We start from the raw sequence: 243,793 nt of genomic DNA, 5'->3' as shown, positions 1-243,793 counted from the left end.
CCCTGGTTTCTCAAGATAATCCACAGACATGAACTCTATTTTAGATTGTGGGGTGAACCCTTTAACATTAATTTGGAGTTGTGTTTTCCATTACCTGATGAATCTAAATGTGATATTAACTCTCCTTTTAGTTTTGTTTTGGTATAGTTGTTTCCATTCACATGCACAGTCATTTATGTTGGTATAAAATATTGATTGGTGCAGCTGTAATATTTCTGCCAGTGTAGTATTGATTCAGATATTCAAGTCCGTATTCCATCATCATGGACACAAGGTGTGGACACAGCCACCTTTTAACTTTTTTACCCTAGTGGAAAACTGGACCAAGCTGAAGTACTAAAAAAAAGCTGAAATTGCCTTTTTTCATAGAGCTGATCATTCAAATGTAAAAACAAACAAAAGAAACCCCCCTTATAACAAGTAATTATTCATTTTTGTGTGAAGAATTTGAGAAATATTGCCAGTGTATAAGAAAATAAGTCATTTTTAATAGTCCAGCACGACTTGACTTGATGTAATAATTTCTGGAATCACCATGACAACACACAGTTTTAATCACTGGCTGTATTCTTTTCCGTCTTACATGCCATTCCACATTATTTAACCATATTAATTTCCTTTTTCCATATAGTATTCTCTTAATAGCCTGTTGTATTTTAGAGTTTTTGAGTGACAGTCAATCATAGACTGTAAGAAAAGACACTACCAACAAAAACATAATATTTTTCATGCACTGGTCAATTCAGAGATTTTAGTGAAAAAAGAAAACATCCCAAATCTACATTTATACAGTTTGTCTATTTGCTCCAGTAAAAAGTAAAATCTGGTAAAATCACTGTTTTGACTCCTTGTTTTCCCTTTGACTCTTTCCATTTATGGTTGTAGTATTCCTGCAAGTCCTGGTAAAGGTAAAATCACTGTTTTTGTCAAAGGAGTCTGGTGGCTTTGAATGGCTTCAGTTCCCCTCAGTAAGCTAAACCAGTGAAAATATCCCAAATATAATACTGCTCATAATTAATTTTTAAGGTCTGAGTTTTTTTGTTAGGTGGCTAAATTAATGTACATTGAGCTTAGGGGTCGGCAACCTTTACTAACAGAAGAGCAATTGTCGGCCAAAATAAGAGAAAACAGTCGGAATGGATCCACAAACCTTATGTTGAGCCTTAGAATAGACATAAAACAGTCTACTAACTCTAGATTAACATTAACGATAGGCCATAATGAGCATTTATTTATATGATTTTGTCAGAATGCAGATGAGAGGCTGGAAAACCGAAGAAATATCTCAGAAGATTTGGAACTGAAAGCTATAGCCTAGCAAGGAACTTGAAGTTGGCTAAATTTAGAGGTTAGGGTGCCGTCCCGAGTTATGATGCACAGAATAGTGGAATAAAATGTTTTTAAAACATTTAACTGCCATTATAATATACACATTTTTGCAATTGAAAAATACAAATTGCTTTGGGCCTAAACCAATGATAAATTAAATTCAAAATGTAAATAAATAAACATTTCATTTTGCCACAGGGAACCACTGACGACAGCCTGAAGAGCCAATTGTGGCTCCGGAGCTGCAGGTTGCCTACCTCTGGTTTAGCTGCTGCTTTGCTTCCGTGTAGGTACTCCTACCTGCTTTTCTAAACTGGGGGTGTGCCAGCCGCAATTTACTGTAGGTAATACAGAATCACAATCAGAAGCCTTTATTGTCATTGCACAGAGTAACAAGTACTAGCACAATGAGATTTGCCATCAACCCGTCCAAAACGTATAAAACACACATACAATATGACCGAGGTGAACAGGACAGGAAGACAGAGATGAAGAAAAGAAATACAGCACAACGTGAGGAGAGGAAAGGAGGAAAAAACAATGAAAAAAACCTCGGCAACATAATCGCATACATAATACATAGTATGAAGTGTCGAAGGCGTGGGTTGGTGTGGTGGGTGGGTGGTGGGTATGTATGCATATCTGTATATGTGGGAGTTCGAGTGAGACCCGCCTTTGCCCACACCTGACTATGGATAAGGTCCTCATACAACCCTATTTAAAAAAAATCAGAACTATCTGTTTAAAGTTTGTTAATATCATTCTATGCAATATTTAGTATACATACCCTTATAAAAATTCATTAATTAGGAATGCATAGGAAATAATTATTTTTACATGGAATATGAACCAAATCATTCCTTACTAATTAACACATATTTCATAACTGTCATAATACAGGCTACATATTGCATATACTGAAATTGCTTTGGCTCCTATAATGTGTTGCACTTTTTGCCTTTTGCTCTGCATGCTGTGTGGTTACAGCTGGCTGTTTAGCCTGTTGTATAACCGCATTTGCATTAAGCTTTGATTTAAAAAAATAATAATAAAAAAAAGTTAAATAAATAGAAGAGTGTGTGTCAGTGTGGCTCTCACACTGTTAGTTATGTGTCTGCAACTGCGACCCGCTGCGATTTCCTGCTTCGGGTTTCCCTTTAAAAGGGGGCAAGGCTCAATGCTGGGAATTCACGTCATTTCGCCGTTTTACACACATCCAGATCAATGAGAGAGAGAGAGAGCGAGAGAGAGAGAGAGAAGGAAAGAGAGCGAGAGAGAGAGAGGGGGGAGAGGGAGAGATAGACTCGCTCTTCCAGGAAGGGATTATTAACCAGCACGCTGCCGACATATGAAGGGAAAACACACGCAGACAAAAGAAGTTTTCACCCCGACAGTCGCGCTATGGAGCCGACTAGCAGATAGAGATAAAGCAGCTATATGAAAAAACAACTTCTCCCACAACAACAAGCCGAGCAGTCGGACTGACGCTTCTTCTTCTGCCGCTGCTGCTGCTGTGTGGGTTTCTATAGGAAAGAGACGGAGATAAAGAAGAGGACACAACGGAAAAGTGGAAGGAGACGGAGAGAAGTTGACGGGAGATAATGTCTGAATCCTCCTCCGCTGCGATCAAGGTAACACGGTCCTCTTTGTTTCCCTTTGACACTTTCCATTAAGGGGCTGAAGCCTCGTAGTATCCCGGTAACGCTGCGGGTTACAGTGGAGCTATCACCTCGAGCTGGTGAGCACGAGCTGCAGCGCCATTCACTAGAGGCGGTTTGTTTTGCCAGTCATCTGTTGCTGCTCCACGCTCTTTACTTCGCCTCCACTCCGCCGCTGAGGGGTTCAAGTCGTGACGCGATAAACTGTTTCATTTACCGCTTTAAAAGAAAGTGACCAAAGCCAAAGCGACCATGTTTGTTACCTACACATTATAGCACGTTTATAATCGCGAGCGCTGACTGAAACATGAGGGAGAAAGCGGTTAAGAGGATTCTCGTGCAGTCACAACAAAACAGTAGGATAAAGAGGAGCGGGTCAACTCTCTGCTGGATAGACAGGCCTGTTTTACACACCAGGTAATGGGATAGGAGTGCTGCCATTGACAAACTCACTAGTGGTTTAAAACAGTAGTTCTCAACCTTTTTTTCAGTGATGTACCCCCTGTGAAATGTTTTTTCAGCCAAGTACCCCCTAACCAGGGCAAAGCATTTTTGGTTGAAAAAAAAAAGACTTAAAAACAGAGCGCTGTGCCATCAGTGTCTGATTTATTAAACTTTGGAACTGATAAACAAAATTCAAACATTTAAAAACATATATTTCCAACATTTTAAATGTTAATAATCCATGACTAAATTTATTGTAAATATTTCTCATCACTAATATAGTGATTCAAACTAATGTAGTAAGAACAGTGACCATATAACCATATAAACCATGGGTCTCAAACTCGCGGGCCAATTGCGGCCCTCGTGACGATATTTTGTGGCCCCCACCTTGATATGAAAGTTTAATGTGAGTTTTATATGAATAGCACTTCACTGTGTTGTGTGTGGAAGGTCCCTTTAATTACTTTTTTTGGTAATTTTTGTCTTTTTTTAAATAATTTTGTGTCTTTTAAAAAAAAGTAATTTTATGTCATTTTGTGTCTTTTTTTAAAATAATTTTGTTTTTTTTAGTCATTTTGATACTGCCTCCGGCGGCCCCCAGGAAATTTGAGTTTGAGACCCCTGATTTAAACTATAACTGCTATGAATTAATGAATTTTATGAACTTGTACTTAAATTTTCCTAAAATATTTATTAAATAATTGTTTTTAAAGGATTTTTGCATGGATGCTACTTTTTAAATGTATATTTTAAAATCTCATGTACCGCCTGGAGTGCCTTCACGTACCCCCAGGGGTACACGTACTCCCATTTGAGAACCACTGATTTAAGAGACTATGTAAAAAAACAACTAAACTAGTGCTTAAATTAAAGTTTTTTCCTGTTTTGGAGTTGAACGGACAGAAAATTAATGGGTATTTTTATGATAACCAATTTATTGTCATTTATTGTGCAAAAATGGCAAACATTTCTAAATCCAGCTTCTGCAATAACATTTAAAAAAAAATTTGGGGGTTAATATCGTGGTAGATTTCTAAATGTTGAGGTTTGGCTATAGAAAATTGTGATTGGCAATTTTCACATTTTTGAATGTGTTATAGATGGATCAACTAATTGATAAATTTAAAAAATATTAATCTATCAGGGATATAATCCTTCTCAGGGTTTGTAAACACTTGAATTGTAATGTGGTTTAAGGTTTGAGAAGTGTTTGGATTTGGAATAAAGTGCTTGAAACTGCTTGAAATTAAAGTTATAAAGGATGCCAAGTCTACTTGCAAAAAGGTCAGAATTTTAAAATATGAAACTTGGTTGTTTTTTCCTTTCACATACATCACTTTTGTTGTTCATGGCACGATAACATCTAATTTAATTTGATCAAGTACTGCGTATGCTGTATGTACTGCACATAAATGCATAAATTAGCACAGCTGTAAGCTGCTGAAAAGCTTGAAAATGCACCTTGAAATGCTGAAAAGTTTTTTGGGAATTTGGAAAAGGTGAAGTAATCCTGCCTTGTTTTTTTAAAAAACAAAACAAAACATTAAAAAAGGCATATTCTGGGTTTTGTGGCTGCTCGTCAGACTGCATAAACAATTTGAAACCACTTTGTGCTTGTGATGTGTCATAATGTTTGACATGCTGTAATCTAAATGATCATTAAGTAATAAGTAATGAAGATTATCTATAGCTGCAGCCCGAGGAAGGGGAAGATTGTGATCAGCACTGACTTGCTCTCAAAAGGAGTCCCAAAAGGAAGTAGAGCTGAAAAATAGCTGATTAATTAGTAACAATTTTAATAAACGATTCATTCTTTCTGTCTTGCAATGAAGCAAGAAAAGCAAACACTCCCTGGTTATTCTAAATGTGAGAATTTGCTGCTTTTGTGTGTTTTGAATTTGGATTTTTGACAAATGGTCAGATAACACAAGACAGCTGAATATGTTACCTTGGGCTCTTAGAAAGTTGAGCCTTTTATAGAAATATTATCAAGGTCGGCCTCACTACATGCTGTTCACTGACAGTGTAATGTGGTGTTTTGTTAATGAGGGCTGTCTTCTCATTGCTGAGTCTGATGTCAGTGCACGACTGCAGTTGCATGCTGGAGAATGCTCAGCACTCCACTCTGAGAAGTTTTCCACCACAGCCGCCTGTAGACGGGACTCCCCTTCACCTTTACACTGCAGCCCAGTTCTGTCACAAATCACTTAGCCTTTTCTGCAGTGTCCTCACCTTTGTCCTAGCTGCCACACTATTCTCCACCAACCTGACCTTTTTCTACACAACTGAATTTTCGGAGACAGTGGATGGGAGAGAAGCCTTCACCTCCAAAAAGGAGGAAATAGAAGACTGAAAAATGATTGCTTGGCTTCCACAGGAAATTCCTGGTGCATACAGTTGGTTGTGCAGGTCTCAGAGTGGCTGGGTGGTGGCAGCATGCTGAAACTGAGGAGGGAGAAACTGCAAAAAAACCCAACTCGGCTTCATTTCCTCAAGAGACTAAAGTGGCTTCATGCTTGGCTCTCGTTTGCAGGAAAGGAAACCAGTCGACAGAGAAAGACCACAAACTGGAAAACCTCATACCTTACCCTCGACTCAATACATGTACAACAGCAGAGCTAGAGTGTCTTAAATCTCAGAGGATCCAGGAGAGGGCTGCAGCTAAAAGCTGCTCCCACATAGGAAAAATATGCTGATTATTTTTCTGAATAATTGATTAGTTGTTTAGTGTTATGGAGAGGTCGTAAAAATATAGTGAAAATGACTGTCACAATGTCTCAGAGCCCAAAGTGATGTATTCAAATGGCTGATTTCCAAAACCTAAAGAGATCTCATTCAGTGCCTTGACATGCACAGTTTAATCGAGCTATGCTTAAAAATCGATTTTGGCGTCTAATCGGACTTCTGTCCTTGTCCCAGTTTACATGCAACTGAGAAGATTGAATAACTGACGGGAACGTGTCCTCCTCCTCAACACTGGGTGGCGATATGCCTCGTTTCAGCGGGTTAATATGGCCCCCTTATTGGTTGTACTCAGTTCGACATTTTGTGCCGTCGCTACTGACCGGTGACTGGCTAATGTGACCGGCTAATGTGCGACCGGCTAATGTGCGACCGGCTAATGCGGCCGTCTAAGGTGCGGCCGTCTAAGGTGCGGCCGTCTAAGGTGCGACCGTCTAAGGTGTGACCAGGTAATGCGACCGTGTAATGCGACTGGCTAATGCAACCGGCTAATGTGCAATCAGTTAATGTGACCGGTAAATGTGTGAGCGGCTAATGCGAGCGGCTTTCTTGGATGTTTTGTTTCCGGGGTCATACGCCATCAATCGGACTAACACGTTTACAAGCACTTCAGTTGTCCAGTTATATTCAGATTAAGGCAATAATCCATGTTTTTTTTCGAGTGTCGATGAAAAGCAGAACGATGCAAAAAAGCGTTTACATTTACATTAATGTAATGTAATGTTTACATTTAGGAAGCTGAAATCAGGGAGGGTTTTTAAATACATTTTAAACAACTGATCAGTTATTAAAAAATCTGATCTGATTTCACACAATGGACACAGATGGTCGTACATGTGTATGCCTGGATATGTAACAGGTGTTTCTGTGGTAAAGAAAATGGAAAAATCTTGAATTAAAATGAGTTGTGGCTGCTACCACATCTGGCTGGTAGTGACTAATTAAGCAAAGAGCACTGCATTTGTTCTCTTTTTGAATAGGAAATACTGATGCACATTATCTTCGTACATACCACCTGGAAATGAAACATCTGAAAGAAACCAAAACTAAAAGTGTATGCTCTGAAATTCAAATGACCCTTTTTTTTTTTTTTAAAGGAACAGCTTACCATATGAATTATAGCTGCTGCACAGTAGAGTCAAGGCCATCATGAGGAGGAGAAAGATGGAAAAAAAGGGAGACAAGTGAGAGATTCACAAAGGTCCATCAGCAGAACTGCCAGGACCAAACTAATCATTAAATCTTCAAGTCATCTGTCTCTAATCCTCACAGCAGAGTGTGAGAGTAAGTATGAGATGTGCATTCTGCATCAACCAGGTCTTGGACTCAACACAAATGTTGCCACCAAAAGTGAACAGCAAAAGGAAGAATGTGAGGAAAATGAGGAAGAGGAATGATCAACAAACGAGGGTCTGTAAGCAGAACTGCCTGGACCATAATGCTTTACAACCATAGGCTGTATATGAATAATGGACGTAGTCACCATGAAGTGACTGAATCAAACGCTGAACAAGACATATTTACTGAACAAAATGTTCAAATTAACTGTCATTAAGTGAAAATACAGTGAAAGGGTCAAAGTTATGGGACCAAACCGCTAAACATATTTTTTTATATCTATATAACATTATATATAACTTTATTGACACGTTGCCGTGGATACTCATTGTTCTGCTTCTCTCCTGACGACAGCTCGCCTTATTAACCACCTGTCAATCAAAGGTAGCCACGCCCCAAAACATATGATTCTTTGTCTTCTATTTTCTTCTAAATGGGGCCATTATTTCAACTATTAACATTAAATTGTCTTGAAGATTTTTTACGTGAGAACTTTTCTCATTTTGCACTGAAGTGAACGAACAGAATTTTTTTGCAGCCAAACGTAGCGCCCCCTGCTGGAATGTAGCTTAAGGCACTTCCTGGTTTGCCTCCCTGCTCAGACCCGGAGGTTGCCGCCTGTTTACAACTCTTAAAATTAAAATTATCTTTGAAATAATGCGTCTCTAACCTACACAGCACTATGCATTTGTGGGTGTCAAACTCACAACTATGGACATTGAGGTCAAGTCATGATTGAGCCACCTACCAAGTGAGAAACCACAGATGGCTTCACAAGTGCACACCATGACAATAGCCATAGCTGCATATAAAGGCAGATTTCAACTACTGTCAAAAATTCAGTTTTCAAGACAAAATTGTGTGAATCTGTCTACTTCATCAACACAACATAGACATGTCTATAAAAAGACAGATCAGTCCATAAGTGGGAAACTGATGTAAAAATGCTCTATTTTCCATTGACTTCCATTGTTTATAGGATAGAACTCTAAAATACTGTTAAAAATTCAGTCTTTAAGATGCATTTATCCAAGATACATGATATTTACCACAGTAAATACCAAATCACAAAAAATGTCAGATAAGAACAGAAATGTATTAAGAAGAATTTGCAGTTGCAGTGTCAGTGGGCTTAATTTCAAGATAGGTTTAACTAGTTTTACAGTTTAAAAACCCCAAAAAACCCCAAAGATCTTTAGTTGAATATAAGATGAAGTGGCAAATTGTCACATTTGAGAAGATGGACTGAGCAAATGTTTGACGTTTTTGCCTGAAAAATGACAAATCAAATTGTTCTATATTAGTCAATTATTGAATCAACTAAAATTCGAATGAAAATAATGACAAAAGTCTGTTTTTCATATTGTAAATTTAATATTTAGGGTTTTTTTGGGACTGTTGATCAGACAGAACAATCAATTTGAAGAAATCACGTCCAACTCTGGCAAATTGTGCTGCAATTTTCTGATATTTGATTTATTCAAACAATAATTGAGTAATCTGTCAACAGAATTAATTAGTTGCAGCAATGTTTTTGCTGCAAAGATAGCGCTGAAATGAACAGTAGATTTATTAATTTGTTGATTGCCAGAAAAAAAAAAATTGGATGATAGATCAAATGTTTCATTAATTGAGCAAAAAATGGATAAAAATTGCTCTGGAAATTGTGATGGAAAAGTTTTATTAAGTGTTCATTTGGAGGCAATTTGGGTTGAAATGTTAAAAGCTTCAAAAGTCCGGACATGTCTGGGTTTGGTACTTTGAAAGTGCTTGAATTTTCATCTTAATAGGCTGTTTGAGCCCTGTGTACTATTCTCAGACATTTCAAAGAGCAAATGATTGATGCTGAAAATCCAGCTGTGTCATTTCTAAGCCACCAATGCATCTTGCTGAGATTGCCATCTTTACCAACAGACCATTGGTTGGTTTTGGTCTCTGCCGCACTGCAAAGCAACACATGTGCTAAAGCAGTGGTTCTTAAATGGGGGTACGCGTACCCCTGGATGTACGTGAAGGCACTCCAGGGGGTACGTGAGTTTTTAAAATATACATTTAGAAAGTAGCATCCATGCAAAAATAATTATTTAATAAGTATTTTAGGAAAATATTAGTATAAGTTCATAAATTGAATTTTATATTCAGTAGGCTATTCAACTTAATTCTCCTAAAAACCCAGAGTCTCCCCCATACCAGGATGGTTCGACCCAACCTGTCATATGCCACCTGGCATTACCTGTCAATCACTTGGAAACTCAAAGATGGAGTCGTGGTTGAAGCTATAGTTGAAGTTATAGTTTTAACCCATAAGAACCCAGACCTATTTATCCTTGAAGGAAAAATATGGGGGATATACCACAGACCAAGTGGACCACATAGAACACATGTGACATAAATGTTACATTGGGCGTTAATGGAATTTATGTTTATGATATTCCTTATTTTAAAATAAACACCTTTTCTACTTACAGAAACACAAATTTGCCTTTTTCTGACGTATACGTCACAGCAATATTTTGTTTTATATTAATTTGTTCAGGAAATATGGTCAAAACAGGTTAAATGCAATATAGGACATTAACTGATTAGAATTGTTAAATGGGTTTAAATTTAGCCTTGTAACAAAAAATTAGCTTTTTGAAATTAGCTTCCAGTCACACGCACATTTTAGAGAAGTCACTTCTTCTCACAGTCAAACAGTCTTGCAAAGGGATTTAATGAGTTAAGGTGAAGCATAAAGCTGAATATAGGAGATCCTAGTACATTTAAAGTGTTTGTTACATGCGTGTCACCATGGGTTCTTATGGGTTAAATGGTTATATGGTCACTGTTTTTACTACATTAGTTTGAATCACTACATTTAAGTGATGAGAAATATTTGCAATAAATTTAGTCATGCTTTATTAACATTTAAAATGTTTGAAATATTTTTATTTTTGTTTAAATGTTTTTATATGTTTTTATCAGTTCCGAAGTTTAATAAATCAGACAATGATGGCACAGTGCTCTGTTTTTAAGTAAAAGACACAAAATTATTAAAAAAGACACAAAATTACAAAAAATACACAAAATTACAAAAAAAATTACACAGAATTACCAAAAAAGACAATTTTTTTTAAAAGACACAAAATTATTTTTTTTAAAAGACACAAAATTATTTAAAAAGGACATAAAGTTGTATATTAAATATAAATAAATAATAAATATTTATGATTTAAAATATTTGAAATGGTTGTTTTTTTCAAATGTTCGAATTTTGTACGTGTTTATCAGTTCCAAAGTTTAATAAATCAGACACTGATGGCACAGCGCTCTGTTTTTAAGTCTTTTTTTTTTTTTTTTCAACCAAAAATGCTTTGCCCTGGTTAGGGGGTACTTGGTTGAAAAAATATTTCACAGGGGGTACATCACTGAAAAAAAGGTTGAGAACTACTGTGCTCTAAAGCATGTGTGGCATTCGGGATATTTGCATCACCAGAATGTGTGCATGCAACATGACAGTTTATTAGAAGCACATACTCCTCTGTGCACAGAGATGAGACCGAGGCTCGCCGATGTTGTGGGTGCACGGCGAGGTGAGGCGAGTTGGCGTGGGGCTGTTTGGGTTCAGGGCCGGTGCGTCGTGGAGCTTTGTGAGCCATGCTTTGTGTCTCTGTGTCTATTCATAGCAGGAGAGGAGCTCTTTCAGTCCTTCCGCGAACCCGCTGCCAAACTCCACTTCCTCCCCCGTCCATGCTCCCGCCGCGAGGCCAGCCAGCCGAATGGAGGACGAGCCTGCCAGGCTGCCTGCGCACCTGCGTGAGTCACACACACACACACACACACACACACACACACACACACACACACACACACACACACACACACAGATGAGCAGTGACTCCTACATACATTGATCAGTCGGTCATTTGAACAGGACATTGATTTTTGTTAGTGTTTTTAGCATCTTGCACTGTAAATGTTTCTGTTTGCTTGAATCTGGGAAATCAGATTTTTATTTGCCTCATCCCAGAAATCACCTGTCAATCACACAGTGTGGGCGGGATTGTGATACATCGCTTGGATTTTCTATAGATCGAGTTGAATCGTGGTGATATAAAAGAGTGCAGAACGGCCAAAAGAAAGCTATAAACAGTGTTGTCAGGCAACATGAATAAATAACAACTGTGTGGAATATCACTTGCATAGTTAAAGCATATCACATCCTATAATAACAACACACACACATTATTATCACTGCATGAGTGCCTAGTCGTGCTGGACCTCTCAGCTGGGAGGCGTTGAAGCAGATCCGGGGTCAGACACCTGAACCGTACATGCTTCCACTGAACCAGAACTGACAGACCTACTGCACTGGAACACCCAACAGTTACACAGCAGTCAGGAACAGATAATGTGGAGTGGAGAACACACAGGGGCTGGGAATTAAACTGATGGGGAAGACAGAGGGTTGAAGAAGTGGAGGGCTTAAGTAAGAGGACCAAGACCCCTGCACATTTTAGTAGGATTAAGAAAGTCATCCCAGCCATTTAGAAAAATCCCCTCAAACAACAGCTTGTTATCGTATTCAGACTGAACTGATGGTTAAATTAATTGATTTCTGCATGTTTTCTCCTTTGAGGATCATTTTTTCTTTAAACCCGTTCACTACACAATATGTTTACTTTACATTTCTTCTGGCCACTGAATTAGAGACGTCCTTGAGCCTCCTTAAAATCCATCAGCAAGGTGAATTAGTCTCTGCAGCACTAATACCTGAGTTATGGGGAAACTAAAGGCAGTGAAATGTTCCCCAGTATGGGATAAAATTAGGTCTAAATTGCTTTCCACATCTGAGATTTTGTTACTGATTCAAAAAGGCTGGGTGCTCTTGAAAAGCAAGTGAGCCAATCAGAGCTTGGAAGGCTGGGTTAAGTCATGCTCCTGAGCCAAAGCCTGAAAACTAGTGATATTGACACAACTGTGCAGGTTGAAGAAATAACAATGCTTAAAGCAAGACGACTTAACTTTTGAAAGAAGAAATAACATACCCAATACCCCGAATAAAAAAAGTTAATACATTATACTGCCAGAGACGGTATGAAAACGTGCATGCAGGCTGAAATTCAAACGTGATGTTGTGTCAGTATTAAAGGGAAACTTTACTGTTATCTCTCTCTGTGCTGTGGCGCTCAACGCTTGTGTCAACCGCTGGTCTTTTAATGGTGGGGGAGCTGTGTGTGTGGAGGGACAGTGGTTCCTACAGTACCTGTGAGACAATAGAAAAACAGTCACATTCTCAGAATTTAGGCAAGAGGGCTGCTTCCACTACTGGGCAATATCCGGAATGAGGCGGGTCTCACTCGCCAAAACGCCCCTAATTTGAATACGAGCCATCCGGAGCGGACTTTTGTCGGGACATTTTTAGTCCCTGTAGAAAAGCAGGGCCTTTTTTGTCCCCTGCCGGTGAAGCAGTGTTGCCAGCTTAACAACTTTGTTGCTATAATTAAGAACTTTTCGGCTCTTCTTAACGAGCTGCGGGCTGTGCACAGGTAGCGATGCCAGTTAATTCACGATCACAATGTTTATGATCAGCGGAGATGCTGTGCATAATTAGCTATGCTGCTTTGTTTACGATCAGCTGCTGATGTTGTGCACAGTTAGTGACAGCGGCCACAGTTGCGTCACCTCGGGAGTCTCGTAAATCCCTCTTTTTTAAATCCCTCTTTTTGTAATGGAGACACGCAGAGTGAGCAGACTTTTGAGAGGGCATGGCCTGAGACTTTCCCGTTGGCCACTTTTCCCCCTAGTGGAAACATGGCTTTTGGCCAAGGGTGTTAAGTGGTCCAATGGTCCCTTCCCTACTTCCCACCTCCCTACTTCTGGCATCCTTGCTCGGACCACACACATCTTTGAACTTGACCTTCAATTGATTCTCATTGATCGTGATTAAAAACTAGGCTTAAACGAGGCTTAAAAACTGTAAGCTAAAACTAGTATGAACGAAAGCCAGAGTTTCTAGAATCAGACTTGTTTTTGATGAGACCATTAACAAGCTCATTCGATGTCCTCTGGCTTTTGTTTAGAATCACTGATGGTCTATCAATTGACAACTTTGAATCAGAACAAACCAATTATGTAGCAGCAACAGAACAAGGACGACTTTTCCACTTAGCTTCCGATGAGGAAAACTAATTGCAGGTGTTAGATGAACATGAGCTGGTTTATATTTGACGCCAACTCAACTTTCTGGTGTTAATTGAACTAAGAGAGAAATCAGTCTGCAGGTGAAGCAGTAAAGGTAGAATTGAATGAAGCAACACTGATACTTTGGTTCGTTTGCATTGGCCCACTGTTGTTAACCAATCAAAGAGCAGGCGGGGCTGGAGCTGTGCCAAGAGATAGGCTCCACGTTCAAAGAGTAACCCTGAGCTGCTTTGTCCATGCGTCCGTCAATATTTAACCAGTTTATTTTATTTTTTTCAAACAAGTGTGAAGTTCAGGGCTTTTGTGGAGGTGCTTGGCTGGGCGGCTGCACAGGCTGAGGCTGGATGAGACACACAGGAAACTCCCTCAGCCCACTTCCTCTTTTGCATTGTTGCAGAAAAAGGAAGAACGCTCAACAGGTCCGTGTTGAGTTTCCTGTCGAGTAAACTGACGGGTCAGTTCACATCCGCAGACATGTGGAAGTCGTACTTTGTTTGAATCACATTTCAAACACAGTTCCTCACACAGACATGACTCTGGCACATCTGCAGGTCAGGAAAATGTTTTATCTTCAGTGTTTAGTTTACGGCTGCTGCTGCTGGTCGGGATCCAGTCTGAGACAGACGGCAACATGTCTTTGTCACCGAGCACGCAGTCTAAAACACCTTTGCTCGTCTTTTCTCCTCCCGCCTATCTAAACACACATGTGCTGGAAAACAAGCTGTCCATTAACCCCCCCCACCCAACCCCGACACGCTCAGAGGGAGTTCTGTCCTGAGGGGGGAGAGGGGAGGAAGAGAGCAGGAGGTGGAGGAGGGAGGGAGGAGGAGGAGGAGGAGGAGAGGGGGAAAAAAAGACAGAAAGAAAAAGAATGAGGGAGGAAATTGCAGTGTGGGCAGAAATCCGCCTTCTCCATTTCCTGGGGAGGAAGTGGATTAGATCGGGGAGAGTTGCAGCCTGCTCCTCACACTAAAGAATGCTACCAGGCTCAATTTTAACCCTTTCAGCCTGACATCACACTACAAACATTAACCTTGGGAAAATATATTGAGAAAATACAGCCTTTTTTATCACTCCCTAAAATATATTTGTATTCATTTGCTTCCACTTTTCCGAGTATTATTTGTTACCTCTTTTACATTTAAGCAGGTTTTTTTTTATAATGTTCTCTCCATTGTGCTTCACGTCTGTTCTGTTCAGTGTATATGTAATGAAATAATTATAATGTTCTTTCCATTTATCAGAAAAGACATTTCAGTCAAATGTCACCAAATGCAGTGCAGTGTTGAAGAGAATGCTGTTTTGTTCTACAAACAGTTTTTGGTCCCAAGATGCTTAATATCAAAGGTAAAATAAATACATACATACTGTAAATATACTACAATATAAAACAAGTACAAAATATAAAAATATCGATTTAATGATCCAATTGTATCATGCAAAGTGAAACCTATCAATACATGTCATCTATAAGATATGCTTTTTTAAAAAAAATTCCCACTTTATTTATTTATACTTAATTTTAATGTCTTGAAGTGCTCAGTAATAAATTGTCAGATCATATTTTAGTAGCTTTTTGTGAGCTATTAAAATATGTGTATGTATGTGTGGTTGTGTTACATGGACATTGTTGTGGACATATGATATTGCCCCATTAATTGCAGGCCCCTGAAATGAATTGAGTCGAAATGCATCGTGGAACACTTACTGATATCAGAAAATACCATATAATTGTCCAAAATATTAATATCATATCTTATCTAAACGTGATTTACAGCCCGAGGATATGTTCTTAAATCGATTTAAATAAAAGTAATTATGATAAGTTAATGCAGATCAAGTAAGGTCTATTGTTTGACACCTTTTATCATTTATCAGAATCATTTTTCCTGTTTCCATGTTTGCTTGTAATTTTTTACACCTGAAAGCAGTTAAAATTTAGACTTTGGTGTTTTGTTGTATGTGTTCAGTATATGCTTAAACTCTAAAGCTCAAAGGAATAATTTGGCAGTTTGAAAATATGCTTATTAATGACCACTATCACATCTATTTCTTTAACAAAGAGCCAGTTAGCTTAGCTTAGCACAAAGACTGGAAATGGGGAAACAGCATCCCAAACTTCACTGATCAACATGATATATCTTGTTTGTTTTTGTGCCTTTCTGGAAGTCGCTGCACCTACCAAAAATTAGTCAAGCTCTTAACCCCCTATACAAATGAATCAAACAAGATATAATGTATTCATTTGTGTTAATGTTTACATCTGGACAGAGCCAAGCTTACGGTTTACCTCATGTTTCCAGTTTTTATGCTAATCTAAGCTTACTGGCTGCTAGCTACATGCAGTATCATATTTAGCATACAAACATGTGAGGTATCAATCTTCTCGTCTAACTATTGGCAAAAAATAGTATTTGTTTACAAAACGGTACTGTTTATCGTATTTTTCATGGCTCATTTTGTATGACTGGAGAGTTTTATTAATGCATGTGCCATCTATATGTTTGGACTCTGTCTTTTTCTTGAAATGCCATCTTAAGTTAGAGAGACTATGAAACACTACATTAAGGGATCATGCAGCAGTACGTGTCTGCGAGTAGACAAATTAACAGTTGTAAACAGCGAGCGGAAGAGTGCTGTCAGCCGCCCGTGATGTTTTTTTTGTTTGTCTGTGTCAAAAGCGAGACAAATACTTAAAGGCTTGGGGGGGGGGGGATTTTGCCACCGCTCGCAATGAAGCGGTGCTGACGTTAACCGGCGAACTGGATTTGTCGGGTTCTAATTCAGTCGCAATCCAGGCAACATCGCTCGACATGGCTCCCACGTACTCGGAGCATGACGCAACTCAGAGCTAGTCAGTGGGAACACACTGAATTATTTAAAGGTCTAAAACACAAGGCCTTCCAGTATTATTTTACAATAAACATGCTCCAAATACAAAGAAGAGTGGCTGCAAGAGTAGAAATATCTTTCTGGATGATTTTAAAAGTCCATGTCCATGGAAACAAGACTGGCTGGTTTCTTTGGTGTGTGTGTGTGTGTGTCTGTGTGTGTGTGTGCTCACAGCTGGGTTTGCACTATGCATGCTTGTGCGAGTGGGTGGATGAGTGTGAGTGAATCTTGTGTCTTTGTGCAAAGCTTGCCAGAGGTAGTGTAGGTGTATACTGTTTGTGTGTGTGTGGTGTGTGTTTGTGTTACCGTACATGAGTGCAACCCCCCCCCCCCACCACCAGCTTCCTTTGGTCTCTCTCTGTCTTTGTGGTATATTACCCATTTTACTGTGTGGGGGAATTGGTGTTATAAAGAATGTGTGTGTGTTTTTTATGTTGTGTGTGTTTGGTCTTTCTGAGGGGAAATTTCCTGCCCCTGGAAGCAGCTCTTGTCCTCAGGAATTTCCTGAGTGGGCAGACGGCGCTTCCTGAATAAATGTTGTTGTTGTTGTTGTGTGTGTGCATGTGTGTGTGTTTGAACTCGCTCTCCTTTCTCTTGTGAAAGGGAAACTGTTCTCACATGCCAACGAGTGAGCTGAGCGCAGCCCCCTTCTCTTCCTGTTCGCGACACACTCCACATGGTGTGGGGGGGGGGGGTTTGCTTTACTCTAAACGTCACAATGAACACACACTGGCATTACTGACTGACCCCATGTTGATTTCAGGCTTTAATGAGAAAAGAAGCACAAATGCTCTTCCAATTTATTGTTTGGAATAAGACAAAGTGCAGTAAAAAGTCTCCGTACAGAAACATAATCTTCATCATCAGGCAAGCAGCAGACAGCACTGTTTAGAGAAGCATTCCAGAGATTTAATATTACATGTGGAAAAATTAGGGAACATGTAAGAAACAAATTTAAAACAAATTCTCCGAATGTAAACAGCAGGGTTGAGATATCCTGACTTCTCAACTCTAATATTGTCCAAAATCCAAAACCACTGGATCCTACATTCCCATAATGCAACACCATTGTGCAGCATAGTCAAGCAGCCATCTAGTCCTGCAGCTATTACAGCGCTGCTCCAGACCCACTTGTCTTGCTGGGGGTACGAAGCATCCGCTTATATAAATTTAAGCTATTATTACTATTATTATTATTATAGCTGATAAGTTATTGGCTGATAATACAAAGTCAGATTGCTTTCAATGGCTACCAAGCGAACCATCTCTACGCTATAATACCGACAGTTTGCAGCTTTATAGTTAGTTCCACCTAAAAACACATTGAGTTTCCATTAATATGTTTGCTTTCACAGATAATGTCAGTTTTTAAAAAAAATACTTTATAAGACTTTTTTTAATCAACATTTGAATAGTCAGAACTGTTAGTCAGTTGGATTAGTTTCAGTCGGTGCTCACTATCTGAGCCTTTCTCACCCTCAGGTGAGCATAAACTACAGTTATGAAACATTTTAATCAGTTATCTTATCAGTATCTGTTGCGAGAAGCAGGTAATTATCTCTAGTCTTTATCAGCTCAAAAGATCTCTGGCATTCATTTATTATTTTGCAGCTGTGAATAGTTAGTATATTCCCATTAAGCACTGTATTAAGGGACAATAAACCTATTCAAGTATTTTTTAGTGTGCATAGTGACTTTTTGAGGCTTTTTTTTCTTTGCAACCCATGAAGAGTTAATTTTCAAAAAAGAACAATGTAAAATAATAAATGAATAAATTAACAGTTGACTGCACAATTAAAATAATTAATTTTAAAAAGTCCTTGATGAAATTACATAAGTATTTTTTTCTTTCTTTTTTTCTTACGTTTGGCAAAGACAGAGTAGTTCTTTTCGCATGTTGTATCGAACTCTCTGTGATTATGGAGGAGATTCTTACATGTAAATGAAATTGTAGCATGTAAAATCAGTGGAGTTTGGTTTAAATTGAAGGTTATTCTGGGAAGTTACTGAGAAAGACTGAGAAACTGTTCTGATTTCAGGACATGGTTTCCACTTCCACATTCACTGAGGCTCTTTTAGCCCTGCAATGTGAAGAAATGTGGAAATGGATGACATAAATCAGTGACCAGTTGGTAAAAGGTCAGGAAATCTAAATTATTTACATTGCATGGAATTGTGTAGGCTGTGGTCATGATTTGAATGAAACAATCTAAATCTGAACTCCCTACAGGTTGTAGTCAAATGCTACCTGGGCTCAGAGCCCACAAGTTAGACCTTGTTTTAGACAAAAAGGTTGAGAAGCAGTGCCATGGAGGCTTTGCAGCAGAAGCGATCACCGACGTGTTACACTGCACAAAATGCTGACTTCACTTTCTCCACACGGAAAGAAATAAAAGAGTATAGTATAAGGGTGTGTGTGGGTTTCAGACAAGCAGGGGCCTTTTGATTGAGCGAACAAATGTCTTTGAAGCTTCTGCATTTTCCCCCCCCAAAAAAAAGAGAGAAAAAATTGGCTCCTGAACAAAAGAAGAGTGGCAGTTGACGCTGGATTCAGGAACTAACCTACAAGAGCCGGCTTGCTCCTGCGCTCAACAACAAGCTATCAAAAACAGGTCGCGCTACTTCCTGGCCATAAAAGTTCCATGTGATTGATGAGCTGTTTTATGTTTGTTTTGACTGGATGGAGTCCAGATTTGCTGGACGGGGATAGGCACGTGCATGCCGGTGGAGGAAGCGGAGGATGAATATGAGAGAAGGGGAGGGGGAGTTCTCTTGACTGAAAAGTAAAAGTGTGTGTATGTGTGTGTGCGGAGGTGGATTTTCCCCTGCCGCACCCACCTGACAGGGAATCAATGTACAGAGAGACACACAAAGCCAGAGGAGATGAATAGTACGTGAGGATTAACTGTGGAAATGTGTAGCTCTCATACCCACATGTCCCTGAGTCAGGGTGTCAGAAGGTCATGGTCAGCCCGCCTCCTACTTCTTCCTTCTTCCTCCTTCCTCCTCCTCCTCCTCCTCTGTCTGGAGAAAGAAAAACCTTTTCTTTATTGAGATAGCAAGACCAATATCCGCCTACTTCTGCTTTGAGAGAACAGGCAAACATTTACCGAAGAACTGAGTGACTAAGGAGCTTTGAGTATGCAGAGCAAAGTCCCAGATGCAGCGCTGCATTTTTGTTTATTTAGTTATAGTTCATTCAGGTCAGGCTGAGCTCAAGTCCTCTGTCTTGGAATCTAATGTGCATCAGTTGTGATTGTGTGTATATTTCGACTGTTGAAAGTCTGGAGTTTTATCAGAAAACAATTTCTGAGACTTTCAGATTCCAGTATGACTCAAATACAGCATGTGTGCACTTTTGTTCCAGTTTCACTAGTACATAGCAAGGAAACACAACATTTGTGACGCACGAGAAAATCTGGAAATTAATATACATGACCTTTGGGATTAGTTTTATGTTGCAAAATAACAGCAGGAACTTAGAGTTAAATTTCAATTGATTTGTTGTCCAATTGAAAATGTACCTCAAATGTAGGGACTTTACTTTTGTCTTGTCCCAGAGAAATTAGATCCTGTAGATTCATTCAGGAAGGTCCATTGACAAAGTGAACAGTTAAAGAGGTAGATTAATGTCTAAATGGAGGCGGATAAAACAAACTGTCTTGTCTTTAGCTTTACGGCCAAAATACTGTTAATTAGCTTAAAGTCATCAAAATACCAAAATTGTGAACTTCAATACAATACTCAATATCTCTGATACCAGGGTAAAATTAAATAAAAAAACTTTGACACACAAAATAAGATCATTTTGTTCAGTACTGCAACAAGTTACCAAGCAAAAACATAATATTAACCATGTAATATTAGCTTCTCCTAAGTTGCATCCCCATTTTCTACTGGTGATTAATGCTGTAAAATTAGCTTTACTATGTTGTAAACTATCAAAAACACTTATATTAATGTAATATAAGTTGAGTCCCAGTTCTTAACCCTTTGGAGTCACAGATCTCGCCAGTGTTTTTCAAATCACATGACTTCTTCATGACGTCACAACGTACAAACGGAGCAGCATCGAGGCGTGCCGCCAGCTGCCCTCTGAAGTTCTGGCTTAAATCTCCATGTCAGTTTCTGTTTGATGATAATAATCCAAGTAAAACCGGAGAGAAAGTTTAGTATAAAAATGTTGAACTAGATGGGTCTGTTTCCACTACCGGGCAATACTCGGAATGAGGCGGGTCCCACTCACCAAAACGCCCCTAATTTGAACACGGGCTTTTGTCTGGACTTTTTTAGTCCCTGTCGAAGAGCAGGGCCTTTTTTCTCCCCTGAAAAAAGCCTGGTTACTGATTGGATAGATCACTAAGCGGGATGCGACGTAATACTCTGTACCACAACAACACACGCCATTTGTAAAAGCCGGCAAAGCAGTGTTCCCAACTTAGCAACTTTGTTGCTAAATTTAACAACTTTTCAGACCTCCTTAGCGACTATTTTTCAAGAAAGCGACTGGAGACAAATCCAGAGACTCCTTCTCCTTACTGTTAGCGGCAGTTAGCTACAGTTAGCTCTGAAGCAGTTCAGTGTGTATGTGATACTGCTGCGGGAGGTGTTCACTTAGCGATCTCTGTTTGTTTACAAAAACCACCGGACACTCTGTGCACAGTTAGCGATGCCATTAATTCACGATCACTATGTTTATGATCAGTGGAGATGCTGTGCATAATTAGCCATGCTGCTTTGTTTATGATCAGCTGCTGACGTTGTGAACAGTAAGCGATGGTGAAAACCATACGTAACCTCCGGAGTCTCGTAAATCCCTCTGGGGGCTAACTTGTAATGGCTTTTCCGGTGGCCACTTTTCCCCCTAGTGGAAACGCGGCTGATGTTATCCTCATTTTACCGATTATATGGTATGTATGTGTTGACATTTGCAAAATGTTAATTCTTTATTTAGCATGACTGGTTTTAAAAGTAAAAAAAAACATTATTTTCAAAATCAATAAATCATTAAAATATATATATATATTCTCAAGTCACATAGGTGAGGTTGCTGAAAGAAAGATACCAACATGGCATGGTAAACATTTTCTAAGTGGCAGAATGAAAAGTAGTCAAAAACGAGCCCAAGACAAAACCGTCCAAGACTCCAAAGGGTTAAAGACATAATAATGCTGTTAGGTTAACTATGCCTGCTAAAATATACCAGCTGGTTACTACTTTTCAGTGTGAAAGTAGCCTACTAAATACATGAGCTGTTAAAACCCACGTGTGTGCCCGCAGGTTGGGGTATGAGTATTCTTTTTAGAGAGATCAGTGACATGATCAGAAACAGCCAGAAAGAAATGACTGTTCATCTGTGCTGAGCTTTGACGCAGCTGTTAGCATAATGTTTGCCCCAAAATACAAACCAGGGCTACATTAAAAAGCCGTCTTTTGTCAGTCAAACTGTCAAGAGGCAATTGCTGCAGTTGGGCGAGAGAAACAACAGCATCAGCATGAGTGTTGGCGAGACGTGCGGAGCAAAACTGTGAGTCTGGATGGGACCTCTAAGCTCCACAGCAGGACGGACCTCATTAACTCGTCTGGCTGCGAGGGGAAGTTGAGGGCTTCTGTACCGCAACAACGAAACAAGATACCAGTGATCTCATCCTCTTCTTCCCTTCATTCATCCCAAGCGCTTATGAGTTGCCTTGGCAACTTGTGCGCTCTGTGTGTGTATGTGTGTTCGTGCATGAGCGGGGGCCTGAGAAACCACAGAGTGAAAATTATGTGTCATCAGAGAGGATTAGGAGCCCACGGTTTAGTCAAGGGCTTGGGATCCTGCTGCTGTCGTGCTTGAGGGTTTTATTCAATGTAAACACACCAAACTCAAAAACACACACACACATATTCACTCTCATGAGCACTGTGAATCTGAGATGCATTCAACAAGGCAGAGACTGATGACAAGGAAGACTGAAATTGATTTTCTTTCTGTAACCTGCAACAAATCTGTAACAGATTCTCTGACGGAGAACAACAAGAAAGGACAAAGTTATCAGCCCAAGGAAGTGTGTCAATGTGTTGAAGGAACAGAGTGTCAGGGTCCAAGGTGCTCTTTCTGTTCTCCCCTCACTTTCTGTCCACACCATCCATTTTCCTTTCTCCCTCTAAGTAAGCAAAGGATGTTTGTGTCTCACTGGCTGCACTGCAACAGAAAGCTTTTCTTCATTTTTAGAATCGGTGCCTCATGAAAGCGAGATGCAAAATGAAAGATCCTGAAACTCTCAACTTGAATGTGATTCAGGTTTTACAGCTGAAATCTGATAGGATCAGCGATGACACGACTGCAAATAAATCTTGTGATTCATCTACAACTGTCATGGTTTTGGTAGCTTACTGAACAATGCTAGCAAGGAGGATGAAGACATGGCAATGACGACAGAAAAAATGACAAGAAAACTCATTCTGATTCCAATATTGATCCTGCTTCTAATTAGTCTAGTAATTTTTTTTATACAATGTTGTAGTTAATACATACATAAGCATCTTAATCGCACTTCCTCCCGTGTATTAAATCTTTTCTCTGTATCATGTCTATTTTTTAAAATTTAGACACGCTTCTGAATCCTAGGTCCTATGCTTGGGTGGTATTACATTTTTACGGTATATTAGCCTATTTGAAAATCTTGATGTTATGATTTTCTATACCTTTAAAATAAAGACGCTGCCCTTTCTGTCTATTTAAACTGGTAGTCATGCACAGCAGCCACCACCAGATGGCAGTGTCCAGGCAGCTTAGCTGAGAAACATTGTGACTTACAGGAAATGACACACAAAACACTGTCATATACTAGCCTGGGTATGCTCATGCTGCCTTGCACGCTCGATTCCATTTCGAACTGCAAGGCTATGGCGTCATATTTCAGTCAAAAGTCGCGCGAGCGATAAAACATCTGCACGCGCATTTATTTCGTGTCGTGCGCAGATTTCAACTGGCGCGTGCACTTGTTTGATCTTCGTGCACATATTCAGCAAGCAAATTCTCCCCCGTGCTCGCTCGTGGTGGATCTCTGCTCGTGGGGAGCGAGGACTTTTGACACATTGGGGGCGGGGCCAAGGCTGATCCTGGGCCTCTTATGATTGGTCATTTTCCAGCCCTCCACGTGGGTGCCTTTTCAGTTTACTGCTGACAGCTGGTAGCGGCGGCATCATCTAAACAACAACAACGGTTGTTTCATGACGTTCACGACCACAACTCTACGCTTAATCACTGGTAATAAAAAGGTTGAAAAATGCTGTTTCTTGTTTCTAAATGATCATACAGTATCTCCGCAGTCCGTCAACACACACCGGATCCGTCTGTGTCCCGAGGACGCACGAGATCTCGCGAATTCACGCGTAATGAAGTGATCTAACCGGAAGAGAATCAACATCTCCTCATTAATGACTGGAGACAAATCCAGCAACTCGGTCTTAATGAGCGCTAACGAGGTCGGCCGACCTCGTTAGCGGCAGTTAGCTACAGTTAGCTCTCTAGCAGTACAGTGTGTATGTGCTAACAGGCTAACAGTTAGCTCTGTAGCAGTACAGTGTGTATGTGCTGCTGCTGCAGGAGGTGTTCACTTAGCGATCTCTGTTTGTTTCATAGACTGTATATAAATAAACTTCAGGTCTGTCCCCGCCCATCATGACGTCTTCAAGTTGTGAAATACGTTAACCTGAGGTACTTTATTTTGAAAATATACCGGATGTTTTATTTTGTCCGAACGATCTGCTCTGTGCTGAATTTATCACGTGGAGGGCTGGAAAATGACCAATCATAAGAGGCCCGGAGTCAGCCTTGGCCCCGCCCAAATGTGTCAAAAGTCCTTGCGCCGCGCGAGCAGAGCTCCAATGCGAGCGACCCAATGTGTGAAAACTCCTCGCTCCACCGCGAGCAAGCACAGGGGAGAATCTGCTTCACTTGGTTGCTGAATATGTGCGCGAAGATCAAAAAATTGCGCGCGGCAGTTGAAATCTGCGCTCGTGACACGAAATAAATGCGTGTGCAGATGTGTTATTGCTCGCACGACTTTTGACTCAATTATGACGTCATACAAGGCGACATGGTGTCTGATTCTTAGCCCTGCTTTTGGTATCCAATCACAGAATGGGGAGGGACAGCAAGACGATATCACGTATTATTGGACAGATGGAAGCTTGTAGTTTGCTTACGGATCCAACATGGCGACAGCAGGAACGAAGCTCTCTTTGGATCTTGCTGTAGACTGTTGCTGTGTTCCAATACCCATACTTCCATGAGTACACTTAAACGTAGTGCACTATCCGCACTTACTAAGTACGCAGATTTCAGCAGGTTAGTGTTGTTCCAAATCTAATACTCCGTGGTGCACTTACCGGAAATGACGCTCGCAACAGCCGCCATGGCTCGTCAACCGCGAAAAACTTCTGCCTTTGAACGGCGAAAAAACTATCCTTTGTGTTGTTTAATCTTTACTTCTACAATCCGGCAATATGGCTCTATTAACGCAGCAAATGTGGAGAATGCGCCGTCGTCGTCAGCCGCCATTACAAACATTTTTTTCGAGCTGATCGGCTCTGCCTGGCTCCGCCTCTTCCGCTACATAGACAAGATGGCGGCTGTAGAGTGCGTATAGTGTACATCGTTCCACACTTGACCGTTGTGAGGGCAACATCCGGGTCCTTTAGGTACACTTCTTTTCGCAGCGATCGGAATCGAAACACCCTGCGTACTCAAACTAAGTATAGTAAGTACGGGAAGTATGGGTATTGGAACACAGCATGTGTTCTAGATAGTTTAGAGCCAAAGTTTATTTTAAAAGAAGAAGAACATTTGGCTTTACACTCCTTTATCACCACCAAATAGGATGTTTTAGCCTTGCTTCCAAATGGTTTTGGCAAAAGCCAAATCTGCCAACTAGCCCCGTTAGAGGCTCAGCTAATGGGGTTTAGCGATTCGCTAAGAGCTACATACAGACGCTTATGATAGACATTCGTCCCAATAAACGGCTCTGGACAATCATAAACCACGCCTCCTCTACAGAAAAAATTAATAGGTGGTCTCCAGACTGTATCTCATTTGTGATATAGTCTGGTGTTAGCCAGGCTAGTCATATACCGTTTGTCCCGGTGAAATGTTGGATGGTACAATGGTATGGAGAAAACGGATACCACCCCTACTATGTCCTATCAACCATACTGCAAACACCACACTCGTATGGTGACTTGTGAGTGACATAAGCAAAGTACAAAGAACTTTGAATTTCACACAAATCCGTAGACTCTGATCCCTTCCCACAGGAAAGCACCAACTTCGGCATATTCATATTAGGCAAGTCGACAGATGTCCCTTTTCACCAGATTATCTCTGGTTCTTGAACTGGTTTTGCTCAAGATTCTTGGAACCTTGGTGCTATCTAGTGAACCAGCCCTGTTTGACCAGTTAAGCCAAGAATGTGTCATCTATGGAGGGTGTTGCATAACGGAAGTAAACAGTCGTAGTAAGAGTGCTTTTGTCCGATTCTTACAGATCTTGTCATGGACCAACTATTTAAGACGACTGTAACATGCAAGACTTCATTCTCTCTATCAAACTTGTAGAAGATGACACACCCACCTCAGTTCGTACTTCGGGTCAAGAAAGACCGGCTATTTTTAGTTCCAGCTGGGAGCTAACTTTCAGGTTCTGAACCAATTAATTTTAGTCTGAACTGTTCAAAATTAAGTGCAAAACCTGTTTTATGTGGGGGGGAAAGGTGTATCAGAGCCCACAGGCAGATTCTTCAGGTGGTGTCGGACTTTTGAAATGCTGTATGATCAGCTGCAGCAGTGGTGGCAGCAAGTGACAGCAGAAGAGTGATGGACTGGTGTAACTTACAGGCTTGGCTTCGTAGGTTATATCCTAAAATAGGTATGGACAGTCACAAAGACCAGATATGAGCAGGAATTCAGGCTGAGCCTGATGTCCCGCTCTGTGAACTTCGATGGAGAACTGCTTCAGTATCTGTTTCCCTTCCTGTTTGACTTTCCTTCCTCTTTTTGCGCCTTTGTTTAGTTCTCCTGCGATCTACCTCATCTGCCTTCATTTTTTCCCTGTCCTCACACACTACGCGCCGCTGCTCTCATCACTCTTTCCTTTCTGTTTCCACTCTTCCTTTTCTCGTCTCTGTCTTGTTGTCTGTTAATAAACCTCCCGGCGTCGCTCTCTAACCTTACCGCAGGAAGTTTCCTGTGCTGAAACGGAGCCCACGCTGGATTGCTTCCTGCCAAAGTGCGTTGTGGGACACGTTTGTTTGGGCCCCCTTCTTGCTCCTCCTCCTCCCTTCTGCTCCCCTTGTTGCTTCCTCCTTTGGGCTCTGTGCAGATGGCTGAGGCCGGCAGACCGGATCTCGGAGGGGTTTTGGCAGAGCAGCACCTCTCTCCGGCTCTGGAGAGAGCATACCGCAGCCATGACCCTGCGACCCCGGCCTGCACTGCTGCCCGCTCCGGCCTCGCTGCTCTCACAAGTTAGCCACGAGAGATGAACGTACAGCTGGTGCAGATGGCAGCTTGATTCAATATTGATGGAAAGTCAATGATGTCTGGAGTATTCCAGTTCATCCCACATCTATTCCTGCTATATAGTCCAGTTAAATTTGGAGAAGCTACAAAAAACGTTTCAAAAAACAAACAAATTTGAGCATAAATGTCTGGTTTTCTGGGAATCTTTGACATTCTTTTCACTCTGATGTTTAACACTTAATATTTTTATTAGGGCCGGGACTCGATAAAAAAAAAAAATCTAATTAATTAGAGGCTTTGTAATTAATGAAAAGCATATAAATATTTGACCTGAGAACAGTGAGAAGTAATTTTTTTTCACATGGATTTTTAGTATACCATTGAATAATACATAAGCTTACATAAGCTTAAGCAACAAATATTGTTTATTTTTGTTCAAGTCCAACAGACCAGTGCAATTTTTGCCATTACGTGTAAGCTAGCTGCTATATGTTTTGCATTGAGGTGATACTTGAGGCTCGATGTGCTGCGGTGATATGTGAATTCCTTGTTGCATAGCTTGCACACAACCATGCTCTTATCGACGCTTCCATCCGTTGTTTTTTTGTAACAAAATGTCCCATCATCCACGGGGCCAACCAAAGCGCTCTCAACAGCTACTTCGTTCATGTTCACTGTGGTTTGTTGTCGTCTGAACTCATGAACACTAGTTGGTGCTCCAGCATAATCGGTCCGCCTGAAACTCATCCAGTGAGAAACGTTCCACGGTGCAAAAATAAGTGTGATTAAAATGCGTCCATTTTTTTAACGAGTTAATTTTTGTGTAATTAATTAATCTTAACGCGTTAAAGTCCCTGCCTTAATTTTTATCCCTATTTCCAAACGTATGAGTAATATTAAACACACTAGAGGATATAGGTAATGTAGGCCAATGCCAATCCATCAAAGTAAGTAAAAACCTAGTAAAAATATGAAGAAATCTAGTTCCTTATCTGCCGACCACCTGCTCCTGTGGTTGTGGAACACCTGTATCCCACTCCCTGACACTTTCTCAGGACGTCTGTTGACATGTTGAGGGTCAGAGCTTGACAGACCGTAAGCTGTGCTTCAGATAACCGAGGCCTTCCCCAGCTATCGCCAGTGCTGGTCATGCCCCTATCTGAATATAGAGGACTAGAAGGGAAGGGAAGAAATGGGAATCTGACAATCTAGACAGGGTTTCATTTTATATTGATTGCTCTCTGTGAAAACTTCCTCTGTTTGACGGGTGGGGGGGGGGCAAGGTGGGGGTGGGGTGCGGGGCGGCCTGAAAGCGAGCACAAGGTTCCTATTACTTGTGTGACAGTGACATTGGCGGCCAAAGATAACAGCTGTCCAACTCCCAGAGGAAGTGTTTGAGGCCGGGCGATAAGTGAGATGTAAGAAATGAGTAGTTTGGGTGTCACGGATGTGCTGATGGGAGCTATACACTGATGCAAGTCTGTTTTTGTGTATATGCGTGTGAAAGGGAGAAGAAGATAGAAAAAGAGGAGGTGAGCCTGAGTCATGCTGGAAAGCATTGGGTTATACTGAGAGTGCAAAATGATTGGATGACGTGTGTTGCACGCATATATCAATATAGTTCAAATTTGTTTTTCTTTCTGTCTATATAAAAGCTGCCCTTACAAGGGTTTGTCATATTTAGTTCATATGTAATGTTAGTTGTTCTTTTCTCATGTAAATATATTTATTTCAGAAAATGACTGGCCTTTTTTATTTCATAGGCTATTTTTATTTAAGATTTTTTTTTTTAAATGTGCACTTTATGAAGCTTTGATTTTAAAGGTTCTCCTGTTTTTATACAGTATTTAGGTTTACTTTTGGTCCATATCGCCCAGCCCTATATTAAAGCAAATTCAGCTGTCTTCCCAGTGTAAGTTGCTATAGTAGTAGCTTGAACTTAATTTTGCTTTATGGAACTGATAAACTGAAAATGACTCAGACTAAACTTGCTTTAAGCAACAGGCCCAGGGTTTCTTTATGCATAAGAGTCTGCAGGCACCAAAACAGACTGACTGTATTTCAGGGCAAACAAAAACCCAAAATGCTGAATTTGTTCTCACTTTTTTTGGCTCTATAAATAAAATAATTCCTGCATTCACAGCAGGTCTGAGAAATGTTTTGACAACTAAGATCCACTCAGATAAAATGTAGTTTTTTTTTTTTTTTAATTTTCACACTGTTTTCCTGATGCCTCAGTGTGTTTGTTGGTCACCAGTGCAGATGTTTTACACTCCTGTTCCCACGACGGTGAAAGCAACATTTCACAGTGCGAGGGAGGAAAAAAAGAAGGATACTGTCCTTGCTGTTTCCTCTGCTCTCCTTCCCTCCATGTGTCCTTGTCCGTTTATACACAGACCAATAAACTGTCCGTCCTCTGATGTGCCTGTCTGGAGTTCAGAAAGACGCAGCACAGATCATAACAGATCAAATAAAATAACCGTCTTTCTCATATCCCCCTCCCTATTTTATCCTTGTGATTCATTCGCTGTTCTTCCCTTTAACCTATCATCTTCTAATCTTTTATTCTAACCTCCTCTCCCTTTCTGACTCTGTCTCCTCCTTCATCTTTTTTTTTCTTTATCTCTGCTGCCGTTCCCGTAATCACTCCCTCCTTTTGGCTTTTATCTCCACTTCCTCAATATCCTTTTTACTGCCTCTGCCTCCTTCCTTCCTCCCCCCCCCCCCCCCCCTCCTCCTTCCCTCCCTCCCCTTCACCCTCCCCTCCTTCCTGCCTTTCCTTTTCTTCCTTCCTCGCCCCCAACCCCCCCGTCCTTCTGCCTCTCCTCCACTGAGCTCATCCTTCTTTTCTTCCTTCCCTTCCCCATCATCTCCACTGTGTTGCTTCTTTACCAAACCATGATCTCACCTCCCTTGACTCCATCTTCTCTTTCACCTCCAGGTTTGCAGCCAGTGTTTTGGAGCAGGGAGGACGTGGCCCAGTGGCTGCGGTGGGCCGAGAAGGAGTTCGCTCTGCGGCCCATCAGCAGCGGCTCCTTCCAAATGAACGGCAAAGCCCTGCTACTGCTCACCAAGGAGGACTTCCGCTACAGATCCCCCCACTCCGGTAACCCGTCTTCTTTCAACCTCTTCATGAATTTCTTGGAGATGTTAGAGGTTTATTCCAGACTGGGAAAACTGGAGACATGAGTGAAAAGCTTTACAAATGAGTCACTTTCATTGATTGCATTAGATAGTTCTTTTAGTCCAACTGGAGCAGGAGCCAGAATGGAAAACAGAACATACAAGCAGTTTTAGATCATGGAAACAGAAAAAAAAAAAAACAACTGATGCTTTTATTCATAAATTCTGCTTTTCAAAGGGAAAAGTTGACACTTGCTGTCAGAAAATGGTACATAGGAACTTATAAAATTGGAAATATAGTTTGACCCTCCATGATAGGGCTGGGCGATATGGACCAAAAGTCATATTCAGTTCCATAAAGCAAAATTAAGTTCAAGCTACTACTATAACAACTTACACTGGGAAGACAGCTGAATTTGCTTTAATATAAGGCTGGGCGATATGGACCAAATGTCATATCCCGATATATTTAGGCTGAATATTGACATACGATATTTTTATCACAACGTGAGAGCAAATGTTCAGTCAAAGTCAAAGCCAAACATGACATGTCACAAGTAGTTTTATTGAAACTGTTTATTTAAGTGAACATAAAAACTGTATAACAACAGGAGAACCTTTTTTAAAAAACAAAGCTCCATAAAGTGCACATTTTAAATGAAAAAATATAAAAGCCGCAGCCTGACTGGAGCAAGGATCACAGTGCAAATTTGAACTATATTGATTATGCGATATGGTCTAATTCCAATATATCGATATATCGCCCAGCCCTACTCCATGATGACAGTTTGTCTCACAAACACTGTGACCCTTGATCAGCTGTTGCTCTTCATGATTGAGACCAATATTACAGTTTATTTGTACATGAAAACCCGTGCCAATGTAGCTTTAAAATCAATGTGTTTACAGCAAAACTACACCCTTTAAAAATCAATAAAGTGCTGAGGAGGGGAGGTGGTGGTGTCAGGCGACACTGCCTGAGGGAGGCAGCTGTTACAGCGAGGCTGCCGGGGGAGGAAGTAAGGGACCGTTGATCAGGAAGTACAAACCAACCTCAACTGTCGCTGCGGCAACGCTAGTGGCCGGGCTCGAGAAAATAAAAAGTTTTTGGATTTCTAGTTTCGTAATAAACAGGATTGGATGTGTGTTTGTCCTGGAAATGTAAGAGTGAAGTCAGGCAGGGCTGAAGTCAGTGTGTGGGTCGGGATCAGAGTCATCAGTGGGATGGATGAGTGATGAGCGTTGTGAAATATAGTAAGATAAGGATAAACTGTGCACAGCCCGGGAACCATGACCATGTCAGATCATTCTAAGGCCACAGTGTGTGGGAATTAATCAATCAATGCTTAAATAAATACTGAAAAATGGAAGAAATAATAAACAAATGGAAGCTGAACCAAAAACAAATATAATTAAATAAATACATACATAAATGTTGCCAATATAATCAGATATTAATCATTTATATTTTTTGTGTATTTATCATTTATTATTTTTCTACTTCTTCAGGCATTTTCTCTATGGCTTATGTTAATAACGTAAATGTATCTGTGAATTATGATCTGTCACTCGTTTGATTCAGTTCTTATTACTTTTAACTTTAAAGTAGTGCATAAACTTTATGCTTTATGCTGAGAAATAAATTAAATTATTTTCAAGTTGTAATAATATAGAAATTAATTTAAGATATTTATTTATTTTACAATTAATCAATATAATAATTGTATTAATAAGCAAATCAATTACTAACGTGTATTTATTAATTTGATTATTCACAATCTTTAATGTTAGTATTTAATTCAGCTTTTATTCGCATTAATTCTATTTTATTTTGCAATCATGTATTTTGCAATTAATGATTAACATCTATTTATTAACTTGACTGTTATGTCTTTTTAAATTTAATTCAGCTTTTTAATTTAATTTTATGTATTTTGCAATAATTTAATTAGCAATTAATTACTAACATTTATTTATTAATTTGATTATGCACATATATTAATGCTAGTATTTAATTCAGCTTTTATTTGCATTTATTTTATTTAGCAATAATGTATTTGCAATTCATTACTAACATTTATTTATTAATTTGATTATGTACTAATTTTTAATGTTAGTATTTAATTTAGCTTTTATTCGCATTAATTCTATTTTATTTTGCAATAATGTATTTTGCAATTAATGACTAACATCTATGTATTCATTTAATTAGGTTATGTTTTTTGTTATGTATTTAATTCAGATTTTTTATTGTATTTATATTGCAATAATTAATCAGCAATTAATTACTAACATTTATTTATTAATTTGATTATGCACAAATTTTTAATGTTAGTATTTAATTCAGCTTGTATTTGCAATATTTCATTTAGCAATAATGTATTTGCAATTAATTACCAACATTTATTTATTAATTTGTTTATGCTATGTTTTTAGTTTTGTATTTAATTCAGCTTTTTTATTTTATTTATTTTGCAATAATCTAATTAACATTTATTTATTTGATTATGCACACATTTTTAACGTAAGTATTTAATTCAGCTTTTATTCACATTTATTTTATTTTAATAATTAGCAATTAACTTTTATGTTTTTTATATAATTCAGCTTTTTTATTTTATTTTATTAGCAGTAAATCAATTATTTGCAATTAATTACCAACATTTATTTATTAATTGCATTTTTATTTTTAAAAACATTTTGTACATAATTCAGCTTTTATTTTTTATTTAAAACAAATAACTCATTTATTTCAACATTTATTTATGTATTTCATCAAACTTTAGTATTTCATTAATGAACTAAGTTACTTATAAAGCCTTGTAAAATGGATCAGAAGGTTATTAAAGCTTGCTCTGTTCACCTCCATATATATGTATTTCCTCCTTTTACATATTCTAGCATGTTGTGTGAATGATTAGTAGCTGTATAGAGAGATGTGGCCCAGCTGGCAGCTGTTGTCAAGCTTTCATTTCCATTTAAAACATTTTGACATCCTGTTTAGAAATCGAGTTCTTGGGGAAAAAAGCTGGAAAAGGTGATTCATCATGGCAGGTTTTATTAGTTGTCTTACATCGCGTCACTGAGATCATTTTGTTGTAAAACGGTTTTAATGCATCAGCAACTGTAAAATTCAATTTTTCCCTCCAAACATAAAACCCAGCGTGTGCAGAGATAACACTGACAGCGATTGATTGATTATATTTTAATATGGGCTCTTGTTTTGGCCCTGTTGTCAGTGAAAACGTCATTTTAGGGAACAGAGCAAGAGTTTTGGCTTGTGATGCGTCTGTTTCCTCCTTTTGGGGATAGTCAGGGTGCAGTTCCCATCAGTCTCTGCTGCGTGCCATATTTGCCTTTGTCGAAGCTCTAAGAATAATACTTTTTTTCCCTGGAATGTCTCAACCTCACGTCCCAGAATAACACGCATACACGCACAGCTACATGTTTAGACTTGAATCTTTAAGGGTTGTTACATACTGCATATGGCCTATGACTAACCAGGATGACCTTTCTCCTGTTCTTTACATTTCCTAGCAGTTCTGATTCATAATGACAAACAGATTCTTGTGTTTGCATCATATAGACACAATGTGAAGTTTAGAACCTGCATTTAAAATCAACAATCACACTCTAAAGCATCATCAGGAAGCGGGAATTTTCCCCACACTGCAACTTGATGCCACAGGACAAGAAAGTGAGAACTGAAAGGGGTGTGTGTGTTTGTTTGTGTGCGAGTTTTCAACATCGCTTCCTTTATGAGAATCATTTCCTTGTTATGGTAAGTCTTTAAAAAAAGTGTTTCAGGTAATGCTTGCATGATGGCAGTCTTTGTTAAACAATCCAAACAAATTCCAACAATACCTTGGTTAAGTCATGGTCACCTAACATATATATTTAAAAAAATTATTTTCTCTTCTTCTCTTATTTTCTTCTTTAACATATATCACTCCTGTAGTGATTACAGTTGGCTCTTAAAATCTGTACTTACTTGATTCCTGTGGTCTAAGTCTACTACATTCAGGTTGAATGCACTTATTGTAAGTTGCTTTGGACAAAAGAGTCAGCTAAATGACATGTAAAGTAATGTAATGTAATTTAAATCAAAACTGCACTGAAAAAAAGGTGTGTCTAAAAACAAGATAAAAACACTAAATCTGAGGGAAATGATCTTGCTGCATGGACAGATAATTTCACTTAAGATTTTTAAATCTAGAAATAAGCATGTTGAACACTTCAAATTAAAAATTAACTCTTAAAACAAGATAAATGATCTAACACTTCTAAATCTAAAGTTGTTTTTTTATCTTGGTAAGAAACAAATAATTGTCAGGTCACTCTGCTCGGGCCAGTTCATCGCTGCTTGCAGCTTTAATTGATCTTGTTTTAAGAATTAATTTCTTATTTCAAGCGGTCAACATGCTTATTTCTAGATTTAACAATCTTAATTTAAGAAATCTTGTCAAGTGAAATTATCTGTCCATGCAGCAAGATCATTTCCCTCAGATTTAGTGTTTTTATCTTGTTTTGAGACACACCTTTTTTGCAGTGTGGGCTTATTTGTTAACCATGTAAATGTTTTGTTACGGTTAAAGAGGAGCTGTCGATGTTGGTGTTGAGGCAAAACAAACAGCTGTTAATCATTGAGTGGACTTCCTGCTCAGGCTTTGAGCCGGTGTCACCACTACTGTAGAAGCACTTAAAGGAGAATACCAGGGTCATATAGAGCCACGGACCATTTACTGTGTCAACATCTCCTTCATGTTGGCTACTCAGTAGCCTGCAGCGCCTGATGTAGAAACTAGGGCTGGGCAATATATCCATATAAAAAATATATCCATATATTTTCAAATGCGATATGGAATTTGACCATATGGCATATATCAGTGTAGTTAAATTTTTTTCTTTCTTTTACTAGGATTTGACATATTTAGTTCTGTTGTACATTTTGTAATGTTCGTTATTTTTTTTTCATATAAATATATTTATTTCTGAAAAGATTGGCCTATTTTATTTCATAGGCTATTTTTATTTAAGATGTATATTTTATTTAAATGTGCACTTTATGTGCCCTTTTGTTCTACAGTATTTATGTTCACTTAAATAAACGTTTTCAATAAAACTACTTTTGACATGTCATATTTGGCTTTGACTGAACATTTGCTCTCACTTTGCGATAAAATACCAGGATATATATTGTATATCAATATTCAGCCTAAATATATAGGGATATGACTTTTGGTCCATATCACCCAACCCTACTGTGTACTACTATGTACTTTATAATTATAATAATAATAATGATAATAAAGAATAACTTTATTTATATAGTACCTTTTAAAAACAGCAGTTTACAAAGTGCTTCGACAGAGAGCCGTTAATCACGAGAATGATGCCATAAGGCTAAAAACAGTTCTTACATTAAAAGAAAAACAATAAGAGACAGGGCAGGAACAATCACAAGACATTCTCAGATACACAGAAAATAAAAGGTAAATGAGTAAAAAAAAAAAGCAAAAAGTGAAAAGGTAAAAAGGAGTGCTGAGATAGACAGCATTACATAAAAGACAGTCTGTAAAAGTGGGTTTTAAGAAGTGATTTAAAAGAAGTTATGGAGCTTTGATTTAAAAAAAAAAATGTACTCCTGGTGTTATACAATATTTATGTTCACTTAAATGAAAAGTCAATAAGTTCATTAAAGCTACTTGTGATATTTGACTTTGACTGAACATTTGCTCTCACTTTATCGGGATATATATCGTATATCGATGTTCAGCCTAAATATATCGGGATTTCACTTTTGGCCTATATTGCCCAGCCCTAGTAGAAACACATATTCTGTACAGCGTGTACTTACAGGGTCACAAAAAAAACAAAAACAAAAAAACCTCCCTCAAAAAAGGAGCCGGATTCAAACTCTATCCATTTTATATAAATAAAATAACAAAAATATAAAGATGTTGGAATATCAAGGAAATGTTTCTCACAACTCCAGTTGCCATGACATCTGTCCTGAAATGGTCACTGCCCCCTCAGAGGCTCTTCCATTATTGCTCAAGCTCCCTGCTGCCTGGAAAGCAAAGAGAAGAAGGAGAAGAAGAAGGGGAACTGGATTCTGTGCATGACGCCAACGATATTTCACATTTTATGCAGGCATAACATGCTACCTACGCTGACCTCTGACCTTTTTGCATCTCTGCAGGCGACGTCCTGTACGAGCTGCTGCAGCACATCCTGAAGCAGAGGAAGCCCCACGTGTTTTACCCGTCTGCCTACTTCCCCGGGAACTCCTTCCACTCGCTGCCTGAAAGCGCTGTGCAGCACCTGAAGCTTGAAGGTCAGTCCAACAGGCCAGCACCACACAAAATCAGCCATTTTCATTGAGATAAACATATGACATCTTTTTAGTTTGACTTAAAATAAGTATGATTCAATTCCTCAACAAGCATAAGTTACAGGTGCATCTTAATAAATTAGAATATGATGGAAAAGTCCATTTCCAGTTGTTGAAGTCAAATAGCTCCAACCAAGATGGACATGCTTTTGGACATGAGTTGTTTTTTTTTTATAATTAAAAGTTTTTATTATATTTTTATTATTACAACAGACAAACTAACACTGAACAAAACAGACAGAATGGAGGTCATAAAAAAGTAAATAAATAAATAGAATAAGAAATAACCTAAATAAATAAAATAAAATGCAAAATCTGAAAATAAATGAACTAAAAATAAGACAGGCAGATGAGTAGGCAAGGCAGGCAAATTAGCACATCTGTTTACCAAAACAATCCCATTTTACTTTTTCTCAAATATATTATTATAAAATATGTCTTTTTTTATTTAAATGTGCACTTTATAATAATAATAAAGAATAACTTTATTTATATAGCACCTTTTAAAAACAGCAGTTTACAAAGTGCTTCAACAGAGAGCCGTTTATCACAACAAGAATGATGCCATAAGGCTAAAAACAGTTCTTACATTAAAAGAAAAACAATAAGAGACAGAGCAGGAACAATCACAAGACATTCTCAGATACACAGAAAATAAAAGGTAAATGAGTATAAAAAAAAAAAGCAAAAAGTGAAAAGGTAAAAAGGAGTGGTGAGATAGACAGCATCACATAAAAGCAAGTCTGTAAAAGTGGACGAACATCGAACAAAACAGACAGAATGTAGGTCATAATTTTTTTTTAATAAAATCAAATAAATATAAATAATAATAATATTAATAATAATAATAAATAAATAAAATAAAAAGCAAAATCTGAAAATAAATTAACTAAAAATTATTCAGGCAGGTGAGTAGCAAAGGCATGCAAATTAACGCATCTGTCTATACTTTTTCAGAGTTAACACATTTTATGTATTACATATAACATTTACATATTAAACATACTTTTTAAAAAATTGTCTTTTGTAATGTTCATATTTTTTGAGACACTGAATTTTATGACTTCATTAAATGTAAGCCATAATCATTATAATTAGAATAAATTAAATAAATCATATCATAAATAATCATAAATAATGTGTTATTTCCACTTTTTGAATTGAATTACTGACATAAATAAACTTTCTATGATATTATAATTCATTGAGATGCACCTGAGATGCACCTGTATTTCCAGCAGCCAGGGAGAAGAAGAATTATAAGATAAAATTGATACACGGTTGCTCATAAAGTTGGAATAAAATATTATTTTCCTCTTTCCATGAAATGATTGTATCAATGTGATTTATTCTTGACAGATAAAGTGAATATCTTCTCAAAACTGTATTAATCAATCTCTTCCAAACATATCACATTAAATGGTTTTATTCTGGTTTTATGTGGTTTTATTCTGGTTTTAACTGGTTTTATTCTGGTTTTATTCTGGTTTTAAATGGTTTTATTCTGGTTTTAACTGGTTTTATTCTGGTTTTAACTGGTTTTATACTGGTTTTAAATTATTTTTCTTCTGGTTTTAACTGGTTTTATACTGGTTTTAACTGGTTTTATTCTGGTTTTACCTGGTTTTATTCTGGTTTTAACTGGTTTTATTCTGATTTTAAATGGTTTTATTCTGGTTTTAACTGGTTTTAAATGGTTTTATACTGGTTTTAAATATTTTTTTTTCATTTTTTTATTTGATTTTTATGGGAGACCGTGTAATTGCTGTTTGTGTTTTTCTTCAGGGGCATGTTCCACAAAGCCAGTTGACTATAAACCACACTTACTTCTGCTAGTCTGACTCATTTTTAGTTGATTCAAATGTATTAAAGTAATTCAGCTGTCTTCCCAGTTGCTTTAGTCGTAGCTTGAACTTGAACTAGAGTCTGCAGGCACCAAAACACTCCAGACTGATTGTATTTCAGGGCAAACCTATAATATAAGACACAAAATGCTGAATTTCTTTTCACCTTTTTGGCTCCACCAATAAGATAATTCCTGCTTTCACAGCACATTCAACCACAATTAACACAGGATTGTGTCACAAAACAAAATAATTCCAAATTTATGGGCGACCGTGTATGTTTGAATACCTCATAGATACAATGATCGATTCATTTTTTGATTTAATTTTTTTTCTCTCAGCACTGAAGGCTACACCGCTGTTAGACTATCAACCAACCCTGGGGCTAGTTGACACACATGCACATGACTTTAATTACAAACCTAATTTTAGAAAGCATTTGTGTACCTAATAATTAGAGCTGGCACCTTAACCTTTCATTTGCTGCTAGTTAGAGTATTCTAATTATGATGGAAAAATGCAACAGCAACCCGTTTCCCCTTCATAACTCACAGAGAAGGAAAAACTTTCCACAGCCCTGATCGTTGATCCTGCTTTTGATTTAAATGATCAAAATTGAAAGCTCAGTGCCATCCAATTTTCAATTTGGAATCAAAATTGTGACACCCCCAATTCATACTGTTGTCATGTACAATCAATAATATTTAAACCAATTATCGAACTACAAAATATGATAAGAGCAGGTTAAAAAGTATTTTTTAACTTTACAGCTATTTAGTTAAGTCATATAATGTTGGCTAACTTCATTAGTAGCTACTGTTATATCACATTTTTGGAATGAAAAATATAGATTGCTGTTTAAAATAATGTAGCTGAGTGTTCAAAGGTCTTTAAAAGTCATTAACCCTTTGATGCACAACATATAAACATCTTTATGTTTATATGTTGTGCCAGGTTATTTCATGCTGCTGTGTGTTTGAATATATATATATATATTTTATTACAACAGATTATTATATCCATTTTTCTTTTCATACTTTATGAAGAAAAACAGTTTTTGTATTATTACATCAAGTTTACACACGAGTCAAAAATGACCTTGTGCATTAAAAGCGTAGTGATACAAAAAGTGAGACACTATATTAACAATTTGAGTATATGTGAAACTATGTCTTATTTTTAAGGTTCAACTTTAAAAGAGTTGATAGAAACACCAGGTTACATTGGAAAATCACATATTTTAACATTTGAGGCTTATTAGAGCCACCAAATAATAATTTCCAATGGAAAAACAACAATTTAGCAAAATTGGATAGTTAATATTTGTGTCTTCTTTTTCAGATTTTAAATTGGTGATTGGTGAATTGGTGACAACATATAAACCCCAAAATCAAAAATGAGCTTGTGCATTAGAAGCGTAGTGATAAAAAAAGGGGTTTCATTCAAAAAGTAAGAAATGAAAACAAAAAATTAGGAGGATAGGAGGTTATACGAGGAAAACCTGGAATACTGAATGATGAAATAGTGGAAAAAGTCATAGAATATAAAAACTTAGTCAGGTCACTTTAAACCCATGTTGTGCTTCAAAGGGTTAAAAGTGACATTTCTTAGTCTTATTTGATCATACAGCAGGTCTAGGTACTATATAATATATAATATAATACTGTGAAAGTATCAAAGCTCAATCCACAGAGAAACACGCACGCGCGCACACACACACACACACACACACACACACACACACACAGCCTGTATTCAGACACTGTGCCTTTAAATAAGACATCAGGACTTGTGTATATACTGTAAGTGTATATATACTGTCAGTAAGTCACTAAGCTTTCAAACTAGTTGTCAACAACCATCCTTACCAACATTGGCAATCCACAGAGATCTATTTTTAGCTCTTCATATGGAGGCTAATATGATCCAACAATAGCAGAAACTTTGTTACATCATGTAATTGGAGATAGCAATTCACTGATGTCATGTGTTTAGGTTTGTGTTTACACATACCAAATGGTAAATTGATATGTGTATTGATGGGAATGACTATGAGGTGTTGTGTTAAGCTGACTGGAATACTGGAAGTGATCAGGATGAACTGTTTCTACATGAGGAAGTGTTCTGCATATCAGTCATTTGTGAACCACTTGTGGAACGTTTCAGTGAAAGATACAGCTGCAAAAAACAAAAAATGAATAAAAAAAAGTTCTGGGATTCTAGCCTATTAAATGTCAATATTTTTTATCTGTGATCACATACGCGACGGATTAAACACGGGAGACTCAACTGTGGCCGCCATCGCTAACTGTGCACAACGTCAGCAGCTGATCATAAACAAAGCAGCATGGCTAATTATGCATATCGTCTCCGCTGATCATAAACAAAGTGATCGTGAATTAACCGGCATTGCTAACTGTGCACAGAGTGTCCGGTGCTTGTTGTAAACAGAGATCGCTAAGTGAACATCTCCTGTAGCAGCAGCACATATACACTGTACTGCTACAGAGCTAAATGTTAGCCTTTTAGCAATTTGCAGACTGGATGATAAGGGGTTAACATCCCCTCTGGCTCTGCAGCTGGGAGAGACTGCTGCAGGAGGACTGTGCCGCTTCGACTCCTTCTTACACTCTTCTTAACGAGACTCTGGCCCCGCAGCTCGTTAAAAAGAGTAAGAAGGAGTCTCCAAAACTCTTCAATAACACTAGAAAAAGTCGCTGGATTTGTCGCCAGTCACTAAGGGGGTCTGAAAAGTTGCTAAATATAACAACAAAGTTGCTAAGTTTGCCACACTGCGTCACCGGCTTTGATAAATTGCATGTGTTGTTGTTGTGTAGAGTACTACGTCACATCCTGCTTAGCGTTCTATCCAATCAGTAACCAGGCTCTTCTACAGGGACGAAAAAAAGTCCGCTCCGGACGGCTCGTATTCAAATTAGGGGCGTTTCGGTGAGTGAAACCCGCCTCATTCCGGGTATTGGGCGGTAGTGGAAACACCCCTATAATGACCAAACAATGAATCGATTAATAGAGAAAAAATAATGTCCAGATTAGTCAACAATGGAAATAATCATAAGTTGCAGACAGTAAAATACAAGTAAAATAATTAATGAATGATGACTATGAAATGCTGTAAAAGCATTTAAGTGACACTGTTGATTTAAATGAAAATGTGCCAATGATAATACAGGTGCAGTCTGTCTTCAGAAGCACAAACATCCATACACCCATATGAGTTTTAATCAAGGAAGTGAAATACCTGAGTGTTTACCAGCTGATCTGAGGAAATGTTACACAGTAACAATCACATGGGCTGGAGGAGTGACTTCACATGTTGGCAGTTAAACCTGCTCCACAAGGAAATGCTGCTTTATTTTAACAAGCTGCAGAACACAACAAACTGCTCCAGTGTTGATGTTTTTATGACTACTGTCGTTCTTGTGCAGTGTCTCTTTGTACATGTGTTTTGCTATTGCTTGTGACTAAATGAATCAAAGATAAATACCACTGCTCCCAAGAAAAAACTTGTACTGAATCTCTTGAAACTCTTCATAATGTTATCAGCATTCTCAGGCTATCTGCAGCGTAACAGTGACACCTAGTGGTCCTTTCTGAGTAAAGACAGAATTCCAAGAAACCAGGAACGAGCAGTAACGAGCACCTTTTATCTTCCTGGCAGTGGCGGACAGTTGGAAAATATCCAAATGACTGTGAAAACTATGAAAAGCAACTTTATTTTATGCTCTTTCTCTCAAATAATTTTGTATGATTATTATTTTTTAGGCTTCTCTGCTACTTTGAATACATGCAAGCAGATACAGGCTTGATGCAACCCAAGATATACAGTCGTGGAAAAATGATTAGACCATTGTTTTCTTCAATTTCTTGTTCATTTTAATGTCTGGTACAACTAAATGTAAGTTTGTTTGGACAAATATATATAAAAAAAGCTCATAAGAGTTTAATTTAAGAGCTGATATCTATACATTTTCCATCGTTTTCTTGATAATGATTTTGGTTATTATCAAGAAAACCATGAAAAATGGCTAGTTATCAGACAACAAGCGTGGTCTAATATTTTTTTCCATGACTGTATGTGCAACAAGTAGACAAAATAATGCAAAGTCTGTACTAAACTGTCCTTAAATCTGCAATACGTTTATTAACCTCTTAATATAGAACTGAAGATGTCATTATAAGAGGTGTTGACTCAGGACTGTGGTATTTTATAAGGCCAAAGTTAGTCAAAGTCTTGTACAGCTCCTCTTCTCTCACTTTGCTATTGATAGCCAGTAAGTGTTTACTATTGTCACACCTGAAAATGGTACACACTAGGGCTGGGCGATATGGACCAAAAGTCAAATCCCAATATATTTAGGCTGAATATCGATATACAATATATATACTGATATTTTTATCACAAAGTGAGAGCAAATGTTCAGTCAAAGTCAAAGCTGAATATGACATGTCACAAGTAGTTTTATCGAAACCGTTTATTTAAGTGAACGTAAATACTGTATAACAACAGGAATAGCTTTTTTTCAAATCAAAGCAACATAAAGTGCACATTTAAATAAAAAAATATTCGAACATTACAAAAAACGAAATATGACAAACCCTAGTAAGGGCAGCATTTATATATAAAGAAAGAAAAAAAATTGAACTATATAGATATATGCGATATGGTCTAATTCCATATCACATTTAAAAATATATCGATATATCGCCCAGCCCTAGAACACACCCAAATGCTTGAGTCAGAAAAAAAACAAAAAAACATCTATTTAACTTTCCTAGAGCTGAAGGTGACATCTTCAAAACCCTTTTTTTTCTGACAAACAGTCCAAAGATTTAATGTAAAGCGACACATTGTCGTATTTGAAAAGCTGTAGCATCAATGTAACGTTTCTACTTGAAGAATAATGAGCAGACTAATAATTAAAAAGCTCTATTGTAATATAAAACTGTGTACTTAAGCTGAACACATATTGTATCTTTGTCACCAGAAACGGTACGGCGGGCACCACGTGGTACAGAGCCACTCCCCCAGCATCCCCCAACCATCGAGCTGCGACACCGCTCCCGCTCCCCCCACCACCAGACCACCAGACGATCCCCTACGGAGCCCAACCACCCCCGGGCGGCCAATGAGGACCACCTCCAGACCTTCTCCCAGCTGCCCGACAGCAACCACCACCTGCCTGAGGACATGTACCCTCTGTCGGTGTCCCCGGCTGCAACCAACGGCCGCTGCGCAACGCCCCGAGAAGCCCCCTGCCCGGGCAGCCCCAGGGGCCAGGAGGCGGGCCCTCCTCGCGTCATCCAGCTCATGCCCAGCGCCATCATGAACCCCCTGCTCCTGAGCCCAAGCAGAAGCGCCGGGGGTGCCGCCATGGACTTCAGGCACAGCCGCGGTGGAAGCCAATCGCAGGCGACGCTTGAGAACGGGCGTGAGGGGAAAGTCCACGGCCACCATCACCAGATTCCACTGTCCCAGCAGCAGCAGCAGCAGCAGCATCTACTGCAGCAGCAGCAGGAGGAGGCGCTCTACAGGAACCACGTCATCATGCCTGTGTCTCCGCCAGAGGAGCAACAAATACCCATTGGACGGATAGCAGGTCAGATTTAGCTCTCAGCAGATTAAAGCTACAAGAGGTGGCATCACATCTGTTTTTTAAATCACACTGGCCCTCATTTAACAAACAAGCGTACGACAGAAAGTGAGCGTAAAGTTGGCGTACGATCATTTCTACTCAGGCCTCGGCATTTATCAATGTGGACGTGAGCGGAGGGTACGATCAGATCTCAGTCTGCTCTCAGCTCGTGTATGCAGGTCTGAGTCAGCGTGGTGTTTTTTAATGATGACAAAGCAAAACGTGTTTAGACTACATCATTTATCACTAATACATAATTTAGAATAAATACACCCTGCGACTGTGAAATTCTTTAACCAGAATACTAGCCGAGGATTTTAAATGTTGTTGTCTTCTGCTGTTTATTATTATTATTATTATTATTATTATTATCATTATTATCCTGCTGGACACCAAAGCGTCAGTGTCTCCTTTACCACCAGTGGTGCCCGAATAGAAACATTTCCAATCAGCGCTGCCACACGTTCCTCTGACTGGGACAGAATTATTACTAAATGTAAAGAAGTGAATAATATCTCTCCATCATAATAATAACAATATTTGGATATTATATATTCTATTAGGCTTTATATATCACGATGTATAAATGAAATATTCCAACTTCGCTTTATAACCATAAATACTTTTATTTCATAAACCTTTATTAATTTATTTCTGTAATATGTCAATTTTGCTCCTGTTGTTATTTGTGACGGTGAACTTTGCTTACAAAGCTGACTTAAAAAAAAAGAAAAGGAAAAAGAAATCATCTTTTGGTCGTATTGCGTCCATCGGTGTGGTAAACTCTCGGTGCGAGCCATCTGATTCAGGTATATTATATATATATATATATATATATATATATATATATCTGCAGATATAACAGATCTGCACTGGTTTCTACACTCGTTTGATAAATGAGGGCCAATATGAACAGCTATTAGGGTGCTTTAAACTCTTTTTTTCAACTAGTGGGCTTGGGAAATAAAGAAAATGGTTCATGAAGCTTCATCTGGACGTTACTATAAATTATTTATTGTGTCACTTTGGCACTCGGTGAGCATCACAAGAATTATTTTTCTCCAAAAATCTGATGTAAACTCACTGTGTGTTTCCCTGTGGTGTCGGTGCAGACTGCAGGCTGCTCTGGGACTACGTCTACCAGCTCCTGTCAGACAGCAGGTACGAGAACTACATCCGCTGGGAGGATACAGAGAGCAAAGTCTTCCGCATCATGGATCCCAACGGCCTGGCCAGGCTCTGGGGAAATCACAAGGTAAACACACACTCAGGTGTTCATTTGTTGTGGTCTGTGATCCGTCTGCAACAGGTTCAGTGAGCGGGGCCATCGCATCATGGTCATTTCTAACAGTTTAAAGCTGCACTAATCAATATTTTTCATATTAACAATGGATTGAACTGCTGTGTAAAATGATGTTGCTCATGGTGATCACCCAAACTTTTTAGCCTCTTTTAGCTCACTTTTTTTGGTTTTATGGAACACCAACTCTGTCTGGCTGGTGTCTCAAAAGGCAACTCAAAAGGCAACTGTATGCCCAAATGTGATTAAATTGTTTATAAGTGCAGCTTTAAAGCATCTAAATATGTAGAAAAAAATCTTATCGTGCCAATCAGTTAACACCACTTTATTATTAATGTTATTAATTACATTTTTGTTCTTTTACCTCTTACAGAACAGGACCAACATGACGTACGAGAAGATGTCGCGAGCACTGAGACACTACTACAAACTGAACATTATCAGGAAAGAGCCCGGACAAAGACTTTTATTCAGGTAGATTGACTTAAAGATAACTTTTAAAACAAAACTGGTCAGACTATTGTGGAAGCCCTGAGAGGCAAGTTAGAAAAAAATCTGGTGATCCATTTTGTTACAGTCAGATCTAAATTGATTCTTGTGTTTATCAATTGAGAAAAGGTAAAAAAAAAATGCAACAGTGAAACGGATAGGAAAAAACATTTTGCTTTGTTTGTTGTTGTAATACTCATTTTGGCCATGTGAGGGCACTGCTTCCCCAAGTTCAAAATAGGCTAAAAGCTTTTTTCTTCCAGGTTAGTTTTAATTTCTCTGTGCACTTTTAACACAAGGTATACAGTCATGGATTTTTCCATGATGGTTTTCTTCAATTTCTTGTTCACTTAATGCTCGGTACAACTAAAGGTACATTTGTTTAGACAAATATAATGATAGCAATAAAAATAGCTCATAAAAGTTTAATTTAAGAGCTGATATCTAGACATTTTCCATGGTTTTCTTGATAATGATTTTGGTTAACCAGTTATTATTCTGGGTCCTTTTTAAAAAAAAAAAAAAAAAAGGTGGTTGAGGGCAGTGGATGTTTAGGGGGAGATAGCAGGTCAACAATAAATGCTGCATAGAAGTGGTGACAGCAGCTAAAAGCTGTGAATCGGAACATTAATTTGAGATGCAGCTCAGCACTGTGTGTCAAGTTGTTCTGGTCAAAAATATCTAATAAAAAATGACTTAATGAATGAATTACTTATTTATTGAAACCTATAAGAGTGTTTAAAGGATCCTAACATTAGTATCGGCTTTCTACTATTCCATAAGTTGTAGCAGCAATTTTTGGGTTGTTACCATTTGTTACACACATTTAGTACACAAGGTTTCATATAATATTAGTATATTCAGTATACTCCCAAAATTGAGCCCGCTACGCCCTCAGGAAGAAAAAAAAATGGCTCATAAGAGTCTAATTTTCCATGGTTTTGTGATAATGATTTTGGTTATCATCAAGAAAACCATGGAAAATGGCTTGATATCAGCTCTTAAATTAAACTCTTATCAGCTATATATATTTCATTTTATTGTGTGAGCAACTTATGTAACATTACTGTTAATTTCCTGAACTAAAATGTAAATACTTTTACTCCTATTCAGAATGTGGGGTAGTGTGGCGCTTCAGCCCCTTGTGGCCATAATGAGTATTACAACAACAAAAAATTTAAGGAACCTATCCAAGCAAAAGCTGTTCTTAAGTCTTCATCACAAAAGAGAACCATTTAGATCAGACTTAGAAACAGATCACCAACATGTTTCTGGAGGCTTTTTATGATCAATTTACTATTTTTAATTGATTTTAAAACAGAAGTTTCAATAAATTACCAAACTTGTTTTCTCATCTGTATCTGTACTCTCTCCAGGTTCATGAAAACTCCCGATGAGATCATGAACGGACAGACGGACCGGCTGGAGCACCTGGAGTCTGACACAGACGAACAAATCTACATCAAAGAGGAATGCTGAGGAACTCTGGGCAAACAAGTCCATGAACTACTTACTACTACTACAGCCGCTGATGCCTTTCAGAAGCAGCCTGAACAATCGTTGTTGATTCTGGAGTGCGTGGACATTTGGCTTGTACCAGTCCCACACAGACAGACATGAAATATCTCTTTAGATTGCCTTAGGATGATATTTTCCTAAAGTAAACAGAAAAAAACAGCATCAGTTGTTGTGATTTTCCTGATGGACAGAGCTGAAAAGACTTTAAGGGTTCCCTTTTATTTCTGAATGAACTGCAAAAGCCAATCACTTTGAGCTTATGTCACTTTGATGATTTTATTGTCTCCTCACATGCATTATACTATGGAATTGTGCTGTTTGTAAAAAGAAAATTGGGTGTGTGCGTGTGTGACAGGAATGTTTTCACCATGGAATAAACATTTTGGATCAAAGTGTACTCTCTTGTGTGGACTATACTTACAATTTAAAGGGGACCTATTGTGCTGTTTTTCTCTTTTTCTGTCGTTTTTATAATGACATTCATATTAAATATGGCCAAAGATTCAAATAATTTGTTAAAAGTAATCTTGTGAGCCTGTGAGCAAAAACCTCAGGTTTCTGACCATTCTGAACTCTCAAATTTCTATATTTGAATGTTACTGCAGTGGTGAAACTTGTAATCTTGGTTGCTGATGGTGTTAATTTCTCCCAGTGAGATGCTGCATTCACATGCTCTTGGGAAATCCCACTAACCAATTGTATTTGTTGCTTGGATCATTTATACATTTTGAAAGCCACTAAAATATTACTTTACCTTACTTTTTATCAGGAAGAATGTTGGTAAATAACTATTTAGAGCAACTAAAAGGTATAACCTAATACCATATTAAAAATGAGCAAAAAATGAATATGCAATAAATACATTTATAAACCCAAAATCTACTTTAGTCCACCATGTTTCTGCATAATATGATGTCAATCAAGTTGTTAAGACTTGAAGGGGCGGTTATGAAGTTTTTCAATCGAGAAATACGTTTTTGGATTATTCTGACACCACTTGAATGTAGCAAGAGCTGAAGAAGACCTGGAAAGCTGATCAATCAGAGCAGACTAGCTTTTCTAGAAGCGGACTTAAAGAGACAGGTGCAAAAACTGAGCGTTTCAGACTGAGGGTGAATACAGGTACATTAAGACGGACAGTATGAGAAAAATAATGAGTTTTTTGAACATTGTTCTTGTAAACATATTCTAGTAGAAAAGTATATCACAAGTATTAACCTGAATATGAGCATAATATGTCCCCTTTAAGATACCTAAACATATATAGCTTTTCTAGTGTCTCCTGTGTCTTTGCAGATTTCAGTGATGTTTTAGTGAACTGCACAAATGGCCACATGATGGCACTACTGGACCATTTTTGATGGGACAGGAGCAGCAGTGGCTGCTGTCCACAGTTCAACAGTTCATCAGACATGCTTTTCATCTAAAGGGTCGTTCACAGGATTAAAAGTGGCTGCAGTTTGTAATGTTGTTGGAACTTTTGGGGGATTGAAGAAATGTTTATGTTTCTGTCTCCTGTGGGTTTCTTGCTTTCAGTGGAAGTGCTGATCTCTCAGTCGGAAATGATCACTGTTGAGCTCAATTAATCAAATGCATTTTTATTACTAATCATTGCCATTTTAGTGTAGTAATTCACTAAATACACCCTAGCAGCTAGACTTAATTATTTTTTGCATTACACTTCCTCATTAAATATTAAATAGTGACTCTAGTGTTAAGATTGAATCTTAATAATTCATTTTTTTTTTTACAAATTATTGTTATTGTACAAATTTCCAACTGAGCCTTTTAATACAACGGTCATAGTTTGAGAACATCATTACATCAGTGTGCACTTTTCCATATTGGATTACATTATGATTGACTTCACATTAGGGCTGGGTGATATATCGATATAAAAGATATATCGATATATTTTTAAATGTGATATGGAATTAGACCATATCGCATAAATCGATATTGTTCAATTTTTTTCTTTCTTCATATATAAATGCTGCCCTTACTAGGGTTTGTCATATTTAGTTCTTTTGTAATGTTCGTTATTCTTTTCTCATATAAACATATTTATTTCATAAAAAGATTGGCCTATTTTATTTCAAAGGCTATTTTTATTTGAGATATTTTTTATTTAAATGTGCACTTTATGGAGCTTTGATTAAAAAAAAAAAAAAAAGGTACTCCTGTTGTTATACAGTATTTATGTTCACTTAAATAAACAGTTTCAATAAAACTGCTTGTGACATATCATATTTGGCTTTGACTTTGACTGAACATTTGCTCTCACTTTGCGATAAAAATATCCAGATATATATCGTATATCGATATTCAGCCTAAATATATCGGGATATGACTTTTGGTACATATCGCCCAGCCCTACTTCACATTGAGCTTCATTCATTCAGAGGTGATAGCAGAATAAATACTTCTTTCTGGATGAGTCACAGTGACATTCAAATGAAAAAGTCACATTTCAATAGAGACAAATCCTCTAATCCAGTAGTAGTCCAGACTACTGTAACGAGTTACCGGCGGAGGTGCGCTGTGCGCTCCGGAGTCTCCATAAAAGTTGTTGCGCACAGAGCTGAGCTGTCAGACTGGGGAGAGACGCGGCGGAGCAAAGACTGCGGACTCAAAGTGATTGATGGGGATCGATCCCACTTTGAGAAATTTATAGATTTATTCTGAGCGCGCGGTGTGATCCTCGGCGCACCTACAGGACGCAATTAAAGCTCGTTATCCGCCTGAGTCGCACCGGGCTGCGGGTTGTTTCTGGACTATAACGGAATAGGAGACAGGGAGGTGTGGATGCGGGAGGATCTCGGCTGTGCGGCGGATCACATGCTGCCGCCTCACAAGACTTCAAATCGTGTCTGATTCTGACAAAGCTGTTTGATTTCATCCGGGAAAGAAAGAGCCACCACTCCCGTTTTTCATTTCTCTCAGTACGCAAATGTGTCCAGAGCACAGACTCTACAGTGGATTGTAGCAGCAGCGGCCCCACCGATGGTTTGAGCGGGCGTTAAGGTGCGGGAAGGGAGTGGGACAATTACAGGTAAGAGCCTTTCACGACCCTGACGGTCATTCTGTGCCCTCTTCCCGGGGAGGTGAGGAGTTTTCCCCACCAGAGAGTGAGTGAGTCCATCATTCACTGCCAGGATTCTGTTTGAGAATCAGCAGCACATCAATGTCCAATCAGGTTTCTAACAATTACCGCAAAACTAGAATTAGGCCCGGGAACCTGTCAGTCACTCCCTATTCTCCAGGGTGAGCCACACATTTATATTTTCATTTTTTTCAGTCAGCCAGTATACTAAAATATGTTTCTTAACCCTTTGATGCACAACATATAAACACCTTCTAATGCACAACATGGGTCAAAAATGACCCGCATTCATTCCCATGTTATTTCATGCTGACTGTGTGTTTGAATCTTTTTTTTATTATTACAACAGATCATTATATCCATTTTCCTTTCATACTTTATGAAGAAAACTAGTTTTTGTATTATTACATCAAGTTTACACACACATGGGTCAAAAATGACCTTGTGCATTAGAAGAAAAATCACATATTTTAACATTTGAGACTTATTAGAGCCACCAAATAATAATTTTCATTGGAAAAACATAAATTTAAGAAAATAGGATAGTTAATATTTGTGTCTTCTTTGTCAGGTTTTGAATTGGTGACAACATATAAACACCTTCTAATGCACAACATGGGTCAAAAATGAGCTTGTGCATTAGAAGTGTAGTGATAAAAAAAAAGATTTTTATTCAAAAAGTAAGAAATGAAAACAAAAAATTTGAATGTATGATGATCAAAAACAAATTATTTGAGGAAAACCTGCAATACTCAATGATGAAATTAATTTATTGCAAAGACATAGAATATAAAAACTTAGTCGGGTTACTTTAGACCCATGTTGTGCATCAAAGGGTTAAAACAGGATAAATCACTTTTTTCATTTACAGACATGACATGCATTGCAACTGTTCTCTTGCAGTCTTAAAAAAATGAATCAATTATTTTTTTTAGTGCAGTGATGCCTAATTTGTTTCCACTATGCTTATTTTAAGAAAAGGTTTTCAGGGAGAATAATTTTTATTTTGTCAGACTTAATTATCATTACAGCTTTTGTAAAATTGCTACATTTTCCTGTGAGTGGTCTTTGAGATGTAACCTCATAAAACCAGAATCCTGTGTAAAAAACAAGTATTCTACTAGGTTCCTTCGGGTGCTGAAAATCCTTGAAAACACTTGAATTCTTAATTTGGTGTTTTCAAGGTTTGAAAAGTCCTTGGATATTGAAGTGTGTGTGGATTTGAGGTTATACACGTCTTAGAAATATAAAACTTTGTTGTGTTTTTATCATTGTTCAGCCTTCTGTAGAACACTGTCACAGAAGATAATTTAGGCTGTTTGTTTTACAATAACATCTAATTTAATGTGACAAAGTTGTGAAATAATCAGTATACTGTATATAATGTATATACAGTACATAAAAATGTAATTTAGCACAGTGGTAAGGTGCTGGAAAAGACTTCTATTTGACCTTAGAAAAGATGGATTTGTACTGATTTTATTTCTGTTCAGTGTCCCAGTTGTTAGTCCATGTCATGGAGTTTTACAATCAATTTAGCTGACCTAACTGTATACTGTTTTATAGAGCCAATAGAAGTTAAATTAACCTCGGAGTCTGCATAAAAAGTATTTTACATTATTAAGTTTTTCTTAAAGTCTTCATTAAAGCCAACAGTAGAAACTAGTTATGGTGTGGTGTTATTGCTAGGTGTCAGTGTATTTACCGGACTCTGTCAGGAAGTTGACTCATTTTAATAGAGATGTATTGATTTGACCTCGTGCACTGAGACTAATGCCGGCTCACCTGGAGCAAATTGAGTGAGTGCTGAGATGATGAAATACAGCGACACAGCAGCAGGAGGTGGAGGCGGGGTCCCACACTTCTCCACCTCCACCTGCAGACACACACCTCAACATGCTTTTAATTTGGTAAATACAACAGGAACATACTGTCAGTTTAGAAGACTGGGATAATATTATTATTAATAATAATAATAATAATAATAATACCTTTATTTATATAGCACCTTTAAAAACAGTGTTCACAAAGTGATTTGACAGAACAAGCATGGATAAAAATTAAGAAACCCATAATGAAGAAGAAATGAAAAAAAATTATTTATATATATACCACACAAGTTAAAAAGACCAACATCACGTGAATGCAAGTCTGTAAAAATGTGTTTTGAGAAGTGACATAAAATAAGTCACTGATTAAAACACATTTTACACTTTTAAAGCACGTCAGGGGCTGGCTCCAAGTTACATTTCAGAGGTATTGAAACTTTATGTGTCAGGCCTGACTCAAATTAGGACTCAGATGCAGAGCAGGTGAACTGATAGTCTCTGTATTTTCAAAGAAGGCAGCAAGAGTAATCCACACAAGGTGAAAACAGGCTATGAAACTCCTGAAGCTGAGCTAGAAAATAAAAACAAAGAAAAAACACTCCAAGGGAGGAAAAACACTATGAACAATCTACGCTACTAAATAAAACTAAAAGGTCCTAATTCGAGTTACGGGGCTTGATATCTAATCTAGGAAGGGGATTGTGGGTTATGCCGGAAAGAAGTTAGTTGCAATAATCTAATCTGGAGAATATGAGTGTATGTATGACTTTTTCCAAATCGGAGCGGGAAATTATTTTTTTGATTCTGGATTAGGGTTTGACGATATGGACCAAAAGTCATATCCCGATATATTTAGGCTGAATATCGATATACGATATACAGTATATCCTGATATTTTTATCGCAAAGTGAGAGCAAATGTTCAGTCAAAGTCAAATATGACATGTCACAAGTAATTTTATTGAAACCGTTTATTTAAGTGAACATAAATACTGTACAACAACAAGAGTACCTTTAAAAAAAATCTAAGCGCCATAAAGTGCACATTTAAATAAAAAAACAAACTTAAATGAAAATAGCCTATTAAAAAAAAATTGGCCAATCTTTTTCTCAAATAAATATATTTATATGAGAAAAGAATAACAAACGTTACAAAAGAACTAAATATGGGCAGCATTCATATCAAAAGAAAGAAAACATTTTTGAACTATATCGATACATGCAATATGGTCTAATTCCATATCACATTTAAAATTGACAGTGTTTTACTGTTTTTTCTACAAACATTTTTTACAGTGTATGACTTGTACCAAACTTGGAAATCCAAGAAGATCTCTACATTTTGTTTTATTTTCCTAAACGTTTTTTCTTTCTGTGGTGCAGTCCAGTAAATATTAATCAACCTGCTGTTGGGTTGTTTCGATAAGATATCTCAGAGTTTTTTTTTATTTTCTGAAATCATGTATTTTTATTGACCGCTCAAAGCTAAATCACTCACAATAGTGTTGCTTTATTCATTTTGCTTTTGTACGTTTTTACAAATATACTCTTCTTTTGTCTCCTGTGTTGGAAAGTAACTAAGTAGCCTTAAGTACTTAAGTATTCCCATGTTATACTTCTGTTACACTACATTTATAAAGAAAATATTGTGCTTTGTATTGCAACACATTAAAGAAAACACCAATCCAAATTTTTCGCTCCAGAAAAAATCCCATATCTGATCTGATATGTTACCAGTTGTTTAATGAATGGGCTGTTAGAGACCTGTCAATCAAAGGTAGCCACGTCCCAAATCAAATAATTCTTTATCTTCTATTTTCTTCTAAATGGGGCCATTATTTGAACTATTAACATCAAATTGTCTTGAAGATTTTTTACTAGTGATTGAGACCATAGTGTTGTCCTAAAAAAATGCCCCCTGCTGGAATTTTCTGTAGAATGCAGCTTAAGGCACTTGCCTCCCTGCTCAGACCCGGAGGTTGCCGCCTGGGTGGAAGTGAGGGATCATTGTGTTGTGTGTAACACATCATCAGGCTTCAATGACACTTTCTGAGAGGTGTCTGAAAGATAGTGGCAGAACAAATACACCGTAAAAAATTAGAATAACCATCACAGATTTGTGTAGTAGAAGCAAGTAGTTGAAATTCACAATTTCCTATACTACGTACCTACAGTCATGGAAAAAATTTCAGACCATTTTTTTCTTCAATTTCTTGTTCATTTGAATGCCTGGTACAACTAAAGGTACATTTGTTTGACAAATATAATGATAACAACAATATAACATAAGATTTTAATTTAAGAGTTGATATCTAGACATTTTCCATGGTGTTCTTGATAATGATTTTGGTTAACCAGTTATTATTCTGGGTCTTTTTAAAAAAAAAAAATTGGTGGTTGTGGGCCCTGGATGTTTAGGGGGAGATAGCAGGTCAACAATAAATGCTGCATAGTGGTGACAGCATCTGAACGTTGTAAATCTGAAGATTAATCTGACATGAAGCTCAGCACTGTGTGTCAAGTTGTTCTGGTCAAAAATATCTATAAAAAATACTTTGAATTAATTATTTATTTATTGAAACCTATAGGGGTGTTTAAAGGGTCATTACATTAGTATCGGCTTTCTAATGTCAAGTAAAGTTGGAGCAGCAATTTTTGGGTTGATACCATTTGTTATACACATTTAGTACACATCTAGTTTCATATAATATTAGAATATTCAGTATACTCCTAAAATTGAGCCCGCTACGCCCTCAGGAAGAAATTTTTTTTAACTATTATGAAGATAATATTTTTCTGCAGAATGAATAGGACTTAAAGTACATTTTGAAGACTTGAGTAGGAAAACGTGCACTGGAGTATTTATATATAGATGAAATGGGACTGTCACTAATGTCACCTCCCCGCTAAGAGCAGGGGGATGCCGAACACCTCACATTATGTCAGCTGGCTCCTTGTTGGCAGCCAGCAGCTCCTCCCTCAGACCTGGCAGCCCATGCAGCAGCTCCTCCACCACCAATGATCAGGTTGAGATCCCCGGGCCGCCTGGCTCAGGTCAGGCCACTCCCCTCCAGCTGGGCGACCTGGTGCCGACTGTCTGGCAAACGTGCACTAGAGTATTTCAATATAAATGAAATTGGACTGTCACTTCTGCACTGTAAAAAATGTCTGTATATTTTACGGTGAAAAACTGCTAAACCATGACAGTAAAAGACCGTAAAATGATAAATGAGTTAATTCAGTTTCAGTAACAATGAAACACTGTAAATGTATAAAGTTTTTTTTTTTTTGAAAAATGTATTACTCCACTGTAAAATACACTGTAATATGTATTTAATGTAATATATATACAAGCCAACACTGTAATTTTTGCATTTGTTTTTTGTAAAAAATACTTTTTCTCACTGTTGAATGTACTAAACACCATATCTCTAACAAGAATATACTGTAATATTTCATTTAAAATAAAAAATTATGCAGCTTTTATAAAGTATTTTCTTGTCAATTATATGGCAGAACAGTATTTCTTTTGAGGGAAAAACGTTTTATTTTTTATGGTAAAATATTGAATAAAATGGCAATCTTAAACGTGAAATCAACAGTGCTAATATAATTTTACTGTAATATTACAAAAAGTTGCACCGTATTTATTACGGTAAAGTCCTGGCAACCACAGCTGCTGTTTTTTTTTACCGTAAAAACAACTCTTTTTTTTTTTACAGTGTATATATAAAATAGCTGAATGTAAAATATTATGAAGATAACATTTTTCTGCAGAATGAGTAGGACTTTAAGTACATTTTAAAGACTTGAGTAGGAAAACGTGCACTGGAGTATTTCTATATAAATTAAATGGGACTGTCAATTCTGCACTGTAAAAAATGTCTGTAGATTTTACGGTGAAAAACTGCTACATATATTAGCCAAAACAGTATTTTTTACAGTATTTTTTTTTTTTTAAATACATAACTCCACTGTAAACTACACTGTAATATGTATTTAATGTAATATATATACAAGCCATCACTGTAATTTTTGCATTTATGTTTTGTAAAAAAATAGCTGAATGTAGAATATTATGAAGATAATATTTTTCTGCAGAATGAGTAGGACTTTAAGTACATTTTGAAGACTTGAGTAGGAAAACGTGCACTGGAGTATTTATATATAGATGAAATGGGACTGTCACTAATGTCACCTCCCCGCTAAGAGCAGGGTGATGCCGAACACCTCACATTATGTCACCTGGCTCCTTGTTAGCAGCCAGCAGCTCCTCCCTCAGACCTGGCAGCCCATGCAGCAGCTCCTCCACCACCAATGATCAGGTTGAGATCCCTGGGCCGCCTGGCTCAGGTCAGGCCGCTCCCCTCCAGCTGGGCGACCTGGTGCCGACTGTCTGGCCAGCGCCGGCGGATCAGCCAATGTCACCTTTTCCCGGCGGGTCACGTGACCTCGTCCTCCATTGATTCAAAGCGATGACACCGAGGCTTCACGGTCCGCTGCTCCTCACCAACCGGGCCGACTCAGCTCTGCCTGGGAACAGCTGTGACATGCAACACACCGGCAGTGGGGGGTCTCTGGATCAATCTGTACCTGTGGCTGCTTATTTATGAAACTACTTTTTTCAATTTCTCTTAATACATTTTGGACCTATATTTACAGACACCAGGTTGTAAGACATTATTACTAAAAACACACAAAATATTATGTTAAAAATTAAGCTTTAATGACATCAGAATAGCATCATGTCAGAGCAATATGCATCTACAGTCAAGGAAAAGATTATTAGACCACCCTTGTTTTCTTCAATTTGTTCATTTTAATGCCTGGTACAACTAAAGGTACATTTGTTTGGACAAATATAATGATAACAACAAAAATAGCTCATAAGAGTTTAAATTAAGAGCTGATATCTAGACATTTTCCATGGATTTCTTGGTAATGATATTGGTTATTATCAAGAAAACCATGGAAAATGTATAGATATCAGCTCTTAAATTAAACTCTTATCATCTATTTTTGTTGTTATTAAATTTGGTGATAATAAGGTGGTCTAATAAAATTTTCCATGACTGTATAATGTGACTATTTAACAAAAACAAAAATACAAAAAGTCCAAAATACAAAGCAAATGTGTGCACAAATTATTTAGACATGTCATAGCAGTAAAATCATAGGTTTAAATGATGAAATGAATAATGGCTCATTTTCCATTTAACTGCTTCAGTTTCAGGGTTTTCAGGCCTCATTATAGAAAAATATCCTAACTGCTCGTCCTATCTTAAGTTAAAAATAGTTTCAAAGATTCTATCTTCCTATGAAAGAGGTGATTCCTCAACTACTGGCTGTGTCTTTACAGAAGAGGATTAGGAACAGGTAGGAGAACAAATAATGAGGAGGAATTTCTTTTTTTCATTATGCAGTTAGAGAAAAAAGTTGAAAAAATGTTGATAATGAAGTCAACTTTTTGCGAAGCATTGTTTTAGAGAAGAAAAGAAGTCTATCCAAACAGTTAGGTAGACTGCAAGCTACAACCTGATTATTGGCTCAGAACAATTTTTTTATATATTTATTAATTCATTAATATTAGTCAATTAAAAAGAATCATCAGTTTGAATAGCCTTTCAGTCATTATATTTCAATGTTTTTATCGTTCCCCATCCGCATTGGCATACAGACAGAACACCAATGCTGTTGCCATTTTTGGCAGTTACACTGAATTTAAGAGGGTCTTTAGGGCTGTTTCCACTACCAACTAATACCCGGAATGAGGCGGGTCTCACTCGCCGAAACGCCCCTAATTTGAATATGAGCCGTCCAGAGCGGACTTTTGACGGGACTTTTTTTGTCCCTGTAGAAGAGCAGGGTCTTTTTTCTCTCCTGAAAAAAGCCTGGTTGCTGATTGGATAGAACGCTAAGCAGGATGTGACGTAGTACTCTACATGACAACAGCACACACCATTTGTAAAAGCCGGCGAAGCAGTGTTCCCAACTTAGAGACTTTGTTGCTATATTTTGCGACTTTTCAGACCCCCCTTAGCAACTATTTTTTTTAAGAAAGCGACTGGAGACAAATCCAGCGACTTTTTCTGGTGTTATTGGAGACTCGTTCTTACTCTTCTTACGGAGCTGCGGGGGTTGGCGGCTCCATAAGAAGAGTAGGAATGAGTCGAAGCGGCACAGTCCTCCTGCAGCAGTCTCTCCCAGCTGCAGAGTCGGAGGGGATGTTAACCCCTTAGTGTCCAATCTGCAAATTGCTAATATGATAACAGTTAGCTCTGTAGCAGTACAGTGTGTATGTGCTGCTGCTGCAGGAGGTGTTCACTTAGCGATCTCTGTTTGTCTACAACAAGCACTGGACACTCTGTGCACAGTTAGCGATGCCGGTTAATTCACGATCACTATGTTTATGATCAGCGGAGACGCTGTGCATAATTAGCCATGCTGCTTTGTTTATGATCAGCTGCTGACGATGGCGGCTACAGTTGAGTCTCTCGTGTTTAATCCATCGCGTATGTGACGTCACGGTCGAAACTGTCGCTAAGCGGTTACACGGCCGTCGAAAACCATACGTCACCTCTAGAGTCTCTGGGGGCCTTTTTGTAATGGAGACATGCAGAGTGAGCGAACATTTGAGACTTTTCCAGTGGCCAGTTGTCCTACTGTGATTTGAACATGGGAAATCCCTAATTTAACACAACTCTGTAATAGCAGAATTCCTATCATAAGATATGGTAGGATTTTGTTGTTCTAAATGCAGTTAGGAAACATCTTTCTGTAATCACAAAAGTCCTAAATGTCATCCTATACTGAGATAAGATAGGATTTCAGACCTTTTTTTAATGAGGCCCCACATATTTTGCATGCTGGCTCAGTGAGGCACTGTTATAGCTCACTAGAACACTTGATCAAAACAGAGCTATCGTTAACGTTATCAGTAAAATCTATGCTTTTCCTACAAGTCAAAATGTCTGCTGTGCAATCGGCCTGTTAGTGAGCTTTAGAGGTGCTGGGAGGGGGATTTTGTTACCTCTGGATGGAGCCGCTGATACATTGGTTAGCAATGCAAAAGGTTCTGGTTTCTTCTTCTCTCTGTTCTGCATCAGTTTCTTTCTACAGTTCAGAGACATGCACGTTAGGTTCTATCAGTCAGAAATTGATGTTAGGTGTGAATGTGAGTGTTCCAGCCCTTTGATTGATTAGTGACTTGTCTAGGTTATTCCCCCGCCTCTAATGAGGGCTGTGCAAAAAAAAATAAAAAAAATAAAGCAATATACAGTCATGGAAAAAAATATTAGAACACTTTTTTCTTGAATTTCTTGCTCATTTTTATGTCAGGTACAACTTAAGGTACATTTGTTTGGACAAATATAATAAAACAAAAGCAAAACAAAACATAACAAAAATAGCGGATAAGAGTTTAATTTAAAAGCTGATATCTAGACATTTTCCATGGTTTTCTTTATAATGATTTTGGTTATTATCTAGAAAACCATGGAAAATTTCTAGAGTCCACAAACCAATGGGTGACATCACACTAGGGCTGGGCGATATGGACCAAAAGTCATATCCAAATATATTTAGGCTGAATATCGATATACGAGATATATCCCTATATTTTTAGCGCAAAGTGAGAGCAAATGTTCGGTCAAAGTTTGAGCCAAATATGACATGTCACAAGTAGTTTTATTGAAACTGTTTATTTAAGTGAACATAAATACTGTATAACAAGAGGAGTACCTTTAAAAAAAAAAAAAAAAAAAAATCAAAACTCCATAAAGTGCACATTTAAATAAAAAAATCTTAATTAAAAATAGCCTATGAAATAACATAGGCCAATCTTTTTTCTGAAATGAATACATTTATATGAGAAAATAATAACAACTAAATATGACAAATCCTAGTAAGGGCAGCATTTATATATAAAGAGATAATTTTTTTTAACTATACCGATATATACGATATGGTCTAATTCCACATCACATTTAAAAATATATCAATATATTTTTTATATCGATATATCGCCCAGCCCTACATCATACTGACGATGCCCACTATTATTATCCAATCTAAGGACTGCATGTTAGATAGAACCTGTAGGTCACAATGAGCCGCCCGGAGATTTACTCATCATCCCTCCACATGAAAGTCTGGAGAGGAGGTCAGTTTTTCCTCTGTAGAGCCTTGATAAGCGACTTTGTGCCTCTCTTCTCCTGAAACTATTGGGATTTGTGTAAAATATCAGCGTCTGATTGGCACCCACTGTGCGGGTGTTTGATGAAAGTAGGAGGCGAGGGCTTTTTTTCCTCCCTCTTTCACATTCTATTTGAACTGTGGCTCTGCTCTCCCTCTCTGTTTCATTTGGAGTAAAACAAATTCAGCAGCCATTGAATAAACAGGATCTCTGCAGAAAATATGAAATTAGAGTAAAAGGTTCCTATACATTCTTCACTTTGACCTCTGTCTCCTTCTCCTGACTCACTTGCCTGCTGATTCACTGTTTTTCAGATTGGCTGCTGTGGACCAAAATGTGTGATAAATGTGACTTTAACCAACAGTTTTGATTTGAATGTTTTCTTGCTTTAATACACAACCCCACTGCTGTAAACTGTGGATACCCACACTGAGCTGGAGGCTCTCTCCAGTGCTAAAAATAATCATTGCAATGGGATTTTTTTAATACTAATTTAATACCAATTTAAGAAATTACGTTTTGTTTATGCAGTTAATAATTTGCACAGTAGACTAGAAAATGGGCCCAATAGTAGAAAAGGATGTTCAAGATCCATCTTAAGCAGCCTGCATTAGTAAAATAAAAGCAGCATTTCAAAATCAAAGGAGATTTTGTCTGTTTTGAAAATAGTTACACAGGCCTTCAGAAAACTGTCTATAACTGACATTGAGCAAGGAATATAAAGGAGGAGGAATAATCTGTAGATGCCTTTGTGATGTTGACAATTCCTACTCTTTTAAAACTTGTTTCATAACCATGTATTTTAGGGTATTTTTGCTTTTATTTTGACAAAAGACAGTGTAGAGAGTAAGGTGGGCATTAAGAAGGTATATACACGATTGCCATTCAAGTTGGAATAACATAATTTTAACCTTTTTCCATGAAATTATTGTGACAATGGGGTTTATTCTTGACAGATAAAGTCTATATCTTCTCAAAACTTCATTAATCAATCGCTTCCAAACATATCACAATGAAAACGAAACCACAATTAGCAGAGGATTGTGTCTGAAACTTTATGGTGCCATCGTGTACCATGCAAAGGTAGAAATGTCCCCACAGTCAGAGATTCGAAAATATGGTTTATACCGCGTTAGCTACTCTTGCATGATCTACGGTTGCCCTTAGAGCTCAGTGCAACTGCAACTTAAGAAAACACATGCAAATACACAAAATACAAGCAAATTGAGAAAACATCTTCATCAATTTGACAACACAAGCGCAGCATTTAGAAAACGCACTGCAAAGACCACAACACAACAGAAGTGTTTACCGAGGACACTTAAAAGTGATGCGTCTGGACATGCATGTGATATTATCAAGTTATTTCAAGATAATGATAATTTCACGTTGTAACGTTAAAACTAGGGTTGTGAACGATAAACTGATGCGACCGGATGTGGGGTTTAACAAGTGAGAGATAAGGCTGCGTCATAGCATGCTAACATTAGCCGCGATCGATAGCGTGCTAACGTTAGCAGGCTAGCAAGACCAAGACCAACTCGGTGCCGTTGAGAGAGACCAACTAAAACATGTATCATTCATTTATTTGATTTGTTTAACTGCAATGTGATTGATACGGTCTAGCGAGCTAACAATATCTGGCTACCGCTATGTATAACGTTATAACATGAAAATATCATTATCATGAAATAACTTGATAATATCACATGCATGTCCAGACATGTGCATCACTTTTAAGTGTCCTCTGGAAACACTTCTATTGTGTTGTGGTCTATTTTCTGCGCTTTTTTCTTATTGTGTTGTGTTGTGGTCTTTGCAGTGCGTTTTCCAAATGCTGCGCTTGTGTTAAATTGATGATATTTTCTTAAGTTGCAGCGCTGTGAGCTCTCAGGGCCACGATAACGATCTCTGGATTAGGACAGAAAGAGTGAATTTGTAAGTCCAGAGCAGGAGGTGACCTGTTTCACTTGAAATTATTGCTTGCAAGAACCATAAAGGGCAGTCCGTGGGCTAGAGGTTTGCCGGTTTGAATCCCGGTACTGACAGGTCTAGGGCTGAAGTGCCCTTGAGCAAGGCACCTAACTCCATAGCTCCCCGGGCGCAGTAATGTGCTGCCCACTGCTCCTTGCATGGTGTGTTCAAAGGCTGGGTTAAATGCAGAGGTTGAATTTCCCTATTGTGGGATTAATAAAAGTAATCTTCTCTTCTCTAAAGTGTCCATTTATAAGAATTGTGATTTGATAGAGTTACATACAGGCTAGAGGTTGGGATCTTTGCTCAGAGGAATGAATTTTAGTTAATACCCCTGATGCAGAGTCTGGGTCCGGCCTCTTCGTTCTGTGCCTCGACGGTCTCCATTCCTTGTCATCTAGTTCCGTCCCAGAATCCTCCTCTGCTGGGAGAGCCCTGCTCTTTGTAGTTAGTGATCACGCTGTCCTCCCCCTCATCCAGCAGTCCTTCTGCAGTTAGCTGTGATCCTATTTCATGCAGAGAGAAGGAAAGAAGGAGACAGCAGAAGACAGAGACAAACTGAACTGACAGTGAGAGAAAACGGAGATCCGCTGGTCTGTGTCCAGGTTTTTTTCTTCCCCTCCCGCGTGGACGTTTTATCTCTTCAGCAGCGTCTTACTGTTGCTCTGCGTGTGGCCCAGTGGCTCATAAACATGTGCCCGTCACGCAGGATAACTCCAACCTCCAAACAAATACACCAACGCACATGTTGGCCAGAAGAAACATCTTTCTTCCCCTCTTCCCTCGCCCCCAGACATCCCCATCCCCTTCCCTCCATTTCATTTCGATGGCTGATGGTTTGTACAGAGCTGTGGGCCTACAGTACTTTCATGATGTGAGCCAAACCCATCTGGGACTCAATATCCTGTTTACCAGCTCTCAGCACTCTGAAAACCACAATACTGAGCTGAGGCAGAAGTTCAGAACTCATTACAGTTTGTTCAGGTCACGGCCAAGGTTGAAGTCTTCTCCTTCTCCGTTACTCTGCCACAGCGTGTTCACACAGCACTCTCTTTTACTGCTGCTGCTTCCAGTCCACACATGTTGCCATGTCATGCTTTGGGAACAAATCTCCCAGCAACCACATCTGAGGCCGTTATGGTGGTCGAAAAGATAATTGAACGAGCTTAAGAAAAAATGCACTAAATCATATCGGACACATAATTAGAGACATGAATCTGTGTGATGTGGTAGATTTCCTTCAAAATACAGTTTACTGTGATAACAGTTAACTCACATTTAAAACACCATTTTGCACATTTCACTGAAAGTCTCACTGGAAGTCTCATATGTTGTTCTATTTTCTTCTAAAGAAGAAGAAGAAGATAAGAAGATTACTTTAATTAATCCCACAATGTGGAAAATCAACCTCTGCATTTAACCCATCCTTTTTTACACACAAGTGAACTGTGATTTTTTTGCAGCCAAACTTAACGCCCCCTGCTGGAATTTTTGGTAGAATGCAGCTTAAGGCACCTCCTGGTTGCCGCCCTGCTCAGACATGTGGGTTGCCGCCTGCCTGTATCTGTCTACTTGTTCCATTGTGGCACAAAGACTTTGATACACTTATCCATTAACAAGAAGACAATAGCCATGTTCCCGTTAAAGTCAAATCAAATTTTGAACCCAAAGTTTGAAATTAGGGATGTTTCCATCAACTAGTTTAGAGTGAATAAACAAAGCTGCATGAAGGTACTTTGGTCAGAAGATAGCAGTATTATATTGCTGTAGGCTAATCTGTCAGTAAACCGTAGAAGAAGAAGAGATTGGGCAAGAGAGGAAAAATAATAAAAAGGAGGTTGCTTATCAGACAACTTTTGCCATTCATGAGAGAAAATGTGTTTCAGGAATTAGATTTAATTGGGCAACTTATAATTGTTGTTTCATGTCAGAGCAGAAACAGCTGATCACTCACATGAGTTAAATGTTCACTATGTCAGAACTTATTCACAAAATGCATTACCATCTCCTGTTTAGCACATTAACTATTTTTTGAAAAAGACTAAAACCACCTGAAGCAAGCCAAAAACTTTTATGCACATTTTTGGAAGTTTTATCCAATTTTTTTTTTTCCAGTAAGCTTTGCTCATGCAAATCTTCAACTTCATTGATGGAAACACGGCTAGTGGCTGGGTCACAATGATTCATTATACAGTATATTCATCACATGATGAACAACAAGTAGTAAATCAAGAGAACTATAAATAATTATTACTTAGCAGCATTAGAATTACTATGAGCACAAATTCTACACCAAAAGTGCAGGTTGAACATGTAACTGCAGGACAATAAATATAAAGTACAGCTGCATCTCAATCCATTAGAATATGGTGGAAAAGTCCATTTCCAGTAGTTCAAGTCAAACAGCCCCAACCAAGTATTGAGTCATATAGATGGACATACTTTTCAGAGGCCAACATTTCCAGATTAAACATACTTTTTAAAATTGGTCTTTTGGAATATTCATATTTTTGAGACACTGAATTTTAGGTCTTCATTAAATGTAAGCCATAATCATTATAATTAGAAGAAATTAAATAAATTAAGACATGAAATGTTTCATTCTATGTTTAATGGATCTATATGTGTTACTTCCACTTTTTTAATTGAATAACTGACATACATTTTCTATGATATTCTAATTTATTGAGATGCACCTGTAAGACATTTGAGATGAGGTTGCTTCATGAATCTAAACAAATTGTTTCTAGCCATCAAGCTGCTGCACCAATACATTTGTCAATCAGCAATTTTTTAGCATTATACTACATTATTTAACAGTAACTGTGACTATATTCACATGCAGTAAACATCAACATCAGTAAAAACGATCAAACTAAAATGTATTATAAAAAATAAAATAAATTACATCATAAACAATCTTACTTTATTCATTCATTCAAAGAAGAGATGAAATATTATAGATTTTTCAATGCATCATCATATTAGGACTGTACCAACAGCACACAATGAGCATGCTTAGTAACTTACTTCAGTCAAAGTTAACAATAAAAAAAAAACAAGGTGATATTAATAAGGCGGAGGGGAAAAGAAAAAGTAGTGTTAGTTTTAAATACTTATGCAAATCAGAAGATTCAATGTTTGGATGTTTCCATTTATGCCATCAGACCAGTTAGATCTGACACTTTCTGCAAAGCTGTTTCATTAATCACTTAACCTGTGTTTATCATCAGGTAATTATCATTTATACAATTATTATTATTATGCACCTGTAAATGTTGCACATAGGAGCAAAATGGAGGGAAGAGAAACTGAACAGCTCCCTAAAGAAGCAGTGATTCATTTAATAAATAATATAAAAAAGCTTCCTATGTATTTCCTGTGCGAAGTCAGTGTGGTGAGATTGTATTGCATCTGTCTGCCTGTTAGAAATACGAGGTGGAACAGGCTTTGATGTACAGACATGAAGTTCTTCACAGAGAATTTGTTTGGTTCATTAGACACAGAGATATAATATGAATATATTACATTCAATCTTTGCACAGCTACTTAAATCCACATCCATATGAACAACCTTTCTGCCTATCTGCGCATCTTCCTCTATGCTGACGATGGTTAAATATTCATTGTGTATTGGTTATGTGGAAAACATACAGAGCACCCGGTGTGTTTCTGGCAGAGTTTCAGCCCCTCCACACACTCACACTGAGCTGCACGCCTCGTTTGGCTCACTGTGTGCCCCCGGGCTATTTAACCCGGGGGCTGTAACCTAAAGACCTGATACTGGCAGCCTGTGGCTTTCAATCCGACCGCTCTCCCCCACTTATCTGGCAAATAAGCTGTTTTAATTGCTTACACACAGAGCCCTATCAGGCCATGTAGTGAGCATGGAGATAAGGGTTACACAGACTCAGGCATTAGTAACAGGATGAGAGGACCGCAGAAAAACAGAGCTGCGGAGTCCCGAGAGGACGGGGAGTCAGGAAATAGCTGTGGCCATCCTATTAATTTCAAACTCACAGAGCGTTCCTGCAGCTTACTGTAGGGCTCAGGAGGCAGCTGTTTCCCCCCAAAATCAAAGCAAATTTGAATTATCTCCCTAATATGAAGTGAATTGACATTATCAATAGGCAACAACAAGTCAGTAATATGAAAATTATGCAGGTTATTGAGCAAAACAACCTTGAGACTGTCAGTTATTTTCACGTGGATAAAAAGAAAAGAAAATGTAGAGCATTTGCCGTTAAATTTGAATTTTAATTAGTCCCGCTGCTGTGGATTCGTCATGCTGACAATAATACACATACTGACAACTTACATGTGTTTACAGTAAACACAATATAGCAAGGACACAGCATCACAATGCTTGATATTCATATTAATCCACAAGGCAAGGTGTACGGGTTTCTTTAAATATTAAAGCTTTATTCAGGCATTTTAGTGTTTTTAGTCAACGTTCAATCATTTCACAGGCACCTGCGACCTTCCTTTCCAAACACATTTGGATTGTTGAAGGTTCACTGTGTATTGTTTTGACCCATGTGGCCCACATGAAGAGCTAGTCAACACAGCGGCTGGGTAAATGTCAGCTACACTAGGCTTCTAATGAGACCAGAGACTAAGGAGAGGGCTGACACCATCATAGGCTCTGTGCTGAGAGGCTCATTTACATTCTACCAGGCGACAGCTGGAGATATGAGGGGAGAGAGGGAAACACAGAGAGCTGCAAAAACCAAGAGGCAGCAGGAGAAACATGTTAGTAAACATTTCCCAGATGCAGAAATTATTTCATTGGTTGGTTTAACCCTCAGAGGGTGGAGCCTAACTTTTTTTTTCCTGGTTTAAGTCTATTACACACCAGGGACGCAACAAAAACATTATATTCATTGATGATTTATTTTTAATATAATATATAAGTATAATGTTGATGCAAAAGTCATAAAATTGACTAAAAGTCATAGACTGTAAATAAATGTATAATATAATATAATAAATAATGGATGTAGTCACCATGACGTCACCCATTGGTTTAGCATTAGCGCTACACTCGTATATCTATATCTATCTATATAACGTTATATATAACTTTTCGACACGTTGCCGTGGATACGCATTGTTCTGCTTCTCTGACGGCTATTTACGGCTCTCCTTGTTAGTGACCTGTCAATCAAAGGTAGCCACGCCCCAAATCATATGATTTTTTAATCTTCTATTTTCTTCTAAATAGGGCCATTATTAGAACTATAAACAAGATGAAGATTTTTTACTAATGATTGAGACCATAGTGTTGTCCTAAAAAAATATTCTGATGTAATAAATCAAGTGAGAAGTTTTCTCATTTTGCACTGAAATGAATGGACAGATTTGTTTTTGCAGCCAAACTCAGCGCCCCCTGCTGGAATTTTCAGTAGAATGCAGCTTAAGGCACTTCCTGGTTTGCCTCCCTGCTCAGACCCGGAGGTTGCCGCCTGCTCAAAGTACAGGCTGAGGTGAAAACCTAACATTTGTGGAGCAGAGTTTATTGCAGCAAAAAGATCAAAGCTGATATAACTGACAGTTACACCTCCTTATAGAGAGTTTCAATCTGTGTGTGAGTGTCTATGTGCATGTGCGTGCATGGAAAAAAAATACCACTTTTTCTCTTCAATTTCTTGTTCATTTAAATACAATACAACTAAAGGTACATTTGCTTGGACAAATATGAGAACAACCAGGCATTAAAATGAACAATAAGGTGAAGAAAACAAGTGTGTGTGTGTGTGTGTGTGTGTGTATTCTCTTGGCGTCACCTACATATGTTGTTCTAGGCAGCTGCACTCTGACTCCCAAATACCAGAATTACAGTTATAAGAAATGATCTATTATCCATTTTAATCCTATTACGATTTGACCACTTTCACCCTTTCATATTCCGAACTGCAGAATATATATCATAATATGAATCTAATAATTACAGAAACATACTATAGCAACAAGGTTAAATGTTGAGCATCACTGGTCACGACTGAACAGTCTAAATGTGTATGTTTATTATATGTGATACATGGGGCTTCATGGTCACCTTATAAAACCTTCAAGGATGAATGGATCTAGGGAAATGAGTTCATATGCATTCATTGCTGATAATACTAGGAATATTAATAAGTGATGTAACGCTACTGCTTCTCTTATATGGTTAGGTTTTATAGTATACCTTTCACAATAAATGCATGTGACTTCTGACATGTCTGACACTATGCATAGTGTTAGTTAATGCAGCTGGAAATGAAGGGGTTAACATCCCCTCCGGCTCTGCAGCTGGGAGAGACTGCTGCAGGAGGACTGTGCCGCTTCGACTCATTCTTACTCTTCTTAACCAGCCACCGGCCCCCGCGGCTAGTAAAGAAGAGTAAGAAGGAGTCTCCAAAAGTCTCCAATAACACCAGAAAAAGTCGCTGGATTTGCCTCCAGTCTCTTTCTTGAAAAAAAGTCGCTAAGTGGGGCCGGAAAAGTCGATAAACATTGCAACAAAGTTGCTAAATTGGCAACACTGCTTCGCTGGCTTTTACAAATGGCGCGTATTGTTGTGGCGTCGAGTACTACGTCACATCCTGCTTAGCGTTCTATCCAATTAGCAACCAGGTTTTTTTCAGGGGAGAAAAACGGCCCCGCCCCCTGGTGGTTGGTGGACTAGTGGTGTAGAAAGTGCTTGATTAGATATGCAGGAGAGCCGCATTTTAAAATGGAAATATCACCGACGATCAGGTTAATTTATTCGTGGCAGCCAAAATCATGATCACGATTAAAATTTGATGAATTGTGCAGCCCTAGCAGAGAGCGACAAGCATCAATACAATACTTTATAAATTACTGTTTATCAGTATTAAAATACTTATGTGCTATAATGTAGGGAAGGCCAATGGATTACTATATGAATGTGTTATTGATGAGCTCCTTCCTAAAACATTTCTAAAATTGTTTTAAAAAAGGTTTTGTGAAATATATATTTATTTTTATTTTCTTTGGAAAGTCAGATGAGCAGATTAATAGTTCTCTCGTGTCTGTATGCAAGATATGAAGCCAGGAGCTCCACCCAGAACGTGATCTAACATCTGAAGAAAACTGAATGTTATTTTCTGAGAAGCTCTCTCCACTCTGATGAAATAAAAATGGGTACAACAGAAAAGAGACGGATCCATTTTTGTATCAGTGCTATTGATGCTCAAAACAAGACTGAGTATTGATAGTATTGATGCTTCGGGTATTGATCCACCAAGCCCTAGACTGAAGTTAAAGAAAAGAGAAAATATGTGAGCAGAGAGCTAACATTCTGAAGACTGGAGCTCTGCTGCTAAATAAAGCAGATGTTTCAAGTGCAGGCCAGCCATATTAGCCCACAGCTATCAAGGTAATCTTGTTCGCTAGCTCGGTGACCTTTAACAACATGAATGCCATGATCACCAATGAATAATAGAACATGTAACTGTATTTATATATACATATCTATATATGTTAACCTTGTTTTCCAGCTACAATTTTATGATCCAAGCATGTTTTGTTAGAGTAAAAATAAAACTACTCAATTCAAAATCTGCCCCACTACCGGTCTGTAGTGTTTAATCAAATGTCACGCAGAATATCTTGTGTACCTAAGTGTGATCCTGCAGTCTTACATCAGCTGCCATTCTTGCAGTCTGACACAAAAAACTGAATTTGTGATGGAGGATAAGGAGCAGTGGAGGCGGTGATGAATATACTCTACATCACGTCCTTGCCTCTGTAGCTCCCTATCCACTCTGGCTCAACGTCAGGCTACTATACACTTGTGGGAGAGAGAAAAAACAGAAGAAATGCAGTCACATTGGCTTGTGAGTACAGTAACATGCCAGAAATGAGTAACAGCAAGCCTCCAGACTGCAGAGCCCACTGAGCTCCAGTCTCAAGGCTCTGGGATTTGTTGATTTGTTGATGTACATGCCAGATGTTGCAGGTGCCACTTGAGATGGTTGCCAATCTGTTATAGTTGCTGGAAAAATTCATGTTCAAATTATTCAATTAGCAATATGTTTTGGCCTGTGGATTGTATTGCAGAATTAGCAAGAGGGTTTTTATTATTTTTTGTCAAACCTTCGGATTGAAAAGTGAAGCCAGCTGGGGGCGACTCCACTTGTTGCAAGTAGGAGTCTGATTACATAGAAGTCAATGAAAAATGACCCTACTTCTCACTTGATTTACTACCTCAGTAAATATCTTCCGATTGGGATTTTGGTCTCAATGGTCAGTTCAGGCCTTTATCAATACAACATGATGTATATTTTGTAAATTTTGGTCCCATTAAGAGGAAAAAAGACAATGAAACAGGCTATGCTTTAGGGCGTAGTTACTTTGTGATTGACAAGCCATTGTTGTCCAGTATGGGTGTTGTCAGTCAGTACGTTTACATGACACTTGAAAAAAAAATGAATTATTGCCTTAATCTGACGATAACTGGACAACTGAAGTGCATGTTAGTCCGACTGACGTCGCAGTTCTCCAACTCTGATTAGGACACCCAGATAATGCGATTGGAATAGGATTTTTGCCGGCATGTATGACAAGACAACGGTCGCACATTAGCCGGTCGCATTAGCCGGTAGCACATTAGCCGGTTGCACATAAACCGGTCGCATTAGCTGGTCGCACATTAACCGGTCGCATTAGCCGGTAGCACATTAGCCGGTTGCACATTAACCGGTCGCATTAGCTGGTTGCACATTAACCGGTTGCATTAGCCGGTTGCACATTAACCAGTTGTACATTAACCGGTCGCATTAGCCGGTCGCACATTAGCCAGTCGCACATTAACTGGTCGCACTAGCCATTCGCATTAGCCGGTCAATAGCGACGGCACAGTGTCGGACTGAGGTCACCAGAAAGGTGGCCATATTAACCTGCTGAAGCAACGTTGAAATTAGCCGGTTGCACATTAACCAGTTGCACATTAACCGGTCGCATTAGCCGGTCGCACATTAACCGGTCGCATTAGCCGGTCGCACATTAGCCGGTCGCACATTAGCCATTTGCATTAGCCGGTCAGTAGCGACGGCACAGTGTCGGACTGAGGTCACCAGAAAGGTGGCCATATTAACCTGCTGAAACAATGCATATCGCCACCCAGTGTTGAGGAGGAGGACACGTTCCCGACAGTTATTCGATTTTCTCAGTTGCATGTAAACTGGGACAAGGACAGAAGTCCGATTAGACGGCAATATCGATTTATAAGCATAGCTCGATTAAACTGTGCATGTGTTTTCCTCTTAAAACTTTGGGCCTTTCAAAGTCTGTTTCAGTTCATGAAAGTTAATTATACCATTTTGTTTGCCTCAAAATAGATAAATAATTAAAATTGTACAGCTTACAGGTTGTTTTTTTAAACATGATCTTTTATAGTGGTTTGTATGAAACTCATTTTATATATTGTGATGTTTTGTTTGTTCTTGGTTTGTTGTTCTTAATCTGGACCCTGAGTCTGAATAAAAGTTTAATTGAATTGAGTTGTGCTGAAGTAAACTAAGGTATCAGCTTCTCATTTTAGTAGCAAGCTAGCTAACACTAGCTGATAACTTAGCTCCAAACTCTCATCAAATCTGGTCCCTTCTGACCTCCGAAGATCCAAGATGGGGAAGGCTAAGGTGTTAAATCTAAGACTTTGGGTGACATCATGGTGGCTACGTCCACTTCTTTTATACAGTCAATGTTTTTGTTGCACCAGGGACAGACTGAACTTTATGGAAATCAATGTTCAAACCACGAATCAAAGCCATAGCTAAACCTATCTCCACACTTTGTATTAGTGGTGACCCAGCTGCCTGCTAAGCAGCTTGACTTATTCTTTGGAGGCAGACCATTAAATTAGCATAGTCAAATGACAGAAATCACCCAAAAAATCAACCAGCAATGTATTCAGGTAACCACCAATAGCAAATGAATTCAACGATTCATCAGACCCTTGTATTTACTTATCTCTGGAGTTAGTAGAGACCAAAACGTAGTGCCGATTATTGGAATTTTTTCCATAGTTTATACAAAGGTTCCATCATCTAATAATGTTGAAGTTGCAAAAGGTGGCACCTTTCATGTACACAAATGCACGCATTGTAAAAGTGCAGACTTTCATAACAGCTTCAAATGAAATTTCTCATATATCAGTGTCCAACACCAGAAGGCTGGCTTTATAACAGTATTGTCTGATGTCTAAGTTTTGAAAGTAGTTGGTTTATTTATCTGGTACAGCAGATGTCATCTGTGGACAGGCTGTTGTGAAATCCAAAAATAAGTGATATACTGTTGATGGAGGGTGTCACATTTGTCAGTGACAGATGAAAAGCGGTGCCACACAATGCCATGTGACTAGTCAGTGCTGGGTCTGACTGTGAGAGAAGATGACCCAGTAAGCTTCTCAGCTACCCTCATCTTCTGAGCTGCCTGTGAACATTGATGGAGGAATGGTTTGCTCCTGATGAACTGAATATTTCCTTTTCAGTCACTCTGAAGGACACAGAGCAAATCAAGTTCTCAAATAGTCAACTTTAATGAGTTTAAAGCAGCATACGAACCAATTACATTGTCAAGGCGCTGACAGCTAATTACAAAACCCAGAGAGAGGAAACACTTGCAATGAGATGTCTCTCTTCCTTAGACATCACACCTGACTGCTGAGAGTCATTATATTCAGGTAGTACTGTATGTGAAAATACACCCTTCTTACTGGTCTCACTTGTAACAGACGAGACTGTCCCATCCTGACCAGGTAAATCACTATAGATTCACCAAATTAGGCCAAACTAAATTCTCCTCTGAGGAATAAATCTTAATTTAAAGGGCTTGTTTGTCACCTCTGCCCTGCTAACCTCTTATGTTAAGCAATATCAGCAATGACAACATACACCTGCTCTTAACTTTAAACAACAATGACAGTCAAATAGTGAGGGCAGACCTCTGCCAAGACCAAGTCCTATCCTGCAATATAAACCACAGTGAAAATTGATTGGTGAAACCGCCCTGTGATCCTCATCCACTCCTAAATTGAATGGGTTCTTCCTTGACTCATGCTTCACCCTTCCCCCAAGTTTCATAAAAATAGGGCCAGCAGTTTTTCTGTAATGCTGTGGACAAACAGACAAATAATCAAGCTAAAAACATAACCTCCTTGGCTTAGGTAATTAGCATAGTTAAATGCTCATTATTCAGAGATTTACACACCATTAAATAAAATGGATTGCACATACTAACTAGTTCTTTTGTGAGATGAATTGCTAAATATTCACACCTCATAACTGCTAAATGTAACTGTTGCCTTGCTAATTCAATTAGCAATCTTGCTTGCTAATTAGGGCCTCGGGGCAATCGCACCGAGCACTGGTCCCATACAGCAATAGCTGTAGGGATACAGCTATAGCTGTAGGGACCAGTGCTCGGGGCGTAAGTCGCGAAAAATTGCCCCAAATTTTGCACTGAAATTAATTGGACGGCCGAAAAAAATGAGCGAAAAAGAACAAACATTGGAGATTTTTACACGTCTACTCCTCCGGCATAATTTCACCTAGGGACTCCATTTAAACTTTAAACAGTAGACACAAGTCTTGTGTATCTGTGTATTAATCCATGTTTCGATAGGTCATATAGTTTTTTATCAATCCCTGTTCAATGACCATGATCATTTTTGGAGAAATTCTGAGATTATAATGGGTGTGTATTGCACGGAATGTTCATGTCACAGTGTGTGACATCATCGCCAGAGTGTAGAGGGAGAGAAGAAATTGTCAAAAAATAAATTTGAAAACTGCGCTCCAGGCCGCAAATTTCACTCTACAGAGATAATTTATACATAGAAACGTAGGACAAATTTGTCTTCTCACTCACAATCCTCTGGTAAAGCTGTCAGAGTTATAGTTTGGGCGTCGGATGCACGGATGCACACCAACAGCCTCATTGGCTCCCATATTAAAAACGCAGGAAGATTTCAGAAAAAGGGACATTTAACAGTTTTTGTAGACCGCTCTAACAAGGCTATATTTTCATTTTTCTTAAAAAAACAAACATATGTAGACGTTCAGGAAGAACTCAGGACGCTCAAAGTGAAGTTGGATCAATAACAGGTATTATGGTTTTGCCAAAAATGCTTTCTGTTCGAGGCCAGAAATTTCAGTCTGTCCACCTCTGCTGTCACTATGCCGGAACAGGTGCCAGTTAATTCTGTTGATTGCTTTGATCTGATTGCCTTTGATCTTTGATGTGATTACAGTTACAGATACACACACACACACACACACACACATGCGCGTAAGCGCGCACACTCCTCACACATTTATCAGGGGTATTTTATGCCAGCACACTATACTTAAACGCCTAAAACACGTCGCCTGTGCCAGCATAAAGACTGATTAATAGGCGTGCTTACAGACACGCGTATTGCGAGTACACCAGATAACATGGGTGACGGGTGAAAAGTGCCACGAGCGAACGTAGTGGACGCCTGTGTGTGTGTGTAACGCGTGTACGCCTATAACAGTTCAGCTGTTACACAGAGTCTCATCTTCATATGGTATTGTTTATAAGAAAGCACAACTTATAGATGAACTCCAAGCCCCCACAGAGCTGTCAGGATATTTCTATTATTTTCAGGCCAGTTTTTATTTTCTTGTTAACGAAATCTCTCTCTCTCTCTCTCTCTCTCTCTCTCTCTCTCTCTCTCTAGGTTTGAATGATATAGAATTGATATTTAATGATAGCAAGGGTGAAAGGGATAAATAAAATAATTTCAGCTACTTAAAAATAGTAATAGTAAAGTGCAACGCTCACAGCCAGTTCCCAGCTTCGCGCGCGGACATACAGTTCATTACGCACCAGCTGTAATTAGGTAGGTTTACCTGCCTGCAGAAGCCGTAATCGCTGTCACCCCTGAATATTAAGTAGCCATGCGGACCTATCTAATGAATATTCAGTAGCCATGTGGACAGCAGTCCGTTCACAATATGATTCCATCGGACCTTATATCTACACTGTTTAACCCAATTCGGCACTTATGCACAGTCCCATTATGTTTTACAGACATTCGTAGTTAACTAATGAGGTAAAACATTTTGTTTAAGCTGCATTTTGCTGACTTTCACTCCTAAAACAGGCTAATTAAGCCTCCGGTTTTGGCCGGAAAAACGTTATCTGGTACGTACGAGATAGTCTTTCTCTTCATCTATAAGTTGTGCTTTCTTATAAACAATACCATATGAAGATGAGACTCTGTGTAACAGCTGAACTGTTATAGGCGTACACGCGTTACACACACACACAGGCGTCCGCTACGTTCGCTAGTGGCACTTTTCACCCGTCACCCATGTTATCTGGTGTACTCGCAATACGCGTGTCTGTACGCCTATGTAGAATTGTACTTAACAGTCACGCGGGTCTTCATGTCACGTATTTGAGGCGTAGTTCACCCGTCACGCAGCCGTCACGTAGGCGTATGTGCAACAACGCGTGTACAGCGCCTGCGTGACGCCTGCGTGACGCCTGTCTGTCCATTAAAAGTGAATGGAATTTACACGCGCACGTTAGACGTTTGATGTCATCGCATAGGCGCTGTACACGCGTTTTAGTATAGTGTGCTGGCATAAAATGCCCCTCATACACATGCATACACATGCTTCAAACACACACATGCACACACACACACACACACACACAGGTAACTTTATGCGATTTTCGCTACACACACACACATACACACACACACACACACACACACACACATTTTGAGGTTAAAGGGCATAGTTTGAAATCTCTGAAGAATATCATCATAGTGTACACAAATCTGTACACTATGGCCCTTTCAGAATTTCCCCAGGGGAAATTTTCTAGTTCATTTTGACATATTGACAGACTAGTGAAAGGGACAGGACTAATATGGAAAAATGTTGACCAGTTATGTGAACATTTTCAATTAAATGTCTCAAATAACACAATATAGCTCAAATTACAGAATGTTATACAAATAACATTAGCCTAAACAACCAAATTATGTCAGTTAGCTTAGCATAACTTGATATTTCACACATATTCTAAACTTCATAAATACTTATATATATATATATACCATAACAAGTATTTTTTATGCCTCTCTAGCAACAGATTTACATATAAACTAAGAAGGTCCTAGCTAGCTCAGATATTTCAAATGTTTTTAATAGTGCAGCTTTATTTAATACTCATTTGAAACTAGCAAGCAGTCACAAGGATCTTTGGGAAGGACATTACACACACACACACACACACACACACACACACACACACACGACACATTTGACACATGACAGTTCAAATTACTGATAATGTCATTAGGGTTAATGAGTTTCTGTATTTGGGATGTATTTGTCTACTGCACTTTAGAAGTTTTAAGATTTTGTTTAGGATTCTACCTTTATGAGCTTGACCTATGCTACACTGTAAAAAAAAACCCTGTTGTTTTTAGCAACTTTACCGTAATAAATACGGTGCAACTTTTTCTAATATTACAGTAAAATTATATTAGCATCGTTGATTTCACGTTTAAGTTTGCCATATTATTCCATAGTTTACCATTTAAAAAAAGTTCTTCCATCAAAAGAAATGCTGTTCTGCCTTATTATTGACAAGAAAATACTTCATAAATGCCGCATAAATTAATTTTACCATTAAATATTAAAGTATATTTTTGTTAGAGATATGGTGTAGTACATTTAACAGTGAGAAAAGTGTTTTTACAAAGAAATAAATGCAAAAATTATAGGGATGTCTTGTATATATAGTACAGTATATTTTTGTTACAAACATGGTACCAGTGTATTTTACAGTGGAGTAATGTATTTTTTCAAAAAACAAAACTGTAAAAAAAATACTGTTTTGGCTGATATATACATTTACAGTGTTTCATTGTTACTGAAACTGAATTAACCCATTTATCATTTCACGGTATTTTACTATCATGGTTTAGCAGTTTTTCCCTGTAAAATCGACAGACATTTTTTTAGGGATTAAAAATCAGGGAATCTAGAATTGATGTATGTTATTCTTCTTTAAATCTGCCTTGTGTAAGTACCCCAACTTTACAGAATATTAAAGAACTACTAAAGGAGTATGCTAATTCAAGACAACTCTTGAATATTCTTGGTATTACACTAAAAAGTGATAATATTACCCTTTATAGGCCTATTGGGTTTTATTATGAAAAGACGTGATATGAGGACAGAAGACTAAATGCTTTAATAAAAAGTAAATGTTCGCTTAACATCCACTTCATGAAGGCACTCAGGGTTTCAGCACACCCCAGCAATTTGCTGTGCTTCCTGAGGAGATTTAATTCAAAGGTGTAAGATCTGATACTTCCTGAGGAGCATCTGCTTAACAGAGAGACTGACGGGTGTGTGTGAAACTGTGCATATGAAGGTCTCACAGCCCTGTAGATAAGAACACTCTGCTACCCAGAGCTGAAGAAAAGTCATTGCAAATATATTGATTTTGGTTTGAATTTGAGGAGATATGATGCGATTTGGCATGCCAGTGAGACTCATCATCAAACAATGCTGAGATTTTGCTCTCTTGAAGGTGTCAAAAGAAGTCATTTCAGACAAGTAATCATCTGGTTTATTAAATATGAAGCAATGCCCATCACCTATAGTTTCTCTTCAAAAACGGAGAAACCTTTTTTTTTTATAGGGAACTGTGTGTAAATAGATTAGTTACTACTAGGGCTGGGCGATATGGACCAAAAGTCATATCCCGATATATTTAGGCTGAATATCGATATACGATATGTATCCGGATTTTTATTGCAAAGTTAGAGCAAATGTTCAGTCAAAGCCAAATATGACATGTGACTAGTGGTTTTATTGAAACCGTTTATTTAAGTGAACATAAATATTGTATAACAACAGGAGTACCTTTTAAAAAAAAATCAAAGCTCCATAAAGTGCACATTTAAATAAAAATAGCCTATGAAATAAAAAATATTTTTCTGAAATAAATATATTTATATGAGAAAAGAATAACGAACATTACAAAAGAACTAAATATGACAAACCCTAGTAAGGGCAGCATTTATATATAAAGAAAGAAACAAAAATTTGAACTATATCGATATATGCAATATGGTCTAATTCCATATCACATTAAAAAATATATGGATATATTTTTTTATATGGATATATTTTTTATATTGATATATTTTTTATATCGCCCAGCCCTAGTAACTACCTCCCTGGTTACCACAAGTATAGTAATCAATTTAGCATTACTAGCCATATAGCATAATTATAGGTATTATTAGGATGGTCAGCAGGCATTTGTGACCAATCAGATTTTATTCCTCAACCTCAGAGTTTGACCTCTCACTTATGTGATGTTGTTAGTTTGTCCCCTCCAATTTTCTGTCTACTGAGCAAACAATCACAGAAAAAGAAACAGTGGACTTGTAAATGTGACGGGCTGCTCTCTGATCAGCAGCTTGGTGTCTATTCCATATCTTAATGATGCCTCCTGGTCACAGTGTTGTGTACAGAAATCAAATCAGTTATCAGAAATTCATGACTCAATAGCATGAAATGATTCTTAGAGTTGTTTTAAGGGCATTAAATAATTACCACTTTTATTGACTGCTATAGGCAGCAGTAGGAGCTGCAATAAGTTTATCTCTTCCAAATAAAGTCTGTGGAACACTAAACCTCTGCTACAATCTTTTCTCTTTTCCTTTGGGCTACAGTGACTTGACAGAAAAGTACATCTTTAAAACCAGTTAGATCAGTAATTAGAGGTATATACATAGATATCTACAATATAAAGTTGTATCTGTATCTATTTCAATACCACAGCCCAAAGAAAAAAGGCCAAGAAAAGTTAATTTCCTTATCTTCTTTAAAATGAAAAGCACACATAGTGTTGGTAGTGGTACAGTTAATTAAAAAAAAAAAATACATATGCGAGTTAACTGCTGTTTCTTATTGTTTAATATTTAGCTTATGTAAAGCACTTTGTAATTGACTGCACAATAAAAAGCAGTGTCCTTCAGTACAGAACTGGAGTGAACTTTACTTTGAACTCTAAACACTGATGTTATGTGTCTATAGCTTCAAACTCAATGTACTTTTACCTCAAAACTGTACAGCTGAAGAATATATTAGCTGTAAACGGGATGTGTTGTCACACACTATTTAATGCCTCGTCATCCTCTGAACCAAAAACTCTATCCTGCTGTCAGCTATATTAGTTCCTCTGTTAGCTGTTAGTTTCTCTGTTCGCTGTTAGTTTCTCTGTTAGCTGTTAGTTTCTCTGTTAGCTGTTAGTAGAGGTAGACCGATATATCGGCTGATATTTGCGTTTTTTATTTGTATCGTCATTGGCCGATACGTGCATGTGTTTACCGATCAATTAGCCCATTTCACTGAGCCAACAGCAGGCAAGGCTCGGTGCAACATCTGCCATTCTCCGGTGAGCTGCTGCTGATACCGGAAAAAAGAAAAACACATCAAATATGTGGATCATCTGAGGCACCACCACCTTGAGGCCTCGAACAACATACAAATTGTTTGCTATCCAACTGTTAATATGTTTTGTTTGTTTTGTTAATAAATGTTTCTTTTTTTGTTTAAATTGAGACTTGTGTAACATTTGTTATCACTGTGTCATTTTTATCATGTAAATGGAGGGAGAAAAGGCAATATCAGCTTCAAGAATTGGCCCAAAAAAATCGGCAGCACATATCAGGGATCGGTTAAGACTGATGTCAAAATAATCGGTATCGGCATTGGCCTTAAAAAACCCGTATCGGTCGACCACTTGCTGTTAGCGCTATTAGTTCCTCTGTTAGCTATTATTTTATCTGTTAGCTGTTAGCTCTATTAGTTCCTCCTTTGGCTGTAACCTGTTTTAGTTTATTCATTAGCTGTTAACTATTAGTTTCTCTGTTAGCTATTAGTTATCAGTTCCTCTGTTAGCTCTATTGGATTTCAGCTGTGATGTGGCTTCCAGAACTATGCTGACCAGAAGCACTGCTCCATATTTCCGTGCGTAGGAACAAAAGCAGGCTAGAACCAGAACACAGCTGCTAAATACCAACAGCTAACTAGCTCTCTTCCTGTCCATTTCAACACAGATTTGTTGTTCATCTCAACATCACTGTAGCTTCGGCATTTTCAATAAAATCTAATGTATAATTAACAGAAATTGTACCAATTAAAAACCAAAAGCTCAAATGAAGTTTTAAGTAGCAATATTTTGACACCTCAATAGATGTTTAGCACTTGAAGCTATAAGGCCATCATACAAATATGTTTGCCATGTTCAGGCCTTCTGTAGCCAAGAGTAGAAAAAGCAGTTTTATTATTATTTGAATGCTGCCTGCAGAGGGCTCCTGAACAAAACATGCAGCGTCGTCTGCAAAAGTTTAACGTGTCAGCAATGTGAAGCAATTTAGCACTGCTGCAGAGAAGGTGCTGCTAGGGAAGGCTCTAGCAAAATATTGCAAGGCCATCTGGCAAAAAATCAATTATGTGCAAACATCCATATCAGGTAAAACCCTTTGTTGTGTGTAGCACTTTGCTTATTTTCTTTTTTACTTTAAATTAATCAAGATAGAGGAGCAAAACATTGCTCATTCTTGTGCAAACATGAATTACAGGTGCATCTCAATACATTAGAATATGATGGAAAAGTCCATTTCCAGTAGTTCAAGTCAAACAGCCCCAACCAAGTATTGAGTCATATAGATGACATACTTTACAGAGGCCAACATTTCCATATCAAACATACTTTTTAAAAGAGGCGTTCCGGGCACGTCCAACTGGTAGGAGGCCCTGGGGAAGACCCAGAACACGGTGGAGGGATTATATCTCTCTCCTGGTCTGGGAATTCCTCGGGGTCCCCCAGGAGGAGCTGGACATTGTGGCTGGGGAGAGGGACGCCTGGAATGCCCTGCTTATCCTGCTGCCCCCACGACCCGGCCCCGGATAAGCGGACGAGAATGGATGGATGGATGAATGGAAATTAAATAAATTAAGACATGAAATGTTTCATTCTGTCCGTAATGGATCGATATAATGTGTTATTTCCACTTTTTTTTTAAATCAAACTACTGACATAAATACACAAAGATAGTCTATTTAATTGAGATGCACCTGTATAATATTAACTTATGTAGTTTTTTGATGTCCGGCAGGCCTTTCAACTGGACTCTCCAGTTATACTTTCTTTCTGGCAAAAAGAATACCACAAACACAGACCCTTACAGTGATTTGCTGAGAGCTATATTCAGTCTGAATAGCCAGTCAGTTATCAGAAGGCTAATTGCAACATCCTGCTTTCTGAGTGTGAATGTTTTCTCTCCATCCTCTTTCTCTATCGTTATTGTCTCCATCTACTCCTAATGATCTAATAAAGGCCTAAAACATTACCTAACGAGCAAGAAAAAAGTATGCCAATAAGTATTAAGTTGGCATTTTAAACAGAAACTGCAAAGGTGTGGAAAGTGAACATGTTGTTGGCTCACTGAAGCTGATTAACAACCTGGTTTTCTATTACAAGGGTTTTGCTGTCAAAGCTTTCATCCTCAGCTTATAAACATTTGTTTCATGACAGGATTGCCTGAACCTTATCATGTGTGCGCACATGCATGCAGTTGTACCTGTGTGTCGAACCTCAAGCTTTCCAGGCGGACGACATGCTGAGCGCAATCATTTACCCGTCCCAACAGCACATCAGCAGCTCCCAGAGTGACAGGCCCTTTAATAGCAACGTTTCAAGAGATTTCAGCTGCCGGTTTACCCAAATATGTCGAGTCATGTGGCTGTGGAGGTTTTTAAAGGGGAACTTCTGAGTGATAGTAATGAGCTCTAGGAGACAGCAGCGCTGCGGTTGTAGCCGGCACGGCGCCCAATTATCTGCCGGCACCTGTCGAAGTTAGTCGTGGCAGTACGGAGAGGCGCTTTCAGGCAGCATGCTTGCAGTCCCACACCTCGGGTTTATACTGTATGTCCTCTACTCTTTAATAATGAGAGGGAGGGGGGTTGCTATGGCACGAAAACACTGAATTGTATATTTCAAAGAGGCTCTATGAAAGGAAATCACTTCTGAATTGTCTATTTTTGCAGCAGTTGTCATCAGATTGGTCCTGACTAGTTCTTGTTTATGCAGTTAACATAGATACAGGACATGCATCCGATGTGCTGCATATAGAGATATATCTTCAGCTAATTTTCAACTCCTGTTCCTAGTTGGGCTTTTACAACTACATACAAAATCACAATACTAAAAAAATCCAATATTCAATTACCCCATCTACAATATAGAATAAAATTACAAACAATTACAATATACATTTACCCTGAGAAAAAATAGATAAATAAAATACAAAATAAACCCTGTATAAATATAGCTTAGAGTTTAAGATCTGATTCTGCTCACTAAAGAATGACTGGAATCAGATTGTATTTTTTAAACTGGAATGATTTCACTCAGAACCTTTAGCTCATTAGTCAGCTGATGGGAACTCACATGCACCTAATGAAACCAGGTTTCTCATCAGCTCTTTACAAGTCTCTTGACAAAGACTTCACACAGGGAAATTATCAATGTGGCAGTGGAGCGGCAGAATGAAAGGAGGTGTGAATTAGCAGAGGCCCCATGATGCAATTTATCCTGATACTTGAGCCACAATAAGATATTATTGCTATTTTAAACATAATGCTACATGGTGAGTATTGCGGTACAATATATTGCTATTTCACTATTCGTCTATTTTGTTGGTTATTGAATACTTTTCATTCTGCCACTTAAAAAATCTTTACCATGCTGTCGTGTTGGTATCAGTTTTTTCAGCACAACCTCACCTTTATGAGCTCATTTATTATCAAGTATTTCACTTTGACTTACTGGATCAACATTTTGAGCCCAAAAGAAACAAAAAAACAACAACAATATAAAATTAGATTTTAAAAGTATGTACAGTTGAAACCAGAATTTTGCATACACTATATAAAAAGACAAATATGCTTTTTTTTCTCACTGTCTGACATGAAATCAGACAATCACTTTTCCTGTTTTAGATTTTTTATTACTTTCTTCAAAGTCAGAAGTTTACATACACTAACATTATTATGCCTTGAAAGAATTTGGGAAAGCCCAGATGATGCTGTCATGTCTTTGGAAGCTTCTGATAGGTTTATTGACAACATTAGAGTTAATTCTTTATCTTTTGGAGTAATGGCTTCTTCCTGGCAGAGTGGCCTTTCAGCCCACGGTACAGTACTCGTTTCACTGTGGATAATGACACACTCTTACCAGCTTCAGCCAGCATCTTCACAAGGTCTTTTGCTTTTGTTCTTGCGTTGATATGCACATTTTGGACCAAAGCACGTTCATCTCTGGGACACAGAGCCCGTCTCCTTCCTGAGCGGTATGATGGCTGGACATTCCCATGGTGTTTATACTTAGTATAATTATTTGAACAGATGAATGTGGCACCTTCAGGCATCTGGAAATTGCACCCAAGGATGAACCAGACTTGTGCAAGTCCTCAATTCTCTTCCTGATATCTTGGTTGATTTCTTTTGACTTTCCCATGATGTTACACAAAGGAGCAGTGTGTTAAAGGTGTGCCATAAAATACATCCACATGTGTGTCTCGAATTAACTCTAATGTTGTCAATAAACCTATCAGAAGCTTGCAAAGACATGACAGCAGCATCTGGGCTTTCCCAAATTGTTTCAAGGCATAATAATGTTAGTGTATGTAAACTTCTGACTTTGAAGAAAGTAATAAAAAAATGTCTTAAAAAATCCTTCTCTCATTATTCTGGCATTTAGCAAATAGAAATAATTTTGGTAATCCTAACGGACCTAAAACAGGAAAAGTGATTGTCTGATTTTATGTCAGACAGTGAGAAAAAAAGCACTTGTCTTTTTATATAGTGTATGTAAACTTCTGGTTTCAACTGTATATATTTTTAAAATCATGTTCATCCTCAATGAAGAATTTTAAATCAAGTCAAATATGTTAAGATCACTTCATACGGAGACAAAAAACTGCAAATTTGTTTCAGTCATAGGAATAAATTGCATAGATCACATGTGAGTTAAAGTTTCCAAATGTTGAAAATGGTTGCAAATATAATATTTAAAAAAAGGTAAAAAAATCTCTTCTTTTTACTGTCACCATCAATCAAAAACTAGGAGGTAGTTTAAGCCAATCCTTTAGAGGGAAGCTGACGGCTCAACGTTCCTAGGTTTTATATTGTGACGTCATGAAGAAGTAGAATGAAGACGAAGCAATGTGCTGGTGCTTTCATGAACTCCAGAGTATTAACTGTTCAACTGCATTTTGTGTCAAACATGTATGGACGACAACAACTGCAGCATTTTATCAAACTTTCCTCAACTTTAAGCTTCACTGCTCTGAATAGCTTCGATACAGCTGTGTCTGTGAAATAGCATCGCTACGGAGTCACATACCTGGTTCCAGTGTCTTTAGCATAAAATCCTCGTTTTCCACAATGTTACATGGACTCAAGTCTTTGCAAATGAAGAAAGTAATGGATTGTGTTATTTTCTTTGCGCGTTCTGAATTGGGAGGCTGCCATGTATGTAACGAGTAGACTTGTGTGAACCCAGAGAGCCTATTTTCATTGAGATAGCATGACTTTGCACTGTATTTTGACAACTTCCCCAACACGACATGACACACATGGTGCATATAGATTCCTTAGATCGTCTAGTTTCATAAGATACCAGTATCTCCAGTATATTCATAAAAGTGAGCCTGCTACAGCCAACGAAAAAAAACGAAAATGGTGAAAATACTGACTACTGTTGGAACGCTAAATATCAATACTTGACGGCACTGAATCGATAAACTATCACTACGCAAAACATCGTGATACTATGCTGTATCAATTTCCCCCCCACCTCTAATGAAAGGAGTAATATGCATGTAGAGATATTCAACATACCTTCATTTGTCATCAAAGACCAGGCGGCAACCTCCGGGTCTGAGCATGGAGGCAAACCAGGAAGTGCCTTAAGCTGCATTCTACTGAATTTTCCAGCAGGTGACGCTGAGTTTGGCTGCAAAAAATGCAAAATGAGAAAACTTCTCACTTGATTTATAACCTCAGTAAAAAATCTTCTTCAATAAAAGTTTATGTTAATATTTCAAATAATGACCCCATTTAGAAGAAAATAGAAGATAAAGAATCGTATGATTTGGGGCGTGGCTACTTTTGATTGACAGGACACTAACAAGGAGAGCCGTCATCAGGAGAGAAGCAGAATCCACGGCAACGTGTCAATAAAGTTATATATAACGTTATATAGATATAAAAAAGGACGTTTAGTGGTTTGGTCTCATAACGTTGACCCTTTCACTGTATTTTCACTTAATGACAGTTTATTTGAACGTTTTGTTCATGTTCGCTGTTCATTTTTCTGAGGTCAGTAACATACATTTTGTTTATGTTTTTTGCTAGCCAACATTAACATCCCAGTTAATGCTCCAGTTAATGCTAACATGAATTAGCAGCAGCAGCAGTATTGGAAACAAGATGGCGATGCAAGATGGTGACGAGTGTAACGCTGAACTCAATGTTTCCAACGGGCCACAAACCAACGGGTGATGTCACGGTGACTACGTTCATTATTTATATACAGTCTTTGTCAAAGACCGACAAAAACTGAACTTATACAAAGTAACTTCTTTAAGTTACAATAAGCTGAAATTTTGACTTTTTGAGTGTTTAGGCATTCGTGCAATTATGAAAAGCTGTGTCCTGTCACTATAGAGTGTGTACTCTCAGTCAGGCTTCCAAACACATCCAATCAGGAAAGAGATCAAATGATTAATGCTTACAACAGAAGTTCTGTGGTAGAGGACAATCTAATTACTGATTCACTGCACGATTCATGGATTTAAAGTGATCCGGTTGCTAAAGTGTTTATAAACGAATTGTCTGATTTCTCTCTGAGTAATCTGGTTTCCTCAGATATTGAGTCACTTCAGAGTTTCGCGCAACAAAATTTTGACAATGTTGTTTGGGACTTTAGATTTCTAACGAAGTCAAACATCACTTTGTATAAGAACAAGTGTAAAAAGTATAAACCAACCTTTAGACCTGAGTTCTAGGCTTGCTACGGTAGTTTGTGTTACTGGTTTATCACAGTTTTCAGGCATACTCCCGTTACTGACCCCATACACCCACCATCCTTTTGCTTTTGTTACAAACAGAGATAAACCCATTTAGTTCTTTTTGACGTATTAGCTCCCACAATCACTGAATAAAAGAACTCTATTTTGTATTCCAAAAGAACTCAATACAATAAAGTGTCTGCCACAATCAGCAGGAGTCAGATTTCACTTAATACACAACAAGAATAATGAGAGTTGTAACTGTCTCTGAGACAGTTTATTTGTACTTGTTTTTGTTTCATACAACTTCATAATCATTCAAGTTCATAAAGTCATTGAAATGTGATATGCAATAAATAAGATGTTTAAAAGGCTTATAAATATGTCTTATAGATCAAATGTTTGGTTAAAATGTATTTCGTTTTGAGGGACTTTTATTGTGAAGTATAAGGGTTGTGAGGCCAGGTCAGTTTATTGTGGTTCAGTTTAGGGCTGGGCGATATGGACGAAAAATCATATCCTGGTATGTTTAGGCTGAATATCGATATATGATATATATCCTGGTATTTTTGTCGCAAAGTGAGAGCAAATGTTAATTCAAAGTCAAATACGACATGTCACAAGTTGTTTTATTGAAACAGTTTAATTAAGTGAACATAAATACGGTATAACAACAGGAGAACCTTTTTTAAAAAAAAAAATCAAAGCTCTATCAAGTGCACATTTAAATAAAAAAAATATATCTTAAATAAAAATGGCCTTTGAAATAAAATCTTTTTCTGAAATAAATATATTTATATGGGAAAAGAATAACGAACATTACAAAATAACTAAATATGACAAACCCTAGTAAGGGCAGCATTTATATATAAAGATTTTTTTTTAAACTATATCGATATATCCAATATGGTCTAATTCCATATCACATTTAAAAATATGATATATTTTTTATATCGATATATCGCCCAGCCCTAGTTCAGTTGCATTATGAATCAGAGCAGTAGAGAAGGCTGTAGAGAAGAGCATGCAACTCCAGAGTAAGTAAGTGGGTGCACACGGTAACTTTCCTTTTTATATGTTTCACATTTATGTAAAACACTCTTAATGTGCCCTATTATGGATATTTTGTTATGTATTTGAAGTTCATTTATTCCAGCCATTTATTTTGTGTCTATGTGCTTCAGACATTACAATGATACTTAGAAAGAAAATAAACCTTCAAGACATCTTTGTAACCGAAATAAAGCATTCATTCATTCATTCATTCACATCTGAATGAATCGTGGCCGTTCATTTCGTTGGACCGGTGTAGTTACAAGAGTTAACTGAGAAGACGATGATGGAGGATTTAGTGTCAAAATGAAAAAAAAATGATGGACCACTTTCTAAGCCTTTGTTTAGTTCAAAGTAAGGGGAAGATCTTAAGCTCTGATAAAAGTAGCCGCTCTAGAGATATTGTGTGTGAGATATTGTCACGGACAAATATTGAGTCTTGTGTAATGTCCGGTGTAATTGATAACACTGGTGTTGTCAAGAGTTATTAACCTGTGGGAGAATGTCACCACTGTGGTATCCCAACCCGTTCTCATTCCCAAAGCGTAATATACCGACGATTTGTCACACCCCTAGACGTATCATACTGAGGTAAAGGGTACCCTTCCACGTCTGTGTGAAACGCTCTGGGTTCTCAATTGACTCCAATATAAACCCGCTCGCGGTGCTGAGAAACGCTTAGAGCAGAGGCTTACAGCCGTCTATTCACTCCAATAATATCCCGACCACGGCCCTCCATGACGCTGCCAGCGACAATCTGAATGGAGAACCGAGGACCCTGTGCACGGAAGTATTTTTCTCCCTATTTTAAGGATTTCTTTTAATGACATCGTCAACATTTCTCAACACAAACACATCAAAGTCTCACTGATAATTCAACAATAAAATAGCTTCATGTTGTGGCTCTCAGTATCATTTTTTTCTCCTTCGATTCTGAGAAATAAACTTTTATTCGTTTATTTTACGGCACTCCACTCGCGGACATTTCTCTCATTTTTAGTGAAAAAAAATAAATATTTTGACTTTGTTTCTGCATAAAAATGGATTTTGATTACATTTCTAGCGAGAAATATATGTTTTATTTTCTTAATATTCACTCAGTGAATGTACATAATCACTTTGTGGCGAAGATCTCGCCAGAAAAAGACGATCCGCTGTGTTTTATTTTGAAATCTGTTTTATTTTGTAATCTACCGCGATCATACCGGATGTGGTGCGATCCTCGCGGATGTGCTGTGCGATCTCATTGAATCGCGCTTCAATGTAAATTTTTTGGCAATAAATCTTATACCGTTGGAAAGCCTGAAGCCTCCCCTTTTAAATGGAACAGACAGACAGACAGACAGACAGATGTTGCACAGCAGGGGGTGCTGCAGACAGTCCACAGGAGATATTTTTTAAGTAAACCTTAAAGCATGGGTCTCAAACTCGCGGCCCGCGGGCCAATTGCGGCCCTCGTGACGATATTTTGTGGCCCTCACCTTGATATGAAAGTTTTATATGAATGGCACTTTACCGCGTTGTGTGTGGAAGGTCCCTTTATTGCGCAAGCTGGAACTTGTTTATATGACGATGTTAACAAAAAGAAAGGCAGCTGCTACCGAACTGTTTATTATCTGCCGTATTGTTGTTACCAGAAGAACTGGAAATGTTATTTAAAGTAATTTTGTGTCTTTTTTGGTAATTTTGTGTCTTTTTTCCATAATTTTGTGTGTTTTTCTAATAATTTTGTCTTTTTTAGTAATTTTGCGTAATTTTGTGTCTTTTTTTGGTAATTTTGTCTTTTAAAAAAAAAGTAATTTAGTGGTTTTTCAGTCATTTTGTGTCTTTTAAAAAAAATCATTTTGTGTCTTTTTTAAGTACTTTAGTTTTTCTCTGTCATTTAGGTCGTTTTTAGTAATTTTGTGTCTTTTTTTGGTCATTTTGTGTCTTTTTTAAGTAATTTAGTTTTTTTCTGTCATTTTGTGTCTTTTTTTTTGTAATTTTGTGTCTTTTTTTTGGTCATTTTGATACTGCCTCCAGTGGCCCCCAGATAATTTGAGTTTGAGACCCCTGCCACAAATCACATTTACTTGATTGCTGTATTTAATTTCTATTTTTTCATTTTTTACTTGTTTTTTTCAGGTGTGTATTTAAATAAGAAAAAAAGTCAATAGCTGTCCATTTTTAATGTCTATTCTTAGGTTTTTATAGGTATTTTCTGTCTGCTTTGTGTTGCAGAGTGGTTCTTTAAGAGAGTAACAAGGGATTTTACAATAATAAATGCAATTGGCGACAGCAATTTATTGAAATTTTAAGTGATATACATGTGTTGAAATACAAATCACAAGTCAAAACCGCGCTAAATTTGGCTGAATTATAAAAGGTATAACTGGTAAAATAAAGAGCCATTTGGGAGTCGAAAGAGAGACCGGCTCACTGAAAAGACACCAAATTCCCATCACTACTATAACCATATTTGAAATGCACTGACAAACGGCCCACTTTGTTGTCTAGATATGACATATACAACTCTGGAATAAATCATTTTTAGAACATGGCTAAAGAAATGGCTTCATGTCAAATTTGTAACTTTGTAATTTCACATTTGAATTCAGTTTTGCTGATGTATCACACACACACACACACACACACACCCCTCTGTTCCTTCCTTATTTTGTTGATAGATGATATAATAACTCAGTGAAATGTAATAAATTATCTTTACACGGCTTAAAAATGCAATCAAGTTTGGAGAGGCCATCACTTCTCAGCTAACATAACATCACACTATCACATTATCTGCCATCATCTGCAAAACATTATGTTAAATGATGTCATGAAAGTCTTCCTTTCTTAAAACAATTGTCACATTTCATGCAGTATTAATGTTGCACTCTGTGTGAAAATGTGTTACAAAACTGACTTCATTAGCACTATCAATCTATAATCTTTTTTTTACTGCAGCTGCAGCTTTTTTCTACTGCAGTCTCACTTTTGTCTCCTTTGAATTAATAAAATGAATCATGTCAATCCGATGTGATAACTTAATTTAATCGATAATTAGTCTTGAAATAACAATTCTGCTAATTGGGTGACACAATTGTGCAACACTGTCTTCATCAAGTTTTTTTTTTTTTTAATTCAGTGTGAATAGCCTCAATGGAATTAAGAAAAATGAATTGAATTAATATAAAGTTAGCCAGGAAAACTTCTCAGACAAGCACAAACTTTCTCCTAGCTATTATTTGTGTCCACAGATGAACAGATTTGTGGACATTTGCAGACTCCTGCTGTCCCTCACCACGCCCTCCGCACCGCTTATTTCCACCACGACACGCATTCATATAGCATTCATTTCCCCTAATCTCGGACATGAATTGTGCCCTGAATTCTCCGCGAACGGCTCTGGATTCTTTAAATGTGGAATTTCATATTTTAGCATTCATTGTCATACATTACATTTCCTCTGACAAAGGGAGGACCGGGGGCCACCATGTTCTTAATCACTTAAATCCACATGCAATCTGGCTCAGCCATCTTAGCCAGGGCCGCGGATCCATTAGTCCCTTCTCATTTCAGGGGGAGAGCTGCCAACCCATTAGTTCTGCTATGCTCCGCCAGATTTCCATATCCTTCCATTTCAGCATTTTCTGCAAGAAAATGGGAAAAGTTGCGGATTAATTTGAACTAATCCTCCATTTTTCTATTGCCTTTAATTACTTGTTCCGGCCTCTGACACTCTGAATGGTCATCAGCAATAAGTTGACTTAGCAAGGCTCCCATCTCATTGTTAAAGGAAACAGTCTCGTGTCTGTATTTAAGGGTATATCTTAAGGCTTTAGCCTGGCATTAACACACACACACACACACACACACAGACTTTGATCTCCATGGAGATATCTTCCACTGGAGGTTTTTGTCTCACTATTAAGCCACGTTAACACCACCCGAGTCGCCTCTTGTCCCTTTTGATGGATTTCCGCTCTTGCACAAAACCTATTTTCTCATTCCATGGACCTTTAGTTCAATTTAACTCTCATCGCTCATTATAAACACAGCGAATTCACTCCGTGATTACACTGAACAGTCGACTGATCTCGGCTGGTTGGAAGTTTCCCCCCGCACCGCTCTGATTTTCCCTACCTTTGGCTCAATCCTTCTTGCTTGTTCTCTATCTGCAGTGAGAAGATTGAACACGACTGAGGAAATATGGCCTCTGAGAGCTGCTCTAACCCCCCCGCCTCCCCACTCTGCAGTCACACAGCATACAAGTCAATGTGACCGCTGAGGCAGAGCGGGCTTTTCATACCGCTAACGTTCAAAGCAGGCCCAAACGACCCGATGAAAGCAATCTAATACCACAAATTAGCCTGTCACTTAGCCTGGATTATAAGCCTCACGAGGGCCTCGGCTAAAATTACTTGAGCCTCGTTGTTCTGTGATGTAAAACAGCGGAGAGAGGAGTGTAACCAGATAAAAAAAACAAGTAAAAAAAAACAGGTGCAATTTAATTTTAAAGCCTGTGTGCTCTGCTCAATCGCCTAGTGTAATTAAATTGATTTCCCCCCCCTTCTCCCCTTCCTCTGGCCATTCCATCCCAGCAGCCCTCGCCAGCCGGCGCAGACAGGACCAGGGCCTCTGGCGCTCGCCGCCGTGCTTCCACTCTGACACGAGAGAGAGGTCGACACCAAAAGGCAGGAGATAACGGGACGTGGGGAGCTGTTGATTTATGAGCTTGTCATCGGCAGCGCGTTCATGACCGCCTTTGGTGTTGTAATACAAAGACGGGCGGAATGTAAATGCAACCTGTGCAGGAGTGTAAGGATCAGTTATGATAAGCTGGCAGGGCTGCCCTCTCTCTACCTACAATTTCCTTTTCTTCCAGTTCAGTTCTATATTTCACACGTACACACACATTTATCTACCACTGTTATTAGCGTTTTATTGGCTGGACTCACATCACTTCACCTCAGTCTTGGTTCCAACTAACCATTAATCAGTGCTTCATTGTCTTCTGGTTGACAATTTCCAGTCTGTTCTACCTTACACTGGTTGTGTGCTCTGTTAAACCGGTAATCACAATCAACAGTGATGTCACAGCCGGTGTGTCACAGTGTACCCACACATCCTAGAGCAGGTGTCGGCAACCCGCGGCTCCAGAGCCACATTCGGCTCTTCATGCCGTCTGCAGTGGCTCCCTGAGGCTGTGACAAAAAAAGTATACACAATGAAACATTTAATTTTATACCCAATGCAAGTTGTATTTTTCAATTTGAGTTTCTCTAGCTAGGCTAGCTTTTGATTCGTGATGTCCTAACCAATTAATGAGCTAGCTAACCGGGCTTCCATAGAGACGGACGATTCTGATTGGATAACATGTTTCAGGACAGTAACCCTTTCATTGTTGATCTGAACTTGAAAGTAAACTTAACTTTAGAACATGGATGAGAGAAAATGTATTAAATGTATTGTATTAAATTAAATGAGATAGTTTTTATTTAAAAAAAATACATATATTATTTACTACTCATATTTTTTGGTTTAGAATTTTTAAGGCCTTCTCTGAAGGCGTAGAAGGCCCTGATGGTTCCCCTCTGATAAATGCTCATTATGACCTATTTGGCAGTGTTTGTTGGCTGATTTTTAGCTAGAAGGCTGGTTTATCTTCATAGTAAGGCTCATAATAAAGTTTGTGGCTCCATTACAATATTGTTTCTCCTTTTTTGGCTAACAATGGCTCTTTTGTTAGTAAAGGTTGCCGACCCCTGTCCTAGAGTATGCATCTACATAACTGCAGCCAAGTCATTAAATTTCACCAAAAAAAGACCACAAACAGAAGAACTGCACAGCCAAAATGCATGCATGACGCTTCATTTGAAAGGTAACTTCTTTTAGTTTATAAAAATGTGCCTGTTTTGCATATGGCTAAAACATAAACTAAACTAACGTAACTGTATCCCAAATCGGACACCGTTCGGCTGAGATTTTATCAAAATTTCACATTAACCACTAATATAGATGATCATGTTATGTTTCCAATTAATTAAATGGTGTGAAACTAAAGTCTAACTTCTTATCTTTCAAACTGTACATTGTTTGAACTGTGTACATTAGCCTTGGGTTTACCAGAGTTGGCAAAAAGATGCTAACACCCTTGAATTAGCCATACGCTAACTGTAGCCCAAATCGGAAATACAGTACAGTAAAAATACAGATGTACTTTTAAGATCGTCGCCTGAGTGTCGCCCAAGTGTTATTACTGCTTTCTCTCATCAGAGTTACTTTCATATTGTAATTAGATGTGTAAATCTACATGTACATAAATGACATTTCCCACATAGATTGTTAAATATGTACAGATCAATTATACCTACACTGGTGGTGGCGATCTTATTCGAAATGACCTTGAAAACAGCGGAAAGAACGGCATTGCAGATGTGTCTAATTTGGGAAACAGTCTCTATACATCAAGAGGTGGAACACGTTGTTCAAAATACAATCTTAGAATCAACTGACTTTTACTACTATTTAACTGTTTATTAGCTTTTTAATCTGCATTTATATGCTGATTAAGCAGATATGTGTTTATAGGGTCGATAAGCAGTCGATTGGTAGAAAGCACAGCACTGTCACCTCACAGCAAGAGGGTTGCAGGTTCGAATCCCACTCAGGGCCTTTTTATGTGGAGTTTGCATTTTCACCCCGTGCCAGCGTGGGTTCTCAGGCTTCCTCCCACCAGTCCACAGAGTCAGTCCATTACACTTCTATTGAAGTCTTGTCTTGGACTGACTCTTTGGACTAAGTTTGACTCTTAACTGCAAACACTGCAATTAGACATGCAGCTTGGGTTTAATTGGTGACTCAAAGTTGCCCATAGGTGTGAATGAGAGCGAGAATGGTTGTGTGTGTCCCATGATAGTCTGACGACCTGTCCAGGGTGTACCACGCCTCTCACCCTATGTCAGCTAGGATTGGCTCCAGCCCCCCACAACTGGAGTTCAGATAAGCGGTTAAGGAGAATGAATTAATGAAATATCATCAATATCAATGAATATTGGGGAACATCGGACCCTTTTTTTTGTTTCCCTGTAGCAATACATACTGGGGAGCATAGGACCCTTTTAAGGAAAAATGGGGAACGTAGGACTTTTTTTCAACAAAAAAAAAAAGGGTCCTATGTTCCCCGTTCCCCTGTAGCAATACATATCGGGTAGCATATGTTCCCCGCAATCTATCAATCTTTACGGTAGACTCTCAGCATGGCCAGCAGGCCTACTGTTGCATGGCCCACCTTAGCTCAAGCAGCCCAAAACTTAAATTTGCACAGCAGCTACTTTCTAATACTTTGCAGTTCATTTTTTTAGCTTTTTAAATAGGGTTGGGTTTTAAGGGGAGAAAGGGTGGCAAAACAGAAAACCCGTTTTGCCACATGCTCTGGCTCAGGCTATTTCTTAAAAGTTGTAAAACTCCCTGATATGATAAAAACACTCCTTTATATAATTAAAAATATGTTTAAAATAAACCAATAAAATAACAATAAAAACAATAAAAGGATGATATAAAAGATAAATAAAATGAGCAATTTATTGTTTTTTTGGTGTAAGAAGTGGAAAAGCTTAGGGTTAGGGTTAGGCCTATTTGCCATGGAATTTGGCTGTAATGGTGGAAGAAGTAACAGACTGGACAAAGGAAAAAGCAGGGAAAAAGGGTCCTATGTTCCCCGGTCTCATACAAAGAGGGGAACATAGGACCCAGAGAACATAGACACACTCCCCTTGGATCTGGGACTGGTCAGAAAAACAAGATACTTGTGATAGACATTTTGCACCATGCCATAGACCACTAATAAAAAAAACAGCCAGCACATTAATGGATAATGAAAATAATAATGAGTCATAACCCTAACTATAAGATCCAAGATGGAATCCGCTGGGATTAGCAATAAGCATTTATTATTCATTTTTAGTTGCACTTGTAGTCCATTTCCCTCAGCTTGCCTCATCCATTTTATTTAGTGATTTCCCACATTTCCCAGAATGCTTTCCAGAGACGTGGTGTAAAGTTGTTGCAATCAGCTGCAGGTATTACACAGAAGGAGAGAAAGACAGTGATGGTGAGAGATTTCCCAACTGACCCAGACTCAAAACCCAACCTGTCTCTCCGCTGCTGCACTGCTTGCTGGTCTTTTTCTTCTTCTGTGGGTGTATAAATTGGCCTCTATGGCTCTTCTACAATGGATCCCTCCCTATATGAGTGTGAAACACGAGTGCAAAATGGTGCCTGTAGAAAGACGCCCTTGGTCTTTACAGTTGATGCTGTAAATCACAGATTTTTTTGTTGCTGCTACAACCCCTGTAGTTGCTGCTGGTATGTATGTATGTATGTATGTTGCCAGGGACAGCAGTGGGACAGTTGATGACTCTACGTTCCAGAAGGTGAAGATGGAACTTTGCCCGACAGATAGGCCTGTCACAATAGTCATATATCGACTAATCGTTCGATAAACAAAAATGGACACCATAGTTTTTCCGGACTCGATTAATTCTTCATTTACACGCGTGTTTGTTTACACAAGTCATCAACATTCAGTCACTCTGCTTTGTTCCCTCTCCTGTCCACACCATAGACTGTAGATAAATAATGGACGTAGTCACCGTGACGTCACCCATTGGTTTGTGGCCTATTGGAAGCATCGAGTTCAACGTTACACTCGTCGCCATCTTGCGTCGCCATCTTGTTTCCGATACGGGGAGCAGACCATATCTGGACTGTGGAGGAGCGAGAGGGATCTGATCACTGACTACAGCCTCAACCTGACTGAGAGAAGCTGCTGCTAATTCATGTTAGCATTAACTGTTAATTTTGGCTAGCAAAAAAACAAAAACGAAATGTATGTTACTTACCTCAGAAAACTGAGCAGCGACTCCTTGGAGTGTCTGTTAGTCCAACCAAATGCTGAACAAGACATATTTACTGAACAAAACGTTCAAATAAACTGTCATTAAGTGAAAATACAGTGAAAAGGTCAAAGTTATGAGACCAAACCGCTAAACGTCCTTTTTTATATCCAGATACATTATATATAACTTTATTGACATGTTGCCTTGTTAGTGACCTGTCAATCAAAGGTAGCCACGCCACAAATCGTATGATTCTTTATCTTCTATTTTCTTCTAAATGGCCATTATTAGAACTATTAACATCAAATTGTCTTGAAGAAGATTGAGACCATAGTGTTGTCCTAAAAAATTTTTTTAAGGTAATGAATCAAATGAGAAGTTTTCAAATTTTGCTGCTGGAATTTTTGGTAGAATGCAGCTTAAGGCACTTCCTGGTTTGCCTCCTTGCTCAGACCCGGAGGTTCCTGCCTGACACACACATACACACACAGACAAACAGTGTGGAGAAAGAAAGAGAAAGAAAGAATTAGCGTACTTGAGGCTCAGTTTTCCCGACTTAAAAGTTAATTGCTCTAAAAAAGGATGTACTTGAATTATTATGCTCTAATATCATTATATCAGCAGCATAAAAAAATTAAACCTCAACAATACTATCGTTTACTGTGATAGTTTCGGGGAAAATATATCGTCCTAAAAGATTGTTATTGTGACAGGCCTACCTACACACACACACTAGGGCTGGGCAATATGGACCAAAAGTCATATTAATTTAGGCTGAATATCGATATATACGATATAATTTAATCTCAAAGTGAGAGCAAATTTTCAGTCAAAGTCAAATATGACATGTCACAAGTATTTTATTGAAACCGTTTATTTAAGTGAACATAAATACTGTATAACAACAGGAGTACCTTGTTTTATAAATCAAAGCTCCATAAAGTGCACATTTAAATAGAAAATATCTTAAATAAAACTAGCCTATGAAGTAGGGCTGGGCGATATGGACCAAAAGTCATATCCCGATATATTTAGGCTGAATATCGATATATGATATATATCCTGATTTTTTTTATCGCAAAGTGAGAGCAAATGTTCAGTCAAAGCCAAATTTTCAAAACAAAACTCCATTAAGTGTACATTTAAGTAAAAAAATATCTTAAACACAAATAGCTTATGAATTAAAATAAACCAATATTTTTCTGAAATAGAAATATTTATATGAGAAAAGAATAACGAACATTACAAAAATAACTAAATATGACAAACCCTAGTTAGGGCAGCATTTATATTTAAAAAAAGAAATGAAAATTTGAACTATATCGATATATGCTATGTGGTCTAATTCCATATCACATTTAAAAATATATTGATATATCACCCAGACAAAAAATAAGCCAATCTTTTTTCTGAAATAAGTAAATTTATATGAGAAAAGAATAACGAACTTTACAAAAGAACTAAATATGACAAACCCTAGTAAGGGCAGTATTTATATATAAAGAAAGAAACAAAATTGAACTATATCGATATATTCAATAAGGTCTAATTCCATGTCACATTTAAAAATATATCGATATATCTTTTATATCGATATATCGCCCAGCCCTACTATGAAATTCAATAGGCCAATCTTTTCTGAAATAATTATATTTATATGAGAAAAGAATAACAAACATTACAAAATAACTAAATATGACAAAGCCTAGTAGGGGCAGCATTCATATATAAAGAAAGAAAAAAACAGAACTATGTCAATATATGTGATATGGTCTAATTCCATATCACATTTGAAAATATATTGATATATTTTTTATATAGATATATATTGCCCAGCCCTAGCACATAACATTTATCCATATATCCATGGCCCTTTGACATAAAACCTTGGTGGGAGGCATGAAAAGTGACATTCACAGATGATAATTGGCCGACATATACACCAGAACCTGGGAGCTAATTAAAGAGTATCATAATCGGCTGTCAACGTCTCTCCTGTCATCGGCGCCGCGCTGAAAAGTTTCATTAGTCACCTAAAAATAGATTTCCCCAGTGCTCCGACACCTCACTCCTCACTTCTTCTACTCATCAAAGCGTGCAGGAGCCGACTCTATTCATGTTTCCCCCACGCTTATTGGCTGCAGCTAATCCGAGGTGGGAAGTTTTGGGTTTCCGATCATACAGACAGAATGCACCGGGGCTGATCGCGCTGAGCCTGTCACCGAAAAAAACATTGATAGACGCGAAGGAGAAAAGAAAGAAAGAAAAAAAGGGAAATTGCTCTTAAACATGGCTGGAAAACTCAAGTTCACTGCTTTTTATAACACCATGTCTTCTCCTGTGTTCCTCACGTCTGAATTTAGACACAAATTCTCTCCTTGTTCGTATCTGCTCACTTTATTTTCCTATTTGGCTTTACAAAGAACGGGTGGGTGCAGCCTTGACAGCTATTTCACACAAAGCGCTTGAATATCACAATGTTTTGATTGACACGCTCCTCTTCTGTGGCTCTTTTGCTAAGTGTTTATATCTTCAAATCTCTTCCAGCTCCATGTTGAACCTGAATATAAAACCGACTCTGTAAAAACACGGCGAGGATTTAAAACTAATTATATCACTTCAGACTACAAAACTGTCTTTTGCTCATAATGTAGCCTATTATTATTTCACAAAGCGGGAAAAACTTGCCAAAAGCTCCTTTATGTGCTATAACTTGTCAGGGACGAAAGGTAAGGAAGGAGAGAAAGTATCCAGAGAGCATTAACGCTTTGACACAGGACTCAGGCACTGGCTGTTTGTTTAATAATGATGATAAATGGCGGGCTAGCTCACAGGGTAATGTATTCCTATTCTCCTATGCCACTTCTTAAATAGCTTTCCTGCTTTATTTTAAAGAGAAGTCGACCCCTGAGTGAGTTTAGAATGAATAGCAGTCGTGTTACAGTAGCACTGATCAGTCCTTCCACACTGCAGTCAGGATTTGATTGTAATGTGATTGTGTTTTTGGTGGTTTATGCATAAAGAAATGACAAAAAGCACTTTTAAAAGCTGCCCCTAAACTCAATTAATCTCATTAGGTTTCAATTTGTTAAAAAAAAAAGTACATTTCCTCTGAGGAAAGGTACAAAACTGGAGTCAAACTGACATTAATGCTCTCAAAATCTGCTTTATTCTTCTAACTATGATCAATGGGGTCCAACGTGAATACATAATAAGAACCTGGTCTCGCAGGAATCTGTGAAATAGCCACGGATTCGCTTAACTCAAAATCCGTGGAATAGCCACGGAATAACAAAAATTTCTGTGAAACTGACACGGATTTCGCTACAATGCAAGTTAATGACAGTCATATCCCGTGGCTATTCCATGGATATTTTTTCCAATTGGTTTGTTCCAAGTCACATGACTTGCAAGGTCCCGGCGGTCAGAACAAAAAACATGGCAGACAGTTCTCTCATTTTTAGTGAAAAAAAATCTATATTTTGACTTAGTTTCTGCAAAAAATGGATTTTGATCACATTTCTAGCGAGAAATATATGTTTTATTTTCTAAATATTCACTTAGTGAATGTACATAATCACTTTGTATGTTGGAATAGCCACGGGATATGACTGTCATCAACTTGCATTGTAGCGAAATCAGTTTTTTTATTTCAGTTTCACGGAAATATGAGTGATTCCGTGGCTATTCCACGGATTTTGAGTTAAGCAAATCCGTGGCTATTTCACGGATTCCTGTGAGACCATGTTGCATAATAATATGCCTTTTCACATATTCACACATTTTTCAGTTTTTAACAGAAGCAGTGAATGGCCGTGCTTGCAATTATATACAATCATGGGAAAAAATATTAGACCACTCTTTTTTTATTTAATTTCTTGTTCATTTTAATGCATGGTTCAACTAAAGGTACATTTGTTTGGACAAATATAATGATAAAAACAAAAATAGATCAAAATAGTTTATTTTAAGAGCTGATTTCTAGACATTTTCCATGGTTTTCTTGATAATGATTTTGGTTATTATCAAGAAAACCATGGAAAATGTCTAGATATCACCTCTTAAATCACAATTCTACAATATCATTTAGTAGACACTTTTATCTAAAGCGACGTACACATTAAACTCTTATCAGCTACTTTTGTTGTTATCATTATATTTGTCCAAACAAATCTACCTGAATGAATGAACAAGAAATTGAAGAGGATGGTCTTTAATTTCAATGGTCTAACATTTTTTTCCATGACTGTATTTAAGGCCATTGTCAGGACTCAGAATAGACATCTATTTTGGTCATTTTCTGTGTTTTTTTAGTCATTTTTACATCTATTTTTTGTCTTTTTTTTTAGTAATTTTAACATCTATTTTTTGTAATTTTTTGTCTTTTTTTTTAGTAATTTTAACATCTATTTTTTGTCATTTTTTGTCTTTTTTTTGGTTATTTTAACATCTATTTTTTGTCATTTTGTGTCTTTTTTTTTTGTCATTTTGTGTCTTTTTTTTTTGTCATTTTTACATCTATTTTTGGTCATTTTCTGTCATCTACAGTCATGGAAACAATCTTCATAATAACCAAAATTATTATGATGAATCCATGAAAAGTGTCTAGATATCAGCTCTTAAATTAAACTCTTATGAACTATTTTTGTTGTTATCACAATATATTTGTCCAAACAAATGTACCTTGTGTTGTACCAGGCTTTAAAATGAACAAGAAATTAGATAAAACAAGGGTGGTCTAATCATTTTTACCATGACTGTATGTAGTAGTCAGAGATGTCCTGAGCTGAAATATATCAGTCATTGTCAGAAATTATGGATCAATTTATTTCTACAGCACCAGCACCTACACAGCACAAGTTTCAAGGTATTCTTTAGAATATTTCTGAATAGTGTGAGAGAAGAAGTAATACAGAAGAATTTCTTGATATTGTGACTTCAGATAAAATGTATCAGACATTATAAGGAATATATTTTTTCAGCAACCCCCCAAAAATAAAAGAATAAAGACATTTCCTTCACAATTTTGTGGTATTTGCTTTTAAATTTCTAACATACAAACATACACAGGTGACATGATTTAAACATCTTGTGAATATAATCTATTTAATATTATTTACATATATTCATGCATTTTGTATATAAACAGATTTGTTCACACTTTATTTTGAAATCTGGTTGTAGTCATTCCTTCTGCTAAACTTTGGTATTCACTTCACTGTATTCACTGCTGATTTGCCCCAAATATTAGCAGAAATAAGAGGAAATGACACTTTGTCTTTTAACTTAACTTCAATTATCCTGTTATCTCAACATAAGAAAGCTTGTTTTTTGAGATAACAACATAATTAGCTCTTGATCTTCAGATAATGGTATTAAAAATATAACTGAAAGCACAGCTATTCAGCTTCAACCACTCATTTTCTACTGATAACGACATAATTAACTCATGACCTCGAGATAACTATTGTAAAAAAAATTATTGCAAGCGTGTCCGTTTTCAGCCTCCGTAGCTTTTTGGCTGTGCACTTCTAAGTGATGTCATGTATGTCTGTGCACCAATCAGAATCAGAGTCCTGATGAGGCAGATTAGCCCAATTATTCAGCGTTTAGTGAGAATATACTGTATATTAGATTTATTCTAACACACATATTTAATGTGACTAGTGCAGTGCCTGTAGGAAGTATGTATTCATAGAGTGGGATATTAAGTAGATTTTTCAATTATGGCCAAATAAGGTTGTGTGTGAAAGTGGGATGTACGATGAAGATCTGGATGGAGTTTTAATATACGAACCCAGTTAGCTGATTTACTCTATTATATGTAGGTATCTCATATCATATCTCATAAAATTCTCAAAAAAGTCATGATAAACTAACCGCGTCCAGTGAAAAAGGATCCAAATGTGTCAGACGCTTCATTTCCACCCTGAACTTTAAGGTGAAATACAACACTCACTAAAAAAGAAAGTGCCTCTAACAGAAAAATCTGTTTTCATTAGCTCAAGTACCAAAGTAAAAGTCAAAAACGAGAATTGCTCTGAGCTAAGCATTCATAAAATGTCTCATTTTGTGTCTTTTTTAGTCCTTTAGTCCAACACAAAATGTGATTTTGAATCTTTTTTTTTACTTTCAAAACACTATCATGCTCAATAAAGAATTTTAAATGTTGCAAATGTGAACAAAGGTTGCAAATACAACATATCAGACGGTTGCATCCAGTTCTATCATTTTATACTAAATATATTTGAGCTTGTCTCCAGTTTTACTTGGTATATCATCATCAAACTGAAACTGGCCAGTGAAAAAGGATCCAAATGTGTTTCAGACGCTTCATTTCCCTGAACTTTAAGGTGAAATACAACACTCACTAAAAAAGAAAGTGCCTCTAACAGAAAAATCTGTTTTCATTAGCTCAAGTAGCGAAGTAAAAGTCAAAAACGAGAATTGCTCCAAGCTAAGCATTCATAAAATGTCCCATTTTTTTTAAGCCAAACAGTTTTATGAAGGACATGCAGGAAATTAAGTCAAACTGTCAAAACTGCATCAAGGTCCAAACTAGGTTAAATCACCAAGTGGCGTTTTTTGTCAGCTCTTTTAAAAAATCTATCAGTGTCACATTGTGGTGTCAGTGTGTCCTCACAGAGTCCGTCCTCAGACTAGAAGGACACGGACTGATCCCTGTGACAGCCCAGCGTCCTTGTGCCCGAGTCCCCTTGTCACCGCTGTGGACGAGTGTGTCAGCTCAGTGACTGCGGAACAACATGGAGGATAATAAATAAATGATGTATGAAAAATTATATTTATCCCTGACAGACAGTCAGGTGTGTGGGAGTCAGCAGGAAGCGCTCGCTCTCATTTCATTTGTGGGTCACTATTTCACGCTGTTGCAGTTTCTAATGCGCCGCGATGTTTGATTGGACTCAGTTCAGCTGGCTGCAGGTTTTATTGTCTCTGCCGTCTCACTAACAACTCAAACAATATGATTATTAATACATGTGTGGCAGTTATTGGAGTCGCTCCTCGGGATGAAAAGGGGGGATAACAGGACATGGCAACCTGAGTTTGAGCCCTTTTTTGTCGCTGTCCCTCGGCTCGGCTGTCAGTTATGTGATAAGCCGGAGCTGAATCACAGGCTTTTTGGTTTTACATGTATCAGAATATTAAATGCCATTTTTCTTTTGTCCCAGTTTGATAACAGAAGAGAAATTGCATTCAGTATCAGAGAGCAGATAGGACCGCTGTGGCTTTAACTCTATGGAGCCTTGGGCTTTTATGTCCATTTTTTAATGCTGTTCATCCTGCCTGTATACACCACTTAAATGCAATGTTGGTAATTTTTTTTAGCACAACCTCACCTATATCAAGATTCTGAACCAAAAAGAAACAAAGAATAACCAATCCTGTCATCAACTCTGGTTTTATTCTAGTGGGACTCGATTTTATTTGTGTCTTGTGTGTTTAGCGTAACAATTTTGGTCGTTTTGTGTCTTTTGTTGACAATTTTGTGTCTTTTTTGGTCATTTTGAGTCTTTTTTGGTCATTTTGTGTCTTTTGTTGACTATTTTGTGTCTTCTGTGTTGTTTTTTTTAGTCACTCTGTCTTCTCATTTTGTCTTTTTTTTGGTCATTTTGTGTCTTTTTTTGGTCATTTTGTGTCTTTTGTTGGTCATTTTGAGTCTTTTTGGTCTTTTTGTGTCCTTTTTTGGTAATTTTGTGTCCTTTTTAATCATTTTGTGTCTTTTTTTTTGTCATTCTGTCTTCTCATTTTGTGTATTTTTTGGTCATTTTGTGTCTTCTTCTGTGTTTTTATTTTAGTCATTCTGTCTTCTCATTTTGTGTCCTTTTTAGTCATTTTGTGTCTTCTTCTGTGTTTTTATTTTAGTCATTCTGTCTTGTCATTTTGTGTCTTTTTTTCAGTCATTTTGTGTCTTTTTTTGGTCATTTTGTGTCCTTTTTGTGTCTTTTTTGGTCAATTTGTGTCTTTTTTTAGTCATTTTGTGTCGTTTTGGTCATTTTGTGTCTTTTTTAGTCCAATAGTCCAACATAAAATGTGATTTTGAATCTTTTTTTTACTTTCAAAACACTATCATGCTCAATAAAGAATTTTAAATGTTTCAAATGTGAACAAAGGTATCAAATATGACATATATGAGGGTTATATCCAGTTCTATCATTTTATACTAAATATATTTGAGCTTGTCTCCAGTTTTACTTGGTATATCATCATCAAACTGAAACTGGCCTCATGGAGTTTACAGCCAGAATTTTAGAGGTAAATTTACAGTAGGGCTCCACGCTGCTTTGTTTTCTAGTCTGGATGTCATCAACAAGTCTGGATTTGGAGACTCCAGAGGGTTAAATGTGCTCTATTGACTTGCTTTATATGAGGTTTTATCTATTATTTAAATATAATATATTTATCAACACTATACTATAGCCCGCTCGCATTAAGCATTTATAAACTGTATAAAAGCTTTAAAACATAGTAGAATGTAACCACATTCTACTATGTTTTAAAGCTTTTATACAGTAAAAGCAAGTAGTAAGAAGTAAGCAGATAAAGATCAATAATGTTTTATGAATACATATTTAATATTTTAACTATGTTTTATGTGGTCACTCATTATGTTGCACTTCTGGAGGAGTTTCTATTCAACAAACTACATTATATTGCATAACTCTTTATTTATTTATTTATTTATCAGTCTTTAGAGAGCTGCTGATATCTGAACATACTGACCCCAATTTAAAATAATATTGTTTGTATAACTTCCATAACATACTGTAGTATTATTATTAATAATAAAAATAATAACAACTCCAGCCCCTTGTGTCAGCATTATTTTGTACTATTTATACTAGGCCATTACTTACAACCTGCTTACTGTAGATTAATTCAAAAAAATCAACAACATACCTCAGGTCTCTAAACACCCTATAAACCTTTTTGAAAAAAGATTAAAAACAAACCAAAAACAAACTTTACGGTGTTAAAAAGAGTATAAAAAGGTGTGATAATGTCCCCTGTCTCTGCAGACCAAACAAATGCTTTTAATTGTCTATATTCTTTATTATTTAATTATGTTTCTACTTTCAGTATTTGTTAACATTTTCATTTTTAAATATATAATTCAAAAATATTAATTTCATACATCCAGTACACAACAATCATAACATAAAATGTTCACAAAATGCTCATAATTCTGCCTTTTTAACCGAGCACATACACAGAGACTTTTTTCTTTTTGTGAGACACTGAATTTTAGGTCTTCATTGAATGTAAGTCATAATAATTATAATTAGAATAAATTAAATAAATTAAGACATGAAATGTTTCATTCTGTGTGTAATGGATCTATATAATGTGTTATTTCCACTTTTTGAATTGAATTACTGACATAAATAAACTTTTCTACGATATTCTATTTCATTGAGATGCACATGTGCGTAAATACACATATTTACACAAATGTCAGACAATTATTATTCAAAGGAAATACTGAAAAAAATGTATCACAATACTGACCAAGTCCCCCTGTGAGTGCATTTATCACATTATGGGCTTATTAATACTGATGTTTAGTTGTATAAACAGCATTTTAACCCTCTAGACCAGGGGTGGGCAATTCATTTTCCCAAGGGGCCACATGACCAATACCACGAAGGTTGCAGGGGCCGGACCAAAACTCGGAACTAAATTCTGCTCAATATTAATGTAATCGCTTTATAAAATATAGTAAATTATCTGGTTTTGAGCTGCTACTGATAGGAACACATGTTATGATAAGACTGTTAATGTGGAGTAAATCAAGTATAGCAGAAAAAAGTAGTATATACTCCAATCACTGTATCACTTTTCCATTTATTTTAAACACAACTGTAAATGACCTTTCGCAAGGTTCCTTTTGAAAAGGTGTCGTCCAGTGTAAAACGGGTGCTTTAATTTTGAAAGGTAGTGACAGGAAATAACCGGTAGAACGGTTAAATGAAAAAATGAACGGTAAATAATAAAGAGTGCGTCGTAATTCATATAAAGTTGATATAAAGTATGAAAAAGGCTTCTATAGTGGCTGGCTGACAGGACACAAGAGTTTTTTAGGGCCTCGGGGCAATCGCACCGATTGCTCGGCCCAAAATTTTGCATTGAAATGAATGGGACGGCCGACAAAAAATGAGCGAAAAAGAACAATAATTGGAGATATTTAAACGTCTACTTCTCAGGCATAATTTCACCTAGAGACTCCATTTAAACTTTAAACAATAGACACAAGTCTTGTGTATCTGTGTATTAATCCATGTTTCGATAGGTCATATAGTTTTTTATCAATCCCTGTTCAATGACCATGATCATTTTTGGAGAAATTCTGAGATTAAAATGGGTGTGTATTGCACGGAATGTTCGTGTCACAGTGTGTGACATCATCGCCAGAGTGTAGAGGGAGAGAAACAATTATCAAAAATAAATTTGAAAACTGCGCTCCAGGCCGCAAATTCCACTCTACAGAAATAATTTATACATAGAAACGTAGGAAAATTAGTCTTCTCCCTCACAATCCTCTGGTAAAGCTGTCAGAGTTATAGTTTCGGCGCAGGATGCACAGATGATCCACCAACATGCACCAACAGCCTCATTGGGTCCCATATTAAAAACGCAGGGAGATTTCTGAGCTGAGATTTAACAGTTTTTTTAGATCGCTCTAACAAAGCAATTTTTTCATTTTTCTTAAAAAAAACAACATATGTAGACGTTCAGGAAGAACTCAGGACGCTCAAAGTGAAGTCGGATCAATGATAGGCATTATGGTTTTGCCAAAAATGCTTTCTGTTCGAGGCCAGAAATTTCAGTCTGTCCACCTCTGCTGTCACTATGCCGGAACAGGTGCCAGTTAATTCTGTTGATTGCTTTGATCTGATTGCCTTCGATCTTTGATGTGATTACAGTTACAGATACACACACACACACACACACACGTAAGCGTGCACACTCCTCACACATGCTTCAAACACAAAGTGCACACACAGACACACACACACAGGTAACTTTATGTGATTTTAATTACACACACACAGACACACACACACACACACACACACGCACACACACACACACACACACACACACACACACACACACACATTTTGAGGTTAAAGGGCATAGTTTGAAATCTCTGAAGAATATCATCATGGTGTACACACACCGGCAGTAGCCCCCGTGGCCCTTTCAGAATTTCCCCAGCGGAAATTTTCTAGTTTATTCTGTCATACATATTAGTGGCTATATTTGTTGTCTTAACTATAGTAAAAGTGCTTGTTAGCTCTAGTGCTAATGATAATGTTTGCTATTTTTTTCAAAATAAAAGCATTGCGGTTGTGTTGATTTCTAATTTCTTGGTAACCTCATGCGGGCCGGACAAGGACAGCGAACGGGCCGGATGTGGCCCGCGGGCCGCCCAATGCCCAGGTCTGCTCTAGAGTCACAGATCACACCGGCCTTATCAAATTACATTACTTTTTCAATATATTTTTCACAATATAAAGAGCAAGCCCTGCTGTCAACTTCCTGTTAAAATACTGGCTTGAAAATCCAGGAGGCCAGTTTTTGTTTGATGGTGATATGCCTGGTAAAACCGAAAATAAGGTAAAAAATATTTAGTATACAAATATAGAACTGGATGTAATTCTCATTTTATGTCTTACATGGGTGATTCTCGTGAACATGGTACAGCTCATAGCAAAAATCCAAGAGCATTGAATACCTTTTTTATTTTATTTTTACCTTTTATAACATATACAATCTAAAGTCACTGTATAATATGAATTTATAATCTATTTTTAAAAAATTTGTAAGGTATTTTCTGACATTTTTCAGAGACACTGAGCAAAATTCATTACCATGACACATTTTTAAATGAAAAAAAAACAACAAAAGGCTGTTTTTTTCCCCCTTGGCTAGCACTTAATGCTCAAGTGTAGCTGGTATCACCAAAATGTATTTTATTAAAATATACACATATTTTAATGCAAACGATTCTATCATTACCGTAACATTTAACCATTTTTTCTCATCAATTTTCATTCAGATTTTGTTCTTTATACATTGTTAAAAACAATTATGTTTGATTATATTCTGTTAAATTATACATTTTTAAACAAATGTGTAGTTATTTTTATAAAGTTTATTAAATATTTATTGTATATAAGTGTGGGAAAACCATGACATTTTTATCTGGACGCATTACGGTAATGAATTTGTGAAGCAAAAATATGTTTAAAAATATAGAAAATATTATTTTAACACAAAACAATGAATTGTGCCTCATTGTGGTTATATTGTTCATTTATTTAAAAGTGAAATATATCTAGTTTAATAAAGTATGTCCTTAAAATCATCACAGACAGAACTTCATGAGAATCACCCCCATGTTATATTTACCACCTTTGTTCACATTTGCAACATTTAAATTCTTCATTGAGCATGGTTGTGCTTGGAAGGTTTAAAATACCCCATCAGATTTTTTTTTAATCAGTTTTTTGCGGTTTAAAATGTTGATTAGCCAACTCTGGTTTTATTCTAGTGGGACTCGATTTTATTTGTGTTTAGTGTAACAATTTTGGTCATTTTGTGTGGTCTTTTTATGTCTTTTTTGGTCATTTTGTGTCTTTTGTTGACTATTTTGTGTCATCTGTGTTGTTGTTTTTTTTAGTCACTCTGTCTTCTCATTTTGTGTCATTTTTAGTCATTTTGTGTCTTTTTTAGTCATTTTGTGTCTTTTTCTGGTCATTTTGTGTCTTTTTTTTGGTCATTTTGTGTGTTTTGTTGGTCATTTTGAAAAAATAAAAAAATAACTATCAGGTCATATGGACGAAGTTGTGCTGAAAAAAAAAGGATACCAACATGGCATTATGAACATTATTAACCCTCTGGGGTCTGAGCCTATTTTGGCCGTTTTTTGAATACTTTTGATTTTGCCCTTTATGTACCACATAAAAGTGTTTACTATACCCGTATTTGGTATCCATTTTCTTCACCTATATGATCTGACAATTATTTTCTTATTTTAACCCTCTGAGGTCTATGATCAGAAAAGAAATAAGTCACATGGAGCGCTACTATCAACTTCACTCCAAAGTACAGACTTGAAACTTTCTCCCAGTTTTTGTTTGACATTCCTAGGTCATGTAAAACCAAATATATGATTTGATAGTACAGAAATATTTGAGCTCTTTGTGTAATTTCGCACATACTGTAGTTTGTTTTGAAGAGTTGCAGCTAGCAAGGAAAAAAAGCCTATGAATAAACATGTTTTTATGGGACTTTTTTGTATATAGTTTTGTTATATTTCAATTTTTACCTTTTTATATGTTCATATTTGTAGCCGATGTAAGTTCCAAAACAGTTCATTGAGCATATTTGTGGTTTTTATTGCAGTAAATAGTATGTCAAAGTAAAAAAAGTAATTTCCAGGTCATATAGATGAGGTGGTGCTGATGGTAATTATTTTTTTACTTTGACTTACTGGATCAACATTTTAAATCGCAAAAAAACGCGTTGCAAATGTGAGCAAATGTGGTAAATGCAACATATAAGACATCAAATGAGGATAACATCTAGTTCTATATTTGTATACTAAATATACATTAAGTTGTATATACAGGCAGAATGAAAAACATTCAAAAGTGGACAAAATAGCCCAAAACTCCAAAGGGTTAACCTTTTTCTATAATATTGGGGGAGATGTTTCTATAACAATTAATCATATTAAGTAAAATAAACCATGATCATTGAATGATGCAGTGAAATAAATATACTTTAGCAAAAAGTCAATTTCTCAATGAAATCTCTCCAGTTGTTCTGCTCTCTAACGTGACACACATGCTTATTTTGACTAAAATGTTTAGACTGTACTCATTGATAATTCATGAAGCCTGAGCTAAGAGAGCAATTACAGCGAGGCAAACAATAGGCTGTTGTGTTATGAGATCTTAAGTGAAAGCAGAGCACACTCTGGTTTAGAGAGGCACACTGTGATGTGTATGAAGGCTGCTCCACCCAGGCAGTATGTGAAGGTGGGGTTGGACTGAAATAGCACTGAGACGCTGATGCATGGACACTTTGATCAAAGGAAAACTAAGGTTGAGACCATTTGGCTGTTGCGGTTTTGATGAGCGCTGCCTCTCAGATAGCATCTGGACGTGTCGTTACGGAAGGTCGCTGTGGTGGTTAACTCTCTGAAAGGGCACTCAGCACCAGTGTCGGGTAACAGCGCTGATATTTGCTCTGCCTCGGCTTCTTCTGCGGTGGAAGTTGAAATCAAGGCCTTTCCTCGCTCGGGCTGCGAAACGTCACTTTTCGTCTCGTATGTGACTCAGAGTTCACACCAGCAGCTTTTTTTTTGCTTTTTTAACCCTCTGGAGTCCATGAAAGCGCCGGAGCACGACTTCTTCATGACGTCAAAAGAAGACACAAAAATGACCAAAAAAGAGACAAAATGATTAGAAAAAAGAGACAAAATGACCAAAAAAAGACACAAAATGACAAAAAAAAAGACACAAAATGACCAAAGACACAAAAAAGACATGAAAAGATGTTTTCAAAAATGGACAAAATAGTCCAAGACTCCATAGAGTTAATCAGAACCAGCTGGTATCAGATGATTTTAGTTTGAAACTGTAGTTACAAGTGGTATATTCTATTGTTAGTTTTAATGTACGTCTTCTACTTTACTACCTTACAAAGTCTAACTGCAGTAAACTACACAAAGGTAAAACTGAGAAAAACTCCTTTGTTTTTTAATGTGTTTTAACTGGTCATTCAACTTGGTTGTAGGTAGGTAGTGATGTGACACCAGACACTTATTTCTACATGTATTGATGATGTCATTTTCATGGACAAAAATCATGTCGATTTATTTGATCTTTGACCCCAAAAATGTCGCTAGTGCAGTCTGGTTTTGCTGTAAGAGGTTCTAATAATAATGCAAAAAAAAAAAATGTTGTTGATTTATTTTATTTATATATATATATATATATATATATATATATATATATATTATATTTTGTTTTCAGTGAACAAAACATTTTCAAATTGATTTTGTGATCAATGAATTTAAAAGTTTTTAACAACTCTATTCAAAGATTTGTGTATTATAGACTTATTATAAAGAAATGTCATATTATAGTCTTAATATAATTTTATCTCACATTTTTACTTGATCACTAGATAATAAGTTCCTTATCACATAAACTTATAATTTCTATTATTTTTATGTTTAAATTAGTACATTTATCCAAAGCAGACTATGGTAAGTACAATTACTGCTTGGTTTTGAGTTGGATTTTGTGGTTTTTATCATTATTTCTCTGAAATGAAGCAAAATTGAAATCTAAAACTTTGTCACAAGATAAAACAGACATCAAGGAGTTCATTTTTAGTTATAACTCAATTTTGACCAAAATGTAGTTACTGCAGTTAGACCTTGTAGGGCAGTTTAGTAAAAGGCCCCATTCTGACCTCCTGAGTGTGTAACGGTCAGGTTCAAGTCAGAAATAACTTGCTATAGGGTTCTGGGATTTGTCAGATATTAGAGGCATTTGGGAGCAGAATATAAACAGTATGAGTTGTATCCATTTAATGTTAAAAGTAGACCTAGCAGCGTGTGCATGTACGAAAAACGTAAACTATACGTTGAACTGTGGGCTGTCACAATTCTGGTTTGCAGAATGTTTAAATACGCCCTGACAGAGAGAGAGAAACTCAGAGAACTCAGGGCTTTATTGGAAACGGGACCCTCTTTTTTCGTGTGTTCTCCCGCTGTACCTAGGAAGTGTATCTGATGTCTGATAATAAAGAAAACGAAAAGGAACATCAACGTACTCTTTGATTCATTTTCTCACTCAAGCGAATCTTCAAAATGTCTATAGTAATTTGTTGATGGAAATATGACTATTGACATGACACTGAGGGTCACATGGCGATAGGGGTGGGCGATATGGGCAAAAAAAACAAACCTAGCTTATATCTAAAAATGTTTTACTAATTACTACTATATACTACTAATATTTCTACTGTAAATTAGGGTAATTGTGTCATTTTTACATCATGGTATTTCTCCATTAATTTTACATGGAAATGTTAGAATTTTACACTAAAACTGTGTGTTTCATACAGTTTGACAGTAAAAGTTAAAATTGTTATGCTATTCTTTACGGTTATTAAAAGTGTCTACTACGGTGATATATAATCTTACATTTTACGACCTATTTCTGATGTAATTTGACAGTCTTTTACTGTAATTTCGACAAACATTTTTTACAGTTGCCCACCTCTACATGCCGATGGTTATGTTTAGGCAACAAGATCTCTTGTTAAGTTAAGGGAAAAACAGCAGGTTTCGGCATATAGAATGATGTTACTTAATGTGACATTATGTGACGTAATTAAGTATTAAAACAGACGGTTAGACAGCTAGAATAATTATAACACAAACAGCATCCTTTATGCTTTGTTGCCTCACTTGCTTGCTCTCCATTTAATTTGGAATATTGCAGAAGCATGACATGACACGCAAAAGCAAAAAAAACTTGTGATAACAAGCAGAAAGACTTAACAAATTAGTCTCTTCTGCCATTGTTATTATTTTTCTGTAGACTTTGAGTTTGTTTTTTATTTGCATCTCCTCACAAAGGGCAATCAGAGAATGGACAAGTCAGGGTGCCATGCACTATCTTGCAATGTTAATTAAAGAAAAAAATAATTAGTGTATCCACCGTGTGATTTGGATCTGCTCTAAAATGTAATGGGTTCTTCACCGAGTTTAATGGAAAAAGGGCCAGTGGTTTTTTGTTAACCTGCTGATAAATAGGCAAAACAAACCAAACGCAGAAACATGACCTTCTTAGTGGCGTTATAAAGTAATCAAGTAATCTATTCTAAAATACATGAACTGTATTCAGAATACCGCCAGTTAACAACAAGGTTATAATAGTTTTGGATTTTTTCATTAGTTTTAGTTTTAATTTGGTTGTCAATTTTTGTTTTCAAATTCAGTTAGTTTTTAGAGTGAGTTTTAGTTTAAGTTTAGTTTTTATTTTTTGAAAATGCTTAGTTTTAGTTTAGTTTTTATTCGTTTTAGTGTTAGTTTTAGTTTTTTTGTAATGGGCTGCGTGTTGGGTGTGAGATTCAAAGAGGTCATAATAAATGTTGGCTTTATTTCCTTTGGTTTATCCATCTCAGCCTCAATAAGGTTATTAACTCTTACAATTTTGAATTTGGGTTCTAGTGTAGACATCCCAGTCTCAGTAAACATATTTATCATGTGTTCCTGCATGTTCACTAACAGAATCCTCTTTCTAATAGAAACACTGGATTATGTATGAAAAAAGTTGACAAAGACAAAAACAAAATACATTTTTACAATAATGTAAGTTAGTTTTGTAACCACCACACAATACAGTTCCAGTTAGTTATTGTTTTTTCAAAAACTCTAGTTTTTATTTTTATTTCAGTTAACTAAAATGTTTTCTCAATCCTAGTTTCCGTTATTTCATTAGTTTTCCTTAACTAAAATAACCTTGATTAACAGTCACATATTTTGTATGTTTAAAGTGGTGAATCTGGGAGAAAAAAGTTGCTTTTTTCCCACTTTTTTCTCGGAAATCTGCAACTTTTTTCGCGCAGATTTGCCACGTTTAATCTGCGACTTTTTTACTTGTAGATTTGCCACTTTAATCTAGTAAATTTGCAACTTTTTTCTCGAAATATTACCTGAAGTTACCAAATAAAGTTCTTTGCCTGATAAAGGGTTAAAAACTTAATCCTGTTACTTGCCACATTACTCCCTGAGCATGGAGGACAACTAGACAGCAATTAAACGTGACCAAAATAATGTGAAGCCTCATTAGTGATTGGAGGACATTTGGAAACAATTGTGCAAAAGGCTCAACTAAAATCTCACATGTGGATATTTTACAGAGATGTCAGATCCTCGCTTTGTGATTTCACCCTAGAATTGATACGAACAGTCATCCAAAAATAATCAGATACGAGCAGCAACTCAAAAGTGAGCATGAAGGCCCGAGGAGTGAGCCGAGCCACTTAAGAGTCTCTTCTGACAGAATTGGGATTGGGAATCACAGCGGAGTAGCTGGGTCTCGCTTCGGGCTGGTGTATAATGACTTGATTAGCAAGTCGTCAGAACAATGTGCTATAGCAGCACTCCTTTTATAGTCCTAAGTTCATACATCAACACGGCCCTGACAGCTGTCTCGTCTTGTTTATGAAGTGAACTGAGCAGGATTTGTGGCGAATGCTTCACAGAGCGCGTGACAAAGAGTGGGCAAACTCCCTTGTTTGGCGTGACAGGGTTGAGAGCTCCCCTCCTCGACTGTCAGAAGGGAACATCTGTGTTTTGGCGAATGAGCGATGTTTGTTCTGCGACGGAGCAATCGGCTCCCTGCAGCCATCTGAGGTGACAGCCTCTGTCACGGTCCAAGTAAAGAGTGAGATAGAGATGGAGGGAAGGGGAAGGAGGAGGGGTAATCCCTGTATCGAATCCAGCTGCAGAAACAGAGAGGGAAAGTCCAGCTTTTTACGCTTTACTAACACTCCCTCCACCCGCCCGCAATCTCTCTGATTCTGTGGATTACACACTCGCCTTGTGCATTTCAAGGGAGCATCTTCTTAGAATTGAGGGAAACTGAAATTGAATCTTACACTTTTAAAATGATTACTGGCACCAAAGTAAAAACGCATTATGGTTTACTACTAAAGCTGCTTTACAGGCAAGATATTAATGGAAAAATACGTCAGTGTTAGAAGCCCTCAAGAGACAGTTTGGATTTATTGGAGTGGGGTTGTATGAGTGTAGCCGGTCTGTTACAATCTCTGCCCTGTGTTTGTGTATGATGAGGAATGAGATGGTAAATGGTAAATGGACCTGCACTTATATAGCGCTTTTCTAGTCGCTTGGCGACCACTCAAATCGCTTTACACTACAGACTGTGCTCATTCAACCGCACATTCATACTGGTGGCAGAGGTTACCCTAAACGGTGCCACCTGCCACCATTGGGAATTCATTCACACACTGATGAATGCAGCATCGGGAGCAATTTGGAGTCCAGTATCTTGCTCAAGGATACTTGGACATGTAGGCTGCCATGGTCAAGGATCGAACAACTAACCCCCCGATCAGAAGACGACCCGCTCTACCAACTGAGCCACAGTCGCCCAGATGCTGACAACTATATAAGTGCAGGTCCATTTACCATTTATTTGAGTCGTCACCTATTTAAGACACCATCATATTTATGTATGATTAATCTTAAATAATCGTAAAAAAAGGTATCACAGATTAGATTTTTTCTAATTTTATGTTAATTTTATGTATGTACGCCAACTAGTCTAGCAAGCTGCCCTTATGAGCAGTTTGTATGATTTCCTATGAGAAGTAATGCAATGGAATTTGTAGGTTTCCAATGAAATTTGAAAAATGTGTAAAGCCACATAGGTCGCCCATCAGGCAGGCAGAAAGGAGATATGGATGGGCCAAATGATGCAGTGTCTTTCAACCAGAGAACGGTTTTCAAGTCCCATTGTTAGAAGTTATGTCAGAAGGTAGTGTTTTTTAAACTCTTTCCCCCTTACCTTTAAGTGATTTTGGTGCCCAGTCTTAAGGAAATGGTTCTGATGCCTAAGCCCAAAAGATTTACCGCATGTATTTAAAACAATGACGTGACCAACAAGTTCTCCAACATAAATGGCAGAAGAGGTCGTGTGTCACTATCACAAATAATGGCACGTAGGGCGGCTCGCGTTTCAGGGCACATATTAACGTATCGCAGGCTGGCTCGTGGTAGCCGCATTCTAAATACAGCACACATGTATGGTCCGCGGTTGTAAAAAAAAGACTGCAGTTTCTGTGGATTCATGTTGTAAAACCACTGACCTTTAGCCTGGGTATACCCATGCTGCCTTGCGGGCTCGTTTTTGTTTCGAACTGCAAGGCGGCATGGTGTCAATGGCCGATTCTTAGCCCTGCTTTTGGTCTCCAAACACAGGAAGGGGAGGGACGTCAAGACGATGACGCATACTATTGGACAGATGGAAGCTTGTAATTTTCTTACGGATCCAACATGGCTGCAGCAGACGCCAAACTCTCTTTGGATCTAGCTGTAGACAGTGTTCTAGATAGTTTAGAGCCAAAGTTTATTTTAAAAGAAGAACAACGTTTGGCTTTACACTCCTTTATTACCACCAAAAAGGATGTTTTAGCCTTGCTTCCAACAGGATTTGGCCAAAGCCTAATCTACCAACTAGCCCCATTAGTGGCTAAGCTAATGGGGTTTAGCGAGACCCCAGTCATTGATACGATTGGCTAAGAGCTACGTACAGACTCTTATGATAGACATTGGTGGCGCTATCTCATTTGAGATATAGTCTGGTGTTAGCCAGGTTAACTGACCTCAGGTTTAGGGCGAAAAACGTCTGGTAAAGTGTTTTATAAGCGGTTTGAACAATAAATAAATGTACGTAAATGCCAGAAATTAAGTAGTTACAAGGGTCACGTGACTGTTGCAATTTACGCAAACACCGAAAGTTGCGTTAAAAAATGTGATTCACGTAAGTTACGTAAAGAACGTAACCAAAAGTCCGCCGTTTGTTTGACCCCTCCACCACTCCAACCTCATGCTAACTGCAGGAATCTGCCCTTTTAAACTTTTCTTGGCTGTCAATCACTACTACATCAACAAGATGGCGGTGGCCGCATCACATCAGACAGTAAAATTCATAAATATAGCTTGTTTTTCGCTGCCTGTACACACAACCTTCACTGAGGTTTTGACAGGACAGGCTGGCCTGACGTACAGCTACATCGGTTGTCATCATCTGTAAACTGGGGAAAGTTTCTTTGCGTCACCTTAAATCTCAGTTTAACACTTCTACGTACGTTCAAGCAGGATTTGTGGCATCACAAGTCAATTGTGGTTCAAAACTACACAAGTTATGTGGAAAGTTAAAGCCTCCAACGTCTGTATGCTGAAAGTTTTTCAGTGACGTTGGAGACGTCTTGTGTCCAGCAGTTATGTCTGAAAAACACATCTGGAGGGGATCTTTGACTTCAGATTTGTCCCTTTTTGTACTTGACCAAAAGGGTTATTTTTAGGAAACATATTGAGCCCTCTGTCCAGAAACTCTCCACTGATGACTAAACTTCCTCAGCACCTCCACCCACCAGTTTAGGATGTAACTGCACAGTATTTCTGGCTAATGAAGTCCTCCAAATGAGGTTCCAGGCATTCATGAAGAAGTGGAGTAAAACATTAGTCATATAAAAATATTTTGTTAATTAGTAATTATACTCATACCACACGTCTTTCAAGGACATTCATGTCCAAAAGATATGACGTGAAAATATTTCCCCAGTTGTTCCCCAGACATCCAGACTGACAGTCTCTGATACTCTTCGTCTCTGTTTGCATAAGTGACCAGAATTTAATTTTTCAAAAAAATCTAATTGGGCAAAAAAGGTAAAAACAGCCAAACGGATTTATAACATAACAGTCTTTGTTTGACAATCATTGTCTCTTGGAAAAATACATCAATTTACACTGTAAAAAATGTATGTAGATTTTACGGTAAAAAACTGCTAAACCATAACAGTAAAAGATGTGAAATGGTAAATGGGTTAATTCAGTTTCAGTAACAATGAAACACTGTAAATGTATATATTTTTGCATGTATTTTCTGTAAAAATACTTTTTCTCACCATATATCGAACAAAAATATACTGTAATATTTAATGGTAAATCTTTAATTTATGCAGCATTTATAAAGTATTTTCTTGTCAATTACATGGCAGAACAGTGTTTCTTTTGATGGAAAAACTTTTTATTTTTTACAGTAAAATATGGAATAAAATGGCAACCTTAAACGTTAAATCAACAGTGCTAATATCATTTTACCATAATATTAGAAAAAGTTGCACCGTATTTATTCCGGTGAAGTTCTGGCAACCACCAGCTGCGTTTTTTTTCCGTAAAAACAAGTTGTTGTTTTTTTTACAGTGTAGTTAACTGATTAAAACAGAGGAAAAAGAAAAAAAATGTTTTAAAAAGGGGAAAAATATGTTTTTTAAGATTTTAGAGTGAGGAATTAAAGATATTTATGAAATATTTTGACTTCAAAGTTGTCCCAAACATTAAAAAAAGGGTTAATATGGGTTAAAATAATATTGAGCTGGGGAACTCAGACCCTAGGTACGTTTTTTTCATAGTTTTTTTATAGTGTACATAACATTTTTACCTTCTGAAATAAATAATACATGCATTTTAGTCACAACCACCTTAAAACTCATTAAACTTAAACCTCATCATGCACAAAGCAGGTGAAGGATGAATTCCCAATTTTTTTTATCCTTTGCAAACAACATTTACTATTAATAGGCCAAGGACGATGGAGTCCTTTAGCTAATGAAAAGTATAGTGGCTTAGTGTAAGCCCATCAAAGTAGGAAAATAAGTGACACAAATAGGACAACAATGAGAAAAGAGGTCAGCATCAGGATCTACTCGTTTTTCTCTGTTGCGTTCAGCATCGTTCTAAATCAATTACACCTTTATATTAAATCTTCTACCTTAATTCTAAAGCCTGACTGTATAAGAGGATAGTTATAAATGTTCTTTTTCCCCTTATGATTTTCTACAAACTGTAGATGTTTGATGTGTTGGCTTTGTTTCTGGTTGAATTTTCTCTGAGAGATTTTAGCTAAAAGGTAGAGAAATATCCTTTTATGTTCTGTTCTGGCTTCAGCTCTTGTCAAACAGAATACAGTAGTCAGTCTAAATCTTTGTTAAGCTCTCACCTGCCTGTGCATACAAACACAGAATTTGTAGAGACATCAGAAAGCTGCCACCAGCCAAGTCTCTCTGTCATGGAAAATCAGTGTGGGAATGGCTCTTACTAAATTATATCTGACGACTGAAACAGAGAGTTAGCTCCCAGTGTGTCTGTGCTCGACATTAAAGGGGAGATTCACCTCCATTTATGTGTCCAGTCAGTGTTGTTGAGGCCGTATATATTTCTTAACGCGTGCTATATCGAGCCACAGAGCTGAGTTCTACTGATCACGGAGATGAGCTGGCAGTGCCAGGATACATTGCGTGCGAGCTACTGACACCCAGCCAGAACATATTTTTTGAGAGTGGTGTTGATGCTCTTGTCCCAGAATAAAATACACAACTGTTACAGAGAAGATGATATTTGTGATTTTTCTCATTTGAAATTGGAGATAACATTCTGTCTGAAGCTGCAGTTAGCTGTTAGCATAGTCCTGCAGTGTATCCTGTGAGTATAGAACAGACCTGGGCATTGGGCAGCCCCCGGGCCAGGTTACCCAGAAATTGGAAATCAATACAAAAGCAGTGCTTTTATTTTGAAGGCGGTTTACGTATATCTGCCTGCATGCATACCCACCTGCAAAGACTCGACTCTTTAACTGATAGTTCACAAGATTTATTTAAAATCGTGGCTCCATGAACATAAAAATAAGACATTCCTTGGTCACCTTGTGAATCCACTGTAAGAGCAATAACAAACATTAGCATTAGCACTTGAGCAAACAAGCACTTTTACTATAGTTAAGACAACAAATAAAGTCACTAATATATATGGCAGCAGAAAATAAACTTTACCAAACCTTGTGTCCTGTCAGCCAGCCACTATAGAAGCCTTTTTGATACTTTATATCAACTTTATATGAATTACGACGCACTAGTTATTATTTACCGTTTGTTTTTCATTTTACCTTTCCACTTGTTATTTCCTGTCACTACCTTTCAAAATAAAAGCACCCGTTTCACACTGGACGGCGCCTTTTCAAAATCAAAGCATCACAACATTGTAAAACACCTAGAAAATTTACAAACATGAAAAACAAGCTAATAATACAAAAACACCAATAGGAACCTTGCTAAAAGTCATTTACAGTTATAAATGTAAAAGTGATGTAGTGATTGGAGTATTTACTACTTTTTACCGCTATATTTGATTTACTCCACAATAACAGTCTTACCATAACATGTATTCTTATCAGTAGCAGCCCAAAACCAGATCATTTACTGTATTTTATAAAGCGATTAAATTAATATTGAGCAGAATTTAGTTCAGAGTTTTGGCCCCGCCCCTGCAAACTTCGTGATATTGGTCATGTGGCCCCTTGGGGAAATTAATTGCCCACCCCTGGTATAGAAGAATAAAAAATGCCCACAAAGTGCTACTACTACGACTGCTGCTAGAAAGTGCTTACGGTCTTTACATTAAAGTGAAGAATTGGGACTAGCTAATAGACCTTAGACATGTTAGGTAATGTGCTAATGAGCTGTTAAGAGGATAGATTATGTGTGTGTTCAGAGAGGAAAACTGTATTGATCTATTAAATTGATCATTCCAGAGTATTGATCCTCTGTATTTAAAGGAAAATTGACCATGGCTAGCACGACAGTGAGGAGGTGAAATAGTTGTCTAGTATTGTACTAATGTAATTGTGAGTTGACATGGAAATATTCACTGAAAGCTTTAGGAATGGTTTTTGGACTATACATTTACTTAAAGATAAAATGCATATTTGGTATATATTGATTGATGTACATTATCTTGCGTTTCTGGAAACTATTCCTGGGGGCTTGCTCCCTACACGGACTTTCTTGCTCTTTCTACTGCTCTACAAAGGCTAGCTGCAGTAAGTACAGAAAAGGTAAAACTGAGAAAAACTGCTTTAAAGTTTTTTAACTGGCCAGCCAAATTAGTTTTATGCAGATAAGTGATATGACACTTATTTCTACATGTATTGACGATGTAATTTTTATGCTCAAAAATCTTGATCTTTGACCCCAAAAAATGTAGTTACTGCAGTCAGTAACAACAATACTGTTGTCTTCTTTCAGCTTTTATATTTTGTTTTCAGTGAATAAACATTTACAAATTCATTTTGTTATCAGCGTGTTTAACAACTCTATTCAGAGATTTGTGTATTTTAGACTTATAATTTTATCTCTATCTCAGTTTTTTACTTGATCACTATCTAGATAATAATTTCAGTGTTAGATAAACTTATAATTTCTTTTATTTTTATGTTTGTATATCCAAAGCAGACGGTGGTAAGTGCAATTACTGCTTGGTTTTGAGTTGGATTTTGTGTTTTTTATATAATTATTTCTCTTAAATAAACCAAAATTGAAATCTAAAACTTTGTCACAAAATAAAACAGACATCAAGGAGTTCATTTTTAGCTATAACTCAATTTTGACCAACAATGTAGTTACTGCAGTTAGACCTTGTAGGGCAGAATAGTCCATCGGCTGACTTCCGGAGTATCTAATATTGCGGTAGATGGGTTTTTATTGGTTAGGAGAATGCCTGGTGCGTTTCATAGATACTACATGGTGCCATGGGTGTCAGATTTTTAGGCAGCGAGTGCTGTGACATAGCATCTGTATCTCCCGACCTGTGAATGAGAAGGGTCTAGGCTGCCAGGTTCAGGAGAAGGGAACATAACTTGAAACTTTTTTGATGTATTGTTCAGTCACACTGTCAGTACAGGCGGAAAAAAACATTGGGCAAAGTCTCAAGCTCGGGGGTTGTTCACTGTGTCTCTAGGCAACAGTAAACTATATGTTATTATTTCTCCATCGACAGCAATAAAGTGGAAGTAGACTCTGGGCAGTGCTGCACTTTGCCCTGTCAAAACTTTTCCATTCCATTTTTTTTCTATTCAGCTGTAAAAAAAAAAATAGTTGTGCCTTTTTTTTCTTGCTCTGTATAATTCTATGTTCCTTGTTCCTTTTTATTTTCATGTTATATTAGGGAATCCCACTATTCAAGCTCCATGAGGCTTTCCTGGCATGTCTTTATTTTATAAAATAAATATATTCAAATATGTATATAATATATTCAATATGTATATGGAATATATAAATTCTGTTATTGTTGTTGTTATTATGTTATTTTCTTTCTTTTAAAACTGTGCCAAATAAATCAAATAAAAAAAATAAAAATACAAATCAGTGAAACCTAGAACTGCCTGGTACGGTTAAACTAATTTATACATTAAACCTCTGAAGTCCAGGAGATTTTGGTTCAAATTTGTCAACTTCCTGTGCATTCATTTCTGTCTCTGTTCAGCATCTTTCAGTCTGTCCTAACATCACATGCATGGCTCCTTTTTCTCAGCAGAGAAAAAATAATAAAACTACAAAACAGTTTATTTGCATGTAAATTAAAAATAGTAATAGTTTTCATTGTAGAAAGAACATTTACATTTTAAAAATGGTCTTGAAACATAAATGTCACACTGTGAAAGCTCCTATGATTGAACTTTAACTGGCTTTCTCAGCTTGTCTACATATCAGATATGAATAAAGTTATGTGTATTTTCAATAAAAAGATGGACTCCAGAGGGTTAAATCAGAATCAGTTGACCAGAAGCTGTCTTTTAAGCCCCATATTGAAAGCCTTGTGACAAAACTAAAACTAAAATTGGGATTCTTTTTTAGAAACAAGTCATGTTTCTCCTATCTGACAAGGAAATATTTGATTTCTGTAACTTTTTTGCCTCTACTGGATTACGGTGATCTGCTTTTCATGAATGCAACTAATCAGAGCCTTAAGAAGTTGGATTGTGTTTATCATTGTGCTCTGCGTTTCATTAATGGTTTGGGAAATGGTACACGTCATCGTACTCTATATGCCACGGCTGAAATGCCATCTTTGTATGTTCGCAGGCAGTCTCATTGGTTAGTTTTTTTTATCTATAAATGTATTCTTGGGCTGCTTCCCTCTTACCTGTGTGCAATGCACACATGTGTCGAAACCAAACTAAACATGGTCTACACTCACAAAATATTGTCCAGATGCTGGTAACAAGAGTGAGAACTAAATTAGGTAAGAAAGCTTTTAGTTACGGCCCTTTATCATGGAACAATCTGCAAAAAGATATGAAATTGTCTGAGTTGATCACAATTGGTGAATTTAAATTTTTAAAGACGATTTAAACGATTTTAAAGGATAAATAAATAATTTCCCTTAGTCAGTGTGACTGCTCCGTATGAGTCTCTACTTGAGGCTCTTTCATTGATGTTGTGATACTGTATTTGTATTTAATTGTTTATGTTAATTATGTTTTAAATGTTGTAACTTGTCACTTTTATGCTGCTTTCTTGGCCAGGTCTCTCTTGTAAAAGAGATTTTTTAATCTCAACGAGACTTTTTTACCTCGTTAAATAAAGGATATACACTGCAAAAAAGAAAAGTTGGGTGAACTCAAAATTTCAAGGCAACAATATTTTAAGTTGGATAGTTAAACGAAATATTTTAAGTTTTGTTTTTGAGTTTGCTAAACTCTGAATTCAGATATTTATCAACTAAACTGTAAGTTGTACTAATTTATAATTTTACATTGTAATAACTTTTAATCCTTACTTCCGCTAACTTCTGCAATGTGCTGAATTGGCACGATTGTAATGCCGCTATGAAATGTCAATTTTGAGTTAGCATTGATACGCTAATGGCTACTCATGTAGCTGTAACAAGCAGCTATATATATATATATATATATATATAAATGAACATTCATAGAAAACACTGTTGGAGATAATTTACATTATTAACAGAAAATCACACAGTAAGTATGGAAATCTAATTTGCTTTGTTCATAATGTATTATTGGATGGTTGGTTGCTGTGCAGGGACTTTACTGCTACAGTACATCAGAGATAGGGTTGGCAGTATTACAGCGGTATAAAAGTGGAGCCGTTTCTTTTGATTTAATTGAGATGGGAATTTGCTGTTCTTGTTACATGTAAGGTGTTTTCATCTTTGTGAGTGTAGGAGTCGATTCCTCAGTCAGTGTGTCCGCTCACCAAGGTCAAGCCTGGAGTGGAGTCTTTTTAAAGCAGCCTCATTGGTCTGATGCCATTCAATTTGCTTCGCAGAGAGGAAGGGAGTGGGAGGGCACGACGAAACGGCTGAGGCGATCACAGTTTTTGGTCAGAGATGGGGATTTCGTGCTTCATTCAGTTTTAAACAAATTCACTTTGTACTCTTGAAAGGAAATCCAATGATCTACACCGCCGGCTTATACGCCGCACAACAGAGCCAACTCATAACAAAGGGATAAAAGTCCAATCTCTGGATAAATTTGAGCACACAAATCCAGGAGAACTACTGAGGTGGCACCAGAGAAAAGAATATGCATTATTCCTCACTAAAGGTGTTCATTTGCATTTGAAAGTGTCCTCAAGTGCAGAGAAATATACTGAAGACAGGAAAATGTTCTGTCTGCTGCCAATAGCAGATACAAAGCACTGCAGACAATCAGAGCACAATTACAGGTTATTAGTATTTGTTTTTCCTCTGTTATCCTCCAAACTTCAATGTGCAGCTCATGTTTCCTGCTTATAGCAATAATCTGCATACATTATGTGTTTCCCAACTTCCAACCACTGACAGTTACTGATTTAGTTTCCTTGCAAAAACACTCATTTGAATCTCTGTTAAAACCTGAAATATATAATGTCCCCAGTGGCAAGATAAACTTAAAACACATTCAATTAATGAATAAAACAGGTAAAAAAAAACTCCAGTAAAGTAATTATTACCAAGAAAAATATCTTTTTTGTTATGGCCTTAGTTAATTCCAGGTAATATTCAAATAATATCCATGATGTTAGAGCTGACACACTTAAATGAGAACATTTATTTTCGGAAAGTATCAATCTCGTGTGTGCAAGTCCACAGCTGGAGCTAGATGCTAGATGCCAGATGCACTAAAACTGTGTGTATGCACATAGACAGAAATTATATTATTGATGAAATAATGATATTAATTATTGTGGAACTGGGTGCACGTGCAACACCACGTGCACTTAAACTTCTGAAGTCAAGGAGATTTTGGTTCTAATTTGTCAACTTCCTATGCATTCATTTATGTCTCTGTTTAGCATCTTTCAGCCTGTCCTTACATCACATGCATGGCTCCTTTTTCTCCACACAAACTTGGCTATCAGTCAGATTTTTCATTTTATTTTAATTAACAAAGTATAAAGCTGCCAGGAACCCAAAATACAAACAAAAGACACAGGTGTCTATGGAAATGTACCTTTTAAAAAAAAACATTTTTACACACAAAAACAGCAGAAAAAAATAATAAATGATCAAACTACAAAACAGTCTATTTGCATGTGAATTAAAAATAGTAATATATTTCATTGTAGAAAGAAAATTCACATTTTAAAAATGGTCTAGAAACATAAATGTCACACTGTGAAAGCTCCTATGATGCACTTTAACTGGCTTTCTCAGTTTGTCTTCATACCATATATAAATAAAGTTATTGCTGTAAATAAAACATGTATTTTCAATAAATAGATGGACTCCAGAGGGTTAAACAGCGTTTGCATATTGAAAGTTGACGGCTTAGAACAGGGATGGGCAACTTAAATACTGGAGAGGGCCACAATTTTTCATGGACACTACCACAGGACCACATATAGGACCGTGCACTTAACCAGATATGATGGAACTGCAATTTTAAATATGTTTACTTGTGTTTATGTTTACAGTAACATATTTCATGCTCAAATGCATGTATAACAGTATAAATAGGAATAAAAAAGGTTTGAAACAAATAAAAAATAACCACTTACTGTGATTTCTCAGCAGAACAACAATAATTGCAAGAAGTAATTCTGTGCATTTTTACACTGCACGTTTAAGATGCTCAAATGCATGTAGATGTACTGAGGGCCACTTCAAGTGAGGGTGCGGGCCGTATTGTAACGGTTTGGCAGTGCCGGGGTGCCAGTCAGAGCTAATCTGACAATTTTCTTTTGTATTTTGATTCGTCAAACGTACACAAGACCCATGCCTACCCATGCATGGACCCTACTAACAGCCAGAAATCAAGGATGACCATTTCCAAAGGAGACCCAATAAACACAAAGCACACACACAATAATTTGCAATTCAACACAGTATATTATATTATAATTCAGTGTCCCAAATTCAACCCATAATTCAAACAACCAAAACACCAAAAATAGTCTCTTTCGTTCAATCAAAAATAGTCAGCTTCAGGTACCCAATAAATCAACAAAATAGTCAGTTTTTTTGGAAAATAGAAGTTGTTCAACCAAAACCCAAACTAAGTGACATCATCACTACAGTATTTGTCCCCTCGGGCCTCCAGTTGCTCACCCCTGACTTAGAAGAAAGACGCAGTGCAATTTCACCAACACACAGCAGTGTGTAGTGTCCATACTGCTAATTCATCACGTTTCATCAGCAATATCTTAATCATAATGATTATTAAACATCAAAAGGACGATCAGGGTTTCTTTTAAAGTGCTCATGTTGAAGCTGTCTTTACAAAGTGCTTTACAATTAAGGATAAAATGAAATAATAATTTATAAAGAGATGGTGGATCAAGTGATCATGTGAAAAATGAAATGATTAATCATAAAGGCAGTGAATGCACCTTTGATAGACATTTTACAATGCTGTGCAGCCTGAAAAAAACAATAAGTAAAACTGGCAAACAACCTGAAAATAATGTTTTATTCGAAGGTTATACACAAACACAACAAACCGCCAGGGCTGAAAAAAAGAATGTCTGAGGTGTGCATATTCTCACTTCACATTCTTCCTTTAAAACAACACCAGTTTATGTGTGGGAAAAGGTGAAAGCACAGTTTTCGTGAGTACACATCATTTATGCAACTGGCCCCTGGTGTCACAACATGCTACGTCTAGCTTAGCACAGAGACTGGAGGCAGGCGGACACAGCTCATTTACACCATCTCATCCTGTTTGTTTGACCCGTGGGTCGCCAACCCATGGCTCTAAAACCATCCTCCAGTGGCTCCCTGGGGCTCTGACAAAATCATATGTTAATAAATACATCACATTCGGAGAAAAGGTGTGGCTTATACTGTCCTACAAAGTCTAACTGCAGTAACTACGCAAAGAGTAAAACTGAGAAAAACTGCTTTAAAGTTTTTTTTAAACATTTATTAACTGGCCAGCCAAATGAGTTATAGGTAGGTCAGTGATATGACACTTATTTCTACATGAATTGATGACAGAATTTTTATGCTAAAAATCATGATGATTTATTTGACCTTTGACCCCAAAAACGTAGTTACTGTACTCTGGTTTTGCTGTAAAAGGTTCTAATAGTAATGATAAACAGAGTTCAGTGACAACAATGTTGTTGTCTTCTTTCAGCTTTTATATTTTGTTTTCAGTGAATAAACATTCTCAAATTGATTTAGTTACCAGTGTATTTAAAAGTGTTTAACAACTCTATTTAAAAATGTGTGCATTTTAGACATAATATTATAAAGAAATGTTATATTTTAGTCTTAATATAATTTTATCTCACTTTTTTATTTAATCACTATCTAGATAATAATTTCCCTTTCAAATAAATGTATAATTTCTATTATTTTTATGTTTAAATTAGTATATGTATCCAAAGCTGACTGTGGTAAGTGCAATTACTGCTTGGTCTTGAGTTGGATTTTGTAGTTTTTTAAATCATTATTTATCTGAAATGAAGCAAAATTGATTTTAGTTATAACTCAATTTTGACCAAAAATGTAGTTACTGCAGTTAGGCTTTGTAGGGCAGTGTACACTACTGAATAAATCAACTAAAATGCATCACTAACGTACATCCTCTAATTTAAATTTTGTTAGCTAATCTTTAGTTTCCCTATTTATGGAAACCAATTCTTAAAAAAGGAACGTCTCAGACAGATGTGTTTGCTTTCACTGGCAACACTGCAGGTTTACTGGTATGCTTGAGGTGTGGGGAGAAAGTAGGAAAGAAAAACAAAAGTAATATTGAAGCCCACTGCTGGGAAGCCACATGTAGTAAAGCTGTCAGGACTGGGTTTTAGAGCTCTCCAAAGTGCTGATCCTGCTGCTGGGAGCACAGAGCTGTCCACAGTGCTCTCACTCTCCACTCACTTCCAGCTAAACCTCCTAAGTCTTTTCTTCAGTGTCTTACTTGTACTGGAGTCCTCACTGTATGTAAATGATTGCTTACTTAGACTTATTCGCAATATTGATTGATTGATTGATATTGATTGAAATAAAAGGACTTATAGCGGTTTGGTCTCATAACTTTGACCCTTTCACTGTATTTTCACTTAATAACAGTTTATTTGAACTTTGTAAAATGTCTTGTTCAGCGTTTGGTTGGACTAACAGACACTCCAAGGAGTCGATGTTCAGTTTTCTGAGGTCAGTAACATACATTTAACCGTACATAGAATAAAACCAGAATAAAACCACATAAAATCAGAATAAAACCATTTAAAATCAGAATAAACCCACTTAAAACCAGAATAGAACCAATTAAAACCAGAATAAAACCAGTTAAAACCAATTAAAACCAGAATAAAACCAGTTAAAACCAATTAAAACCAGAATAAACCCACTTAAAACCAAAATGAAACCAATTAAAATCAGCATAAAACCAGTTAAAACCAATTAAAACCAGAATAAAACCATTTAACTAAATTTGCATTCCAGGTAATGCTCCAGTTAATGCTAACATGAATTAGCAGTGACTTCTCTCAGTCAGGTTGAGGTGTAGAGAGGCTGTAGTCAGTGATCAGATCCCTCTCACTCCTCCACAGTCCAGATATGGTCTGTTCCCCGTATCGGAAACAAGATGGAGATGAGTGTAACGAAAAGTCGAATTTGATGCTTCCAACAGGCCACAAACCAATGGATGACGTCACAGTCACTACGTCCATTATTTATACAGTCTAAGCACGTAATATATTATCACCGTATCAAGTCGTTATGTAGATCATGTTAGCAAATTATATGACTTGATTGCACATCACACAATTGCACACTGTATTTTAAAACACTGGTGATAAGGACAGTGAGACCAAACTAATAGAGTACAGTGGCAGGCTGTAAAACAAAAATAATGAAGTGGAAGTAAACTGGATGAAGGAGGGGTTAAACTGATAAATCTCAGTGGGTTTGTCGTTACAAGTGACTCTTGCACAATACACATGGTCGTTTAATCCATCAATAATATAAACATTTTAATTAGTGCATCTTACATGAGGAGAAAGGGATTTTAGTTTCTGTAGGTGGTCCATGATAAGCCTCCTGAATTAAACCATAAGCATAGAAATGGCAAATAAGAAAACTATAACATGAATCATCTTTACAAATATGAATAACACAGTTCTAGCTGTTTTGAAAAACATATTGTATAAAATACATGACCTCCTGTGCAGCAGGAAAAAGAGCTACGAGACCTCTATGAATTGATACAGACTGGACAACTTTGTTGCAGCAAAACAGACTTTTTCTTAGTAGAAAATATGGTGATAACTTTAACAGCAGGTAGTTTGAATGCATGCAGCATTAAACTAAGCGGCAACCTCCGGGTCTGAGCAGTGAGGCAAACCAGGAAGTGCCTTCAGGTGCTGACGGCGGCTGCCGGAGCATTTTGGTCCATTCATTTCAATACAAAATGAGAAAACTTCTCACTTGATTTATTACCTCCAAAATTTTTTTAGTCTATGGTCTCAATTGCTAGTAAAAAATCTTCTTCAAGACAATTTTTTTATTGTAACAGTGTAAATATGGCCCCATTTAGAAGAAAATAGAAGATAAAGAACTATAATTTGAGGCGTGGCTACCTTTGATTGACATGTCACTAACAAGGCGAGCCATCATCAGGAGGGAAGCAGAACATACGTATCCACGGCAGCGTGTCAATAAAGCTATATATATATAAAAGGACGTATAGCAGTTTGGTGTCATAACTTTGACCCTTTCACTGTATTTTCACTTAATGACAGTTTATTTGAATGTTTTGTTCAGTAAAAATGTCATGTTATTTGAACGTTTTGTTCAGTAAAAATGTCATGTCATTCAGCGTTTGGTTGGACTAACAGATACTCCAAGGAAACGCTGTTCAGTTTTCTTAGGTCAGTAACGTACATTTAATCGTTCGTAGAATAAAACCACAATAAAACCATTTAAAACCAGAATAAAACCAGTTACAACCAGAATAAAACCAGTTAAAACCAGAATAAACCCACTTAAAACCAGAATAAAACCAATTAAAACCAGAACGAAACCAGTTAAAACCAGAATAAAACCATTCAAAACCAGAATAAAACCATTTAAATTGAACCAGAAGCATATAAATGGCAAATAAGACAACTATAACATGAATCATCTTTATAAATATGAATCACACAGTTCTAGCCATTTTGAAAAACACATTGTATAAAATACATGACCTCCTGTGCAGCAGGAAAAAGCTCTAAAAACCTCTATGAACTGATACAGGCTGGACCACTTTGTTGCAGCGAAAAAGACATTTCCTTAGAAGAAAATATGGTGATAACTTGAACAGCAGGTAGTTTGAATGCATGCAGCATTGTTGTTGTATTTATGGAGTTGCGGAAGACCTCCGATTCAAGGTCGAAATGTAAAATGGCCTCAAACTGTAACAAATCTTCAGCGACTCGCTCTGCCAAGCACACCGCTGCACCAATGACAACAAAGCACATTCAGGGACAATGAGATGTCATTTATAGAATTGCACCCTTAGACAGCACCCAACAAATGATGCTGTAGTGCTCTGCCCCGCACTCTGTCACCAATGACCCTTTTTCTCTCACACACACACACTGAACTGCACAGCAACATCGACTGGCGACCAATTCAACCCAGCCTCCAATTCTTGGGCTAACCAGCGGCTATAAATCTGTTGCCATCAAGGTGAACATTAGCACCCTCCGCTATAATACAAGTACCTAAGTGTACAATTTGAGGTCCATTTGGCCAAATGTATCAACCTAACCATTATGCTGCCATCACACAACACTAGAGTCTGTCTCCGTCCACATGTCTTCGAATTTCCTGCTTAGTGTCAAGAAGATGGCAGTCTTAGCCTCTGAGGAGGTTTTACATCATGCTGGTGATGGAGATATATCCCCATGAAACTATAACAGATCAGCTTGGTTGTTTAGTTGTTTGGTGTATTTTCTTGCTACTGTAGATAAGTGGCTGAATCACACGTTTGGTCAGATATTTTCAGCAGGTATGAAGTTGTCAATCCAGAGTTTTTTACAGCAGTTTTGAAGTCTTTTAAAGTTGAACTCGGAGAATAGGGTACGGCCGGGCGATATATCCGTTGATATGAAAACACCGCAATTTACTTTGAAAAGGAATTTGAAAAAAATGAAGAATGTCAAGTCTATGAGGCCACCAGGCTTTATATCTGAAAGGGACCTTAAGGACCAAGATAAAAGCAGGTGTGGATTAGGGCTGGGCGATATAAAAAATATATCGATATACTTTTAAATGAGATATGGAATTAGACCATATTGCATATATAAATCTAATTCATTTTTTTTCTTTCTTTAAATATAAATGTTGCCCTTACTAGGTTTGGTCATATTTAGTTCTTTTGTAATGTTAATTATTTGTTTTTAATATAAATATATTCATTTCAGAAAAAGATTGGCCTCATTTATTTCATAGGCTTTTTCAATTTAAGATATATTTTATTTAAAAAAAAAAAGGTACTCCTGTTGTTATACAGTATATATGTTCACTTAAATCAATGGTTTCAATAAAACTACTTGTGACATGTCATATTTGACTGAACATTTGCTCTCACTTTGCAATAAAAATATCGGGATATATATCGTATATCAATATTCAGCCTAAATATATCGGGATATGACTTTTGGTCCATATCGCCCAGCCCTAGATTAAGGTGACTCAGTCTGTCTGTGAGCTCTGTTTATACTTGGTTTTAAATTTGTTTCTTCAAGTGGAAAGCCACACATTTTTACATCTTCTGACATGTAAACAGAGCCTATATACTCACAATGATGGGATTCACAGGTGATAATACTCATTTCACCGCCCACTAGCTGTGGAGTTTACAGTAATGTGCCAAAATATTAACTGCATGCACATATCATGCACACAACGAAAGGACTTTAAAGGTTTTATTACTTACTTGATCAAAACAGCTCAAAAACATCGGCAGAGTCCTCTGGCAGCTTTTTTTCCTAATGCAATGCTTTTGATACCTGCAGTATACGACTTTTTCACCACCCTGTTGATCCCCTAAGCCATATTTGGTCTATTTTACATTCTACTGGCCTACTGGTTTGAAGAAATTCAAATTTTTCACATTTTATTACTTTTGTCCTTTCTGCGGAGAGTATTAGTGTCAGTATTCAGACGTCACTGTGTGTGACCTAATCCAATCTAATTTAATTGATTAATTGATTTAATTGATTGATTTAAAATGCTTTAAAATTATATTCATACAGTCATGGAAAAAAAATAGACCATTGTTTTCTCTAATTTGCCTGGTACAACTAAAGGTACATTTGTTTGGACAAATATAATGATAACAACTAAATTGCTCATAAGAGTTTAATTTAAGAGCTGATATCTAGAGATTACAAGTGGATTATGTGCTTATGTTTCTGAGTTTTTTTTCATTGTTTTTTCCTCCTTTCCTCTCCTCACGTTGTGCTGTATTTCTTTTTCTTCATCTCTGTCTTCCTGTCCTGTCCACCTCTGTTATATTGTATGTGTGTTTTATACGTTTTGGACGGGTTGATGGCAAATCTCGTTGTACTAGTATTTGTTACTCTGTGCAATGACAATAAAAGATTCTGATTCTGATTTCCCATGGTTTTCTTCATAATAACCAAAATCATTATCAAGAAGACCATGAAAAATGCCTAGATATCAGCTCTTAAATTAAACTCTTTAGAGCAATTTTTGTTGTTATCATTATATCTGTCCAAACAAATGGACATTTAGTTGAACCACACTGCAAAAAAGCCAACTTGTATTTTTTTGGCCTAAAACAGTGATTTAAATATAAATTATTGACATTTAGGGCAATAATGTAAGTTAGCACAACAAAGAAAGCCAGTCGTATGCTCAAAAACAAGTTGGTGAGTTGTTGTTACTGATATCTTTAAGTTAGGGTTCACAACAAGGGACAACAGTTCTGCTAACTCTTTTTTCTTTGTTGTGAAATACGGGAAAGCTGTGAAATTCGGTGGTTAGCGAAAGCTATCGGCTAACTGATGCTAGCGGTGCTGCTTGTTGTACTGGAGTCCTCACTGTATGTAAATGATTGCTTACTTAGACTTATTCGCAATATTGATTGATTGATTGATATTGATTGAAATAAAAGGACTTATAGCGGTTTGGTCTCATAACTTTGACCCTTTCACTGTATTTTCACTTAATGACAGTTTATTTGAACTTTGTAAAATGTCTTGTTCAGCGTTTGGTTGGACTAACAGACACTCCAAGGAGTCGATGTTCAGTTTTCTGAGGTCAGTAACATACATTTAACCGTACATAGAATAAAACCAGAATAAAACCACATAAAATCAGAATAAAACCATTTAAAATCAGAATAAACCCACTTAAAACCAGAATAGAACCAATTAAAACCAGAATAAAACCAGTTAAAACCAATTAAAACCAGAATAAAACCAGTTAAAACCAATTAAAACCAGAATAAACCCACTTAAAACCAAAATGAAACCAATTAAAATCAGCATAAAACCAGTTAAAACCAATTAAAACCAGAATAAAACCATTTAACTAAATTTGCATTCCAGGTAATGCTCCAGTTAATGCTAACATGAATTAGCAGTGACTTCTCTCAGTCAGGTTGAGGTGTAGAGAGGCTGTAGTCAGTGATCAGATCCCTCTCACTCCTCCACAGTCCAGATATGGTCTGTTCCCCGTATCGGAAACAAGATGGAGATGAGTGTAACGAAAAGTCGAATTTGATGCTCCCAACGGGCCACAAACCAATGGATGACGTCACAGTTATATTGTATGTGTGTTTTATACGTTTTGGACGGGTTGATGGCAAATCTCGTTGTACTAGTATTTGTTACTCTGTGCAATGACAATAAAAGATTCTGATTCTGATTTCCCATGGTTTTCTTCATAATAACCAAAATCATTATCAAGAAGACCATGAAAAATGTCTAGATATCAGCTCTTAAATTAAACTCTTTAGAGCAATTTTTGTTGTTATCATTATATCTGTCCAAACAAATGGACATTTAGTTGAACCACACTGCAAAAAAGCCAACTTGTATTTTTTTGGCCTAAAACAGTGATTTAAATATAAATTATTGACATTTAGGGCAATAATGTAAGTTAGCACAACAAAGAAAGCCAGTTGTATGCTCAAAAACAAGTTGGTGAGTTGTTGTTACTGATATCTTTAAGTTAGGGTTCACAACAAGGGACAATAGTTCTGCTAACTCTTTTTTCTTTGTTGTGAAATACGGGAAAGCTGTGAAATTCGGTCATTAGCGAAAGCTAGCGGCTAACTGATGCTAGCGGTGCTGCTTGTTACAGCTAGAAGAGTAGCCATTAGTGTATCAATGCTAACTAAAAATTGTGGTCTTAACATTACATTTCATAGTGGTGTTACAATCGTGCCAATTCAGCACATTGCAGAAGTTAGCAGAAGCAAGGATTAAACGTTATTACAACTTATACAGTTGAGTTGACAAAAATCTGAATTCAGAGTTTAGCAAACTCAAAAACAAAACTTAAAATTTTTAGTTTAATTGTCCAACTTAAAATTTTATCGAAGTTTGTTGCCTTGAAATTTTGAGTTTACCCAACTTTTCTTTTTTTGCAGCGCAGGCATTAAATGAACAAGAAACAAAAGAAAAAAGAGTGGTGTAATAATTTTTCCATGACTATATATGCATATCAGTATGAGGAATAGTTCCCCTTGTATTGATGTTGACATTGCCTGCGTGCCTTGATTCAAGAGGTCTTATTTCTAATCTTAGACGTGCAAGTCCTGTTTGTGCTATTTTGACACATCACTCGATTTGAATTCCTGTGTGACTCTGAAAAAATCTGGAGAAAAGGTCATGCTTGGCTTGCCAAAATAAACTTAATTACATAAATAATCTGAGAACCCCAATGAGGTTTGGCCAATCCATACGTCAATGAAGCAGGCAGATAAGAGGCGGTAAATAAGGCGTAAACTCAGCTTGTAACATTGTACGCTCACGCCATATGACACCGCGCCTCTTCCAGTAATTACCGTCCCGCTCCTGCATCCTCGTTTGAAATCTGATCGCTGTCTGTCAATGATAACACACCGTGCCAGCTGGTGTATGCAGTGTGGCCACTTCATTAGGGAGAGAGAGAGGAGGAGAGGGTAGTGTGGAGGGGTGGATTAGCCACAGCGGCCTGCTCGCTCTCTTCCACTCTGCTGTGGAGCCGAGAGAGGCTTACCGAAGCCTGTTGGGGCAGCATAGGGTCTTCACTTTCTGTTCATGCTCCCGCTGTAAGAGCCTTGTATTGAAGGAGGTGCAGGGGGAAGAGAGGAGAGAGGATTTGGAGAGACTCGGAGTGATCACGGGCACATTCACAGCTGTAGTTTGTTTTGAAAAGCAAGGAGGAGGATAAAGGCCTGTGTCTCTCCTTGATAAGAGCAAATATGCATGCCAACATGGTATCACAGGAATCCGTGAATTAGCCACGGATTTCGCTACAATGCAAGTTAATGAGTTATGAGTCATATCCCGTGGCTATTCCAACATACAAAGTGATTATGTACATTCACTAAGTGAATATTTAGAAAATAAAACATATTTCTTGCTAGAAATGTGATCAAAATCCATTTTTATGCAGAAACTAAGCCAAAATATTGATTTTTTCACTAAAAATGAGAGAACTGTCCGCCATGTTTTTTGTTCTGACCGCCGGGACCTTGAAAGTCACGTGACTTGGAACAAACCAATGGGAAAAAATATCCATGGAATAGCCACGGGATATGACATATGTCATTAACTTGCATTTTAGCGAAATTCACGGAAATTTGAGTCATTCTGTGACTTTTCCACAGATTTTGAGTTAAGCGAATCCATGGCTATTTCACGGATTCCTGTGAGACCAGGTCCTGCATGCAGACAAGATGAACTATTGTGAAGTTAAAGTGATGGAGCAGCACCTGCTTCCTCTTCTCGTGAATATAATCCTTGTTTAACGCTGCTCTAAAAGTAAGAGATTAAAATTACTCCTGTCGTTAATTTCCTCCTCTTTCTTTTTCCAGGATGAGTGAGCGATACACGCAGATCGGAAGTAAAGGGGCTCTACTTGTAATGGTGCTCGTGATCAGTGTCTGGGAGATGACCATACCAACAGAAGGAGCTACAGGTGAGAACATTAAAACTCAATCCACACTAGGGCTGGGCGATATGGAGCAAAACTCATATCCCGATATATTTAGGCTGAATATCGATATAGGAAAAGTCAAAGTGAGAGCAAATGTTCAGTCAGAGTCAAATATGACATGTCACAAGTAGTTTTATTGAAACCGTTTATTTAAGTGAACATAAGTACTGTATAACAACAGGAGTACTTTTTAAAAAAAAAATCAAAGCTCCATAAAGTGCACATTTAAATATTTAAATATCCATCCATCCAGCCATCCATCTTCCTCCGCTTATTTGGGGCCGGGTCGCGGGGAAGCAGACTAAGTAGGGCATTCCAGACGCCCAGGCCAGTCTTTTTCTGAAATAAATATATTTATATGAGAAAAGAATAACGGACATTACAGTAACTAAATATGACAAACCGTAGTAAGGGCGGCTGTGGCTCAGTTGGTAGAATGGTCTCCCATTGATCGGAAGCTCATTCTTCATTTTTTTTCAAACAAATCGCCGCCTATTGTCTAATACATTGTAATTTCAAGACTTATCATTTGTAGCCACAAGCAACTGTGTGATGTGATCATCTGACCATATTTGGATAAGGGCCTTTACTTCATCATTAGACCACATCTGTCCAGGAGTCATTTTTCAAACTTTGTCCACCCAAATTCAACCCAGAATGCCATGTGATTTGGTTCGTTTCCTTCCTTTGGTTTGTACTGCGTTCCCATCTGCAGTGAACCAAACTCTGCTGAACTTGGAAGCGAACCAGAGTTCAGTTCTTTGATCCGCATAAGAGTTAGTTTGAGCATTCACACCAGCAAAAAACAAACTGACTATCTGACAAAACACACCAGAGTTTGTTTCAAGCGGACCAAACAGCTCAGGTGTGAAAGTATACCAATGGAGTAAGGATGATCCAATCAATTGGTCGTTATTGGGCACCATTAGTTCTAAATAGTTTGACTGGTGATCTCTATATAGGCTGATCAGAAGAGCTGATCAGATGACGTGGCTTCACGGTCTGCAATTTCTCACTTTACATTACTTAAAATGCAGGTAATCCCACTCATATAATCACAAAATATCTGACCATGCCTGGAAGGTCTGATGACATCATTCTGCATGTTAATTAGCCATGTGGTTCAATATGATTCAGAAATTAGAATCAGTAGGAACAGGATGGGGAAAGATACAATTGCATCAGAGTAAATTCATTTTATTTTGATTATGTGAAATGTGAAAATGACAGTTACCCTAATTTGTTAATTTACACAATAATGACCTAAGGATGAAAAATTAGATTTGTTTCATTGTATTTGTTTAGAATATATCTTTATTCATTTACTTTCTCTGTTTATCTCCAACACACTTGAATGAATTGTAAATAAACAGCAAAAATTTGAGGCGGATTTCCATTAGGCCAAAAAAATGATCATACAAATGATAAATGATCATTTTCGCATCGCCAGCTCATTCAAATGATGTGGTGGCGCACAGATCTTTGAAAAGCCGGACAGGAAACAGGATGAGTGGAAAAAATGTGTTATTTATTTACAAAAGAAAACTTACTCATACAAGAAGCATAAGATTCACCATCCAACTAAATTAAACTGAGGCAAATTAAAATCACACAAAAGCAAAGTGCAGCCTTAAAGCAAGCTGCCTCCTCCTAGCCTTCCCCTCCACTTTTGTGAAGACACTAGACGTGTTTCCATTCGGGTAAAAAGTGACCGCTGGGAAAATCTCAGGCCACGCCCTCTCTAATGGCCACTCACTCAGCGTGTCTCCATTACAAAAAAAAACCCTAGAGGGATTTACCAGACTTCTTTAGGTGATGAACGGTTTTTGATCACTGCATGCACAACAACTGTGGCCGACGTCACTTACTGTGCACAACGTCCACCGCTTATTGTAAACAAACAGGCATGCTAACTGTGCACAAAGTGTCCGGTGCTTGTTGTAAACAAACAGGCATTGCTAAGTGAACACATACTGCTGCAGCACACACATACTGTACTGCTACAGAGCTAACTGTTAGCATTGTGCTAATGTGCACCTTGTTCTATAAAAGGAGCTTGTTTCTTGTCGCTTGTGACTACTCGCTACTTTGCCAGCTTTTACAAATGTCGTGTGTTGTTGTGGCAAGTACTACGTCACATCCTGCATAGCACGTCGCATTAGGGCTGCATAATTAATCAAATTTTAATCGTGATCCCGATTTTGGCCGCAATGATTAAATTAACCTGATCGTCGGTGATATTTCCATTTTAAAATGCGGCTCTCGTGCATATCTAATCAAGCACTTTCTAAACCAGTTGTCCACCAACCAGCAGGGGGCAGGGCTGTTTTTTCTCCCCTGAAAACAGCCTGGTTGCTGATTGGATAGATGTGTTGCCAACTTAGCAACTTTGTTGCTGTATTTATCGACTTTTCAGAACCCCTTAGCGAGTATTTTTCAAAAAAGCGCCTGGAGACAAATCCAATGACTTTTTCTGATGTTATTGGAGACTCGTTCGGCCCCCGCAACTCGTTAAGAAGAGTAAGAACAAGTCGAAGCGGCACAGTCCTCCTGCAGCAGTCTCTCCCAGCTGTAGAGCAGAAGGGGATGTTAACCCCTTAGTGTCCAGTCTGCAAATTGCTAACAGGCTAACAATTAACTTAAACTTAAACATTGTACTGAACTAAGGATTGAGCAGATACCAAACAATGATGAAAAGGGGGGAAAGGCAGCCTTTTCAAAATCACACAAACAAGTAATATTTGCAGAGATTTTTTACCAGCTTCCTTACTAATATGAACCTACACACTAATTACTGTTCCTAAATGTGTCTGTCACATGGAAATGTACATTTATTACCGATATGGACCAAATATAGAAATGCATCATCAATTAAAAAAAATAATTTCCATTACTTATAAATGTATCTTAATCAACATACAATATAATTACTTATATATTTAATGCTCACAATAAACAGATGGCTTTTAATAGACCCTGTGATCAATATCGGCCAATACTTCTTCCATCGACTGATGACAGCCTTAAAATATCCTGAAGTGAGCATGTTCACTCTCACAGACTTGTCTCTCTACACATACTTAATTAAATACTTGTTTCTTTTGGGAACAAAAACAATGATCCAACCTAACAAAAGGTTAAAACTGTCACCACCTGCTTCTGTCTTTGTGCTATTTGTGCAAATCCTCACGTCATCTTGTGGAATCACAACATAAATATCTTCATGATGCCACTTAAGAACTTCCAAAGCTGCTGTAGCAACTTGTTGGTTGAGAAGAATTATTAGCATATCGTCTGACAGACTACCTTGATCCTGTTGCCTTATTGCTTACTTAAAGTGTGAGCAGCTCGGCTTATGTGTTATATTGTGATGTTGTGTCTCACTGAGTTTGGCAGTGTGAAGGATAAAGCTTGTGATATTCCTTTTTTTTTTATTATTGCCAACACACAAACCAACAAGCGATGTCTGTGTGGACAAAGCCTAAAACTGTTGTTAAAAATGATGGAAAACGCATCAATGAGTCACAATGTTGTGCTGGGTTACTAACACAAGGGCTGGGCTGAATGTCATTTATCAACATTTAAAGTTTCTATTGAGGTTTCTAAATGAAGCTTTCAATGTTTGCAGCCATATTTTATAATGTCATCACCCTAAAACAAAACCCTCAATAAGACTAAAGTAATTCCTCTGATTTAATTGTTCTTTTTTATATAAAATCAACTTTCTTAGCCAGCCGCTGAAGCCATCACACCTGTGTCGCCTGTGTGCCTCCCCCATTTTATCTATATTGCACTTTTCAGGGTACTCAACGAGGCATAAAGTAATAAAAGACATAAACAGTCATGATTTCTTATATCATCATCGCAATCAATTAGTATTATTATTGTTATTATCTCCAGATGGCCACAAATCTGTCTGTTCTTTGGTGAAAATATGTTGTCTAAAAACATATTCCTCATCCATAAATCCAGGTCGATTGGTTCTGAGGGTTCAAAGTCCGGATCAGCAATAAAATCGCCGGTGCTGTTTTCATCAAAATCGCTTCCTTCACTTACTTCTGAGCTCCCTCCGCTATAGTCATCTTTCACCATGATTTCAAAGTTCTGGAAAAGTACCATGTTGCATTGCTACACTCCCGCATGTATTCTGATGCATTTCATTGGCCAAGAGACCGAAAATAGGTGGAAAAAAACTACAAATACTACAAAACGATGTATCCGCTTTCCCGCCCATAATGGTAGAATAACGCAACAGGGCTACCGGTTTTAATGGTAGAAATGTGGTAATGCTTTCCCGGCTTAAATGGGTTAAGGTGGCAAACAGAGCATCAGGAGTGATGCGGGCTTTGTACCGGACCGTCTTGGTGAAGAAGGAGCTGAGCCAGAAGGCAAAGCCTCCCGTTAGAGGTGTTCCAGGCACGTCCAACTGGTAGGAGGCCCGGGGAAGACCCAGAACACGGTGGAGGGATTATATCTCTCTCCTGGCCTGGGGACGCCTCGGGGTGCCCCAGGAGGAGCTGGACATTGTGGCTGGGGAGAGGGACCCCTGGAATGCCCTGCTTTACCTGCTGCCCCCGCGACCCAGTCCCGGATAAGCGGAAGAGAATGGATGAATGGATGGAACTTTCTTAGCTGAATATAACTAGTCAGTTATGATCATTTTAGACCGCCCTGTAATATACTGAATGTGCGTCCATCTTTGTGTGCAGTGATGATTTAAAGACTACGCGTGAACAAATATGAATTAAAGCAGAATATTTTATCAGATAAAAGTAGTGGAAGAAGTATTCAGATCTCTTACTTAAGTAAAAGTACTAATACCACACTGAGAAATTATTCCACTAGAAGTAAGTCCTGCTTTCAAAACTTATTCAACTTATAGTTTGATAATATCAGCATCAAAATGTACTTAAAGTATCAAAAGTAAAAGTAATTTTTATGCAGAATGGACCGACTCAGATTGTTTTATATATTCCATATATATTATTGTATTATTATTATTGGTGTATTTATGTAAGCAGCGTTTTAATTTTCTCAAGGTATTGCTTATTGTCACTACCTAACGTTATGTGGTTACAATGTATAAAAATGCATAATCATTTTAAATCTATCATGATTTTCATGTTAAATCTTGATCAGAAAGTAACTGAAGCTGTCAGCTAAATGTAGAAAAGTAAAAATTACGACATATACCTCTAAAATCTAGTAAAAGTAGAAGTATAGTAGATTTTAAGTTGATTCTGAATCAACCACACTTAATTGTCCTGCAACCGGAAATTCAGTTTTAATCGGCACCTGAAAATAGTCCCCAACAAATTCACTATTTAATCCAGTTTGCAAAAAAATGATAATGCCCAGCTAGTTTATTATTTTTTTTCATTGCATGGAAGCATATTGAGTATTTGTGAGTTGAAGATAAGTTTTAGGGAGATCAGGGTGAAATAGAAATGAATCACTAAGTATTAATAATAATTTATCAGAACCATATACCTGGAAGTAGCAAGTAGCAAGCAGAAATTTTAATTCAAATGAACAAGGGTACTTTGAGTTCACAGATCTCTACCACGGCCATGTACGAAATTGAAAATAATTGTGTTCCACTACGTGTTTTCGATCCTCTCCAAACTTGAATGGGTTTATTCTTTGCCTTGCTTCACCTTTCCACCAAATTCCATTAAAATTGGCGTAGTAGTTTTTTGTTGAACTTGCTGCAAAAAAACTGAACTGAAAACATAACCTTGTTGGTGCAGGTTATTAGGAGCTTTCCATCAATGCAACCACGTTTTAAGCAATAGTTTTTAAAGGAGTACTCCAGTGATTCAGGCTTTCACTCCATTGATGTGAGTGCACTCACGTCACAATGGAGAGATAAAAAAATAATGGTCAAAAATTGATGCAGCAGAGCTTGAGATGTGCTGACTGAAGTCCCCTGTGTGAGTCATGCTCCAAAATCTTACATCCTACATACGACTCATTAGGCTGTTATTAACCCCAAAAGGGACATTTGTTTCCACTGAGTGAGTATTAAGCATGCCTCCAGAACGTATTTACATAGTACATCACATACTCCCCATCTCTACATAAAAATACTTTATTATTGTGATAAGCGAGCTGTAGAAACCAGCTCCACTATGGCAGAAGTAGTAATGCTTTATTCTAAGTGCCTGTCCGTCAAACTGCACCATTTAACACAGGCTTACTATACCATTATAAATATATTCTCCGAGTCCAGCCAGCGATATCCCTCATGACATCATCAAGGGTTTTTTTCTTCGACTTGACAAAATTCCTCCAGAGCCAGTGAAGACAAACAACTGTTTTCACAGGCTGAGTCACACTCTTTATGACTAGTAAACGGATGCTGATGTGTACAATCAGAGTTCCCCTTTGATATGTTTATTCTGGTAGATATACAGAGCTGTTGAAGCTGTGAATAGCAGGAATCATACCAGGTGAGCTGCCATTCAAGGGAAACAAATGACGTCATGACGACAGACAAAGACAACTGAAAGTTCAGCTGTAGGCAGAGTTTCTTATTCTGTCTTATCCTGTTTCTACAAGTTTTTCAAACAGTGACACCACTGCTTTGCTTCTTAAATAAAGCAGAGCAAATCAAGGTCAGGGAGGCAAACTCAAGGTGTGAATTCCTACCAGGTATGTCTCCCATGGGAGGACAGTTTTTTAAATACAAGAGCATCTCAATAAAGAAGAATATTATGGAAAAGTGGGTGGGGAGAGAGGTACTGCCTCAAGCGAAGGAGTCCAAGAATCTCTGGGTTTTGTTCAGCAGTGAGGGTAGAACAGAGCATGAGATTTGGGGCGGCTGTGGCTCAGTTGGTAGAGTAGGTTACCCACCGATCGGAGGAGGGTTGGTGGTTCGATCCCTGACCATGGCAGCCTACATGTCGAAGTATCCTTAAGTAAGATACTGAACCCCAAATTGCTTCCAATGCTGCGTTCATTGGTGTGAGAATGAATTCCCAATGGTGGCAGGTGGTGGCCTCTGCCACCAGTATGAATGTGTGTGTGAATGGGTGAATGAGCGTAGTCTGTAGTGTAAAGTGCTTTGAGTGGTTGCAAAGCAACTAGAAAAGCGCTATATAAGTGCAGGTCCATTTACCATTTACCATTAGATGGACAGGTGGTTTGGTGCAGCGTCAGCAGTGATGTGGGCGTTGTACCAGACCGTCGTGGTGAAGAAGCATCTGAGCCTGAAGGCAAAGCTCTTGATTTACCGGTCCATCTATGTTCCAACCTTCACCTATGGTCATGAGCTTTGGGGTAGTGACCGAAAGAACGACATTGCGGATACAAGCGGCTGAAATGAGCCGCTGCTCCTTCACATCGAAAGGAGCCAACTGAGGTGGTTTGGGCATCTGTTAAGGATCCTCCCGGGCGCCTCCCGTTAGAGGTGTTCCGGGCACGTCCAACTGGTAGGAGGCCCCGGGGAAGACCCAGAACACGGTGGAGGGATTATATCTCTCTCCTGGTTAGGGAACGACTCGGGGTCCCCCAGGGGGAGCTGGACGTTGTGGCTGGGTAGAGGGACGCCTAGAATGCCCACAGATAAGCGGATGAGAATTGATGGTTCAAGAAGTCCATTTTCACTAGTTCAAGTCAAACAGCCCCAACCAAGTATTGAGTATTGAGCATATAGATGAACATACTTTTCAAATTTGTCTTTTGTACTAAAACAATCATTATAATTAGAAGAAATTAAATAAATTAAGATATGAAATGTTTCATTTTGTGTGTTATAGATCTGTATAATGTGTTATTTCCATTTTTTTAATTGAATCACTGACATAATAAAATTTTCTATGATATTCTAATTTATTGAGATGCACCTGTATTAGCTTCACTATGGTAGAGTAAGTTGCAATTACCTAACATTAAAGCATCAGGCTGCTGTTTCAAATCAAAGAATACATTTATCTGAGCCTTTATACAAGAACACAGCAAACTAGTAGAGTGGTAAATACATCAGGTAGCAACAATCAGTCAGTCAGCAGCATCAGCCCTAACTCTGCCAAGACCTCGACTCCTGGAGAAACTAATCACAGGAAAATACACATCCATCAGAATATACCTCATCCTAACACTCTCCAGACACAATTATGCATCTGAACACTGGTTTACGATGATGTAGACTTTGTATTTGTCTTTACAGCCACGAAAACAGAGAAACTGCTCTGTTTCAGTGCCACATCTACACACATGTAAACACTTTGGGAGTTCAATGAGAAAAAAAAGCCTGATTTGGGGACCAGTTGACAAAAAGAAAGACTTGACCAATCAGATTGAACTATGTAAATTCTTAGTTGGGGACAGCCTTAACTAGCATAAAGAAAATGGAACCACCAGGTGCTTGTTTTAAGGAATTTAAAAGCACAATAACTACCAGAGAACAGAACTTAAAAGCATTACGAAGGACTATTATTTCCAAAGTGCTCCTCAAAGAAAATAACAATTATGTTAAGTGAGTTGGCACTTTGGTTAAACTTATGTTATAATTAGCAGGAAAATAACAACATTAATAACATTAAAAGAGTAGTCCCAGATTGCTAATGCTAATAATGTTAAACAAGTGGAATTTGCTAGCAAATATTCTCCATATAAAACATAATACTCCATGGAAATAATGCAAACACCTAATGGTGCATCCAAATGGTGATGACTAGAGTTCACTCAGCTTTATCAGGCTGCTCACCAGTCCTAAGCTCTACATACTGTATATCGGTCAATTAAAGTACAAAACTGAGTAAAAGATCCTTACCATGATGCATTCGAGCCATTTAAAACTCATCAAACTCATCATTCATTTCTTCTGTCCTCACAGACTAGGGATGGGAATTATTAATAACAACAATAATACAAATTATAAATAAAAAAAAAAAAGGCCATGCCAGGGAAGCCCAAACAACCCTCATAAGGCTTGAATAGTGGTATTCCGTAATATAACATTTTAAAGAAAGAACAAGGAACATAGAATCATACAGAACAAGAAACTAGAAAAACAAAACAAAGGCACAACATAACAATGAAACAAGCATTATAATAGGTTATTGAATAGCAATAGGATTTTCAGAGATTTTTTAAATGATAAACGAGAAAGGTTGACTAAGTAAGGAGGAAGTGAGTTCCATATCCTGGATCCTCTACATGTAATGCTAAACTGTGATGAGGTGGTTAGTGATTTGGGAGGCTGAAGTTGTAAAGCTTTTCAGGTAGGGTAATTGTGAAGCTGGTTAAAATAAAAGCGTTCGTTATCAAAACAGGCTTTTGCATAGTACTGAATATATATATATCAAAGATTTTTAAAAAGCCTGACCTGCCGATTCCGATTTTGGCCGATACCGATTTTTTTTATAACTCACAGCATACACCTTCAATATCTGAATCTTATTTTATTGAAAAACAATAACACAGCAGTATTTTTCTTTAACAAAATAAAGGAAATCACAATTTCTGAGGCAGTTAATAACATATTGAAGTTAAAACAAATAGCAACAATTTACATGACAAACTAAGAGAAGAACTGCAACCATAAATAAAGTGTTTTTGGTTTTGTTATAGTACAACATACATACAACTAGGGAGGGCATCGATTTTTGAATATTCAAATAGTCATTAAAAAATCAAATAGTTCATCATATCTGGAAGAAAAAAAAGTTGTATTACTGGTGCCTTCTGCAGGGGGGCAGCGTAGAATTTGATGATACAGCGTGGCGGGCTAGATGCCAAATTGTAGAAGAAGACACAAACAGAGGAGAGGTTGTTGTCCACGGCGGGACAAGTTAGCCCCCAGAGGGATTTAGAGACTCTGGAGGTGACGTATGGTTTTCACCGTCGCTAACTGTGCACAACGTCAGCAGCTGAAAGCAGCATGGCTAATTATGCACAGAGTCTTCGTTGATCATAAACATAGTGATCTTGAATTAACGGCATCACTAACTGCGCACAGAGTGTCCGGTTCTTGTTGTAAACAAACAGAGATCGCTAAGTGAACACCTCCTGTAGCAGCAGCACATACACACTGTACTGCTACAGAGCTAACTGTAGCTAACTGCCGCTAACGGCGGCTCTTCTTAACAAGCCGGCCTCTGGCTCGTTAGCGGCTCGTTAAGAAGAGTAAAAAGGAGTCACTGGATTTGTCTCCAGTCGCTTTCTTGACAAATAGTCACCAAGGGGTCTGATAAGATCGCAAGATAAGATGGGTTTGATGTAAAAGAATCGGCCAAAATTAAGGGAATCGGTGCCCACCCCTAATATATAATTATTTTTATGTATCTATTTATTTTTTTGCGCAGGTAACGATTAATTGATTATTAACATTATAGATAATTGAGTTAACAGGTTTCTTCCAAATGCCCGTCCCTATCACAGACCCAAACTCACCATTCGTACACAAGTCCAACAAATCCAAAATAGTTTGTATTCCTGACATTTTGTCTCAGTCGGTTGTCCGAGTCCCATCATAGTGGTTCAAAGAGGCTCAAAAAAGGTTCAAAGTTCTCCTCCACAGAAAGATAAAACAACATTTCTGTCCACAACCTTGTTGAGTCTCCATCTATTCACTCAGCTCCGTAGGAACAAAGTGGACTTGTTGAGGCGTCTTTGATGAGCTCATAGTGTGAGGCCTCAGATCTCCATCCAACACAGGTTGCCCTGCCGCCCCGAAGCAGGACAAACTGCATGGAGTAGTGCTTCCACAATGGCTACCACTTGCCATGTGAGGTGTTTGGAAAGGTATTTCTCACTGTGTGGTTTCACGGATAAAATGTCACAGTAGTAAACGGGAGAGTAATTGGATTGATACAGCTATTTCGGAGGTATGAGTCAAACTTGTCTCCCCCTTCCTCATTAAAAGTGTTGTCGAGTCGTCACTAGTAAACCCAGGGAGATCAATTATGGCAACTCAGCAACATTACAAGTAGAGGCCAACCCACATGTTTCATCACTGGGAGTCCCACTGACAATACACAGCCTCAGGTAATTGGTGGTGTATGGGCGGTTCCGCTGCCGGACATGATGTCTATTTGTGAGCATGATAGAAATCACGCGTACCTCTCTTGTCTTTGTCCACCAATTAGACGGGAGAGCGGAGCTTTGATGTGCGTGGCTTTGATTGGCAGCGATCCCCACTCAAGGCGCTCATCACTTCTGCAGGAAGTGGATCAGAATAATCTCACACACATTCAATTTCTCTCTGATAGCCACCACAGCCCCCTAATTTCCCTCGGGTGTTATTTCTGTTGCTCTAAACCTGTTATCATTCAAGGGATGAAATTAACCCAGAACACGTCCAAAGTAGAGAAAAATGTATTTCACAGAGAACAGAGAAAACCAAGCCCAACATCTGACAAGCAGGGCAAATTTACTTCATTTCAGTTAGGAGACAAGTTGATGTTCTAATGCACATATGAGCTTTTACTTCTTTAAATAACCCGTTTGTGGCAGTAAAGAGGGAATCATATTTTCACATATCAATGTGCTCTTCTACTCTCTGACAGTTATGTAAATGCAGTTTATTTTCCTCTCTGATGTGTGAAAAAAGACGGTTTGCTTTGCACTCTGTCACACATTGATCCTTTACTACTGACGATGTTTACAACCCTGAAATAAAAATGTGTCACTGGCCATTCTGTTTGCCTTTGTGCTTGTCCTTTATTGAGCAGAAAGCAGGCAGAGCAGGCCAGCTTGATTCACAAGTTGCTTGGGAATCTGATTTATGTTTATAAGCATCTTTTGTCATTGATCCTTTGAGTTACCTGATTTCCTCCCTGCTTGTACACGAACCCTCTTTCAAATTCAACTTGTTTTTTCCTTTTTTTTTTGTTTTTCAGCCTTCTCATGCTTTAAAAGAACAAAAAAGGAGGGGGGGGTGGATCGAACCATCTAGGGGGGTCCGGGAGAAAATTCTAAAATAATAAAATGCATCAATCTTGTGCACTTTGAGAGCTAAATGAGAGCAAAAACACCTCACATAACATGTTTCACTGTTGGATATAATGGCTGCCAACATGCTTTCCACTCGGACATGGAGCAGCCAGACAGTGTGGAAAAATAGCTGACTAGGGTGGTCCAAGGGCATGCCCCCTCGGAGAGTAATTTTTTCATAAAAGCCCAAATTTGGTGCCTCTCACACAATCTAATGCCACTATTCCATCATGCCATCATACACTGATCTTAATGATTGCATATTTTAAGAATTATTTAAAGGACAAAAAGGATTCTTGTACATTTTATTTAAGGAATCTTATTTTGACTGTCTTCTTGTAAATTCTGTGGCCGACACTGTGCTCTTATTTTGAAAGCTGTGTGCGTTTAGCGACAAGAAATTATTCAAAACAATTAGTCACAGTTTAGTGTGATTAAAACAACTTTAATTGTTAGCTAATGTTAGCTCGCGGCTAAAAAACGGCGTATGCAGCAGTGTGTTTGGACCTCTGACGGTCCGGACATGTTGATCGTATTTAGTTTGGCGCGCATACACGCATATGGAACGATCATGTAAGGTGGGCTAATACAGACAGGTAGGCATTAGTGATGGGAATTTGGTCTCTTTTCAGTGATCCGGATCATTTGCCTCAGCTCACCAAGAAGAGTCGGCTCTTTCGGCTCCCAAATGTCTCTTCATTTGACCACTTTTATAATTCAGCCAAATTTAGCGCTGTTTTGACTTGTGATTTGTATTTCAACACATATATCACTTAAATTTCAATACATTTCTGTAGCCAATTGCATTTACAGTTGTAAAATCCCTTGTAACTCTCTGCAACACAAAGCAGATAGAAAATGCCTATAAAAACCTAAGCAAGAAATTAAAAAAGGACTGCTATTGACATTTTAATTTGTTTTATTTAAACACACACACCTAACAAAACAAGAAAAATATAAATTAAATACAGCAATCAAGTAAATGTGCTTTGTTAATGCCAACTACTGACATCTGGACAATAATATATAATATATATAATATATATATACACATATATATATATATATATATATTTATATTATATATATATATATATATATATATATATATATATATATATTATATAATAATAATATATATATTATATATATAATATATATTATATATTTGGTATAGAGTAAAAATAATAATAAAAAAACACCATATAAAGAAATATAATAAAAGGTGCAAAACAGCAGCATCCAACAGTTTTAGGTGTATCTATGAACTAACCACCATCATCTAACTAACTTTTTATACGTTTTTTCAGGGCAGATTGACATTGAAAAAGACCAATTATATATTATATTATATTACATTACATTACATTACATTACATTATATTATATTATATTATATTATATTATATTATATTATATTATTTCTGTCATTGTCACGTCCCAGCAAAATAATAATAATTATATTATGAATCGTGTAAATATACTTTCAGTAGCTTGAAATGTGACGTTAGCGCAGCACATGAGACTCTGGCGGGACAGATTAGAGCCTGGTGAAACCCTGGCATTGGTTTATAGATAAATGGTGCATAGTACATGTTTAAACAAGCACTATTCCAGTTTGTGAAAGCAAAAGTGAAATGCAAAAACAAAAAGACATTAAGAAATTAAGAAATTAATACAACAGAAAAGATACTGACAAGTCATCAAGTTTTTGACATGTAAATATACTATTTAAGAGCGAGCACAAGAACACGTAGCCAACAATCAGTTGTGCAAAACTCAACTTATCAAAAAAGTAGCTCTCCCTGGCTTTGATAAAACACCACATCTCTGGACACGGTACCTTCAGATTTTATGGCTGCCCAAATGGGTGTCGAGAGTTTAAATTCTGACCTTCAAATGGTGCTGGTGTGATCCCTGCAGACACATTACAGCCCTGGATTTCAGCGTCCACAATGGGAAACCACTTAGCAAGAATCAAAGCACGCAGGTTGCTAAGGGGAACTTGAACCTGAGTGGAATGAAATATATTAGATCGTTCACTCTCAGGTGGTATAGCTCTAGCTTCTGTTTGCAGTATCTCTTTAGAGGTGCTTCCTTCCTGTTGTAAATGTTGCACTGACGTATGACCTCAGTGTCTGACTTACTGTGTGTCTTGTGTTATATGCATCAAAGATTGTTGCTTGCTCTGCACCTTAGACTTTGTAATAAAAATGACTTATATGATGCATAAGAAGCATCGTGCCAAGGAAAGAAAACACTGCTTGCACCCTTGAGAGCACAGTAACTAAGAGTCAGAGACAGAACACAACCCCCATGTTAACCATTACAATCAATTCACAAGCAGAGTTTTTTACATCACTCCCAGAATTTGATGCTGCTGCTAAAAGATCTCCTCATCTGTCACTCTTCTAAACTGCTATCAACAAAGTAACACATAGTTTGAGGGGGAAATCTGTCTGTCACTATTAACGTCACAGTTACACCCCTCATTATGCATGTTTGCACAGAGGGAATTACGCTCAATGAGCTCCTCGTCAAAGATCATCTGTCTATGTGAGAGCTCTGAGTGCGAGATGTGAAAACAATAAAACTTTGTCATAGAGCTAAACCAAATACATCACAGAAAGGTCTTGGCCTGGAGAGTAACATATATCAATTTGAAGATTCTATAATATTCTTGCTTTGAGATATTGACCTTTGAACCTTAACCTTGGGGCATATTTGAAGGCTTTTAACTAAGGGACAAAAAGGGTTACAGACATGAGACCTACTGTTATATAAAGGTGTTGAGATGGACTATAATGTGAGCATAGTCACTAAGGGGTGAGGGTGGGGGGGTTAGGATATGCTGGAAAAATAAAAAATCCCCCATTGAACAAGAAATTATTTAAAGTCTGATGCCAAAAGTGTGATTGACATCCCCTCAAACCCCTCGAAAGCCACTAATTTCCAACTTCCAATTTTAGGGGAAACCCTGTTTTATTAAAAAAAACTACAACTCCCTAGACCTCTCTTCAGTACTTATGTCGACATCAGCACCATAGTTGTAGTTCTTCCGTTTTAGGGTTAGGGTTGTGAAAACGTATTTCTACCCAATATATCGAATATCACACACTGTCTAATAAATAATTTTACTGTTGAAAGATCTCCTCATCTGTCACTCTTCTAAACTGCTATCAACAAAGTAAAACATAGTTTGAGGGAAAAATCTGTCTGTCACTATTAACATCACAGTTACACACCTCATTATGCATGTTTGTACAGAGGGAATTACGCTCAATGAGGTCCTCGTCAAAGATCATCTGTCTATGTGAGAGTCGACACACAACGCTGTTTACAAAAGCAAAGCAATGATCGCATTATCATTCACAACAGCCACATGAATGATACAAAGTAAGCATCATTTGCAGTTTGTGCTCCGTCTCCAGAGACCAATGGATAAAAGCTTCTCAAGCTGAGTAATTTCAGCTCTGCACTGAGAGAAATGGCCCATCACTTCTTGCTGAAAGTAACTTTGGTTGAAAGGATTCCCTGAAAGGAACAAAAGCCGGCAAAAAACAATACTGTCTGATAGTCAGCATCAAGTGTTGGGAGTTCATGGTAGAATTAGTTCTCAGGATCTGATTGGAATTTGATGCTAAGCAGCTTTAAGGGTTCATCTGAACATGTTTTTGTTTTTAACAAGGGTCAGTGCTATTCCTTTGCAGAGGGAAAAGTACCTAATGGAAATGCGCCTAAGGTGACAACCATCCCAACCCACGGTGGCTGGACAGCATCTTCAGAGAAGAGTGTGAGCTGTCCCTCATTAACACTTAACTTTGTGAGCACTGTTAGCACGGCTGATAATGCTGTCCTGAACCAAGGTGGCTCCAGAATTTGACTTGACTTCTGGTTCCAAACTTTATTCTGAAATTGTAGGCCTGTAGAAAGTAGGGCTGCACAATTACTCAAATTTTAATCATGATCACGATTTTGGCCGCCACGGCCGGTGATATTTCCATTTTAAAATGCGGGCTCTCCTGCATATCTAATCAAGCACTTTCTACACCAGTAGTCCACCAACCACCAGGGGGCAGGGCCGTTTTTCTCCCCTGAAAAAAGCCTGGTTGCTGATTGGATAGAACACTAAGCAGGATGTGATGTAGTACTCGACGCCACAACAATACGCGCCATTTGTAAAAGCCGGCGAAGCAGTGTTGCCAACTTAGCAACTTTGCTGTTATATTTAGCAACTTTTCAGACCCCCTTAGCGACTATTTTTCAAAAAAGCGTCTGGAGACAAATCCAGCGACTTTTTCTGTTATTGGAGACTTTTGGAGACTCGTTCTTACGCCGGGATTCCACTGGATGCGTAACGACCCTGACAGGGGTCTGTCCGCAACGGCTGCGTATCTACGCAGTCCGTCAACACCCACCCGATCCGTCTGTGTCGGAGCTGTTGCGGACAGCAGAATCCCGAGGACGCACGAGATCTTGCGAATTCACGCCTAATCAATTGATATAACTGGAACATAATCAACATCTCCTCGTTAATGACTGGAGACAAATCCAGAGACTCCTTCTTAACGAGCGCTAACGAGGTCGGCCGGCTTGTTAACGAGCCGGCCGACCTCGTTAGCGAACCCGAGGTATTTTATTTTGAAAATATACCGGTGTTTTATTTTGTGTCTGTGCAAGACTCCCTGTCCCGAACGATCTGCTCTGTGCTGAATTTATGCGCAGTGCTCCGTCGTCCGACAAAAATAGAAGCTCTGCGCAAGTGTTGCGTGGGCTGTCGGATGGCCATGCGTCGTCGGACTCATTACGCAGCGGATCTGCAGTCGGTGGAATCTCACACATTGATTATAATGGGTGCGTAACGGCTCCGACGACGGATCTGCAGCCGTTACGCATCCAGTGGAATCCAGGCGTTACTCTTCGTAACGAGCCGCGGGGGTCGGCGGCTCGTTAAGAAGAGTAAGAGTGAGTCGAAGCGGCACAGTCCTCCTGCAGCAGTCTTTCCCAGCTGGAGCCGGAGGGGATGTTAACCCCTTAGCGTCCAGTCTGCAAATTGCTAATAGGCTAACAGTTAGCTCTGTAGCAGTACAGTGTGTATGTGCTGCTGCTGCAGGAGGTGTTCACTTAGCGATCTCTGTTTGTTTACAACAAGCACCAGACACTCTGTGCACACACTAAAAACTGTTCCTACTTTTTGTTTAAAAGTAGTGCAATAAAAATACAGATGTTTTCCCTAACATGATGAATAATCGTGATTACAATATTGATCAAAATAAACGTGATTATCATTTTGGACATAATCATGCAGCCCTAGTAGAAAGTATCACAGTCATAGTAGTACCTAAATAATATTCCTGCTAAACATGTGACTACATCCTGTTTATGTAACAGGAAGGTGATAGGATAAGAAATGAGAACTAGGGACAGAAGGAGGTTTTTTTTTTAAACTCCAGGATAAGGAGAGCAGGTAGAAGAGATTTTGCATTTCTTCTTTCAAAGTGATGCCACAGTTCAGACAGTTCTTCATGTTTTAAAATATCTTGTAATATATGTATCTTGAAATTAGGGTTTTACTTAAAACCAGCATTTTGAATGGAGCCATGTTTTGCACCTCGTCAAGAAACCATTGATATTGATGTGTCAACAACAGTAATTGTCTGTTTTAATGGAGGTAGAAAATGTCCCAAACATTATTATGGTGGTTATCCATTTTAAAGGCAACTTTAAAGCCTAGACTATTTTGTCTGAGATAGTTAACAGTATAAAATAGGGTCACATTGGACTTCTCTGTGCAAAAATATTGCACTTAGAGCAATCTATGTTTGTAGAAATGACTGTGTACCTATAATGTATGTAATTATTGTTTGGTCTGAGACTCCACTATGTATGGCCAATACGACTTTGGGAAACCATCATCATGTTTTCATGCTGCAACACTGCATGATGCTCTGTTTAGCCGTGAAAAGGTGCCATTATATTGTCAAACAGGTTTTTATTTTCATGGTAAAATGATTGATGCTTTGAAGCACTGGATGTGTTTTTTTAAAAGCTCACACATCTGATGCAAACTACATTTTTCAAACACAATCTGTTGATGAGTGTCATCAAAAAAGAATCATCAGACTTTTCCACTCAGGGGAACTTTTACAAAAGGATTAGTTGAGTTGCAGTGTGCCTGTGTGGCCGGGATTCAGGGCCACAGAGCTCTATGCTGACGTTTTCTTAGGGAGTGGGCTACATGTGCTCCTGAATGGAAAAAAAAGTTTGAAACACACAAAGAACTTTAGTAGTGTAGTATATTTTCAAATAGTCATAGCCACAAATAGTATAATTCATGTTACATGGGGCAGAAGAGATTGGCGCCAGTAAGGAGGGGCCTCTCTGACCCTTTGGGGCACATCCTGACCCTTCGCAAAATAGAGTCATCAGGACTACTCGGGGAGACTCTGGGGACAGGTGTTTTGACGGAGATGTTGGAATGTGAACATCGATCAGAAAGAAGAGGGGTTTGGGGATGTTAACCCCTTGGTGTCCAGTCTGCAAATTGCTAATAGGCTAACAGTTAGCTCTGTAGCAGTACAGTGTGTATGTGCTGCTGCTGCAGGAGGTGTTCACATAGTGATCTCTGATTGTTTACAACAAGCACCAGACACTCTGTGCACAGTTAGATTAACGGTTAATTCACCATCACTATGTTTATGATTAGCGGAGACGCTGTGCATAATTAGCCACACTGCTTTGTTTATGATCAGCTGCTGACTTTGTGCACGGTTAGCAACGGTGGCCACAGTTGCGTCTACCGTGTTTAATCCATCGCAATGATCGAAAACCATACATCACCTCCGGAGTCTCTAAATCCCTCTCGGGGCCTTTTTGTAACGGAGACACGCAGAGTGAGTAGACATTTGAGAGGGCGTGGCCTGAAACTTTTCCAGTGGCCACTCTTCCCCTACAGGAAACATGGCAGTGGGGGGAAAAACATGACAATAGGTTGTCATCAGTACTTGCACACTGCTTGTAAATGATTGTATATAGATGCATCTGAATACATTAGAATATGATGGAAATGTCCATTTCCAGTAGTTCAAGTCAAATAGCCCCAACCAAGAGTCATATAGACGGTCATACTTTACAGAGGCCAACATTTCCATATTGAACATACTTTTTAAAATTGGTCTTTTGTAATATTACATTTTTTTAAGGCACTGATTTTTAGGTCTTCATTAAATTAAAGCCATAATCATAATTAGAAGAAATGAAATAAATCAAGATATGAAGTGTTTCATTCTGTCTGTAATAGATCTATATAATGTGATATTTCCACTTTTTGAATTGAATTACTGACATAAATAAACTTTTCTATGATATTCAAATTAATTAAGATGCACTTTTATATCTATTTTTATAGGCAAATGGAATTGAAATAATAGAGACTGTACTCCCCCCAAAACAACCCATAAGTCTTCTATACTGCAGCTCAAAAAGTCCACTATTAATAGCAGCCTGGAGTATTATGGAGGTGGAAATGATGTCACGCAGTGTGAAAGCAAAGGTGGAAGGGAGGGTGAGTGGGTCAAACAAACACAGGTTTGACCCAGGAGGACGCTACTTGTGTCTAGTGTGAAACCAAAACTTAATGTTGCTAAGCTACTTAACACCCATGCTTATCCCATGTGTAGCCATGTCAAGTAGTTTTGTTGTTGTCTCAGCCTTATTACTGGGACCATCTCATTTAGGTATGAGCATGTGTTGATCTCCTGCCACAGCTAGGAGAGCTAATTTAGGAAACATCCATGGGTTATACAGGCAAATTATTTGACAGGATTTCTTTATTTTACTGTCAAAATGCTGTCTCAATTTTATAACAACTTGTTATATATATAACTATGTATATGCTCTACAAGAAGGTAGGAACAAATGACCTCTGTGGTCGTGTGGTATGGAGGACTTGTTGAAACCTGGTGTGTACAGTGTCAACCGCCACATTAGTGATTCGCTCTCATTGGCCCTCATTTATCAAATGAATGTATAACAGAATGTGGCCATACGATCATTTCTACGCAAGGCTCGGCATATATAAATTTGGACGTGAGCGGAGGGTATGATCAGATCTCAGTCTGCTCTCAGCTTGTGTACGCTCTATTGAGATTGTTCAGGGCCAGACAATTAGTTTATTGTACAATATGATGCCTACAATCGTCGCCCACCTCACGTACGGACTCGTCCTCATAGACACGTGTTCAATATATGTATTTGATTGTTGCCACCTGTGTTCACCAGTATGGATGATGTGCATTGGAGTGCAGAATGTGTTTTGAGAATGAGAATGGCCCTCATTTATTAAACGAGCGTACGACAGAAAGTGAGCGTAAAGTGGGCGTACGATCATTTCTACTCAAGGCTCGGCATTTATCAATGTGGACCTGAGCGGAGGGTACGATCAGATCTGTGTGATCTTGTATCGATGCCTGGAGCTGATAGAACTTTGTGGCCATTCGTCTTTATCCAGTACACATTTAACGTTAACCGATATCCATTTTGGACACGAGTGGTCCACCACCGATTCTGCCCGAATAGAAACATTCCAAATAAGTGCTGGCACACGCTCGTCTGTCTGGGACAGAATTCTGACTAAATGTAAAGAAGTGAATACACGTCTTTATGCCAGTGTTCTATCTCTCCATTATAATCATAGCTATTGCATATTATATAGGCTATTAGGCTAAATATTAGCCTGGTTCGTTTTGAACTGCAAGGCGGCATGGTGTCCATGGCCGATTCTTAGCCCTGCTTTTGGTATCCAATCACAGAACGGGGAGGGACTTACTTTGATGAAACTTTTTATGCTGCCAAACAAAACCAGTTTGTTGTGTTGCAGCTGTTGGACGTCAGCGTTTCACTCTCTGCCTCTGAGAAATTCCTCTTCTTTTGGAATTAAAACTTACTTTAAAACATTGTTTACCTCCTCCAACCAAAAAGCTGTTAAAAAAGACACAGAATTACCAAAAAGACACAAAATTACAAAAAAGACACAAAATGACTGAAAAAAACTAAAATACTTAAAAAACACACAAAATGACAAAAAAGACAAAATGACAGAAAAAACTAAATTACTTAAAAAAGAAACAAAATGACCAAAAAAAGACAGAATTACCAAAAAGGACACAAAATTATTTTAAAAAAAATACACAAAATGACCCAAAAAGACACAAAATGACCAAAAAAAGACAGAAAATTACCAAAAAAGACACAAATTACAAAAAAAAAAGTAATTAAAGAGACCTTCCACACACAACACTGTAAAGTGCCATTCATATTCAACTCACACTAAACTTTCATATCAAGGTGGGGGCCACAAAATATCATCACAAGGGCTGCAATTGGCCCGCGGGCCACGAGTTACAGACCCCAGCTCTAAACCCAGTATATATTAGGGCAGGATATTTAAATGATGCTTGATTTCAACTGCCACATTTATCAACAGCCGTCCATTCTTATGCTGGGATTGAAGAGATCTGAATGTTTGATGAATAACATGAGAACCCTGTCGGAAGACGGTATATTCGCTCAGATCTGTGCTCATTTCTATGTTCGTTAAATAAATGAGGGTCATTGTGAAAAGTAAAGGTTGCATGTGAAGCACCTGGCTGCTTACTTCAAATCTGTGCGTCATCAACCCTGAATCTAGACAATTAAGCTGTTTTCATGCTCTTTATACTCAATGTATTCAATGTGAGTACATTGAGGATAAAGGGTAGAAAGTCTCCCTTTCAGCTTGTGTGTGTGATGCAAAAGCAATATGAGCCAACTGCACTGAAACTGCAATGATACAATTAAAAGAGACATAAATAGCCTTTCTTTCTTTTGTGTCCTTGTTATTTCCTGGAAGTGCCTCTTTAGTGAACAAGATTTTCTTTCCTTTACCTGCAGGCACAGTAATGTAACAAGCCTGAGGGCTTTTGGAGCTGGCTGCATTACATTTTCTTCAAATTCAAATTTCTTCTTTTTCCTCTAAAACTGTTGTAAATCATCTATTAGGATCAGGTTCTGCTTTTCATACATCCATGATATTTCTTTTTGTCAAATGGTTATTCTGAAAATGAAAAAAAAGATGTATGCAGCTATGTGATCATTATTTAAATTATCAATTGAATGGATTGTGACAGTGATATGCTGGGTTTACACCAAAAGATTTCCCCAGTCCCAGACTAAAAACGTAAAGTCTTTAGTAAATCTAGAAGTTTTACTTTACGCTCCCGTCATCTCCATGGTTAAGTTTAAGGTAGTTATCTGCTCTGTTTCATATCAATCTTTTCCTAGTCTTGGGTTTGGATCGTAGGGAAAGGTCCCCGGTTCCAGACCGGCCAGTAAAACCACTTCCACAGGAAAAAGGAACATCACAATAATGCTAGTAAGCTCAGTCCTAAATAAAATATAGAGATGTCATATATTTAGATATTTGGGGTGCTGTTTCTTAGTAAAGAGAACAGTAAGGAGACCCAGTTACAATGTATACATAAATAAGTAATAAATAATCCATGATTAACCCTCTGAAATCTTGTGTTATTATGTCCTTTAAAAAATATCTTAAAAATATTCACCATGCCATGTTGGCATCAGTTTTTTCAGCGTTACCCACCGATATGTCCTGCTAATTATTTTTTAACTTTGACTTACTTGATAAAAATGTTGAACCCAAAAGAAAAAGGAAAAGGAAAACATAAAATATGATCTTGCAAATTATATTTCAATACACAGAACTTTAAATGTTGCAAATATGAATACAGGTTGCAAATATTACATATAACAGGTAAAATGAGGATCATTTCTAGTTCTATATTTTTATACTAAATATATTTGACATTATATTTAATAATTTGTTTAAATTGGCCGAAGATAATCCAAAAAATATCTGGTATGGAGTTTTAAGCCAGAACTTTAGAGGGAAGCTGATGGCAAGGCTCAATGTTGCTTCATTTTTTTAATGTCTTCACGTCATGAAGAAGTCATGTGCAGGTGGTTTCATGGACTCTAGACGGTTAATGTATGATTAACTAAATGAAAGTTGATAGAGCTGATGAATATGATTATTCAATTAAACACATTATAATTAAATAGGACATAAATGCATATCATGAATTCATTTCTAAATGTTCCTTTCCTTTATTCTTCCTTATATCTATTTTTACTGTAAAATAGTTAACTTTTCATGTGATGAAAACAGAAACCCTTTTTCAGCTTTGTGAGGGGCATTTTGTGGCGTCTTCTCTTCTTTTTTCTTTTGTTTTTTTCCAATTCCACTAGAGCAGCTGGAGCCAAAAGCTGCTTCTCCTCCATTTATAAGTTTTTACTAAGAGCATAAAAATTGCATGGTAGGAAAAAACTGAAAAAAAGAAGAAAAAGAAAGAAAAAGAATCGAGTTGTAGTCTTGTAAATAGTGACCCTGCAAGATTCACAGTCCGTCTAAAATCTCAGTGTGAGACTAAAAACTCTAAACACTTGTCTTTAGATGTGAGCAGGTGTGAGCTGGTAGTTTTCCAGGAGTCTTCTTTTGTATAGATTGACACATATAATCGCCACCCCGTCGCTTTTTAGTGCTATTGTTCCCCACAGCAGTCACTCCAGTTGTGTCAAAATTGCGATCCAAGAAAATTCCTGGAACCACTTAATACAAACTGCCACCACCACTTCTACTTCTATTTGTAGAACAAAAACACCTAAACCTTTGTACTACATCAAATTGACTTGTCAGGAGGGACTGAACTCAAGTTTAAAGAGGAAAAAAAGAACACAATCAAAACACAATCTCAGAGTGTTTGAACGTTATAAATGAGTAAAAATTGTGATAAGAACAATAGAAAATTCTATTAGAATAATAAAGCAAACTTTGCTCCATGAGGCTGTTCTCAGGCGCGGCTATTAGCTTAATGCTAACACATGCTCATGTTTAGCAGATATAATGTTTATTAGTGTATGAGTTGGGTGACACCCCAGGAAAAAGACTATAGAATATACTGTGTGGGGAACATTAATGGCTTTAGAATTTTTTATGGCAATCCATGTGATAGCTGTTAAGAAATTTCGGTTTGGACCAAATCGGTGGACCGACCCACCAACCAGGGATGGGAATAATCAATCCATGATCGATTAATGCTCGTTAAGAATTTGGTTGATCTCTGGAATTTTTATCTATCTGTGTATTTTTTTAAAATTCTATCTCTGACTGTGTAACAGTATCACTGAACTGAAACACGGCCGAGTGTTCAGTTCTGCGACCGTACATCAAAAACCAATGAGCTGAGAATTAAATTGGATAAAGCTACAGTTTGCTGAAAGTGCAATAACAATTATAAAACACACAGAAATACATGAGTATTCATTTGAGCAAAACTAGCTTACTGTATCAAACCTTGCTGGCATGAATTACTGAGTTTAATTTGATCCAAAACTTATTTAAACCTCTGGAGTCCATCTATTTATTTAAAATACACATGTTTAATTTACAGTAATAACTATATTTATATATGATATGTAGACAATCTGAGAAAGCCAGTTAAAGTGCATCATAGGAGCTTTCACAGTGTGCCATTTATGTTTCTTGACCATTTTTAGAATTTGAATTTTCTTTCTACTATGAAAACTATTACTATTTTTAATTAGACATGCAAATAGACTGTTAGTATAAACTGTAGTTTTATTATTATTTTTTCTGCTGTTTTTATGTGTGTAAATGGTATTTTTAAAAATGGTACATTTCCATAGACACCTTTGTCTTTTGTTTGTATTTTGGGTTCCTGGCAGCTTTATACTTTAATTAAAATAAAGTGAAAAATCTGACTGATAGCCAAGTTTGTGTAGAGAAAAAGGAGCCATGCATGTGATGTAAGGACAGACTGAAAGATGCTAAACAGAGACAGAAACGAATGCATAGGAAGTTGACACATTTGAACCAAAATCCCCTGGACTTCAGAGGTTTAAACACAAAACACAATAAATATTAAGATTACTGTGAAAACTAACCAAATGGCTCTTCAGGGGCTAAGACATAAAACATTGAACTCCTTGGCGTTATCTTTACAGTTTAATCTCACTTTAGTCAGTTTTACCATGGACAGGATCAATTCTCTTTCCGTCCTTTCAAAATAAAAGCGTCCGTTATCAAAACAGTACTGTATATATATCTTTTTATTTTATACATACTGGAGTATGTAAAAAAAACCTAGCAATTAATTGATCGTTAATGATATAGACAATCGAGTTGGCAGATTACTTCCATTTTTTAACTTTTAGGATCTAACCTGGCTTCTAATAAATGCTTTAAGAGTTAATTTCTTATTTTAAGTGTTCAACATGCTTATTTCTAGATTAAACAATCTTAATTTAAGAAATCTTGTCAAGTGAAATTATCTGTCCATGCAGCAAGATCATTTCCCTCAGATTTAGTGTTTTTATCTTGTTTTTAGACACACCTTTTTTGCAGTGTGATTCTCAACCACCAGACCACCAGGAAGTCCCTGAATCCTGTTATTTAACTTCCATGGCTTCATGCTCGTCTTATAAAACTTGAAAGACACAAATCTAGAAAACAGGACCACAGCAGCAGCAGCAACAGCGGCAGCATCCGGGCCGGAGGGAGCTGCAGCACAGCAGGTTTAAAGCTGGTTTGCAGGACAGACTGATTCCCGAGTGAAATGCTTTTCTCTCTATCTGCTGGCAGGGGGAAACTGAGTAGGCATCCAAGTAGAACTCCAAATCCAGTCAGAAAAACCACATCCTCTCAGTGTGAAGCATGTCCTTTAGAGAGACACTGGCAGCAGCGCTCTTACATCTAAAACAGCTCGGCTTGCTGTGTGTTTGTCTTTCATACCGTCACTTGTTGGGGCCAGAGTATGAGTAAGCGTCCTGCTACTTCTGGGCCACTACCTGCATTATTTTTCATGTACGAGGATAGATGAGGGTGGGGGTTGTTAACCCTCTGGGGTCTGATATACCACATAACTAGGGCCGGGACTCGATTAAAAAAAATTAATCTAATTAATTAGAGGCTTTGTAATTAATTAATCAAAATTAACGCATTTTAATCGCATATAAATATGTGACCTGAGAACAGTGAGAAGTACTTTTTTTCACTTGGATTTTTAGTATACCATTGAATAATGACTGAATACGTAAGTTTAAGCAACAAAAATATTGTTTATTTTTGTTCAAGTCCAACAGACCAGTGCAATTTTTGCCATTAAGTGTAGCAATAGCATATTTAGAAATATAATACATTTCAAACAATATTTTTGTTGATTAAGCTTATGTATTCAGTCATTATTCAATGGTTTACTAAAATCCATGTGAAAAAAATTACTTCTCACTGTTCTCAGGTCAAATATTTATATGCGATTAAAATGCGATTAATTTCGATTAATTAATTACAAAGCCTCTAATTAATTAGATTTTTCTTTTAATCGAGTCCCGGCCGTAATTATGTGGTATATCAGACCCAGTTAAAGTCCCGGCCCTACACATAATATTTACTATACCCGTGTTTTGGTATTTGGTATCTTTTTTAGCACTTCAACTTCAGCATGATCTGACAATTATTTTTTTTCCACTTTAACCCACTTTATTAAGATTTTGGAGTTTGGGGCTATTTTGATGGGTTTTGACTATTTTTCATTCTGCCTGTATAAATGACCTGATTATTATTTTTTTTTAAAAAACCCACAAAAAAATACAAAAACCACACACAAAAAAACATAAAACACACAAAAAAATACACAAAAAATGACAAAAGAAAAACACAAAAAGACATAAAAACACACAAAAATCACACACAAAAAAAACATAAAACACACAAAAAATTTTGAACACAAAAAACACACACAAAAAAATACAAAAAACACAGAAAAAAACATAAAACACAAAAAATACACAAAAAATGACAAAAAAAGAAAAACACACAAAAATACACAAAAACACACTAAAAACACAAAAAATGGCAACAAAACACACAGAAAAAAACACACAAAAATCACACAAAAACATGAAGCAAAAAGATTACATTAAAAATGGTGAATGCACACTGCAAAATTCACATGTTATCAAAAGTTGCGTGCATAATCACAACAGAATTCTCTCTTTTTGCTTTTTTAAAACCTGACTTTTTCCTTTTCTACCTGCTGTTCTCTTGCATATTCCAGCAGAAGCCATCAGTAAAATGTTTGATGCTATGCAATCACAGACAACCCAAACAGTGTAGGAGGAGGGAACACATGGTGCCAGGAATATTAGACTTAATTTGAATGTAAATGCAGTGCTTTCTGAGCTCTAAATATTAAAAAGGAACAGGTAAATCTCTGAGGTATAGTGAAGCTCAACAGTTGCAGAACATGTTTGGCAGATTTAACCCTCTGGAGTCCACGAAAGCGCCGGAGAATGACACCTCATGACATTGCAACATAAAAACGAAGCAGCATGGAGCCCTGCTGTCAGCTTTTCTCATGCTGAAGTTGTGCTAAGAAAATACCAAATACCAAACATGGGTATCGTAAATATTATGTGGTATATCAGACCCCAGAGGGTTAATACGTTCAGTCTGAGCAGAGTGGCTGACTCCATCACTGTTAGTCTCACTAGTTGCTTGTTACGGCAGCTGGAATGTGCTGCTGTCCACCGATATATAACACAGAGAAGTGAAAACGTAATTAACTGGCTTTAGCTGAGGCGCGACAGTAGCGACAGTTAGGACGGGTTTCCACGCAGTCATTTCAGATTTACTGTTTACTGCAGCAGCAGTGAGTGTCTCAGCAGAAGGACACCTCAAGAAAATGTCACATGCAATTAAAAGAGAATGGAGCAGCTCAGGCTCTAAATAATTCAGACAATGGAGCGTGATCTGGAAATTGGCTCCAAATACTGCAGCGCTGCACTTTCCCCTTCACATATCTGAATTTTTTTTAAAGGCTGCTGCCTGTTGTTGGGAAATCTGGAACAGTATCAGTTCCAATCATTACCGTCTCATGCTGGAGTTATTATTTATTTAAACATACCTTACCTTTCATCAGATACACGGATCAGGATGGAAATATAGTTCTTAATGATGTTTGTAATGGCAGATCCTGATTGGTTACCTCAAATACACTGCTTACAGTTTTTCTCAATTGCTAAAACACAATTTCTGAAACCTTGCTCCATTTTCTGAAAACATTAAACACAAAACCTCAGCTTCAAACACTATTCACAAAACCTACGACTCCTCGTGCAAAACTAAACTTTCACCTCAAAACAGTTTTACCTGTGCTCGGGTAACTCAAGATATACGTAAATCGCCTTCAAAATAAAAGCACTGCGGTTGTATTGATTTCTAATTTCTGGGTAACCTCATGCGGGCCGGACCAGGACAGCCAACGGGCCGGATGTGGCCCGCGGGCCGCCCAATGCCCAGGTCTGATTTAGAGAATGGTGACACTGGTTATTACAGTTGTACACTATCTTCTGAGAAGTTTGATTAAGTCAAAGTGATACTTTGAAAAAGAAAAATGCCCATAAAGAGAGGGAAACTGAACCATCTGTAATAAAAGGCTCATTTTAAGTAAATTGCTAGTCTGCCCTCCCTGGTAATTTTTTCATTATTGAGACGGATGCAGAGCAGACAATAGCAGAGAGCAGAGACCCAGGAGAGGCTCTCATATGGGACTCGTGGCAAGGCCGGCAGTGTGGGTGTGTGGATGGCGAGTGAATCTTACTCATTATTGCATCTTTCTCTTTGTCTCTCCAGCGGCGCACCATGTCCGAACGGGCACCTGCGAGGTGGTGGCGCTGCATCGTTGCTGCAACAAGAACAAAATCGAGGAGCGCTCACAAACTGTCAAGTGCTCCTGCTTCCCCGGGCAAGTGGCCGGCACCACCAGAGCCGCCCCGTCCTGTGTAGATGGTACGCTCCGGCTGAATATTTCATGGGCTATCTTCTGTTTTTTTTGTCCCTTTTTTGCTGATTCTCCTTTCCACAAATCTTGAGGATCAGTTTTGCTGAGATCATCGATAAGTGTTTCAGCACACACTAACTCACTGAAGTGTAATTTCTTCTAGAAGATTCTGTCAGGGAGAACATAGGGTATAGTAGTCTGACTGAAACTATTTGTAAGAATCACAGTTTGTTTAAACACATAATATTCGCATACACTGCAACTGTGCAATTCAATTTTCAAATTAATGACTGGTTTGTATGTTGTAATGACTGTTTCTTTGGACAAATATAATGATAACAACAAAAATAGCTGATAAAAGTTGATATCTATTTCTTGAAAACCATGGACAATGTCTAGATATCAACTCTTAAATTAAACTTTTATGTTGTACCAAGCATTAACCCTTCTGTACTCCTGGGGTCCTTTTTGAACCCAAATCATTTTCAACATATGATTAATATGGGTTAACTTTCATAGAAATTGTCAGCATATTTGCCCCTCTGCATCCTTTATAGATAATATATATTTCAACTTTCTTCATATATTTTTACATGTTTTATAAATTTGTATAGCATCCATCCCCCTCAGGGGTCAAAAAGGACCACATGATATTAGACTGGTTTTAAGATGTGTAGAAAAAAAATATTACCAACTTTTTTTTCACCTTTTAAGGCAACTCATGACCAACAAATTGATATTTAATTTTAGTCAAATATACAAAATTAGGCCTCATTTCAAGAGAAAAAAAGTAATAAAACCTAAGTATTTTTTTCTAATAGTAATAGTGGTGGAAAAAAAAGTCTTGATGGGAATGTACAGAGTAGGTTATGTCAACTTTTAGTGAAATTTATGTTTTGAAAACATTGTACATTTTTGGATGACAGCAAAAAAAAAAATATAAAAAAAAAAAAATCCCAGCCATGCTCCTCAGGGGTCAAAAAGGACCTTAGACTGGTTTTAGGACATGTAGAAAAAAATTATTACCAACTTTTTTTTTTCACCTTTTAAGGCAACCCATGACCAACACATTGATATATAATTTTAATATTTCTTCTATTATTATCGGTCAATTTTAGTCAAATATACAAAATTAGGCCTCATATCAAGAGAAAGAAGTAATATTATAATAATAATAGTAATCGTGGGGAAAAAAATTCTTGATGGGAATGTACAGAGTAGGTTATGTCAACTTTTAGTGAAACTTATGTTTTGAAAGCATTGTTCATTTTTAGATGACAGTAAAAAAAGTAAAAAAAATCACACCTGTGGTCAAAAATGACCGCCTGAAATTAGACTGGTTTTAGGACATGTAGAAAAAAATGAATAACAACTTTTTTTCACCTTGTCACCAGTTGTATAGTCGACGGGAGGAGTGCACAAGGGTTAAATGAATAAGAAACTGAAGAAAACAATGGTCTAATAAGCTTAGGTTGTAGGTATAGTTTTTTTTTTTTACATTTTAACACAGAAAAGTTATATATTATACCTTTAAAATGTATAATATGATTAATATTGTAGCAGCGGGAGGAGTACACAAGCGTTAAATGAATAAGAAACTGAAGGAAAACAATGGTCTAATAATTTTAGGTTGTAGGTATATATATACATTTTTTAAAATTTTAACGCTGAAAAATTACATATTATACCTTTAAAATGTATAATATGTTTAATATTGTAGCAGCGGGAGGAGTACACAAGGGTTAAATGAATAAGAAACTGAAGAAAACAATGGTCTAATAATTTTAGGGTGCAGGTATAGTTTTTTTTTTTTACATTTTAACACAGAAAAGATATATATTATACCTTTAAAATGTATAATGTGTTTAATATTGTAGCAGCAGTGCAGGTACTTTCATTTGTGGCCATCCTCATCCTGTCGAACATAACCTTGTTATTTGACTCCATGCAGCCAGTAAATACTGTCTGCTGAATCCAGGGGCTTTTCAAAGAAGCTCCTGAGGTTTTTTTTTTAATCACCTATGAATAAATGTGAAGCTGCCCACTGCCTGACTGTAAAGTCAATGGCCCAGAGGGTCTCTTAGCATGCTAATGTGTCAGACCCCTGACGCGGCTGAAGTGGCTGCTTCACTTTGGTCTAAAAAGTACGGCTTTTCTGGCTAAACACTGGACCCAATCGTGTTTGACCTATTCCTTGACATTTTAGCATTGACATTTTCTGCAAATTAGAGCTGTGAGCCATTGGCCTCAGTTTAAAGCTCCACGGGTGAGCTCAGAAAAAAAAGTGTTCAGCACTTAACCTTTTAATTATTCTTTCTTCGACAACCAGGGATTACCTTTAGCTCCACTCTGTGTGAGACAATCTCCTCTTTATATGAAGACAAATGAACCTCCAGACATCTGAGAAAACTTGAATAGATTTGAATGTGTAATGCAGAGAGGTAGACACAGAAAATACCTGCAATATAACTGAATTACAGACTGGGCTGTGGTTGGAGTTTACGGGGAAAAGTCTGGTGGATGGACTCATTTCCTCACAATATAATAGATGATTGAGATATAGTACTATGGGGGCTATCAAAGGGATCCTTAAAGATGCTTTACACCCAATTCAGAACATTAATATAGCAGTAAAACAAAATCCATCTACCAGTATCTTCAAAGCTCAATAATTATGGGATGGAATTTGGGCTTGTATGAGATACAGTAGTGTTCAAAATAATAGCAGTCCAATGTGACTAACCAGATTAATCCAGGTTTTTAGTATATATTTTTTATTGCTACATGGCAAACAAGGTACCAGTAGGTGCTGTAGATTCTCAGAAAACCAACAAGACCCAGCATTGGTGATATGCACCCTCTTAAGGCTGTGCAATTGGGCAATTAGTTGAAAGGGGTGTGGTCAAAAAAATAGCAGTGTCTGCCGTTGACTTTACAAACACAAAACTATTTTGTACAAACTTTTTTGTTTCTAGGATTTAGCAAATCCTGTGAATCACTAAACTAATATTTAGTTGTATGACCACAGTTTTGTGGCTTTGACTCTTATTGTGGAGAAATAAAAAGACTGAAGTGAGATAAATAGTAGGGGTGTGACATATCGCATCGTTCACGATAAAACCGGTATCATTTTTTTATGGGTAAAAAAATGCATATCATGATATTAGCAACATTCCTACCAAGGTTATAATAGTTTTGAATTTTTCATTAGTTTTAGTTTTAATTTCGTTGTCAATTTTTGTTGTCAAATTCAGTTAGTTTTAACTAGTTTTTAGAGTGAGTTTGCTAGTTTTAATTAGTTTTTATTTTTTGGAAAATGCTTAGTTTTAGTGTTAGTTTTTTTGTAATGGGTTATTTGTTTGGTGGCGGATTCAAAAAAGTCACAATAATTGTTTCTTTTATTTACTTTGTCTGATCCATCTCAGCCCCAATAAGTTTATAAAGTCATAAAACCAAATAGATAAAATAGGTTTCATGTCAACCAAAAGTTGACAAAGACGAAAACTAAGGACATTTTCACTATAATTTTAGATAGTTTTGTAGCCTCACAATACAGTTTCAGTTAGTTATCGTTTTTTAAAAACCCTCGTTTTTATTTTTATTTCAGTTAACGAAAATTATTTTTCAATTCTAATTTTCGTTATTTCGTTAGTTTTCATTAACTGTAATAACCTTGATTCCTACTTGTTGCCATAGTGGCGTAAGGGTTTCCCATTAATTACCTAGTCTCATGTGCTGCGCTAACGTCACATTTCAAGCTACTGAAAGTATATACTATTTATAATATAAAGGTAGTTTGCGTTGCTGTTGCTCAGCAGAGTGTAAAAATAAGATGCTTTAAATAAAACATACCAGAACACTTATTCTCCTTTACAATTATGAAATAGGGAATGATAAGATCAGTCTATATGATGGAATAGTGGCATTAGAATTCATGAGAGGCACCAAATTTGGGCTTTTATGAAAAAAAAGTTCTCCAGGGGGGCATCATGCCCCCAGACCCTGTTGATGGTTATTTTTAATTATTTGCTAATACTCAAGAGACAAAAGTAATTTTTTTTGGCAACTGTTGGGACATTTTAGATTAATTCAAAAATACCCTGAAATATCGTGATGATCTTTTAGGGCCATATCGCCCACCCCTAATGAATAGACTGAGAATTTTCTCTTATTTGACAAAGCAATTATTAGTTTTGTGGACACAAAATGCAATTAAACAGTAAAACTCGATAAAAACACACAAGAGGAGCCAACTGTCGAACCAGTCTTTTGAGGACTTTCAAGGCACAACATATGTTCATACCACAAAAACAGTATAGAACATGTATGTTGTGCAGTAAACCAGCACTTTATTAACTTAATGCAAAAAGCAACAAGTGTTTTTGATAAGGTAACAAGGTAACTCAGTGTTTCTGTGCAGGTGCACATGCATGCATGTACAAACGCAAATCGGCTTCAAAATAAAAGCACCATGGTTATATTGATTTCTAAGTTCTGGGTACAATCTATTTGAAAGTGAAGTACTGCTGATTAATTAAACTACTGTACAATTAGAGTGAGTGTAAAATCCTTTGTAAGGTCACACGTTGACGGACAGATCTACCGGCTTTGGTTTCCAATTTGCACCTAACAGCTAAATTACAACTGACTATCTGCCTTAGTGTGTGAGCCAACTGATGTCACACTCCAGCTAGAACTTTACGCTTGGCCACGCTCCAGAGACACTCAGCCCAACACCCACACTCTCATCTTCACTGCTGGCACATCACTGCAATTAAAGCATTTGAACTTGTGATTAAATGATAAACTTCTTGATTTTTAAACAGTATATATCAGTATGTGTCGCCAAGCAGGGGCTCACACAGAGCTAAGATGTGTGACCTTTACTTTTAATAAAAGGTGCTATGAACATTACTGATCATTAACCCTTTATCAGGTGAAGAACTATATAACTTCAGTGGATATCGAAATCGGGTCCCCATGTCTCTCTGTGAGCTTGTAGAACCACATGGATTTCTTTCTCCATCAGGCTACGTCACAGACGGTGACACCATGACATTTGACCAATCAGTACAAGAAAAAAGTCACAGATTGAAGAGATTTAAAGTGGCCAATCCACGCAAAAAAAGTTGCTGATTTACGAGAAAAAAGTGGGAAAAAAAGCAACTTTTTTTCTCGCAGATTCCAGAAAAGAGTTGCAAATTTACTAGATTAAAATGGCAAATCTTCACAAAAAAAGTTGCAGATTTAAGAGAAAAAAGTGAAAAAAAAGCAACTTTTTTCTTGCAGATTCACCACTTTAAATCTCATAAATCTGAAAAAAAAATTCTCGTAGATTTGACACTTTTATCTCGTAAACTTATTTCTCAAAATATTACCCCCCTTCCCCCGGGTCCGTATGTTGTTTTTTTTTTTACACATTCTGGCTGTATGTAATATCCTCCAATATTCTCTAGGGTTGAAATTTGCAAATAGGGTTAAAGGATATCAGCTCAAAGTGAAAGCAACGATCTGCAGGTATTTCTAACATTTACAATAAAGAAAAGAAAATCTATTTTTTGCTCCCAGATGTTTTCGATCCGAGCTCCTCGTTAACTGTTAAGTGAAGCGTATCCCATGCACTTTATGTATGTTTGGTTATCAATACCCCCATTTCATTTCATTAGAAACCTTTGTGGCTTTTTAATAGCTGCTGTTACACAACCACCATCTGCTTGCAGCTGACCTGATGCACGGTTTACACCACACTGCCTCTACCACCATGGCTGTGTGCTCCAAATTGATTCCCTCATGTCATAAAGTATCCATTCTGTGCAATTTAGTCTAGTGAGGCTCCGGTGTTATGTGGATTATAATAACAGTCCTCTTCATTAGGAGGGAACACTAATGCTGGTGGAGGGGGGACGTGGAACATAGATAATGACCTCTGTAATATGCCAAATTTAAATGATGTCTTGTACAATGGAGTAGTAGAAGCTTAATGTGATCTTTTATGGTGGCACCTCCCTGCAAGATTTTCCCCTCAGATGGCTGGAGCCTCATCTGTTTCTATTGAACACGTGGATGACAACGCTCTCAACAGAGTGCGTTTCAATACTCCAAATAGATTTGGCCAGTGTTGCCAGTCAAAAGGAAAACCTTACATCATTTACCTGAGGCAGCTGTGAAAAGGTGACATGAAGACAATGACTTGATTGGTATTTGAGGAGACGCTTTGTTCAGGCTCATTATGGATGTGAGCTTGAAAAATAAAGACAAATTTTATCCTTAACTAAAAAAAGATCATGTAATAAATTAAATTCAAATCCAAAAGTTTAGAGGTGAGCATGGAGCACTGTTATTTTTGGCACTTTAAACATTTTTTTACTTGGAGTCTTGACGATAGAGGCAACAAAACAGCTAGGACAAAAATAAGAAAACATGCAATGCAGCACAGCAACATGGACAAAAAGGGTCATTATAATCAGAAAGACAGGAAAACAATTGATACTGATGTAGAAAATATCCAGGAGAATGGCATAGTTAACTAGAAAATTTCCTTTGGGGAAATTCTAAAAGGGCCACGGGGGCTACTGCCGGTGTGTGTACACTATGCTGAGATTCTTCAGAGATTTCAAAATCTAAATTATTAATTAAATCTAGAAATAAGCATGTACGCTTAAAATAAGAAATTAACTCTTAAAACAACATAAATTAAAGCTGCAAGCAGCGATGAACTGGCCCGAGCAGAGTGCACTGACAATTATTTGTTTCTTACCAAGATAAAAAACAACAACTTTAGATTTAAAAGTGTTACATAATTTATCTTGTTTTAAGAGTTAATTTCTTATTTTAATCGTTAAACATGCTTATTTCTAGATTAAACAATCTTAATTTAAGAAATTTTGTCAAGTGAAATTATCTGTCCATGCAGCAAGATCATTTCCCTCAGATTTAGTGTTTTTATCTTTAAAAGTATCCAAGTATCCTTAAAATTTGTTTTTCTGTCATCCTGCTGACAAACAGAAACAAACCAAACCATAAATACTTCACTCATTATTTTTCAGCAACATGAAAGCTGACTGAAAGTAAGGTCACATCCCTTAATGATGTCACGTTAGCTTAGGGCTGGACCAAAAGTCACATCCTGATATATTTAGGCTGAATATTACATGTGATATATATCCTATTATTTTTATCACAAAGTGAGGGCAAATGTTCAGTCAAAGCCAAATATGTCATGTCACAAGTTGTTTAATTGAAACGATTTATTTAAGTGAACATAAATACTTTATAACATGAGTACCTTTTTTCCAAACCAAAGCTCCATAAAGTGCACATTTAAATAAAAAAATATCTTAAATAAAAATAGCCAATGAAATAAATAAATAAAATAGGCCAGTCTTTTTCTGAAAAAAATGTATTTATATGAGAAAAGAATAACAAACATGATAAAATAACTAAATATGACAAACCGATATTGTCCGCAGAAATCTTTCCAGCCATCCATTTTAAAAAAGACAACAAAATAAAAGATATGTTTAACTTTCATACTTTATTAGAATCTGATAGTTAGTCAACTGTCATGATAACACATTTTTTAGCACGATATATTTTCCTAAAAACTATCACAATAAATGATAGTATTGTTGTATGAATGTTATTTTAGTTTTATAACTATACTAGACCATAATAATTTTTTTTTTTTTTTTTAATCTTGAGAATATTAAACATTTGAATTGAAATGTGGAAAATAAATATTAAAATTCCCTAGATAAATCAAACAAATAAATAAACTACAACCAAAACAAATAAAATAGACTTTCAGGCTCTGTTAACAAAACACTGCAATGAGATAATCATTATGTATTATATTATTTTATTTAGGGCTGCAACTAACGATTATTTTCATGAGAATATTAAACACTGGAATTGAAATGTGGAAAATAAATATTAAAATTCCCTAGATAAATCAAACAAATAAATAAACTACAACCAAAACAAATAAAATAGACTTTCAGGCTCTGTTAACAAAACACTGCAATGAGATAATCATTATGTATTATATTACTTTATTTAGGGCTGCAACTAACGATTATTTTCATGAGAATATTAAACATTGGAATTGAAATGTGGAAAAGAAATATTAAAATTCCTAGATTCCCTAGATAAATTAAACAAATAAATAAACTACAACCAAAACAAATTAAAATAGACTTTCAGGCTCTGTTAACAAAACATTGCAATGAGATAATCATTATGTATTGTATGTATAATTGATATATGCGATATGGTCTAATTCCATATCACATTTAAAAATATATCGATATATCTTTCATATTGATATATCGGCCAGCCGTATGTTCGCCAATAAAATTTGCCGATTCATAATTCATTCATACTATTAAAATCAAACAACTTTATCATGGAGAAATAAGTTATTATAAGGCAGTTTTTCTGGAAGCCCACAGACAACATGAACTTAAGACTGGACTATTTGCCCTTTGACCTCTCCATCTCTCTCCCAGCCTCCATAGTGGAGCAGAAGTGGTGGTGTCAGATGCATCCGTGCCTTGACGGGGAGGAATGCAAAGTACTTCCTGACTTGAAGGGCTGGAGCTGTGCCACAGGGAACAAGATAAAAACTACTAAGGTAAGTTGAAGAAACAAACACTTCCATGGTGCTATATTAACCCATTTAGGCCTAAAACGCCTGGAAAAAATGCCCGAAAAGCGATTTTGAAAGAGCCCCCTAAAACCTGAAGTTTTTCTGGAAATTCAACAGAAGATTTTTCAGCCTCTTTAGCAGATAGAAATGATATTCAAAAAGTATTTGAGAGCTTATACCCATGGCTTTCATGAGAAGTTGAGTTTATTTATCCAAACCATCAACAAACTCAGTGATGTTACATTTGACAGAATAAAAATCCTATGCATAATACTAATACATGCCCATTAGCAAGATGCAAATGCCCCCGAGCACTACTGTTATACTGTGGATTTCTTCTTCTTCCTCTTCCGGACGCAATTTCGTCCTGCTACTAGTCCTACAACTTCAAAGAGTTGCAGGACAAATTATACATTAAAACGTGCGGTTTGATTGGGATCGGTGTGCTATTACTTTTCTCTATGGAATACGAATTTTTCGCGACATAAACTGCCCAAAATTCTGCATTGAAATGAATGGGACGGCCGAAAGAAAATGAGCGATAAAGAACAATAATTGGAGATTTTCAAACGTCTACTTCTCTGGCATAATTTCAGCTAGAGACTCCATTTAAACTTTAAACAGTAGACACAAGTCTTGTGTATTGGTGTATTAATCCACGTTCCGATAGGCCATATAGTTTTTTATCAATCCCTGTTCAATGACCATGATCATTTTTGGAGAAAATCTGAGATTATAATGGATGTGTATTGCATGGAATGTTCGTGTCACAGTGTGTGACATCATCGCCAGAGTGTAGAGGGAGAGAAAAAACAGTCAAAAAATAAATTTGAAAACTGCTCCAGGCCGCAAATTCCACTCACTCACAATCCTCTGGTAAAGCTGTCAGAGTTATAGCTTGGGCGTAGGATGCACAGATGCGCCACCAACACGCACCAACAGCCTAATTGGCTCCCATATTAAAAACGCAGGAAGATTTCTGAAAAAGGGAGACGTAACGTTTTTTTTAGATCGCTCTAACAAAGCTACTTTTTCATTTTTCTTTAAAAAAAACCCCATATGTAGACGTTCAGGAAGAACTCATGACGCTCAAAGTGAAGTCGGATCAATGATAGGTACTATGGTTTTGCCGAAAATGCTTTCTGTTCGAGGCCAGAAATTCCAGTCTGTCCACCTCTGCTGTCACTGTGCCGGAACAGGTGTCAGTTAATTCTGTTGATTGCTTTGATCTGATTGCCTTTGATCTTTGATGTGATTACAGTTACAGATACACACACACACATGCGCGTAAACACGCACACTCCTCACACATGCATACATATGCTTCAAACTTGCAGGCACGCACACACACACACACACACACACACACACACACAAATGTGCGCATAAGCGCGCACAATCCTCCAGATACAAGTTTCACACACACACTCTCTCACACACACACACACATTTTGGGGTTAAAGGGCATAGTTTGAAATCTCTGAAGAATCTCATCATAGTGTACACACTAGTGTAGCCCCCGTGGCCCTTTCAGAATTTCCCCAGAGGAAATTTTCTAGTTATTATTATTATCTCCAGATGGCCACAAATCTTTCTGTTCTTCGGTGAAAATATGTTGTCTAAAAAAATATTCCTCATCCATAAATCCCGGTCTATTAGTTCCGAGGGTTCAAAGTCTGGATCAGCAATAAAATCATTGGCGCTGTTTTCATCTAGATCGCTTCCGTCACTTACTTCTGAGCTCCCTCCGCTATAGTCTTCTTTCTCCATGATTTCAAAGTTCTGGAAAAGTCCCATGTTGCATTGCGACACTCCCACATGTATTCTGTTGCATTTCATTGGCCAAGAGACCGAAAATAGGTGGAAAAAAACTACAAATACTACAAAACGATGAACCTGGTCTCACAGGAATCCGTGAAATAGCCACGGATTCGCTTAACTCAAAATCTGTGGAATAGCCACGGAATAACCCAAATTTCCGTGAAACTGACACAGATTTCGCTACAATGCAAGTTAATGACAGTCATATCCCGTGGCTATTCCATGGATATTTTTTCCTTTTGGTTTGTTCGAAGTCACGTGACTTTCAAGGTCCCGGCGGTCAGAACAAAAAACATGGCGGACAATTCTCAGATTTTTTGTGAAAAAATCAATACTTTGACTTAGTTTCTGCATAAAAATGGACTTTGATCACATTTCTAGCGAGAAATATATGTTTTAATTTCTAAATATTCACTCAGTGAATGTACATAATCACTTTTTATGTTGGAATAGCCACGGGATATTACTGTCATTAACTTGCATTGTAGCGAAATCCGTGTCAGCTTCATGGAAATTTTAGTGATTCCGTGGCTATTCCACAGATTTTGAGTTAAGCAAATCCGTGGCTATTTCACCGATTCCTGTGAGACCATGTTGAAAACGACATATCTGCTTTCCCGGCTTTAATGGTAGAATAACACAACAGTGCTCCCGGTTTTAATGGCAGAAATGAGATAATGCTTTCCCGCCTTAAATGGGTTAAAACCTGTTGAGTCTGACCTTGTGCACTTCCAACTCCTCAGAGTCAAGTGGCTGTGGCTTGTGTAACAGCCATCTGGCCTGCCTTTACCTAAAAACAGCTAATGTTTGCAGTCGTCGCTGGGACCCCTGGGGCCTATAATCAATGGGCTGCCATGTCTCCTTAGCACTTTCAGGCCACTTTGAGCACCCAAACTGGCCAATTACTCACTCCAATTACCTGCTTTTAACGTTGTAACATGATGCGCGTATCCTTCACTGTGTTATGACGACCGTAGACTTCAGTTCTGCCTCTCTCCATGTACTTAATTATTTAAACTACCCGCACCACACCTGCCTGGAGCCGGGAGCCTGGAGCCTGGGGCTATTGATTCAGGGACTTGTCGGGACCTCAAACTGGGATATATATATTATTTTTTTTCTGTTGGTCCTGAGTTCTGAAGCGCGGCTGAATGACTCTAAACTGAGCTACAGGCCTGTCACAATTAATTACTTTATCCATTTATCGTTCAATATATAAAAATTAACACAATAGTTTTTTTCTGGACTCAATATATTGTCGTTTATATGCATGACTCTTTGTGCTTTTTGTGTTGTGTTTAAAGTAATGCTGCAAATGTTTGACAGGCAGTATGAATTACTAGGGCTGGGCAATATGGACCAAAAGTCATATCCAGATATATTTAGGCTGAATATCGATATACTATATATATCCTGATATTTTTATTGCAAAGTGTGAGCAAATGTTCAGTCAAAGTCAAATATGAATAATATGAATATGAAATGTCACAAGTAGTTTTATTGAAACCGTTTATTTAAGTAAACTAAAAAATACTGTAAAACAACAGGAGTACCTTTTTTTTTTTTTTTTTTTTAAATCAAAGCTCCATAGAGTGCACATTTAAATAAATATATCTTCAATAAAAATAGCCTATGAAATAAAATAGGCCAATCTTTTTCTGAAATAAATACATTTATCTGAGAAAAGAATAACGAACATTACAAAATAACTAAATATGACAAACCCTAGTAAGGGCAGCATTTATATATAAAGAAAGAAAAGAATTTAACTATATCGATATATGCAATATGGTCTAATTCCATATCACATTTATCTTTTATATCGATGTATCGCCCAGCCCTACTAATTGCCGAAAAATAACTATATTTCGCAAGCAGCCATTCCAGATGTTTGTATGTTATTTTAATAATAAAATAATATAATACATAATGATTATCTCATTGCAGTGTTTTTTAACAGTGGTGTTTTTTTTTTTTTTTTTTTTTGGGTTGTAGTTTATTTATTTGTTTAATTTATCAAGGTGATTCTAATATTTTTTTTCAATATTTCAATTCCAATTTTTAATATTTGAGATTAAAAAAATAATTAAAATAATTATGGTCTAATTTCAATATAAAACTAAAATAACATTGATAATACAATACTATCGTTAATCGTGATAGTTTAGGGAAAATATTTTGTCCTAAAAAATGTGTTATCTTGACAGATGACTAACTATCAGACTCTAATAAAGTATGAAAGTTAAACATATCTTTTCTTTTGTTGTCTTTTTTTAAAATGGATGGCTGGAAAGATTTCTGCGGACAAAGAGCAGCTTTGGTAACGTCAGATGCTTCACAGCGGAGCACAGGTAATGAATCTTTGTATTTTCTCATATTTTTAAGCTTTTTAAGTCTTTATTTATTGTTTACGACAGATAAATTCCCAACAGGTATCATTAATGTGTCTTGTTATTACTTTACTGTACAAAAATAATGTATGCATGTCATTTACTGCAGTGATTCCCAACCGGGGGGGGGGGGGGGGGGCGCCAAAGATCCACGGGGGGTCGCGAAGCGAATTGCAAATTTACTAATTAAAAGATTAAAGTGGGAAATCTCCGCAAAAAAGTCACAAATTTATGAGAAAAAAGTGGGGAAAAAAAGCAATTTTTTTTCTCGCAGATTCAAGAAAAAAGTTAAATTTACTAGATTGAAGTGGTAAATCTACGTGAAAAAAGTTGCAGATTTATGGGATTGTTTTTTTTTTTTTTTTAAAAAGCAACTTTTTTGCAGATTCACCACTTTAAATCTCATAAATCTGCGCATTTTTTTTCTCGTAGAAAAAATTTAACTTATTTATCAAAATATTATCCCCCTCCCCCGGGTCCGTATGTTTTTTTTACACATTCTGGCCGTATGTAACATCCTCCAATATTCTCTTGGGTTGAAATATGGAATTTGCAAGTATTTCAAAGAGTGCCCTATTAAGTGTTTAATATATACATCTATACCTATAAATTTGAAAAAATCCCACAACACACAGCAAGGCTTCATGCAAGCTATTTCAAAAATAAGTAATTTAGCATATAAGTGTAAATTTAACCTCTTAAAACCGAAAGTCCAGACAAACTTGGTGTCCTGTAAAAGCAGAAACTACGCTGATTACAAAGATATGTGTGACATCACTGTGCGGGGCGGTATCGCCAAAGTTAACAATGGTAAAAAATGTGGGTCCCTCAAGAAAAAGGTTGGGAATCACTTATTTACTGCATCCTGGTGCCTCACATTTTCATTAAAATGGACAGTTATTAAGCATATTTCCCAGTAGTGTAAGCACTTCAGAGATAGAGAGAGAAGCCAGAAGACGATCCACAAAGACAACAACAACCTGTTCAAAGCATCAGCATTACCCGGCGGATTTATCCCGCGCACCTTTGAACTCAGCCAGAGAAACAAGTTCTTTAAGTTTCAAATCTTTCTGCATGCTGCTTGAAGCAGCAGGGGGGTCGGGCTTTCTTCTTCACCTCTGCAGAGCTGTTGGGAAAACAGCATAACAACATAAACCTGGAACCTCCAGCTACACTGACCTCTTTTGCTCTGTATCGTAAAAGCGTTCACACACAGCGGAGACACCTTGAGAATTCACCGTGAAAACAAAGCTGTGAGTGGCTACTACAAATCCCAGGACACAGCAGGGAAGGCACTCGTCCACTGGAGAGTGTCTGACATGCAAAGATGCTGAGACACAGAGTTAATATGTGTACGTTTACAGCCCCCACATGGCAAAGAGAGGTAACAGGGTCATTTGGATTTGTAAACAGAAAAATCCTGGAGGTGAGAAGAAGGAAGAAGAAGAAAACACACAACTTACAGTACTAGTGATGGCAATTTGGTCTCAATTTAGTGATTCGGCTCACCAAGAAGCCTCTTTCAGCTCCCAAATGGCTCTTCATTTTGCTACTTATACCTTTTATAACTTTATTTGACTTGTGATTTGTATTTGAACACAAATATCGCTTAAATTTCAATAAAGTGCTGTAGCCAATTGCATTTACAGTTGTAAAATCCCTTGTTACTCTCTAACTGGCTTGAAGAACCACTCTGCTACACAAAGCAGATAGAAAATGCCTATAAAAACCTAAACATAGAAATTATAAAAAGACAGCTATTGGCTATTTTTATTTTTTTTATTTAACACACACACACACACACACACACACACACACACACACACACACCTAACAAAACAAGTAAAGTACTGAAAAAGTAAATGTGTTTTGTTAATACCAACTACTGACATCTGGACAAAAAAACAAAGAAAATGTTGGTATAGAGTAAAAATAATAAATAAGCAACATAATAAAAAGGAATATAATACATGTGCAGAACAGAAGCATCCAACAGTTTTAGGTGTCTCTATGAATGAACCACCATCATCTATCTAACTAACTTTTTATTAGTTTTTTCAGGGAAGATTGGCATTGAGGAAGACTAATTATATATATTATAGCGTATTATTGTCACCGTCTCAGTGCTGCCACCCCGCCCCTCTCTGCTTGGTGGTATGATCCTTGTCAATCCTCACATGATTGGTTCACACAGCATGCACGTGACACCCGTAGAAAAGTAAAAAAAAAAAAATTAAAAGAATGGCTCGCTGACAGACGTGAGCCAGCTCCCATCGTTCACTTAAAAGAGCCGACTCTTTGAACCTGCTCGTTTGCAACTGACACATCACTATAACAGACTAACTGAATGTCCCCTCTGGGATAAATAAAGTCATTTTGACTGTGAATTTTGAATTTAAAATGAATGCAAATTGCCTATGGATGTCCCTTGATAACAGTCACTTTACGTTTTAATTTGTGGCGAGTGCAACCTGGTAGCCCTGACCAAGGTTATAATAGTTAACGAAAACTAGGGGAAAATAACAATAATAATAATAGGGAAATAAGAGTTTTTAAAAAAAAAAAGATAACTAACTGAAACTGTATCGTGTGGTTACAAAACTAATTAAAACTAACTAAAATTACAGTGGAAATGTCCTTCGTTTTCTTCTTTGTCAACTTTTTCATACATAATCCAGTGTTTTTATTAGAAAGAGGATTCTGTTAGTGAACATGCAGGAACACATGATAAATATGTTTACTGAGACTGGGATGTCTACACTCCAACCAAAATTCAAAACACCTGGAACTATAAGAGTTAATAACCTTATTGGGGCTAATATGTATAAACCAAAGGAAATAAAGGCAAAATTTATTATGACCTCTTTGAATCTGGCACCCAACACATAGCCCATTACAAAAAAACTAAAACTAACACTAAAACTAATACAAACTAAGCATTTTCATAAAATAAAAACTAAACTAAAACTAGAAAACTCACTCTAAAAACGAAATTCACAACGAAATTAAACCTAAAACTAATGAAAAATCCAAAACTATTATAACCTTGGCCCTGACAGTTACACTTCATTTGAGTAAAGGTGAATCTCTTTTTGCTTAATTTACAGGAAGATTCTCACTGTAAAATCCTGCCTAGTGCAGGTTTAAAATGGCCATAATAAGAAAACCAGCCTCGGTAGTTAATGCGCGACACACAACATATTGCTGAGAAGGACACTGCGGTGTGCCAATTACACGGCTGAATTACACAAACACAGGCCCATGCACCTGCTGTGTTAAATCTCTCAGCCAACCTTACTTCAGGCACTAAATGGAAATAAATCCTTTGCCAGTTAAATTAGCACTTGTCAACCACCAATTAAAGGAACGCAACACCCATTGAAGACTTAGTTTTCCTCTCAGTATTTTTAGCATTGTTCCAGACAGTCACTTGCATAGTGTTAATGATTTCCCCCCTCCTGAAGTGAGAAGCAGTGTAGATCCATCTCTGAAGACATTTTCTCTTCTGACAAGAAGCGGCTGCGCTCTTTGTCTTTTCAGCGTGGAATTATTCTCAAATTAGTACCACATTAATCACAGTGACAGCTGAGAATGTAAATGACTCTGTAAAGGGAAGAATTTATTACTGCCTGCACAGAGACGGGCAAAGTGCTGCGACAACCTAAATTTATGGAAACTCTTTACCCTGTGTTTGATACGATTATGCAGGTTTTCTTGTCAAGTGATGGCCTGATGGTTTTTGGATTGTTTTGCTTTTCTGCATAATTGAGGATGATTTATAAGACACTGTGGAGTGCGGCGCTGCTGCTGCTATGGCCTGTTCTGTGTCAAACGAGCCATTCGTGAATTAATCTAACTGGGCTGTCAGAGCTGTCTGTTTCCTATCAAAAGTTCACCATCGATAATGGAGCCTTACAAGTTCGGTGACGGCTTCTCTCAGTCCGTCAAACCTACGTGGCGGCTGACAGACGGTCGGAATCGATAGCGGACGTCGTTATGAAGGTTGTTATGTTATGTTCCTTCGAGAGTCTTTTCCAGAATGTACTTTTGGAGGAGCAGAGGAGCTGCCAGTCAGCCACTGGGCTTCATGACAGGCAATTTAATCTCAAGGAGAATGGAGGTCTTCAGAGTATCTGACAGCATCGAACTAGCAGAGAGAAAACCTCAGTGTGAGGCACAAAACTCCAACTCAACAGCATCCTTCATCATGGATACTTCATAACAGTCTAACTGATAGATCGATGTGATGATACATGAAGCCAATATAAGCCTTTTATGAGCTACTGGAGGGATATTGAATCTGAAAGAATTCCACAACTTGACCTTTAAACTTGAATGTTGTCTATCACCCTGTCAGAAGACTGCACTGCACAGTTAGACCTGTGTAGAAGGCAAGAAGAAGCTCATTTATAAGGCTGTTTCCACTACTGCCCAATACCCAGAATGAGGCGGGTCTCACTTGCCGAAACGCCCCTAATTTGAATATGAGCCATCCAGAGCTGACTTTTGACTGGACTTTTCTTCAACTTTTTTCCTTTTTTCATGGGAGAAAAACAGCCCTGCTCTTCAAAAGGGGCCGTTTTTCTCCCCTGAAAAAAGCCTGGTTGCTGATTGGATAGAACGCTAAGCAGGATGTGACGTAGTACTTGACGCCACAACAACACACGCCATTTGTAAAAGCCGGCGAAGCAGTGTTGCCAACTTAGCGACTTTCTTGCTATATTTAGCGACTTTTCAGATCCGCTTAACGACTATTTTTCAATAAAGTGACTGGCGACAAATCCAGCGACTTTTTCTGGTGTTATTGGAGACTTTTGGAGACTCGTTCTTACTCCAGCAGCTCGTTAAGAAGATTAAGAATGAGTCGAAGCGGTACAGTCCTCCTACAGCAGTCTCTCCCAGCTGCAGAGCTGGAGGGGATGTTAACCCCTTAGCCTCCAGTCTGCAAATTGCTAATAGGCTAACGGTTAGCTCTGTAGCAGTACAGTGTGTATGTGCTGCTGCTGCAGCATGTGTTCGATCTCTGTTTGTTTACAACAGGCACCGGACACTGTGATGCCGGTTAATTCACGATCACTATGTGTATGATCAGCGGAGACGCTGTGCATCATTAGCCATGCTGCTTTCCTTATGATCAGCTGCTGACATTGTGCACAGTTAGCGATGACGGCCACAGTTGTGTCCCATGTTTAATCCGCTCTGTATCAGTATAATGTGTATGTGCTGCTGCTGCAGGAGGTGTTCGAAGATGCTCTGTTTGTTTACAACAAGCACGGGACACTCTGTAAACAGTTAGTGTTGCCGGTTAATTCACCATCACTATGTTTATGATCAGGGGAGACGCTGTGAATAATTAGCCATGCTGCTTTGTTTATGATCAGTAGCTGAGACTTTCCCGGTGGCCACTTTTCCCCCTAGTGGAAACACAGCTACCGTATTTAGCATTTTCATATTGTTTATTTGTCACACAAGGCCTTCATGGTAATATGCATTATATCAACTTCATACAAAAGATATTTAAGAGGGAGATTTGTCATTGTATTTGTGAAGCACATTAATGCTCACAATAGAATAAACCCTGGTTTGAGTGACCCTATGGCTTATATCCATAGCATCACCCCTATGATAAACTAGTGCTAAGCCTCTATAAAATGCAAACTGCCAGCATGCAGTTTGTTTTATCCAACTCTTCTAAAGTATATAGCCTCTAAAGGCCACTGGCAGAGTTTTTAGACCTTTAGCCTTATTTTTCCTCTGAAGATAATGAGCTTTCTCACAGTGGCAAACTTTAAAAATATACTGTAAAATGAAAAAAAGGCTTCGCTGTTGAATAATGCATCTGATATTGCAACAGCTTTGCCAACACCTTTGACATGTCAATCAGCGTGGGTGGAAGGCTCATGTCTTCTTGCTCGGATTTTCAGTTGATAAAGTTTTATTACTTTCGGTCATGTCCTTTTCTTTTTCTGTCCAGCCGTGGTATTAGTCTCTGCTCATGTCAAGTGCTCAGTTCCATTGTGTTACACCGCTCAGATAGAAAGAAGCAGGTATTTCTTTTACAATGTAGATGAAAATGATGAAGTATCTTTGAAACAGAGTAAAATATATTCAGTGATGCTTGTGGGGGTAATCTTTCTTAGATGGAGTTTTGATGTTAGCACCGCTTTGATGGCTCTGATTCCATTTTAACACATTTTTTTCTTTCTGTCACAGGTGAACCATCCGTTCTGGTCTTTGTCAGATCATCAAAAGAGAAGTAATGCAAAGGACCTTTCTGTAAATAGAGACTTCCTTTCTTCTGGACTGCAATTATCTTTGGAAAACTCTGAATGCTTCTTCTTGAACTCTAAGGACATGACACACTGATCATTCAGCACTTCTTTTTGAAGGACTGCGTATGATTAGCCTTACCGGACTACAGGATTTATTCTGACATTGTACTGCTTGTAGTGGAATACAACGGTGAACTTTGCCTATGTGTTAATTTCTAGAGTAATATGTCCTTTACAGGGGATTTGCATTGCAAGTCGGCCCGGGTGAACAGCAGGTCAGTTTGTTGTAAGCATCGCAAATATTCAATTCAAAATGTGATTTTGTTTTATCAGTCAGTGGCTTTCTTCTCTAACAACGTGTAGTTTCGAAAGGTTCAGATAAACATGAAAATATGTGGCTGAGTAGCAGATATTCAGGGTGATTTTCAAAGAAATACACATTCAATGTATAACTGAATGTCACCTCTGTCATATTGTATGTGTTTTAAGGATATGTTTGGACGGGTTGATGGCAAATCTTGTTGTACTAGTACTTGTTACTCTGTGCAATGACAATAAAGACTTCTGATTCTAATTCAAACTGTGTGCCATAACACAGAAAGGAAAAAATAAACCTATTCAAATTGAAACTCAGCATAAACCTACTATATCATGAAGACTGCTGCACTGAACCAGTGCTGTAAAAAAGGTATAAACTGATCAAACCTACCAGCTGTTAACAGACAGAATGTTGGATCCATTCATGCTTTATTTTACCTTTGAAAATCACTCTGCCATTTCCTGCCGCTTCTGCCAGATTTTGTTTTTGTATCACAGCTCTTGAGTTGACATTGGTGACAACAGCAATGTAAATGAAACACACAGCATCTGGTCACTGGCTGTGTGATGACAACCATGTTCCCCAAACTGTTTTCGACTTGTTACTCAAGTATGATTTGCTGATCACCTTTCAGTAGGTATCGCTGACACTTCCTCTGTCTGTGTAAGTGATGACATCAGTAATAAACTATGGTTGTGTAACTAAAGCCTTGTGTATTTTTAGCATCTGTACGCTAATGACTAGTTTTTAGCCATGTTTTGGCTCTCGGGATGGCAAGACAGTCCGTCCTTCCGGTTATGGCGGCTCAGTGAACGGTCGGGTAAATTCAGCCCTCCAGTATATTTTGGGATTTAATAGCGAATGAGCTCTATTCGTAGCATTTGTGAAATAGAAGCTGACTAAGAAGAACACGATGTCGACACTGAGAGTCCGTGGACAAGGAAACCACGAAAAGAAACCGACCAATAACCCAAAAGATCCTAAAATGCCAGCCGCGGTTAGCAACAAGTCAGAGCTGACACCTGTAATGGTCGCTAACGACACACTACAGACATCTGAACCACCGTCTTGGTTCTCCGCTGAAATGCAGAAGTTCGCGGCAACAATTCAAACTTCCATTACAACCCGACTACACCAAGTTGACGCCGCACTGGAAAAGATGAGTGAAGCCATACACTCGACCAACACGAAAGTTACCGTACTGGAAGCTAAATGCTCCGACTATGAGGCCACTGCTATGGACCTGCGCCAGGGGCTGATAGAGCTGGAGCGGAAGCACCAGAGAGAAGTGATGGAGCTGAAAGACAAACTGGACGATTATGAAAACAGACAGCGCCGTAAAAACCTGAGAATCGTGGGCTTCCCACATGGAGTCGAGGGGACCAACGCCGTGGACTTTTTGGAGGAATGGTTACCGGAAATCCTGGGACTCCCCGGCCCGATAGAGATAGAGAGAGCCCACCGCACGCTACAGAGACGCCTGAGCGAGCAGGGAGCCCCCAGAGCCTTCGTTCTCAAACTTCTTCGCTACAGGGATGTGACCCAGATACTAGATGCCGCCCGTAAGAGGGGAGAGCTACAGTATGGCAACTCAAAGATTATGATATTCCCCGATCTCTCGCCCAGGCTACACCAAAGGAGGATGACATTCACTCCCCTAAAGAAGCAGCTCCGACAGGCCGGTGTAAAGTACGGGATGATGTACCCGGCTACACTCAGAGTGGACATGCGATCGGGAGGAACCAAATCGTTTGACTCGGCGGAGGCAGCCTCATCGTTCCTGCGCAGGGAATACCCGGAGGTATTCTCATCAAGTTAAACGGGACATTCACGGTATTTTTGTACATACGAAAACACACAAAACCCCATCAAGCACACACATGGTAGATTATAAAGGAGATCGCCTGTCAGGTTAAGTTTTGTGGATACTTGTTATGTATATCCGAAAGACTATGCCGCCGGACTGGGCTTTAATCCCGTTGTTAAAAGGACTACTAGGTATTTTCTGTGTCCTTAGACACAATTACAAAGACAATCTTCCACATGTTCCACTAGGCAGGTTTTGAGAATAAGCTACACTCTCCTAACGTGATTATGCAAATGGGGATTTTTTTTGGGGGGGATTATTGTTATTATTGCTGTTATATGGTTTGGGTTGATTGACAGCTTTCAAGTGGTTTGGCTGCACGTTAATACACTTGTCGTTCTTAATTGTTAAGGGTCTATTCAGGGACTTATTACATGTTCTTTTACTGGAGGGCTGATGCAGCCTAGAGTTTGTGATGCTTTCATCACCGTGCAAGTTCAATGTAGGTAAGAAGACCTCAGCAGGGAATGAGGTCAAAGTGATAGGGGTTAGCTACTACTGGTCTATTCAGGATTCAAGGTTTTTTTTTTTTTTTTTTTTTTTCTCCTTTATTGTTGTTGTTGTTGTTTTTTCTCTCTGGTATCACCTATATTACATCTTACCGCTCTGCTGTACAAAAATTCAGTTGCCCCAGTCCCCACATTAATGTCAATTAAATGATGACAAATACACTCATGCAATATAGATGTTTAACCCTCAATGTTAAAGGTATCAATCACTGTATAAAAAGGAAGCGTATTATTAACTACTTGAAGCAACACCAGATTGATATAGCTCTACTGCAGGAAACCCACCTGAATGATACAGAACATGCCAAATTAAAACAAGGGGGTTATAACCAGGTGTTCTTCTCTTCCTATACCTCGAGAGCTAGAGGAGTGGCCATACTAATTAATAAAAAAATCCCTTTTCGATTGACTTCCACCTATAGAGACAAAGGAGGGCGATGGGTTGTTGTGCAAGGCTCCATTTTCTCCCAATCCATCACTCTAGTAAATATATATGCACCCAATTATGATGATCCCCAGTTTTTCCACGACATTTTTTTCAATTTAACAAGCCCCCCCGTTGAAACTTTTATTGGAGGAGATTTCAATCTAGTACTCGATCCTATCCTAGACAGATCATCAACCAAGCAGACAACTCTAACACAAGCAGCAAAAGCATTGAAAACAGAGCTCCGTAACTTTGGCCTCTGTGATATATGGCGTAGGCAGAACCATCTAACCCGGGAATACTCCTTTTACTCCCCAACCCACGACAGTTACTCAAGAATTGATCTCTTCCTGGTTCCTTTGGCTAAAGCCCATACAATTCCTTCATGTGAATATTTAGCAAGAACTATTTCTGATCATTCAGGGCTTTTGATCACAATCCCCTCCACTGAATCTTCTGGCTCTCTTAAAAGATGGCGCTTCAGTTCTCACCTACTGAATGATTCTGAATTTACTGAGTTTGTTAATAAGCACTTAGATCTCTTTTTTGAGAAAAATCAGAACTCTGCCTCACCTGATGTTGTTTGGGAATCAATGAAGGCTTACATAAGAGGTCAAATCATATCATATACATCTGGCAAACGTAAAAAACATAGATTAAAAGTGGAATCCCTAGAAAAAGAAATAAAACAACTCGAGAGGGAGCATCTAATCTCACAGAGCAAGGAAATTAGACAAAAACTAAGGTCAAAGCAACTAGAATATAACACCATGACCACTCAGAAAATAGAGAATGCAATGAGAAGGATGAAGCAAAGATTTTACGAGCAAGGAGATAGAGCTGGCAAACTTCTTGCCTGGCAAATTCGTAGAGAAGAAGCCCAAAGGGAAATACATATCTTGAAATCAGGCTCTAATACAATTACTAACCCAAAAGAAATAAACAGTGTCTTTAAGCAATTCTATGAAGTACTCTATACAACCCAAGGTAGTTTTCCTGAAAAAACAAAATTATTTTTAGATAAATACGACCTTGAGAAGCTTAATGAGTGAGCAAGAGAAAGCCTAGAGGGAGTCATTACAGAAAAAGAAATATCAGAAGCCATTTCCAAAATCAAGTCAGGTAAATCCCCTGGCCTGGACGGTTTCCCTGTTGAATTTTTTAAGGCTTTTCTACCCAAATTGCTTAACCCCTTACTGTTAATGTATAATCATGCTATTGAAATTGGAAAACTGCCAGAATCTCTAGAACTGGCGCTAATAACAGTTCTACCTAAACCAGGGAAAGACCCGAAATTATGTAGTTCATACAGACCGATCTCACTCCTATCTACAGATTATAAAATATTCTCTAAAATACTCTCATTACGTTTAGGAAAACACATCCCAGATTTAATTCATTTAGACCAAACTGGATTTATCCAGAATCGCTCCCCAATTGATAATGTCAGAAGGTTTTTTAACATCATATATGCCTCTGAAACAGATAGTTCTCCAACAATAGCCATATCTCTAGACGCGGAGAAAGCTTTTGACCGCGTAGAATGGCCTTATCTTTATGAGGTAATGAATAGAATGAATTTCGGCCCCACTTTTTGTAAACTGGTTAAGATGCTATATAGAAGCCCTATGGCTCAAATTCAAACAAATAATGATGTTTCTCCTAATTATACTCTCACGCTCCACAAGACAAGGTTGTGGCCTCTCGCCCTTGTTATTTGCACTAGCAATAGAACCACTAGCGGTGGCAATAAGATCTCACCCATCAATTAAAGGGAAACAGATAGGAGGGGCCACTCATAAAATTTCATTATATGCAGATGATGTCTTAATTTATTTAACGGAACCTGGATCATCAATACCCGCATTATTAGAAACGCTAACTGAATACAGTGTTATTTCTGGATACAAGATAAATCTTAATAAAAGTGTAGTCATGCCACTCAACGCGGCTGGGACTAAAATATCAAGACACAGTATACCCTTTCAATGGAGTCAAGAAAAATTAACATATCTAGGCCTTCAGATTCCCAATGCACGTTCAAGGACCTTCTCTTTGAACTATTTACCTTTACTTAAAAAAACTGGAGCAGAACTCAACAGGTGGGCAAACCTTCCTTTGTCTTTGATAGGTCGTATTAATTGTGTTAAAATGAATATCCTGCCAAAGTTTCTCTTTCTGTTTCAAATGCTACCCATTGTTATACCTAAACACTTTTTTAGACAGCTGAACTCAACGATATCTAGGTTTATATGGAAGACTAAGACCCCCAGAATTAAGTTAAGAGTCCTCCAGGGTACACCTCAGGAAGGGGGATTGAAACTCCCTAACTTTGAAACTTATTATTGGGCAGCACAATGCCGAACAGTCTGGTTATGGAAAACAAACCTACAGCAACCCCCCTCCTGGCTACAGATGGAACAACACGATATAAATTCTATGTGTCTTTCCTCAATCCCGTATGTTCCCTCACTCAAACAGCTTCATACGCTGACAACAAACCCATTCATAAAACAAACCTATAAAAGATGGTCTGAATTGCGTAAAAAGACCCAAAGTGATCAACCCCTATATAACCTTACCCCCTTTCATACAAACCCCCTTCTACCTAAAGTTCTAAGAGGTGGTATCACCCATGTATGGTTTACAAAGGGCATCAAGACGTTCGGGGATTTGTACAAAGATGGGGCCTTGGAGTCATTTGAAGACCTTGCAGATAAATACAGCCTTGACCGGAGACACTTTTTCAAATTTCTACAACTTAGGCATTATATTCAATCGGAACAGGGTGGCAGACTTTTACCTATCACAACACAACCCCTGGATAGTGTACTGAGTAGCAAGAAGGAACTCAAGGGATTTATATCTCACATGTATAAAGGTATTAACAATATGTTGGAAAAAGAAGTGCTTAAGGCTAGAGGAAAATGGGAGGTCGATCTATGTCACAATTTTGAAGATGATGACTGGATCGAGTTATGTGAAAAGGCCCAACACTTCTCCTACAACAGTAAACACATAATAACTCAATACAACTTGATTCACAGAATTTATTATACCCCGGAGAGGTTGCATAATATAAGTCAGACAATCTCTCAATACTGTCCAAGGTGTAAATCGGAGGTTGGCTCTCTTATCCACATGTTCTGGTCTTGTTCACAACTGTCCAACTACTGGGAAACAATACTTAAAACCATATCCAAAATAACAAAAATGAATATACCATCCGAACCAAGGTTAGCCCTGCTAGGGGACACTTCAATGCTATCTGTGGAGGGCAGTAAAGTCAGGTTCATAAGAATAGCTTTGACCATAGCCAATAAATGCATAGCTTTCAAATGGAAAAGCAAGGACGCGCCCCTACCCTCTCTTTGGCTTATTGAATTAACCTCCTGCATCCCCAGTGAGAAAATAATGTATAATCTAAAACAAAGACCGGACAAATTTGAAGGAGTATGGGGTAATCTGATTGAGCATTTGAATACAGCAGACATAGATAATTAAAGAGTGAAACCAAAACAAGACATAGTTGCTGATGAGCAACGGTAACTATTATTATTATTATTATTATTATGTATATATATATATAGAGAGAGAAATTTTTTTTTTTTCTTTTTTTTTCATTCGTGACTTTACCTTTGGATTTTTATATAACTTGAGTTAATTTCCATTTTTATATAGGTTTAATTTATTTATTTTATTGTATTTTATTTATCCATTTGCTTTTGAAGTTTTGATTGTCTTGCTGTTTTTTTTTGTTTTTTTTTAAACTGTATGTGTGTATATGTATGTAGATGTATGTATGTATGTATATATGAACATATATGTATATGCATATCTTTATAACTATGTGTACCAGTAAAGGGAAATGGGGGGAGGGAATGGGAGGGGGGGCAGGGTAAGACAAAATAGGATGTTCAATATGTGACTTGCCATGTTGTATGTTCACACGACAAAATCCAATAAACACAATGTTCAAAAAAAAAAAAAAAAAAAGACAGTCCGTCCGTTGGTTCATCACTTTGATCCAACAGCTATGAGATTTGTCAGGAAATTCTGTATTGATGGTGACATTAACATGATGACTTGGTGTTCCAATGCGCTAGCCTGGGTATACCCAGACTGCCTTGCGCGCTCAAATTTAATTTCGAACCTCCAGACGGTCTGGCAACCAAGCCAGTTTCGTAGCCCTGTTTTAGGGATCCAATCACAGAGCGGGGAGGGACGGCAAGACGATGATGCGTACTACTCGGTACTTGGAAGCTTTCCAGATCCAACATGGCTGCTGCAGACGCGAAACTCTCTATAGCTGCAGATGGTGTTTTAAATAGTTTAGAGCGAAAGTTGAAAGGCGAAAGGTCTCTCGGCGGCTCCGCTGAGATCACCGGCGTTATGGTAGCGGGGCTATTAGCGTCGCTAGCGGCTAATAGCCCCGCTACCGCGGACAGCGGAGCCGCCGAGAGGCCCGCAGCAGCTTGTTTGTTGCCCATAAAATCAGTGGATGTGTGTGGCAGAATGACATGAGGGGGAATAAAGCGTGAAAATAAATAATCTTGCAGAAAGCGAGAACTGGAGAAGCAAAGCAGCAAATAACACTCTCTCACAGACACACACACAACAAACATCCATCTCTGTTGCTCTACTACGTCATCTGGTATAACTGATCTGATTGGCTAAGAGCTACCTACAGACGCTTTAATAGACATTCTAAGCGTCCAATAAGCGGCTCTGGAGGATCGTAGAAGAAGAGTACTTTATTAATCCCACAATGGGGAAATTCAACCTCTGCATTTAACCCATCCTTTTTTACAAACAAGTGAACACACCATGCAAGGAGCATGATTGAGGGAAGTATCTCAATAACACACTGCAAAAAAGGTGTGTCTAAAAACAAGATAAAAACACTAAATCTGAGGGAAATGATCTTGCTGCATGGACAGATAATTTCACTTGACAATATTTCTTAAATTAAGATTATTAAATCTAGAAATAAGCATGTTGTACGCTTAAAATAAGAAATGAACTCTTAACTAAGAGTTCATTTCTTATTCTAAGCATTCAACATGCTTATTTCTACGTTTCTCTGGACTCACACTGAACCACAAGCGGCAGATCAACTGATACAAAGTAAATGGAGTGCACTTATGTATCGCTTTTATCCAAAGCGCTTTACACTACAGACTGCACTCATTCACCAGTTCACATACACATTCATACTGGTGGCTGAGGCTACCAGGGCCCACTGGTGCCACCTGCCAGCATTGGGAATTCATTCACACACTGATAAACCCATCGGTGGGCCTTTTGGGGTTCAGTATCTTGCCCAAGGATACTTCCACATGTAGGCTGCCATGGTCAAGGATCGAACCACCAACCTTCCTTTCAGTAGGCGACCTATCTATCAACTGAGCCACAGCCGTGTCGTAATACAACTTCTGCTGGCAGCCATACAATTGTCACAACGTTGTCAGTCTCTGCCATAGACTGTATATACCGTATTTCCTCAATTTAAAGCCGGGCCCCTATTAATGACCGGCCTCATTTAGTAACCGGGTGTAAAAACAATTTTTAGTAAATAAAAGCCGGCCTCTTTTATAAGCCGGGTGTCTTACCGGTGTTATGTCAAAGTCTGTTCCCCCGTCGATATGTGTAGCCCTTACCTTAACCTGCACCAACCTGACCCCTGGCCCCAACCAGTCCTCCTTTAAGTTGTTAACATGACCCCAAGTTTACCCTAACCCCAAACAGTTATCTCTACAAGGCCTAACCTTAAACTTAAATCCTAACTCCAACCGCGGAGGTGATGCTACGGAGAACAGCATTCAGGAAACACCATTTGACGGGCTAACAGATTTCCACACAACACCTGTAAATATCGTTGTTTCTCCCGCTGTCCTAGTCATTCTCTGTAAAGTCGGGCCGTTTACGCACGTTCTTCTGGGCTTTTTAGTAGTTCAGACATTTTAAATCCTGCTTAAAATGAACATTCAGCGTGCTGTTCATCGTTTGTTTACATCTGAGTACTTCCAATATGGCCGACATCCGGGTAACTGGCTACAATGCGCTGTGTAAAACACTTTAAAAAGTGCAGGTCAGAGCTGCTCTGATTTTCTTTTTTTAATAAAAGCCTCTTTCAAATAATAGCCTGCCCATATTATTAGCCGGGTCCCAAACTGATTTTTTTATTAATAGAAGCCCCGGCTACAATTTGAGGAAATATGGTAAATAACGGACATAGTCACCGTGACGTCATCCATTGGTTTGTGGCCCGTTTGGAGCATCGAGTTCAGCGTTAAGCCTGATTTCCACCGGGCGCGTTACTGCAGCGTCATGTCAGCGTCGCGTATGCTGTTGCAAATAGGTAACACTCTAATCAATGAGAGCATTTCCACCGGGCGCGTAGCGTAACGTTACAGCAGCGTCACATCAGCGTCTCTACGCGAGCATTAGGTAGGACTTCTATTTCTCCGCGAGACGCTGCCAAATCGCGTGAATCTCAACAGAGCAGATCGCACCAGAGAGGAAGTCCGACTCAGAATCAGCGTAAAACACTTCCGCCCCTTTCAAAATAAAACACAATATGCAGTTCATGCAGCCTAAAACTACTTCACATCAACATTATGTTATGACCGGGGCACCAGATCATCAATCAATCAATCAAAGGGTCTCAGAGGATCGGCGACACGGACAACAAGAGACTGATTGTTGAAGTGGAACATCATACAATCATTTATGACATAACATATTGTTTTTATAAGGATAGATGGTCAGATCAACATATCTTTCACCTCAGAGAAGCAAAGTAAGTTGGTTTTTGTTGTTGTTGTTTACTTTATACACACAGTTTATCCATAGACTGTATAAATAGAGTTTAAAGTTTATCACGGGATCTTGCGGTCTCCTGTATGGTCAGGATTATGGCGTGATGTCGTTATCTCGCGTGTATACGGCCGGCTCGCTAAGCTGACGTGCTGCTGCTGTAACGCGCCCGGTGTGAATTGACAGACGCAGCAAAAACGCTGTGGAGACGTGCTGCTGCTGTAACGCGCCCGGTGTGAATTGACAGACGCAGCAAAAACGCTGTGGAGACGTGCTGCTGCTGTAACGCGTCCGGTGGAAATCCCCAGTTACACTCGTCGCGATCTTGTGTCGCCATCTTGTTTCCGATACGGGGAGCAGACCATTTCTGGACTGTGGAGGAGTGAGAGGGATCTGACGACACTGACTGCTGGGATTTTCAGTAGAATGCAGCTTAAGCCACTTCCTGGTTTGCATCCCTGCTCAAACACGGAAGTTGCCGCCTGGGTGTGACAACCATTCACACTCTGATTTACTACTACGGGCAATTTAGAGTCACCAATTAAACCTAAGCTGCATGTTTTTAACTCTATGGAGTTTGGGGCTATTTTGTCCATTTTTTAATCCTTTTCATCCTGCCTGTATCAACCACTTAAAAATGTTTAAATGCCATCTTGGTATATATTTTTTTAGCACAACCTCACCTATATGACCTAATAATAATTGATTTTTATTCTGACTTACTGGATCAACATTTTGAACCAAAGAAACAAAGAAAACACAACATGAATGTGATTTTGTGATTGTTTGTGATCCTGTCATCCAACTCTGGTTTTTATTCTAGTGACTCTATTTTATTTGTGTCTTGTGTGTTTAGGGTAACAATTTTGGTCATTTTGTGTCTTTGTAAGTCATTTTGTTTTTTTTTAGTCATTTTATGTCTTCTGTGTTTTTTTGGTCGTTTTGTGTCTTTTTTAGTCATTTTGGGTCTTCTGTTTTTTTGGTCATTTTGTGTCTTCTTCTGTGTTTTTTTGGTCATTTTGTGTCTTCTTCTGTGTTTTTTTGGTCATTTTGTGTCTTTATTTAGTCACCTCCCTCTCCCACGTACATCCATATGTACACACACACGCACATAGACAGGCACGCACACAAACACACACTCAGACTCACACACAGCACATATTGATTGACAGTGTAGAGACAGAAGAGGAAAAAGCAACCTGTGGGAGCATCCACACTGAGAGGTGCCAGAGCCCACAGCCGTCACAGAGACCACCAGGACCTGGGTAGACCGGGACGGTCTCTACACATGGTGCAGAGCTGCCTGGTCCCCCGGGCCCAGGGAGTCTCCAAGACGACATCCCCACGGGCAGACCCAACACACCCCCCAGTGTGGAGACCCCCATGAGGGAACACTGGAGCTAAAAAACTAAAAGACAACAGGACAGGATAAAAACTAAAAAGACTAAAAGACAACAGGACAGGATAAGAACTAAAAGACAACAGGTTTTGATAAAAACTAAAAGAGAACAGGGCAGGATAGAAAATGCAAACAATGTGATGAGCATCTAAATAAGTAAATAGATAAATAGGTGAATAAATAAAATAAAAAAATATAAAAATAATAAGTTAAAAGCTATACCAAACAGGTGAGTCTTGAGCCTCCTTTTAAAAACATCTACAGTCTCTGCGGTCCTGATGCCCTCTGGCAGGCTGTTCCATAGGCGCGGGCCATAATGGCTGAATGCAGCCTCCCCGTAGGTTTTAGTTTTAACTCTTGGAATAATTAAAAGGCCGGTGCCAGAGGACCTCAGGACCCGCGAGGGTTGATATGATAAAAGCATATCCGATAGATAAGATGGTCCAAGACCGTTAAGACATTTAAAAACTAATAAAAGAACCTTAAAATCGATCCTGAAACACACGGGGAGCCAATGCAGTGATTTTAAAACCGGTGAAATGTGGTCTCGCCCTCTGGTCCTCGTCAGCACGCGTGCAGCTGAGTTTTGTAATTATTGTAGATTGTGGATACTCTTTTTGGGAAGACCAGAGAGCAGAGCATTACAGTAGTCTAAATGACAAGAGATAAAAGCATGCATCAGCACATCCGTGTTAGCCTGAGAGAGAAACTCTGGCTATGTTCTTAAGATGATAAAAACCTATCTTTGTTATATTTTTTATGTGTGGAATAAAATTGAGCTCAGAGTCAAAAATGATGCCCAGATTCTTTACACATCGTGAAGTTTTAAAATCTCTTAGTTTTGGTAAAAGTTTCTCTCTCTTGCCTTCAGGACCGATGACTAAAACCTCTGCTTTGTCCTGGTTGAGCTGTAGGTAGTTCACTGCCATCCATGACTTGATATCTAAAATACAGTTTAAAAGGGAATCAATTGGCTCTGTGTCATCAGGAGACACGGCGATGTACAGCTGTGTGTCATCAGCGTAGCTGTAGAAGCTGATGCCGTGTCTCCTGATGACGCCTCCAAGGGGAAGCGTATAGAGATTAAAAAGAATTGGACCTAAAATTGACCCTTGGGGAACCCCACACTTGATTTCATGTGTTCTGGAGGAGCATGTATCCATACTTACAAAGAAACTTTGATCTGAGAGATAAGAACTGAACCAGCTAAAAACAGTAACAGAGAGGCCGATCAGGGTTCGCAGTCTGTTTAATAAAATGTGATGGTCTACTGTATCAATGGCGGCGCTGAGATCCAGTAGAACCAAGACTGTTAATTTTTATGAATCTAAATTACACCTGAAATCATTTAAAATCTTTAAAAGAGCTGTCTCGGTACGGTGGTTCATTCTAAAACCAGATTGATATTTCTCTAAAATGTTTTTTCTAAAATTTTACTTAAAAATGGTAAGTTGGATACAGGCCGGTAGTTATTTAAAATGTTGGGGTCTAAATTACTCTTCTTCAGAAGGGGCTTCACCACTGCCATTTTGTAGGCAGTGGTGAAGACACCCGTCTGAAGAGAGCAATTCACAACATTTAAAATCTGTTCCTCAAAGAAAGCATAAAATGATTTTAAGAGCAATGTGGGAATAGGATCTTAAAGGCAGGTTGTCGGGTTTACTTGGGAGAAAACTCAACCAAGTGTCCTTGCATCAACCAGGGCAAAACTCTCCAGTGTTACGTCAGATAAGAGCGATGGTTCAGGTGTGTAAAAAGTTACATTCTGGGATAAAAGACTGGATCTGATACCATCGATCTTACTTCTGAAGAGGTCTGCAAAGTCCTCGCAGAGGGCCTCTGATGGTGTCGTGAGCTTTATTAAAATTGGTGTTGGTTAAAAGATCGAAGGTGGAGAAAAGAAACCTGGGGTTGTTTTATTGTCTGTGATGATTTTCGAGAAATGGGAAATTCTTGCCTGTTTGACTGCGTTGTTGTAAGTTTTGAGTTATTCACGTAATATTTCATGATGAACTGTCAATTTCAACAACTCTCTGCACTCTCTGCAATTTCTTTTTAGTTTTTTGATGTTAGCGGATCTCCACGGTGGTACAGGTTATTTTTGCAGTTTTAGTTAAAAGTCCAGTGTTGATTTTAGTTTGGAATTAAAATTGTCAACAATAAAATCACAGGGTGCAGGTAGAACCTCAGCAGGGGTGCTCTGTAAAATCTCGATAAAATTTGCAGCCACTTCAGAAGTCCGGTAACATTTCCTCACTGTTCTCACCGGGGCCTCCTGAGGGTTAAAACTGGCGATGTTAAAATACACACAGTAGTGTGTCTTTTTTAGTCCTTTAGTCCAACATAAAATGTGATTTTGAATCTTTTTTACAACTTTCAAAACACTATCATGCTCAATAAAGCATTTTAAATGTTGCAAATATGAACAAAGGTTGCGAATATAACATATAAGAGTGTTACATCCAGTTCTATCATTTTATACTAAATATATTTGAGCTTGCCTCCAGTTTTACTTGGTATATCATCATCAAACTGAAACTGGCCTCATGGAGTTTACAGCCAGAACTTTAGAGGTAAATTTACAGTAGGGCTCCACGCTGCTTTGCTTTCTAGTCTGGATGTGATGAAGAAGTCATGATTTGGAGCTTTTAGAGACTCCAGAGGGTTAAAATGTTGGAGGAAGCCTGAAAACCTGCAGAGAACCCACGCGACTCCACCACCGTGTAGCCCTTGTCTGTATAAAATCTGTAGTTGAGTTGATCCTAAAGTTATTGATAACACCGTGTCAAAGAGGTGTTGATTGAGCTGTTATTTGTGGAGTGTTGTTCACTGTTTACTGCTTTGCACAGTAAGATGCATCGAACACAACATCACTGTGGACTATGTCTTTCAGTTATTGCTCTGTATGGTTGATGGTGTGCTGCTTTGATAAATGGATTCCATCTTCTAACATCTGTAAACAACTTCTGCCCGTATAAAAAAATAGTGTAAGCCTTTTTGTAAATGGAAATGTTGCTGTGCAGAATTTACCGATCCATAATTTTCAGACGGCTATAGTAAATGATTCAAGTGGCCTGGTGATGGATGTGAGTTCAGTAAAGTTTAATCAGCTTCCTGGCCGTCGTTTCAGACTCAAGAGTAATATCAAGGGTCTTTTACAAACTCGTCACCTCAGAGGGGATCCTCAAGTTATCACATCACCAGTCAATGTTGGTTTTCAGCAATTCAGAAAAATAAGCCTGTCATGACTTGTGTTATCGCAGCGATTGAAATCATGCTGTGTAGGGAAGTGAAGCATTTTGATGTAAATCAGCAGGCAGAATGGTCACTTTATTTTGAAATGCACAGTCATGCCACAGATTTGTCCCTACTTTGTACTTTCTTGTAAAATTGTTTCATATGATTGTCTTTTGTATTGTACCCGGCCTCCAACAACAAGAGCACCATCTGTTATCATGTTGACCCATTCTGAGTCCAATCTTTGCTTTCAAAAAATGAAACAATCATATGAATAATGTTTGTTTGTCCATAGAGGGAAAGTGTTACAAGTTGGGGCTCCCTGAAAGTGTTCGGAAATTACAAGCCGATGCTTCATCACAAAAACACACAACAATTTCCCAGCTAGACAGGAGACAACGGCACCATCACATTGAGCCGCAATTGGCGTCAAAATCTGTACCCCTTTCTCAAAATCACAACCCAAATCTGAAATTGTTTCAACATTCAGCATGACTTACACTTCCAGAGGATTTAATTTTATCTGATGTTCATTGTAAATAAACATCCATTAATACATTTAGATGTTCCTTTTTAGTCAAGAACTAGCCTTAGAAAAAGGCTAAAAAAATAGCAGTGTGGCATTCAATTAGTGAGGTCATCAATTTTGTGAAAAAACAGGTGTGAATCAGGTGGCCTCTATTTAAGGATGAAGCCAGCACTTGTTGAACATGCATTTCTCTTTGAAAGCCTGAGGAAAATGTGTCGTTCAAGACACTGTTACAGACAGCGTACTTTGATTAAAAAGTTGATTGGAAAGGAGAAAACTTATCAAGAGGTGCAAACAATTATAGGCTGTTCAGCTAAAATGATCTCCAATGCTTTAAAATGGAGAGCAATACCAGAGACACGTGGCAGAAAACGGAAGACAACCATCAGAATGGATGGAAGAATAAGCAGAATGGCAAAGGCTCAGCCAATGATCAGCTCCAGGATGATCAAAGACAGTCTGGAGTTACCTGTAAGTGCTGTGACAGTTAAAAGACGTCTGTGTGAAACTAATCTATGGACAAGAATCCCCCGCAAAGTCCCTCTGTTCTGTAGCATGTGCAGAAGGCATGTGCAGAAGAGGTTACAATCTGCCAAAGAACACATCAACTGGCCTAAAGAGAAATGGAGGAACATTTGTGGACTGAAAAAGACAGTTTGTGAGACGAGCCCCAAACTCTGAATTCAAGCCACAGTACACAGTGAAGACAGTGAAGCATGGTGGTGCAAGCATCATGATATGGGCATGTTTCTCCTACTATGGTGTTGGGCCTATTTATTATTCAAATATTTTTATTGGCTTTTTATGCTGAAAACACATACAACACAATCAACAAGACCGCACATTGAGTGTTTTAACTTCTCAAGTTTCAAATGCGCCATTACATCCCCAACCCAGTGCCTGTGCGTGGAAGGCCTAACCGATTTCCAATTACACAAAATAAGGCGCCTGGCTAGTAGGGATGAAAAGGCGATGGCATCCGACTGTGTCCCAGATATCGGCACCTCAGCAGGGACCACACCTGTAATAAAACCAGTTTGATCTGGGTGTATCACTGTATGCATGACAGACTCCAATCTACTAGCCAAAACTTTAGACAAAATCTTGTAGTCACACAAAGTAGGTTTACAGGACGATATGATTCACACTTCAGGTGGTCCTTTCCCTTCTTAAGAAGAACTAAAATGGTGGCCTGGGTCATTGTAGGGGGGGTATCTCACGCTCAAGTGCTTCAGCATAAACGTTTTTTAGAAGAGGGATTAGTTTGCCTGAAAATGTTTTAAAAAATCAATCGGGAAGCCGTCAGGCCCTGGAGCTTTACCACTCTTCATTCGTTTAATTGCCCGATCAATTTCAGTCGCTGAAATGTTGCTATCAAGATCTGTCCTATCCTGTTGGCCTACTGTTGGTATTTCAAGACTATTGAAAAACTGAGCTAGCTTTGTGCTGTTGCAATTTTCAGTGGCATAAAGGTCCTCATAAAAATTTTTGAATTGCTCATTTATGCCTTTTTGTGGTTATCTGTGGTTATCCTGTCTGGAGTGTTAATCTCTGCAATAAACCCAGCCTCTGCGGATTGTCTTAGCTGGTGGCATAGTAGTTTGCTGGCTCGTTCCCCATGCTCATAAAACTCTTCACGAGATCTGAGATGAAGATCCTCAGCTGCTCGTGACGAGAGGATGTGAAATTCTGTTAGCAGACCTATTCTCTCCCTACCAAGATCAGCAGATGGAGCCTCTGAATTTCTACGATCAACATCCTTTATCAAAGAGATGAGCTCGTTAAGGCGGGCTGACCGTTTTCTGTTCATATTTACATTATAAGATATTATCTGCCCGCGTAAATAGGCTTTCATCGATTCCCAGAGATTACAGTGGCTTGTAACTGGCGACTGATTTGTTTCTAGAAAAAAATCACTTTGCGCCGATAGGAAGCTAACAAAATCTTCATCCGACAGAAGACGTGGGTTGAATCTCCAGGTTCGTTGTGGGGGCTCATTATTTGGAAAGCAAAGTACCATTGTTACTGGGCTATGGTCAGAAACAATGCCCTCATATTCACTAGATCTCAGCAAGGGGAGGAGTTTATTGTCCAGCAAAAAATAGTCTATCCTGGAATATGAGTGGTGTGCTGGAGAGAAATGAATACTGCCTCGAAACCGGATTTCTATATCTCCATGCATCAATCACCCCATACGTTTGGAGAAAAGCATTTATGTTCTCTGCTGATTTACTTAGTGTTCCAGATGTGGCTCCCGAACGATCTAGAGTGGGATCTAGAACACAGTTCAGATCTCCCCCGAGAACCAATTGGTGACTATTCAACGCCGGAAGAAGAGAGAAAAAAATCACTGAAAAATTTTGCATTATCCCAGTTGGGGGCGTAGACACAAGCAAGTACCACTGGCACATTAAACAGATGTCCCTGGACAATAATAAAACAGCCGTCCTTATCTGGAATTATATTTGTTTGCACAAATTGCACGTCCCTCTGAATTAAAATGGCAGTGCCACGGCATTTAGCGTTAAATTTGGAATGGAAAATCTGAGAGAAGCCCCCTCTCTTAAGTCTGGTGTGGTCCCTATTAAGCAAGTGTGTTTCAGTTAAAAATGCTATGTCTGTTTTCAGTTTCAATAAATGAGAAAACACCTAACTGCGTTTTACTGGGTGATTGAGCCCTTTGGTATTCCAGTTGGTAAATTTCATATTCACCCGCCCTAAACCGCTAATAGTAGGGTCCGCCATGTTCTAGTAACTGAGATGAGATGACAGGTACCGGACTAGGAACCGCTTGATCATAGAACACTTTGACAAGTAACAAATCTCTGTATGAGTATTGTAGAGTAAGATTCAGAAGAAGAAAACATGAAAACAACAAAAAATAAAACAACACAGTATCTAACACAACATTCACAAAATCCCATTGCCGGCCTCTCCCCAAACGAGAGGCTGGATGCTGTTGGGGGCCTATTTATCACATACCAGGGATCATGGATCAGTTTGCATTTGTCAAAATACTTGAAGAGGTCATGTTGCCTTATGCTGAAGAGGACTAGCCTTGAAATGGGTGTTTCAACAAGACAATGTCCCCAAACACACTAGTAAACCAGCAAAATCTTGGTTACAAACCAACAACATTGATGTTATGGAGTGGCCAGCCCAATCCCCAGACCTTAATCCAATTGAGAACTTGTGGGGTGACATCAAAAATGCTGTTTCTGAAGCAAAACCAAGAAATGTAAATGAACTGTGGAATGTTGTTAGAGAATCTCGGAGTGGAATAACAGCTGAAAGGTGCCAAGTTATAAAAAACTGTGGTCATACAACTAAATATTGGTTTAGTGATTCACAGAATTGTTAAATCCTAGAAACAAAAAAGTTTGTACAAAATAGTTTTGAGTTTGTAAAGTCAAAGGCAGACACTGCTATTTTTTTTAACACACCCCTTTCAACTAATTGCCCAATTGCACAGCCTTAAGAGCGTGCATATCACAAATGCTGGGTCTTGTTGGTTGTCTGAGAATCTACTGCACCTACTCGTACCTTGTTTGTCATGTAGCAATAAAAAATATACTGAAAAACTGGATTAATCAGGTTAGTCACATTGGACTGCTATTATATTGAACGCTACTGTATGTGCCACCAGAAACTGAATTTGAATTATTTATATATGAATTTGAATTGCTTAACTTGAATAGTTGCATTAAAAACTGATTTGGAAACACATAATTTGAATTTGTATTGTTCAATTTGAATAATTGCATTGAAAAACTGAATCTGAATTGTGATTTGAAATTGAATTAATTAGTTTGGAACTGAGTCATAATTGACCTTGTTTGCAGTTGTGTCCAATCAACAGTTTTGGAGATGTCTCTTACTATTATGGTCTATGGAGAAAATGCTATTGGGTCAGGAATTTTGCATTGCAATACCACAAAAAAAAAAAAAAATTCTGCAAGGCGGAGCAATGACTGTATCCAGTTCTACAATATATCAATGTCCACACTGGCAGTATACAGACATCTACTATTACCTGATCAACTTTCTATCTTCATCCCATGGAGAGTCTTTATAAGCCTGGAGTGGTATGAGTGGAGGAAATCTGGATTTGTGATAAAAAATTTAGCTTAAGAGTCTGACCTCAGCAGCTAAAAGAATTCTCAGTATTGTCAGAGCGGGTCGGATATACAAAAACCCCGGGGCTACATGAACACATTACCAATTACATACATATTAGATGCCCTTAGTGCCTGCTGCTCACAAGTCCTTGTATTCAGACGGATGAACCTCCCATAAATAAATATATAGTTCAAGATCACTCACTCACCTACACATTTTTTCCAATACTACACATAATGTGGTCTAGATGATCGCTTCTTAAATGTTTTCAGTCGATGACCCCAGTGAGAAATTAGCTTCCCCTTGCTCTGGGAAACAGACTTATTAAAAAATTTCATATCCTGGTCATAAAGGGACCCACCAGCAATGAGCCTGGAAGTCAATTTTGCTCTCAACCCACAGCTTTTAGAAGTGCTGCTCCAGATTACTGTTGCGGATTTATCATGTTTTTTTTAAAATCATTTTTGTTGCATTGCTGACATATATCAATTTCTAAAGCTTTCTCTTTCAGGAAATTAGCAGAAAGTGTTTGGCATTGGAAACAGTGGTGTAACCTGACACAGAGATACTGCTCTTTTTTCTTCAGGTTGTTCAAATGGACCTTGGTTTTTCCTTTTGTAACATCCCTCTGTGCTGGCTGTAAATACTGCTGCTTGTCTGCCTCTGTCAAACATAGTCACACTGACTGACTCAGTTTCCCAGCCTGCTATCCTTTTCCAAACAGCAAGTCTGTGAAATGTGTTGCACGGAGAACAGAAGATGAGCGCTGCCTAAAGCGTCTTTGTCATGTTTTGCGAGGAACGAGCGCTTACTTCAAACATCAAGCTTCGCTCTTCTTTACCGAAGGCGTGCTTTGGCAAAACGACAAACATTCTCCGTGAATCAAAGTGCTGTGACACCGCTGGCCTTGGCGTGTCCAAACAGTTTGACATTTCCAGGGTCAATGCCAAGAGTCCCGGTTGGTATCTGAATCACTTCAGAAGAGTCGGAGGAGGGGTGTCCGGGGGTTAAAGGAGCTGAAAAATACAGAAAACCTCACTTTCACAGCTTTGATTTCTTTCAAGTGATTCAAATGAAGTAAAGGCAGGCAATTCTCCTTTCTCTCTCTCTCTCTCTCTCTCTCTCTCGCTCTCTTTTTTTTTGCTGCAGTCATTACAAGCGCACATCAAAGGAATCTCCTCCTCTCACCATATGTTGTATAGTTTCATAATCTAATGAGGGTTTTGTAATTACACAGTCCACCAGGGGAATGAAGCTCATTGATTCTCTGGGAAGAGAAATTTCATTTCATTTCATTTCAGTTAATCGTTTTAACAAAACAGACGTGTCAGAATTACATGTCAGGGAGAGAATTACACATGTGAATGTAAATCATTCTGATATGGAGTCGTTGAAAACTTTCCGCGCTGGAGGAGGTGTGTCTAAAAGTGGAGAATTTCACCTGCAAAAGGTGCTAACGTGCAGGATATTTTTCATCTCATCATGTCATTTGTTTTCCTGGTGCAACGCAGTAGTCTGTATGACATTTCAATATATGCGTGATATACATCTAATGAATGCTGCACCTTGCTTCCACAACAGGAAAACATCTGATGCATTCATCAAGACATCAAATGACGAATGAGACACTGGCTGTAGTGGAATAATTTAGATGTTTCTGCCGGTATAATAGAGGCTATAGCTGTGAGAAGTGTTGATTCACAGTAGCCTTCTCACTGCTGTGTGCTGAAATCCTTTTAAGCCGAGCCTGGGAACTCCAGTCTGAAACTTTGCTTTGTCTCAGCTGTGAAACCTCCATCTCCTCAAGTCGTGACCAGAATGCAAATAAACAAGCAGCTTATGGAAACTTATGCCTGAAGTATAGGGCTGTGATGATAACTGCATCGCCGCAGTCATGTAACACAGTAGCAGCGATGAGGTCATCACGGTTACCGCTGCAATTTTCTTTTGTAGACTCAATCTCTTGTTATTCCAGTGCACAATGCCTTTGAAATCAGAGCTTTCACACACATGCCCAAGGAATCATGGGGATTGCTAATAGACAGCCAACAACAATGACAGTTTTCAACACCAAATAAAAAAAGGATAAATAAGAGATTCAGTGTTGGGTTTATTTTATTATTGGGTCTCCAAAAAGACAGAAGTTTAAGGCTGGATTAGAGCTTCGGAACAGGATACAATTGCGCCACAGGCCTCCTCGGAATGGCACAACGGTAGTGTTAGCCTGCTCAGCTGCTGAACTTTTGCTGGCAGGCAGCAACAGAAACTTTTGCATTAAACCTTAAAACCATAGGGCAACGTTGCTTTTTCACTGTGATGCTAAAAATTCCACTACATCAGAGCCCTAGCGTGGAGTCTTTACATTTACATTTAGTCATTTAGCAGACGCTTTTATCCAAAGCGACTTACAGAAAAGGGAAACAAATCAAGGTATAGTGCAATAAGAGCCATTAGTGCAGCAATAAGTGCTAGTAACATTTCTTTAAGGAGTAGAATTATCGTGTGGTGCCAGAAGAGAAGATGCTCTCTGAAGAGCTGGGTCTTCAGGAGTTTTTTAAAGGTAGAGAGGGACGCCCCTGCTCTGGTAGGAACTGGTAGTGCGTTCCACCAACAAGCAACCACAAACGAAAAGAGTTTGGATTGCCTTGGACGAATGGGTGGCAGAGCCAAACGTCGTTCTTTGGAAGAGCGCAATGGTCGTGAGGTGGTACCAGAGACAACTTTGTAGGCCAGTATTAGAGATTTGAATTTGATGCGGGCTGCAACAGGGAGCCAATAGAGCTTGATGAGCAGAGGTGTGACATGTGACCTTTTTGGCTGGTTGTAGACCAGTCGCGCCGCGTTCTGGATCATCTGAAGATGTTTCACTGTGCAGTCTGGCAGGCCCGTCAGGAGGGCATTACAGTAGTCAAGTTTTGTGATGACAACAGCTTGTGTCAAGAGTTGAGTGGCATGTTGAGTTAGGTAAGGTCTGATTTTTCTGATGTTGTAAAGTGCAAAGCGGCTTGACTTGGCAACAGATTTGACATGACTGGAAAAGGTGAGTGGGGGCAAGACACATGGAGTCAATTTTGATGTTGATGTTGTGGTGTATTGTAGGTTTAGCAGGGAGGACCAGCAGTTCAGTTTTTGAGAGGTTCAGCTGGAGGTGATGTGCCTTCACCCATGTTGATGTCTAAGAGGCAATCAGGAACCGTGCAGAGACTGAGGGGTCATCAGGAGGAAATGACAGATAGAGCTAAGTGTCATCTGCATAGCGGTGATAGGAAAAGCCATCTGAGCGGATAATCTGACCCAGGGAGGTGGTGTAGATAGTGAATAGCAGGGGCCCCAGCACTGAGCCATGGGAGACCCCTGGTGGTGAGACGATGCGAAGAGTATAATAAAGCGTATAATTTGTCTTACGACAGGGTTCATGTGTGATTTATCAAATGGTCGCATCTCTCAAATCACAGCGTGAGAATGATCGGCTGTTGATAAATGTGGCGGCTGGAAACAAGTATATATATAATATATATGTAATATATACCCGATTCAGATGCCTCTCCTCCAGAGTTTACGACACTGAAGGACGTTATACGGCCAAAAAGAGGATTTTTCCCCCCTAAAGTCAGCTTTATTAGCAAAGTGCACCGTTACAAGTAAGAATAGGGGCAATATAGACATTACAGAAATACGCAGCGTCGAAGGCTTATGAAATAAAAGTACTTATAGTTATAAACTCAAACAAGTTCAGTGAATATTTTACATTTGGAGCATAGACTTAAAGTTTTCACAGCTTTTTAGTTGAAGGAGGTAAACAATGTTTTAAAGTAAGTTTTAATCCAAAAGAAGAGGAATTCCTCTGAGGCAGAAAGTGAAACGCTGACGTCCAACAGCTGCAACACAACAAACTTGTTTTGTTTGGCAGCATAAAAAGTGAAAAGGAAGGAAATCAGTGGTGCTGTCAGAAGAGTAGCAGTGGATCATTCAACTCCTGGTGAGGTTTGAGTAATTAATTTATACATTGTGATATATAAAGCCTGATATGTTATTCACCTCTTTACATGTACTAACAATCCTGTCCCAGACAGAGGAGCGTGTGGCAGCGCTGATTGGAAATGTTTGTATTGGGTCAGAACCGCTGGTGAAGTATAACGGTGAATAGCAGAAGACAACAACATTTAGTAGCCTCGGCTAGTATTCTGTTGAACGAATTTCATGGTTGCAGGATGTATTTACTTTAAATGATGTTTTAATGATAAATAATACAGTCTAAACATGTTTTGCTTTGTCACCATTACAAAACAAAACACCACAGAGTTTGATCAGCTCCAGGCATCAATACAATAGTCGAAGATCAATTCTCAGACTCAGACGTGTGGACTTCAAGCTGACTCAAATTTGCTTACACGAGCTGAGAGCAGACTGAGATCTGATCGTACCCTCCGCTCACATTCAAATTGATAAATGCTGAGCCTTGCGTAGAAATTATCTTACACCCATTTTACGCTCACTTTCTGTCATACGCTCGTTTCATAAATAAGGGCCATTGTCTTTGCCTTCGTCCACTGCAGAGACTATTTGCATCAAGTCTTCTTGGATCATGTATAGGTCCCATAATCCAATCTGCCATAAACACCACACTATAATATCTTAAATCACCTCATTCATGTAACACTTTGGATTTGAGTACTGCAAATTAATATTAAATAAATGTCTGCTTTCATTATGTACTTTTAATATAAAACAAATGATTTTATTATATTAGAGATTTGGTAATGCACTTTTAATATAATACATCATCCATCTGGCAAATTAGCAAACCTTAATTAGTGCACTCACTTTGTAAATTGTAATTATTTTTGACAGGTGCAGTGGATTTATGTGGGCCTAAAAAACAATTTCCACTATTTGACTTTTCAGATCAGATTAATAGATAGTTAGAGCTTTTTACTTGTGATGATTTATGACTTGTGTATTTATTTCAGTCTGTTTAGTGAAGCACTTTCCATTCACCTGTCACACTAACAGTGTTGTTGGGCCTGTGATGGCTTTCTTAAATCTTTGTGATTAAGCTGGAAATTCTGTGAATATTCGATTTCAAAATAAAGAGAGAAAGTGTTCAGAGCAGGAAATAGAAAAACTTAAATCAATACTTTAAATGAATCCGTAATCCGTGGTGTAGCAGCCAGTAAAGTCTAACTGCAGCTGTGAAAAGCTGGGATGAAATATAAAATGTTCAGAATAAATATGAGGCATTACTCTATTTAATCAACAGGTGCTGTAGTTTCACCCAAGCAATGTAATTGGCTAAATACGTGTTCACCATGCTGATGACTGCCATGCACAACATAGTAAAGAAAACTTTCTATTTAAACCACATGCATTGGTAACTGCTGCATAAATGCTGAACCACCCTGAGGACATTCTTAACTGTTATTGTAGGTGCTACAGTGATGCATCACAGTTGTGGCCATTAATGTCGTTAAGACTGCCCTCAGGAGTGTTATCGCTATATTTAGTTATTGGATATTTGATGAGGAATAGATCCCAAGCATGTACGCCGACCTGAGCTGACGTTATGAACAGTATCCGGTCCTTCTCACGCCAATAAAACTGAGACGTCTCTAATTAGCACCAAGATGGATCGTGCCTATTCCCCGTGTTCCCCTGAGCTCTGTGAAACATCTCTCACAGCCCAGTGTTGGATTACATGTGGATAAGACAAAGGAAGCACGGGGGATTCATCCTGTTTATACTTATAGCACCTGACTTCCTGCATCTCTGTGTCAAAGTAAGCGCAGCCCTCCTACTCTGCACAACATCTCATCACAGTAACCTCTGATCTCAAACCTTCCTCCCGGGAAGTGGCATTAAAGATTACAACAGGGGTCATATCATTCCCTGGTTAACAATTTACTCACATCATTGCGACAACACAGTCCAATTACTCAACAAACACGCTGATTAAGCAGAAGGAACCTGAAGCACTCATCTGGAAGTGTACCCACAGTGTTCAAAGCACACCAAGAAAAACAATGGAACCGCCAATCATACTCAAATTTAAATACCCAGAAAATAGAAATGATTATGACTCCAACATAAATCCAACGCAACATCATCACAACGTCTTTTCCTAAACAAGTATTGTTGCCTAAACCTAACCAAGTAATTTTCTTTCCAAACAGTCACGTGACTGTGACACACCAATATTTAAAGCTGCGGCCGCTTCAAATGTTAAATAGAATGCTCATGTTTTGAGAGAAATTGACAAACGACCTGTTCTGTCATTATGTATAAGACTGTGTTGACTAATATATAACTTATATGAGACAAGGATTGATGGATAATAGCGACTGGTATACTGTCTGGTTGGGGCCAAGCGTCAACCTCCGGGTCTGAGCAAGGAGGCAAACTAGGAAGTGCCTTAAGCTGCATTCTACCCAAAATTCCAGCAGGGGGCACTAAGTTTGGCAGCAAAAAAATCTAATTTCAATGCAAAATTTGGAAACTTCTAACTTGATTTATTACCTCAGAACATTTTTTAGGACACGACTATGGTCTCAATCACTAGTAAAAATCTTTTTCAAGACCATTTGATGTTAATTTCTAATAATGGCCCCATTTAGAAGAAATGATTTGGGGCGTGGCTACCTTTGATTGACAGGTCACTAACAAGGCAAGCCGTCATCAGGAGAGAAGCAGAGCAATGCGTATCCGTATCCGTATTACCGGTTTGATCTCATAACTTTGACCCTTCACTGTATTTTCACTTAATGACGGTTTATTTGAACGTTTTGTTCAGTAAAAATGTCTTGTTCAGCGTTTGGTTGGACTAACAGACACTCCAAGGAGTCACTGTTCAGTTTTCTGAGGTAAGTAACAAACATTATGTTTTTGTTTTTCTGCTAGCCAAAACTAACATCCCAGTTAATGCTCCAGTTAATGCTAACATGAATTAGCAGTGACTTCTCTCAGTCAGGTTGAGGTGTAGAGAGGCTGTAGTCAGTGATCAGATCCCTCTCGCTCCTCCACAGTCCAGATATGGTCTGCTCCCCGTATCGGAAACAAGATGGCGACGAGTGTAACGCTGAACTAGATGCTTCCAACGGACCACAAACCAATGGGTGACGTCATGGTGACCACATCCATTTTTTATATACAGTCTATGGTTTCGGCTGAAGACAGTTTGGCCATAAATACAGCAGCAAATGTAGGTTGAGTTAAAATCCATAAGATTGCGATCATATCAACTTAAATTTTTGATATTATTTAGTGACTCATTAGTTATCTCTCCATATACTAGCTTGCATCTTTTGTGGTGGGGACCGCCATTCCTGTGATGTAAATATGGACAAGGGATAAATAGGTTAACCCATACATATACTGAGGACAACAGCCAGTCCATGCTCAAATTGCACCTAATTTTGGCACATATGCATTATTTTACGCGGAAAAATATCTGTCAGTTTGTGTCATTTTGAAGTGAACTCAGATGCATTCAATTCTACCTCCAGTAACTGCAGATGTTGCCAAAGCAGCTTGTCAAAATTATTGATAAGTCAATACAAAGTAAAAAAAAAAAAAAAAAGTAGACGTCAGAACAGCCACCAAGGTCCCTACCACAGTTCTTTCAGAAGCAAGCTATATATAGCTGTGGCAGATTTTTTTTTTCAAAGAGACGTACCTACAATACTGTAGCAGAAGCATTGCTATTCAATACATAATACATACAATCAGCTCTTACAGCTGACCTCAAACAGCGACTGCACTTTTGGTGAATAAATCACAAAATGTAAAGCTAAAGCAACTGACATGAAGGCAAAGACTAGAAAGACGTAGCACCATTAATGTTAATTTTATACCACACTGATTCATATCAGCACCAGTTTTGTTGGGGAAAAAAAGCTGTCAAAGCTTTACTTTCAGGGAAGTGAGCAGCTTTGCATTATTCTCCAGCGAGGTTTAGCAACCAAATTAAAGAGGCACGGATACAATGAACACCAAGGCATCTGGCGCTGCATAATGTCTGTAGAAATCAGTTTTCCTCAAAGCTGTCTCTTCATTGTCTGCCCGCTGACACAAACTTCTGATTCTTTTGTGAGGCAAAACATTGGTTGAAAATTGGTAAAAGGCAAGAGCAAATGAGATGCTGTCGAGCATTACATCCTCTACAACAAAGCAGACAAATGGATGGCACTGATGATTTGATTGAGCCATCAGTGTCATCAAACTTACCTGTGTGCAGCACGGAAAGGCACACAGCCACTAGATAAAGCACAGAGTCTGATAGTCATTTGCTTTGCCATTGTGTCTACCAACACGTTATGATTTTATTATCTGGGCAGCCCGGGATGAATTTGCTATCATAAAACCAGCCCAGCGACAACAATAGTGCGAGAAGATTGACAATAACCAAATAACACGGGAGTGAGAAAACACAGGCTTTTCAATGAAAGCAAGTCATTTCAATAACTGTCAGATGTCTGGTGGCAAATCAGAACTGAACGAATGTGTCTTTTGTCACTTTTGTCAGTGTCTTTGTTTCCTGACAGTGTCTTTATCTGACTGATCCAAACATGTCGTCTAGGTATGCCTCTGTATTCATCAAGGCTAGGCTGAGATATTTTCTCCCGGTGTGACTCGCTGCTATATACGCCGAGCTACCGAATCATAATAGAGTTTCTCTCTCGTTTCCCTTGTGGCAGCTTTTCTTGTTTTACTCATTCAATTATGAAGAATAAAATATGGGATTGGATATTTTCAGGGTTCCTTTTCCTCTGTGCACAATCCATTTTATTCCTTGCAATTTCACGCTTTGTGGAATTTTCCAGTCACAAGTTAATTAATCAGGTAGAGACGGTGGGGTTACTTCATCTCAAAGCTAAATGACCCATATTTAGCACAAAGAAAAACTTCACTCTGAGGTATGTCAGGAAGAAAAAGCAGCACCCGGAAGCCAGGCCCTTAGTGTTCAGCAGCAGTGGTGCCCCGTTTCATCTCAGGGCCGCTTTTAACGAGATAAACCCTCTACTGACAGTGACCCGAGATGAAAGTAGGAGACATAAAGCCGGCAAGAGTTCAGGGAAAGTTCTTCAACGCCGCACCTACCCACCCACTCACCCCGCCTAAACCTTTCTGAACCCCAGGCCTGGTGCTGCTGGGGAGGGAAGTGGGTAGGGCGGCGGAGTGCGGCGCTGGACTAGAAAAGTTCCTTTGCCTCTATAACAACTTTGTGGTTGATCCCACAAGGAGGCCCCGCTAGGTGCTAAAGATGCCGGGATTGACGGCTCTAATCTTGCCGACTCTCTCCGTCTCGCTTGAACTTGGCCTCTTCTTTTGTTCTTTAAGCCCCGGATTCTCTTGTTTCTACAACTCTATTTGGACGCAGCGCCGGTTTCTGCCGAGGGGAGGGGGGGGGGGGTGCTGCTGCAGGAACCACGCAGCGGAACAGAGGATGCTGCCACAGTTGAAGCTGCAGCAGAGGTTCAACGTCCTCTGAAGCAGCTATTCTCAACCTTGGGGTCGGGACCCTAATTGGGGTCGCGAGATGATTTCTGGGGGTCGGCAAATCATTTTGGAAGTCAGCTTTGTCTCCACTGTGTTAAAGTGTTAATGTCTTTTTTTTGTCATTTTGTATCTTTTTTGGTCATTTTGTGTCTTTTTTGGTCAGTTTGTGTCTTTTTTTGGTCATTTTGTGTCGTTTTTGTCAATTTGAGTCTTTTTGTGGTCATTTTTGGGTCAATTTGAGTCATTTTTTGCTTAATTTTATGTAATTTTTTGGGTCATTTTGTGTCTTTTCTGAAAAATCCCAAAAGTAGCAAGTTATTACTTTCCAAGGAGTCTCTGGCTTGAAGCTGACTGTTACACACTCAGGAGGTCAGAATGGACCTTTAAACTTATAGCAAAGGACTTAGATTAAAAACAATAAAATATAAAATATATATATATAAATGCACAGACAGAGAGATGTTTAAGTTGTTGTCTGCTTCATTTGTCCAAAATTCGTCGTATCAACTGAGTTTGTATGATCTGAACTGTGAGATTCTGTTCAGTGAGCAGGGGTCACGGACAACATGCATGTTAAATTGGGAGTCGCTACTCAAAAAGGTTGAGAACTACTGCTCTCAAGGGACAAACTGGTGTGTGAGTCAACCTGCCGTGTGAATGACTGGGATCTTGATGAGTGTTTTCACCTGACAGACGAAGCAAAATAAAAACAACTACAATGAATGAAAACATTTTACCTTTAGATAAGTGGTAATTTAGTGTTGCTCATTCTGGCTGCTTTTCATTCTAGCAGTCTAATCAGGGAATATTTTACACCTGGGATACAAGTTGAATGCAATTAACAACCTGCAGAGGCAGAATGGAAAGACAGCACTACTCTGGGATTTAGTGCATTAATAACAACTGGCCGGATAAAAAATAATTTGTTTTGGCTGACACATTTTGTTCAAAACAAATTGTTCTGTTGAAAGAGAGAAGATGTGTTTATAGAGGTGATTCTGATGATAGTACCAAGTCAAATTTCAGTGGTTTTTCCTATTCTTCTATAAAAGGGTGTTTCCACTACAGCCCAATACCAGGAATGAGGCGGAACTCGCTGAAACGGCCCGAATTTGAATACGAGCCGTCCGGAGCAGGCTTTTGACGGGACTTTTTTCGTCTCTGTAGAACAGCAGGGTCGTTTTTCTCCCCTGAAAACAGCCTGGTTACTGATTAGATGTGACGTAGTACTCGATGCAACAACAACATGCACCATTTGTAAAAGCCGGCGAAGCACTCTTGCCAACTTTATACTACTATTTAGTGCCCCCCTTAGTGACTATTTTTCCAAAAAGCGACTGGAGACAAATCCAGTGACTTCACTGGTGTTATTGGAGACTTTTGGCTTCGGAGTCGAAGCGGTACAGTCCTCCTGCAGCAGTCTCTCCCAGCTGCAGCTGGAGCCAGAGGGGATGTTAACCCCTTAGCGTCCAGTCTGCAAATTGCTAATAGGCAACAGTTAGCTCTGTAGCAGTACAGTGTGTGTGTGTATGTGCTGCTGCTGCAGCATGTGTTCGATCTCTGTTTGTTTACAATAAGCACTGGACACTCTGTGCATAGTTAGCGATGCCGGTTAATTCATGCTGACATTGTGCACAGTTAGCGACGATGGCCACATCTGCGTCTCCCGTGCTTAATCCGTTGCGACGAGTGAAAACCATACGTCAACTCTGGAGTCTCTAAATCCCTCTGGGGGCCTTTTTGTAATGGAGACACGCAGAGTGAGCGGACATTGGAGATTGGACTTTCCTGGTGGCCACTCTTCCCCCTAAAGGAAACACGGCCTATGGTTGAGAAGAATCAAAAGCTGGCACATCACAATAATGTCACTGCTTCAGTTAATGCCACATCCACACCATATTGGATGGAAATCAGAAGAATTATAGCTATAACTGTTACAGCTGCAGAATTTTACTTGGACATTGCAGACCTCAGCCAAGGCCATTGGTGCATTCTCGTACTGCTTGGACGGCCCCATTTCTAAAGTTGGGAAGTGGTTGGTTCAGAAGGTTTAAACAACCACTTATCAGTATTTGTGTGACAAAGACGAGCAAAGGAAACGGATAAGGTGAGTCATGAAAAGTGGATCAAAATCCATCTTGTATATCTGAGCCACTCCAAAGTGTAATAGGTTCTTTTTTTGGCCTTTGCTACACATGAACGCTGGGCCAGCTTTTTTGGATTTATAAGTCACTTTCATTGGAGCTTTGGAGTTTCCCTGTCATGAAGGTTGACATTGACAATAACATTTATTCGCCGAATCTCAGCAATATTTCATCAATGTAGCAGAAACCTTGAGCCCAAAAATAACCTTTTTCTGCCATATGACCTCAATGGTTCCCTAAATTGAGTCTGAATGACATCTACTGCGGATCATTCAAGGCCAGAAACTGACAAACATGCCAATTTCTAACTTTTGCACTGAGCCATGATTCATGAATTGAGTTCATGGCTCTCTCCGGTAAAGACGGATTTTGGTCTGTGACTGCTGGCAGAGCCCTGAAAAAAGTTAATTCCTGTTGAGCCTTGAAAACAAAATAAGCAAGGATGTTGGCCAAGGCTGGTGGTGAAAAATCCAGGATTTAGGAGGGAGATATGCCAATTTTAAATTATCACACTTTTCCAGTGTGCTGAAACATGTTATATTTTACTTTTACTATAAATTGTCTTTATTCTCTGGATAACTACATAAGCATGTTAGCTACCTCAAAAGTAACGGTCATAGGTCGATGCTCATTAATAAACAGAAACTTTACAATCTGTTCAAATCTGACCAGATTTTCATCTTTGCCATTTCTTGATTTTTATTATCTTGCCTTGAAGGTCCCATTTAGCAATAGTGAGATTTCCTTGTCTTTTTTTATTATGAAGCAGATCTAGCTGATATATAAATACTGTGAAAGAATCAAAACACTAAATCCTCCAGATAAATATAGCCCAATTTCAGAAACTGTACCTTTAAATAAGTAAAATGTTCATTACTTACCTCAGAAAAATGAACAGCGACTCCTTGGAGTGTCCAACCAAACGCTGAACAATACAATACATACAAAATGTTCAAATAAACTGTCATTACGTGAAAATACAATGAAAGGGTCAAAGTTATGAAACCAAACCGGTAAACGTCCTTTTTTATATCTATATAACGTTATATATAACTTTATTGACACGTTGCCGTGGATACGCATTGTTCTGCTTCCCTCCTGATGACGGCTCGCTTTTTAGTGACCTGTCAATCAAAGGTAGCCACGCCCCAAATCATACAATTCTTTATCTTCAATTTGCTTCCACATGGGGACATTATTTACACTATTAACATCAAATTGTCTTGAAGATTTTTTATTAGCGATTGAGACCATAGTGTTGTCATAAAAATAGTTTCTTAGGTCATAAATCAAGTGAGAAGTTTTCAAATTTTGTATTAAAATGAATGGACCAAAAGACTTCTGCAGCAGCCGTCAGCGCCCCCTATTGGAATTTTAGGTACAATGCAGTTTAAGGCACTTCCTGGTTTACGTCACTGCTATGTTTTTTACCTTAACGCATGTAAACATGTTCTAGTAGAAATAAATCAAGTCTGCACCTGAAAAAGAGCATGATATGCCCCCCTTTATGCCTTATGTAAAGCATTTTGAATTGACATTTTTTTGAGGTGCATTACAAATGAGCTTATCTTATCTAAAACACAGCTCTTGTGATTCTGCTCAGAGCTTTTAAGCTTTAAATCGAATCTGGCAATATTTCAGATTTGAAAGTTTTAAACTGAGTTCACCGTGTATTCAAGTAACTTGGTCCAAAGCACATACAAGCGTAATTTTCATGAAGAAGACGCAACTAATTTGAAGAGCTGCACTGATGTCAGCATGAAGAAGCACTCCAGTGAAAACATGTTTGCCATTAGTTATACTGTACAACATGCAGCACCTCATTAACAGTGTTTGAGCAGTTGGATAACAGGGTTGCTAATGAAAATGTCCCCTGCTGCTGGAAATCAACATATGGGGGAATGACAGTAAATCCCCTCCCCCCCCCTTTACTAACCCTTTGTTCAGTGTATTCATGAGTATGTGAAGCCATGGGATTTATTAGAGGCACAGCTCTCCAGCTCTGATCCCCTCTCTCCAGCAGACAGCCTGTTTGTTTTGCAGACAGAGACCTTGGTGAGCAGCAGCGCTCAAGTGGACACTAGGCTGCTACTGTGATACATTAATGACCGCTCATTTCCACTGCGAGCTAGCTCTCTCATTGAGAGCACCGCATGGTAAGCACCTGTAAGCATCAGCCAAATGACAGGATATCTGCCCATCCTCACAAATACCAACGTACACAGTACGTGCCTCGGCTGAAGATTGAGAATCAAACTGAGCCACTGAAAAAGCCCCTCATGGTTTACCATCTCCATATTTACAAAGCCAAGCTTGCCAGGATGTGTCCTACATATCACAATAATGACCGGCCCCATGAAAAATACAAGGAATCTCCAGCTAATCTTCTTCTTGTTTTGCCTCTGTCTGGCTGTATGAATCCTGACCTGGGTACATATAAAAAGTATTCTGAAACACATTGATGATAGATCGAGGGATTATAGCAAACATCCTAGATTGATGAAAGGTATTAGGTTTCAATGTAGCTAAAAGATTAAGCAATTTTCCCATTTCGGAATTGGTATTAAAAAAGAACTGAATAAGTTTTGGTTTTCAATCATTTTAATTAATTTGAAAATTAAGGACATTAAGTGCTAATTAGGGTTGCACATCTCTCTGTGATAAATGATTCGATTCGCATCTAGATAAACAGGTTATGATTCGACTCAAAAACGATGTACTTTTATTACAAATCGATTCGATACAGTGTAAGAACGGTTCGATTTAATTTGATTCTACGGTTAATATTTGTTGTAGATATTTTATAATGTGTCACTCACAAGTTTTATATTTTATTTATCTTCAGAATCGCCATGGGGTTAAAAATCTGTTTTATTGTGGGTCTGAACAACAAAAAGACCACAAACATCTTTCTACATTTATAATAATGTAAAGAATAATCATTCTGGAAGCTTTTTTTCCTTTCATGATCTGTTATTTCCCCCATTCAGATTTATTTACTATTAAACTTAAAAACAAACAAACATTAGAGAGTTTGTCTGTTAGCAAGAACATTGTTTGTCATTTCCATTCAGTCCCATGTGAGGCTGATCATTCAGAAAACACTTATTGTTATTAGTGCATGTCTACAGCTGTTAAAGTGACTGACAGCTGATCCAGCTGTGATAGTTGCCGCTGTCATTAGAAACGGACGTCGCTTCACGTGACGCTTAGGAGGGAATAAAGGACGTCTCGTGTCTCTTAAAACATCGCCTCTCTCCTCGATTCGCTTCCCTGCGTCTCTCCATGCATTTCCCACCGGAAACGCATGGAGAGACGCAAGTGAACGGCGCAAGTGAGGGAAGCAGAGATGCAAAATAAGAGACTTGGGAGAGATTGGAGAGACCCATTAAGTTGTGCGAGAACCGTTTCGCGAGCAGCTCCAGTTCTTGTGTTGTTTTAGAGACGCCGGGGCGGCTGTGGCTCAGTTGGTAGAGCGGGTTGCCCACCAATTGGAGGGTTGGTTGTTCAATCCATGACCATGGCAGCCTACATGTCGAAGTATCCTTGAGCAAGATGCTGAACCCCAAATTGCTCCCGAAGCTGCGTTCATCAGTGTGATAATGTATTCCTAATGGTGGCAGGTGGCACCGTTTAGGGTAGCCTCTGCCACCAGTATGAATGTGTGTGTCAACTGGTGAATGAGCACAGACTGTAGTGTAAAGCGCTTTGAGTGGTCACCTGACTAGAAGCGCTATATAAGTGCATTTACCATGATGCAAACTGTAAGTGTGTGTAGCCCCCAAACGATTCCTAGTCTCTCGATACCCGATCCATGACTCTACAACCGATTCATCTAGGAATTCATGACTGATTTGTATCGATTGAGGAGGCCGCTACCGACGCAGCCATATCTCTCACTTCTTCAACCCAATATCCGGTTGCATCAGTTTATCGTTCACAACTCTAGTGCTAATGTGTTTGTTGTGCTTCTGCTACTCATGTAGAAAGTGTAAAAACTAGTCTTGCCTTGCTCTAGGGGTGGCAATGTTGGTTTGTCGGTCAGTCGGCCCACCACATTTGGCATTTTAGCTGTCGCCATCTTGGGTTTTTGGACAAGAGGGTAGAGCTGACCGAGAACCCGGGGACATCATGCACATCCACCCATCCACATTCAAAGTAAACAAAAAACATGTTCATGGCTATTTAAATGTAATTAGCAATAATTCTGAGGTTATTGAGGGCAAACGCATAGTTAATGTCTTACTGGTTGTATGATAAGGTCATGCAGAATAAGGCATTAATAACTACTTAATAATGACTAATTAAGAGCCAATATGTTACTAATTTGCCTGCTAATAAGCAACTAATTAATGTTGAATACATGTACCTTAAATTAAAGTGTTACTGAAATTCCTAAGGAATTGGTCAATATGCAGATTCACAGATGTCTAGAAATCATTAGTGGTGGACTCATTATCATTTCAACTAGCCCATTAGTCATTATCTACTGACTCAGAGACATTCAGGAGCCATTTGCTATTTAATAATCAATTTACAGCTAGTTCCTGGTTTGTTTCTGACTTGGCCAGTGATTGATTGAATTGCTACCAATGAGCTAGACCATAAGACAGTAATCACCGGTTCAGTTCAGAGTGCAGATCGTAATGGTTGGTGCTGCCGTATCCAAACTTCCTGGACCATCAGAATGAAAAGAAAGGATTGCTTTATTGGCCTGCAGGCTGAAGCTGGATGACGCCGTCTGAAGGAGCAGATGCCACGGTAAATTGAGAGCCCCTCTCATCTCGACAGCACTCTCAGTTTAATCCAGAAGGCATGCTTGGTCTTCCCCTCCTCAGCACTTGGGAGGGAGGAAGGAAGGGGGCCCGTTGTTGGCTGGAGATGTCTGTCGAATCCCAACTGGAAGTGTCGGTGCAGCGGTGCCTTGTGCATCATCTCTGTTATTGTGGCAGACAACAGGAACTGTCTGGCCAAAGTCACAGATGGCGTTGGAAGCCATTGGCGCTTTGCAGTCACAGAGGCTCAAGAAGCTCTCAACTCTAACGCTGTCTTTATTGTGATTAAAAGTAGAAGCAGACAGCAGCAGTATGACACACACTGTTACACAACAATGGTCAGGAACTTCAAAGCAGCTTTTAATGGCTTGTTTTTATGCAACTTTTTATGCTGCCGTCTTGGCCAGGTTTCCCTCACAAAGACGTTTCCAATCTCAGTGGGACTAATCCTATTTAAAAAGGGTTGAATTAAATAATGAATTTTCATCTGGGTCTTTTTTGTTTTTCTGCTGTTTCTATTGTTTTGTACTTAGTTTAACCTGGCTACTTAAAGCAGCATTGATCAGGGTGCAGCTAAGCTCACCTGGTAGAGCGTTCATCCAGTGATCGGAAGGTTGGTGGTTCAATCCCTGACCACGGCAGCCTACATGTGGAAGTATCCTTGAGCAAGATACGGAACCCCAAATGGCTCCCGATGCTGCGTTCATGTGCCCTGGTAGCCTCTGCCACCAGTATGAATGTGTGTGTGAATGGGTAAATAAGCGTAGTGTGTAGTAGGGTTGTCAAAAGTATTGATATTCAAAAAAGTATCGATACTAAAACGTTGTATCCGGAACGATACTCATTTCCAAAAGTATCGATAAGTTTACATAAATGTTGGTGACTGAAAAGTGTTATTTTCTCTCTTGAAGTCCCAGAATGAAGCAGAGAAAAGTCGACCTGCAACCAAACAGCAACACACACAGCTGAAAATATTGTTCTAATTGTTATAGTTTATTGTATTTATTTATTTTTTGCACTACCTCAGAAGCTTGTTATCAGTTTCTTTTTGCACAACTGTTTTTTATTATAAATATTTAACCTGTGGTTCTGTTAATTTTTACATGTTGCATTTTTCTTGTTAATAAAAATATTTCTGTTAAATTTTGGGGTCTTTGTTTTTATACTTGTGGTATCGAGAATGGTATTGAGTATTGAATATTTTTCCTGAGTATCGGTATCGAGTTGAAAATTTTAGTATCGTGACAACCCTAGTCTGTAGTGTAAAGCGCTTTGGATAAGCTATATAAGTGCACCCCATTTAGAGTATTCCCAATGTACCAAAGGCTGTGTCTCATTCTCTGAACATTGTCCGAAATTCATATGAGGATTCCCTGTATGTGAAATGTGAAGACTTCAGTTCCTCTTTAATCTGTTCAACTTTTTAGCATCTTTCAGCTTGGTGTTTTGTTCAATCTCATTTTGAGCCACAGCTGGTGGCTTTTTTTGCATGAAAAAGCTCTGAAAATGATTATATGCTACTTGCCCAGCACCAAGGGCCAGACAGACACAATTAGTGACTAGCAGGTAGTGGTGGAGTGGAGAATTTAGCAGTTAAGAGCCTAGTTTTTCTCCTCAGTTGTTGAACAGAAAGCTTAAAAAAAAGAGTGAAAGTGGCTTATGGTCATAGACTGTAGAAAGATGGACGACATGACAGTTCCCATAAAAAGTGAAGCCAAAACATCTCAATCACTGCCTGATGTCTGGCTGTACTATAGGTCATAAGCCCTGCCTCCACCATGTTAGTGGATGGGACATGAGTCAAGCAAATAAAAAGTCAATTGTCAACTGTCAATTTTTGTTAGTTCTTATAGGGGCTGATATATCGATTTAAAAAAAATTATTTATATGGAATTAGACCACATTAACATATATCAATATAGTTCATTTTTTTCTTTCTTTATATATAAATGCTGCCCTTACTAGGGTTTGTCATATTTAGTTATTTTGTAATGTTCGTTATTCTTTTCTCATATAAATATATTTATTTCAGAAAAAAATTGTCCTATTTACACCACGAAAAACAAGGTTTCCTGTAATTTCCTTGAGAAAAATGATATTGAAGTAGATGTCTGGAATGATGAGCTGAACTGAAGATTTATTTATCTTTTCATTTTATCTTGATGTAGTATACACATTTAGAGCTTTACAGACATGTATATGTATCTGTGTGTGTGTGTCTGTGTGTGTGTGTGTGTGTGTGTGTAGATATATGCATTTATTTATGTATTTACTTATTTTTAATTTATTTATCTTTCTACCACCATGACACAAGGTTTTGTGGTTATAAATGCCCCCCCTTTCCTTTCACTTATTTATTTATTAATTTTATTTTCATCATCATTATTGCTATCATTATTGTTGTTTTTTTCTTGTATGTGCCTTCTTGTTCTATGTTGTTCACCCTTTGTAAATTAACAAAATGTGCAATAAACATATGTTTAAAAAATATGTATTTATATGTATTTTTTTAATTTAAATGTGACTTTGAATGAACATTTGCTCTCACTTTGCAATAAAAATATCGGGATATATATTGTATATTGATATTCAGCCTAAATATATAGGGATATGACTTTTGGTCCATATCGCCCAGCCCTAGTTCTTATCACACCGATGTATGTTCAAATTTGAAATTTTCTCTATGTTCCAGAGACAAGATTAATATATATATATTTTTAAATCAGGTGCTTGAAAGATTTATTCCAACAATTTTTTTTTAGTAGTAGTACAATTTGCTATAATTATTTATACTTAGAAAAAAAACTGTGTCAGTCAGAAGGGCCTTCAAGACTCTACCATCTCTATCTTTGTGTGTTGAAAAGGAAGTCATGTGAATACATGTTCCTAAAACAGATGAAAAGGATGAGAGCAAATCAAAAGCTTGTAATTTCTTGAATTTCGGAGACGCGACAGCTTCTCCGTCCTCTCGCAGTCGTGATCTCCGTGTCTCCGGGGGTTTTCTTGTCTCTTTATCATGCTACTGCTAGGGACAGGAAGTCAAGAAGGTTCAATAGGGATGGTGGCACCTCACGGAAACCAATTATACACGGGCTCCGAAGCCTTCATTTCTGTGCTGGGGCTTTGAATGGTTTTGATATTCCATGATGAATTACCACAACCAAATGAGAAGGAGGGAGACAGAGAGGGGGGCAAGAAAGCGAGAGCAAGAGTCTGAAAGAGAAAAAATCCAGGAGGAATTCTTTGCCTTAACTCCCTCGGGGCGTTCAGTGTGTTGGTGGAGTACTGTACGTTTCTCTGGCAAGCGTATCTCCTCTCTTCCGCCCACGCGAGTCCCTCAAACCGAATGAAGTCCCAGCGGAGGAGTTCCTTCATCCAGCCAGAGTGTGCATGCTCTTGTGTTGCACACCTCCTCTTAATTAAACAATGGCAAGCACTGAAAACGTTGTTTGACGGAGACTGTGGAAATTAACTTTGTCTCTGAAAAGGGAAGTATAAAAAAAGTCAAAGCTAATCTCGCAGGATGTAAGTTCATTAAGTAGGGAAAGCTGAAACGAGCTCATTGTACTTTACATGTCGTCTCTCGTTGGTTCAAGTACTGCTTTGACTAGATTATATGTGAGTGCTGGACATCATTTCAACTTGGTCTTTTTTTAGCCTTCATGTATCTCAGGATCCTTTTGTCTGTGTATTGTATACCCCAGTGTTTTATACGAAGCAGCAAATACATCATTACTCAAACAATGCGTAGACAGCTGTACACAAAGTCCTCTCGAGAGGAACCAGCCGAGCCACTGCCAGAAAGAATTCCTTTTATCTGAATAATCTAGGAAACCCTGGGTTTAGCTGCACATTTATTTGGTGCAACACAGAGTACATATAGTATATTCTGATCACTAGCCGTAATCTGCTTAAGGCAATGTTTTGTTTACAGTGTTTGACGCACAGTTCAAAGTGATGTGATTTTTCTAATGAACCACTTTTTATTGAGATCATGCAATAATCAGGCACATATTTTTGAAGAAGCCAGACAAGGTTTTTACAAAAATGGAAACACTGATTTAGGGCTGCACAATTAGTCTAATTTTAATCTTGATCACGATTTTGACCGCCACGGTTAAATTAACCTGATCGTCTGCGATATTTCCATTTTAAAATGCGGCTCTCCTGCATATCTAATCAAACACTTTCTACAGCAGTAGTCCACCAACCACCAGGGGGCAGGGCCGTTTTTTTCCCTTGAAAAAAGCCTGGTTGCTGATTGGATAGAACACTAAACAGGATGTGATGTAGTACTCAACCCCACAACAACATTTGTAAAAGCTGACGAAGCAGTGTTGCCAACTTAGCAACTTTGTTGCTATATTTAGTGACTTTTCAGACCCCCTTAGCGACTATTTTTCAAAAAAGCGTCTGGAGACAAATCCAGCGACTTTTTCTGGTGTTATTGGAGACTTTTGGAGACTCCTTCCTACTTTTCTTAACAAGCTGCAGGTGCTGGCGGCTCGTTAAGAAGAGTAAGAACGAGTCAAAGCGGCACAGTCCTCCTGCAGCAGTCTCTCCCAGCTGCAGAGCCGGAGAGGATGTTAACCCCTTAGCGTCCAGTCTGCAAATTGCTAATAGGTTAACAGTTAGCTCTGTAGCAGTACAGTGTGTATGTGCTGCTGCTGCAGGAGGTGATTATCATTTGGCCATAATCGTGCAGCCCTACACTGAAAAGTGTAGGTAACATTGACATGCTTTATTCAATAAAGGTTTCGATACCATCAGCTGATTGGCCCATAGTATTAGGCCAGACCTGGAGGCGGACAGCCCCCCTGCCTGTTCAAGTATGATCTCTGAGAATGAGAAAATGTGGGCTGATCCTAGAAAAGCCCTGAAGGAACTGTTGCAGCATTAAAAAGAAGAAGAACAAGAAAAAAAAACATGTTAGGGCCTCCTCAAGCATGATCTGATATAGCTTCCCGGCCTGATTATTCTAAATGTACAGGAGATGTGTATGATATACTAAAACAAACACTGTTATTACACTGTCAGAAATAATGTGATGTACCCAGCCCTGGATAAGCTGAGAAAAATGGATGGGTGGATCGATCGATTTGTACCTTTATGGGTGAAACTGCCTGTCACTTGGGATGGTCGGTAGCGTAGTGGGTTACGCAGGCGCCCCATGTGTAGAGGCTACAGTCCTCACTGCAGCTGGCCCCGGTTCGAGTCCCGCATCGGACGGCCGTTTACTGCATGTCATTCCCCTCTCTCTGCCCCCTGCTTCCTGTCTATCTTCAGCTATCCTATCCATTAAAGGCATTAAAAAACCCCAAAAAATACATTAAAAAAAAAAAAAAGTACAGCTGTTACCCTTGACACCGGCTTGGGAACATATACTGTATGTACCTTATTAGCCCTCAAAAAAAGAAAACCCAAAAAAGTAAGTCAGTTAGTTGAGTTCCAATAATTAACCCTTGGGGGTACATTAATGTAATTTGTACATTGAGAGATAGAAATGGACTTATACTGTACCCCTTTTACTGTTTATTGGACCTCAAGCTATGTACTTTTTGGGGGCCCAAAAAGGTACTTATATGTTTCCAAGTCAATGTGAAGGGTACAAAAGTGGTACCTTAGAGCAGCTATTCTCAACCTTGGGGTCCCGACTCCAATTGGGGTCACAAGGTGATCATTTTGGAAGTCAGCTCTGTCTCCACTCTGTTAAAGTGTTAATGTGTTTCAGTCTTTCTGGTCATTTAATGTCTTTTTTTGATCATTTTGTGGTCAAATTGTGTCTTTTTTGGTCAATTTGTGTCTTTTTGTCATTTTGTGGTCAATTTGAGTCATTTTTTTGCTAAATTGTATGTATTTTTTGGGTCAATTTGATTATTTTTTGGGTAATTTTGTGTTTTTTCTGACAGATCCCCAAAGTAGCAAGTTATTACTTTCCAAGGAGTCTCTGGCTTGAAGCTGACTGTTACACACTCAGGAGGTCAGAATGGACCTTTAAACTAGCAAAGGACTTAGATTAAAAGTAACAATAAAATATATAAATGCACAGTCAGAGAGATGTTTTAGTTGTTGTCTGCTTCATTATTTTGTTGGAGTCGTGGACAACATGGATGTTAAATTGGGGGTCGCGACTCAAAAACGTTGAGAACTACTGCCTTAGAGAGTGCTACCCCTATGATGTACCCCTAAAGGTACAATTTCATTAAATTATTTCTAAGAGTGTACACTGATAAATTATGTTAAACAATTACTTACATAAATATGTATTCCTGCCGCCTTATGATGGAAGGGCAATTTACATTTCACAATGTTTTGATGTATTTTGTGTGTAGTCACCAACATAAAAACTTTTTTTTTTGATTGTTTTTTTTTCAACCCTTGAGCAAGTGGTTTTGTTGCCTTACCATAACACTGTAAAACCCAACTTGTTGTCAACTTAAATATTTGAGTGTCGATGCTGCAAAATAATTTTATGTCAAGACAACAAAAACTATGGAGTTAACTCAAATAAATCTTGCTATTTGACTCAATATTATAAGTTAAAATTACTTTTTGCACAAAGTTTTGTTGAATTGAAAAGGAAAAATGAGTTATGATAACAAACAAGCAACATTGGGTTTTACAATGAAGTAGTTCCATATCATCTGTTTTAAACAGCGACTGTAATATTAAGCTTATCATATAAACTGCAAAAGTTTTCTTTAAAACATCATACAGACCTGTTAATGAGTATATGTTGATACAGCATATGTGGTCTGTTGTGTATGTGTGGATATTTGCCTAGTTTGACATTACATTCCCAGCCTGAATAATTATCCAAGATCAGGGTCCTCGTTATCCACCACGGTTGACATGAAAGTTCGAGTCGTGCCTTATTTTAGTTTACACGGTTATTAGTGTATGAAGAAAATTCTGTGAGATTTCTCCTTTGTTTTGATGTGAACATTCCCCATTAGCAGCACTGGAGTTCTACTGCTGTAAACCTTGTTGCATTGTAGAAAAGTCTTTGTGATAAAGGTTTAAGTTCAAACACTGTTAAAACTCAGAGAGTTAGGCTGTAACGAGGTGGAGTGCTTCACAGATTCTGCCCGACATCTTTGCAAATGTGATTTATGCTTACGGTGCAGCGAGGAGCTCAAATCTTTAATTACCGTGCAAATTACTGGCCACTGTAATTCATCAGTACACAACCACCAGAACCTCATTTCCACACTAATTTAATGAATAATTGCCTTCTTGGAAAACCTGCCTCTTCTAGTATAATGGCAAAGGCCTCGGAGGATCCGTCCGCTAATGTGGAGCCGAGTTCACGCGTTCCAACCGGCCTCCAACTGCTACCCGTTTTAAATGAAACTGGTGACAGTGCTACGAGGATAAACGGGCATTAATTGCATTGACTTTCACATCTTCATGCTGCAGGGAATTCAGTTATTGTAAAACAGGTTGTCTGCGATCTCTGGTGCTTTTATTTTCCAATTCAGACGGTAGAGGATGAAGGAGGCTCATTGACCGTCTGCCTTAATTTGTTCTGAGCTTTAGAGAGGCCGCTGACCACAAACTCCCATCAGTATTTGAAAGATAAAGCCTTTCACATGTATAACTGAAGCCCTTAAGGCTGTCTTCTATTCTCTACATGACATTTATGACAACACTATTGAGTCAAACTTATTTCTACAAACACAGAAATCAATGTCTCACACAGTGTAATGGAATATTATAAAGGTGCATGAATCAAGATTTTGATTTTAAAGGTTTTTTTTTTTTTTTATCATACGGCTGGGCGATATGGACCAAAAATCATATCCTGATATATTTAGGCTGACTATAGATATACGATATATATCCCGATATTTTTAGCGCAAAGTGAGAGCAAATGTTCAGTCAAAGTCAAAGCCAAATATGACATGTCACAAGTAGTTTTATTGAAACTGTTTATTTAAGTGAACATAAATACTGTATAACAACAGGAGTACCTTTTTAAAAAAAAAATCAAAGCTGCATAAAGTGCACATATAAATAAAAAATATCTTAAATAAAAATAGCCTATGAAATAAAATAGGCCAATCTTTTTCTGAAATAAATATATTCATGTGAGAAAAGAATAACGAACATTACAAAATAACTAAATATGACAAACCCTAGTAAGGGCAGCATTTATATATAAAGAAAGAAAAAAATTGAACTATATCGATATATGTGATACGGTCTAATTCCATATCTTAATTAAAAATATATCGATATATCTTTGATATATCGATATATCGCCCAGCCCTACTCACACACTGTAATGGAATCTCTTAAAGCTGCCCAAGATTTTGATTTCAAAAGTTGTTTTCATCATGATTCTTCAATCTCTGTGTAAATATTTCACTTTGATATCGAAACACGTTTCACACCGTCAAAAAAACTAACTGAGATCTTAATCTTACTGTGCAGGAATGTTCTCTTGTGTGATTACTGATTACAGCCTCCCAGTCCATTCCTTTACCCGAAGAGAGACCCCAAAACATAAATCCAATCCCTTCTCTATTGATTCAACCCGCCATGTTAACTCGACTTCCTTCAATAGAAAGAGAGGAATCCAGAGGAAAGCTGGTACAAACGTGCTGACCTTCACTTGCTCCTAAAAAACACAAGATCCTGGAACCGCAGACTCGTATCCAATCAATTACTCGGTGGCTTAATTGATTTGCAAAGGTAATCACTGGGCACACATCCACCAGGGCAGAGTATTTGATGTTTTAATAAATGGTTTTACAGCAGAACTGGATGACTGGATCGATTCAGCCTCTGCAACCTTGATTATAGCAAGAGTTGGGAGAAAAACAGCAGTGTAGCAGCAGGACGAGCCAAACGATGCGATTGGTTGGGCTTACCTTTATGTTGACGCTGAAGTGTTGTACAGCAGTGTGCTAGAGATCAAAGCTGACCACATTACTCAATTTACTCTTACAGGAAGAAAACTGAGACCAGGCGCTTACCGTAGATATCATAACACTGCAGAAAATGCAGTAAAATGTAAAAATAAATATGAACCACAATCCGTCTTCAAAGAGTCACCTACAATTGACATTTACCACGATGGATACACACGCAACACTTTCAGCTGTCAAGTGGAACTGAAATGTTTTAACAAAAGAATCGCTGAATCACTGATCGCTGCTTTTCAAACTTTCGAGCTGTTTCTGAACAAAAACTTATCCTTACGATTTTCAAAATGCTTTGTGGTATTATTTTCTGAGAGGCCTGATAAGAGTTTAAATTCAAAGAGTCACCAACATTGTGACTTTACACTATTTCTTAGACATACAGCAACTAGAGTGTTTAGTATTGGGAGGGGGTGCATCTATGAAATTAATAAACCAGCCTGCCTGATCTTTCTAATGAATCATTTTTTATTGAGATCATGTAATAATCCGGCACATATTTTTGAAGAAGCCAGACAAGGTTTTTACAAAAATGGAAACACTGACTAGTGGGGTGCTACTATAAGTGGGAGCTACAGATACAGTAAAAAACATTCCCCTAACATTGGTTACAGCATTGGGGTCATCCCTATGTTCCCCAAGTCCTATGTTCCCCATAGGACCCTTTTTTAGAAAAATTGTACCAAAAAAAAAAAAAGTCATACAATAGCATGTTGTTTTTTGTCAAAAATGGTGACATTTTAAAATGCCTAGAGATGATAAAAATGACTTTATTTTTGTTAGAAAAATTGCATGAGGAAACCTTGAAAATTGAATAATCTGACACCAACAGGAAAAAACCTCACCATTTTTCTGCGCAGATCGTTGATGGGGAAATGAAGAGCTGGAGACGTCCAAGTTCTCAGTTTAACATAGTTTTATTACAATCCGTCAAAAAATGTGCATTTTACAGAGATTCTCCGGGTTCAAAAACTCATGTCCCTGATACACACAGACGGGTTTCAGTTCATGAAGTCTGAACCACGACTCTCTCCCTGAAGCCATTAAAATACTAACATTTGTTTACAAAACATGCTGGTCGATTTCCTCCAGGAAGTTCCGCCTTCTTGATCCGCTGATTCGCCAGTTTTAATCAATACAAAACGGAAAGTCATGCCACCTGGGCATACGATCTTGCTCCCCCGGACAAGGCCATCCTGACCTGGCCCCTTCTCCAGAACATTCAACAAAAACCTCCTGCCTTGTTATGTCTTACAAAGATAGTATGTCTTACAGAGCCAAAGGATTTTCACTGTCTCACATAGATTCTAAAAGTCTAAAAAATATGAAACAGACAATGAAATATATGTTATAACATTAACACACAAACATAATCATTGTATCAAAATCATATTGCCTGATTTAACATAAATGCATAGAGATATTTACCAAGGCTGACCTGATAGTCACGCACAGAGACAGACACAGAGTCAGACAACAGGGACAGACACCAGGGAGTCAAACAACAGAGAAGCAGAAATCAAGCATAAAATCATTTACCAATATAGAAAATAATCAATTATTTTAACATTAGTCTGTTGATACATATTAGAATATAATTTGTCCATAAATGACAGAAAGGGTCAGGGTTAGACATGGTGGAGCCTGCTCTCTCTGGGTGTGCTTATAGATTAAATAATGAGTTTGTGATTCAAGTTTTATCATTACTGATTGAACTAACATTCATTGAAAGGATCCCTTGGTCCGAGATAAAGTGACATATTTAACAGAGCAGCCAAAGAGCCGCATGCAGCTCGAGACCTGCAGGTTTGCCACCCCCGACCTAATCTTTCCTCATCTAGGCCTATTTGCATATGCGCATCAAGCAGCCCATAGGCCTACATATGCCTATTTGTCATGGAATTTGGCAGTAATGGTGGAATAAGAGAACAGAACGGGGAACATAGGACCCGGGGAACATAGACACGCTCCCACATTGACATGCTTTAATCAATAAAGGTATGGATACCATCAGCTGATTGGCCCATAGTATTAGGCCAGACCTGGAGGCGGACGGCCCTACTGCCTGCTCAAGTATGATCTCTGAGAATGAGAAAATGTGGGCTGATCCCAGAAAAGCCCTGAAGGAACTGTTGCAGCATTAAAAAGAAGAAGAACAAGAAAAAAAGCATGTTAGGGCCTCCTCAAGCACGACTTGATATAGCTTCCCAGCCTGATTATTCTAAATGTGCAGGAGATGTGTATGATATACTGGTTTTAAGTGGTTTGAATTGTTTTTTTTTCTGGTTTGAAATAGTTTTATTCTCGTTTAAAGTGGTTTGAACTGTCTTTTAAATTGTTTTATTCTGGTTTTAAATTGCTTTATTCTGGTTTTAAGTGGTTTGAACTGGTTTTATTCTGGGTTTTAAATGGTTTTATGTGGTTTTATGTCCATTCATTTCAGTGCAAAATGAAAAAACGTCTCACTTGATTTATTACCTCAGAATTTTTTTTAAATTAACCCTTTTAATTTAATTAAAAAATATTCAAGACAATTTGATGTTAATAGTTCTAATAATGGCCCCATTTAGAAGAGAAAGTTAAAGAATTGTATGATTTGGGGCGTGGTGACCTTTGATTGACAGGTCGCTAACAAGGCGAGCCGTCATCAGGAGAGAAGCAGAACAATGTGTATCCATGGCAACACGTCAATAAAGTTATGTATAACGTTATACAGATATACAAAAGGAGTTTAGTGGTTTGGTCTCATACCTTTGACCCTTTCACTGTATTATCACTTAATGACATTAAACATTCATTAAAATGTCTTGTTCAGCGTTTGGTTGGACTTACAGACACTCCAAGGAGTCGCTGTTCAGTTTTCTGAGGTCAGTAACATAAATTTTGTTTTTGTTTTTTTGCTAGCCAAAACCAACATCCCAGTTAATGCTCCAGTTAATGCTAACATGAATTAGCAGCAGCTCCTCTCAGTCAGGTTGAGGTGTAGAGAGGCTGTAGTCAGTGATCAGATCCCTCTCGCTCCTCCACAGTCCAAATATGGTCTGCTCCCCGTATCGGAAACAAGATGGCGACGAGTGTAACGCTGAACTCGATGCTCCCAACGGGCCACAAACCAATGGGTGACGTCACGGTGACTACGTCCATTATTTACATACACTCTATGGTATAAACGGAGTTGAGTTAGTTTTACGATCGACAGGATCAAGTCTCTTTTCGTCCTATCAAAATAAAAGCGTCTGTTATCAAAACAGGCTTTTGCATAGCACTGTATATATATCTTTTTTTTGCGCATGTATGCATGCAGCCATTAATCGATTAAATTATCATTAACGTTATAGATAATCGAGTGGAGAGGTTTCTTCCAAACGCCCACCACTTGATGTTATGTTGACCCATTGGAGCACTGAGCTGTAAAAATGTTGAGGAGTCACATTTCAGTGCCTTAATCACAAAGTGTGATGTGAAAACATCATACTGTCACACAGTCAGAGAAATAAAAAGTGTGCATTCTGGTCATAATTCAGTAATAACACCCTAGTGCAATGAGGAGCGTCTCTGATGTGTGGTGCTGACAACGCTGTCAGCTGAAGTGTGTATTACACTGGACGGCAGCAGAAGAAGCAGTGGCAGCATCTGGTCCACAACTAGCTGACTCCTCTAGCATTCAGCAGTGGAGCAGCAAACAGAAACAAATCACACTGCTCTGCCTTCGCTTGGCACTCTATTTCCATTGCAGCTATTTTTGTATTTAACCTGTGCATGACTCAGTTGGTAAAAGTTGTAACTGGGTTTACACACAGTATGAAAATATTTTATGTCATCAGGTGGAAAGGCACACTGTGATTGGTCAAAAAGTTGTTATTGCAAGACTTTATGCCTATATAAATAGCCTTATCTGACAAAAAGACCATCTCAAAATATATTGTGTAGTCTGATCTCGACATCAGTGGAAAATTCTTTTCAAATAGGATAAATGCAGGTCTGCATCCTTTGAATGTACTCTCTTCGGTTTCTGTGTAGATAATTAACGCAAAAATTCAAAGGAGTCTTATCCTGCCTGCTGTTGGGTGAAACAAACATTTGATGACTGAAAGTTTCGAAAGAGATTATGATGCTTAAAGGAAATAAACTTTGTATTCCCATGGTACTCCTCACTTGGTTTACAGTCTCTTAAACACACATTAGAGTAAGTGTGATTAAAGTGCAAAACGGGCATCACTTAAAACAAGTGCGATATTTGTTGTTTATTTCCCATGGCCAGTGAACACTGATCAAATGTGACATCCTTTAAAAACTATGTGAATGTGCCAGGGTTAGCTAAAAACAAAACTTATGCAATAACACACAGCTTTTATGAACAAATACATTATTTATGAGAGTAATTCATTGTTTTTTCCTCCTTACCTCTCCTCACGTTGTGCTGTATTTCGTTTCTTCATCTCTGTCTTCCTGTCCTGTCCACCTCTGTCATATTGTATGTGTGTTTTATACATTTTGGACGGGTTGATGGCTAATTTCGTTGTACTAGTTGTTACTCTGTGCAATGACAATAAAGGCTTCTGATTCTGAGTAATTATACTTTAACAATGCAACAAAAAAATAATCCAAAAAGTAGCACACACACACACACACACACACACACACACACACACACACACACACACAAATACTATTCATACCAAGTATGGGGGCAGCAACCTCCGGGTCCGAGCAATGAGGCCGCCTGGTCCCATTTTTTTTCTATTTATTTATTTATTTTTTAAATTGGATTGCAATGTACCTTTTACTTTTATCGGACTGCTGTACTTGTTTTTAAAATCAATAAAAAAAGTTGTACCAATAGCTTCCAATCTTGTTTGTGCAATAAATAAGTACAATTCCCTCACATGCATGCTGCACTTTAAACAATCAGTGTCTCTGCTCTGTACAGTCTCCCATAAACACAAACTATCTTACATGGTTTTAGATTTATATATTGCTTGCACTGATTTTCTTTCTCTTTTTACATTTATTTAACAGTTACTTGTTCTTTTAGTTTAAGGTTTCTTGGTTTTTATTTCACTGTCACTGGTTTTATTTAACTGTTATTTATACCCCCATGTATATAGTGTTGCATTTTAAAGGGTATTGTGTTAAAGTTGTTTCTCTTTTGATGTGACCATATGGTGTTCATATGTTTTTCTCTTCTCTTGCCATTTCTGTCTGATTTGTCGTTTTGGAGCTGCAGTGACGAACACAATTTCCCTGCGGGGATTAATAAAGTATTTCTATTCTATTCTATTCTATTAAGCTTTAGAGAAAATAACTACAAATGACGGTGAGTGATAATAAGTTACAGTTAAGAGAAAAAACACAGGAGCTCACGTGGTTTAAACATCCGAGCCCTGTGCTACGAAGTGAGTTCAACATACCAAGGATGTCTTTTCATTATCTCGCTTCACTAAGCCAACCAACCGCAGTCACGAATAAGTGGCATCACCAAGGTGGTTATCAAGTTTCTCAGTTAACCCAGCCTTTCTTCAGGCTCTAAAAGGGGTCGTTGGGAGCGCAATTTGACTCAACTACCGGAAAAACTGATTGCATTCCGCCCACTTCTATAAAGAATCTGAATAATTATTACAGATAAAAGCAATAATGTTGCTGTAAATAAAGCATGATGAATTCTGGCAGAAAATAACAAGTGTGAAAATTGTGTTGATTTCTAACCTGACAGTTGCACACTTACAGTTGCACTGAAAACTGATGCAACACATTTAAACATTTTACTCATGAACTACTCATACTCATTAAACATAATGTTACAGCGTTGTGACAGAAGGAATTATAAAAGTATATACTGATTAATAATATAGTGAAGTATTGATGTAAACACACTGATTAATAATATAGGGAAGTATTAATGTCTATGACCTTATTTTACAGGAAAGTCACTTTAGAGGATGTGGGTTAAATGTCCAGAGAACACTACAAACTTCACCTGACTGAAGTTACCATACATATATTATCTCTACTGTAACTCAGGCGGCAACCTCTGGGTCTGAGCAGTGAGGCAAACCAGGAAGTGCCAACAGGGGGCGCTGACTGCAGCTGCAAAAGCTTTTCTGTCAATTCATTTCAATGCTAAATGAGAAAACTTCTCACTTGATTCATTGTATCAGAATTTTTTTTAGGACAACGCTATGGTCTCAATCGCTAGTAAAAAATCTTCTTCACGACAATTTGATGTTAATAGTTCAAATAATGGCCCCATTTAGAAGAAAATAGAAGATAAAGAATCGTAGGATTTGGGGCGTGGCTACCTTTGATTTACAGGTGGCTAACAAGGCGAGCTGTCATCAGGAGAGAAGCAGAACATTGCGTATCCACGGCAACAATAAAGTTATATATAGCGTCATGTAGATATAAAAAAGTTTTTTTACATTTATAGGTTTGGTCTCATAACTTTGACCCTTTTACTGTATTTTCACTTAATGACAGTTTATTTGAACGTTTTGTTCTGTAAAAATGTCTTGTTCAGCGTTTGGTTAGACTAACAGACACTCCAAGGAGTCGCTGTTCACTTTTCTGAGGTCAGTAACATACATTTTGTTTTTTGCTAGCCAAAACTAACATCCCAGTTAATGCTCCAGTTAATGCGATGAGAGGCGTGTAGTCAGTCATCAGATCCCTCTCGCTCCTCCACAGTCCAAATATTGGTATGCTCAATGTCTCAAACGGGCAGTTCACAAACCAGCGGGTGACATCACGGTGACTACGTCCATTATTTACACAGTCTATGCTGTAACTGCAGCTACGACACATAGAGTAACTCTACTGTAACTGCATGGTGACATTAATGTAATGTAACCACTCAACACATTTACATTTATATCCAATTCTCCCCGCTGAGAATCTGCATTGATCACAGATTGACCATACGTAGGTTTAACCAAACTGCCACCAAGTAAAATCCATACCTAAGAAAAACACCCACCACACACCGTACATACATGACACAGAAAAAGTAGTAATACAGTAAAAGTCATGCAATCAACCACACAGCACCCTTGAGCCACACTGAAAGTGCTGTGATTACAATCTCAGCCACCACAGGTATCCACTGGTCGCTGCTAATTGAGCCTGCTTCTTACCATGCATGTATTCAGTCCAATGACCAGTCCAAATTTCTGGATTCTGGGTTTACTTCCATCATATGCAGCCAACTAAATATGTGCAGTCGCGTTTCACCCATTGGCAACACCCATGAGTTCCCTATCGGCTCATAGACTTTTTAGATTTTTAAATCACTTTTCCTATATATAAAACCGTCATGGGTCAAAAATTCATAATAGAAAGAGTCATAATTGATCTTGTTTGCAGTTCGAGGTGTTTTACAAAGGTCTCTTTTATAATGGAGGTCTAAAGGGAAAATGGATTTTGGGCAGCAGGGGGATTTTTCACCACTGGGAAAAACGTCTTTCCAGTTCTATTGTTGTTGTTTTTTTAACTCACTTCTTTATGTCACATGAGATGACAATCATACATACACACAACACATACATTAAGAAAACACTTAAGGAGATGCCATTACAGTTTCAGTTCCAACATATAATCATGCCCTCACATCCTATCTTCAAATATTTCTTCCTTCTTCTTAAACGGAGGTAATGTGGGCAACATGTATCCATGACTACATACATTTACTGAACAACTAAAGTGGAATAAAAGAAAGAAAAAGAAGAGATGATTAAAGTTCTGCCGTTGTCTGTATTACTGGTGGCCATCTTTGTTCATATCTGTCTGATTAAAGCTGTAACCTTGCTGTGATTTTCTCCATGATAAATGCATTTTTTACTCTCTCTCCATTCTGTTATACTGGGGGGTTGTGGCTTTAACAAAGAGGCTGCAATTGTTTTCTTCGCTTTTCAAAGCAGAATTCTCAGTAATAAAGTCAAGTTCCCGTCTATAACATTATCTGGGACTATACCCAATATATACACTGCTAGATCTAGAATAAAGTCAATGCCCAAAATATGTTTTATTTCCTTTTGAATATTTTTCCAAAAATCTAAAATCTTTGGGCAATCTCAAAATACATGAGTAAAATCCCCCACCAGCCCACAACCCCTCAACACATCTCAGAAGTATTACTCTACCTTGAGGAGAAATCCAGTTCTATTGTACATACATTCTCCTATCTTTGGCGGTTTTACATTGTCTTAAAAAACAACAAAGAGGTCTGATTGTTGTGCAAAATGACATGACTGACTGATATCACTGTAGGAAACTGACTGGTTCAAAGCAACAGGGGGCACTTAGACTTTATCTTCATTGGATAATGTTAGTGTTGTTCAGTTATGATCACCTCACAGTAGGGCTGCACGATTATGGCCAAAATGATAACCACGATTATTTTGATCAATATTGTAACCATGATTATTAATCACAATTATTCCTCATGTTAGGGAAAACATCTGTTTTTTTTATTGCACTACTTTTAAACAAACAATAGGAACAGTTTTTAATGTGTGCACAGAGTGTCTGGTGCTTGTTGTAAACAAACAGAGATCACTAAGTGAACACCTCCTGCAGCAGCAGCACATACATGCTGTACTGCTACAGAGCTAACTGTTAGCCTATTAGCAATTTGCAGACTGGATGCTAAGAAGTTAACATCCCCTCCGGCTCTGCAGCTGGGAAAGAATGCTGCAGGAGGACTGTGCCGCTTGGACGTTCTTACTCTTCTTAACGAGCAGCCAGCCCCGCCCTCGTTAATAAGAGTAAGAACTAGTCTCCAAAAGTCTCCAATAACACCAGAAAAAGTCGCTGGATTTGTTGCCAGTCGCTTTTTTGAAAAATAGTCGCTAAGGGGGTCTGAAAAGTCGCTAAATATAGCAAAAAAGTTGCTAAGTTGGCTTTTACAAATGGGGCGTGTTGTTGTGGCATCGAGTACTACGTCACATCCTGTTTAGCGTTCTGTCCAATCAGCAACCAGGCTTTTTTCAGGGGAGAAAAACGTCCCTGCCCCCTGGTGGTTGGTGGACTACTGGTGTAGAAAGTGCTTGATTAGATATACAGGAGAGCCGCATTTTAAAATGGAAATATCGCCGACGATCAGGTTCATTTAATCGTAGCGGCCAAAATTATGATTAAAATTTGATTAATTGTGTAGCCTCACAGTATTATCACCCAGCAGGTCTTAACAATTACTTGCCTTATTGAAAAAATAAGAAATGTTCCATAGATGAAGTCAAACAAACAAACAAACACATCTAAGTTTGAAAAACATCATCCTGACGTTAAAAAACTTCCATTAACCTTTACCTGAGGAGACAGACTACAAGTGACTGTACTTTGAAGTCAGGTCAGCTCCATGCTGTAGGTTTCATCAAATAGTCTAATGGGAAAGCCTAACTAGATAGTTTGTTCTCACTAAGTTTGCTGTGAAACTTGGCTCCCAGGAGTTTTATATGAAAGTCCTCTTGGATCTTTTTCAGATATCTTGAATCAAAACCATGATAATTTAAATGAGGACAAATACTCTGAAGTTAAACTTAACGCCTTCACAGCTCACCAGAGAATCCTCTTTGTACACAGCTCCCCACCTTCACAGTCTGCACAGTGCGGAGGAAACGGTGCCTTTGGGAGGCATTTCTGAAGTTTAACATTTTCACGGGTTAACTAGTTGAAAGGCTGCCCACCAGCCAGTTTTAATTGCCTTTGGGGGCTATTAGGGCAGGTCATCCGTCACTGCGGTTCAAGGCTGCATCTGCACGCCTCGCTGTGGGATCAAACCACCTGATCTGAACCACAGACCAGCAAGACCTACACTGTTATCCAACACAATGAAGCAAGGAAGTGGGGATGCCTTTTTTTTTTTTTCTTTCCTCTGGTGCTCATATCAGTTAACAACATATGACAAAAGTTGCTTCAAAAAAGGACCAGACTTCATTTTGTTCTCTTCTGTTTCCAAAGACTGAGGAACAGTATCTCAGTGCTATTGAATTTCTTCTTCACAGATTTTCACATATTTATCAATTTCAAATTCTCTTTTTATGTTCAAACATTGAACATTTGTTTCTAATTATTCTGTTTAAACCCAGTATTTCTGCACAGTTTCAGATAATTATTAGGCGACACAAATATAATTTCATCATCAATAGAATTACACCAATTGTGGAATTAGATTCCATTCGTGGCTGTGTAGGATTGTTTCAGACTTGTGTGATCCTCCTCACTCCCCGCCAAGGACACTTCCCCAGGAGGAGAAACGGACCTTCACCATTTAGCCAAAGTGGAGGTCTGTCTGTCTCCAGAGATGCGACTCACTCTCTTCCCAGCAACGCCTCCTAGCAGCTGGGAGTGATGCTGAGAGACTGAGACACTTAGGAGTAGTTAGTCTTTAGGGCTTTCTGCCACATATTAAGTAGCAGTAGGATAGACTGTATATAAATAATGGACGTAGTCACCGTGACGTCACCTATTGGTTTGTGGCCCATTGGAAGCATCGAGTTCAGTGTTACACTCGTCGCCATCTTGTTTCCAATACGGGGAGCAGACCATATCTGGACTGTGGAGGAGGAGAGGGATCTGATCACTGAATACACGCCTCTCTACACCTCAACCTGACTGAGAGAAGTCACTGCTAATTCATGTTAGCGTTAACTGGAGCATTAACTGGAATGTAAGTTTTGGCAAGCTAAAAAACAAAAACTAAATGTACGTTACTGACCTCAGAAAACTGACCAGCGACTCCTTGGAGTGTCTGACATTATTACCGAACAAAATGTTCAAATAAACTGTCATTAAGTGAAAATACAGTGAAAGGGTCAAAGTTATGAGACCAAACCGCTAAACGTCCTTTTTTATATGTATATAACGTTATATATAACTTTATTGACACGTTGCCGTGGATATGCATTGTTCTGCGTCTCTCCTGATGACGGCTCGCCTTGTTAGTGACCTGTCTATCAAATCAAAGGTAGCCACGGCCCAAATCATACGATTCTTTGTCTTCTATTTTCTTCTAAATGGGGCCATTATTTACACTATTAACATCAAATTATCTGGAAGATTTTTTATGAGCGATTGAGACCATAGTGTTGTCCTAAAAAAAATTCTGAGGTAATAAATCAAGTGAGAAGTTTTCTCATTTTGCATTGAAATGAATAAACAGAATTTTTTTGCAGCCAAACTTAGCGCCCCCTGCTGGAATTTTCAATAGAATGCAGTAGGGGTATTATCTTAATTTTGCGGGATCGGCGATCGGCCGGCAGCTAGCTACAGTTAGCTCTGTAGCAGTACAGTGTGTATGTGCTGCTGCGCAGGTGTTCACTTAGCGATCTCTGTTTGTTTACAATAAGCACCGGACACTCAGTGCACAGTTAGCGATGCTGGTTAAATCACTATCACTATGTTTATGATCAGCGGAGACTCTGTGCTTATTCGGCCAAAATCGGAATCGGCAGGTCAGGCTTTTTAAAAATCGGTGATCGGCCAGAAAATTGCAATCGGTGCACCCCTAGAATGCAGCTTAAGGCAGCTGTAGCAGTGGTAATAGTTGTAGTACAACAAAGAGTGACAAAGTACATGTAGGGAGGAGGCCCTGGTGGATGAATGGGTCAAGCACAGGTTTTCTTAATTTGAAGCAGCAACTACTTGGTTAAATTTAGAAAAATATCATGGTTAGGGTTCAAATAGTTAGATAGTTCACAATGTTAGCCAAATGATACAAAGGCTTTCTGGCAAAAAAAAGGACAGAAGGCCAAGTTCTCCAATGTGCTCAACCTCAGGGTACACTAGCTAGCTAATTTTTTATCACATTTACGGTCGAGAGAGAGCAAGAGCAGGTCAAGAGCAGCGGAGCAATTTAATGCACTTCACACAGTTCTCCTATTAAATATTTTAAATAGTAAAACATCAGAAAATCCATATATGGCAATGTTGATGTTGTGGCGAGCTCTAGGGCTGGGCGACATAAAAAATATATCGATATATTTTTAAATGTGATATGGAATTAGACCATATCGCATATATCGATATAGTTAAAAAAGGAATTCTTTATATATAAATGCTGCCCTTACTAGGGTTTGTCATATTTAGTTATTTTGTAATGTTCGTAATTCTTTTCTCATATAAATATATTTATTTTGGAAAAAAATTGGCCTATTTAGTTTCATAGGCTATATTTATTTAAGATATTTCTTATTTAAATGTGCACTTTATGGAGCTTTGAGATTTTTTTAAAAAGGTACTCTTGTTGTTGTACAGTATTCATTTATGTTAAATAACATTAAATGGTTTCAATAAAACTACTAGTGACATGTCATATTTGACATTTATATATCGGGATATGACTTTTGGTCCATATCGCCCAGCCCTAGCGAGCTCCCACAAGTAAAACCATAAAATGACTTTGTTTAAAGTAAGGAATTTTATTTTTTTGATGATTACGTCATAAAGTGTGCTGACAGACATTCAAAGCAACATTCAGAAAAACTCCACAGAAGCTTGTAAAGTAAAAAAAATGACAAAAGTACAGCCCTTTACTCAAGCACTGTACTAAGTACCAATTATAGGCATTTCATTCAACTTCACAATTCGCCTCAGAGGCCACTATTGTACTTTTAACTACATTTGTCTAATAGCTATGGTTACTACCCCCCCCCCCCCCCATTTCCTGTTTTTGTTCAGTCTCTTTGCTTTCATCAAGGGTGTTTCCATTTGTAGCAGGCAGCTGTTTTCAGCAGCAGAGCTCTGTTAAAACAGTGCACTACCTGCTCAACAACAAATAGCAGACAGTCACGGTTAGCAACTTAATGGTGAACATAGTGGAGCATTAAGTGGGTAAAGACCCAGATATTTCCCTCAGGAGTTGGTGGAGACAAAAAAGCAGAGCTTGTTTTTTGAACAATGACTTTATCTGGTCTTATCTTCATCGACTTGATCATTTTTTAATAGTGTATCTTTTTTAAACTGTTTTACTACGTCATGATTCCTTGCTTTTATCTTAAACATTGTATGTCATTTTATGCATTAATTGCGTTATAAAAATAAAGTTTATTATAATAATAGTTATTAGTATCATTGTAGTAGTCATTGGTAAAAAAAAACAATATTTGAGACCAATATATAAGGCTGACATTTGTCTGGTGTGCTCACTGCAAATTATTTGTTTCTTACCAAGATAAAAAATACTTAGATTTTAAGTGTTAGATAATTTAGATTCTTTTAAGAGTTAATGTCTTATTTTAACGTGTTCAACATGCTTATTTCTAGATTTAACTATTTTAATTCAAGAAATCTTGTCAAGTGAAATTATCTGTCTATGCAGCAAGATAATTTCCCTCAGATTTAGTGTTTTTACCTTGTTTTTAAACACACCTTTTTTGAAGTGCTGATGCACAGCTGCAACTGAATACTAATGTCGTCAATGTCTGCTAGATGTGCAAATAAGCAATTGTTTTTCCCCATAACAAGAAGGTCTCTAAAAGGTCTTTAACCAAACTTCTTTGAGCACTTCTGGTTATAAAAAATATTAAGATCATGCAACTTTAAAACAACTGAGGGATAGATGGAGAATTTACATAAAGATAAATACATCCATCCATCCGTGCATTTTCAACAGCTCTCACAGCAGCAAGAAAAACATTCCATCTCAAACACTAAACCTGAAATTTACACTTGCACTTGAAAAGGTCACAGACTGAGATGTAAAAAAAAAAAAAATGTATTTATAGGAATAATCAAATGGGCTCAGAGCAAACAAGTAATAAAACAAGTCAGAGCTAAATCAAGGGGACATAAAAGCAAATAAAGAAAAAAAGCTGAACTGTGAGGGAACTAATGAGAGCTGACTGCAGGTAAAAAAGTCATTTCTAAGGAGAAAGTGATGTATTGTTGCATGGCTGTGTTGGCTGCTGTGCCTGTGGCTGCAGCAGGCCCTCAGAGAGACGCAGTCCACCCTCACCTGATTATTTTTCACCTTGTTTACAGCGGCACTCCTTCATGGCACTGCCTCCATCTCCCTCCCTGCATGGACCTGTCTCATTACGTCCGTCTCAACGAGTCACTCAGGCGAGAGAGAAGGAGGGAGGAGGAGAGAGAGTGAGGGATGGGTAGGGGACAGGTAATATAAGGACAGGTGAGGAAAGACGATTAGAAAGAAATGAATATAGTCGCGGGAACATTGTCTAAATCCGTCTTGACAAGAGACGAGAAAGTGTTTAGTGTGGAAATCACTCTGAGCGTGTAAATTCATCTGAAGCAAGACGGGCAGGGAAGGACAAAGTAGCACCTTACATCAAGTGTTGCTCCGCTTTATATCAGGAATCAGGTAAACAGTT

The 243,793-nt window shown here is 38.0% G+C and overlaps 2 protein-coding genes across 3 annotated transcripts; both read left to right on the top strand.

Annotated features, from left to right (window-relative positions):
* The first annotated feature begins 2,618 nt into the window (after window positions 1-2,618).
* etv6 (ETS variant transcription factor 6) lies at window positions 2,619-47,806 on the top strand. 2 transcript variants are annotated; one of them, XM_059325905.1, is made up of 8 exons: window positions 2,619-2,960; window positions 11,183-11,309; window positions 30,034-30,198; window positions 36,418-36,552; window positions 43,460-44,071; window positions 45,220-45,362; window positions 45,781-45,881; window positions 47,273-47,806. In XM_059325905.1, exons 1-8 carry the CDS (start codon window positions 2,931-2,933, stop codon window positions 47,373-47,375), a joined length of 1,416 nt encoding a protein of 471 aa, XP_059181888.1. In that variant the 5' UTR covers window positions 2,619-2,930; the 3' UTR covers window positions 47,376-47,806. The 2 variants fall into 2 exon arrangements, with proteins under 2 accessions (XP_059181888.1, XP_059181887.1); XM_059325904.1 differs by having other exon boundaries at window positions 11,180-11,309.
* Window positions 47,807-49,920: 2,114 nt separating this feature from the next.
* Window positions 49,921-185,180, top strand: LOC131960553 (chemokine-like protein TAFA-2). The gene is made up of 6 exons (XM_059325794.1): window positions 49,921-50,466; window positions 136,799-136,902; window positions 165,629-165,784; window positions 174,284-174,408; window positions 178,539-178,595; window positions 184,848-185,180. Exons 2-5 carry the CDS (start codon window positions 136,800-136,802, stop codon window positions 178,566-178,568), a joined length of 414 nt encoding a protein of 137 aa, XP_059181777.1. The 5' UTR covers window positions 49,921-50,466; window position 136,799; the 3' UTR covers window positions 178,569-178,595; window positions 184,848-185,180.
* The last annotated feature ends 58,613 nt before the right edge of the window (window positions 185,181-243,793 follow it).

The sequence above is a fragment of the Centropristis striata genome, chromosome 22, assembly GCF_030273125.1.
Source record: "Centropristis striata isolate RG_2023a ecotype Rhode Island chromosome 22, C.striata_1.0, whole genome shotgun sequence".
NCBI lineage: Eukaryota > Metazoa > Chordata > Actinopteri > Perciformes > Serranidae > Centropristis > Centropristis striata.
Note: the sequence above shows the minus strand (reverse complement) of the source record. Positions and strands in the feature narration are given on the sequence as shown.

Excerpts from the sequence above, each read along its gene's own strand:
- etv6 (XM_059325904.1), top strand. The coding sequence starts at position 2,931 with ATGTCTGAATCCTCCTCCGCTGCGATCAAG. Across the intron at positions 11,310-30,033 it reads CAGGCTGCCTGCGCACCTGC|GTTTGCAGCCAGTGTTTTGG; the intron begins GTGAGTCACACA and ends TTTCACCTCCAG. Across the intron at positions 44,072-45,219 it reads ACCCATTGGACGGATAGCAG|ACTGCAGGCTGCTCTGGGAC; the intron begins GTCAGATTTAGC and ends GTGTCGGTGCAG.
- LOC131960553 (XM_059325794.1), top strand. The coding sequence starts at position 136,800 with ATGAGTGAGCGATACACGCAGATCGGAAGTAAAGGGGCTCTACTTGTA. Across the intron at positions 136,903-165,628 it reads ACCAACAGAAGGAGCTACAG|CGGCGCACCATGTCCGAACG; the intron begins GTGAGAACATTA and ends TTGTCTCTCCAG. Across the intron at positions 165,785-174,283 it reads CGCCCCGTCCTGTGTAGATG|CCTCCATAGTGGAGCAGAAG; the intron begins GTACGCTCCGGC and ends TCTCTCTCCCAG.